Source organism: Lonchura striata, chromosome 3 (assembly GCF_050655825.1).
Source record: "Lonchura striata isolate lonStrDom1 chromosome 3, ASM5065582v1, whole genome shotgun sequence".
NCBI lineage: Eukaryota > Metazoa > Chordata > Aves > Passeriformes > Estrildidae > Lonchura > Lonchura striata.
Window position 1 is genome coordinate 103,164,866 of NC_140705.1, and position 286,501 is coordinate 103,451,366.

The 286,501-nt window shown below is 41.9% G+C and overlaps 7 protein-coding genes across 26 annotated transcripts in view; 4 read left to right on the forward strand and 3 right to left on the reverse strand.

Annotated features, from left to right (window-relative positions):
• BATF3 (basic leucine zipper ATF-like transcription factor 3) overlaps positions 1 to 6,634 on the reverse strand; it is a 9,217-nt gene extending 2,583 nt beyond the window's left edge. Inside the window, exons 1-4 of one of the 4 annotated variants that reach the window (XM_085576056.1) lie at positions 6,494 to 6,634; positions 5,677 to 5,699; positions 2,460 to 2,619; positions 1,154 to 1,258 (exon numbers count right to left, since the gene is read on the reverse strand). In XM_085576056.1, coding sequence (XP_085432182.1) covers positions 1,154 to 1,258; positions 2,460 to 2,573 — 219 coding nt within the window. In that variant the 5' untranslated portion in view covers positions 2,574 to 2,619; positions 5,677 to 5,699; positions 6,494 to 6,634. Of the gene's footprint in view, positions 1 to 1,153; positions 1,259 to 1,877; positions 1,999 to 2,459; positions 2,620 to 5,591; positions 5,815 to 6,493 lie in introns of those variants that run through there. The other 3 variants (XM_085576055.1, XM_085576054.1, XM_077782537.2) reach the window with 3 other exon arrangements.
• On the reverse strand, positions 4,664 to 15,638 carry NSL1 (NSL1 component of MIS12 kinetochore complex). The gene is made up of 6 exons (XM_085576050.1): positions 15,384 to 15,638; positions 15,139 to 15,223; positions 13,241 to 13,371; positions 10,785 to 10,839; positions 8,090 to 8,157; positions 4,664 to 7,510 (listed from the first exon to the last, which is right to left on the reverse strand). Exons 1-6 carry the CDS (start codon positions 15,621 to 15,623, stop codon positions 7,232 to 7,234), a joined length of 858 nt encoding a protein of 285 aa, XP_085432176.1. The 5' UTR covers positions 15,624 to 15,638; the 3' UTR covers positions 4,664 to 7,231.
• Positions 15,613 to 20,922, forward strand: TATDN3 (TatD DNase domain containing 3). Of its 6 annotated transcripts, none has more exons than XM_021547579.4 (10): positions 15,613 to 15,675; positions 15,792 to 15,824; positions 15,904 to 15,977; positions 16,809 to 16,893; positions 17,595 to 17,657; positions 18,681 to 18,790; positions 19,189 to 19,244; positions 19,459 to 19,571; positions 20,346 to 20,426; positions 20,704 to 20,922. In XM_021547579.4, the coding sequence occupies exons 1-10, from the start codon at positions 15,622 to 15,624 to the stop codon at positions 20,845 to 20,847; spliced, it is 813 nt and encodes a 270-aa protein (XP_021403254.4). In that variant the 5' UTR covers positions 15,613 to 15,621; the 3' UTR covers positions 20,848 to 20,922. The 6 variants fall into 6 exon arrangements, with proteins under 6 accessions (XP_021403254.4, XP_077638014.2, XP_085432178.1 ...); XM_077781888.2 differs by having other exon boundaries at positions 20,349 to 20,426; XM_085576052.1 differs by having other exon boundaries at positions 20,352 to 20,426.
• A 16,129-nt stretch (positions 20,923 to 37,051) lies between these two features.
• On the forward strand, positions 37,052 to 47,399 carry FLVCR1 (FLVCR choline and heme transporter 1). Its single transcript, XM_031504251.3, has 10 exons — positions 37,052 to 37,795; positions 41,157 to 41,301; positions 41,836 to 41,976; positions 42,282 to 42,349; positions 42,592 to 42,695; positions 43,794 to 43,904; positions 44,849 to 44,954; positions 45,168 to 45,279; positions 45,762 to 45,829; positions 47,195 to 47,399. The coding sequence occupies exons 1-10, from the start codon at positions 37,145 to 37,147 to the stop codon at positions 47,255 to 47,257; spliced, it is 1,569 nt and encodes a 522-aa protein (XP_031360111.3). The 5' UTR covers positions 37,052 to 37,144; the 3' UTR covers positions 47,258 to 47,399.
• A 13,815-nt stretch (positions 47,400 to 61,214) lies between these two features.
• VASH2 (vasohibin 2) lies at positions 61,215 to 95,573 on the forward strand. 4 transcript variants are annotated; one of them, XM_021547550.4, is made up of 7 exons: positions 61,219 to 61,632; positions 66,721 to 66,809; positions 69,103 to 69,159; positions 77,862 to 77,936; positions 86,283 to 86,664; positions 88,496 to 88,611; positions 93,156 to 95,573. In XM_021547550.4, exons 1-7 carry the CDS (start codon positions 61,324 to 61,326, stop codon positions 93,223 to 93,225), a joined length of 1,098 nt encoding a protein of 365 aa, XP_021403225.4. In that variant the 5' UTR covers positions 61,219 to 61,323; the 3' UTR covers positions 93,226 to 95,573. The 4 variants fall into 4 exon arrangements, with proteins under 4 accessions (XP_021403224.3, XP_021403225.4, XP_085432174.1 ...); XM_085576048.1 differs by having other exon boundaries at positions 61,219 to 61,506; XM_085576049.1 differs by lacking the exon at positions 61,219 to 61,632 and adding an exon at positions 63,480 to 63,767.
• Positions 95,574 to 96,680: 1,107 nt separating this feature from the next.
• ANGEL2 (angel homolog 2) lies at positions 96,681 to 116,167 on the reverse strand. 6 transcript variants are annotated; one of them, XM_085576045.1, is made up of 9 exons: positions 115,743 to 116,167; positions 109,845 to 110,281; positions 107,394 to 107,647; positions 106,127 to 106,196; positions 104,072 to 104,493; positions 102,995 to 103,121; positions 102,261 to 102,321; positions 100,270 to 100,433; positions 96,681 to 97,192 (listed from the first exon to the last, which is right to left on the reverse strand). In XM_085576045.1, the coding sequence occupies exons 2-9, from the start codon at positions 110,272 to 110,274 to the stop codon at positions 97,038 to 97,040; spliced, it is 1,683 nt and encodes a 560-aa protein (XP_085432171.1). In that variant the 5' UTR covers positions 110,275 to 110,281; positions 115,743 to 116,167; the 3' UTR covers positions 96,681 to 97,037. The 6 variants fall into 6 exon arrangements, with proteins under 6 accessions (XP_085432171.1, XP_021403231.3, XP_021403227.3 ...); XM_021547556.4 differs by lacking the exon at positions 115,743 to 116,167 and adding an exon at positions 113,241 to 113,344; XM_021547552.4 differs by lacking the exon at positions 115,743 to 116,167 and adding an exon at positions 111,803 to 111,917.
• Positions 116,168 to 116,205: 38 nt separating this feature from the next.
• Positions 116,206 to 199,933, forward strand: RPS6KC1 (ribosomal protein S6 kinase C1). Of its 4 annotated transcripts, XM_021547610.3 has the most exons (16): positions 116,206 to 116,364; positions 120,929 to 120,964; positions 125,295 to 125,415; positions 132,331 to 132,446; positions 134,386 to 134,479; positions 138,759 to 138,818; positions 139,631 to 139,993; positions 153,755 to 153,873; positions 161,301 to 161,393; positions 172,206 to 172,253; positions 173,811 to 173,943; positions 181,913 to 183,490; positions 183,762 to 183,851; positions 195,030 to 195,112; positions 195,836 to 195,931; positions 198,991 to 199,933. In XM_021547610.3, exons 1-16 carry the CDS (start codon positions 116,260 to 116,262, stop codon positions 199,099 to 199,101), a joined length of 3,246 nt encoding a protein of 1,081 aa, XP_021403285.3. In that variant the 5' UTR covers positions 116,206 to 116,259; the 3' UTR covers positions 199,102 to 199,933. The 4 variants fall into 4 exon arrangements, with proteins under 4 accessions (XP_021403285.3, XP_085432167.1, XP_085432168.1 ...); XM_085576041.1 differs by lacking the exon at positions 125,295 to 125,415; XM_085576042.1 differs by lacking the exons at positions 116,206 to 116,364; positions 120,929 to 120,964 and adding an exon at positions 122,246 to 122,264.
• Positions 199,934 to 286,501: the final 86,568 nt, after the last annotated feature.

Sequence of the window (286,501 nt, forward strand, 5' to 3'; positions counted from 1 at the left end):
ATTTTCAGGGGTGAGACTGTCACATTGCTGTTGCTAAGAATGAATGTCTATCCAACCAGATCTGCCTGGTTGAAACCTGGCAAAACCTGTGAGCCTCAAAATGAAGATCCTCAAGTTCAGGAGAAACATCAGGATGGCACAGGGCCCAAAAATTATTCCACAAAAGATGGGGTTACCCCTTTTCAGAACTACCCTGCACCTGGCTTTCTCAGGCGCTGACTCAGAGGAGATCTGGGAAAAACCAAGCCCAAAACTCCCCACATTGTCCCTCTTAGTCTCTGCTAACTGCTGGCAGATCCTTCCATAGTGAGAAAGAAAAAAGCCTGTGATAAACCTTCAGAGCTGAGCAACTGACTCAGCCACAGTGGCAGTGTGCTGCAAAACTGACACTCACCCCAAAAGCTGACTCCTGGCTAAAAGAGCACTGTGGTGTGAGGTAACATCCAAAACCAGAGAGAAAGGATCCCTGTCCTCCAGTGTTTGCACTGGGGACACAAGGAAAATATACCACATTGTGATATTAAGAGCTTCTGGAAGAATCAGTTACTTTCATTTTATCTGTCTGAGCACCCACTGTCACTTTTCAAAGCATGCAAGTGTAACAGCTAGCCAAGGTGAGCTCTCACACTTGCAGGTTCCCAAGTTCCTAAGAAGCCTTTTCAGCTGGGTATGCCTGGGAACCCCACTGCTGAGTGGCAGCGCTCACACCACAGCTCTAGAACTCATTTAAGCCAGCATTGCTACTGCATGGTCCCTGCCTCTTCCATCACCTTCTGCCTTGTAAGACAGCAAGAATTCATCCACTGTCACAGCAAGTGTGATAAGCTTAACACTAATAGAGAAGAAAATGGTTCTGGTTTAGCCCAAAGGAGCCCTGTGATCTCATTCTTTGGGTGGTCAGAGAAAGAGCAAAAGAGGGAGGATGAGGCAAGGGCTGGACCATGTCTCTCTCTTCCTAGCAGTGTCACTGAAGGCAGAGCTGCACTGTCCAAGAGCAGCAACAGTGTCTGAGAGTTCCCAACTAGGCATCCCACAGCTCTCTGAGCAGGATTATGTGAAGAGAGGCCCACTCCTGCTTAAGTATTCCCATTCATTGTAAAATCCTGTGCTTGGTACCCAAGCCATGCCTGCAAAGCACAAAGTATCCATTCACCTCGTGAAGTTTATCTGCTTTCTGAGTTTGCTTCTTCCGGCTCCTCTGTGCAGCAACTCGATTTTTTTCTCTCCTCCTTACTTTTCTGTCATCTTCTTCACGACTCTGGAATACATCAACCAGAAACACTTCGCTAGTTTGCAAGGTGCACACAGAGGATGCCCGAGGTCGGGTGTGTAACTTTCTGAGAACGAACACTTCCAATTTTACAGCGCCGATCCTCGGTCTCCCAGAGACCTCACGGTCCCTGCAAAGAGTAGGGCATCCCTCTGCCCCACTGCAGAAGCAGACCCGAAGCAGAGGGATGGAAGCCGGCAGGCTGCCCGGGGGATGCCGCAGAGCCCCGCGGGCAGGGGCACCGCTACTGATGGGGGAAGCTGGGTACCCGAGCGGGCACCGGCGCTCCCGCTCTGCCCGGCGGGCAGCACTTTACACCTGCCTCGCTCCAGCGCGGCCGACGGGGCGGAGGTGCGAGCAGCGCGGAGGAAAGCCCTGCTCCCTTCCCGGCTGCCCGCGGCTGGGGAAAAGCCGCTGCCCGCGCCGGGCCCCGGCGCTTTCCGCGCACCGCCCGCGCTCCCGCCTGGGAAGAGCCAGCACGGCGGCCGCCTCCCGGGAAAAGAAGGGCCGATGCCCAGGGGCAGCGAGCATCCCTCCGCGGCGCTGCCCGGCGTGACTCAGCCCCATGCGCCCGCCCGCCCGCAGCCCATCCCCGCCCGGTCCCTACCTGCTGGCCGCCCTCGGCCGCCGCGCCCCGGGACAGCGCGCTGGCCGCCGCCGCGGGCACGGCGCACGACATCCCGGCGCCGCCGAGCCGCCCGCAGGGCTCCCCCGGCCCGCGGGGGTGCGGCTGCAGGGCAGCGCAGGGAAGGAGTGCGGGGCAGGGCGGGCCGGGGCGGGCCGGGCAGGGACGCGCCGCCCCGGGCCGGGGGTGCCGCCGCCAGGTGCCGGAGCGGCCCGGGCGGAGCCGCCGCCCACATGGCCGTCACATGGCGCCCGCCGCACCGGGAGCCCGGGACCACCCGGCCGCCCCATCCCGCACCGCTCCCCCGCGGGGACCGCCCCCCGGCACCGCCGGCTCTCGTCAGCCGCCGGGAGCCCGGGGAAAGTCCGGGGCACGGCGCTGCCGGGCAGGAGCTGCCTGAAAATCCCCCCGGAGAGCCCCAGCCCCGGGGTCGGCTGGGTTCGACGCCCCTCCGGGAGGCCCGACTCGCTCTTTCGCCTGCAGAAATGAACTCCCCGCGGTTTCTCTCCTCTCCAGGCTGCCCCCGGGAACCGGGCTCGTCCCCGTGCGTCTCCCGCCGCTCACCTCCGGCCGCTCCTGCCCGCCGCGCTCCTCTGACATCGGCTCTCTGAAGCGGCGGCAGCTCCACACGCGGGACAGCCAGCTCAGCCCGGGATCGTGGGTGTGAGGACACGGCATCCGTGCTGGGATAAAGCGATTTTCACTTTCGCTATTCACCCTGTTCCTTTAAATAATAAGGAAATGCGACAGACTTCTTGTAAAGGCAAAGCCAGACAAAGACTGTTGGAAATACAGTTGCTGCAGACAAAAATCTTTCTCTTCCACTATTCTGTTGAGAGTATTTTAACAGAACACTGTTTCTTTTACATCTCGGAACACCTTCCTTGCATTTTAATTGCACAGTTACCTTGGCCTTATGCTCTGAAAGGGGGTGTTTGCACTGTCAGCTACTTCAACATCCTTGCACTCCTGCAAAGGGATTTGTAACTCTTGTACCCTCCTGGCTGCGCTCAACTCACAGAAGTGAACACATGACCATGTGAGGAGGGTACGTGCCTCCAAACTGCAGGGCAGTCAGTCATAAAGCCCCAGGTATCTCAATAAATCAGATACTTCCCTATTTTTCTGGTTTCCTCAGCAGTTTGAGTCATCCAGTTTAGATGAAGTTAAAGAGTTGACAAACTGAGTAAATACAGACTATCCTTCCAGGAAGATCTGGCCAACAGTTCATGCTAAAGGTGAGGGAACCATGTTCCCCAGAGTCCAAGAGTCAAAATTACGTCTGTGCCGTGGCACAGGTTTCCTGGCAGGATCTGGGACTGTGACTAAAAGACTTGAGCATGACTTCCTTGAAGTGCTTCTTCCCAGCTCTTCCACCTCAAAGCAGCTTCTGTCTCCACCCTCCAAGCTATCCATGCATTTATTTGATTTTGCACTTTTCAAATATCTTCTCCAACCCTGGAGGACTGAGTCCCTGTGAGTCTTCCCACCCTATCAACCATGGGAAGGTGGCTGGTGACCACAGCTGGAAGCACGGTCTTGCCAATATACCCTGACCTAACCTACAGCCCCAGACTGTGCTGGGTCTCCCAAGCATCTCACAGGGCATTCCCTGGTTTCTTCAAAACCAGGCTTGCTTCTTTCTCTCTTTGTCATCTAATGTGCCAAGAGCAAGATGTTCACTGAGGGCTGCTCATGGAGGCAGCAGTAAGGTGTGGGTTCAGTGCCATTCTCCAGCTGAGGGGATCCAAACCAACACCTCCTGGAAAGCAGCCCTGACCACCAGGCAGAAAGCTGTCAGAGAATGAATTGCTCTCAACTGCTCCTTTGAAACAGCCTAATCTTGCATTAACTACACCTCATGCAGTTAAAGGAAAGCAGTACATGAGGACATGAGCAGGACAGTTGCTTAAAAAGAGAGCACTGGGATCTTGCTGCCTTTGTAGCTTAAGCTCAGTTGAAATAAACAGGACTAGAATCCAGTATTTTCACAAGCTCAGGGAACAGGTATATTCTCTTGCCGTGAATCATGTGGATAAAACACCTCAACAGCCCTCTGGAGTGATCTGTGGGAAAGAAAGTCCCCTTCCACAGAGGGACTTTGAACTCCATGCTCTAGGAGCAATGCTGCTGCAAATGGCACCTGCACCAGCTACCTGACAGCTTCAAATCATGAGCAGGTCACCAAGAATTTATTAGTCCTGAATAAATATCCACTTCACTGAGTAATTCCAAGCAGCTGCAGAATAAGGTTTCCAGGATAACACAAGCATGGGACAAGCTAGGGGACAGTCCCCTTGAGCCTGAATAGTCTGTTCTTGTTCAGAACAAATGACAAAGGAAATGACAAGTCAAAATTTGCTTGTAGGAACAAGTTTCTACTTAGTATTAAAGCTATCTCTGGTACATCTGTAGAAATGCCTACACAGTAATTCCAGGTAGTGCAGCAGCGAAGGCAGAGCGTTTCTGTGCAGGAGAGAAAACCAGCCCAGAAAGCAGCCTAGTCAGCTGAGCTGAATTTTATAATGGCAGTTTATCAGTGATTTTTGTCTGCACTGAAGCAGCCTACACACATGCAGACTAGTTTCTGATCACAGCTTAGCACAGCATGGCTCTTCTGGAGAATGGTACATGTCAGAACTGGGTCTCAGAGCATCCAGGCTTCCAAACAGATGTCAGTGTCCATGTGAAGATTTCTGGAAGAGGAGCTTCCCCTTTACAGTTTGTAATCCCCTTCGTTCAGAAAGTAAACACAGCAAAACCATGCGTAGATACTGCTCCAATTTGCATGTTTTTCTTGGCTAGGGATGGCCTAGCCTCGTGAGCAAAAAGCACATTGCAGACAGGACACACTAACAGTGAGATGTTCTGTCTTGCCCCCAAAAGCCAAGAAATTCAAACTCAGTTTGCAAATGAACCCAAGCATACATCACCATTGAGCTGTCTTACAAAATTCAAAGGCTATATAAAGAAAAACTACCAGACATTTCTTGATGCAATACCAATTCACCCCAAGTTAAAAATAAGAAACTTGGCTCTTGTGCCATTTCAGTAGAAGTCTGATTAGACATGTCTTGCACAACACTTCCAATTCCTATGAAAAGTTAACTGAAGGACAAAAGGCTACTGCGGTGGGGAAAAATGAAGTGTTTTATATATTTCTGCCAATGGGAGGGACAGCTAGTTGCAGGCATCACTGGCTGTAGAATTTTTAAATAACCATTGGAAAAACTGCTGAACATTCATGTTGAGTTTAGCTCATCATAGAACTTGCATTTAAAGGGAGGTTCTCTTTCCAATGCTGCTTGGCCAAAATTAGCCATCAGATTTTTAACTTCCTAGTTTATACGCTGCACTTGGAATCCTGATTGCTTTATCTTTTTCTTTACACAGTCCACTTGGCCAGCATTTCCACATGCATTTCTCTTCTTCCACCCAGCTGCAGTTGCAACACAGGCTATGGAACAGAAGACCCACTGCTCTGAGGGCATCTATTCTCACTTACTTGAAATCCTGTGCAGACCAACTATCCCTTAGCCTCTAAACAAAAACATGCACTGTAGCGTGAACCTATGAATTTATTTATTAAGTCTTAAACCACAGTGCTTTCCCTTTTTATTTCTTAGGGCATTTGTCCTACCCCAGCTATTTCTGACAGAAATTCTTCAAAGAGATACCTCTATTTTCTGTACTTGCCTGTCATTTGCAGAGAATCTTCCTATTAGCAGAGGAAATGGCCAAATACTGTAATAGTTGCCATGCAAAATCTTGCAGCGCTCACCTTAACGTAGCAACACCCAGGATCTGTATGAAGAAAGCCGTATCAGGGATTTTCAACGCCACACACAGCACGGGCACTCAAAATAGCAAGTGGCTGTGTGAGAAGCCATCTGAGCCACAAGTTCCACAGCCCTGCAGCTCCAGTCCCTCTCACATCCTGTCCTCTCTTACACGAGAAGCTTTGTAGCCCTGAGATTAATAACACTTGTGAGTTCAAAGGCAGTAAATGGAACTACTTCAGTTACTCAAGCCAGAATTTAACACAGATGTCCTCTGAAGTACGCTCACTGCTCAGCCACCAACTATTCCAGAATTAGAACTGACAATATTATCTGGAGCTTTGATCTTCCTTAATTGATTTAATTTACTTCATATAAAAACACACATTTCTATATACAAGGTCAGGAAAAATATTTACATATGATTACATATACAAAGTCTCAGTACAGATGCTCACTTTTACAAAATAAATGATGCTAAGATCTCTTTTCTTGAGAATTCAGTCTCTTAGACATTAGGTTGGACCTGTCTTCTTAGCACCAAACATGTCATTAATAATGCTTCTAAAACCCCCCTCCACTTACTGTAACAAATATGTTACATACTAGACAGGGGTATTTACTGCAGGCACATGCAACCATAAACTAGAAAAAGTTATAAATGGTTAAGGCACAGTGCTCAATTTAGTACTAATTTGCAATCTTCTAGGTACTAATGAGTAAAAAAAAACAGAAGTAAGCTAGCTCAAGTGAATAGCATTTACTGCTAGCCTCTACTGATCTTTAAAGTTTAGTCAAACAATACAAATGCAAACTAACCCAAGTCAAGATCCTTTCTTGGGTAGAAATATTGCTCAGGAAACCCCAAGCTGTGTAATTGGATTACATGAAATGATATATCAGACCCTAAGATGTTGATGGTTGAACTCCTGTTCAGAAGAGCACACTGCAAGTAAATATATACAATTATTAAAAATCCAAGTTTCAACAAACATGACTATAAATAAGCCTAGATGACCTACATTCAGGAAAGGTAGAATAGCAAGGACTAATGTCACATGTGTGCGTGTACTTCCTTAAAATTCCAGCATTGCATCAATTTGGTGATTTCAATAAGCTGCAGTGTCAATTAATTAATTAACATACAAGCCACATATGTCAGTAATTAATGAAGGTGCATTAGGAGGACTAAACATTCTCCAATCTCTTTAGAGACATACTGAATGTAAATGAGCAGTTAGTGGTTTCCAAAAAGACTGCCCACATACATAAAGCATGCACACAAACGCTGAGAAGCACAAGGACTCAAGCTAAAAACTGCAATATAAGAGCAAAAAATGAGTTAAATGGCAAATACACTTGCTGGATATTGTATGCTGCTGGTATGTATAGGCTTTCATATATCATCAGTATGATAGTAAAAGTAGAAATATTTAAGAGGCCAAAGACTAATTAAAGAAGATCCCATGTATAGTACTGTGGGGAGATGAGTTCTAAGAAAAAAGATGGAACAAAAGTACAACTGAGATTGCAATATGAAAACACAAAATGAAAAATTCATGCACTGAGAGTGATTTTCCTCCGCCGCAGTGGGTAGCGCCTTCTCTCGGGGGAATCTGCAGCTTTTCTTCTTTTCAGCAAAACATAAGGATTTTTACTGGAAACAGTTCCTGTTGGTGTGACTTCTCCTGGTGGTACTAAATTTTGGACATTGTTTTCCTCCTTCGCCTTGCAACCAGAAAAGACTTCTTGCCGCAGCTTGCAGAGTTCCAAGGTTGGTTGCAAAGTCAATACTTGGGAAAAACCTTCTGCTTTTTCTATGAGTGCTGGAAGAGACTGCAAAAACAAACCCAAGTATCTCAGGTTACATGAGAAAAGCAATGGATATAAGGCATACAATATGCTAATGAGATTCTGACAGGCACAAAAGCTTCACTGTCTGCAGAGGTGATGCTCAGGATGGCAGGTGAGGGTTGTGAACGCAGAGCTATCACCCCAGTAGTGAAGTGTCTGCACACAGAAACCATGCAGAGTGTGCCAAGTTGAAGTGCTGCCTCATGACATCTCTAAGCTCAGGCAGTATCACAGGAACACCACAGCTGAGGCCTAAGCAGGTTCTGAGGTAACAAAATGTCAAACTCCAGATGAAGTCATACAAGTCTTCAAAAGATGTTCTGTTTTTCAGACACTGCATGTTCCAAAATCTCAGCAGAAGTATTTCCTGGGTAATCTCCATTACTAGCTCATGAGGGGGAATGCTTTACAAACACAATGCTTCACCTAGTTCCTAAGTACACACAGAGGCTTCTCTTCTACCAAAGTATAAGGAAGATGTGTTAGAACTCCTGTTTTGTGACATATTACCTGATCAAGAAGATAAAAACATATTTCTCTTGGAGCACACGGAGGTCTCACCTGCATTGCTTTGCTGATCTGTTTGGATGCCGCTTCTGTCGCCTGCTTCAGATCTGTGATGGAAGCATCTACAGACAAACACAGCCCAAATCAGCTTCTGAAACTCTTTCCCCCATTATTCACTATCAGAAAACTGACAGAAAACCAGAAAGTCCCTGTATAAAACCTAAACCTGCAGCACATCCATTTTGCTGTAACACCGAGGATGACAGCTGGCATGGTTTATCTTACTAGTATTATTCTTTATCACTCAAATTGCAGTAGAGGCTAGCAGTCTCAACTACAGAAAGCCCCAAAGTTCTTACCTAGAAAACATAAAGCCACTATTTGAAATAAGAGAACAGTTGTAAAGAAATAATTACACAGAAAGATTTGTTTTCAAAACTTTTAACCTCATATTACATCTGATAAAACCCACACAGAACACAGAGAATAGACATCACTGTAGAGAACATGAGATTTAGAAAACCCATTTTAAGGAGGGCAAATAAATCATCCTATGTCTCCAACAAGTTGGTTTTTACAATAAAGGCTATTTTTTTTTCTTCTGGCTTAACTTACCAAGCATTAACACCAAAAAGAATCAAGCATAAATAAGGTTAACTGCATTAATTCTGCTGTGCTAATAAGGAAATAAAAAAAACCCCCAGCTTTCAGGAACACTGAAGCAGGTAGCAGGTGCAGAACACCCAGGGGGAATACAGCATATATTCGACTGTAATAGTAATATGATAAGATCACCAATACTTTAATTCTGTATTCAAAAGTTAAACTCTAGCCTATTATGAAACTGTTTTGCATGTTTTCCATGCACAAAACTTAAAATGAGCAGACTAGCATGCTTCTGGGAAGTAAGGAGCCTCACCTCCACTACTATTAGTTTTCTGCAGTGCCTGCAGTAGGACACAGTGTCAGGTGGTGCACACACCCCTGAGCCCTGTCAGGGTTACACACAGCAATATGTTTTGAAGTCAATCTTATTAGTGCTGCTGAAGGTATTTTGAAGTCAGACACTGCATTGTGGCTTAGGGTTACAGTGATTCCCTGCTGAAACATGGTAACCACCAAGGGATGGTGCTTGTTGAACTGTCCATGTGTCCAATGTGCTGGTCAGAGCTGGTTTGATCTGATCCCTACATGAACATGGACACTAAAATGCACCATCATCCACTTTGGAAGAAGGAACAGTCCAGAAGCAACCTCTTTAAACTCATCTTAAAGCCCTATGGAAGGGCATTCTCTAAAAGGATATATCTACAATGAAGCATTCTTACAATAAAGCATTGGGATAAGGAGATTGGTGACCTTATGAAATGATAAGGATGATGTAAAAGAAGAAATAATAATTTGGATTATTGCACAGAAAGACTGACACACAGTTAAATGAAATTTGCCTGAAAGAGTTTGGCTTGACATAGATTGCATTATATTCCTCAGAGTTCAAGGCTTTCCAAAACATAGGGAATTGAAACAAGGAAATGAAAGGTATTGAGTAATCTAAACATTTTTGGTTTCTGGCCGCTGTTCTTGCTAAACTGGGATACATAAACTTCCCAAAGGCTACATAATACCAAAATTCTCTATAAATTCCACAGTACCTTTGCTACAACTTTACTGTTACCAAACCCAAAACCACAATATCATAGTGCAAGCTGCTACTAACTTGCAAGTAATTGCCTGACATCAGAAAACCCTGAATTTGGACACTAGAAACCAAAGGGAACTCAGATATAAAGTGACCACTGCACTGCTCCTACTGGCTGTTTTGCTGCACAAGCTGGCACTGCTGGAAGCCATGTCTCCCATCTACAAAGATCTTAGAAGTCAGATCAGCAGGGTGAGAACTGGAAGATTCAACTCAGCTCCTCAAACTCTGAGCACCACTGCTTGTTACATCATGTGCAGTAATTCATAGTGAGGGTTCTCACTTTTCAAATTAGAAATGCACAGCTGAATTCTGTCATTTTTCAATACTTAACAACAGGCAACACAAAACTTCTCATTTATTAAGGCCAGCCTCAAAGAAGGATACCAAATCATCCACTCCAAAATCCACCACCTTGCTCCAAGGAGTCTGTACAAGGCATTTTTCCAAAGCATGCAGCACACTTACAACGTTGTTTGCAGTTCTGTTCCTTCATCACCCCTCACAAGTGACACAGGCAGGATGAAATCTGTGTCCTACTTGGCAAGTTCAGAGAGTCAACACTGCCACCACTGAGTCCTACACTAGAGCTTTCAATTCCCTGAAGGAACTGACTGATTAGGAAGAGAGGTTGAAGCATTTCTAGTAGCCGTGCAAAAGGAACACAAGAATAGACTAAGTTTAATGTCAGTGATCCATCCAGTTCCCCACCTGGCCTCCACCAGTGATGAAGGAAAGAAGAAAGGAAGCCTCCTGGAGGTAGCTGTGTGACAATTTCTCCCCAACACACACACACAGAGGCCTTTGCCAGCTTTTTGCCTTCTAGTACAGCACCAAACTGCAGACAGCACTCAGAACAAGAGAAATGGACACAGTAAAACCCAGGCACCAAATACATTCACTTATGACAAACTTCTAGCTTTTTAGTTCATTTATAAACAGCCAGCTTTAAACAAGCTTAAAGACAGAAAACTTTTAAAACATTTACAGTTAGCCAGTAAGTGAGGCAAAGTTCCCTCAGTACAGCTGCTCTCCCCACAAAATCTTTACCTTGAGAAGGCTGAGGTCTTATGTCGGCTGGTTTTACCACAGGCTCGTAGAGCTTCTTCATATTCAAAAGAAAAACAAACAAAAATGTGAAATACCCCCTTGGTTTAATAGATATCTAATATATATATAGCAGTCAGAACAGTGGAGATTGTGGTGGAATTATTTAGATCCAGAATGTATAAGAGGTACAGGTTATAGATACTTAGTTACTGAAGGTAGCATTCTGGTTAACACAGTTAGACTCACTGTAAACACAACTCCAGAATCTGCTTTAGTTTGCAGAATTCTAATTATTAAAGCATGAGAACTGACATCCAGGCATTTTGGAAGAAGCATTGCCACCTGCTGCACAAGTGAAGAAAAAGAGCTGCTTTAGCTTCTCAGGAGCCATTCACAGAAGCAGCATGCTTTCACAGAGCCACAGATTCCAACAAAGGGTACATTAAGACAAAAAGCTAAGAAAAAGAAAAGTACTTAACTACACTCTAGCCCTGCAATTACTTATATAGAACTAAGAACATTCTGCTTCACAAACTGAGTCTCGTGACCTTACATCAGTTACCTGGGACATGAAGTAAATTAGTAATAACTGCATACAACCCATACTTAGTTACATTAAAGGTGGAATTAGAAGCAGCCAACAGGGATGAAGGAAATCAAACAAGGCCAAGGGAACAGAAGTTAGATCATCTGCAAGATAGTGTTCTCCACTTCAGGAGCTGTCCCTCAACCTTCTTCAAGCAAAACCAAGTAGGGGAAAGCTAATTATTCCTTGTAGTTTTGCTAGAGAAATTTTTTCACAGTTCACACAACTTCTTAGCAAGTTTGCAGCAACAGCTCCAAGCAGAACAAACATGGCTTGCATTAGCCTCAAACTCTACAGAGCATATTGACTGAAAACCCACAGGATGATCTCTTGCTTTGGCAATTACAAGGAAATCACCACAATAAATGAGTGGTTCTCTCCAGGTAAGTCACATCTTCATGGCTGCTCTTTATGCCTCAGAAAGCATCACACAATTAGCTATGGCCATGAAAGAAAACAAGAAATTCCCAACCAAAACCAGAGAAATCACTGGTATCTTTACAGAAATAGCTGAGAGATGAATAAAATGACCATTTACAGATACAAACTAAGATTTCCATATTCTTACATATATTTCTACATATTCTTACAGGGATAAACTAAACTTTTGCAGATAATTTTAATTAAAATAATCATCTAGTTGTGGTGGTGTGAACTTTGAAGAGATCAACAAGAGAAAAAAAGTAGCATGAGAGGCATTCCAAGTAACTAATCCACTGTGGCACTCAGATAGCAGAAAGATTAAAAGGTCTTGTTAAATCTTGGTGTTGTGCAATAGCATATTTCATTTAAGTTGATACTGTTTGTTTGTTTGTTTTACATACTTAATATACTGACAGAACAGAGAGATCACAAAAGACAATATATGCCAGAAAATATCTCAGGTATAAGACGAAAGTGTCCCCATGCATTTTTCCTTAGTAAATCATCTCTGCCTGGCTAACTCAGGGGATTAACACTTGTCAATTTTAGTCTTCAGAAATGCAGTGCAGGCTCCTACACAACTTTCTAAAAAAATCCCTGTCTGCTTTAGCATAGAGTAACTGAAGTTGGAAAGGACCTCTAAACACCCTCCTGAAAACTGGGCAAACTAGACCAGGTTCCTCAGAACCTTATCCAGTCAACTTTTGAGTATCTCCATTAATCTCTCCAAGGATGAAGACTGCACAATTTCACTAGACAGCTTGTGCCAGTGTTTGACTCTGCCTCATCCTCTTGTTTTTTGCCAAAGGAATCCTAATTAATCAGGAGGTAAGCGAAAGAGAGGCGTAACATAACTTCAGGGAAGAAATCTAGCAGCTGAGGACACAGGTGGGCTGTTTAATGCCAGTAATTACTTTACACTGTGTGTCAAAAATCCCACAGAATTTACTGTGCTGATCATTAATCCACACTGCCTTTTTTTTCAATGCTTTACTGAAAGTAATTACTACATACAGTTACAAGCTCCAAGAAAGTGCTTAGGAATCCACTGATTTTTCTAAATCACACAGTGCACATGATACTATCTATCTGCATGTAGTACATCATTTAGTACCTCAACCAGCCCTTGGGCAGACTTAAGGAACTCAGAAGATAAATAGGTGCCTACTGGTTTGTAAACCTTGAGTCACCACACTGAAGCAATCTGCTCCAGTTTCTTCGTGCCACAAACCCAATTCAGACACAGTCACAATACTTTGTAGCAACCTTTAGTAGTTACTTAGTAAACTTACTAAGTTTAATCCTTAGTTACTGCAAAACCAGTTACTGAAAAAAGGCAATCTCATTTTATAATAATCAAAAGCAACCATGGGAAGATGCTTAAAGGTCAACACTGGATGATTGATTTCTTAATGCAAAAGTTTTCTAGAAGTCTTAGGTTACTCACCAACATCTCTTGCTCTGCTTTCATGGCTTGAATAGCATGCACCAGGATCTTTTTAGGCCACTGTTTACGCCTAGTTGCTGTCTCTACTATTACTTCATCAAATTGATCCTCCAAGATTTTAATATTGGAATCTGAAAGTGACAAACACACAGTGTGGAATTTTCAGACCTTTTTTGAGACAAACTTATCCAGAAAAAGAAGCTTTAGATCCAAAATAAAAAAAATATCATGCACAATTATCAACATAGAGATAAACGGACGTCTTGAATCTCTTTGCTAAGAGAGTATAGAAACTGGAGCATAACTTGATGTTGGCCAGTTATTTTGAAGTAAATTATCTCAGGTTGGGAGAAGCAGAGAACCATCCAGGGGAAAAAATAACAAATACATTTCCCTATGAAGTCTTAATCTGTAAAGAAAGTCTTAGGAAGCAATGGCTATCTTTTAAGGAGAAAAATAGTTTATCTGTGTGATTTACAAGCATTAAACAAACTCCAACTGTACAAACAGTAATTAGAAGACTGTGTGATTTTCTATCACACAGTGCACAAATAAGCAGTTTAACATAAAATTCACTGTTCCCACTAATGTGTTGTGTGTAACTTGCAAGCCATGCAATATTTTCAATCTGGTGATAAAGAATGGATTTCAAGCACCATTTCTGGGTCACTCCGTGCAGAATGAAGTGATAGCAAAACTCAGAAAGGAAAAGTCAATGTTTTAGGAGTCTGTGGGTTTGTTTTGGTTGTTTGTTTTAAGATCACCATGAAACCATTTAAATACAGACAGGAAAGATGTAAGCTGCTGGTCAACATAAATATGGAAGGCACAAACTGCCAAATCTCTTGGTGACTCAAACTGGATCAGAGATAGGTACATGAGTAAACCTATATCAAATTAAAAAGCACAATACAGTCCTTATACCTGCTTTATACCACCTGTGGGCAGATGACATTGTCTCAGTTTTGCATTTTGCATCGTGAGATCAGTGCATTTTTGACCTTGTAGTCAAACTAGCTGGAGTTTTATCATTTTAGAACTACAACTGCAGACGCTTCACAGAATCAGAGAATAGTTTGGGTTGGAAGGGCCTTTAAAAGTGATCTAGTCCAAGCTCCCTGCAATTAGCAGGTACATCTTCAACTAGATCACACTGCTCAGAGCCCACATCTACTCAGAGCGTCCCAACCAAAAAACAGTTCAATGTTTTTGATTCAACAGCTCCGTAGTTAGCTCAATGTATCTGCATTTTCAGCTCTGTGTAACTGCAAAAAGCATTAAACTGCAGGCACAGAGCACCTAAAGGAAACATAAGTGAATTAACCACACTGAAATTTTCTTTGGACACCAGACTACCAAGAATCTCCACTATTAGTATACAAAAGACAGTAACTATAAATACATTGTTTATATTACATACATATTATTTAAATTAAAAAGTATTTATATAAACAATATATTTATATAAACAATTTATAAAATTAAATTTCTATAATATAACTAAATAATTATTTATAAAAATATTAAATTAAAAATTATTTATATAGCAATAATTTTCAACGCTTAGCCTATATATTAAATAGCAGCAACAAACAGTCTCCCAGTGTCCTCTGATAGATCTTGGTCGCTGCCTCCAGCACTCGGGCTGGAAGGGCTCTCCAGAACTTCCTGCTCACAGCAGCGTCAACTCCCATTTCAAAACAGGTTGCTCAGAGCACTTTTGTCCAGATGGTTTTTAGAAGCCTCCAGTGCTGGAGACAAGCTCTGGGCATCCTTAGAATGCGTTTTTACTTCCTTACATCAAGTCAGAACCTCCCCTTTCAATCGTACCCCTTTTCCCTCTGGACAAAACCAAACCAAGCCCAGCCAGCAGGACGCGAATGGAAATCGATGCTCACCGCTCGGCAGCCGGGAGTCATCCGAGGCCTCCTCCCAGGGCTGCCCGTTGATGGTGACGTTCTCCCGCACCGCCGTCTCGAAGTTCTGCAAGGCACGGAGCAGGCGGTCCATCCGTGAACCCCTCTCCGGGATGGAAGGAAGAGCCCGTCCCGCCTCACCGCCCCGCCCGGGCAAACCGCCCCTCACCCCGGGAGCCGAGCGCCGCCCGCGGGGCCCGCAGCCGGCCCAGGCCGCTCCCGCTCACCCAGAGCGCGTCCGCCTCCGCGGCGGCCCCGCCGGGCTGTCCGTGCGCCAGGGCCCGCACGAAGGGCGCGCACAGCTCCAGCAGCGCGCCCAGCCCGCGCCGCGAGCAGCAGCGCACCCGCGGGTCCCGCCGCGCCGCGCCCGGCGGCGCCGCCGCCATTTCCCGCCCGGGACGCGGGGAAAATGCCGGCCCGGAAGCGGAACCCGCGGCCGCCCGCTGCCTTCCCGCCGGGCGCGGCATGGCGGGGCCCGTGGACTGTCACTGCCACCTGGCCGCGCCCTGCTTCCAGCCGGTGAGGCGCGGCGGGCGGGCGGGGGGGTCCCGGATGCCGAGGCGATGCTGAGGCGATGCCGAGGCGGCGCTGAGGCGATGCCGAGGCGATGCCGAGGCGGTGCGTGTCTCTCGCAGGACGTGGCGGCCGTGGTGCGGGCGGCGGAGCAGGTGAGGCGGCGCGGCCGCGGGGAGCCCGCGCCCGCGGCCCCGCCGGTCTGAGCGGGCCGCGGGTCTCCGTGTGCCGCAGGCGGCCGTGGCGGCGCTGCTGGTGGTGTCGGAGCAGGCGGGAGAGTTCCGGAGCGTGCTGCAGCTGTCTGAGAGGTGCGAGGCCGCCGGGGATCCCGGCGTTATGTGTAGTAGATAGAACTCGTGTTATTTTTACTACGATATATGTGACACTGAATATTTGTTAGAGTATATATGCTTGTATTAGGAGTTTCCCTTACTTTCGCAGGCGAAACTTAGTGTACGTTGAAACTTGATTTATAAGTAAAAGGATGTGGCTTGGCTGGGAGGTGGGTTATGTTTATAGACATATGGGGACGCCCAGGCGCTGATTATTTGCGTAAATGACCCGAGATGGATATCATGGAAATTTTTGGGCAAACATATGTGAATGTAGTGTTTTCGTAAAATTTATTAAGGGATTTAACAATTCTTAGACACGGAATTGTTATTTTTCATTACCAAAAAAGAAAATTTTATTAACCTATGGACTCTGAATAGAAGAAAATACTAACTGCCGAAATCTTGGCCTCAGGCGGAATTTTCTCCATAAAAACCACTTGTGCCAGGATGGAGGTGTGTGGGCACGGAGGAAAATCTCTGTTGAGGCTGACTTCTTGTTGCACACCCAGGGCCGACCCCGGGCTCGGCACTGTTCTTTCCTTGTGGCTGGCTAGATAGGATTTGATTGTAAAATAAATATTTTATTTTTTCATTTTAATTTGGCTGGATAAATTTTCACTTGTAACACCGGCGCCCACCCCTATCCCGGATGTGGGTCTGTGCCTTGGAGATTGACAGAATGCGCTGCCCTCCTCACTCAGGCCGGCCTTTCTGGTCCCCAAACTTGCACTCTCTATATACCCTTGGTGTTAAATTTAGGCTCTCTGTGATCTTTCATACTCTTGCTGTCTATTCTATCCCTAGATTCCCAGGGTTTGTCTTGCCATGCCTGGGAGTTCACCCCATCCAAGAGATTTCTCCAGAGGAGCAGCGCAGTGTTACTTTGAAGGTAAATGCAGTCTCTACAGCACTGCTGGGACTTTTCAGGACAGACGACAGGATGCTCTGCTCTGCCTGATTTACCTTCAGGTCTGCCCAGTGGTTTTTCTGCACTCTGTAATGCAGGAGACCCGGTGGACCAAATCCCAGGCTCTCTCAGCATATCCATTTGTCCCTGTTAGTCCTTAAAGCAGAGTTGTTCTCTGGAGTCATCTGGCTGTATTACTACAGTGAAATGGTTTTAAAAATCCCAAGTGTGCTTTGCTTGCAGCAAGCAACATGTGCAGATGTTCCTTTGTTAACATGGGAACTGGAAGGCAACTGTTTGTGGCCTTATCCTAAAAATCTCAGGGAGCTGTCTGCATCTGTTTAATGTTACCAAGCTATTTATGGGCCTTGCTTTAATTACCTTTGCTGTTACTGTGTAAAATTAGCTTAGGAGTATTTGGAATAAGGTTTATATATATGAAGAGAGAGAGAGATAGAAATAAAAATAGATATAGACTGTAAGATGTAACAAAATGGTTATTAAGTAAAGAAGATAAATCCTTCAGGCTTCTAAAATCTGACTGCACTGAGCTCACCCTAATGGCAAGTTCTAAAGTAAAGAATTTCAGAACAATGAAGGAAGAACCAATTTAATCATGATGTTGGGTTCGTAACCCTTTCCTCTTGTACGGGCAGTGAGAGTTGCATCTTTTATTCTTGCAGGATCTGGATGCTGCGCTGCCTCTTATAGAACTTTACAAAGACAAATTGGTGGGGATTGGAGAAGTGAGTGGAATTCTGTAACTTCTTTACATCTCTCTGGCAGCAGCTGTCACTGGAATTACAAAAACTGAGTCAATGCTTGTTTTTCTGTATGTGATAAGAATTGCTATCAGCCTGAACAAGCACTAAGTCTGAGTGGTAATTCTCTTAATGTGCTTTCCTTTATAGATTTGCTTGATTCCTTATTTTCCTTTGTTATCACTATTAGAAAATAGATGGAATTTATGCTGCTGGAGTTGGAAGATTACATACTTGTGCTCTCTCATTTTGTACCCAAAGGCAGATCCTTCCTGCCTTCTTCTTTGACAAAGTTAGGTTAAGCTGTGATTTCAGTACACCACAGTGACTTGTACAGAGCTTTTTTTTTTTAATCCTTCATTATCTATCCATCTGTTGTCTCCTGTCTTACATTGGTTTATAAATGAATTGAGGCTTTAGGATGGAGTCTGCTTCAATTTGTGTGTTAGTACCTAAGGGACTTATATCTGGTTCTGCACTGGCTACAGAAAAAGCTGGTTTTGGCAGAGCTTTGTAGCTAAATTTGCCATGTTATACTGTACTTCTCTTCATCTAACTGTGAATGGAACTGTTTTGACAAACTTTAAATTTAAATTTGATCAAAAAAGTATAAAATTAATGGGTAATTTTTGCTAGAGATTGGACTAAAGCTATAGGTTCAGGTCAGAAATTCTACTTATCCTGGAGATCCATATTTGAGACTTAATCTGACATAATAGTCAATATAATATAAACCCCCAGAAAACCAGTTACAGACTAAAATGTTAAATACTCTTGTTAGTAGCTGTCTGCCCACAAATACTTTCATAGTTGAAAAGCTTATGGTTGAGAATGCATTCCTTTTTTTTGAGTTAAGCTGCAGCTGAGCTCATTTTAATTGCAGTCTCCTAGTATACATACTTTGAAATGCTTTGCAGTTTTGAAGCATGTTGTGTCTTTGCATGTATAATTATGGTTTTGTCAAGTGTTAGGTCTGTAAAACTTTTCTCTTCTCTTCTTGTACTGTAGGTTGGATTAGATTTCACTCCCAGATTTGCCAGCACCGATGAACAGAAGGAAGGACAAAGACAGGTTTTGATCAAGCAGATTGAGCTGGCAAGAAGGCTGGATTTGCCATTGTAGGTTTTGTTTATACCAGAAGGAGAATTTGCCAAGCCTCAGTAACATGTTGAAATACTTCCCAGGATTTATGGCTGTTAAGTGCCCACAGAACTTTTCTTAGATGGGTTAAACTGACATAAGTGTCCTGTCAGTCTCCAGTTTGATATTTAATTTTAGAATTTTCATTATGTTTGCACTTCTGTACAGACATCTTATGTGCCCTGTCCATGCTATGTTGTTCCTATATCTTCACTGTAGCAGAAAGGATTAATATGTACATCCCTGGGGTTTTTTTCTTGATAAAAGTTGTAATACAGCTTAATTATTTTAATCCCAAGATACTGTTGGTTTGTTTGTATTTGCCAAAAAAAAGGTATTTTGCTAAATTTCCTAATGCTGGGCCTTTGCTGTGCAGAAACGTTCATTCCCGCTCAGCTGGAAGACCAACCATTAATCTCTTGAAGGAACAAGGTATGCTTTTAATGCAATTCCTCTGCCATAGCTTTTGCCAACAGGATTTCTCCAGTTGTGCCATGTCCTCACATCAGTTTGTGTGTGTTTAACTCAGGAGCCGTAGTGCAGAGTTTCTGTGTTAGTTCTGTATGGGACCAAGGTCCCATTGGAAGCTGACATGGCAGCCCTGCTGTAGCCCTGCTGCTGGTGTGGTTTGCTTTGTTTCTCCAAGGTGCTACCAAGGTGTTGCTCCATGCCTTTGATGGGAAACCATCTGTAGCCATGGAAGGGGTGAGAGCTGGATACTACTTCTCCATTCCTCCTTCCATTATAAGGAGTGAACAGGTGACATTTTGTCCTGGTTCTGGCTGGGGTCTGCTCCTTCTCCATGCATTGCATATTTTTACTTTGGCTGAATTTGTGCCTGGGGCTTTTGCCTTAGCTGGACTTCAGAGGGGGAATTCTGGCTAAAACAGCTCAGCTATTCCTGAGAAACAAAGGGGTTTTTTTCTCATTTTATTGTGGTTTCCGGTGAACTCTTCTTCAGAAGGTTCTGTCACTGTACTGTTTTACAGAAGGGACATGACATGTAGAGAAGGAGTAGTTTTTTGTAATAGGACTGCTTTCTGTGATAAGCTGAGGAAATGTAAGAGAGGAAAAGGTTTGATTTAGGAGGGAGCATGTGGGGTGGATATAAATGGGGATGAGGTTAGGTACTTAGGAAGGAAAGCAAACTGGGGTTGAGAGGTAAAGCAGAGAGGAGGAAAGCACACAAATTTTATATGCACAGCAAACAGCAAGTCAGCAAGTTAGAATTGCACTGGCAAGTCTATAACTGCAATATACCTGCATGATTTAATAAGTAACAATGAATTCAGCTTTGAGATAATGGTACTTTGGATATTTAGAGAACAGGATAACTCTAATTTGAAGGGACTTCTTGAGCAGCTCCCAGTGTTCTTGCTTCCAGTCAGAAATCATTGGTAAAATGTAAACAGTGGCACCAAAGTTTTTTGATGTTGCCTTTAATTTTAGGGAATATCCTCCCTTCATGTTTTTTTTACCCCCCACAATTTTAAGTGCATAAAGCATTTAATGGCTGTCTTTATTTTCTACAAGAAGCAGAAGCTTGTGAAACAGCTGCCACTGGAAAATATGTGCTTAGAAACTGATTCTCCTGCTCTGGGGCCTGAAAAACAGGTAAATGATGAGAGGGAGGGACTTCTGTGTCTTTGTATCCAAACCCACACCTGGAGGAGGTCAGCTACTGGCACAGGACAGTGAACTAGTCTTAAGCGTGGTTACAAGAGAGGAAAGAGGTTACCACGGGACTTAATTCAAGAGGAATGGATACAGGGATACAATTTTTCTGCCACATATGCCACAATGTGACTGAAGTTCTGTCAGAAAGTACTGAATCTGAAACACTTGTGATCTCCAAGCATCTGTAATTTGGTTGGTTTTGTTTGTTTTTCAGGTGAGAAATGAACCCAAAAATATTTACATTGCTGCTGAATACATTGCCAAAATTAAAGGAATTCCAGTTGGAGAAGTTATAGAAGTGACTACACAGAATGCACTAAAAGTATTCCCTAAACTTCAGCACTTTATTCGGATATAGATTCAAAAACTGAAATATATCATGTTGCAGAAAGTATTACTTGTGGTGTAATTAATAAAACCATTGTACACCTTGTGTTTAAGTGGAGTTTTGCAGTTGGAAGTTCAAGATGCAAGGAGTCCTATATCTGGATATTTTCATCCTATAGCTGGATAGGATGAAAATAGGGAATTTCTCAAAGACCTTTGGTGAGCACCATAATAATCTCTTGAATGTGATAAAGACACATTGTTCCTTTGCATCTCTCATGTCTCTGAGCAAATAATTTGTAAAGAAGAGCACCATAAAATGGTCCGTTTGGTTTCTCAGACTGCTTGCCAGCTGCTCCTGTACAGTGCTTGATGTTCCTTTCACTTCTTGTTTATGCTGACTGAAAGTCACAAACTGTGGATCCAGTCATGATAAGAAAGCCCCTGTTACAACTGGCAGACTACACATCCCTTTCTGAGCCATTGAGAGAACCCAGCTGGATGCACATTCTCTATATTTGGTATTGACTGGACTCTGAGGGGTGCAGAAGCAACATCTTCTCAAAATACTGTAGGAAGGAAAGAATTATAGCCCTTCTACTCCTCTCCTTTTCCCATATATAAAGTAGTAGTTGCTAGGATCTCAGCTACTTTAGGATGGATTTTCTTGTATTCTTAAAATATTTTATTTTTTGAATTGCGTTCAAAGAAAAAATCCTGAGTTTGCTCTTAGTTCAAGGATTCACTCAGTATCAGGAGACACAGGATGAGAAAGGGAGACAAGCTCAGTTTTGTGATATCTTGGAGGTGATCTCTGTGGATTCAGATGTTGTCCAGTGTCCTAAAGCTGAATCTGGTGCTTCTCCACAGCACCTGTGTGGATGTGGGTCTGTGAAATACTGATCAAAACTTCATTGATTATAAACCAGCAACTGAATGAGGTGGGTTTTACATGACACTCAGCTGTCCTGAAGACCACTAAGGAAAGCCCTTAGAAAACTAAGGTTTTCTCTCATACGGGGAGTTTTACCAGGTTAATGAAGAAAATACACAAGCATTAACTTAATTCATGACCACCTGAGGGGAGAACAGGCAAAAGCTTGCACTGTAAGTGATGCCCCATCCTAAAATTTTGTTTTCCTTCACTTCGTCTTTCTTAGTTCCTTAAAACCACCTTGTCAAGAAGTTGTTTTTGGTTTTTTTTGGCTATCTTTATGAGAACAGCTGTTCTGCCTTTTGACTAGAAGTAGCTTATTGAGTTTAAACGTGTTCCTAAACAGCTTTCAGCCTGCAGCAAACAACTAAACTTGCACAATTTGTCTCTACAACTTGTATTTAGAGCAGCAAACGCCTGGATCTCTGCTGAGTGTGTGATCCAGAGGAGATAGAGCCATTCTTTTTCCTGGATTTGTAGGCACCATTTCCACTAAACAGGGCAAAAGGACAGAGTTTGCCTGCAGATGGTGCTAGGGAACAGGTGTGCAATAGTCAGAATATTAGAGTGATTCACTTAATTAATAATCATGTCATTGGAGATACTAAACATGTGATAGATACCAGGCAGCCTTACATGTGCTTCTTGCTGCCTGCACGTTGGGAAGTCTCCCAGTATTGCTTGGAAATGCAATTATGGGAGGAGATGCTCTGGCTAAGAAGTCAGGCAGCATCCAAATGTTTGCAAAGTTTTGACCTAATTATTTTTCTCTATGGAATCCTTAGCATTGGATGAAAACACTGATTTTGCCAGAAGGGGGAATATTAAGTAATGTCCTCAAAATCCCTGTCTCTGCACGGGGGTGGCATTGCTCTGGTTCAGCCTTAGCCTTGCAGTAGGATGATTCCTGAGTGTTTGAATCCCTTTTGCTGCGGCAGAAACCTTCAACACACTCCCATCCTGCAGCTCCCATGTGGGCAGGGCACTGCCGAGGGTGGGCAGCCCATATCCCTGGGCCCTGCAGCAGTAGGGATGGATGGCGTGGAGCTGCTTTTGGTGGTGCAGGAGTGTGGTTGAGGCTGGTGAAGGGGGCATGGAATTGCTTCCCCTGGGCCGGGGAGAGCTGGCATTGCCACAGCCACGGGCAGGGCCAGCCTGGCAGGAGCCCATGGCAAAACAAACCGGCTTTGTCCTCTCCTTAGACCTGCGGCGCCGGAGCTAAGTCATGGAGTAGGTGATCTGCAGTTCCTGAAAAGGAAAACTCAGTGTCACTCCCACCCTGCCTTGGCATCCCTGACACATAACAAGGGTCAGAAGCAGCACCCTTTTCCCAGTGCTGCTGGTTTGGCTGTGCAAGTTGTGCCCCAGTCCCTGCAGTCGGCGCTGGGGGTGGGCAGTGGGCACTGGAAATAAAGTTGTTACTCTGCACAGGAAAATCTTTAAGGTGCTTGCTCAGGACTGCAGTACTGCTGTGCAGTGAGGAGGAAGCATAGTTTTTGGGCTGGAAAACACTGCTGATCCTCAGCAGTCATTCTGTAACCTTACCTCAAAAGTAGGATTTAACAGAAAGCTTGAATTTCTGCCTGCATTCCCACACTAACACCTGGCCTGGAGAGGCTGGGGAAGGCAGGATGGCTTTGGGGGAGCTGCATGGCTGTGCACTGTGAAGCCTTCCATCCCCACAAAAGTTGGCCGTAGCAACATCACTGTGTGCCCTGTTCCAAGCCTCTTGGGGTGTCTGGATAAACCATACCTTCCCCTACGTAACACAGGAGACTGAAGTGGCCAAAGATGTACTCGAGGAAGGATACAGTGCAATTTAGTTTTTGGGAAAGTTCATGGCGATCCAAATTTTCAGCCATACTATCAGTTTTGGAAGTCACACACAGCCCAGGTGATCTCTGTCTCAGAAAGAGGAATGGCACAGATTATCTGCAGCAGTATGGAAAGTGATAGGTCCCAATCTCCATCATACCTTCAGCCATCGGCTTTCCTTGGGATGCTACAAACAGTGGTCTGGTTGCACTTTGTAGGATTCCCCATGTCATTTTACCTTGCAGGGTGTACATGGAGTGACAAAAAAAACCAAGAAAGGGCTCTATCTGTTCTCACTGAAACAGTCTTTGGTGGCCTGCAGGTGGATCACCCTCCCAGGGTTTTTCTTCTGAAATTTATTTTTACCCATAGATTAACAGGGCCTGAATCTCCTGAACTTGGGGCAAAGTGCTCTGAATTTTTCCAGAATTTGACATGGGAGCAAGTGAGGAGATGGTAATGAGGCCAAGTGGATGAAATGCTGCTCATTCCTGCTGTTTATCATGATAAGAGTTTAGACAAATTGACTAAAGTCTTTTACTGGAGGTGCTTCCAACAGATTCCTATACAATGCATCAATAGGGTCTTAAGAGGCAAAAGCAAATAAATAAATGGCTGGCAATGCAACTTTCATCACTTATGAAGTTCTGCTTTTGTTTGTTTTTTCATTAATGCAGGCTGGGGTTCAATCCTCTGTTCCCATTACAGAGCAGGAAAGTGAATTTGGGAGGCACTGGCTTAGCATAAATCTTTATTGTTCTCCTCTTTGGTTTCTATATGCAGTACAAAGGTACTGCTGAGATCAAAGAAAGGATATTAATTGCCATAGCACTCATTTGTCTCAACATTTTCCTCTTCAGCAGGTGGTTATCCATCTGTTCATTTTCCCTGCTGGGGTTGGCTTTTCTATCAATGTGAATCTCTTGGGGCATGTAAACCCTGAGTGCACTGAGTGGTGGCCCCACCATGCTGTGAGTGCCAAGTGCCTCCTCCAGGAGGTGGTGGATTTTTATGCCACTTTGAGCTCCTGTGAGTGACAAAACAATGAGAAACCATAGTGAGGATCATGGTCCTGGTGAACCCTGGAGCAGGATCTGATACCTATCTCCCCAAATGCTAGTGCTGTGCTCAGAGAGATGCTGCTTGGTGCAAGCACAGATCAGTGCCACTAGCCTGCTCAGGTGTGCTGATGAAAACAGGGGTGAGGTTCCCCTGAGAAAGCAGAAATGATGAGGCACTGGAATGCCTCTGAGGCATGGCAGGACAAGGAGCCTGGAGGAGAATATCTGATGTCTAACCAAACTGGCAGAATCAAAACATATGGGTTTTGTCTGCAGTGTCTGGGTGAGGTACTATGCCTTGTACCCTGCCTCCGAGGGCAGGTGAGGCGGCTGTGCGGTGTTTGTGGGCAGGGACTCAGAGGAGCCCAGCCTGCCACGGCAGAGCACCGGCTGTGTTGGGGCTGAGCAAACCTTCAGCTGCCCAAACAAGGGTGAGTACGGCTGCCTCAATGACCACGAAGCAGCAGCGACCTGTGGGGAAGCAAGGCCACATCCCCCTGCTCTGGAAATGCAGTGGGAGAGACATGGAAAAGTGACAGTATGGGCAGTGTGATTGAGGCCCCGCTGCCCCACATATCACCGGGCAGACGGGCTGGGTCTGTGCCTGGGCTGGCTGTTAAAGGCTGCCTGCAGTGCAGGGAGAGCTCTTGGTGCTCCCCACCCTGCTCAGTGCCTCTCACCGAGCCCTTGGTGCTGAGCAGCAGCAGAGCGCTCCCCATGGCCGCTGTCCTCTCCATCTGCTGCGAGGTCCCCGTGGATGCCTGCACTTGCTGCACCCGGCTGCCAGGGAATAGCTGCTGATGTGTCCCTGCCTCCTCAGCCCCCCTGAGGTATCCAGACTCCATCATGTGTGTGGTGAGCTTCGTCCCATTTGGAGCACAGCAGATGGGCAGCGCCACAGTCCAGGTGAGGTGCCCACATATATTTTGTATTTCGGCAGGGTGGGGACAGTGGGTTTAACTTGTTTAGTGTTCCCACATAGACTTTGCATCTGCTCTTTTGGCTGTGTCAGGGCTGTGTGCTTTGTCACCCAAGAGTGCAAATGGGCGCTGTGTTCCTTGTTGGTGCCCAATCACATCTTAAAGTACATAAAGCAATTGATAGAAGCTGTTTCACAAGCAGCACAACCAATAATCCTTTTCCCCCCAGGGATTTATGATCTCCTCACTACAGCAATCCCAATCTCCTAACTATGTCCTGTGATGCTCCTATTAGAGCCCAGCAATCCCAGTGCTGCATTTCCAGCTCCCAGTATGCCTCCCTGATCTCTATCATGGTGCCACCAGCTCCTCCATGTACCTTCTGAGCTCTGCCTGTCACAGTGCCTTGGCTTTCTTCTGTGTCCCTGTGACCTCCCTATAATTCCCTATCTCCTGTGGTGCCCCCCTCCCCAAGCCTGTTGGATTGTCATTTAGGCAAGATTAGTCTGGGTAGATCATGTAGATAGCTGCTGGCATCAGACTCAGCAGCTGGATGTGTGGGTCTTCTTGGTGGCCTTGAGTGGGAATGGAGACAGTGTCATCTATCTGTCCACAAACTCCCACAAACCTTCTAGGGACTTTGTACCTCCAAGAGATTTGTCTCTTTGCCAGATTTTGTTGACCATTGTCAAAATTTCTGAGCTGTGAATGTTGACTAAGGGGCAGCATGACCATGTTAAGTGAGTTCCATAGACATATGTGTACATGGGATGCTGCATCTCCTGGGTGGAATTGGACCTATTGCTTGGAGCCTCCTAGGTCTGCTCAGCCTATGAGCACTGGTGAACCTGGACCTGGGTTTATCTAGCAGGAAGGTCTGTCTTTGTGAAGTGCACTGCCTGGAGAGGGCAGCTTTGAAGTGCTGATTGGCACTGGCTTTATTGTTATAAGCATATAGAGAGAGTGTTTTTGTGCTCAGATCATTTCTGGACACACAACAAAGGGCGAGGAAGCAAACAAATTGAGCACTGTGGGAACAAGTTAAATGGATCACCATGTGGGGAGTTCCAATCTCAACATCACCTGCTAATTTCCCGTTTCTCTAGGGGTCATTATTCCTGCCTGGAAAAGTCAGGGTGGAAACTCAGCTCTCAGCTACACAGGACCTCTGTGCTGAGTGGAAGCAATGGTGAGTGCAGTGGGCTAATGTGTATAATGTGCACAAACAGATGTCAGCACCGTCCAAAAAAATCCCTCCTGTCCTCCTAGTGAGTGCAGCACATCCACTGACAACCCACATGTGTGACATTTATCCAGAGATGGCGTTTCTTGACCAGCACATGTAGGCTGCTGTTGTTGTTCCAAAATAGTTTCTTTCACTTTATTTCACAGGGTGTGCAAGAAGCCAATCCACACACAGAGTCGAGGTATTTGATTTATTTACAGTTCTGTGCAGAATGTAAATCCAAAACACAGCCCTGTACCAGGCACTTTGAGGAAAGTTACCTCGACCCCAGCCCAAACCAGCACAATAGCCCAAAGTGGTGAAGGGCTTGGCTGAAAAGGCAGTGATTTGTGGGACTGGTCTGGAGGGGTGGTTCAGCAATACCTGCTCCCTGGCATTGACAACAGCCTTTCCTCTGGAAAGGACACCACTTGGGACCAGCTGCCAGAGACCTTTTAAAAGATTTCTCAGAGGTTTCTCAGCACTTAAAAGATGAGGCTCAGTTCAGCCAAATGATGAAGAGTGGGGCCTTTCTTTGCTCACTAGTGGAGTTATCTGGACTAACATTCCTCCAACCCCCTTTGAATCTATCTTTTAATTTCATTCTTAAAGGGCTGAGTAATTAGGTTATTTAGAAGCTGTCAGCAGCACAGAAGACTGGTAGTCTCTGTCCTGGACAGTAATTTTCATGGTCTGCTTTTCAAGTTGTACAATAATGCAGTTTTGTATTGTGGCTTTGTTTGCCGTGGCTCAGCTGGTTTATTACAGGCCATGGAATCTGTCCTGCTCTTCAAGAAACACAAAGATAAAGCTGGTGGCTGTTGGTGAGGTAATGTGCTCTGATTTCTGCAGCACCAGAGGGTGCTTGATTTGGCTATGTGGAAACTGTCTGAAGCTAACTTATTGTAACCTCTGACTGCTTACACTCCTCTGCACGGATTGATATGAAATGAGTTAAGATTAAACCCCAAAATTTCATTTTCTTGGCTAAACATCCATGCAGGAGAAAAATGAAAATTGCATAATCCCACAAGGGGAGCATTTTGATAGATGTCTGAAATGCTGGCTTCCTGCAATGAAGACATTGCAGGGAAGCTACTGAAGCTACTTTATTCTGTGCCAGGAGTCTTTTTGTAGCTGTTATCACATTTTCTTGATTTTTATTATTTAGATGTCACTATATTTCAAGGTTTGTTGTCTTTTGAAGGGTGCTGTCTTCTGCTCTGTTTCTTCTCTGATAAGAGCTTCTGCCACTGTCCTGAGAAAATGAAGCTAGCAAAGGCATTAGATCCCCCCCATTTAGAAGTCCTTCACATTTCATGAAGTTTTAAATGACTTTTTGTGTGGATTGGGCTGGACTTCACTCCATGGATTGTGTCCATGCCCCAGCAATGTGAGGAGCAGCAGAGAGCCCTTGTGCAGCAGCTGGCACAGCAAAACAACTGGGCTTGCCTGTAGGAGTCAGAACCTTTCAGAGTGTCTCCTTTGTCCGTGGGTCTTTAACTAGGCTCAACATCTGTTTCCTGCATCACAGCTCCACAGGCATCCCCTAAAGAGCATTAATGATTCTTTTGAAGGTTATCTAAGTGTTCAGTGGTTTAAGATGAAAAGATAACCATGTGAGAACTTACATCTAGGAGCATGGTGTCTGCCAAAAGCAAACTGGAAAATTGCTCCTTTCCAGCTGTGCCTCTGATGAGTATGTGGCAGGCTTCCTAGCCTTTTCCTCAAGGTTCTCCCAAAGGAGACTTATTTTATGGCTCTTCATCTCAGAGGCTAAGGGGTGCTGGTTAGTACAGACCTAGTAACACAAGGAATCCCAAAATACACCTGAAAATTAGTGAAACAAAGACCAAGGAAAGCACTGTAACTTCGGGGGAGGAGTGGTGAAGGTAGTAGAGCAAAACAGACACTGTCACAGCATTATCCAGTACAGTGGATTTTTTTAAATTATGGAAGAAAGTATGATTTTGTGAGGTATTTTTTCTACCTGTGGACTATTGTAAGCAGGTATGTATATGCCAAATTTTACTCATCTAATGGGGGAAAAGTCATCCTTTCCACTCATTAAAAACCAATACCTTAAAATAAAACATGACAGAAGGAAATAGGACAGGAAAAAGTGCCATAGACCTGGAAAAGAGGCAGATGAGCAACTGCAGCAAAGACTTTTCCTGTATTTGCAAGTCCCATTTTGGAACAAGAAGGTGCTAACTGAAAAATGTGCCCACTACCAGTCCTCTGGTGACTGGTAAGTTAATTTGGTGGTCCTTGCCTACCTGCCAGTGGGCTGAGGGAACCTCAGCAGCCATTACACCATATGGAGGGCAGAGTTAACAGATCCAAGCTCTGCATTCTTCAGTGGCTGTAGTACTGCTTAAAGTCTTGGAGCATTCTCATCCTGCTGTAAGAAAATTTGAGACCCAGGGTTTGGATTGCTCAGTTCTGCAGTGTGATCCCATCTCCCTGGCTTTCATATGTACACTGTGGATGTTCAGGACATGCTGCTCCATAGCTTTGCTGGGACACAGTCTGTCATCCTAGAAAAGGTACAAGCTGATTATTATTTTATTTTTCCTCTTGCTGTTATTTTTTTTTTCCCTCTTGCCATTACAAGGCTTGATCAGGTTAGTCCTTGCAGAGTTCCTGGATGTTATTTCAGCAGGGTTATAATTGGATTGCATGAGCTTTCACCTTTGGCTCTCTCTTCCAAATATCATTTTCTAGTATCTGAATCAATGTAAAAGGAAAAGTAATACTAGCAGGGATAAGGAATTGGCTGTGGCTGCCATGAAACATATCAATGACTATGTTTCCCTTTGGAGTGATAATGAGACACTGGGAATTTTTTTATTTTGGAAAAAAAAAAAAAAACCCAAACCAAAAAACATGAGAAAGAGAAGTCACATAGAAGTTTGAAGCTAAGTCTCCTATAGGTTGTTGTTTTGAAAAAAAACTGCCCATCTTGAAACTAGAGGCACATTTATTTTTCAGTATTCCCCAGATAAAAACAAACATCTAGGTATCTTCAGCTCTTAAAAAAAATGCAACCTCTCCCAAGCCCACTCTTTGTCAGGCAGCAATGGGAGCTCTACCTTCACCACCATCCATCCATCCATCCATCCATCCATCCATCCATCCATCCATCCATCCATCCCACATCACCCAGCTCTCTTCTTGCCCCAGGCTCTGGCTGCTCTATCACCTCCCTCTGGTCTGAGGAAGGGGAGGAAGGCCTTTTGCTTCCAGGACTGACACTTTTCCTGGCAGCAGCTGAGCTGACAGGAGCATCACCAAGACTGCCAAATCTGCCTAGATAAAGGGAAGCAATCAGAGCTCTCCCTGTCCCTGCACTTAGGCTGGGAGGAGGATGCAGGGATGTCTCTGAGCACTCTGAAGCTGCCAGCCAGCTCATGGCTGTGATGGTCTCTCACCAGCATGTGAAACTGCCCTGTGTCTTTCAGCAGCTCTGTGAATCTGCCTTCTGGCATCCAACACCACCTTTGCCCAGTGCACAGCTCTTGAGGCTGTTGTACAGCCAGCAGAGAGGAGAGAGCACTCAAAGCACAGTTATTCCCAGGACCCAAGTTATTTCCACTTCATTCCCCTCCTAAGGTTTCTAAAAGCTATCAACTGTTGGTACTGAGGTCTTAAGGGACACAAATACTCTGTTCACCTTGTGTTTACAGTTCAGTGGAAATGTAGGAGTATCTCCAAAGGCTGAAAGCCATTCTGGCAGAGCTGGGACATATTTTGCATGTTGCTGTATGGATTGCTGTAGTGAGACTTCTTCTCATGGGCTGTTCTCTCATGTTTATTTCCCTGGCTGTGCTGGTGCAGATAAGAATAAATGGCCTCAAGTTGCACCAGGGGAGGTTTAGACTGGATATTAAGAAAAACTTTTTCACTGAAAGAGTTTTTGAGTGTTGGAACAGGCAGCTCAGAGAAGTGCTGGAGTCACCATCCTGGAGGCATTTAAAAGACATATAGATGTGGCACTAAGAAACATGGTTTAGTGATGAACTTGGCAGTGCTGGGTTAACAATTTGAGTTGATGATTTTAAAAGTATTTTCCAAAATAAATTCTGTCATCTGTATTTAGGAGCCACAGGGTACTCACAAGACAGAGAAATGGTTTTTAGGTGGACACTACAGCTGTTGGACTGCTTCTCCAGTGAAACACACTGATGAATGTATTTGTGACCCCCTCAGGGATGCCAGGAGCTGGGTGACTGCTGGAGGTGCCAAGTGCCCTCCATCTGCTGTGGTGCCACCAGGAGCTGGGTGTGGTGCTGAGCTGGTCCGTGTGCAGGCTGGAGGTGGGAGCAGGGAGCAGAAGGCCAGGCTCTCTAAACATCTGGATGAAGGAGATGCTGTCTCTCACATGCAAAAAGTTCTACGTGCTCTAGGGTAGTCATGGCACAAGAACTGCCCACTGTCCATTGGTAGATACGGGCACTGAATTTGTCTCCTCTGACAATAAAAGAGAGGGAATTTTCTGTGTAAGATTCTGGGTTTGCAGCTAATCTGAAATAGTTTATATCTTGCAGTTGTGATGCAAAGGACTACTGTGCAAAAAGGTCTCTGGAGAACACTTGGAATGCTTTCCCAACACAGGATCTCCAACAAGGAGAGTCCCTGGTGTCTGTCTGTCTGACTTCCTGTTAAAATGATTAAATTGCTGGAATGTCAATGCATTTTCCATAATGTACTCTCACAGCCAGGGTCTTGGGCAGGAATCTTTTATTGTTACTCAGTCTAAACAAAAAAATAAAAATCCTGCTGATTTTTAGTTAAGCTGAGGTCAGCCAGCATCTTCCCCATCAAATGTATGTAGACATTTAAAGGCTCTCTTCCTGCTGATAACCTCTTCAGAGAGAAACTGGGAACTTCAAGCTGTTACTAAATATTTGGTTTTCCTCAACAGTAAAAGTAGCAATGTTTCTCAAGCTTGTGTGAGCATCTGTCTAAAATGCATACCAGGCTCTTAGGGGCTCCAAAATCACAAGGCCCTTCCATTTAATTTTCAAAGGATCTGTATGCATGGACCGGGCAGGTAAAGTTTAATGAATCAGGTAGTGAAGGAGAGTTACACCATGTTTTTTCAAGAGCATAGTGCTCTTTTTTTGTAACTCTGAGACATCCTAGAAGTGAAGATTTTATTGTTGTTGTTCTGAAAACTGGCTTCACCAGCTGATTGCTCAGCATTCCTATGGGAGATGGGCAGGGAGCAGGAGCTCTCAGTGGACATTCTCCATCCACAGAAGGCTGACTCTGACTTAGTCACTTGTGGTCCTGTTGCAGCCAACAGAGAAAACTCCCACACTAGTGAATTCTTGTAAGCTGAGTTGCTAAGTGGAGCGTGTTAGTGGAATCCTGCCGTATCTCCCAGGTGTGCTATTTGGGATGGGATGAACACACAGAGATGCACCTGGCTGCATCTGCACAGCTTCTCCAATCCCTCCTGTTCCACAGCCCTCTGATGGTCCAGGCTGATGTCACTGGTCAGCTTTTTGGTTATCTTTTGTTAAGGAAATGAACCCAAGACATCAGGATTGCCTGACAGCACATTGCTGGTGTATCAGTGGATGGAATCTGTGATGTAACACTGAAAATTACTCCAAACCTTTCCCCAAATTTAATAACCTTCCATTGAACGAGTGCTTATCAAAAAAGAGAATGCTCATCTAAGACAACCCTTCTACAGATCATGGATTTTATTCCTATTTTTTGTGGGTGTATACACTTTTCTGCATAAAGGATTCAGACAGAAGTTACATTTTTTGTAATATATGAAGAGCTTGTTAATCTTGGAGAATAAGAACCCAATAAATTTTGCCAACTGTATTTGTTGACATGATTATTTTTTTTGTATTAAAATTTTATTTTCTGTCTGTAATTTTTCCTCTGCGTGCTTTGGTAGGAAACTCAGGGGTAAAGTTCCATTACAAATATGAAATTGATAGCTAGCTACAAAAAGAAAAGCAGATGGCAGCCAAGCAGATGCACCAGATGTACATTTCTGCATCTTTTGTATGGATTGGGACACCCAGGAACACAAATTTCTATTGTTTACAGTACAGAAGTTAATTACCCATACTTTAAAATCCAGAACTTTTCTCTGATACATAAGGGTGCACTTAAATATTCTTGTCAGTACATCAAAAATTGAACCCAAGTCATTGGCAAACACGCTTACTGTGGGCAGTCATATTCCCAAACTGGGCTGGCCAGGCAAACTCCTGGAGCTACAAATAAATTTCAGACAAGTGCCTTGAGTTGAAAATGCTTTTTCTTCAGTTGAGGGTTCTGGCTTTATTTTGTGAGGAGACTGGACAAATGTAGCTGGAATGAGGACTGCATAGGAGGAAAAGGATGTTTACATTTTCCGCTGTGTTCTCTCTGAGCTTTGCACCAAGATATTTAGGCGTGTGACTCTCCAACTACTTTATTTCAAGTCCAGCTTATTGAGATTTGTTTAATATCTAGCTAAAATAGTTAATTTCTAGCCCAGTTGGAACTTCAGATCTTTTGTTCTGAGATCCCTTTCTTGAGCTGCTGTGGTTTTCTTTTTTTAAACAACTCATCTGGGAGACAAGGACCTGGTGCACTCCTGTCATGTAGGATTTCTCTGCATGGAGAGACCAGCTTTTGCATTGAAAATCATAACCAAGAGATAAATGAATTGTAAAATAGCTTAAATTTTTTTTCCTTGCAGACTGAGATACATGGTTTGAAACATTAAAGCCAGAAGATTTGGAAGTATTAAATGTGTGTCTGATGTACATAAAATTTCTAGGGTTGTTTTAGAATTGCTACAATTTTGGCAAGAGTCCACAATTTCCATTTCAGACTTCTAACCTTGGCCTCCTGTTTTCCAAAGATGGATTGTCTTGTGGGGTTTTTACAGGGGGCTTAGATACCATTTTGAGATTTGGAAGGAGGACATACCTAGGAATTGATATGACTGAGATAACCCAGTAGGGGTGTCCAAAAGCTAAGAACACCCTGAAAGCAACACTCTACAGCTGAGTTTTCTGTATTTTGTGAAATACCCTGGATTGAAACAAAAAAAAGCTCCTTCTGAGCCATTTATTTACAAAGATGCAGTACCTGCAAGATGAATTTTTAGTTTCAAAATAATTGTGAAGACACACACTTCTTTCAATGGCACAAATGCTACAGAAGAAACAACCCTGCTGCAAGTAAGGATTTGGCATTTCTAATTGCTTTTTAACCTTTTCCAGACCAAAAATTTAAGTGTTAGGTCCTTGCCTGACTTCTGGAATTTGGATACAAGAAAATAATTTTTGTGGAGTAAATTTGTATCACTTACTTCCCAGTGACTGCCTGATACATAAGAGGTATTTTGGCCTTTTCACAGCATTCAGGAAAACAAATTTGTTAATGCTTGGGTATACATGAGAAACTTCTGGCTCTATCACCAAGAGGAGTATTCAGGAGAGCCTAAATTTTCAGCTAGAGGGTAAATTTAAAAAAGATAGCAATTTTGAGATAAACTATGCTGTAAATTTGATATCAGTGTTCTGTTTTTAGCTTTAGAAGTTATCCATTAATTGTAGAAATCCAAGGACTCACATTTTAAGTGAACTGCTACAATGAATGTTTCTCCTGGGGTAACTTTCTCTTGCTGGGCAACTTTGCCCTTGGGCCTGCTTTTTGAACAAATGGCTATAAATCAGAAGTAATGCTCATGAAGCCTGCGAAATACAGCAGGAGAGAAGTACCAAAGCTTCGCCATGCTTTTGTAAATTTGGTTTTCCTTTCTTTTTTAGGAAGGTCCTTCTGGAGAGAAATGTCCCCAGGATGCAAACACATTGGTTGTACCTCATCAAAATCAAATGGGTTTGATTTCACTGAGACCAGCGCAGTGTAGCAAAGGTGGATTTGCTCTGTGTTGATGTGCCGTAAATAAACTTGCTTCTTTTTGGAAGAAACCTCCTTCTCGGAGTTCCCTTGCATCCACACCCTCTTTTTTTTTATCTACAGTTGTCGGCACTGCTTCCGTGCAGCAGGCACATGAGTGTGCTGAGCCATTGGGCGGATGGGGAAGACAGATGATGCTCCGTGGCCACGGCAGCGGTGAAAGCCAAGGTGTGCCAGCCGTTCTTAGCACAGCATGAGTTTGAACCGTTCTCTGCCTGCTGTAAGCAGGGAAAGAAAGAATGGGAGAACAGAGCCTATTTTCATCTGGTTTTAAGGAGTAAATGCTGTCTTTGGATGGACTTTGAGATCATCCAAATTTCGAGGGGGAAAAAAATGTTAAATGAAGTCAGCTGTAGATCAGTGTTTGTACCTTCTTCAAAAGAACAAGAATAATTTAGGATGCTAATGCTACACCTATTCAGAAGCCAAAGTGTCACAGCCATTTCCCTGACCCCAAGGGCAACACACAGCCTGTGCCAGAGATCATGAAGGGCCACTGCTGCAAGCACTGGCATGGAGTCTCAGCTGTGTTTTCAGCATACAATGTGTAATATGGATATACATTCCTGAAGTGAAAGCCGGCTCTTCTGTTCCTTTGATAATGTTTGTTTCAGTTCCCGCTATACTTCTTCCTCTTGAGGCCCTGTTTTAGGAAAAAAAAAAAAAAAAAAAAAGCTCCATTGCTACAATACTTAGAACAAGTCAGGTGGAGAAACTGAGAGAAATTTACCAAGCATCTGATCTTACAGAGGAAAACTAAAAATAAATCAGGTGTTTTTTTTGGCATGAATGAGAGAGGCAAGAAGGACCTGAAGATGACATAGGTAACTTTATTTTTAAAAAGCAGAGTTCTTGCACACACCTCTTACCTGCAAATTCAGGACTACTTGCAGTAGTATCTAAAATTCCATGGTGACTGCAAGCATCCCTACTGTTGCTCAGCTAAGTGTTCAGGGAAAGCAAACATAGCCAAATTAATAGTTTGAAGCACATGTCCATATTATTATCCATATTGTAAATAAGATCAGGAACTGTGGCTTACATAGGTCAACTGGTCTTGAGTAAAATACCAACTCTTAATTAGTGAGGGTACTTAAGACTGGTGGCTGAGTGTATCCACAGCCCAGACAGATCTGATTAGGCTCTGACATACCCATGAACAATGTGCAGTGTGTTATTTCTGAACACATTCCAAATGATTTCCCACAGAATCCAGTAAAATACTATTAACATTGCTAGCAAACTTAAGTATTTATATATTTTCTTATTATGCTTTGGAGAACAATCTGTCTTTTTATTAGGGGATACTGTCTGCAGCAGCAGAATTACCAGCTGTGACAGGGGCTGTCAGACACTGCTCCTGTGCAGACATGAACCAGGCAGGGTTTGGGAGAAGATTGCTCACTGAATATCCACCCACTTCTGCACATGAGCCAGACAGTCAGTTTTCTGGGGTATGTGTCAAATCAAATTTCAGAGGTTGAGTGGAAACGAGGAATGTTTTGCCTGCGGCTCTGGAGGCAATGAAGGACTGGATGCACACGCCCTGATAATGCACTGTACTGGCCACCCTGTGCTGCAATATGGGCCTCTGTCTCTGCCTATCCGTCTCTTATGACTTCAGTACATTTCTCTGCATCACCACCACAAAGAGACAAATCTTAATAGGGCAGGGGAAGGCCCTGGATTTTCTCAGAATGTGCTGGAAGTGCTGTGGTCTATGTGTTCCTGCACAGATGGTGCAGCAGCCGAGGTGCCCTGGCTGTGCCGAGGAGGGGTGAGGGGTGAGCCACAAAGCACCAGTCTGTGCCTTGCCTTGCCTGGGTGGACACACCTGCCACCAAAAAGGTTACAGGAATGAGGCAACGCTGCTCTTTCCTTGGATATATTGTGGGGATTATTTCTATCATTACTATCGCCCTGTCGTTCTCATGCAGCCAGCAAAAGTCACACAGCAAGGGTGTGTCTTGTAAGTTCAATTTAAAAGACTTAAAGAAGTGTGAGTCTGTGTGTGTGTGCACATACATCACTCAGATGTTGGGATGTGAGGACTGAACAGGAGCAGGATAGGAGCAGGAGCGAAGGGATTGTGTGAAGATACGGAGCCACGAGGAAGATGGACAAAGAAAACGAAAGCAGAAGCGCGAACAGAACAACCACCTCTATCTCTGCGAATACCCACACGCACACGCTCCCAGCAGCCCGGCCCGCAGCCGCGCCCCCCCATCCCGCCGCGGGCTCCGGCGGGACCCGCCCGCCCCGGGGCCGCCTCCGGGGCCGCCTCCCGCTCCGCCCGCCGGGCTCGGCTGCCGGGCCCGGCCCCGGGGCGGGGCGGCGGCGAGCGGAGCCGCAGCCAGGTGACCTTGGCGGGCAGAGCCGGGCTGCGCCCGCCGGCAGCCGGGAAGCTGGGTGGGGAGACGGCCGAGATGGTGGAGGACGGCGGCGAGGAGGAGGCGGAGGGGGAGAGCGGGGAGCTGCCGGCGGCCGCGGCCCCGGCGCAGCGCTGCAATGGCTTCCTGCCCGGCAAGGAGGCGGCGGGCGGCGGCCGGGCGGCCCCGGCGGGCGGCGGGCAGCGGGCGGCCCCGGAGGCCGAGGAGATGCTGCCGGCGGGCGGCGTGCGGCCGGAGGCGCGGCCGGAGACGCGGCTGTCGCGGCGGCGGCTGGCGGTGCTGGCCGTGTTCAGCTGCTACTCGCTGGTGAACGCCTTCCAGTGGATCCAGTACAGCATCCTCAGCAACGTCTTCGCCGGCTTCTACGGCGTCTCCTTCACGCAGATCGACTGGCTGTCCATGGTGTACATGGTGGCCTACGTGCCGCTGATCCTGCCGGCCACCTGGCTGCTGGACGCCCGCGGGCTGCGGCTCACGGCGCTGCTGGGCGCGGGGCTGAACGCGGTGGGCGCCTGGCTCAAGTGCGGCAGCCTGGCCCCCCAGCGCTACCCGCTCACCCTGGCCGCCCAGGCCGTCTGCGCCGTCGCCCAGGTCTTCATCCTGGGGCTGCCCTCCCGCATCGCCTCCGTCTGGTTCGGCCCCACCGAGGTCTCCACCGCCTGCGCCGTGGCCGTGCTGGGCAACCAGGTAGGGCCGGAGGGGAGCGAGGTGGGTTTCCTTAGAGTTCGGCATCGAGTTAAAAACCAGGTGCTTGAGTGGGAAAAGGCTTTCTCCAGGGTGTGGTGCTGGGAGAGTGGCCAGGTGAGGACGCGCGGCTGCCCGGCCGGCCGGGCTGTGTGGCAGCTCACACGCTCCAGCAGCTGCCGGCCGTACATCAGTCGAGACCCTTTTCTGAAGTGGTCCTGCTTCACTTCCTCTTTCTCTTGCATTTTGGCACTTGGATTCATTTGACTGTATCACCCCCGGTTGGTGTTGTACTACGTGAACTTTTCATGAATGGCCCCAGAGACAACTTATGTTGGTTTCTGCTTTTTAAAATATGGCCTCTAATTACCAGGTGCCAGTAGTCAATACCCTGGTGACTCCCGAAGTTTTGTGTAATGCTGTGATAGTTCACATCACTGTTGGGAGCTGATAACTGAGCCATGGATTTCCTCAAGCTCCCTGGTCCTGGCCAGTTTCAGAGAGCTGGAACAGCTGCATCTGAAAGCACAGGTGCAGGTATGATGCTTTTTCCTCCTGTAGCCTAATTCTCACCTCCTGCCGCTGTCACAGCTTTTTGTATTTTTCCTCGTGTGGCAAAAAATTGCTAAGATTCAAATCAGCATCACTGATGCAGGCTGAGGTCATAGGTAGAGTTTGGTTAAGATAATGGGGGATTTATTTTTTATCATGTGAGTCTAATGATTTTATGTTTGTGCACTTTGGATTATGACAGCAGTGACATTAATGTTAAGTATTTACAGTTAGGGTATACTAAACCTAGCTGATTCCTCATTAGCTGATACCTGGCTGTTCGCAGTTGTTCCAAAATGCTTTTTTTCTTTGCATCAGCGGATTCCAGTGGACAAATCAACTGTCCCTTTTGGACTGAAGAATTCAGAAATCATTGGTTGTTTCAGCACTGAGGCAAAAATTTTGGACCTGCATCCTGGTATGAGGTTAAAGGTTTCTTTGGCAGCTAAATTTTCCCTCTTCCTGACATACACCAGGCCTCCCAGTAGCAAGGAGTTACTGGGGTTTCAGTTCTGCAGCGGTGTCAAGTATCCAGCTTGGAGCCTGAAACTGACACTTCACTTGGATGCTGAGATGTGGGGTTGAAGTGGGGCAGGACAGGAGCAGGAGAGCAGGGATTATTGTGTGGATGGGAACCATAAGAAGGATGGACAAGGGAAGCAGGATCAGGATGTGAACAAAATAAGCTGTGGATATTTCTGGAGTGAATTCCCCTCCAGAAGTTAGGACTTGTGGTGTTCACGTTCTCTGAACAGAGAGGGACATGCTTTTTCCTGGGAAGCTGGGAGATGCAGTGCAAAAGCTCAGAGAAAGAAGAAAACCATTCTTATCTGTATTCTCTGCGCCTCTTGTTTGGCACATGTGGAATATGTTGTGGAGATTGTTTACTGAAGAGTGATTTGTTAGTTGGACACCAGTGATGGCTGTTTGGAGTGATTGGCCTGTTGGATCAAAGTTGTGTCGTGACTGTCTAGAGACAGTCACAGGTTTTTCTTTAGTATCCTTTTAGTATGATATAGTTCTAGTATAGTACAGTATTAATGTAATATAATTTAGCTTAATAAAAGCAATTTATTCAGCCTTCTGCAACATGGAGTCAGAGCATGGGTCACTGATTTGATAAGGACTGATCTCGGTGTGCCTGCTGAAGTGCTTGCTGGTACTGTGTCAATAGAACAACAGAATTTCTCTATTCTCACGTTTTCCTTCCTTAAACAAAAACCCTAAAAACTCTCAAAAGCTGGATTGAAAGAGTAGCAAGAAGTTAGGCACTTGGAAGTTAGAAGTAATGTCTGTGTGTCCCATTGCAGTTCCCTTCTGCATACGCATTCCTGTTGGGTCTCACCATGCTGATAATTGCACAATGTGAACTGTGTAACACAACACGTTGCTATAACCCAGTCGCTGTACTGGCTAATTGCTCAATGTCAACTATGTAATAGAGCAGGTTGCCATAACCCACCCAGCTGTTGGTCATCCAATTGCTTATCAGATACTCTGTGAAACTTCAGAGCTACAGGGAATGCCAGGACAGCAGGCAGGGTAGGAACAGAGAGAGCAGTTATTAAAAATTACATCTGACTTCTTTGAGATGCAACTGGAACACAAATCACTGGGAATGCAGCAATGTACCTGTCAAGGGTTGTTGGGAGTGCCAGATCTCCACGAGTATTTAGCATCTTAAATGAGGCACACCAAACTGATTGGAACACTTTCTTCTTTCTGGCCTTAAGCTCTCTAGATGTAAGTGATGGAAAATGGTATCACTCGACTTTGTTGGAACATCATTGGCTCCTGTTGGGGGAGGAAAAAATACACCTAAAGACAAAAAGTAACTGTGTGCTCAGTTCATGTTTGTAAGGTTCATATGCTGAAGGTTGAGGGCAAAAGGAGACAAATTCCTCCTGTGACCACTGACTACTGTGTCAATATGATGGCCTGGGTGAAAAAAGGTAGCAAACCCTTCATCAGGGTATGCACAAAGAGTGCTTTGTAAGCAGAGTGGCACACCTCTAATGTGCATGCAGATTGTTGGGCTTGCTACTCATAACAACCTTTGGTGCTATTTTTAAATTTAATATTACTTAAAATAAATGTTCCAATGTGCTTGAAAATGCCATTAAGTTTTGGGGGAGCAGAAGAAGGAAATTGGAGAATAGTCCAGGACTTGTTCCTTCGTATTTTAAAATGCTTTATATGCATACCCAAAAATTCAGTTCCTGTTTTATGTCTCTTTAATATAAAATCAGTTGTTATGATGGAATTTACTTTGCACACAAACCCACAACAACTTCATTCTGTGATTTTTATTTATTTCCTTAGCAATAATTGTTGAGTTTGGTCTTAATAAGGATATTCCTTTTCTCTGCTCTGTCTGTTGTTCAGTAAACCTTGCAGTCGGGCTTTGCTACTGTAGTGGCAGGAGCATGACATCAAATGAAGAACATTTCTACAAGAGTAGCTGGAATCTTGTGTCATCTGTAGCCCTTCAGTTGCAGGATGACTGATACAAATTTATGTTCATGTGTGGTACTTCTAGTTCCTGTGAAAAATTCTTGTATAAGTATTATGTGTAGTGTAAATATATACACTAAGTGTGGTATTGTAGTTAAATTGAGAAGTGAAAAGATTAAACCTGAGTTATGGAAGATCTGGTTGTAAAACAGCATTGAGAGCAACTGGCTCCGGAGTGTGGTACAAAAGTTTTATTAATGCTTATTATAATAACAATTCTGAATTTACCTGGTCTCACTTCTGTTAATTTGTATGTTCAGAGGGAAATGATTTTTGTTTTTTTTTTCTTGCGTTACAGCTTGGTACTGCAATTGGCTTTTTGTTGCCACCTGTTTTGGTCCCAAATACACCGAATGATATTGATCTTATGGCACATAACATCAGCATCATGTTCTACGGAACAGCGATAGTGTCCACACTTTTGTTCTTCTTAGCAGGAGTTGGTAAGTGTTTAAATTACTAGAATTGACATGCTGGCTGCAGAGGGTGTTTGCAATGTCTCACTTAAAGCAGCTGACTGCTCAAAGTAATTGAGGTGACAATTTTTCCAGTTTGTGTTCACTTCCTGTTGTGTCAGGGTTAAGCAGCAGCCATTTCCCTCTATGCTGTGCTTCACATGGGGTGATTTCTTTCAGAATATTTAGTTCTCTTAGTTTCTTGGCTGCACAGACTTATGATATAATGTGATTTCACTCTGTTAATCTTACAATTTATATACAAAGGTCTTGACATATTGCAGATGAAGGCTGTCTTTGACCCTATTTTGGTAGCAGTCAGATGTGACCAGATAACACATCCTTTGTGGATGTGACTCAGTTCTTCCATGAGAACATCTAGAATTTTTTTAATGCAGTTGTTAAAACTACAAGTCATTCTTCTGAAATTCATCAAGCTGAAACACTTAAAAAAAAAAAAAAAAGCATATTAGTTTGGTAGAGATCAAAAATCAAAAATTGTTCCTTCTTCTTTTTCCCCAGTGTTTGAAGAAAAGCCCAAATACCCTCCCAGTCACTCTCAAGCAGTCCTGCAAAATAAACCTCCTGAGGATTACTCCTACAAGCAGTCCATTATTAACTTGTTCAGAAATATTCCATTTATACTTTTGCTAATCAGTTATGGTAAGTGGTGCTATCTGCTTGTAGTCTGGCAGAAAGGTTCAAATGTGGGCCAGAAGCATGTAGAATTTTAATTGTAGGGTTTTTTTAATGGGGGAGAGGGTGTCAAACTTTTATTTACTCAGGTGCCAGTACTGGAAAATCTGTAAGGATGCAAAATATCACTTATAGGTCCAGTGAAGATGTTTCACCTGGCACATAAAAGGTTTTGTGTTGTGAGTCTTAAATGTCGGAAGATTAATTCTTTAGGGTAACAAATCAGCATGGTTGCACCTGGAATAACTGAAGCTTTTTTCTTTGTACTGCAGGTATTATGACTGGGGCATTTTACTCTGTGTCCACATTATTAAACCAGATGATAGTAACTCATTATGAGGTAAGTTTCTTGGATCTTATCTTTCTCTTTTTCACTGTACATTTACAGAGGTAATATTTATTTTGTAAGTACTATGTGTGCTCAGACATTTGGTTTCTTTTATACCTCTGTACAGTTTCTTGTACCATGCAGCTGTGGGAATCATAGGAATGTTTGTTTGCACTTATGACTGCCAAGAGGTCTGAACTTGACTCTGAATAGAAGCAATTATTAATGAGCACCATATAAATATTTGTTGAAAGGGAGAAGAAGTGAACGCTGGGAGAATTGGCTTGACACTGGTGGTGGCAGGAATGGTGGGTTCGATTATTTGTGGTTTGTGGCTGGATTACACTAAAACATACAAGTAAGTGTGGGTAGGCATGTGTGGGGTTAAGGGTAGGAGAGTGGTGCAATTGCATTAGGAAAATACTCCAACATAAGGGCTGAAATGAACTGCTGATGAAATGCAGTTGGTTCCTGATCTTTTGGTGGCTGTGATGGAGAGAAGTTTCTGCAGTTTCTGAGACTCTTACTGGTTATTGGCCAAAAGAAGTGAGGGAGCAGAATGCAAAGGGATTTGTCATCTATTCCTATCTCTTCAGTAGTGTAAGGAAAGCACTGTAGGTCCTATATACAGTGACCAGATGGCCTAGTGGGCTTCTTCTCCTAGGAACGCATAAAGTTTCAAAGCCTACCCTGCACTGTATTGTCAAATGGATTCTTAATTTTTTTATGCTACTCCTGATCCTGTTAGTAAGTGTAATGTTTGCTTTAATTCAGGGGATGACCATGGAGCAGAGCTCTCTTTGTGGTAGGAGCTCCTGCATCCATCATCCACGGTGTGGTGCCCCCAGGAGTAAGCACTGCCCTGGAGCACTGTTTGTGATGGAGTAGTTCTCCCTTGTGACTCTTTAGTACAGTATGTGCCTCTACAAGCCTAATGGATGTTAATGTTGTAGATTGGCTTTGTTTCTGCATGTATTTTGGCCTACAAATACGTGTTTTAAGAATTTGGAAGACATCACTTCTTCCAGATTCAAAAAAAATAGAACACTGTAATGAGATTTGTTTGACTTGCCTCTTGGTAGGCTGACTTTTATTGCTAATAGTGTTGGACTCAGCTGCTCCTGTGTGGATGTATTGCGTAATGGGCAGCACTGCAGAATGGCCAAGAGGTACAGCATAGCAGAGAACTAAAATAGTCTTAAGGTATGTACTGTGATTGTCCATTCTTTGAGAGTTTGAGTAAGTGTCCTTAGCCTTGAGTGAAGAAGCCAGATAACAAATTAAGGGTTTAGGAATGAAGATGTGCTCACTGCATGCTAAGTTTGAGGCAGAATTACATGAAGCAAATTTTATAGTTTTAGAGTGGCTTATGTGATGTTTTTGTTATCCTTCCATGTTTCAGCAATGTGCTATGGCCTTCTATTAACAATGTTAATTTGTTGTTGTTGGGTTGCAGGCAAACTACTTTGATTGTTTACATTCTCTCTTTCATTGGGTTGCTGGTATTTACCTTCACCCTGGACCTCGGATACCTTATAGTAGTGTTCGTGACTGGAGGAGTGCTTGGGTGAGCAATTAAAGAGCACTACAAAACTTACTGCAGTTCTGTTCTGAAACATATTTAAATGTTTTACCTAGATAATTCTGCTGTGTATTCTGTCACCATGGTCTCAGCCTATGCCTTTAGCTCACAGTACAGATAGGGTTTCATCTTCTGTTACATCAGAATAAAGCTAAAGTAACTCACTTTTCAGTAAATTTCATTAACCGTTTTATGGAGCTAGGAGAGATCTCCATGTGGTCAATTTGTTTAGTTCCAATTCAAAAAACTGTCTGTAGTGAAGTTGAAGCTTTCTCTTGACCAGTGTATAAGAGATCAGAGTTTAACTGAGCAGATCTAGGAAGACTGGCTTCTCTGCATTTTCATTTTTCTGTACTTTGATAGCTCAGGCAACATGCTGGTTGCTTTGCTCATAGATACCCAATCTAAAAGCCTCAAGAGATGCTGAGGGAGTGTTGCTGTATTCAGACACAGAGGTCAAGATGAAACCAGAGATATCTTGATAGTTTCAGTGTAAAAGCCAGTCAACCAACCTCAGCTGCATTAAGCCTCTTCTCTTCCCATCATCCATCGGTCCCCTCAGCTTCTTCCACAGCTTCCAGCATGTGTTCAAGTGTACAGTCCTTTTTTGTCCTTCAGCATGGCTATTATATTGTTTGTGTGTGTGTTTCATATGAAACTAATTGGCTTCAAGTATGGAGTGGCCTGCAGACTCGTTTGCAAAGGTTGTTTCATATTTATGGTGGTTGTGGGAAATAGGGCAAACATGTTTTAACAGCTTTGCCCTAAAGAGAAAAATGTGTGGCTAAAATTCTTGGATCATACTGAGGGAATGTAGCAGAATGTACTGAATTCTGTTAGTCATGAACACGTGACAGTTGTGTATGCTTCTTAGCTGTAGTAACAGATGAAGGCCACACCTGTCATCCTCTTACTCTCCTCTTCAACAGGTTCTTCATGACTGGCTATCTTCCACTTGGGTTTGAATTTGCTGTGGAAATTACATATCCAGAGTCTGAAGGCACGTCCTCAGGTCTCCTTAATGCATCAGCACAGGTTACAGCATTTTATTTCTTCAAGTGAAGTAATGTTCAGGAATGCCACTATGCTCAAGTCTAGGAAGGCTCTCTTAGACTTAGCTAAATCTCTGTTTTGTTCTACAGTCCTTTTTTTAAATTTGATTTCTGTAAGATATGACCTGAAACTTTTAAAGGTAAAATGATTACTCTTTTCTGTGTGATCCTGATGGAGTTACTTGTTTATTTATAGATATTTGGAATTATCTTTACACTTGTCCAAGGAAAGCTCACAACAGACTACAGTCCTCGTGCAGGAAACATCTTTCTTTGTGCTTGGATTTTTGTGGGCATTATTTTAACAGGTAATTACAAGTGCAAGTAATGTAAAAATGTAGGTGCTTTTAGGATGATGTTGCTAATATATGGACAGCCATCTGACCCCCATTTCTTGAGACATGTCTTGAATTTAAGACAGATGTCCATCTCCAGAATGGGGGGGAAACAAATGCAGAAATGGAGGCAGTTTGCAGTTTTCCAAATGCAAGAAATTGCTGATGCACTCTGGAACTGTGCCAGTGTTTACACATGTTGACTTACAAATGTGCTGAAAGTGCTGAACTATCAAGCTTTTCTTTAAGTGATTCTGGTTTAAAAGATTTTATTATCATTTCCTGCTTTGTGAGGAGCAAGTTCAAATTTTCAGTGAGTTCAAAAGAGCGAATATAGGTATTTTGAAAATGTGCTGAAAGTAGCTTCTGTGTGCTTGCACCCTGCAAACATTTCCTTTGAAGAGCGTGTCAGTGCAAAGGTGTGAACCAGCTTTCCCTTTTCCTTCTTTTTTTAGCCTTAATAAAATCAGACTTGCGAAGACACAATGTGAATTCAGGGATTATGAACTTGGACGTTAAAGCTGTAAGTGGTGACTCTTTTACCATGATTGTATTACCTACTTGAATGCTTGACTTCTACTGGCATAACAATATCAGCTGCAAGAGATTTTGCATAAGACAAAATATTATGACTTATAACTTATATCTTATGTTGTTCAAACCATGCTGGTTTTGAACAACAGAGCCACATGGGATGCTGCTCTCACATATCTGTTTTTATCCTTAACGCCTGTGAAAAAAACTGAAAACACTTCTGCTCTCAGAATTTTTTTTAATTTTTAAATTTTTTAATATTTGACTTTTAAGTGGATAATAATATTTTTAATTGCCTGAATCTTGCTTTTTCACAGTAGTGGGGTAGCATTGTAAATTGTGAAGCCTCTGTTTGAGTTGTGAGGCACTTCTATAGACTATGTATTTTATTTTAAATACCTGCAGTCCCTTCAGATGAAGTCACTTTCTGATAAACAGAAGCCATGCTGGAGTTCCTATTCAGTGCTGCATAAAGAGCTGGGTTTGTTCTTCTGCTGACACTCTCAATTTAAAGGAAGAGTGAGCATAGCATTTTCTGATTATCACAAAGTTCCATGTTTCAGCAGCTTTTCCAAACTACTACAGTTACTAGTAGAGAGATAAAGCTTTCAGCAGAAAAATTTTTCAGTGCTGTGGGTTTTTGATTATTTGGCTTAAGATATGAGACAGCTTTTTGGAGTCAGATATTGCAAGATCCTCTGCCTTGCTTCTTTTTGTGTAGGTGTCTTGCATGCCCAGCAGCTTTTGATCATCTGTGACCAACTGCACACTGTTAGTGTCTGTGTGAGGTTCAGAAACTTCGAGCTGGTGCTGCCTGAGCTGACTTGAAGCTGAAACCTGTGCAGCTGTGTGTGCTCAGTGTGGCATCCTGTGGGTTTCCCAGCCGGGGCTATGCAGGCTTCTCTGCTTTCCATTATCACCTCGTTAACTAGCCTAGATCCTAGTAAGAAAAGCTGCAGTCCTTGCCCTGATGTTGCCATGCATGACTGAGACCTGCCTGTGTTAATAATGTTCAGTATCACTTAGATACCAAACTTTGGTCAAGATTCTACTGTGTTTAAATGTAACAGAGAAAAGAATGGGAAGTTATTCTTCATGTGACAGATATTTATATGCAGTAAATATACACTTTAGAGTTATACTAAGAAACTAAATTCTATGTTAGGGTTCTTTTTTTTATGACAAAAAGAAAGGAAAATAGGGTTTTATATAATTTGCTTAATTGGGCTAATTAACTACATATAATGTTGTAGTCTAACCTAGTAATTACCCAAGAACACTGAGTTTGAGAATGATTCTGTTGAATAACAGCTTAATTCATGTTGTGTTTTTATTTTTTTATCTCCCTCTTCAGGTACCAGTTGACAGTCCTGTAGAACCTGAAAGCACTACATTAAAGATTCAGTCAGATTTATGAAGCTGAAGGAAGGTGACTCAGAAACGCACAAGTTTGGTTAGATACAGAATGATATGAGCTAGTGTAATCACTGGATTTGTGTGAACAAGTAGTGAAATGTGTTTGTTGATATTGGTGGTAGTTGTGTACCAGAAGCTATGAAGATGCTCAGTTCATTTTGCTCAAGATGCAAACAATTCACCTTTGTATGGAATATTTCTTTTAACATTTTCAAGTCTTGCAGTTTCATTAGTAAAGAGCTGTGTGAACACTCCACGGTAGGGAGATGTGCATTCGGGTGCATACTTGAAAAAAATCAGGAATCTTGAAGTACAGTTGTCATGATCAGAAATATCTAATCTTCTTTTCTTGTTCAGTCTTGCTGGTGCATTTGAAAAGTCAAAGACTAGGGAAATGCACAGCAGGAGGATGTTCACATGTTCATTTTTTACTTTAAATGTATCTGTATTTGAATATAAGCCATTGATTCCTTCTGGAAAAGTGATAGCACAATACTGAAAACAAGAGATGATGTGTGTGTTTCATACTGGCATCTGACATTTCTTTTGCCTTGAAACTTCTTTATAGGTATCAGAAGGCAGATAAGAGAAAACACTGTTCTTGCTATAGCTTAATTGTAGCATTTCTGGGGAGATTTAAAAAGTTTCTTGCTAGATAAATTGGAGAAAAAACATTTCTTATTAAATACAGTAAAAAGGAGGACAAAGGCCTTTGATATCTCTGTTTTGAAATATTTATAAGCAATGGAACACTAACACACAAGTTTCCTCCATGGAATATTTTGAGTGCTTTCTCAGTTAAAGAGAGAGGAATACGTGTTTACAAAGAGCCAGTGCCTTTACTTTGTAAAGAAGCTCCCTGCCTCATCTTGAGTTTAATCAGTGCTGCTGAAGAAATTCCATTTTGTGTGTTAAACCTCTGAATATTTGTGGAGTATCAGATAATGTGTTTGGTCCTTTTTATGAATTGTATCACTTGTCTCATGTGAAATTCCTGTGCTTGTGTAACTTAAATCATGTCTTTTGCAGCGTGTTAAAAGCTGTAAGGATGACTGAAAAAAAAATAGTGATATTTTCACTTTTTCTGATCAAGTATGTTCTTTTATACCATCTGAGCTGCAAAATGAGCAGACATTATTAACAGTAACTTTTTGTTACTTCATTTATCTGTATTTGGAATGGGGGTTTCTCAGTGTAGTGCTTTTGAAAATTTTCTCGTTTACCTTGTGCTCTATCTACACACCCACAGAACTGATAGCACTACAATTGCTGGGAAAGTCAGACCTGGGTTAGTGGACTTTTTGGAAACATTTCCTTTTTAGCTCAGCAAACTGAGCCTGCAAGTTCAGTGCCATCAATGATGCTGTGTCTTTGAGTCCCATGGATGCAGTGCCATCCAGAAGGTGGAATCCTGCTCAAAGTTTCCCACAGATTGTTGCCATTGGGGATGGGGAATTACTTAACTCTGTGCTGGTTTCAGCTGGGCTAGTTAATTTGCTTCACAGTGGCAGGCATGGGGCTATGTTTTGGATTTGTGCTGAACACAGGGTTGATGATACAGAGATTTTTTTATAGTTGCTGAGCAGGGCTTACGCAGAGCCAAGGCCTTTTCTGCTTTTCATACATCAGAAAAGATGAGGAAGTTGGGAGTGCATGGAATGTTGGGAGGAGATACAGCCAGGACAGGTGACCCCAGCTGACCAAAGGGACATTCCAGACTATGTGTTATCATGTTCAGTGTATACAGTGGGGCAGAAGGAGGAAGGGAGAGATGTTTGGAGTGATGGTATTTTCTACCCAAGCAGCCATTGCACTTGGTGGTGATGGCTGAGCACCTGCCTGCCCAGGGGAAGCAGTGAATTAATTTCATGTTTTTCTTTGCTTGTGTGTGTGGCTTCTGCTTTCCCTATTAAGCTGCCTTTATCTCAATCATGAGTTTTTCCAGCTTTTACCCTTCTGATTCTGTCCTCAATCCCATTGGTGGGGAAGGGAGCAAGCAAGCGGCTGCCTGGGGCTTGGTGGGTGGTTGGGGTTTAACAACAACAAACTCCAAGTTTAGTCTCTAAGTACAATAAATATAATTAAGAGCTTTTCTTTTTCTTATTTTGCTGTAGACTCAGGAAAATTCTTTTTTAGAAAAAGGGCCCTGAAAGCTTCTCTTCCTAAGCTTAGCCTCTAGATGTGATGGTCTTGATTTAAACATTTTGTATGATAAATGCTTTAGATAGGGGAAGACCTATCAGAATAAACTAAGTACATTTTAACACTTGCCTTGCCAAAAAGGATTCATGTCTCTTTGCCAGGTCCAGTGCTAAGGAGAAAATGACCAGGCCTTGCTGCTTCTGGAGAGCTGAACTCTAGAAGAGTCCACTGCTGAAGCAGCTGAATATAGGAAAATTCACTCTTGACTATTCAAATAGCAGGCAGGGGTATAGGAGTGAAAGTAGAGATGCTTTCACTATGTCAGTCCTTTCCATTGAAGCTGCCTCATCAAGGGATGTACAGGTTTTTAGCCTGAGTCAGAAAAGTGAAAGTTTCTGCCTTGTGACCTATGTGGGTGGCTTTGCCCTTTGGAAAAATGATAGTAATTTGTGCCAAAAAATATATATGTTTTTCATCAAGATACAGATACAGAAAATATTTATGTTTATGGCCCATGCATGGTTGCTTTGACTTTTGGTTTTGCAAAATCTTAACAAGATAATATTTTTGTATTTTTGGGGAATTGTTTTCAAATGTCCAGTAGAAAGTTTTTGGCTGTATCCAGGATGTTCGCTGACCTGTTCAGTATACACTGTTCAGAATAAAAGATTGAGTATTTTTGTTCCATACTTAAAATTTATTTTTCAATTCCTTTCTTCACTACTAGTTTCCAGATTTTTTTAGTTATGTTCAGCTGATTACTGAAAAAATATTCTAGTTCTGGCTCCTTGTGTTTTTTATCTTCTGCTAAATTACTTGGCTACCTTCTGAAAAGGTTGAAAGAAGATTTTGGCTTGCTGGAAACCCTGATGGGTCCCTGAAAAAAAAAATATTCCTAATAATGAAGGCTTAATTACATCCTGGATTTATTATTCCCCTTCTAAAAAGAGCTTGAAAGTTGGAAACCTATGTGCTATTTTCAGGCAATTATAAAGTATTTAAATGAAAGGCTCAGCAGGAGAATAAAGAGCAAATAAAGAGTAAAACAGTATTTTTTATGCGATAGTTTTATCATCTGTCAAGAAATTGAGGTTTTAGCTCATGGCAGAAATAAATTTGGAGTAGTTGAGGCTTTGTGGTTTTTGCTTTTTAATTTTTGGGTTTTAGCAGTCATCATCCACTCAATCAAATACAGAATCATAGAATATTAAGAGATCGGAAGGGACCTTAAAGATCATCTGGTCCCAGCCCCCCTGCCCTGGGCAGGGACATCTCCCACTAGCCCAGGCTGCTCAAGGCTCTATCCAACCTGGCCTTGAACACTGCCAGGGTTGGGGTGTCCACAGCCTGCCTGGGCAGCCTGTTCCAGTGTCCTACCATCCTCACAGTAAAAAATTTATTCCTGATACTGAAATTAAATTCCCTCTCTCAGTTTGTACCCATTTCCTCTTGTCCTATCACTACAATTCCTGACAAAGAGTCCCTTTCACTTCCCTGGAGTCCCTCTTCAGATACTGGAAGGTTGCTATGAGTTCTCTCTGCAACCTTCTTAGCCTGGAAATTCCACATGCATTTGGAATTGCAAATAGGGTTTCTGACTCTTAGCCTTCAGATCCTGGCTCAGCCCTCCAGCAAGAGTAGAGTTGGGGGCTAAAAAAATATAATTGTATTGTGAATTGAATTACACATCAGCTAGGAGAGGATGGTGTAAGAAACCAAGGGAGGAGAGGCAACTCAGTCCCATGCATCAGCTTTTGTTTTTTAATTTGCTTTTTTTCTGAGTGTTTCCATCTACCTTTTGGGTTAATTGTTCAATTACAGCTTCAGGTTATGAAGTCACATACTCCCATATTGCTCTTATCAATTCACTGTTGTTTATGCTTTTTGGGTCTGAAGTTGCAATGGTGTTCTTGGTTCTCAAGCTGGAAAAAGATTGTTTTGTCAAACTAAACTGTGTAGAGAATTTGCAGCTCTTTATATGAACTTCAGAGTTACATACTAATGCAGTACAGAATCTGGAAAATATGAAAGCTAAAACTTAAGGCATCAATAGGGCTTTTCTAACTTCAGCCTCTTGGTCATCTCTTGTTCAAGGCAATCTGTTGTTTCAGAGACAATCAGTGGAGTGTGTAATTAGAGCTGCCAGCCCATGTTGCCTAATGAAAATTCTTTTGTTTTTGAGAAATATTTGTACTACCTTGTGCATCTACAACCAAGTGAAATTGGGTTAAGCTGTAAACATTTATTGTTTTCCTTTTCCCTACTGTGAGCTTACTAGTTTTTCTGTGTGAATGGGAATGTGTGACCTTTGCAGTTGTTTTCAATACATGTATGTACTTCCTTCTCATGACTGCACCCAGCCCCACCATTTGGTCTGAATTCTGTGAAGAGGGAGAAGTGATGTTAATGCAGGAACTTGAATGAATTAAGCAAAAAAACTTCCTAAGAGAAATATATTTCTGTGTACAACCCACGTTATTTACTGCTTATGTCTTTGTTCTACTCATGAACATAACAAATATGTTTTGCTGTAATATTTCAGTTTTGTTAGTGTCCAGTTTTTTTATTTCAAGAGAAAATTAAAAGTTCTTAATGAATATTCTCCAATTGCAATACTTTATGTATGTGTATATTTGGATGGCATCATTCCTTACCATTCTATGTTACTAATAAAGTGTATAATGCCTAAATTGATTTGAGCCAAGAGTAATATTTTTGACAGCTGCTAATATAAAAGTGATTTTTTTTCCTTAGAACTTGCATTTTAATGTAGGAAAATGTAAGTGTATGACTTACTGTATCATTAATAAACATACTTGTACATGCAGAGTGCCTGTATCCAGAGTATAGAAATTTATTTTACATATGAGTATTGGCATCCAGAGACATTTTTTTGGGTGTGGAATTAAAATACTACCATTGGTAGTCGAGTTGTACTGCTCTAGCACAGAGATTTCTCCTTTGCTTTGGAAAAGGTCTGTGAGGGAATGAAAGGGCAAGTTAACCCTTTAAAGCAGAGCGATCCTTAGTATAACTTCTTGAGAGTAGTGCAGATATATTATTTTAATAAAGCATTGGTTGCCTAGAGATTATCTGGGGAGAGAGGGTAGGATAACTTCTGAGACAGGATAGAAGTGAGATATTACATTCAGTTATAGCTAAAATCAGAGTTATCTTCAGTGGGAGCACAGCAGAACCTTTGTGAACACTCTGCAAGGGTTCTGTCACCTACCCTCAGGCATTTAGCCCAGGTGTGAGCCAGGCAAATTTGAGGACACTTACTTCAAAGTATGTAGAGTCGTGGTAAGAAAATGTTTCTTTTTTTTTTTTTTTTTTTTAATCTCGCTTCTCCACAAAGCTGGGATTCTCTCTCAGCTATTTTGGTATAAGAGATGCTTCACAGAAGGAGGCTGCACATGCTGCAGAGCACAAGCCTTGTGTCATAAAGCAATGCAGTTCAACACTGGGCTGAACTTTCAGGTAGGTTCTTTGTTTTACAACCAGGACCACAAGGTCATGTTCCTCTTAAGGTACCTCTATGAAATCTGCAGGCAATATCCCCAATTGCCACTGTAATTTAAACATTCCCACAACTAGGAAGGAGCAATCCCAGAAATGTATTAATTATTGTCAAAAGTTTCTTTGGCGTTGGAGTTTTGGGGTTGGTTGTTTTATTTCTTTTTTTCTGGTTAGATTCTTGGTCCTTCCAAGAAAACACTAGAAACCTCATCAGGTAAATGGGAAATGTGAAGCCATCCTAGCTATGAGTAGTCAGATAATTATTTCTATAGCTGGGAGGAGGCTCTGTGATCCAAAGCTAACAATTATTACCCTTTCCAGAAAGTGATGTGGTTTATGCATAGATAAAATAGGCAAATGCCTAACAGTCCAGCTGTTTCCTGTGCTGGAAAGGTTTCTTAGAAGTCTGCTGGATTTCCTTCTGTCTGTGCTTCACAATGAACTAACCCTCCCTGACCATGTTCTAAATCAATATTTACAGCTATATTTAACATCAACTTTTCAGAAAATGAAACAATAACGTCCTGAACTTTGTAGAAAGAACTTCAGCAGATATGTCACAAAGGCTAAGTGTTGGCAATGGTTGGGCATAATTACTGATTTTTGAGTAACAAGCTAATACTGCTTCATATCAGGGATCAAAATTCAGCCTCCAGGATGCTAATTTCCAGTGCTTCCTCAGTAAACTGCTTTCTGCTTGTAACAGTGTTTAGACCATTAAAAAGGCAGTAAATAGTATCTAAAGGGCAGTGTCAGTATTGTGGCCTTGTGTTAAGAGTTTCCAGAAACAGACACAAGATTCTACAAAACCTACAAACTCCACACAGATGGAAAAATCCCAGGGAAATATTGAACATTTCAGAAGTTTTTCTAGCCTGCATTTAGGCTGAACCAGAGAGTTCCCACTTTCTTTTTTCAGAATGGGGGAGTCCTAAGGTCTTTTAGATGTTGATCACTAGTTTGATTAAGGTAATAGGGGGACTGCAGATGACTGCAGAGTCAGTTATTCTTTTAGAAATCAAATTGTCCAGCTTGCTGCCAAGAGAAAAAAAGATAAAATATAACAGTGCAGCTTGCAAAGCTGTACATGGCGTTTTCTCCACCAAATATTGGAAGGCAACTTGATTTTCTCAGAATAATTAATCAGCTGGATCTGAATAGCACTGTCCCACAGGGTGAGAATGACTCACCCAGAGATCATTAACTGGCTCCAGGGGACTTGAATTTGTGTTATCTTCTGCTCCCAATGAACAACTGAATTTTCTTCAGGCCCTAATACTAAAAAAAAAAAAAAAAATCACTTAGAGGCTACTGCCTAAAGCCTAGAAATACCATGATTTCTCATCTTGTCACTGCCCCACTGAAGCTTCAAAAGGGTAGAGAAGGCCTCAAAGGCTTGGAAGCTTGATGAAATTGTCCAAACCAGACTGTCACCAGGGGAGATGCAGAGGTCCCCCAGCTTTTGGGGAACAGAATGCTCCATGGTCAGTGTGATTTTTCTCTGACTTACTTCATCTGCTCAGAATGTGAGAATGTCATGAAGGTTGAAATGTCTGTGTGCACCAAGAGCATTAGAGATCTTGAAGTCTACAGTTTGTGTGATTACACAGCACTCCTGGGTTTGATTCCAAAGCCAGAAGATGCCCTGTAGGCTTCAGTTTCCTCTGAAGATTGCTATCATTCATGTCATGACAAATAATGAAGGTAGCTGAAAAAGTAATTTTGTTCCAGATTACTGTATTTCCTTTAAAAGCTTTATTTTTAAAGTGACTACAGTATTTGAATTTTACTGTCACCTTCAGGCACTTTTGCAGCATTTTGATTACTCTTCAATCATTCTCTGGAAAAGGGGACTCTTAATCTGTAGAGCACTGTCTCCCAGGGGTGCTTGAAGTGATGCTTCAGATCAAAAATAGTTTGATGAAATCATCAGTGTCGTCATGACACCTTGTAGCACCATGACACTGAGAACAGTAAATTACACATTTTTCTTTGCAGGATTCACACAGCATCTCAGTTCAAAGCCTTTTGGTGTTTGGGTTTGTGACACATTCTACTGCTAGGCTTAATAACTTTTCCAGTCTACTTTTCTTTCTTCCTGGAAAGAAAATGCATTTGAAGAACTTTTATACATAAGGACACCATTTGGTCACTGTTTCCTAACCAGCATCATACTATTCCTAGAGGGCACAGGTTAGCCAATATCAGAACTAGACTGCTTAATTTATTTCTGATCAACAACAACAACTGTGCTTCTAACCTCAAGCAGGCATTTTTATTACAGTTCATTGCAGTGCATTCCTCTTGCCACGAAGGCAGGGGTGACTCAGGTGCTCACTTGGCAGTGAGGTAAGTCCTGACTCTCACTTCTGGTGCCACCACTGGCAGCTCCCTTGTGACAAGGCCAGTGGGTGCTGACGACTGCAGAAAAGAAATCTCAACTCCAGGTAGCAGATTTTTTTCAGGCACTGCACTATCTATATTTTTATTATGCAGCTCCCCTGAAAAAAAAAGTGATTGTGCTGGGTAATTTACCCTCTGACTAAACATTAAAGAAGTAATTAGTAAAAAAAAAAAATTGCCAATATTCATGGAAGGCTACATTAGTGTTTTCTTGGTTTTGTAAGCAGAGCTTGCTTCAGAGAACAAATCATGTGGTATGGTGTCAAGTAAGACCTTCACAGCAAAATGTATTGATGTAATTATTTTCCCAAGCTACTGCAATGTTTGAGAGTGAAACTTTGGAACAAGACAGGAGTAAGGTAGGCTAATTGGGATGCTGATGTTCTATCACTCTGGAACAACAGTTTCACCTGTATCTGATGCCATCAGTTGTAGACCAGAGTGAGTTGACTGTAGGAACTATGGAAAAGGTTATTTCACTGTCAGCAAAGGCTCAGTCAGGTTACTAGGTCACGCTGACCTGCAATGGAGAGTGGAAACTGAAAATTTGCAAACCAGTTTTGGGGATGGTCTGATTTATAGGCTTTTCATGACACTTTGATTTTTTTTTTTTTTAATGCTTTAAAAAATATTTTTCAATGCAAGAAAACCTTGCCTGTTGGATTAGTCTGAGAACAACTGGAGTCCATCTAGCCCTATCTAAAATAAACACTGTAATGATTTGTTGCAGTAGAATTATTGCAGGAGATCCTGGACTTGCTCAGGCAGGAATCAAAACATGCTGCTGAAGTTCTTCATTGGTGCAGCCAAAGCAACTGATGGCTATTTTTTCTGCTAGATCATTGCAAAATAAACAGTGTGTTAAGAGTTCTCAGAAAGGGGAAAGCTCCAAGAAAGCACACTCTCAGGCATTTCTTTTATAGTTTGCCTTTTTTTTTTTAATTCTGCTTTATATATTTGTTTTCCCAGTGATCACAGGGAAATTTTAAGAGTACAGAAAGTTGTTCTTATTGGTTATGCAAATTGGTCCTGCAAACTTGTACCAACAGCCATTCCCATATTGCCATGGTTGCATCCTTACCACAGTTTGACCTTTCATTTCATCACTAAAATATCCTATTCCAGCATAACATTCAATTTAGGAAAAAAGCCCCCCAAAAAACAGATTTTATATTCCTTTCAAAGGATCAAATGAGGTCACTATGGTCTTTTTCAGGAAATGGGCTGATATTTGCATTGCAATAATGCAATTTACTTATAGGAGGCAAACTTTCTTGACCTGTGTTTTCCTGCTGCCCTCTGCAGAGCTGAAGCACCCCTGTAGGATTAACCATTTTGGACTGCAGCTGCTCTGCTGGCTGCTAAATGCAGAAAAAGCCATTAAGATCACTTGGCCTGACTTTAGCAGAAGAGTGTGCCCAAGCTGGTGTCAGGAAAATCTACAAACACCAGAGATTTATGTCCAAAAAGGAGACAGAGGAGTCTTCAATTTTACTCACATAAAGGGAGAGTCCACCGTAGCACATGCCCACAAACTTTTCTCTCCTGAGGTTTTGGAGGGTGCAGCCTCCTTTTATCCTAAACTCCTAGCCATACATTGCTCCCTTCCTTTCCCCATTGGCTGGGGTACTAGGAAGGTACAGCCTTCCCTAAATGCCTACCACATATTCCCCCCTTGAACCTATTATTTTACCACAAAGTTCAGAAACTCAGGCTTGTCCAGACCAGCTGCCCAGAGTTAGCAGAGACATTAAGCCCCATTTCAAAGCCCCACACCTTCACCCATGAAATTGTTTGTAAAGACATCAGCTTTCCTTTCACTGGGAAGGTACCCAGGTTTCAGGATTGTGCACTGGGTGCTGCAGGCTGGAGGAACTGGGCACATTTCCTGCTCCAGCAGTAACTGGTACTGCTACAGCATTAGTGTCTGCTTTTACTGACCTGGGAAACAACCCAGGTCCAGATCTGTCCTGTTGCCATCTGATGGAAGGAAAGAGGCAACTCCCTTCCTGCATAAAAGAAAACTTCATCTCTTCCTAGGAGGGTTGGAATAAAATGTGTCTCCTGCCCCTGCTAGCTGGGCTGCTGGAGCAGCTCCCCTCTGCCTGCCTGCAGAGGCATCAAAGCAAGTGCACCAGGGCCAGCTTTGTGCTGTGCTGTGGCTCTGAGAAGGGTGCTGTTGTGGACTGGGACCCAGGGAATTGCCACATGGCCTTGCTTGGAGGGGTCCAAGGCTGCAGAGCCAGGCAGGGCAGGGGCAAGGGCAATCTGCTCGCCAGCCCATCTTTTGCTGCAGTGCTGCTGCTGTCTTGCTTCACTTTTGGGTTTGTTGCCCCCCTTGTGGCCCTGGTAGCACAGAGTGGCATTCCCATTCACAGTGAGAAGTATTTTCATGTAACAAGGTTTGTTGATAGCAGAGTCTGGACAAGGCCTCACAAAGGTCTTAGAAAAGGCTGGAGCTGTGCTGGCAAAAGATCTGCAGAGCAGAAAAGCACTGAATTTCCAAGCAGCAAAACAGGAGCATGAAACCTCACAGTCCATGAGACAGCAAATGACACCAGCCTGGCTGCTGCTCCCTCTTCTGAGGCCAGGTCAGGCTGGAGCAGCTGCCCAGGAAAACTTTCTCCTGCTGGCTCCTTGCAGAAGGCTGTTTGGAAACAATGGGTAATAGAGGAAGTGTTTTCCCAGACAAGTCCAAATAAATACATGAATGCACTTCCTCTGCTCGTTGTCACAGGGCAGTGAGGGTTTGCTGTGTGGCTGGGATGAATTCATTGTTGTTTTCAAGAGGATGCTCTCAGAGGAAGAGGATAGTGGGACTCCTTGTGGGGGTGTGGGGGTGGCACTTTGGAGAAGAAGTCTGCTTGGAGAGAGTGCTAGAGCTGATATCACCTTGCTGCCATGGTGCAAATTAAGAGCTATTAAATTTCCTGCACTTGGTTGTGTAATTGCACTGCAGGGCCTTTTGAATGCTGCATTTAAATGAGCCCGCAATTGGAAATAATGAAGGTTAAAACCCTCTTACATGCTGATTCTATGATCAAATTAGTTCCTTTGACCCAGAAAACAGCTGTGGTAGCAATGAACTCTGCACTAGGAGTAAGGCTGTAGATGGAGGTGTTATTCAGAGCTAGCTTTAGAAAGGTGCATCCATACAAAGTGACTGAATTTCAAAGTCAAACAGGTCTGGCACACTGGGACAGAGGCTGGGTAGGAACCTGGTGTGAGAGGAAGACCTGCAAACAGAGCAGGGAGGAAGGCAGCTCTGCCAAGAGTCACAGTATCAAAATTAGGTGGCCCCAAGAAGTGAAAGCCATTAGATACTGGGGGCATGATGCATATCTCATCCTGCTTTTACTCATCTTCAATCTTTGTTCATAACTAATACCAGGGAGAGCTTTGGCTAATCCAAAGCAGCATTATTCTATTTTTACACTTAATTTGTAGTTGGTGAGAGGGTTATTAAGACTTTCCCTTAGTTATAGGGACTTCGGGACTCTACTTTTATTGCCTTAAGCTGTTGCTTCAAAGTTGCCTTTAGCTCCAGGACCTCAGCTAACTTCTGCCCTGTCTGTCCAGCCCACAGCTGGCCTTGGACACACTGACTGACCTCTGGGAGTTCAACTTCTCACTCTTCTGCCTGAGCATCAGGTAGGAGCTGGTAAGAATTTTCTTTCTTGCAGTCCTGATGGGAAGTAGTCTGAATGCTGCAGACTGCTATGAGCAGAGCTGTGCTGTCCAAATCTTGCCACGCCCCTTACCTGTCTGGCCAGAGAGTCCTTCCCTCTGGCATGGAGCACATCCCGACATGGTGGATGCAGGAGGCTTTGAACTGCAAAGCACATAGCATCTTCACCCTTCCAATCTTCACCCTTCCAGGCTAAGAAGTGGGTGGGTGTAGGAAAACACAATCTAAAGGTTCCTGGCTGCTCTGGGCAGTGAAGCAGCACTGAGCAAGGCTCTGACAGCCTCAACATGGTTGCCTGTTCCAACAGGGAACAAGGCTCTGGGATATATGTGACTGCCAGCTTGTGTATCAGCATCCTTGAGGATGACATTCTGCTGTGTAATCCCAGCACTCCAGGCTCTGTCACATGCAGCGTGCCCCTCTGCTGCTCATGCATGGATGCCACCACCTGCACTGTCCCATTAGTTCTAAGATCCAGCTCTGAATGAGTTCTGGGCTTTCCCCTGTCTCTGCTCCAGTGAATTCACAGACTTTCTTGGCCTTCCTTTCCTTGCATTGTCTTGCCTAAGCCTCCCTTTGCTCCTTGAGAGCCCTCTCCTCTGTGTCTGCAGCTATCTGCAGCCTCTCTGGGTCTCTGTGTTTCATCATCTCCCATTGGGAATTCATCTTGGTGCTCTCACATCTTGCTGATGTTCAGCATCATCTGTGCTCCAGTAGGAGAGACTGTGCTTCCCCTGGGATCCTGCTTCCAAACCCGGCAGGGTGTGTGTGTGTTTGTCGTCTCTGCCCAGCATGGATGCATATTTTTCCTCCAACTGCAGCATTTGCTTGATGATTAGGGAAATGCAGAACACAGTGGAGAGGGTGAAGGCTTCACAGAAGCTCTAAATCCACTTTGATCTTCACCCCTTTCCCCCACGTTGTGTTGCCATTTACACACAGAGCCCCCGCATTCAGCTTGGGGTGTTTCCTACACCAAAGTCTCTTGGGTTGAAAGCTGACACTGGGCAAGCTATGTAAGCTGAAGTCCTTGATTTGCTTTAGCTGATGGAACAGATTTTCTCTGTCGTCCCTTCTGTTAAACCCCCTGATGAGATTCTGGCATACCATGTGGCCAGGGGACAGCAGGGAGGATTACTGGTAGGACTCACAGAGACATCGGCTCCTGTGGAGAGTGATTAGCAACTCAACATACACTCCTGGCTCCTGAGAGCCTTCGGGAAGCTGATTAGGGCACCGCAGAAATTTATTCCTGTCTGGGAGCAGGGGAGATGAGAGCGGCAGCAGTATCCGAGCGCATGGCCAGGGGACGGGAGCAACGTTTATCAGGCTGTTTGTATCTGCTGGGCTGTCAGTCACAGCTCTAGGAGATGCATTACTGACACCGCTGTGCTTGATGTGAAGAGCTGAAAATCCCCGTCCGAGCATGGCCATAGCCATCAGGCACAGCGTCTCTGCCCACCCCTCACAAGCGCCCGGTGCCTCTCTCGGCAGCGCTTTGCCTTCAGCCCGGGATCTCACAGCCAGCGCCGTACCGCTGAGGGCGCAACAGGGGCGCTCCCAGCTCTGGGAAGAACGGAGCAGCCCGCCGCTCTCCGAGGAGGACTGCCGGCCTCCGGCGTCCCTCACGCACTGGGGACCGGGACGCACGGCTGGGCTGGGCTCGGCTTGAGGGGATCGCTTCAGCTCGGAGGGGCCGAGCTGGGTTCATCTGTGCGGGGCTGGGCTGGACCCGGCTCGGCTCGGTTCATCTGTGCTGGGCTGGACCCGGCTCGGCTCGGTTCATCTGTGCGGGGCTGGGCTGGACCCGGCTCGGCTCGGTTCATCTGTGCTGGGCTGGACCCGGCTCGGCTCGGTTCATCTGTGCGGGGCTGGGCTGGACCCGGCTCGGCTCGGTTCGCCGGCGGGCGAAAGCGCCCGGACAGCGCCGCCCGGTTGCGGTGTCCCGAGCTGTCCGGCAGGGGGCTCCTCCCGGCGGGCTCCGCCGGCGGCGGCCAGCCCCGCCCCGCCGGCCCCGCCCCTCTTTGTTGCGGCGGCCAATGGGGGCGCGCCGCGGGCGGCCGGTCGCGCGGCAGCGCGCGGCATGGCGCGCGGCGCGGGGCGCGCCCCCTGCGCGGCCGCGGCCGGTACCGGGGCCGGGACGGGGCGCCCGGAGCGAGCGGGCCGGCGTCGCTAGCGAGGGACCGCCCCCGCCCAGCCTCCTCCGCACGCCCGTCACAGCCACACTCGCATACACATAGAGAGCGGCCGGGCGGCGGCGAGGCCGCGGGGCACATCCCGCCAGCGGTCCCGGGCTCGGGCATGGCCGCGGGGCCATGACGGGCGCGGCGGGCGGCGGCGGCGGCGGCCGCGGGAGCAGCCGGCGTGCGGCGGCCGGCAAGGAGGGCGGGCGGTCGCGGAGCGCCCAGCCGCGGGCGGCGGGCGGCGGCGGCGGGAGCGGCGGGGGCTCGGAGGAGGAGGAGCAGGAGCAGCAGCGGGACGGCGGCTCGCCCTTCCTGGTGAACAAGAGCGGCTTCCCCATGGACGGGCAGACCTGGGAGCGGATGTGGGGCCACGTGGAGCGGGTGCACCCCGACGGCGGGGCCGTGGCGGCGGCCATCCGGAGCGCCGCCCGCCTGGCCCGGGTAAGGCGAAGCCGCCGCGCGTCCCCTGGTGCGGGGCAGCGGGTGGCACCGAGCCCGAGCGCGGCGGGCCGGCGGCTGCCGCGTTCTGTGCGCGCCGAGCGGCCGGGCCGGCTCCGCCGCCCGGCGGGACCGTGTGGCAGCGCAGCCCGAGGATGCTCTCGGGGCACCGGCGAGAAGGATGGGGCATCGGCCGTCCGAAAGCGCCCAGAACGGAGTACCGGGGTTGCGGGGTGCTTGGGGGCTGCAGTGCGTGTCCTGGGGAACAAGCAGGAAGAAAATTACTCCTTTTAGCTTGGGGAGAAAAAAGCAGAAAACAAGAGTTAAAAGGAATCTTCAGGGATTGAGTGAAGCACTTTGTGCAATTTAAAGCAGGTTTTTTCTGTTCCTTTTGGAAACAGGCGTTTCCTTAAACACAGCGTTGCTCCTCAAATGTAACAAGGGATTTAAAACTCAGACATTTCTTTTCCAGTATGTGGAAAGATTCCAAATGCTTTTGTCTGGTACGTTCCTCAGTACAAGCCCCAAATAACTCTGCCTCACCCAAGTCTTTTTCCACCAGACAGCAAATAAAATGTTGATGTCTGCTGTTGTTCCAAGGCTTCTCGACACTGCTGCATTACTGATCACAATGTCTTTAACACTCTCTGCTTTGGCAGACTTTGAGCTTGATTCACTCCTCCCATCAAGCAGCATTAATGTGAGCTGACCGCTGAAGTCTGGGTTGGTTCATACCCCTCTGCGTGCTGGGGTGAGATGGCTGGGCTGCTGTTGGCATGGCCCAAGCTGTCGGGGATACTGACACGAACCATATGCCTGTTCTTTTCATGGAGTAGAAAGGAGATTCTGTGCACAGGGAAGTCGAAATCTTATTGTGTAGGGCTGTATTGAGAAGGTGCTTGTCAAATAAGCTGCAGACTGAAAAGGCCTTTCATCTCTCCTCTGCAATGTTCAGTCTAGTGCAGGTGCAAAAGGGATGATCTCTCTCCACTCTGCTCTCCTTGTGCTGGAACCAGCCTTTGTTTGGATGGGGGAGCATGTCCAACTGAAAAATAATCAGGTTATGCTGAGTTTGTGGTTCCTTGGCGTGGTTCATCTTGTACTTACACAAGCACTTGAGGTGGAAATAAAGGGGCAGGGTCTGGGCAGAACTTCTTGTTTCAGCAGCCTGACCAGCTTATGCCAGTCTAGATGGCCTGCAAGCCCATTTGGTGTTAAGAGATGGCAAAGCATGCGCTAGACTTGACTTTCATCCTTTACTTGCCAGCTCCAGAGCATGTAACTTTTATTAGTGACACCCGTGGTGACTGACAAAGCATCTGGTGAGAGACATGCCAGTGGCTCCAGTGTGCTGGCCTGCACACTGTATTCCTGTGGGAATGTCCCAGAGAGCGTTGCCCATGGCTTCTTCCTCAGTGCCACAGCTCTGGGCTGTCTCTATGTAGCATGTGCATAAGCTGGGCAGAATAAAAATGTTTTGAAATCTGCCTGGCCAAATCATTTGATGATGTTGATCAGTGCCCAGTGCTGTAGGAGTTGTACTCCTCCAGCACTACCCAGAAGCAAAATCCCTGTTAGAGTGATTAGTTTCTTCAGGGGCTGGAGGACCTGGTGTCCTCTGTGACTAAGTAGCTCTTGCTGGCTAAGTGTGGGACTTCTGTGGGTCAGAGAGTAATTTGAGGACTACCTAGTTCTTATTAGGGCCAACACAGCTCAGGTGAGCAAATGAAGGTTAAGACCTGGGGTTTTTTGCCACAAAGTGGTAGCAGATTACCAAATCTGTGATAGTGATTTGTGGGTCAGAGTAGGAATGTGAGTGGAGACTTGTTCTTTAAATGGTGGTACAAATTATCTTAATTGGCTTGTGCTGCTGGGTATGTGTCACCCTGCAAAAGACCAGGTGGTATTGTTTGGGAGTGATGAGGGAAACTTGTGCCTGAGAGAAGATGATTTGTAATCTGTTTGCATTGATAGTTGGTTCAGGCTGAGTGAGTGGCATGTGCAACTGCTCCATTTCTGCATCTGATCTGTTATTAATCCCTAGTGATGGGAGAGAGTTTTCATCCCCTCTTCAAGAAGCTCCACTTGATTGCTCTAATCATCTTGGCATTAGTCTTAGCAATCACACGCACAGGGTGGTAAGTAGCTTCTGACTGTGTTTGTGAGGTTGCCCTTGCTGGAACAAATGCAAACTGCAGAAGTGCAGGGCTGCATCTCTCTTGGGAGGCAGAGTCCTTAGAAAAAGCTGGCTTGTCTGCAGGGGTAGTTTTGGAATCTGTGGGATCCTCCCCCTCTGTTTGCTTGAGGTCAGGGAATAGTGCAGACTCACAGTTTGGAAGGGCTGTGCAATCCTTTACCTGTTCTGTGATCTTGGAAGTACTTGGAGCTCGTAATAAATTAAACCTCTCAGCAGCTTTGAGGACTCATGCCTGTCAGGTTCGTCCATGCTGAGTAACAGTGTGTTTGCAGGCGAAGCTGGTAGAAAATGACTTTCTGGTCATTAAGTGAGAAAGTGGAATCGGCCAAAATGAGTTTCACACAGGATGTCAGTGGTGAAGTGAGACTACAGCATTTCCAGCCATGGGATGAGTCTCCAGCTCTGCCACGTGGTCTTGCACTGCAGCGGCTCCACTGTCTGGAGCTGCTGTTCCTTGGAAAGACTGGTACAGGGTCAAGGCTTTTTATCTGACTCGTCCCTGAATTTCACTTGCTTTACAAATTCACGGTCTGTAGTGCTGTGTCTGCATTTCCTCTTGCCATCCATGACCTCTTGCCTGCTCCTTGCTGCTGGATGTATACCAGGAGCTGGAGGGCTGCATCCTCAATCACAAGAAAGCTGTGCTTTCCTTCACTTGTTGTATTGTGCAGCTGTATTTATCAGTCCTGCAGCTGGGTCAGGAATTGGGGAGGGAAGGGAGTGGGAGAGGTGTGTGGCTCCCCGCTGCCTGGCCTGGCTGGCAGCATGGTGTGTGTGCTGCCTGCACTGGAGAGAGGAGAGCAGTGCTGCTCTGTGTGGGCTCAGGCTTATGGACACTCCTCCCTTCTTGCCTGAGACCTGGAGGGGTTTGGGCCTCCTGGCTCAGCAGGCCTGCCGAGGTAACTGGATATGTTCTAGCCAGTAGGAAAACCCTGGTTCTCTTTTCTGGGATATGGCTCTGGTATCTGACACACTCATCCTCCTTGCATAATGTGATCAATTCCCTTGGAATTGGGGAGCACCTCACTTGGAGTCTGAACCTGTCCCCTCTGGTGAGGGGGCCCATTGTGGGTTTCAGGAAGGGCTGTGTCCGTTCACACTGGGGCTGTCCCTATGGGATGCTGTCCTGGGTCCCCCAGCAGGGCGAGGGCTGGGAAAAGGATGGAATCCCCACCTCTGCAGCAGCCAGGCCCCTCGCAGCCTGGGGCTCCCATTGCCTCTGCGTGTTGTGTAAGTGCAATGCATGCACCTAGAGCTTCTGTATCTTTGAAGCAAAGGACTGAGTGTATTGGAGCAGAAATGGCCGCCCCAGGAAGGTGTGACAGCCCTGCCATAATTCCCTTTATTAGCTCCTTGCTGCTTCTGAAACTTGAACCTTATCAGGTGTGTTGAGTCCAGGTCTGCCTTTGTACTGGAAGGGACAGGTGAATAATTCATCCAGCTCAAAGGGGCTGGGTGAGAAAGCAACCTGTGGAACCAAAAAAAGCCTCTAATGAGGAGTTTAGGCATGAAAACTGTGATTAAGAAGCACTAATGAGTGTTGCTCATAACTCCCACTGGTGAGAGGAGAAAGCCCATGTGTGTGCCGGCGTGTAGCACTGGGATGGCAGGGGCGAGCTGGAAGCCTTGCCATCTGCTTGCCACTTACAGTATGCTTCTGTGTGCCAGTAATGTAGGAGTCTCTGGTTTGGTGGATTTTTCCCCCTTCTCCAAGGTGTATTTACTTTTTCACTGTAGTAACTTGCTGCGTGTAGTAAATTCCATGTTTTGTTGCTTTGGGATTACCAGTGCTCACTCTCTGAAAGCAAGCGCAATCTTAACAGAGGTGGGAACTGGAGAGGAAAGTTTTTGTGCCAGAGATGGCCCCATACCACCTGAACTGGCTGTTCTTATCAGTAATTGCTGACTTCAAACGTATTAAAGACAGTGATATGTCACATTATGAGCTTTAAACTACGGTTATGACAATATGGTCCCACAGATGCTTTTCTTTGCACCTTGTCACAGCTGCCCAAATTGCTGGTTCCTGAATTTGAATCTGTATTAATATTCAAATAAACCGCTTCTTCCACTGTGTGAGAATTGTGCTAACTTCTTTTTAGCCATGTTGCCCACTTTAATATCTGCTAACCTCATATTTTGCAGTCTCACCCCTGAAATAAGTGGACTTTGGGACAAGGCTCTGCTTCTTTCCTGTGTAGCTGCAGGCTCAGGAGCCAAATAACTGTGGAGATTAAATGTGGATTGAGGGCCTGCCTTCTTAAAATGCTTAGGCACAAGCAGATGTCTTATGAGATTTTGGGAAAATCCCATTATGTTGCCAGTCTATATCTTTAAGTGTCTTAATGTCATTCAATATTTGGGTCCCAGGTGGTCTTCTAGGTGCTGTGCTCTCCCTCCCCAGCAAGTATGCTGCAGACATATGGCAGATGGGAAATTATGCAGCCTAGGATATCCTTGTCTCCTTTTATCTTGTGGTAAAGGAGGGCAGAAATTAGACTTGAAATGGCTTCCTTGGGAGGGAGAACACCAAAGTCAGTACTGGGGCTCTGCTCATCCAAACTGCCCTGTGCTGGGGAGGGAATGGGAAGCATAGGCTTTCTGTGCTGGACTGCCTGCCTGCATAGGGTGGTATCTGGGGGATGCTGGTGGCTCTGATTGATGATCAGCCTGCCACAGCCTCTCTATGCAGGGAAGGGCTGGCTCTGCTGCTGGGGCAGCCCCTGTGGTCAGCAGGGTGACTTTGCCTGATGCTTGAGTTCACGTGGGGCTTAAGCCATCTGTGCTGCCGCATTGTGTTGCACTGAGCACATGCCACTGCTCAGTAAATCACTTATCTGCTCTGCGGGGAGCCCTGGCTGTCTAACCTCTTTATCTTTTTTTCTTGTGTCCAGCCCTCAGTGCCGCCAGTGCCAAACTACAAGCTCTCCATGTCAATCCCAGAATGGCTCCAGGCAATACAGACCTACATGAAGATGCTGCAGTATCCTTCTTGTGCGTGGTCTCCAGAAAGAAGGCTGACTTGTGCCTGATGTGAATTAACAGAGCTTTACTGAAGCTTTAGCTGGTTGTGAGGGCTTGGGATCATTTGGGGGTAAAGAGACGCCTCCAGGGATTTGTGATAGCAGCAGCAGCTTGTCATAGCAGTCCTCTGGGAGATGTAATTATCTTTAAATTATACTGAAAAATTTAACTGAAGTGACATTGGTGGGAATAGAAGTACTTATTTTGAAGTTGATGTATGAGGATATTATGATCAGCTCATGATGCCTGGAGAAATAATATGGCATCTCGTCATAAAGTGACTGAGAGAGAGCCAGTGTTGTGGCAAGCCCTTTCTCCCTCTGCCTTGACAGCCCCTGTGGGTTCTCTGAGGATTGCTCAGTGCTTGTCACTGGGGTGAGCAGGCACGAGCAGCTGTCCTGACCCCAAGGTGGGCAGCCTTGCCTGTGACACAAGAGCTGACCGATGGCATCTCCCTTCCAGATGTTCCCCCTTGCTTGGGGGATTCATCAGGGACATCTGTCTAGCCTGCGTGTCACTGCCCCACGCCCAATTCCTGCCTTTCCATTGCTGACAGATAATTTCAGAGAAGGTTACTGGCCTGGATGCTGCTCTTGTGTTTCCCTTTTTTCCTAAACTCTGCCTTTTTGTGTTCGTGTGTGTGGGGAAACTGGGGGGGATGAGTGTAAAGCACTGCTAAGGATTAAGAAAGGACATGGGAGGCAGCTGGAAGAACATGCAGGAATAGCAGGCATGGTTGGCTCGGTGGGGAGCTGTGGCTGGGATCAAGGAGGCAGCTGGGCCCAGAGCTGCAGCAGCTGCTGTGGGGAGGGAGGCAGGGGCCTGCCTGCTCTGCATTTCTCTTCTTTATGGCAGCCACTTGGCCAGGACAAGAGGCTTCATGCTTGCTGAGATTGTGCCAGAGAGGATACCATGTCAGACAGAGCTCCAAAAATTACATTATCCCCCACCTCACCCTGTAGTGGTTTTGAAATCCTGCATTCTGCTGCAGAGCAGACCTTAGGTTTGGATGTGTATTCGAAAAAGCTTCAAAGTGGGCTGGGGAGCAGTGTCTGGGCTTCCTTTGAGGGCTGAAAGAGGATGTATGCTTTGTGCAGAGCACCCTGAAAGGGCCTCATGAGTTAGTTTTGAAGGCAGGAGGGAAGTAAAGCCTTGTTTGTGGAGAACTCTGAACTCTAATTGAAGTCAGTTCAGAGCATCCTGGTGAGAACTGGAGTTTTTATTTAGGCTATGGTTATACATCCAGCAGCTGTTTTATTTATGCCTTGCAAGCAACTCTTAGCTTCCATGGGGTCACCTGCTTGTGCCTGGGTATCTGCCTTGGTATCACCAGTTTTACTGACATGAATATTCTGATGGGAATAGAATTTGGATACTAGGTTAGGAAAGAGATTCAACTGGAAAAGTAAACTATCAAAACTAAAGGCAGTGTGATTTTTATTTTTATTTTTTTTTTTTACAAAATTTAATTGGGTTTTTTGTTTTATTTTTGTTTTCATTGAACAGATTGTTTTCCTGGTCTGATTTACTGTGTTGCTGCTTGAACAGAAATGCTCAAGGAACAAGGAATAGGCTGCTTCTGGTGATGCTGCTGTTTGGCAGCCTGTTCTAGGCAAGTGATGCTGAGATTTGGTTGACTGTCTGCTGGTTTTATTTGTGATGAACTTTTCTACTGTTAGTGTTTGCTAATGACCTTGACTTGCACATAGCTGGTTGTTTTCATTTTGAGAACATATTTTTTAGAGAATGGCTTGTATTTTCTGAGTGTGAATGGATGCACCTGCAGTTGTTTTGGTTGACAGGTCACAGGTGAGTCATGATGCTGATGGAGTTAAAAAACTTTGAAAGGAAATAAAGTTTTTTCAGACCATGGATTATTGATTGGTTTGGGTAGGCTATGCAAGTTTTCTCTTACTCATGTGTGAGACTTTTGTTCAAACTTGCAATCTATAGTGAGCCACACCTAGTGGAAAAGAGAATTTATAGCCTTCAAATGCTGAACTTGAGTGTCATTTTAGATGGTCAACCTTAATACATTACTCTGCACTTAGTGCTGATAATAGGTCATATAAAAAGACAAGTGAAAAGTTTTGCTTTATTTCACATGCCACGTGTTTAATATCTGAGAGTCAATGGCTTTTACTGCCTGTTTTGTATTTCCACAGGAACTCAGAACTGGAATTCACCTTTTCAGCAGTGTTATTTTATTGCTTGACTGTTCAAGTTACTTTCCTTTAACAGACAAAATACAGATACAATCACACGGGAACACAGTTCTTCGAGATCAGAAAAACCAGACCTCTGAGTGGGTAAGTGTCCCTGGAATTGTTCTTGTGCCCCTGTCCCTGATCACCTGGCATTCAAGCCCTGCAGCACCATGGCATGGGAGGGCTGTGTCCTCTGTGCCACAGCTGCCTCTGTTGCTGCCTTTGTGAAGAGTGTCCCAGCTTGCTGTGGGGTTGCAAAAGGACCATCAGGACCAACGAGTGGAAGGGCAGTTCTTGCTCAGCAGCTGTGTGGGAGCTGCTTGGCTGCAGGCCAGAGCTGCATGCACAGGGGTGGGAAAACTCTCTGCTTATTGGTGTTACTCTGGGAGGACTGGGCTGCTTTTCTGAAAACTGAGTAAGTCCTGGTATTCTGGTTGTGCTGAAATGCTCTTTGCAGGTGGTAGGAAGGGATTAGCTGTGTGAAATGAAGCAGGAGTTCTGACATCCTGGGCACAGTAGTTTTCCCTGGAGGCTCACAATGGACTGTTTGAAGTCATGTCCGTGCTTCTGCCTTGCTGCTCATCTTGCTGTTCCATCCATGTGGTGGGCTTGTGCTGGTTGGTGATGAGTTGTGCAGTGCAAGTGTGAACATGTGCCCAGGGAACCTGGCAGCAGAGAGCTGGGGTCTCTTGCATGTTAGAACTGCATCATACTAAGGACAGCTCTTTAACAGAACCTAATAAATTAGCAGGAAGGGTGTTAACATTATACTTCTATTTTAGGGTGAAATTTAGATAAGCAGAACGTAATTACTCCCATAGACTGGTCTGTCTCTAGCTCATCCCAGCTCTCTGTCATTAAACCAATGGTCCCTCACCCTAAAATTCCAGTTCCCATCTCAGCTTTGTGCTTCAGGTTTTCATCTTGCTGACAGCAATCTTTCTCACCTCCTTTATCTAATGTTCACTGCTCTGGTGGAACTAGTTTAAAACAATTCTTGTGCCTTGAATGATAGATGGGTTTACAGAAGCTTAAACCAATTTTCAAGCTGCTCACTCATTTTTAAATTTGTGCCATTACTTTTTTCAAAGGAAGTGAAGGATGAAAATGAATTATGCTCAGCACTTACCACTTAAAAGGTCGTTGTTTTCCTGGGCTGGATAAAAGCCTGGCTTACGAGCATGGTGCTCTTTCCTAGAAGGGAGCAGATGCAGTGCTTGCAGCTGGAGATGTGCCTGTGGCTTTGAATCATCCCAGGTGGAGCCATTTCCTCTGTTTATGTGCCTTAGTGTTTGCTTGGGGGCAAGTATCTGACTCCTCTCCTTGTTGCTGCTTGGAACTTCTTGGAGTGGGGTGTCAGGAGTTCTATGGAGTTAAGGATGGTGCCCCTGGAAATGGTCCAACCCCTCAGGGACTGCCAGCTTTCCAGGCTCAGTTGCCTGAACATGGTGTGTGCTGGACTCAAACAGTGTAAATCCTAAGGGCTGTGCTGCTTTGCTCCTGGATTGGGTAGATGGGAGTACTGGGAGGGGTGGAGCTGTCAGGAGCACGTGTTTCTGCCTGGATCCTGCTGTTCTGCTGTAGGGCTCAACATTTTTCTGATCTTGGTTTCTCCAGTTTTGAGAAGGAGAATGGATGCAAAGCTGTCTAAAGTTCCTGTCATTTTTATGAAACCAAAATTCAAGTTTTTATGACAGTTTCTGGTTTAGATTTCAGATATTTTAAAATTTACTTGGCCGAGTCAGGAGGATGGGACCCCAGACTATTTTCAGTGGTCCCTAGTGACTAGACAAGGAGCAATGGGCAGAAGCTGGAAGTCCCATCTAAGTATGAGGAAAAAAAGGTTTCCTTTGAGGCTGACAGAGCACTTAAACAGGCTGCCCATAGAGGTTATGGGGTCTTGTCCTGTGGAGATACTCAAAACCTACCTGTGCAACCTGCTCTAAATGAAACTGCTTTAGCAGGAGGGTTGGGCAGATGGTCTTTGGAGGTCCCTTCCAACCCCAGCTTTGGTGATTGTGTGTGAATAATGCATTGAGGTGTGCATGAAAGCTTCCCTTTTCTTCATCTGTCCAGTTTTCATCAAAGCTGAAAAATCACCTACACTTCCAAGTTTTTTTTTCCTGGGAGATGTGTTCTACTTCACAAAAAATCTGCTCCCAGCGTGGCAATGACAGGTGTCTTGTTCTGTGCTGTGAAAGGCCTCACTTGCTGCAGCGCAGCGTTTGCAGGTTGATCGGGCAAGATGCTGAAGGCCTCCAGTTGCCACTGGCTCTTGAAAAATGAGGCTGTTCCCAGAGCTTTATTGACACTAAACATATTGCTGATTTCATAATGTGAGGGCTCAAAGCTAGTTCATCTTTGGCAGCCTCTCTTCAAGACAGCAGTGGCTGGACACAAAGAAGCCGAGTACTAGATGGAAATTGAATATTCATAAATTCATGTCAAAGTGTCCTAAAGCAGCTGGGGCATATTAATGAGTTTTCCTATTATGGAAGGAGGACTAGATATTGTAGGGATTGACTGCCAGCATCAGTGTGATGTATGAGAAAATAAAAATGTGTGGCTGAGCGTAGGAAGAAGAGCATAAATTATCTATAGGAGCTCATTAAGGGATATAGTCATGCTATAACTCAGTATTTACAATCTCTTTAAGAAAAAGTCACTCTTATTATCAGCTTAACTTTTAGAGTGCTAGACACCACGTGGATTTGCCTAGACTACAGATAGCACTTTTAGAAAGGCTAGATTTCTGGTGGCGTAGCTGTGCAAATCGGGGTGGCAGAGCTGTGAACCTGTAAACTTGGGTGTGCTGTTTTTGTTGTACTGGCAAACTGTGTCTGAAAATGTGCCTGGTTCTCACCTCTTCTGAGTTGGCTGTATTTGCATAAAATCCAAATTTATGGGTGTAGCTACATCCACTGTAGGAGTGCTTTGCTAATACAGGTGTCCTGGGACAGTGCCCTTCACAGGCTTTGTGATGTACCTGTTTGTACTAAATAGGTAAAGGGCACCCTGTGAAAGTTCAGCTCTGCTGATCCATGTGTGTTTGCATGTGATATGAATGTTTCAGACACCAGGAGAACTGGTTTTCTTTTTCCCGTGCACGATTATGCTGGCTAAACCTATATTAGACTTTTGTTGGTACAACCAGTCTGATCAAAAATGGTACTTTTGACTGACATAGTTATTCTTTTTAAAACTTCAGATTTCGATCATGTAAGAGCTTTAGGAAAAAAGTGTATGTCTGAATATCTAGTAAAATCTGTAACTGTGAATTCAATGTCAACAAGCTGTTACTACTGGGTTTACAGGGAGAGATAAGCCCTCTGGAAGGTTCTGTGCTGGGATGCAGGCATGAAGCACAATGAGAAACAAATCTTTGTCCTCCCCAGAGGATTGGGGAGGTGCAGTATTGCACTGTTCCCTCAGTTAAGTGCCAGCTGAACAGGGGCACCTACAACTGAAGCAGAAACTGATGTTTGGGTGTGTTCTGTGGTCTTTGAGGAATTGGAGCCCAGAAGCTGGTCTGTGATGGGGGAGACATTCAGTGGCAGCAGATAAAATGTGTAATCGATTGCAGGAAAGGAGCACGATAGGAGCTGTCACGTGGCAGCAGTGTCACCAAATAACAGGGAGGGGGAGATGGGAAATAATACTGTTTTCACACACCATGTTATTAAGGAGCACTGATGGGGCTGTAGAGAAAAATGGGCTCATAGCATTTCCAGACAATAGACTGCAGAAGGCATTTGAACATCTGCTTCTCTCACACAAAGGGGGAATGTTACAGAGACGGTGTGGTGTTCAGCATGTGGGGGAAATGCTTTTGCTGTTGAAACACAAGATCTGTATCTGCTCTGATGTTTTATCTCCTTTTGCTCCTGCTGGTGCCTTTTGCTTCTCTTTTTGGCTTCATTATCATGAATGAAACTGCCAGGAGCCTTAGAAAAACTTGGGAGAGGGGATTTTATAGACCTCATGCAAATACATGGGTCTGTGCAAGGCAAATTTTGTGGAAAAATGTGCTGGAGGATCTCACTAATAAAAAATTTATTCCGTCTTGTAGGAGTCTTTCTGATGAATGTAATGGGGAGCATCTCCTAAGCATGGTCATCCCTGAAGGGACTCCAGTGTGATTGGTGCCAGCTGGTGAGATCCCCCAGTCTTGGCCATGCTGAATGGTTTTAAGAGTTTTCTAACCTGTATATAAAATTGAGTACCCCAAGTAAAAAATCTGGAAGCAGAAGGAATTAATGTATCCTATGAGCTGCCTTTAGACACTGACATTTTAAACAGAAAGTGTCCCAAAGAGGCAAAGTCAACTCGTTTCAGGGCCTCTGTTACTGCAGGAAGCAAGAGAGATAGTCCTGGTTGGCTCCTGAAAACACTGAAAGAAGTTTGAATCAATTAGCAAGGAAGTATCACTATCTGCCAAGGACTAGGTCTTGAGGGAGGAACAAGCAGCCTGTTCCTGTTGGCAGAAGTGTTCACTGTGGTCTGGAATAGAGATCTGCCTGGCAGACATCAGAGAAGGGTGTAAATGCCACAAAGGGGAGCAGCAGGGTGCTTGTCTTTGACTGCAGCAGTCTCTCCTGGAGGGGATGGGCTGACCCCAATGCTCACTGGGGTGTGGGGAGAGGGTGACTGGGCTAATTCCCAGCTGTCTGATGTAAGCCTGTAAAGAATGGCTGTATATGTCAACTCTTTTCAGGTAACTGTCAAGATTTAAAGAAAATCCCAGAGCCAAACCCTGCTAAGCCAGGGAACTGAAATGCATGATGCTGTTTTTTAATTCTTTTCTGCCTTCCTTAAATCTCCTTTCACAAGTTTACCTGCAGACTTTCTGGTCACTATCAACATCTTAGTGTGATAAAAATTTGGAAGTGAGGGAAAAGAGGGAAAGAGCACCTGTAATGAGCTGTTCTGAAATTAGTTGAATGCTTGATTATTTGTCATAGATCCCTTAGAGAACTGACAAGCAGCCTTCAACCATTAGTATTTGTGTTAGAGAAAAAGGGGAGAGTGGGTGCTGGGGAAGGCAAAGATAGCAGCCTTTAAAAAGAATAAGAGAAAAGATATGTCTAGGAACTTTGAGTTTATCTGCAGTTCAAGGGAAGGGAAAGGCAACATTAATATTGTTGGGCACTGTTCATTTCTGAGAATTTTCTTCTATCTGCATGTAAGAGCTTTTGTCAACAAGGGAGAAGATGTGGATATGGTAACTCTTCGTTTTAGTGTGGCTTTTGATAAGACCATATCTTATCTCTGCAGATAAAGCAGGGACCTTGAGTCTAAATAAAACTATTTAATGTAAGGACCCAACTTGGTGAAAAGCAGCATGTAGAAAGTGGCACTTTACCAGTCTTGCCTGGCAGATTGTCAGCTGAGGTGTGCAGTGCCTGTCCCAGCTTAGTTTTTCCTTAATGGTATGGGTAAGACTAATTGTTTGCTGATGGGTGATTTACAGTCCAGGCTGGACAAGGCTTTAAAAAGTGAGACTGGGATATTCAGAGTGATCTCTTGGGCTGGAACAAATGGGAGATAATTTAGTGAGGGCAGATGTATAGGAGAGTTTGGGAGTAGCCAGCTGTGGAGAGCAAAAGGCTAGTTTTCAAAGAAGCAGCTGAGCTTAAAAAGAATAAAAGAAACCAAATAAAATTCATTTTAAAAGCCCAGCCAAAAAATCCCCACCCCTAACAAAAGAACCTCCCAACCAATCCACAAAAAAACCCCACCAAAAACACCAACAAAAATAAAAAACCACAAAAAGCCACCAGAACCCCATTCACTGTGGGCCAGCAGGGAAAAGCCAGCAGCATGCTGGCTTGGTTGGAAATATGCACTGAAAGATGGATTCAGAAGGAAATTGGTCTGTTTGTACTGTTGTGGGCTTAGCCAAAGGACTGTGAGAAGTGAGTTGGTTGAAGGGATTCTAAAATTGAAAGAAACATTGTCCTGAAATCATAACCTCGGGGGTGAGGGAGGAATTAAATAAAGATTGGTGTCTGCTTTCTCATTTTTACAGAGGAGAGGGTAGATTAGTATTTTGCATATCCAAATGTTTGTAGCAAGAGGAGAGATGATGAATGGTCTCCATGCCCACTTTGGAGAACAGAAATAGCTCCTGATTTGATTTGCAAAAAGGGAAGGATTTAGTTTAAACATTAAGAGACTTTTGTAGATGCAAGGTTAAGTACAGGATAGATTAGCTGGTGGGTTCCCAGGCTTTTGGGGAGCCAGTTGAAAGCAGACTGAAAAATCATCTGTGGGGAGTGATTTAGATTTGGCTTGTGCTACCTTGGGTGGAGCAGTGGCTTGGGGATTCTCCAGGGGCTCTGCTTCCAATACAAACACAGTGTTTAAGGCCATGCTTTGACTCAAGCTTGTTAAAAGTGGCAGAAAAACTCAGTGGCTCTTGAACTGAGTCACCCACATAAACCCTGGGGTCCATGCTGTAAATGCAGAGAAAGCAAACTGTAGAGTACTCCCAGGACTCCAGGATGTGTTGCAAGCACATTTCTCTCCCTCTCAGGATTTTTCACAGAGGTGCACAGAGAGAAATGAAAGAGAAAACTATTTCTATTTCTGCTTCTTGATTTTTCTATGTGGAATGTGTTTGGAGAATTGTTTACCGGGGGTGATTGCTTGATTGGGTTCTGGTGAGGATTGTTTCAGGCCAATGCGACCCACCTGGGGCTGTGCTCTCAAGAGAGAGTCACGAGTTGTGTTAGAGTCAGAGAGAGTAGTATGTAGTTTTAGTATCTTCCTTTTTATGTAGTATATTAATGTGTATTAGCCATAGTTATAATAAAGACATCATTCAGCCTTCTGAATTGAGTCAGACATTGTAATTTCTTCCCATTGGGTTTGCCTGCATTTACAATAAGGATGGGTGTGTGAGGGCACAGCCTGCCCCAGAAGTGCAGGTGGGTGCTGCTTTGCTGACATCCTGGGCAGTGCTCCCCTCGCACTGACCCTTGTCACTGTCCTCTCCATCGGTGTCCCTGAGCTGCCAGGTCCCAGTGCAGCTCCTGGATCCAGGGGCAGGTTTCTGTGTGTGCCTGAGGAGGAGATGCTGGCCCTGCCCCTCACACCGTGTTAACCAGGCATGCTTGGTTTGTGGCACACCAAATGGCTTGCAGGTAAAAGGCTTTACAACTCAACATTTTTCAGTTTTCCTCGTGATGCACATTCATTATCAGCTTTTTTTTTTTTTTTTTTTTTTTGGAACTCCCATGTAGTTAGAAGATAGGAAATACAGTGGATTATCTTGTTTATGGATACCTCCCATGCCTCATCTGCACATAACAAATCTGAGACAGAGACTGGGCTTTGCGGTGGCCACTGCAGTGACCAGTGGAGCCTCTGTGGGTGATGAAGGAGCCCCTTTGTGTGCCCTCCCCAGGGCTGCTCTGGGCTTCCAGCACTTCTCTGTGCCTGATTGTGAATGTGGAGGAGACAGGCAAACTCTCATTAGTCTTCTGTACTGCAGGCAGGGTGTAGGGGCTGGTTGTTTACAAATGAAAAGATAATTTCTAACTTGGATAAATGGGACATGAAATGGCTGTGACAGGCTGTAATAGCAGTGGAAGTTCTGTTGTCACTTGGATTCAACACCAGGTTTAAAATGCATGAGGTGGATGAGTCAGAAGGTGGGGAAAACAGACTGATGGTTTCAGATGCATATTTTCATAATCTTCTCCAATAGAAATATTTGTGTCATTTAATCTTGTATTTCCTTAGAGTAGGGATCTGTTTACAAAACCCTTCTCAGAGAAAGGATATGGATAGAGAAGACTGAAAAATAAAAGTTATCCTTTGGCTGAGTTTTCAGCTGTGCTTTTTTGGGGGGTGGGGGTGGATTTTTGGTGTGGCACTGGATGTGATTCTTCTGGCCTTTTTTAGGCTGCTTCCATTTTTTTTTTTTTTTTGACCAAGCTGTCCAGGATTTCAGGATCTGTTTGTGGAAGGGGATAGGTTAACTCTTAGGTCAATAGTGCAGTGTTAGTCTGGCACAACAGCTTTCTCAGCTGACCTGAGGTTACCTGTTGCTTGTCACAGTGTTGTCCCTGTCAAATAGTTGTACTCCAGAGATAGTGTCTAGATTGTAAATAAACTTTGGGAACTTGCAAAATCCTGGGCATGTGTAGTTTCCTGCACTCCTGCAGGAAATTGTGTGGATTTTGCCACTTTCCCTGTCCACAGGAGATGTGGAGCAGCAGCAAGACAATAACTCAGTTTGCAGGGCTGTGAAGTGTCTGTATTGGTAGAGCTTTCTGTGGAGCAGGCTTTGATAAGAAGGCAGTAAATTCTCATCTGCAGCTGTAGCTATAAGGTTATGGAGGCATTTGTAGCTTTTAGGGGGCCATGTAACCATCCTCTCTCTCCTGGTTGCTTTGTTTGTTTATCCTCCAGAGGAGAGCCAGGGTTATTTTGAAAATGAGCTAAACTCAGTCTTGCTCTGGGATTTCTGTGGTTGCCAGTTCTCACAGTTCAGCAGGGCTTTCTGTTACAGTCTGAGGTGATGCTCAGGGAGTTGCTGGAAGATGCAGAGAGGACTGCATTCCTCCCATTCACCTTCAATATCTCTTTTTTTTTTCCTCTTTTCATTTTTTTTCCCCACAGTCATCCTCCAGAAGTTAACAGGACTCCAACAAATCACTGAAGGGGAGAATCAAGTTCCCCAGATCTTGCTGAGATAAGAACTGGAAGTGCCTGGCTCTTGTTGTATGAGAGGACCTTTTGATTCCTATCAATTGCTCTAGCTGGAAGGACTGAAAACTGTTTTGTTTCTGTTCTAGGTTAATGGAGACAGCAAAAGAAATGACCAGGGAGTCCTTACCTATCAAATGCCTTGAAGCAGTTATCCTGGGGATGTATCCTTTCACATGGCTGTGACTTGTTCCACTGCAGCTCTGTTGAATACATTGCCCCTCACAGGTGGTGTTTGAGAGGGTCACAGCCAAAGGTGAGTGCCAGCAGCCTGGGGAGCTGCCCTGTATTCATCACCAAGGTGCTGAGGTGCCTGGGCTTGTAGGTGGGAGCTGGGATGCTGTGTGCCAGGTCACAAGTGTTGTGATTCAGCCATGCAGACTTTGCCTCCTGCCCTGGTCATCTGCATAATGTCAGGATCTGACCCAAAGTGCCCACGTAAGTACCTTTCTACACAATCCTTGTTTTCTTTGTTAGCATTTCTCTGTTGGCTGCTGTTGGAGCTTGGTGACACCCAAGGAGGTGGGTTCTGTTCTGTGTTTTTTTGATGTTTACGTGGCCCAGTCGGGTTAGCTTTTGTCTCTGAGCCCACAGCTGTGCTTTGTGCAGAAACATGTGTTACAGTTAAACATTTCAGCTTCCCCTTAACATAATGCTTGCTTCCTACTCAATCTTCAGTCACTTAGACACTGACTTGCTTCTCTTCCCGCTGGTGCTGTCACTGATAAATCAACCTGCACCAACCTGAAACACTGGAGGAGGGCAAGGCAGGGCTGCAGGAAGAGGTTGTCAGACACATCTTGTCAGAAATGATCAAGTTTCACTTAAAACAAATCCCAACTAAAAATAAGCCCCGGAGCAAACCCTCTCCTGGGATGTCTCTGCAGCGTTTTGCTGGCGGCTGCTGCCCCCTCCCGTGGGAGAGGGAGCTGGCAGAGCCTGGCAGGTAGTGCCTGTGACAATCCATGGCTGCTGGGGGGTGGGAAGGGGATGGGCTGAGCAGTGTGTGCCAGGGATAGGCCTCGGACTGGAGTCTGAGAGGTGGCTCTGGCTGACAGGGTTTCCCCTGGGAATGCTGACAGGCTCTGCATGAGCTGCAGGGATTGGGGTTCTAAGGGCTTGATGTCAACAGGATACTCAAACCCCCCTCCAGAAGGAAAAATCATAGAATCGTAGAATATCCTGAGTTGGAAGGGATCCACAAGAACCATCAAAGTTCATGCCCTGTGTTGTCCAAATGCTTGTTGAACTCTGTCAGGCTCCCTGGTGCTGTGACCACTGCCCTGGGGAGCCTGTTCCAGTGCCCAGCTATCCTCTGGGTGAAGAACCCTTTCCTAATATCCAACCTAAACCTTCCTGACACAGCTCCAGGCCATTCCCTCAAGTCCTGTCACCAGGCACCACAGGGCAGAGATCAGTGCCTGCCCCTCCTCTTCCCTTCAGGAGGAAGTTTTGACTGTAATGAGGTCTCCCCTCAGTCTCCTCCAAGCTGAACAAGCCAGGTGACCTCAGCTACACTTTGTATGGCTCCCCCTCAAGGACCATCTTCATTGCTCCCTTTGGGATGCTCTCTAATAGATTTTTATCCTTTTTATATTGTGGACACAGAACTGCCCCCAGCACTTGAGGTGAGGCTGTCCCGGTGCATAGCAGAGCAGGGCAATCCCCTCCCTTGCCTGGCTGACAATGCTGCCTGTACCTGATGTCCCCCAGGATGTGGTTGGTCCTGCTGGCTGCCAGGACTCTGCTAACTCGTGTTCCCTGTCTGTGGTGCTGCCCTCCAGCCTCTCATTCCCAGTCTATTCACACAACTGGGTGTGCCCTGTCCCAGATGCAGAATCTGGCTCTTCCTTTGTTAAACTTCCTAAATTGGTGATCACCCAGTTTCCCAATTTGTTAGGGTCTGTCTGCAGGGCCTCTCTGCACTTGAGGGAGTCAGCAGTTCCTCTTAATTTTGTGTCATCAGCAAACTTACTAAGCATATCTTTGAGTCTTGCATCCAAGTAATTTGTGAAGATGTTGAACCAACCTTAAAATGGAGCGCTGTGGAAGCCCAGCCTGGTGTAACCCCATTTGCTGTAATCCTTCATGTCTGAGCCATGAGCTTGTTGCTCACCCCTTATGTTCTGTATTTCTCTAGCTGTATGCTGGATGTTTTGTCCGGGAGAATACTGGGAATAACAGTATTGAAAGCTGTCCTGAAGCCCAAAAAGTTTACATTAACTGATTTCCTTTGATGTGATGGCAGTGGATCTGTTATACTTACTCTTGTGTCATGGCTGTGTCCCAAACCATTTGAGGATGAAAGGAATGGAGGGAAATAATCCCCAGGTGGAGTTGATGCCCCTCTGCAGTGTCAGTGTGGCTTGCAGTGCTGTATTTCTAGCAGTGAACTGATTATTCTACATATCACGGGAGCAAAGGGTGATTAGTGGCCTATGGATAACCGTAATAACCTGAAAGTGTCAAAGTGTCCTTCCTGGTTTTTTTTTACTTGCCTCAAACCTGACTTGTGGGTTCAGTTTGGTGGTTTTGTTTTTTTTTTTTTGAGAAGTGAAGGAAGCAATATAGTGAAAGCTATATTTTATACTATTTGTTGTCATTTGAAGTTTCTTGAGAGTTAAGATGTGTATGAAATTTTCTGTCTCTAATTAAGAAAACCTAAACTTAGGGCAAACTTTTTTTTTTTTTTTAAATTGAGAAGGTTTAGCCAGGGGACTGTATGGGACAGGCTTCTGCATCCAATCTTGGAAGTCTCTGTCTGAGAACAGGGACTGTCTGCTGGCTTGTGGTCCAGTAACAGATATATTTAGGTTTAGAAAATTCATGCACTATAAATTCCAGGTATTTTGCTTGAGGTGTGGGTACACAAGGAGTGTAGCAATGATGAATGGATGGGCACCTGAATCTGCGTGTCTGGGAAGTGGCTGGTACTGAGCCTGGGCCACTGTGGAACCTCGTAGTGCTGTGATGCATGTGCAGCATGAGGGGTTTTGGGAGGCATCTTTGGCATGACATGTGGGGAAGTTTGCTGTTTTTTGGCTGCCATGAGATTTTGAGCTTCAGAATTGCCCTCTGCAGTGTCTGGATGCAGGTGTGGTGAGGCCAGCAGCGTTCCAAGGTCAGGTGAAGATGTGCTTACCCCCTCCTGAGTTTCCAGCCAGTGTCTTCACACAGGCCTGAGCTGAGCCCTGTGTGTGTGTGTGTTAACCTCTGTTTCCATTCCATCTATCTGGAAATAAGGTGCTGCTGTAATTTGTGTGCTGGTAGAGTGTTGCTTGGATACTGGAAAAGCACAGCCTGCTGCAGCAGACCCTCAGTGTGAGCCTTCCTTCAAAGGCAGCTCGCGCAGAGCAGCTTAGCGAGATGCCATTTTAATTGAACTGCTTGCTGGCTTGTACAATTACCTTTTACTCTGTGACTTCTTATAAAATGCTTCTATAATCCCTCTTGGTGCAGAATTAAGTTTTGCATAATTCCCATGCACTTGATCTTGGAGCCTTTTTATAGGGCAGTGAGGAAAGTACTGAGCTATCCTGCCTGCACACACCAAGGAAGCAGCTGCTCTGAGATGACCGAAAGCTCAAGCAGATCTTCCAGTATTATTTTGTAGCAGTCTGCACAGCTCGTTTTCTCTGTGTAGCTGTCTGAACTGGCTTCATATCTCTCTGCTTACATGATCTGCTTGTCAGTGCCTAACCAGAAGCATTCCTCCTGCTGTCTTCCCCAGGGCATTTCTCAGTTCAGTTGTAAATCAGCTGAGTAATGGTGCGTTCAGCCCACTCTTTCTGAGCAAAGATCCAATTGATTTGAGCTCATGAAAGGGAATAGTAAACGAGAAAGTGCCAAGGGAATTTATCTGTGCTGCATTCAATTTATTAAAACGTGGAGAGCAAATATCAAAGGGGGAGAGGGAAGCTGCGCACTGCATCCCTCCTCGAGGAGTCTTGCAGAGCGCGTCCGCGTTGGCTGAGCATAAATCACATAAATTGCTCCCATTGCCTTCAGCATCCTTCTCCCAGTTCATGTGAGGTAACGCTTGGACCCACACAGGGTATTAGAGCCCCTGGCCAATAATATCATTAAAAAAGAAGAGAAGAGCAAAAGTGTCTCAGGAGGGATAAATTATTCAGCAGCTGCTGCACTGTTCCTACTGTGTATGCAATCTGTGGATGATGTTTATCACCAGTGGAGACCTGGGTCCATCCATCTCCTCCAGGCCAGCAGGTACATCCCTGAGCTGGAAGTGAGTGTTTTCAGTAAGGGGGGAGAGTTTCTTGCAGTCATTGCAGGATACTGATGTCTGTGTAGTGCTCCTCTTTACCCTCCTACCTGCTTGTCTACAACTTGACCCACCTGCTAACTGAAATATGGGAAAGGAAGATGGTGCTGGACGTCCACAGCCCCTGTGGTGGCTGTGAAGAGCTGAGAGAGAGCTTTTAATTACTTACATTGTCATGGTCTAATCTTTAGATAGTCCCACCTCTCACTGTAGCTGGGCGCTGGAGAGTAGGTTTCTCAATCTAAGGGATGCTACCCTGGCAGTCCTGCTTTGGGAAGCTGAACCAGCTGCGTGAGCCTTTCCTATATGGACCCTGGAGCTGCCAGGAGGAACTCTGAGCCCTCTGTGTAGACAACATCCAGATGTGGGCTCGGTAACACTCTGCCTCACAGTAAGCAATCCCAAGCCCATGGGAAATGCTATCTGACTCCAGCTGGAAACCTCTCCAAGTGTTTATTGCTCGTGGTTGGGGCCCTCTGAGCAGTTGCTTGGAAAACCAACTCTTCTGGTTTTACTGAAGCCTTATTGATGGTTTTATTTTCCTCCTGCTCCACATGCTGCTCTGTGCATTGCTGATGTAACTAGAGCTGCTTTCCTGCTCCCCAGCCTGATGTCATCCCACCAGCTCACTGCTGCTCAGTGGCACTTGTTCATGGCCCCAGCCCGTGGGAGTGGTAGGAGAGGAGAGAACCAGACAATCTGTAGTTTCCTGTGCTCATCTTGACCAGACTTCTGTAAAACACCCTTGCTGGGCTCTTAGGACATGAAGCACTGCCCCTTTTTGGGTGTGGATTCCAGCACTTGCTCTTGTTAAATTTCATGTGGTTGGTGTTGCCTGTCCAATTTGTTGAGGTCTCTCTGCAGTGACTCTCTGCCCTTGAAGGAGTCAACAGCTCTTAGTTTGGTGCTGTCCCCAGATTTTCTCTGAGTTCTGTGTCCATGTTATAATGAAGATGTTGAAGAGACCTGGGCTGAGGATGGAGCCCTGCAGAGTCCCTCTAGTGACTGGCTAGATCTGGGCTGCTGTTACCAATTCGCAAGGACTCTCTTATGTCTGACCTGTGAGCTTCTTGTGCTTCAGTTTCTGCCTGGTGCCTCTTGTCCCTGTTGGTTGGCACTACTGGGAAGAGCCCAGCTCCATCATTGTGACTGCCATAAAGACCCAGGATTAGGAGGCCACTGAGCTTTGCTGCAGCTGCTTTTGCCCTCTCCTGCTCTGCGCTGCTTCTCTTTTGTGACATGTAATTCACTCCCTGACTCTCCATCCTGCAGTTACAGTCCCAGCTCACAGAAGTGTGATTACAGCTGCAGCATTGCTGTGTGCTTGCCTTTTGTTTGCCACAATACAGCTCTCCTTGGGCAGAGCAGAAAGGAAAGCTGTAATAATGATGCATGGACAGAGGGGAAGATCTGATGTGCCTTTCCAGCCCATTTGCTGTGTATTTCATCTCGGGTGGGGACTCTCATTAACCAGTCCCTCAGCAGAAGCAACCTGTACCTAAAGGTTAATTTCCACAGCAGTTGTTGCTGGGTTATTTGATGGTGGGTAATTTCTGTTGTCAAAAGATTCTTTTACTCCTACTAAGTATTTAATGAGATTAAATTGCAACTTCTCTGAGCCCTTGTGGCAGAAGTGTGTATGTGAGGCGGGTGGCCACCAAAGCTTTGTATGGACTTAACAGAAAGGCACTTGGGGAGCAGAGTGAAAACCCTTTCATAATGAGGGGGAAAAATAGTGGTGATGTTTGAAAGCTTCATAGGTGTTAATAAAAGGTAGTGCTTTTTCAGTTGCACAGAATGATAAATACAATGGGCTTTTGCAGGAATCGGTCTGTAGGACAAAAATTATTGTAACATGACTTTGATGTACACAGGATGCACCTTTTAAAGTCCAAAGCAAGGTGACCTTTTAAATGAGGTGAGTGTGTGCTGAGTTTTCCAGTTGACATAATGGCGCTGGGCCCCATTCTGCCCTTGCAGTGTATTTATAATCTTTAATTATAAATCATCTACTGATGATGGGGTGGAGCTATTTTTCTTGGAGAAGCTAGTCCTAAGGCAGCAGCGATCCAGTGAGACCATTTAAAGCAAACAGAGCTGTTCCTGTTCTGGTAGGTGATGTCGGGGTGGGCTTTGATGCTGCAGGGTGTCTGTGTTTGATGGCAGTGGGGCAGGAGTGGGTGCACATGGCCTTGGCTGGGTGACAGATGTGTGTGGCAGGGAGGTCTGTGCTCTGTTGTGCTCTGTGCACAGTCTTCCAGACCCATGGTCATATAGCCAGTGAAGTGCACAGTGAGCTGAGCCCACAGTTTTGTCTGTTCTTTTACCCTCTAATACATTTTCTCCAGGCTGCTAAAGCTGATGACATCTAGCACTGAATACAGCTAAACATGTTTGACATGGAACTGAAAAGCTTCCCTGTGGCTGTTCTGAAAGTTCTGTGTCAATGTGTTTTTCTTGCCTGTTTTTTTTTCCCTTTGTTTGTGAAACTCCTTGCTCTTGACTTGATATTCTGGGCAGTTCATGGACCTCTTATTAGTTGGTTCCTGCATTTACCCAGAAGCCAAAAGTTTGAATTTGTGAAATTCAACAAACATTGGGTGAAATATCCCCCTGAAAAAAATGGTTTAGAGAGACGTAAGAGCCACTGGATGCTTTTCATGCAACCCTATAGAATGAAGAGGTGAAATGTGGGGTGCAGGCAGGGGTCAGCATCCCAGGGAATCACACTGGTGGTGAGGTGGTGGCTTGTCAAGCTGGGCAGAACCAGAATGGAGCCCAAATTGTGTTTTACAGTCTTGATACAAAGGCTTTTTTGTGCTCTCAGTTTCTCAGCAGCTGTCAGGCAGCCGTGTTATGCAGGCAGGAGAGGAAGGCTGGTCACAATAACATCCCAGGATATCTCAGCTGTGTGGTGGCTCTTGTTTCACTGCTGTTAAATAGCTCCTTTCTGGCCAAGAGATAGGGAGAAGAGGGAATGTGGGTGATGGCCAGAGCAGAATCCTGGACAAAGCAGGTTCCTGCAGTTTCAGTGGGAACAGAGCCCACTCCTCCATCTGTCAGGATGCCCCAGCACTATCCTGGCAGTGCTGCCTTTGGTGTATTTTGTAGTGGCAGCACCATGACCAGCTGACTCAAGGGATGGCTCCAGGGTTACAGCAGGTGCCTCTGGCTGGAGTATCCCCAGGCTGGAGCACTTTGCTGCAGCCTTTTCTGGTCATCCCTCCTCCATCCCCCAGGCGTGGGTGGGGGCCTCAGCTGCAAAGGGAAAGGGCACCTGCTGTCCCAGGGGCTGGGTGCCAGCACGTGAAGCCAGGGTGAGTTTCAGCTGTCCCAGGATTAGCAGCAGGGAGCTGTGTGCAGCGTAGGTGCTGACGCAAAGCTGCTTGTGTGAGGGATTCTCAGCCTGTCCTTTCCCTGGCATGGGCCAGCAGCCTCCCAAGGAGGTGACCTGCACGTAGCTCCACTCTGAGATCACACACTACACTGGCACGGAGCTTGGTCCTGGCCTCTGCACGTGGTGCCTTTGAAATCTCCAGTCAGTAATTCCAGGGTTTACTTTTTAAGAATATTGTTTCTGACCATGCCTCTGTGCTTACCTAATTAATTATTCATCTTGGACCTTTCCTTTGGTTCCTCTCAGCAACATGTTACAAGGGTAACATGCTAAAACACTCTGTATGAGGAGTGGCAATGTCAAAGGCCAGTTTACAGAAGGAAAGGCAGACTGTCACCTTGGCGAGGAATAAATCCAAATTCCTTGGTACTATTTGAAGACATGAGAAAATGAGGCTCATTAAACTTAAATCAAACCCTAAAGAAAAGGAGGTAAACACTATTTTCTTTGGAAGTGTGGGAGTTTGATGTAGATATCAAATGGGGAACTTCCACAGATCTGAGGAGGGTGGTCTCTCTTTGCATGTGCTGACCTGAACAGTGTTGTGGTTTTTATCTTTTCCCTAAGTGTCATTAAGAGTAATGCCCTTCCCCATTGGAACCATTGCATCTTATTTTCTAAGCAGCGAAACGGGCTTTGGCAGCACTGGCTGTATCTGGGCACAGAGGTGAATGTGAGATGAATGAATTCTCACAGTGAGAATAAGTTTGTGTTTACAGTAAAGCCCTTTGGGGGAATTAGAAACCCCAAACTTGCTGCAGATGTCTCCCAGGTGTAATTGTACCTGCTGCTTTCCCAGCACCGTTGTTGCCTTGATGCAGTACACCCCAGCTACTTAACAAATGGGCAGCCCTCCGTGGAACGATTCCCCATCAGCTTTAAAACCCATTTCTCAGGGAACTATTTTCATCACGTGGTGCTTGGGATTTACTGCAACGGCCGCTACGGCTCGCTGGGCATGAGCAGGCGATCGGATCTGATGGACAAACCTCTCACTTACCGAACTCTGAGCGACCTCGTCTTCGAATTTGAAGACTCCTATAAAAAGTACTTGCATTCAGTCAAAAAAGTCAAAATTGGATTGTACGTCCCGCACGAGCCGCACAGCTTCCAGCCCATCGAGTGGAAACAGCTGGTCCTCAATGTGTCCAAAATGATGCGCACAGAAGTCAGAAAGGAGCTGGAGAAGTTTGCCAGGGATATGAGGATGAAGGTAGGTCTGTGCACCTGGGTGTTGGGCTCAGGAAGGAGGCAGTTGTGCCTTGTCCCATCCTGCAGAGATGTGTCTTGCTGTGTGTCAGCCTGAGATCTTGCAGGTCTCAGGTGTGCTGGGTGGGTGCTTGCATTTCTGTCAGTGCTGTTTCTGCAGGATTTGGTGTGCTTTCAAGCTTTTACAGTTATTTAGTTGAAGGATCTCCCCTTTAGCCTGGGAAACACTTGAGCCCAAACTTTTCCATGGCTATCAGGGAGGTATTGCCCAGTTTGCTTTCCTTAATGAAGAAGGTGATTGGGAAGAATCAGCATGGCTGGGACTGGAACTGTTGGGAAGAGTGGCCTGGTTGCAGGAGGGGTCTGTGTTTTTCACCTGAGGTGCAGGAGGTGCCATGGGACATCAGTGTCAGTGGTTTTATCTCCTTGCAGGACATGCCAGGGGGCTCATGTCTACTGCCCTCAGCTAAATCACAGAGTAGGTTATGTAGGAAAGGTGAGTAAAGCGACTCCCTGACCGACTTCCTGCTGGCTGGTTGGACTGAAGATCTCATTGGGAAACAGTGGGGAGACAGGGCAGGCTGCCAGGGACCTGAAGGGTTTGGCTGCCCTTGGGGATGAGGGGTGTCCCTGACCGTGCCTCTGAGCCTGGCATGGGTGAGGAGCTGTTTGTGGTCATGGTGAAAGCAGATGTGGTGCCTGTCCAGCTGGCTGTCAGCAGCAAAAGCAGAGCAGGTGTGTTGCTAAGTATGGGTCTGGCTCTTGTGGAGAGGTATGTGGTATCGTGTCCAAGTTATTCTGGGTTCTCGTCCCCTTCCCTGCTAAAGGACGGCTCCTACGTAGCAGCCATGTGCCTTTTTGGCTGAGGCACCTGCCCCCTTGCCCTGACCTTGGGGTGAGCCTTGCCAGTGGCATCATAGCCCCTGTGTTCTGCTGCCATCTCTCCTGCCCTGCCAAGGTGTTTTGAGGGCCACCTTGTACCATGCTATCACCTTAAGCATATGGGCTTGATGTAATTAAGTTTGGGTTTTTTTCCTTCTTCTTTATTCATGCACTTTTAATACTGTCCAGAGAGCAAACAGCTGAAGCAGGCTCGAGTTGAAGAAGTTTATATGGGTGGATGACTTACTGAATTTTGTACTTGTTTTTGATAGAGGGACCAGCTCTCTGTGTGCACTGAGCTGTGACACTGGGTCTTACCCTGCTGAGTGCCTCAGGGCCAGGACCACAGCCCTGAACCCTTGAAGGCTGAAGGCCCAGCATCTGATCTTTCCCTTGAGTTACTACAGAAGTCAGAGGGCTTGCATTGAGTGTTGAGTTTAGAGGATCAGGTCTTTAAAGCAGTTGGGAGTGTGAGTGTAATGCTGATGGCTCTCTGATGCTGGAGGCCTGGAGGATGGGGGCAGGTTGCAGACCTGCTGAAAAACCTCACTGTCAGAGTTCAGCTGCCAGCCTGAGAGATGGTCACTCCTGTTTGTTGAGATAAAAGCTGGAGAGGGTGATTTGGCTGCCTGAGTTTTTCAGCTGAGGCTCAAAGCCATTTTTCTTATCTCTTGCTGTTGCCAGCTCTGAAGAAAGCCGTAGATGAGACAGCATTCAGCTGGGAACTGAACTGGTGACATCAACTAATTCTTACAGGGAGCCCCTGAACAGCTATCACATGATAACAGCTTTGAGCTTCTCTTAACCTGGGCAGGGTTTGAATAAGCCCCAAGGGACTGAAGGCTCTTTGTGTGCCATCCCTGCTACTGTATGAGGCCCTTTATTTTAAATTTTTATTTGCAGTTGAATCATTGCCTTTATTGCCACTTCCTTCCCTCCCCCATCTCTCACAGATTCTGAAACCCTCAAGTGCCCATTCTCCGATGAAGGAGAGACCCCGGGGTAAGTCGCTGTCCCCTCGCCGGAGGCAAGGCAGCCCTCAGAGACGGGCCTGCAGGAGGGATAAATCGTGAGTATTCCTGCCACCATCCCTGCTGGGGCAGAAGGGGAGGCTGGTGGTGTTTCTTTGCTGTACAAAACTTCCGTGCTCACTGGCACGTACAGGAAAACTGCACCAGGTGCCTTTGTTACCACAGAGGCTCCAGAAGCTGCTGGCACTGCTGCTGGTGTCCTGGCATTGCTGTGCTTCCTGCTGCCTAATGGCCCCTCTGTGCAGGGTTCTTGCACTGAACAGCTTACAGAGACAGGGGAAAAGTCAACTTGTCTTTCCAAAGTGACAACATCACTTGAATTGTATTCTTTGATTTTAATCAGCTTATAAAAAATCCAGGCTGCTTTCCATGTGTGTCATAGCTAAGAGTTGTTCTTCAGCTGTGTGGGGAAGGATGGATGCAATACCTCTAAATGGATAAAACTGTGCTTCCAGATCCACAGGCCTTTTACAGCCACTGACAATTCAGACTCCCCTACCTTAGATGTGGAAGAGTTGAGTTCTAGCTGTAGTGCTCCATGCCAGGAAGCTGACAACTGTGAAAGCCTATACGTAACCCAGATTAGTCAGATATTTATGATCATTGCTTTTTAAATAGGCTCCCAGACTACTGTCTCAGCACTTATTTTTTTATTTTAAACCAGCTAACAAAGACATTAGACTAACATTCTAAAGATAACTTTGGGATACATTAGCATCAGATGATTTCACAGCAAGCTTTTATTTTTACATATTCATTTACACTCAGTCCATGATGCTGTTCTTTGGGCTTTGTCACTGAGAGCTCCTTGTTTAGTGCATAGATAATTATAGTTGTAATGGGTTCAGCTGCTTCAGGCTTCTTCACCTCCTAGATTCTCTTTGAGGAGCAGTTTCATTTTTGAGTTTCTGATAGTGCTTCTGCAGTTGCTGGAGAGCATCAAGTATTTCTGGAGAGGATTGAGTGTCACTGGACTTGGAGACTCTCCAGTTGAGGTGACTTCCTGAAAAAGCTACTGGGCATGTGGCTGCTCTGCAGTGACTGATCTCTCCTTGGCAGCTTTGAAGACAGGGAATGTACAGGTGGCCTTACAGTGGCTTCAGCACCTGTAACCTGCTCAGTAGTTCTGCTCTGTTGCTCTGTATCAAGAGCAAATTCTATGTAACTCTAAAATAAACCCTGGGTCACCCTGATAGAAGATGCAGGACCCAGACACAGTGTGATGGGCTGTGAGCCTTGAAGGGGGAATGGCATCCCCAGGTCAGGGATGAGCTGAATGACACATCCCGGCACATGCAGCGGTTGACATAAGGCAAGAAATAAAAGAGGAGAGATGGGGTATTCTCTTCTCCATATTGGTGGACCTCCGAGAACCTGGAGTGAGAGGCCTTTGTGTTACACACAGAACAGGAAAGAGTCAGGTTTGCTAGGCTTTAGGCTGGAATCCAAGCAAAAGAATGGCTGTGCTTATCAACATTGTTATGTTTCTTTGTGCATCTCTTACGTGCTGTAATTACAGCTTTCTTGAGCTTTCTGGGGAGGGGGAGAGAAGTATTCTGCTCTAGTGTGAGCTGGCGGGGCAGAATAATACATTCATTTGAAAGGCTTCACCTGCTGTTGACAAGCTGTTATTACAGCCTGGGTTTTGTCAACAGTAAAATTATATGGGTCTGCTGGGAGAAATCTCCCACTGAAGGATATATGGAGGGGTGAACTAGAGTGTCTTGGTTGGATTGTTTCTGAAGGACAAAGGCTGAAACTGTGCTTAAGGATGGAAGAGGATTTCACAGCCACAAACATTTAACTTCTCATCCTTGGCCCTTCAACTTTATTAGGTAGATGTTAGTGGTAGCTGCCAGCAGGCCCACGATAGCCATTCAGCCTGGAAATGCAGCTGCAAGGCAGGTGGGGCACATTGCAGGACAGGAGGCAGTGCAATACCCAGTGCATGCCTGCCTAGGAGGCTGGTGTGTAGTCAAATTGCAGCCTGTTAACTGAGCTGTGCAGCAGTCCTTGTGCCCTTAGCCCACAGTTGGTGTGATCTGGCATGAGTACAGAGGCTATAGATAGGGTGGTGTCAGTCTTAAGTCTGAAGCTTTACTGTGTCCACTTGCCCATCCTCTGAAGTCCCAAAGCAGAAGGGTGCAGTAAATTGCAGATCTGGGCTGGAACACACAATGCAGTGTTTCATCCTCACTAGGAGTTCTTGGAGCTGGAGGGCTTTGGGAGAGTTGCTATGAGTTTGGAAGGGAGGGACATGCAGTAGCCTGGAGAATCTCTGCTCCTAAATGTCAGCTCAGCAGATGTATTTCCTTTCAGTTTCATGTTGAGCCTTAACAGGCATGCTCTGTGAATGGCATGGCAACATTGGCATTGTGTGCTTGTAGCCCAGTGTAGCTGTTGAAAGGGAAATTCTGCTAGTCTGTTTTATCAGGGTGTGCAAGGGGGAAGAATTACATTAGCATGTGTAACATCAGGCAGCTCATGAATCCTGTGTGTCCAGCAGCTGGGTACAGTTTCCTCAACTGCTCAGGGTGCTTTGGACAGGAGGTGTGATCTGATGGGCCAGTAAAGCCCATCAGGCCCCTCGCCTGAGAGGACACGTTTGGCATAAAGTTATTTGCCAGCTGAGGAGAATGGGATCTGTGGTGCCTCTGGTCCGAGTCTTCTCTTTTCCTGAAACTTACAGAGGACAGCCTGTTTGTGGCTAAAAGCTGCAGACAATTGTGGATGGTGGAAATGGGAATGTCATCATGGCTGTACAGTGACTCCCCATCTCTTCTGGGTAATCAGAGAAGGTGCTACCATCCAGGCATGCTTTAATTAAAACCATATTGTGATCTTAATTAAAGGGGAAAGAGAAAAATGTGTGAATAAGATCCCTAAATTGGAGAGAAGGGGGAAGGAAGGACACTGGAAATTTCATACAGTGCATCTCTTGCTGGTCTCTGACTCCTACACAAGATCTGAGGGATGCAGCTTGTAGCTTGTTTACTGGTTAGTCAAATCCCATCTGCTCTGAAGGAATAATGTGGAAAAATGCAAACTATCTTACAGTGATTTCTTTAAGCGTGATCCTTTCCTGCAAGTGAGAGACCAGAAGACTCCTTCACTTCTGTCAACTACTTAAACTGGGACAAACAAGAGGCATGGTGCAGGGCAGTACTGCAGTAAGGATGGTGAGGTTATTGTGAGAGGTGATTAGATAAATGGCAAAGCAACAGGTTTCATTCAATGTGCTGCTAGGCAGAAGAGCATTAGCTGTTCATAGCAATGTCCCCAACTCTCAAATGCTGTGCAGATTCTCAGCAGAGATCTGGTGTTAGCAGTTCTGCTCTTAAAAACAAAGAAATCCTTATTGAATTGAGGAATTAAAAAATACTTCAGAGGCTCTGTTGTACACATGCATGTGTGAGCTATACATATACCCCCAGTTCTTGGGGCTGCAGCAGTACAGCTCTTCCCTGGTGTGTGCCCCAGCAGTGTGCCACAGGCAGGGCTGGGCTTTCCCTGGTTTCCAGCCTGCCTGTGACACTGCTGCCTCTCCTGGGACCTGCTGCCTGCCCTGAGCTGCTCCAGCGGGAATGGGCTGGCAGCCTGCAGCAGGGAGATAAGTACCAGCCTGGCTGTGCAAACTCAGGGGTCACATCTGCTGTGTAGTGAGCAAAGAGCAAATACACAGAGCTGGAAACTAGGCCTGAGGAGCTGAAAGCACTGGAGCCATGGTCAGCCTCCCATTGTACTGCTGGGGCTTTGGCTGTGTTTCTGCAGGGCAAGCAGACGTGCTACAGAGTACTAGAGAAATGTGTGCTTTCAACAATGTCTGTCTTCAGAAAAGCAAACAGATGGCTTAGTGTGAAAGCAGCCAAGAGCCTGCAATAAATGCTCAGATTAGACACTTCCAGACTATAAATGAGCTGGATAGTTTTGTTTTGACAACTTTGTTGGAGAAGCTTTTCCATTGTTTGCTATAAAGAGAGAGACTGATAACTCAAGGTTTCCTTTGGTTCAGGCTGTTGGAATACCTAAATGGCCTAACAGAATCCATGTATGTGTGATTGCTCAGGTGAATGGTATCAGAAAGTTGGATGCCAAGAGGCTGAAGGGAGTCCACCCTATGTTTTCTGTTTGGGCTCCAGCCCTTCACACAAGCCCAGCCCAGAGGAGGGGGCAGGCTGGGGGAGAGCCAACATGCAGTGGCCATTTGAGAGCCCTGCTTGTTTGCTCTTTCAGCTTTGTTCTAAAAGCTGGAGTCCTGCTCCTGGGTTGATGACAGGTGGGGTGTGCTTAGTCTTAGCTACTCATTTAGGCCTTCTCTCAAGTCAGGAGGAGGGGGTGCTTCAGGCTCACATCCTGGCTCCCAGCATGGAACAGCTTGTCCTTCTCTGGTGCGTGGCCTCGGAGGCAATGCACAGATAACTCTATCACAGTAGTTACCGCAGCAGATTCACCAGGACTGCGTTTAAGATGACGACCGTAGCTCTATCCAGCCCTCCTCTGAGGCAAGCTTTTCCCTGTGTGGCTGCTGTGCTCTCCACACCTGCACGGTCAGCAGATGCCCTCTTCCCTCCCCTGTGCGCAGGCCGGCCGTGCTGGACAAGAAAGGAGACCTGGCTACACTCAACGAGGTGGGCTACCAGCTCCGCATCTGACACAGCCACCCCCGGACTCCAGAGGGCTTCCCGCTGCTGCCGCTGCACTTTACCTGCACTCCCTCGGAAGGAAAAAGGAATGGGACTGTTTTTTAACTTATGTACTCTCACAATAAAAGTCTGACTTAGAAAATAGGGGGTAATTTTATTTTGGTGGCAGTATTTATTTCAATTTATAGAAAAGGCATCAGTGAGGAGAATCTAAAATTAGATTTGCCAGGATATGTGATTTTTTTTATTCTCTCCCATCATGTAGCAGGTGACTCAGTGGTGTGAGTTTCTTCAAATTTCCCTGTACCAGCGTTAACTGAACTTGGCCTTGTGCTGGGTGGTTGCATTGGAATAACTAACAAATCATATTCTTAATATTAAGATGTGCTGGGATGCAGTGCAATTAAAAAAAAATAATTTTCACTATAAATCTTTAATTCAGCAATAAAAGCAAGCAGTGAAGAAGTGGCATAAGTTTTTAAAGTATCAATATTACCTCACTAGACTTAATAGATATGCAAAACTGTCAGTATTATTGTTTTCTAACCAATTTGTACTGTTTCCCAGCATTACTGGGAGTATTAAAACAGCACTGGATGTTTTACTGCCACCTGTATTATTATTTTCTGCATGTTGCTGAAAGATGTTAAGCAATAGTAATATGCAACTCTATTCTTAACACTGACATCTTGTTAGGCAAGTTATGAGGTTTGAGGTTTTTTTAAATGAGAATTGATGAATAATGAATTTTTAAACTTTCATAATTTTTTATACTTTTGTCACAAGCTTTTAGTCTTTCTGAACTACACTGCTGAAGCACAAAACGTAGAGATTGCTGTTTTGTAGAGACAAGTCGGCTTTTTTCTCATATATGTAGTACCTGGAATAATGGAAGAACTGTGGGAATTGCTAACCTGAGACTATGTGGTTTTCTCTCCACATTTATGTGCAAATTTGAACTTTGTCTTTGAAAGTCTGAGCAGCCTCTGATGGTGATGCCTTGACACCTTGTATTAAATTAGGCATAGCAGGCTGAAGTTAAACCTTCTGCTGTGCCATGCAGGGAGTTTTCCTGCCTGTGTTGTAGTAACAACTGCTTAGTTGGACTTGAATAAGGAAGTATGACTGAAAGAGATGAAAATCAAGCTTGTCTGCTTCCTCCCTGCTCAGTTGTTTTGTTGTAAGCCTTGGCTAAGGACCTGTGATGGCCAGCAGTGTTCTCAAGTGCCGTGGTTAAGACTCGCTGGGGTCCACCATTTGACTTAGTGAAGTTCTCTGGAAGCATTTGAGTGCTGCATTCCTGGAAATGTTTCATTAGGTGCCTAAATATAAACTGGATTATTGTACATGTCCAGCTTCTACCCTTTGTGCTGTGCTCATAGATGATGCTGCCATGGGCCTGGTGTACCTCCCCTCCTGGGCACTTAATTTTTTGGGATCTTGATGAAGATGGATGCTGTTACAGACTGACAGTAATGCTTATTCAAATGGAATGATGTAAGCTCCTAGAACACTTCCATCAGCCAGAAAATTAATGAATACAGAAGGAAAGAATTGCTTGTTCACAGACCTTATTGCTCAAAAAAATGAATTTCACCTGCCTAGGACAGGAAGAAAAATCCAAGACCCAGCAACCTTCTACAGCCAATTAAAGGCTTCCCACTAATTAAGACTTCAGAAGCTCTAGAAAGAATACCTTTCAAAAGTGTGACACCTCTTTATCCAAGTTTACCATATCAATAACAGGAAGGCCTTTCCCATCCCTCTTTCTCTAAACTTTCCCACTCCTGTGTTCACAGTAAGGATTTTTTTTGGTCAAGGAGTGAAGCTGAAGAGAGGAAAATACTCTTTTGGTAGAAATTCTTGTGTAATTTGACATCAGCTGCAGAGTTTTGGTTTCAAACTTAATGCTGTCCAGTGTCTTATGACCGAAATAATTTTTTAAATGACTTTTCATGGATAAAATGATGTGGAAATACTTTTGATCAGCTGTATCCTATAGCACAATGATATCTAGTATGTTGCAACTTTTTTCTATGAAACCATGGTTTACTACAGCTCAAATAATGGTTGTATATAGTTTCTACCCTTGTCCAGCACACTTTATTTTCTCTTAACTGATACTGAAGCTTTTTAATGCTGTAGAGGTGTGCTGACAAATTGCTTTTGGTCCTTGTGTAAAGTTCTGCTGAAATATTCTCTTGAAACTTGCTTATGATGGCATTTGTCTTAAGTGTGGTTCCAGTGACAGCAAAGTGGTCAAATAGTATAGAAAAATGTGCATGACATTTTGGGCTTTTTTTCATCACTTGTATATGCACAGCATGAAACTTCAATAAAAGTATCATGGTAGTCTTTTTTTATGACTTACATGTTTTGTGGTTTTTGGTTTTTTTTGTTTTGTTTTGTTTTTGCTCTTAACAAGGGTTGCTACAACTGAACAATGTTTTTAGCTGTAGTGTGGGTGTACCCAGAAATTTGTTGCCTCTATCCAAGTATGCTGGCATCTCAGAGATTACTCATGCTTGAAACCAGACAGAATCCAGGATCAAACAGGTTCTCATCCTTGGCATCAACCTCACTGTTAATAACTGAAGAAAGATCTTCAGTTACAACTACCTATGACAAATGTAGCCCCCTGCAAATTTTCAGCAATGTAAGCTGAATGTTTTGGCAGGTGCTCATATTTTGTAATGGAGGAGGAGCTTCTTTAATTGCAGTTGTCTGCAGTTAGGGAAAGGCAACACAGATGAAAATTCCACAAGTGCCTACTGGGAGACAACTGTCTGAATGGTGCAGGTTTTCCAGCACTACACTGAAAGACAATTCTGTTACTTCAGAGTTGGTTCTACATACACATCCATGTGTAGTTTGACCAAGTTACAAGATTTGTTTTCAGCCCCTCTACATTTCCTATTCAGGTAGTCTGGTGTTTTTTTTAAGTACTTTATAAATTGTATTTTATATTGAATGTTTATGAATGCATAGCAAGAGTAAATATAAAACCATGATAATTTAATAACCTCAGGATCTGTCATTTCAAGATGGAACCTGGTCTTTTTAGTAACTAAATGGAAAAAAAACCCACCCTGTGATCAGTTGTTCAATATGTATGAAACCTCAAGATGTCAAGGGCTAATTTTTTGTTCCTGTATAGATCAGTTAAATTTCCTGTGATGTGGTGTGCTCATTAAGCTTAGCTTTATTTCAGATATTTTAAAAATACTTCAGTGAATGCTACCTATATTTAAGCCCTTTGAATTTTAAGCAGCAGATTCTTAAAGCGTAAGTATTTGCTTATATGCCTTTCTTCCTTTGGAAGTTCAATATGAGTAAATTGCTTTGCAGAAGTGTTAAGATGGAAGTGTCCACAAAGCACCTTTGTAGTAAAACATTATTTTCAACTTACTATAAAATGCTGCAGGCACACAAACACATTCCCCTTTGCTTAAAGAAACACACAGTTCTCAGAATAGTCCTTTTTACTGTGATTTACAATAAAAATAATTTACAACATATTCATGAAAAATAATGCCATTTGGAGTCTGGCACAGATGTTTTCCTTTATCAGAGAGGAAGCTAATGTAAAATCCTTTTTCTCCCTAAAAGACTTCATAAAGTAAATGAAACTTTTTTTTTTTTAAAAAAAGGAAGTCCCTTTAGAAAGTCTACTTTACACAGCACTAATAAGTCAGCATGCAGGAAAGCTTATTTAAACTGGACCAGCAGTGCTTGAATTAACCTTTTAAAAAAATAATAATAATCATCCCATGAGAGGAAAGGTAAAGGGAACTTTACCTACACCACAAGTCCTTTGGATATCACCGCTCAATAAGCCTGAACTCTGCTAGCAGTGGCAGGTGGTCAGAAGAGTTATTTTCATTGGGAAGACCATTAACAGTCCAAAGATCTTTCTCTGTTAGAAGTGCTAGCCTGCCAAGAAGTTTCAGACCTCCACAAAAAGAATCCTCTGCTCCTGTTAGAAAAAAACAAACCAAAAGGAAATGTTCATCAGTGTGGGCTAAATACTTCACATTCCTACAGATGCAGAAGGAGGAAAACAGTATGGCATCAATAATCCAAAATTGTTACTGTTCCATCCATGCAAAATCACCTATAAGACAGTTCAGAAATTCTTTATGACTCTCAAAATAGAGTTTCATGAGTAGAGCTCAAAGTATTCAGAAGGATACTATTTTGTGGAGGAGTAAATAGAAATAAAAAGGAAAATGCATTTATTTGTTCACTGCAACTCTCCTGAAAAAGCCTCATAGAATCCAGTCCATTACTTTAGAAAACAGCATTGCTAAACAGAACAGACACTTGCAAAGTTAAGTAACTTTTTAGAGTTACTGGTTCACATAACATTTTATTTCTGTATCCCCAAGCACACAGTTCCCCAGCAGGCAGGTCATACAGACACTTTGCTTGTAAGGATGAAGGTATTCTAGCTTTCTATGCCCTTTCCAACTGTTCATCATAAGAAGGGGATCTCCATTATCTCCTGCTACCTATTCCTATAACCACCTAAGAAACTCACTCCCAGCTCCTTCCCCAGATGAAACACCACACTACTCATGCAAGGGTGAAGACAACTCAAGTCTTGCAATTACTACACAATTACACAGAATAGTTTGGGTTGGAAGGGATCCTAGGCACCATCAAGTTCCAACCCTCTTGCCATGGGCAAGGAATACCTTCCACTAGACCAGGTTGCTCAGAGCTCCATCCAGCCTGACCTTGGACACTTTGCAGGGACAGGGCAGCGTTGGTCCCAATACTGATCCCTGAGGAATGCCACTTGTCTCCACCTGGACATTGAGACATTGATGGCAACTGTTTGTTTCCAGCCAGTTCATGGAGTGGTGCAGCCACCAAATCCATCTCTCCAGCTGTTGGGCAGGACCATGTCAAATGCCTTGCACAAGGCCAGGTAGATACTCAGTTTTGTTCCCTTTTCCACAATTACTGTAACCCTGCTACTAAAGGCTGCTAGATTTTTCAGTCATGATTTGCCCATCATCAAAGAACAATCAGCTTTTTCAGCTCAGGTGGAGAAATTCCACTGAAATCCTTCCATGATGTGTACAATTTAGATTTCCTGAGCTATGTATTCAAGTTAGACAACTACTCAGCAACCCTACCTATTGCTTTCAGAGTGCAGAGATGATACTGGGCAAGTTGAGTGCTTTCAGGAGCAGCACAAACTGCAGCTGTAACTGCTGACAGAAATCCTTTCTGTGTGAAAGTTCTCATCAGATTCAGAATTTCCTGGCTGACCCTGGTAGTGGCTTCCCAAGAAATACTTTAAAGGACTCCTCAGAGAGTTCAACAGCTTCATCTGCCAGCTTTCCAGCCCTTCAACAATGCAGAAGCTGTTTGTTGGTCTAAAGAAAAGCTTTTTTAATGCAAAGATCTCCTGGCAGCTCTAGAGCACGTATCCAACAGGTCTTGAACCAAATTTATCATTTGGGACAGCACCTGCACATCTACAAAGGAGCAGTTTGTTGCCACAGAGAGCTTGGTCTACATGCAGTGGTTAATGCCACTCAGAACACTCAGCAAAACTCTGCTCTGCAGGACTCAGGTAGATACTGAGTCCTGGTTACAGGAAATCCTGAATACCAAACCAAATATTTGGATAAACATGACAAAATAAAGCATTAATATTTTAAAATAAAACACTTTAAATGGAAAAAATCTATCACTGACCACATTTAAAATTCACTTGTACAGACTTTGGCAACTTTAAATACAGAAGCTCAGGTCATTAGAAAACTGAAAACCCAAGCCACAGCTTAATTTCTAAGAGCTCATGAATAAAAACTATACTGGTTTAAAGTAGTTGGAAAATTCAAGTTTGGTTCCACTCTGCTCTGATGTGGGAAAAATCTATTTGAAAAACAAGTGCAAAAAGAAAAAAGTGCTGTATCTGCTGGAGGAATGATGGTGCTGATGATACAAAAAATATATAATGATGGTGCAAAAAATATATAAACAGGTGAATTACGATTAAATTTTGTGCAGGGATGCACTCTGCAATCACACGGCACTCTATTAAATCACATGGCATTCAGAAGTAATTTAAATACTCCCCATATTGCGTTTTTCAGTCAAAGCTTTTGTATTTTCCATTTTACATTAAGGTAGCATTTACAGTTCATGTTATGACAAATGAGACTTCTGTGAATTGACTCAATGAATTTTGACACTCTAGTCTCAAGTGACAAGAAATGAAGGTGGTGTTTTCATTCCACATACTGAAAACAATATTAATTTATAAAAATCAGTTGCATTGTACAGTGGGAGCAGGAATGGAATCCTGGTTTCTTTGCTTAAGTTCTGCAGAGCCATTAATGTGCTAGCACTGCACTGATGTTTGTTGATGGCATGGAAAGCAAACTGCTCAGAAGCACCCACACAGCAGTAAAGCATGGGGAAACGCTGATAGCCGTCACGAAATTCCTGCAGAGGTACCGCGACTTTGTTGCACCATCTGGTGACTTTTAGCTGCAACTGCAAACCGGAGAGTGACAGAGTGACAGCTGAGCGAGCCTGTGCCATCACCTTGCTCAGAGCGAAGGCCAGGAGTCTGTTACTTGGCAGAAATCACCGCAAGACAAACTGAGAAGTAAATTGCCAGGAAACGGTTCGTTTATCAGTTTTATTGCCCATCACAAATCGCTGTTCATTGTATTATCAGATGATTGGGAATACTGCCTTGCTGTAGGTCTGGCCTGCATTACTGACAGCAGAACTTCTCAAGTGCTACTTCCACTGCTGCTTTCCTGTACCTCCAGCTTGCATCCATGCTGAGACAGGAACCACAGAATTCAGTCAGATGAAAAGGGTGGCCCTGTGTGGCACTACAAGTACAGCTGTGGTGAGCTGACAAGGGCAGCCATGTTTCTCAGGTAACAGCTGACATTCAAAGCACTACCATGAACCTCTAAGGAACTTCACATGGATGGAATCATCACTACACTTCTCTTACTTACAACAGCAAACAAATATTGTTTAGCATTTATGAGAATTAAAAGGTGGTTTCTTTACCTGGCTGGTCAGCAGTAGCATCATTTGCTGCAGAATAGAAAATATAATCCACGGTGACAGCACTTCGGGAATGACAAGTTGTCACTTCTGGGATCCCAGTTTCAGGGAAGTAATGAGAATAGACTGAAGACAATTTAAAATGGTGCCGCAATTTCGAAGATAATCTAGAGACATCAAAGAAAAGAATTTTATTTTCTTCCCATTACCAAGAAGGGATAAGCAATCAAGAAATACCAAATACGTCCTGGTTACAAACCAAATTAATTATCTGGATATGCAAACTAGTGTTTCTCTCCTGCAAACCATCCCATAGTCTTTTGTGCGAGAGGTCTAAAACTTTAAAGGCAAAATGCAGGCAGCATTTTCAAGTAAAAGTGCTGATCAGAACTGGCTTAGTTGACACTCTACTTAATAGATTGTTTACAGAATGTATATGGAGTTGAAAGCTTTCACTTGTCCTCACTCAGCAATCTCTCCCTGACATGCAGGCAGGAATGTCCATGAAAACAGCTCATATGAAAGCAGCAAAACACAAAGTTATATAACCAGACCCTTCAGCATAAAGAGAAATTCAGATTTTCCAAAGTTTTTCTTCCCCAGGCTTCCACGTTAGGCTATGCTAATGTCTTCCACTCAGGCTCCCATTTTCTGTCTCCCCATCATTTGTCTGTTCCTTTTCAGTTCAGCCCATCTTGTCTCACCCATCTTTTCAATCTTGAAAGCAAACTGCAAAACTGCACCTTTCAACAAAAGAACTCCTATTTTAGACATTTGCTTCCATCATCTCTACAAATCATCCAACCCTCAGCTGTACCTGCTGTACCTGCCTCATCCTGCATTTTAAACCTAGGCTGCAATGTGTTCTGGTTGAGACCCAAGCAATTAAAAAAAAAAATCAGCATGTTACTTTGCCTGATTCAGAGCAGAGACAAACATGCCAGTTGGTATAACACAGACAAGCAGTGATTTCTGCTTTTGTTACATGACATCCCTTTTAAGAAAGAAGCATTCAGCATGCTATGGATTTAAGCTGTTGCACAGGGCCTCTTGTTTGTTATCTACTTCTTCTGTCAGAAATGCCATGACATCTTTTTCATCACCAAAAATCACCAAGAGTTCTAATATGATTATCTGCAGTGATACCAAGATCTCATTTCTGGTAAGAAATAGCTGACTTGGAGCCTACCATGCCATACATACATTTAGGGCAATTTCCTTCTTCTATGCCTTACTTTATATGCCTCTACCAGTTTGGTAAATGCAAATATATTCTTGCTTTCAAAAAGCAGTTACATTTTCCTCCTCAGCATTCTAGCCATGGCTTCCTCCTTCTGAGTGGAAGTTGTATTACCAAAGCCATAATACCCCACATTTTTCAGACTCAAAGAACTTAAATACTCCCACACAACTCATGAAAAGGAAGATTTTGTGACCTTTCCAGTTCCTTTCCCTCCTTCCTCTCGGTTTCACACTGTATTAAAAGATTTTATACATCCATAAACCAGTGTATCAAAAACAATAAAAAGAAAGAAGTGCCAATACTTCAGCAGCTGGACAACACTGGCATATTTTTTTCTTTTCCCACTTTTAAAAACATGGCTTCTGCAACTGGCCTGAAGCTCATGTGTTTCTTGCAATGTCCCTACAGAGGATGATGTTTTGTTTATGTCAAGAAGTGACAAAAAAATGCCAGAAGCGTTGTTTTAATGAGCAGACAGAAAGTACCCTCTAAACAGCACTGACACCTCAGCCCTGCATTCTGAAAAAATATCTGCAAATTCCTGAAGAACACACATTCCATCATTGCCAGTTGTAGTCTTTTTCTGTCTCATCAGCCTTTTCATGTTTAAATGAACAATGATGTTTTTGCCAAAAAGGCAGACGAGGTTGGGTAATCATCAGGTATCCACAGCTGGAATCAGGTATAAATAAAGCAAAACCAACCCCCAAGTACCCAGCCAAAGGCTTCCATATTTTTCCCCAATACATACTTTTCAGATGCTATTACAATCTCCTGAGCATTGTCTGACTTTGCCGCTTTCAATTTTTCTTCTGCAAAATAAGAAGAAATTCAATATATATTTAAAAGAGGATATAAGTAAGACCAATGCTGAAGAGCTACAGAAAAGCTACAGTAAAAAAAAAAAAAAAGTATCTTTACACTTATTTTTTTTGCAGCAGGCAAGATACAATTCACCAAGCTGGATTAAATTATTCTGTTCCATTAGTAACATCCCCTCTAAAGACTCTTTTATATTATATCCCATTCATTTAAAATTGTTTTTTCTGTCAAAGGAAAAAATAGTGGATGAAAGGTGTGGCCATACTCAGCAAGGAATCACTTGCTTTTCCCAACTGTCCCAGGAAATGCCAGCACTGTAATTCATAAACACTGAGACAGAATGCAGGTCCACACTATGTCCATGTGCTGCACTCCTTCATCTCCCTCTCCCAGTCACAGCACAGCTGGCTTTCAGGATGCAGACACAGGAGTTTAAACATTACACACCAATTCCTGAAGGGAAATTTCTAACTATTATCTTATACAGATTCAAATTTGCAAAGTGTATGTGAATAAACTTTAAACTCTAATGAGTCCAACAAGGAAGTTTTGTAAGCTCAAGACTCACTGTTTTTCCCCCACTGAAACAGAATGTATGGTTTTCAGTACTAGCTGAATGCTACTTTCAAAGGTTCACAAAAATTCATTCATTCAAAAACTGACCTGCATTTTCTTCCTTTTGTTGCTGTTTTATTTCATATACACAGTTTTGTGAAATACCTAATTTTTTTGGCCAAATTGGAATAGATAATATTCTTTGTCCCCGTGGAAACTGTTCTTGTCCAGAGACCTGAGAAAGACATCAGACAGAAATCTGATTAAAAAAAAACCCAAAAAAACCCACCAAACAGACCTGAAATAAGTGAATGTTTTTGTGAAGTTTAAAGAAGAAGGCCCATCCCCTTTGGAATAACTCTTTTATAATGAGTCAAATCCCTGTAAAAATAACACCCTTTCATACATCCACTCTGTTTATCCATAGCAAGTTCTTTGCTGGTGCCCAGTTTTTCCAGATGGTTCCTGTGACACTGAGACACTTCCAAGGACATGTTTAGCAATGTGACAGCACTGGCTCAGCATCCAAAGCTACCCAGCACACACTTCAGCTGCAGGATGCTGATCCTTCTGGGAGCAAGTCAAGTCAAATGGGGCTTGAATCAAGTCCCCACTAGCAAAGAACACCCAGCAAGACTATTTTTTTGGTCATGTTTCCTCATTTTATGTAGTTCAGTCACCCTTATTACCTAGCATGTGACACATCCAATAGCTGCATACAACAGCTCACAACAAGACATCTTTTAACATTAAAGAGTTATTTAATTGCAGCTTTGCTTTTGCAATTACTGTAGCCACCAAGTTTATCTACAGTAAGTCATCTTCCCACAGAGTACACAGTAGGTTTTTGATTAAGTAGTTATTTTATCCTACTTAAAGACTGGGCACTTAAACACAGTGATAAAATTATCCAAACACAGTGATACAATGTTCTGTGTATTCACTAAATTTCAGGAATGATTGTTGGTGAGTCTTTCCTTTCAGAATGCTGGGAGAAGACACAATATCCCCTAATGCACAGATAATATAGCCAAGCTTATTTAAATTCAGTAACTTTTGCTTTGCAGGCTGCTGACAGGGCACCAAGAGAGGCACTTCAACGAGAACAATCACACCACAGCTCAAATACTTCTCTTTAATCAGCGTTAACCATTTTTTTGGTGAGAAGTGAGAAGCACAGCCTACCTTCCCTATGGCAAGTCCTTCATAATTTAACTTTCCTTCCTTTATAAATCTGTACAATGGCGAGCCAGGAACAGAATTGAAGTCCCCACAGATGATAACTGGGCAGAAAGAGCCATCCTTCTGAGGGGCCACACTGGCAATCTCTGCCAGGAGGATTGCAAGCTGGGTCAGTTTGATGTCCCCTCTCCTTGGGTTGTACAGCAGGTGTGTATTGGCAATACAGATGGCAGCATTGGCTTTACAGTGAAATCTGGGCTGCAGCAGCAACACCAGTCCAATGTTGTCCCTGTCCAAGAGTGGGATATCACGGCGAAAAAATTCCACTGGGTTTGAGGAAATCAGGCTAAATTTGGAAGTTTTGAAGCAAATGGCACAGCCATCAGGTTTTCTGCCTGTCCTCATTTTATACTCACAGTGATACCCTGCAAGAAAGGCAATTAAGAACATAAAATACTCTAGTATAAATAGAGATTTTAAAACAAACAAACAAAAAAATCAGAAAGATCTCATGCTGATTTACTCACATCACAGTCAACCCCCAGTCTCAAGTACCAAAGTCTGTGTGATGTTCACATAAACTTGTGTTCACTTTTCTTTCTGCCCTAATCTGAGCTGAGGCAAGGCAGGACAGGAAACGTGGTCCAATATCTTATGCAATGTGTAAACATCACATACTCTAAGATACCAGTCATGTTCTTATCTCCTCATCTGGAAAAATACCCAAACCAAAACAACAAAGAAACCCCCACAAGGCAGATAAAAGTAGCCTTGTGCATTAAAGTTTTTTCTGGATGCTACAAGAATACCAGTGAAGCATTACCAATCAAAAGCCTTAATCGTGCTAAGTCATTAGTCAATGTCTAAAATTATTCATGGAACAAAGGTCTCAAATGTATTTACATAATTATGCAATTATCCTGTGAGCAGCAAGTGGCAAGCTTTCACCAAGGAAACAGAGACACTTATCAAATGACAACACTGGAGCTCAAACAAGTCCATCTAGAAATAGTGATTTGCCAATTTCTTCATTTTATGTAGAGGTGATTTAAACAAGACCTTATTTATGTAAGGAAAAAAAAAAGATCTTAAAACAGTATCATGAAGTACAGCCTTAGTGAAGTAGGGTGAGTTGATCTCAGCTCACACCAGTGCTGGAACAGGGGATTCCCATTCCCATTTCCCACTCCACTTGTTGTGGCACATACTGCTAACTAATCCAACAGAAAATTAATCCAAAAAATAAAATTAGTCTGGATAGTATTCTGCTGGACTGGTGGCTTTCACTAGTGAGTGCCAGAACTAGCCCAGGACAAGGGGCAGTACACACACCTGGGAGCCAGGGATGGGGAAAGGAAGAGCTAAAGCAAGCTCCAGATCCTCCTGTACAGTAGCTACAAGCTCACTTGCCCCCACAAGCCTGGCCTCACAGTGCTGTTTCACGGTTCAAGTGGATTTCAATCAGTACTGCCATTACTCTTTTCTTTGCAAACACTAAATTCTTGGAGCTAGACTACTTCAATTAATCAAAAAAGAAAAAAAATATCAGTCCAGTGCTGCTCCTTTACCATGTCCTCCTGGCATTAGACAAGAAGCAGTGCCAGGATGGAAGTGGGGCCCTGGAACTGGAAGGTGGTGCAGGGCACAAAAGGTTTAGATCAGTTTAAACCACCATGGAATCAACCCTTAGCAACACATTCCTTCCATAAAATCACAGGAGGGATAGTGACAAGACAGTCTATTCAGACTGACTGATAGTACTTGTATAAAAACCTAATGAATATATACTGACCATGGATAACACTTAGCGCTGATATTTGGAAGGCTTCAAGACAGAAAAAACATGCCCTTGAAGAGCTACCCAACAGGAATACTGGTAAAAAAGATGAAGGTAATTTCAAGAGAACACTTGATGAATTTATGAAAGAGGATACACAACATTGTTGCATGTGACAGCAAAAGAGTTGATTCTATAATGAGAGGTTTTTCTTGAGGAAACTACTGCTGAGTTCCCAAAGGAGAGAAGACAATGTATTGGTCCTAAGAGTTTCATCATACCCAGGGATTCCAAACTTGATTTGATCTCTGTTCTATAGTGGTCTTCTTGGACTTCCTGTAAGCAGAGCACCTAAGGCAAAGGTTTACAATTAAAATATATTAGTAAGCACATCAAAATATTACTACAGCATATCTCTGTTGACCAGTCTGTACAGGTATTAAAAAAAGCAAACTCAGAAACTTTTTGGCAAAAGAAGTCACTCTTCTATAGAAAATGCTCCCTAAGATTATGAAGAAGGCCCCAATTCCTCCTTTTTCAGACAGACAATTTCAGATGTGAGATTCAATTTAATCAAAATAGTAACTTGCTCCTACATTCTTAGCAGCTCAGGGAAAGGCCGAGGGAGAAGGGATGAAAAGGCAAATGGTATACTATAGGGTGGAAAACAGGCTTCCATACTATAAGAACCTGAACCAAAGATAAGAGAGTTCACAGACTCACAGAGTAACTTGAGTTGGAATGGACCCACAAGGATCACCAAGTCCAACTCTAGCTGTGAGCATCTCTAAGCCATCCCCCAGCAGGCTGCAGTAACACAGGTCTACAGCCACCACTGGGATAAAAGACTGAGCTCCCAAAGGGGAACAAGTTACCCCTGCTTGCTGAACTGCAGCAACACATTCCACTTGCCCAGCTGAAATTAGCTCATTCAAAGTGTCAAGGGAGACCTGAATCTCAAGCAACATTCTGTAATCTCTGGTTCACTACAGGTTACAGTTCCAACCAATTAAATAGTTAAAAAATCTATGTCCTTTAGCAAGAATTTTCTCTGTGGAAAGGACACCTACATCTACCAGGGTCTGAGAGCAGCTGCTCCTCTCAAAAAGCTATCCAAGGTATCTCATTGTTAAAGATATATGTATACAGGATGTATAGGTTTATTAGGAAGAAAGGAGGAGCTTGAAGAGGACTTCAATTTCCAGATTCCTGGCTACATACTAATATAACTGCATTTTTCAAATGGTACAAGGCTGTTTGTCTGTGGCTTCCCTATTACAACTACTTTTTCAGTACTGCTTTCTGACACAAACAGGATGGATTCTATCACTGAACTTTTGTTGGTCTGAACGACTGAAGCAAAATTTTACTGACTTGACTTCCTGGTTAAGACTCACAATAATTTATGTGTCCTCAAAAGCAAACAATAAGCTCTACAACCAACCAAAACCACAGAGGTATTTTTTCAGACCCCAGTATAGACTAGCAGAAATTGCTACTTCAGTTTATCAGTTCCCAGAAATATCCACATGCTCATTTTCTACTCACATCTGCATCCAGCTCTTTGATTTCTTGTAGGATGTTGGGAAATCTGTATGTCCAGAATAGCAATCGCTGCCTGCAGTGTTTGTACAGGTGAGAGTTGTCTTCTAACAAATTCTGTGAGAGAATATTGTAGGACATGACTGTAAAATCAAATGTTGCCTCACTTCCTGTGTTGCTTTGGTCAGATCCTTTATTTTTAGCAATTTTCATTGTTCTACTCTGCTGACAGAAATATTCCCAGTGTCTTTTGATGGTTCCTGTTAAAAGCACATGAAGCAGAAAAAAGTTATGTTATAGACCATATGACTTCTTACTGCTTTTGGAAATCATTCTACTGAGAACTATTTGTCTTTCAAATCTCTTAAACAATTCTAAGAGTTTATTCAATTAGCAGTGATTCAGATCCTCTGTTTAAGAACAATTTTATATAAGCATCAGTAAAAAAAGAAAAATAATCAAACAAACAAAAAACCCCAACCTCAAGACAAACAGCACAAAACCATTATATGCCCTGGATTTCAATGCCTTTGAAACTGGGAAGCTGACATGTTTTAAGGAGAATGTTGCAATCAGACTACACCCTCTGCTCTTGCAGAAGGGCTGCCAAACTGGTGAGCCAAATCCAGTCTGTTGGGAGTTTTACACTGCCTTGTGCCACTGCTTCCTCAGCAGAGATGGTGTATGCCAGTCTGGGATGCACTCCTTAGGGCAGCAGATGGGCACCTTGTAGATCTCTCTATCCATGACTAACAAAGGGTTAGGAATATATCAATCACCTCTACTGCATGTACAGTCTGTAAAACTCAGCCAGAAGCTGCAACGAGGTCTGCTACAGGAGTCTCAAAACAAATAATAAACCAAATTTTTCTCACTGAGAAATCGAGACATTATTAAGTCTCAGAAATACCAAGAACTTCTGAAAATGTTTCCTTCACCTTTCTGCCATTTTTCATTTCATACTTATTATTAGTAAATAGTACTACTATTAGTACTTACTATTAGTAAATAGGCAAATTTATGATAACATATTACCCATCATTAAGCATTCAATTACTTTTTTAGAAATTTATTTATCCACTTAAAAACTCACAGAGATGCTTTTCACCCTTTATATCTGACCTCATCTGAGAGCAAGCTGAGGTCCACTTATCTGTGCTAACAACCAGTGGCAGACTGCAACTATAGCTGTCACCATCTGTCCTATTTGAGTAGTAATTTTCATTGCTGTGCTTAGATTATTCAGGACTTTACAGTGTTGGCAATGAATACAGCAAGGCTTTAAGTTCTATTTCTGTGGTGGGAGAAAAGCTACATTGCTCCTCAGCAGATATCTTTAATTAGCATCACCTCACAAAGGGTGACTGGAAAGGACCACAGTGCCAACCACACTCTCAGATAAAGCTATCTGATAAAAGTCAACTAGGGTTAAGAGAGGACTCACTAATTAAGGCATGAAGCAAAGTCCCCTCCTTTGGCTCCTGAAGATGAATATGATGTTTCTAAGCCTTATGGGTATTTGTGTCCAAACATCCCTTTGGGATGCTGATAGCATCTATTGCCCCTTTTAGTCATAATAAAATTTCCAGTTTATTTTGCTAAGGAAGGGATTTATGCAAGAGGGCAACAATTTTCACTGTGTTCCTCTACTTGTCTCACACTAGACAAAACTGTAAATATACACAATATTCAGTAAAATATTTGGATGCTATGTACAAGATTATATCTGTAACAAGCTAACACAGACACTTTGAAGTTTCACAGAAGTTTGTTACTAAGCCCAGCAGACAGCTGCACTTCTTCCTGTACTTATCTGGAAAAGCACACGTGCTGCTTGCTCTGTCAGACAAGATCTGACACAAAACTTGCTAACATGCCAGTGGCAGAATACAGCTGTAAGAACAAAATCACACAATCACACTGGAAGTATGCACCATTAAAACTCAGTGCACTCATTCTCAGTTTTCTAGGTCACAGGTAACTCAACTGGTCTGGAAATAAACCGGTTCAGGTCCAGTAGAGTTTATGAGCTCAGGTAGAGCACAAGGAATGAAGCTATACAACTGCCAGTCCAGCTCAGCCCTAAAGCAAGTCAGCCAAACCTTTTTGCTTTTCTGAGCTTCCAAGTCAACAGACATGACTTGGTGACAGAGACATGAGAGTGTTGTCTGAACCAAGCTCAGGACTCCCCAGGTTGGGCAGTCCCTCACACAACTGACTGTGTTCTACTGCCAAGTGCAATGAACCTAGTTCTGCTAGACTGTTTGACAGCACAAAATACAAGTTTACAGACTAAACAGCATTACAAAACTCCATAATTTTAAAGACATGTTTTCTTGAGAGGGGTGCCAAGAAAAACAGCAACTCAAAAGGAGCAGGCATTACTGCTCATATCTCTCATTTGGTGTATTTAGCATTACAAAAAAACACAGCAAATGAGTAAAGAGCATCTTTTACCTTTCCTGCTGCCATGTTTTTCTTCATTCTGTGCTACAGAAAGACAAGATACTTCTTTCTGATTAGACAAGTCTGTTTGTTGTTCAGGAGTTGAAGTATCATCTTGGCCACTGAGTCTTCTCTTCTTTGTCAATGGTTCTTCTCTCTCGGATTTCATACTGGGGTTGGGTAGATGAAAGCAACAACTTTGTGTGTAGTTATCAAGATGCCAATTAGAGTTCTGAAATTGTCTCCAAGGTCCAAAAAATGGAGGGGCTCTCCAGTTTGCTGAAAAATCAGCTGAAATGGGGAGTGGAAATGAGGCCCAGGGAGGATAATGTCCGGCCCATCTCATACAGCTGGAAACTGGGCTGTTCAAGGCAAGTATCTGGGAGCCATTCCAGTGGGTGATCCAGTCTCTGCCCAACCTCTGCACATGGCGGGGCAGCATGGAGTGTCTACCAAAAAAGCACAAGTTTCATTACTAGCACACAACTACATCTGCCTGTAGGAAGCTGTGGAAGCAAAGTCATCCTGGTCAAGACTTACAGAAGATACTCTCTCTCTCTACAAGTTAATGCATACAAGATATTCAAACACTTATACACAAGGTATTTAAACATTTATCTAGATGATATTCAAAACGAGACTTTACAAAGTGATCTTGCATCCTTTTCCCCCCCTCAGATTTACAAGTGCCATTTAGTGTCCAAACCCTATCTGCCTCAGTAATAATTTAAAATTTATTTTCTGCCTTGTTGAATTCAAGTATTAGATCTTTCAAATGCTCAGACAATTGAACTTTACAAAAGGTCATTTTTGCATGCTGCATTATCATAAGGCTATTTGTAAGGAATGAGAACCACTTTCCTGCAAGCCGTCAGAACTTTGTTTGGAAAGCCATTGATTTGGCTCAGATCCCAGTGCCAACACAACAGGGAAATAAAGGTACTAAGTCTCAAGGCATCACTAGCACCAACTTAAGACTAAATCTGTATTCTTACTTCTTTTCCAGGAGAGCAAACCACAGCTCAGCAACTAAAGCCGTGAAAAAAGGTGGGTTTTTTTCTTCTTTAGAAGAAAGAAATCTGTCTCTCAACAAAATCACAGGATGGAAGGCTGAGTGACAATAATATCTCAGCTTCCTCATTGTTTAATTAAGGTATATTTCGAACTTATAAGTAAAAGATATCAAAGCTTGGTATGCCTGAAGTTGCGCTGAAGTGAGAACCTCCCAGGTGCCATTCAGCTGAGCAAATAAGCCGAAATACAGAATCACTGAATCACAGAGCATGCTGAGTCGGGAGGGACCCACAAGGATCGCCGAGTCTAACTCCTGGCCCTGCACAGGACACCCTGAGAGCATTGTCCAAAGGCTCCCTGAACTGTCAGGCTGCTTGGTGCTGCTCCCTGGGGAGCCTGTTCCAGCCGTGAGGAACGCTTTTCCAATATCCAGCCTAAATTTGCCCTGACACAGCTTCAGGGCATCCCTCGGCTCCTGTCGCTGGGCACCACGGAGCAGAGATCAGTGTCTGCCCCTTTCTTCCCTTCACAAGGAAGTTCCTGACTGCCATGAGGTCTCCCTCAGTCTCCTCCAGGCTGGAAATGACCTCGGCCGCTGCTCACACTTATTCCATTCACCATCTTCACTGCCCTCCTTTGGACACCCTCTAATCGCTTATACAACTTTCAGCAAACCCCGCTTGTCCTGAAATAACCCCTTTCCGCCACAGCGCACCAGATGTAGTCAGGCAGGCACAAAAACAAAACACCCCCAGCGTTACAGCGAACAAAAAGAGGCATCACTCCTTTACAAAAAAAACCCTGAGCCACATGCTTTACAGAAAAGCACTGAGAAACCGCTCCCGCCTCGACCCCGGCCCCGCCAAGCCCCATCCCCGCCGCGCTGCGCTCTGTCCGCCGCGGCCCTGCCCGGCCTAATGGCGGCATTCACCCGCAGCGCCCCCGGCCGCGGTTACCTCCCGGCGGGCCCGGGCGCCGCTCCCGGCCCCGCGCAGGGGTCAGCCCGGGGCAGCGCCAGCTCCGGCCGCCGCGCTCCGGCCGCCCCGCCGCCGCCCCGCCGTGCGCACGGGCTGCGGCCGCGCCGCGCCCTCCCGCTCGCTCCTGGGACTTGTAGTCCCGGCCCGCCATGTTTAGTGCGGGCCGGCGGCGCCGCGGCCCGGCCGCCATCGCGGCCTCAGCCCGCGCTCCCCGCTGCGCAGCGCGGCAAGACCCGCGTGTGGGCAGCCCGATGGGGATGCTGAAGCGTTCACGTGGGGTGTTATGTGTAGTAGATAGAATTCGCGCTATTTCTAGCATGATATGTGTGATATTGAATATTTGTTGGAGTATACACGTTTGTATTAGGAGGCCTCCCGACCCTTGCAGGCGAGACCTGGTGTGTATTAGAACCCGATTTACAAGTAAAAGGACGTGGCTCGGCCAGGAGATGGGCCATGGCTGGAGAGATACGGGGACCCCAGGCGCTGATCATCGCGTGAATGACCCGAGATGGATGTCATGGAAATCCTCGGGCAGATACCTGTGAATGCAGTGTTCCTGTAAACTTCATAGGGATTCAACAACTCCGGACACTGAATTGTTCTTCATCACCAAAAAAGAAAATCTTATTAACCTATGGACTCTGAATGGAAGAAAAGACTAACTGCCAAAATCTTGTCTTCAGGCGGAATTTTCCCTATAAAAACCGCTTGTGCCAGGATGGAGGTGTGGGCATGGAGGAAAATATCTGCTGAGGCTGACTTCTTGTTGCACACCCAGGGCCAACCCCGGGTTCGGCACTGTTCTTTCCTTGTGGCTGGCTAGATAGAATTTGATTGCAAAATAAATATTTTATTTTTTCATTTTAATTTGGCTGGACAAATTTTCGTTTATAACAGAGGTAATGCTGAGTTTGTGCAGAGCTCATTCACCTAGAGGGTGGTCGACAATGGAAAAGGCTCCCCAGGAAAGCAGTCCCAGCACCAAGCCTGGCAGAGTTCAAGAGGCATTTGGACAATGCTCTCAGGCACATGGTGTGACCCTCGAGGATGTCCTGTGCAGGGCCAGGGGTTGGACTTTGATGATCCTTGTGGATCCCTTCGAACTCAGCGTATTCTGTGATAGTTTCCATAAGTGGTTTTCTCCCTGGGATCACCGTGTGTTCCTGCAGGGTCAAAGGGGCCGAGAAAGAGCTGCCATATTTCAAGGTGCCATAGTATATTACAAGGGCAGTAGCAACATGCTTAGTATTTGCAGAAAAAAACCCAAAAAACTCTGCTCACCCAAGCAAGTATTTCAACATTACAAGGTTTTAAAATGCAGCTGAAAGTGCTCTACTGAGGAGAGCTGGCCCGAGAGATGGGTAGCAGACCTGCCTGCCCTGCAGCCTTTGCTGACAGACACACTGCTGCTTACCAGCTGCAGCAACAATCCTTTGCCTCTGCCAATGTTGCTTGAATAAGCACTTAGAATCCTTTCTTGAGGTCTTCTGAGGACAGAGGAAATGCTGGCCCTGTTTACTGTAAGGAAACGTAGCACAATGCATATGAAAAATTAGAGTGCTGAATAGTGCAGATGCTGTGCAGGAACTGTAATCAAGTAAAATACTGTTTCTCTGCATTCCTTTTCTATCTGTCATAAAGTGACTTTAAAGAACATTTGAAGTTTTCCCAGGAATGGTAGGGAAGACTGGAATTGAAATAATGCGGTGATGAGCACACTAGTTAGGCAACATATCAGATCCACTTTGGGTTTTCCATTTCTTGCACACAACTTCACACAACTGGTGAAAGGTAAAAATACCCATCCATTTTCTGTTAGTTTCTTCACCATATGGGAATGCAACTACTAACCCCATAACACATGTGTAGTACAGGATCTCCCAACTGCACTTTCAAGACCATCTTGTTTTGGTGGTTTGTTCTTTTCTGAATTTTTGTATTCTTATCTTTTAGATGTATTTCTAGGACTAAAGACAGTAAGCCATAGCTATAGCAACGACTGCTGTTATTTTTAGAAGCAGAATCTACACATAACATGCAGTTATTTTCTGTATTTTGACCTGCACAGGGACACCCAAATTGATCTGCCACTTCAATAGTTTTTACATAGTAGTAATCTCAGTAGTGATGCTGGAAAAAAATAAATCATGGAAGCTTTGGGTTTTAATGAGAATGAAGATGTGCTGAAAAGCATGGAAATTGTGTAATAGACAGAACAGAAGAAAAATATTAACCTATTAAAATGATGCAAATTGTTCCGTATCTCAGTATTGCTAGATTTTCTTGCCTTGACCTAGAAAAGTCTTAGTAAGCTATACCATGTAAAAAAGATATTCTGCAGATTTAGGTATTTCCAAGTTCTGATTTGTAAGTAGAAGCCAAATTATTTTATGAGTCATTTGTGCTTTTTGAAACTCCCTAGTGAATGGAGGCTACTGACTCACTGAGCATGCTTTGATTGATTATACTGCACATAAGAACAGCCACGGTGGCTCAGATCAATGGTCCACTGAGCTCAGTAGCCTGCTTTCTAAACGTTGTTAGCAGCAGATGCCTAGAAATATGCAGGGGCTGGGCAAACTTCAAATGAACACTCTCCCTGCCTCTTACTGTTTTCAGCTCCATGCATTTCCTAAGCCTGATGTGTTTGCCCCTTTAGTTACTCACTGACTCTCTCCCCCAGATACTTGAATTTGCAAACTTTTGATAACTTATAGAATTTCCATGAAGTTCTACATATCAGCACAAGATGTAAAAGACATGTTCTTCTCCTCTCAGAGGACAAGGGAGAGTGACAAGTGAGCTGCTAACAACCAATGTCCTCTTTCTTCACTCTTCCTTAAGAAAATGTTCCTCAAAGGAGAGGCATGTGCTTACTATGAACTTCAGTACAAGAGACTCTTATCTTTCACAAAGACACATGGTTAAGTATTGTTAAATACTTTATGTCAAGAACCTGCATGAGAGCAGACATATTAATAACCTGGTAAGGAAAAGCCGTTTTTTAACATCTGCAATTAAATGAATGAAAGCACAGTGATTACAAAAAAAAAGAAACAGTTTATATAATATGAGGTGTGAGATCTGCATTGGTACAGACTGCACTGATTTATTTAAAAAAAATGGATACTGATCTAGTACCGATATCCAACTGTGATGGACAGAAACTCTCTAACAGTTTAAAGTTAGAAAGTGTATGTTTATTCGACGCCGGGCAGCGTGCGGGATAGCTCCCAAATACGCACCATGGCTTCCAAGTGATTACAGAGTCCTTTTATCCATACAAGCATTGAATACCCAAAATACAAATACATATTCATAATTTTGGTACATCCCATTCCTTGCTTAATATGCTAATAATTTCAAAAGCTATTAAGCATGCATAGTTTGTTCCTTGAAATGGGTCAGTGGTCCCTTTCATGGGGAGGGGTCCCAAAATGAGGAAGTAAATGAAATCTTCCTCGTTCTGACTTTTCTACTTTTTCAATGCAAATATGACAAATGAACTCTTGGTAGAACTCCTATTCCTTGTCTTCAATTGGTTTCAGAACAGAAGGAGGCCTACAAATTGTCTTATGTTCCTAAAAGCTATTTGTCGGTTTCTATATTCTTCATTATAAACCCAGCTAACTAAACATTGTGCTGACAAGCACAATGTTATTAGTTATTAGTTAACTACTAACTCTTAACTTCATCAAGGCCCACTCATTTATTTTAAATAACTCTAGTAAGGCTTATCTCTAACTAAAATCTTAGCTCCTCTAAAATCTCTAAATTCCTTAAAATTTACGTTTCAGCACTACAGAAATGAAATTGAAGGTAATCTTACAAAAGGACAAGGTCCTGCGGCACAAAGTTATGCTCCTGAGGACTGAAGCAATGCCCCTCAAGCCCTGGAAGGTTTCCTAACACCGACCTGTGCACCCACGAGAGCCCATCCGCAGGGAGAAGTCCGGGTGCAGCTTGGAGAACCTGGAGGAGCCACAACACACGAGACCTGGTGACTCGATAACCATCAAACTTGCCTTTCTGGTAGCGTTCCTCTTTAAAATCCGTGAGTCATTTCTGCGTTACAGGCCTATGGATTTAGGGCAGCATAGCCTAAAATAGCCCACGGCAGACGCTGGGAGCGGCGTACCAGGGGCTCATTGCGGATTTGTAGAGGCCCGTGTGAGCGAGGGGCTCGGCCGTCGGTGCCGCCAAGTGGAAATCCCCACGGCGCTGCCCTTGCGGGGCACCTGGAACGGGGCAGGCCGTGACACCGCGGGCTCAGCCCCGGGGAAAGGCGGCGCGCCGGGGACCCGAGCATCCCGCGGCGGCCGGCGGGGCTCCCCGGGCCGGGCCCCCGGCACCGCCCGGGCGGGGCGGGGCGTTCCCGGCGCCGCTTCCGCCTGTGCCGGCCGGGCGGGCGGCGCGGCGGGGGCAGCGGCAGGATGCTGAGCCCGCGGGAGCGCGGCGCCGACCTGGCCCGCTTCTACACCGTGACGGAGCCGCGCCGCCACCCCCGCGGCCACACCGTCTACAAGGTCACGGCGCGGGTGAGTCGGCGGCCGCCGCCCAGCCCCTCGCCCCCGCGGCTCCCCGCGCCCGGCCTGCCCCGCGTCCGGGCTGTGAAGCCGCCGCTGGGTGCGGGACAGCGCCCGCCGGGCCCGGCCGCGCCGTGGAAGCAGCCGCTGTGCGGGACACGGGTGGGAGACAGGGAGGGTGCGTGGGTGGAACACGGCGGCCCCTCCCGAGCCGAGCCCCGGCCGCCGCCCGCAAACTTGTAGCCTCGCAACGTTGTAATGGCCTCAGACGCGCTTTGCAATTAACTCCCGATTTCCTTGCTGTGCGTTGCAGGGCATGCGGGAGTAGCTTAAAAACGATCAGCTCCTTCTCTGTCCCCTTGCTTTGCTCCCCAGAAGGTGCCGTGGGTGGGTTGCGGAGGGGTCGGCCGGCGTTCTGGCAGCCCCGCAGCGCAGCGGCGCGCTGGGGAGGAGCGGCGGGGCGCGGGGCTCCGCGCGGCCCCCGGCTGCCGGAGCCGCCGAGCCGCGCACCGAGCCCGGGAGCGCCCGGGAGCGCCCAGCCCGGGCGGGCGGAGCGCTCGGGTCGCTCGGGCCTAGCGCGGCAGGCAGGAGAGCTGCTGCGGTGCTGGCTTGGATGAAAGCTCCGGCTCTTCTCTTAGGGAAATTCCTTGCTTTCTTTTCTCTTCCACTCTCCTATTAAACCAAAAAAGAAAGTTAAATCAATACGTGGAGATAGGTTCAAAAGGAGTGGCAGTTTAGCTCGCAGGTGTGGTGGATATATTGAGAGCATCAGAAGGTGTCACAGAGAGAGAGTTTCTTTAAATGACCCGTGATCTCGTAGTTACTGCAGCTGTAGACATCGTGCCCGTGAGAGCAAGGTATGCTTATAAGCACCCTCCTCTTAATTCAAAGAATACAACATTTTGTATATGTATACAGATTGTAATGTCAGGGGTTGTTAGCCTATGATCAGTTTGTATGACTTGTAAAATTAAAAAAATTGGTTTTGGTCATCTATCTCTCCAAGTTTGCCAAACACAAATATGTTTAAACTGTTCTTTTTAGTCTAATACAACTTAGTATTTGTGAAGAGGAAAAAGAGTTGCTTTTTTCTATGGTGTTGCAATTTAAAAAGCCTTTCTTGAAATAAATGCAGAGAGGAAAACAGTACCATCACATTTTTCTGCAGTTGCTCTTGATGGTCCAAGTGTGTGTACATGTGTACTAAAAAGTTGTGTCAGTGAAATAAGGACTAATAGAAATGAGCCAAGACTACTGCTGCTTATTTTGCTCTGGTGCTTTGTACTTATTGGCTAAAGCCAGATAAATTTCTCTGTGGCATTTTGATTTCTGTAGAATTGTTCAAAATCAAGTTGTGATTGACTAGTTAGGTATGTCATTCTCTCTCCTTGTCTCACAAACTGTGGGTGCTCTGGTGCCTTTCCAAGCGAGGCAGTGCAGAATCAGGTGGTGTGCTTGATTTAGCACAGAGCAAGGAGCTGATCAGTCTGTGAGCTGTCCAAATTCAACTGACCTAACCAGAGATTATTAATTCTTTACAGTGTTTTGATAGCTAAAATCCTCAAAGTGAAAAATTATTTCATCTTTTTGCAGTAAAGGATTTTTTGGACTCCCAAGTGCCAAAATATAAATAACTTTTGTTTCAGCAGGGCTCTGTCTGGTAATCTGTTGTGCAGTACTTGAAATGAGGATTTGGGAAATTGAATGAAATTATTTAAAAAGGATTTAGTGTACATATCAAGTACCCTTTCTGTTTCTTTCCTCCTATTCCTCTCTCCCGTTCCTGCAGTGATCTGGCTCCATGGTTGATATCACAGCACTCCAGCTGTATTTGTTGAGCGTCAGCTCAGCAATTTTGGGGAGCCGCCAGGAAAAAAGTGAGGTGGACCTTCCCGTTGTGTTGAATATCATCCTGGCTGGGATCTAGAGTAGTCAGTATGTTTTAGTGGAGATTTGGGGCTTCTTAGTGCAGTATGTGAATGAATCCTTTGTGAAATTAAATTAAAGGAACTTTTCTGTTGCAATGTAATGTAGATGAATAGTCATGGATAAGAAAGCACTTGTTTAGTGTGTCCTAAACATCTGTCCCAAGGCATAACTACCCATGCAGTCTCTTCTGAGTGCTAAGGGGGTCTATCATTATTGCAGCTCTTTTCTTACAAGTTTTGTTTGTATAGCAGAGAATATATATTTTATTTACTCATAAACTGTAACATAATTGTAAACGCAGACAAGGTTAAATGAATATCGGCTTTTTAATACCCATTTCCAAATGCAAAGAAACAGATAGATACTAGCAGGTTATGATATGAAGACTGTTCTGTGACAATACCAGAAAATATAGGGCACTAGTAAAAGTTTAGAGAATTTGGAAGATTACAATTATTAATGATAATTAAACTCTAATGAGTTATGTTGGATATCTGCATGTCAGATGAAGAATGGGATAATCTGAAGTACTTTTCTTGACGTTGAGGATCCTTGTAGGATCTCTGTTTTCAGAGTCTAGTGCAGTAATTACGCATTGCTTAGCTCATTGGTGGGTATCCTAATGATATTTTTGAAAATAGGTTATAGTTGCTTGTGTTACAGATTGGCAGAAGGAACTGACTGCATTGATCCTTGGGGAAGGATTAAAAAAAGTAAATGGAAAATTTAGGGGTTTGGGTCATCTTTGCCAAGTCTCTAGGTTGACTATAGATTGGGAGGAAGGGGCAGACCTCTTGTGAGGTTGACCTTCAGAAAAGGATATAAAGAACAAAATAGGACAACACATAAATTATTACATACTGACTTAAAGTTGGCATGGCTGGGAGATATAGAAGGTGGTGTAACATAAGAACAAGTGTGAAACAGGGCCTCTGGGTTTTATTCCAGATTCTTACTAACTGGCTGGGTAATTACTCATCTCTCTGGGTCTCCTTCTGCCCATCTGGTAACTTACCTAGCTGCCAAAACTGTTACAAGGCTTTAACTAAAGGTGAACTGCAAAGCAAAGCAGTTGGTGTCTGCCCTTTGGTGTTCTCTGTGATGTGTAGCCATGCAGTGATATTTTCTTCCCCCAGCTCTACAGACTCCTTGCATCAAGTAAGCCAGCTATTAGAAAAGGACGTTAGGATTATTTCACCAATTTTATTTATAAACTGCCTGGTAGTGAATGAAAGAGCAACAGCCACCAAGGTTAACATGTGGTAAAGTTGCCAAATGTTAGATTACTCAAAAGTGAGGAGAAGTCAAGAAGGGTTTTATCAATATAGACTACGCTGGAAGAAGAGGACTTTGGTGTGCAAGGTGAGAAAGAGAACATGGAGCTATGAAGGAAAATGTTTCAAGCCTTTTGGGTGATTGCTGGAGAAGGAAACACTTCTCTTTTCCATCTTCTCTCCTCCAAAATGTGTGAGAGATGAGTGGCTGGGCTGTAGTAAACGGATGGTACAAGATCTGGGAGGCTTTGGCAAGGATTCTTGCGAAATGGAAGTGAGGAAGAGGGCTAAGCTTGTGGGAGATGTAAGAGGTATGCTGTTGTCACTGAGCAAGAGGAAAGTGTGGATTTGGTGTTTTCCATCTCGGAGCAGCAGCTGCGTGGTGCTTGTGGAGCGGCGGGGTGGTGTGTGAGTCTCTGGGGTGCAAGTGCTGTGGGCTCCCTGTGCTTCCTTGCACGCATCACCTCTTCAGGGCATCAATTATTCTGGGGTGTGTCGCCGAGGACAGTCCCAGTTGCATTAAGAATGCCCTATTTTGCTTTAGCTAACAATAGACTAATTATTTTGTTAAACAGCTTTGGCTCTTACGATGAAGGGCATACTGACTTGCAGTAGATAATTGCAGTTATGAATTAAAGATGTGTCTGTTTGGTTTGTATGTCTGTGGGGATATGCTCCTACTGCTCTTTATAAGACCTGTACAAAACTTGGATTACAAAGGCTTGTGTGATCGATATTTATTTAAAGGAAAAAAAAAATCTTGACGAAATACAGGCTTCTTTATGGTGTGCAGCCAAGCCTGATTTTCACTGCAATTTTCCCCTGGACAAAGTCATTTATAATTAATTAGACCAAGAGTTTTTAAGGAGAAACAAATACACAAGGATAGTCAGACGTGTCTACGCTCTGGTGATTGTAAGTAAAGTGGAAATACTGTCTTACTAAATGCAAATCTTCACATTTTCAGTGAGGTTGTTTGCAGCTTATATTAAGCCAAGTAGCCTTAGTGAGGTCTTCTTATTGGGAGTAACGTAGCCCTAATATGAATTAATAGGAAGAGGCTGGAAAGATGATACGAGGCGTGCTCTATGTAGCTTTATTTTGAGAGATGCCTTTTGTGCCGTTCTGCCTAGAATGTATGACTGTCTATGTGTGACCACGACTGACTGCTGCTGAAATCCCTCACTGAGTTGTCTTCGGGTATTTGAGTTCTCTAAAACTAAATCAAAACTTCCTGAGTGCACAGGACCATGCAGCTGTTTGCCTTTTCCCAGACTTTTCTCTTCAGCAACAAATCATTGTATGTTACTCTTTAAGTTCCAAATTGAAAATCCAAGGACTTAACGTGGTTTTGTTTTTGTTTTGCCTTTCAGATTGTTTCAAGAAAAAATCCAGAGGATGTCCAGGAGGTAACAGTTTAAACTTGTGCAAATGTCTTTATGAATCACACTATGCCTTTTAAAGCATCTTTGATGTAATTTAGCAGTTTCTGTGTGTTTTGTCCTTGTAATTGAGCCAACAATTTTCGTATGTTTCCATTTGTCTTTAGCTTTCATAGTTAAAAACAGTAGCTAGTGTAACATAATGCATTTCATCCCTCAGTGATGAATGGTGACTTGAAACAAAGTCTTAGGGAGTAAAGTGCCTTTTGATGACAAAACTGCTTTGATAACTTTACAAGCTCTTTTCTCAGGGCTGGAATTGGCAAATTGATGGTTACTTAACTCCTACTGGTAAAATTAGAGATCAGTCCACAATTCAAGTCTTAGGTCTCAGCTGTAGGTACTCTTTTCCTCTTTAACCAATGTTTCATTGAAAAGCCTGCACCATTACTGTCTGTTAGTGAAGAGGGAGAATGGAGGTGTCTAGGAGTTATATATGATTGCAGGTCATATATAGTATGCCTATCTCTCTGAGGCTCCTTTAGTATTTTCCAGTGATATATTTCAGCAAAACTGTAAAATTGCTTATTCTTTGCCTCTTCTGATGAGTCTATGAATAAGGGTCTGCTCTATTCTTGTGCCTCTTAAATACCTTAAAAGTCTGTCACAGGAATCATTTATTGAGAGAGAAAAACACTGTGTGCGCGCATTGTGGGTTTTTTTTTTCTTTTTAATTAAGAAATTCCCCCCCTCCTTGATTTTTTTTCTGGACTAATGACTTGACATGGTTACTATTATACTATATACCTGCAAAATCTTCCCTCAAAAGCACAACCTTATGGCTTTTCAGACATTGTGTAACACATACATATGTTCAGTTTGTGGCTCAGTCTCTTACTACAGCTGAGGAGAACCTGCATAGTTGATGAAAGAAGAGCTCATAACTGAATTCATTGCATCTCTGTGGTCAAACAAAGAGTTACTGATTAGTGGCTTGGCAGAGGTGAGAATTGGCTAATATATCTAACACCCCTTTACTGCATCCTTCTTTGAAATCTTGAGAATCAGGCGAGCATGAACATTTGTACTTTCTGCATTTTTTAAAACATCTCTAGGAGATTAAAATAACCTGTCAGAATGAGAGATGATCATGGGTCTAGTTTAGAAGTGTATTACTGTAGTTTGTAGCTTGATGTTCACCTTTTCCAGGGAGACTTCTGAATTGAACCTATCCATGAGCACATTCTGCCATTACCTTAATCTTCATTTGTGAGGAAAAGCACTTTATAAGAGCTGTTGATGAATCCATTCATCAGAAAAATATATTGTAAGTGTCTTTCAGCTAGAGTATTGCATGAATATGTGTTAAGTAGTTTTGACACAATAGCAAAAACATATCTTTTAGGTGTTGCTTTGATTTGTGGCTAATAGGTTAACCATGCAGAGTTTTCACATGTTTTGGACAATAAGAGGACATAAATATGAGATGAGCTTCTTAATAGTTGCCCTCTTCCACCCTGAATTGTATCATATTAATTATTCTGCATGTGATAGCATGTTAAGTGCAGGATGAATCTGTTATAAGCATTATCTGAAAACAGTTGGTTATTACAAGGGACATCCTAAATGGTAGTTGATGTAAGCGGGAATTGTAGTCAGAAACCCTCATATCTTGAGAACTTTTCTGTTAATGAAAAGTAACAGTCTTACAGTAAAAAAAAAACCAAACCAACTGTGGGCAGCCTTTGGAAGAAAAAGAATATGCCCATAACCTGCTCCCAATGAAAATAAATTTACCTCAGTTTTCCAGAATGTTCAATGAGTAATTGAATGGGAGATTTTGTGCACAAAACCACCTCATGGCTTTAGGATGTGTCTTGTGCATCCTGCTTCCCGTATCCATGTAGGACCACTTGGCTGTGCCTGCCTCCTCCTCCAGGTGATTCTTCATGCCACTGCTGTGATGTTAATACATTCTTTATATATGTACAGCTGCTGGTAAGGCTGTGTGTGTGACCTCACCTCCACTTGCCAGTTTTCTGTCACATCTTTTGGCTGCCCTTTGGGATACAAATCCTGACTATAGCACAAGTCCCACTACAGCCAGTTAGAGCTCAGTGTAATCCCAGCTTGTTGTTGTTGGGGCAGGAAGGAAGAGAACCTTGTAAGGGCTTCCCTCTTGAAAGAATAAAATAGATCAATGTGAAGTTTTGTGTGGGGATAGTAGATACAGAAAGGCCAGACCTAACTTTAATGTCCTTGCTCCTGGAGACTGATGGTGGCAATGTGGTGTGTAAGGCAAGTGCATCCAGGTAGTACTGTGGTTTTTTTTCCTTTTCATTTGTGAGAAAGGCTTATTCATTGTGGAACAGATGAGGTGCATGAGTTAATAGAGATCTACTGGCTCTCGCCATGACAAGCACCTTATTGCATTACAAGTGTAACATATGTTTTATGATATACTTGCTGTGCTTCGTTGGGCTTTAAAGTACAATGTGTCCTTCCTCTAAATGTAATTTCTAATGAGGATGTTAGAGTGGGAACTTCACTAACTTTTCTGGGCCACTTGCTTGCAAAGGCATGTTTTCCATGAGCTTCTGAAAGGTTTTAGGATAACCTTGACTGCTTTTGCTATGAAAGTTATTTAAGGGTATTTATTTTTTTCCTCTTGACTATTGAGTGATCACTTGTAGCAGTGAAAAATGATGCTTTCTTAGTGGAATGAAATCTCATGCTCTTATTTTCTGGCAGCTTTTCATGTTGTCTCCAAGTACTGACAGTAACTAAATGTTTAAAGAATTCACCATCTTAAGCAATTTTGTGTTCTATATGCACACTGTTCAAGAAGTGCTAATCATGCACTCTCTGGCTATTGGATTAGATGAAAGTATAGCATTGAAAAATTATTATTTCTGACAGCAAAATGACTAGTTTGCCTTCTTGAGATTCCTTGCTTGTGTGTTACACTTCACTGAGTACCAGCTGTAATTAAGTCATGAAAATGTGTGCCAAAAAGGGGGTCTGAAACAGGACTGATGGTTCCAGTATAGCTGAATTTATAAGGTGGGTAGAGTGTTGCCACACTAAAGCTTTGCATATCCACTGTTGACAATCCTCTTACCTTGTATCTACATTGTTCTTAGGTAAGACTTGCATCTCCTGAAACTTAGAAGGCCTCTGACTGCAGTATTTAAAAAAAATAAAAATTCTCTAAGTCTAAACCTTTTGCTTAGCTCTAAATCTGGCTGGCTTGAAAAAAAAATCAGCTTTTTCAATTATGATTGCTCATGAGAAGGCAACCTGGTAAATCATTTGGAAATATGTGGAATATTTAAAGTTCTGGTTAGTTGTATTAAGTTAATTGAGGCATTTGACTGGTGCAACTGTGGAATTGACTGCTGAATGCATGCACTCTCCTTGTGTTTTTCCCTCTGTTCTACTTTAATCACTTTACATTAGTGTTGAGGTTTATTGTGATGGCTTAGTGTGTCTGGCCAAAAATGAGGTCAGGATATTAAAAAATATTTGTTAATATCTTTTCATCCTGATAACAAATTCAGTAGCAGTCACATGTAAATTTCATTGTTATCTTCTTTCATTGGTTTGATTTTCCTACTGAGTTCCAGTCCTTTCTTGAATGGAAAGAATGGGATGGAAGAAAGATAAGGTAGATACCTGACTGGGAGATGACTACGTTCTGGAAAGGATGGATCAGGAACAGCTGGTATAATGAAGCAGTAACATCTTTATATTCCTAAAATGGAGTTTTTTGTCTAGATTACAAAAGGAACATTTTTTTGGAGTGTTTTTACAAAAAGACATTTAAGATGAGGGCTTGCATTTACATATGATCAACACATTACATACACAACTTTGAACTGTTTTCTAGTCCTGGGTGCTTAACGTATTGCCCTTAAAAATCCCTTGCTTGTGTTGGGATTTCTCTTCCCTGGTTTTCTCTTTTGCTGTTGTGTCTCTTCCCCATGTCTGCAGCTGCACCAGGCACAGTGTGCTGTTGGGTAGTGCAACACTCCTGTTCAGTGTTTTTTCCTCTCTTACTGGCTCTCTGTGTAGGTCTGGATCTCAGAATGACTGAAGCAGCACTGTCTTTGCCCTCCTTTCAGCTTTTACTCAGTTTTTCTCTATGCTCTATAGTGTTGTTAGCCAAAATGCGGGTTGGGGACAGGTAATGACCTTTTTTTTATGCTTGTTACAGTTGGCAGTTCAGACTGTATATTTTTGTTAAACAAATTTGCTGGAGTTAGTGGTCTGATGTGATGAACCCACTAGATTTGTGGTGTGATGCAATATGAACAATGAACCTCACTAATACTCCTCTCTGGTTTCTCTGCTTCAGATAGTCGTTTGGAAGAGATACAGTGACTTTAAGAAACTGCACAAAGAACTTTGGCAAATTCATAAAAACCTATGCAGACACACAGAGCTCTTCCCACCTTTTGCCAAAGCAATAGTGTTTGGTAAGCATAATTTCTTCCTGACCTGCTGAAATTCTTTGTAACTCAGTATCTACAACTACATCTTGTTTTGTAGCTGGATGAAAAATTTTCATTGTGCTTTTTTTGCTCAACTTGTAGGTGTGATGGTATCATAACTTGATGCTTTTATTTATTTTTCTAATGTATAAGAGTTTGTCGTCACCTCCATGTTAGACATAGTAGCTGATGAATATGTTCTGTATCTTTACAACGTACATTCCCTGTTTTCAGGAGCATAAAGTCTGTATTAGCTTTGTGAACAGCAAATAAAGTATTTTATAGATGACCTGTCTGCTTTTATTGATGAGCTGTATTCTAGTTGTTACAGAAAAAAAAATATTATGGCCATTTGATTGCAATTGTCAGTTTTATCTAGCTAGGCTTTTGAGATCAGTTTTACATATTTCAATCTGCAAGAGGATTGTGACTCTGCAGGAGAAACAGGTGACAAAAAGGAATTAGCTTTTATAGGTCTTAACTTCATCCTGATGTATATGTCCTCATGAATGAGCTGTAGGTGGACTTCCAGTGGAGCGATGTGACTGTAGAATTCCACCAACCACACTTTTTTAGCAGTGTTGTGTTTATAAAACCACCTTTTTTTAGTGTATGTTCTTAATTTTCAGCACAAACTGGTGCTATGTTCTTGGTGTGCATATATATATCACACAATATTTAAGCATTTTCCAACAAATTTTTAGTGTGTTCAGTATGTTTGGCATATTTTTTTCATGCATCTACTGCATGCTGTGTGAGTGTTTCTGAGGCATTTCTAAGGTGTTGCTGACTGTTGATTTTGGTGTACATTTACCACCTGTTATTGAAACCTTTTCCCCAAAAATTTTAAAGTTGTATTTTTCAAGTTTCTAACAAGTGTTTGACATTTGTTTGCTTGCATCTGTCATGTGCATTTGGTTTGGTTTTGGATGAGCTTTTTGGTTTCTAATATGCTTTTGGGGTTAAAGGATTCCAGTGTGGATTTGGACTGTTTTTTAGGTGTGGTTTTGGTCCCTAGGGCATGACTAAGATGTTATTTTTGTTGAGGATTTCTTTAGTGTTTTTTTTTTTTTTTTTTTTTTTTTTTAATACATACACTGTATGATTTTTTCAGTGAGTTATCCAGTGGAATTTTTTCTATTTATCCAGTATATTTTCTGGGCCTTTTTAGCATGAATTTACCATGTGCAATTTACCATTGGGCATGTCAAAGGTTTTTGATATTTAAACATGTTTGGTGGTTTTTTTTTTTTGGAGCATGTGTCTGCCAGATCCTTTTTTTCTGTCCTTTTTGGAGAGGTTTTCAGTTTCTGAGGTGTTTTTTAGGCAGGCTTTTCACAGAGCCTAAGGTGTTTTGGGCTTATTAAATCCTTTTTTTGGTGTTGCAAGTTGGTTTAGCTTGGTGGTTTTTTTTATTTGTTTTGTTTCATTAATTAACATTCATTTGTGTTCATGCTTTCTCTGTGCAGTTTGTATGGGGTTTAGTGTTTAGGATGTTTGGCATTTTTTTTTAATGCATCTGCCATATGCTTTTGTTTCTGGTCTGGGATTTCTGTATGTTTTTTGGTGTGGATTTTGGTTCTTACAGTGTTGTCCCAGTATGTTTGGCATTACTGCAGTGGTATTTTGGGTGTCCAATATGTTTGGCATCTTTTGCCATGAATTTCCAATGCTAATCTTCTTGCACTTTTAAAAAATGTCTCTTGTTTCTTAGGCATTGCTGCAGTGTTGCTTTCTGTTATGTGTTTTGAATATGTTTTGGTTTTTTTTTAAACATACAGCACACTTCAGCATGGATTTGCCTTTTTTTTTTTTTCCTTTTGCATCCTGCTACCACATCCTTCCCCCCGCCTCCACCATATTTTTAGCATCTTTAGTTTTGAGCTTGTTTGGCATTTTTTTTTGCCACACTTCTAGTGCATGCTTCATGTGCATTTGTAGTTTGCAAGAATTGTGTCTGGGTTTTGTGTTTATTGCCATACATGCAATGTTTGGTTTGGCTGTGTTGTGCATGTTTTAGCACCCAGACAGTATTGGTGTTTTTTGGTGCATATCTAATGCTGTTTTTTTGCAGGTTTTCTTTGTGTGGCATTTATTAGCAGTGTTGGGCAGTCATCTAGAGGCTATTTTCCCAAAATTTCTGTGTGTCTCAGATTGGTATGTTTTAGCATTCAATATGTTTCACTTTTGTTCACCTGCAAATGTTCATGTATGAAGCTGAATTCTGATGCAGATTTTGTGGCTCTCTGCATAGAGCTGGGTGAAATTCCTGATTTAAATTGTATTTCGCATCAGCCAAATTGTATCCAAGTTTAATGTAATTTTATTTTTGCTTATTTAAGAAGTTGGAAGTGGGGAAAGTTTTGGTGCTATGTCAGAGCATGGGCAATAATTGTTGAATAAAGCATATAGTATTAGTTTCACTCTGAGATTATTTTAAGTCTGATTTACAGAGTAGAGTTCTCATGGACAAATGATTTACAAAGCTAGTATTTGCAGGGCATAATTTAATTTCAGGTTGAAGATGTGATAGCTATTCGTTGGGGAGAAAAGAGAGGGGTAGAAGAAAATCAGGGTGGAAGAGAGTATAGGTGCCTAATATCTTAAAAAAATTAAAATTGCTACAAATGCAAATTAACCGTATTTACAGTTTTCCTCTGTAAGGAGGGGAAGAATTGAGTGAATTGCCTTGTGAAAAACATCCTTCTTCTATTGTATTTTGTGAACAAAAGTGATTGAAATGTACATTGTGAGAGAAGGAAATACATAGAAACATTCAAAGCAGTTATTTACTAAAAAGCTCTTTGAAATTGAAACTAAATGAAACAAACCCCCCCTACATTTAAATGAAACTGAGACACAAAAGAATACAGAAAAGTGGAGTAATGTAAAACAAATTTTAAATGATTGGTACATAGCTGAAAGGAACAGCCCTATCTGACTCTCCAATTAAGAATTGTTTTTGTATTTCCAACATAAAATTTTGCTGTCTATCCTTCCATTGCAATTCTGCACATAGTTACTGCCATATGCTTTATTTGAACTTAAAATAAAAATCCTAAGGTTTTTTTTTTTTTTTTTTTTTGTAGTGGGATTAAAATACAATCTTTGTAGGTAACAAGGTTATGACAAACTTGTTTCAGTCTTATTATGTTAGTGATGACTTGCAAGGTCCATCTCTCTCAAAATCTTTTTTTTCCATGCTGCTTTAATGGACCATTTCTGCAGCGTTGCTTCCCTGTGGCAATGTTACAATTGTTGCAGCTTTTAGACTAGTTTCTAATTAAACCTTTGAGTAGAATTGCTGGCAACTGGTGAGTGGTTTTTTTTTTTTTGGATACCCATGCTTTAAATAATGTATGTACCTATTGTTTGCAGAGGGTGCAGTTTGCAGAATGGACATTGGTGGTTCTGACAGTTGCACTTAGTTGTAGTAGAAGTGTTAAAGCTGAGGAGCATCTCCAGTTCAGCAATCAGAGTTTCAGGAGATGGTGAGAAGAACTGAGATGTATTTAAAAACAAATGTGTCATGCTGTGCTTCCATATTTCATGCTAAAGACTTGCCACAAAGTGTATGTATTTTTATGTTGTTGCAGTAGAGCTGCTTTATCAAAGCAGAAAAATTGCTATGGATGGGGAAAAAGAAATCATCTGACTTTCTCTGACTTTACTTGAACATTTCCTACTTGTTTTATAGGAAAAACCTCAGTGAATTTGATCATGGAAATCTAAAATATATTAACATATTCAGCTGCTAAAATTATGATACCTATATCTGGGACATGATTACTGTCCTATCCTAATATGCATTTTTTTCAGTATTTTCAAGTTACTTATTTTTTGTTGTTTTTGTTGGACACTTGTAAGTATTTCCATATGTTGACCATATGTGGCATTTTATGAAAATATGGGTAAATCTGCATGTATTGTATCTAGCAACCGCAGAAATGTACTCTAGTATAAAAAAATACTACACCCCCACACACACACCAAAAAGAAACAAAAACCCCTCAGATATTGATAACTTGCTAGCAGTGAGTCAGAAAGATGATTTTCATTATAAAGCTCACATAAGAGTGCTCTTTGTATTTGAAGACACTGAATGAAGTAACATATTTGTGAATTTGGTGTCGTGTACAGTAGGAAGTCTTGTGAGAGGCTAACTGAAGTATGAACACACACTTTGCTGGGTGTTCAGTTGGTCAGGTCTGCTCCACAAAATTAATTGTGGATTCTTTTGACAGGAACTTACATTTGTTTTTTATGTAAACAGGAAATTTTGAATGGATCATCACTGGAGGAGTAAGAAATGTGTTATACACTAAAGTTGTAGTTGACACTTCTTAAAAGTATCAGAAAGATGTGATCCCTATAATGAAGTATGTCTGAGAATTGTAAAGACTAGCAGAAATAATGTTGATTTAGATGCAGAATGACATCCTGATAGAAATGTTGGAAGAGTCAGCTGGCTGTGCAAGCACCTTTGAACATTTCCTTGAGAAGAGTGACAGTGAAAGTGTTGAGCAATACAACATTGCTTGAAAGTACAAAAAAAGGAGAAGGAGGAAGGAGTTAGGCAGGGTTGCCTGGGAATTAAACTGCCAGCAAGATGCCAGGAGGTCTGTGAACTGAACCAGTGCTGACTAATGTTCTTCCTTCCCCTAAAGCCCTCTACTTCTAGAAGCAGTTTTCCTGATAGTGTATCATGATGCTAATGGGCTGGAAAATGCGACAGTGACTAATGTTTCACCAGCTCTGTTCAAACATGTATTTCTATTTTTTTAGCTCAGTGTCCTGAGAAGCTGAGGCTTGTGTATTTATGCCATTAGAAAGTCGAACCCCTTGCTGGTGTGGCTAATATCAGCTAAATTTGAGAGTGAGGGTGGTTGCAAATGTAATTACACTTCTGCAAAGTCTGAAATTACAGCTGAGTAAGAGGAGAGCATTTGTTTTGGTGGCTGCTGAGGGCCAGGCAGGCTCAGCTCATACTTGTGAGGTTTGCAGCTGCTTGGCAATCAGTGAATGCATGCTGGTCAGCCTGGCACCTGGTGTGTCACTGGTCACACTGGTCCTGATGTGTCTTACCTGGTGCCCAGTGGAGACACTGAGATGTAGATAAGCAAAATTGGCTTTTATCGAGTTTGAGGAAATGAAACAGAGGGATTCTTGAGAAAAGAGGAAAAATATCTCACACAATTTCTTTCTTGCAAAAGTTTTCTGTTTCTGGTATTGTTAGGTGTTTACTTCTTCACCATTGATTTTCTACTGCATTGTAACAGCATTCATGTGAATTTGTAGATTCATTTAGCTGGCCCATGCTGCTGTGCTTTGCTGAGGGAAATTGTTTTCTTTCCATGATGTCCAATATTGCATGGAATGAACCAAGAGCCCTAATGCACCCCCAGTGTTGCTCTGAAGATTTAGGAAGTTTGGTGAGCAGTTTAATAGGGGCTGATTTCAATGCTACCACTCACCGTGGTAGCATTGCTTTTGCCTCCTTTCTGCTTGCTTGTTGCTCACTCTTTTGTACAGCTGCTCCTGTTTGTACAGCTGAAACGGCAGGGTGAGCAAGGCACGGAACCAGTCCAGCTGAAAATTAGCCCAATGATGTCTTTTCTTTTCTTTCATGGGAAAAATAAGCCCCAAAAGCTTTGTTTGTGATCTTATGAGTATGTGTGTGTCTTTTTAGTTTTATTTTCTTTTTTCTGATACCGCATGGGCAGGAGCTATTTACTTGAAGAATTTCTGGAAAGAATCCTGCTTTGATACTTTCTTCTGGGATTATTTTTTTGCTTGCTCTAAGTATAAATGAATTTTGCTTTTGTATTCAATGTTTCTTTTGTCCTCTTCAAAGGTTATTGCCACAGAGCTGTCACAGGTGGTTCTTATTTTTCTGGTCATGCTGTTACAGCAGTACTGTTTCTTGAACTTGTCTTCCCAGTCCTTTTTTCCCCTCTGTATAGCTGTTGCAATATCTGTTCTATTCTCCTCCAATTATTACAGTTAACCTCTGCCCTTTTTCTTTTGTAAACTTGTAAGTATTTCAACAACAAAGTGATGTTGATATAAAAAGCTAAAATAAGTTGCGTGCAATTGTGAAGGATGTGAATTTAAGGTAGCAATCCAAGGGTTTTCTCCTGAGAAGCAAATCTCTTCAGGTGAACCATAGGATTGTTTTTTTAAGTATGTTTTTTCTAATTGGAATGTTTTGGGTGCTGGGTAGAGAAAAAGGAAGGTTCATACATTTTAGTAAATGAGCTGCTTTCAGCTCTGTTTACCTCTTGAATCCAGAAGGAGATGAGACCCTGTCTGCATGGAGTTACTTCAGAGGAAAGCTTCAGTGCCTGGTAGCAGGGCTTCACCATCTCCTCTACACTTTGTCTCCTCCATAAATGGCACCTTGGAATTGAAGATCTGTTTGGGGGCTTTTAGCAATACTTTGTTTACTACCCGCTCATATTGTGCGTTGTTCTTGAGAATACGTGAAGATTGCTCAGCTCCTTACAGGATTTGGGCCATAATCAAGGCTGACACTGACTGGCATATTGTCAAATTGTGCATGTATCATTTATTGTCAGATAACACTGGACATCCGTTAGTGTCTCTTGGCTAATCAAGAGTGTTGCCTCACATATTCTTACGATGAGAGGGCGAAGGATTCTTGTCGTAGCTGCCAGCTTTCATCATCCGAGCGGATTGCAGAAGACGGGACTCTAGGGACAATTGAGAATAGGAAGTTTGAAGATTTGCTATGTTCTCCTGAAGCGTTGGAGTGACTTTCTCATAGACTCAGGGCATTGAAGGTTGCTTTTGTCTCGTTTGTTTTCTTTCGTCGTAGTTATTATTGCAAAATAAATGTGTAGTTATTTCTAAAACTGTCAATCTGCGTCTCTGTTCCAGGGCGATTTGATGAAACTGTGATTGAAGAAAGAAGGCAATGTGCTGAAGATCTCTTGCAGTTTTCTGCCAATATCCCTGCTCTGTATAACAGCAAACAGCTGGAAGAGTTTTTTAAGGTTGGTTAGTATTTGCAGAGGTATTTGGTTCTTACCAACATGACTGAAGTATAGTGCTGATTCTGCTTTAATTTATAAACCACGGAAGGACATTAGTCTGACATGCTTTGTGAAGGGACTGGGAGTTTTCCGTTCGCTCTGCAAGTGTGGCTTTAAAAAAACCCCATGCCACACCTCTACAAGGTGGAAAGTTTCACAGGAACTTCAGGTGAAGGGATTTGAATTTTTTTTAAATTGAGTGATGAGCAAAACTTGTGATGATAAATTCCAGTGGGAAATAATGTCACTGTTGGTATATTTTCAGTTGGTGTTAATAGTTTCAAACCAAAGAAGTGAAGACTGTTTACACTGTTTCCTTCTGGTCTTTTTGTGGACTCAGGTCCACAGCAACAAATTTGGCTTGTAACTAGTTGAACGTGCTTCTTGTACAGTGTTTGAGAACCATAACAAATTTTAGGACAGTACATTGATGTGGACTTCCTCTTTATTACAGGTGAAGAAGTTTTTGTTCAATGGTTCCTTCAAAAGTCTTTATTTTCAGTAAGCTTAGTCTAATGTTCTGCAAACTCGTAAGCATAAATTTACATGTACCCATGATAGTAACTCTCTGGAATTAAGGAAGTGTTCATCTGGCTGAAATGGGACTTAAGCATATTAATGTGTTTAGTATATTTAAAAGATATATATGCAAGAGCAAAATTTTATCAAAACTTAAGATTCTTCACCTGTTTTCATGATAAAGTCATTGCAGTGTTCTTTAAAACACTTAAAATAATGTTCTTTAAGCTTTGGTGACAATTTAATGAATGTGAGACCAAGTTAGACAATTTTGCTTTTTGGTTTATTTGCATTTGCATTTTTTCAGTTCTTTGGAAATACTTCTGTGGTTTTGGGTAGTTTTCCAGACTTCTCTTTCCTTCCTTTACTTAATAAAAGTGTTAATTTTAGCCTCCCAATGGACCTTTTCTGGCTTTGCAGGGAAATGAATAAAACTAGAAAACGAATGGTTTTTTTAGGACAAACTATGTCTTCAAGGGGTGTTTTGCAAATGTAATAATTTAGGCTCATTTGTTAGCTGATGTGGTGTCATGCTTTCCTTAAAAGAATCTTAGGTTTGGTCTGTCATCAGCTCAGCCTGTGTGCTTTTAGCTCTACCCATGCGTGGTTTTGTTCCTTTTCAGATTTTTGTGGCTGTGGAGAGAGACGTGGACAATGAATTCTTAGAAATATCTGAAGGGAGTGTTCTGTGCATCTATGTGTTATAAACTCCAGAAGAATGAGCTGGCTTTTCTGAAAATGTGCTGGGCTGGTTCAAGACAGATTAGCAATGCTTGTTTGTAATATGATTTTGAAAATGGTGTACTTTTTGTTAAAGTGGCATGGAAAGTGTGCACCTGAGATGTGAAGCAGAAATTAAAATAAGCACCAAAACATTTAGGTTGTTTCTAGTGCTATTGATACTTCTCTTAGCTTTGATTCCTTTTAGGCTTGGAGAGGAATGTTCTCCCTGTATCTTCATAAAGTCTCAACTACGACTGAACTCAAGATAGTGGGTCATGAGTGGGACTAATCTGATGGACAGTCCTGTGCTTGGGAGCAGCACTGAAGGGCACAGACTATATGTGACATGAGATCAGGAGCATTATTATTCTCTCCCTGTTAGACTTGGGTGTGCAGGTCTGTGTGGTTCAAAATTCTGAACCTGCAGTAGGCTAGATATTTAGATGTCTGGTCAGTCTGTGGCAACCAAACATGGCTTAACTGAAAGTCCTTGTTTAATATTGCAGGCTTATATGGTTATATTCAATTAATTAACTCTAAAGAACGGAGCACTCACTGATTAGGAAGTATAATTTTGGCTATCACTTCTATTCAATGAGAATTTCCATAGAACAAAGCAGTTGAGTAATTCCTTTGCCTTTTTTTTTCTTTTTTTCAGGGTGGAGAGGTGCATGATGGCTCTGAGTTAATTGGTCCTGTTGAGCCTCTGTCTGACTCTCTGACTGACAACCTGTCTGATTGCAGCTCTGAAGGTTTGCTTTCTCTTCCCACATAACCTCATAGCATGATCTGTTTTAAAGCAGCTCGTAAATGGCAAGTGACAGATTTCTTCATGGAGCATTGGCTTCCAGTTTCTGTTTGCTTGTAGTGGCAAAAATGCTGAGCTGGGATTGGCAAGAGAGAAATTTGGCTCAGCAGAGCTGTCTGCACTTCTGGAAGTTTTATTCTAAAGGTGTACATGCTTGGATACCATATGTAGAGTAATTTTAGTGGCACTTGACTTGCACTAATAGTAGTGTAGCTGTAAGGAAGGGTCAGTCAGCCCAAATAAATACTGTACTAGAGCTTCTTGCCTGCCTCTAGGCTGAGTCAGTTTAAGCATTTCTGTGTACCATGCAATCCTTTAGATATTTATGTGTTTCTGAGTTATGCTTGGTCCTTGTGATTTCTAGGAAATTCTTCTTTAACTCTGAAGTTTTCCTTTGGAATTGCTTAGCACTCATGTATAAATCCACATTATTATACAAACATGTCTTAAGTTTATCTAGGAAGGGCTCTGATCTTTCTGGCGTAGAATTTACTTTGATAAAACAATCCTTGCATAACAGAAAATGGATTTTTGTTGGGGAAGAGGAAACAGGAAAGCCTTATAAATATGATTGCTTGGCAAAAGATTTTGAGAATATAGAAACTATAAGGGAAATTGAAATGAAAGCAAGCTTTGAGATACCAAACCTTAGTTACTAAACAACTGAAAAACAATAGTATGGCCAGCTGAAGGTAATCCCCTTTTAATTAAACAATACCCTCTGCTTACAGACAAGTCCAAGGGTCAGAACAGACCCTACTAGCTTAGCAAAAAGGGTCCAAAGAGTAGTTTTTAAGGTTGAAAATGAAACAGAGTATAGTAATGTAATAATTCTTATAAGCTCTATGTAAATGCTGTAAGATTTGTATCTTGTACTAAACTAGTTAGTAAAAATTAAAATATTCAGCACAAAAGAAAATTTATTATATTGTAACAAAAACTTCTCTTTCTTACTCTCTTACCTTCTCTTACTCTCTTACTCTTTCAACTCTCTTTCAAACCTAGTTAGAGATGGAGCTGGCAGCTCCAAACAGAACCCCTACACCCACACCCTTACAATAAACCTCAAATTCCAAAACCTAACTTCAAAAATCTCTTGTCCATCCCAGCCCTCCTACCCACCCACACTCGTACAGATTTTGTCTCCTAACAGTGAGTGGGAGACAAATATTTTTTTTCTTGAGGTTGTATGGCTTGTCACTGCGATCTCTCTGTGTCAGTAACTTTGTGCTTAGTTGTACAATGTATTCTACGTAGGAAATGAGCTTTGCACTTTATTTTGTAGTTGCAACCTTCTATAATGTTAATGAACTAATGTCCCCACATTATTTTGCTCTGTGAAGGGAAAGGTATAGAAGTTGTTGTTATTTGTATATGTATATACACACACACATATAACATATATGTTTATATATAGTTGTTTAGTTGAAGAGGGCAGTTATGAAGCACTTATGAAGTGCTAGTTATGAAGAGGGCTACTTATATAACACTAATTAGTTTTAAGGGGTTTTAATGTTTTCTGTGAAATTTAACATTTCAGATTCTGACAATGCACTCACTTTACACTGTGCCCTATAAAGAGTGCTTCTAAAAGTGCTTAATGTGAACGTTTCTATTCATTATTCATAAGGGCCTCATTCTTAGCAGATTTAGCAGTTCCTTTATGTCAGATAAAATACTGAAAATAAAAAAATCTTGTAAAGTAGAAGAATTCTTTGATACCCTTCTGAATCGGTTGGAGGGCTTTTACAGGATCCTTGGAACAACTATGAGCACAGGAGTTGGAGATGCTGAATGTGAATTTTGTGGAGTTATATTTTCTAAAAACCTATGTGTCTTCCAGCTTATATCTTCTTATGTTTGAAAGCAGATTATGGTGGGGGGGAGGCTGTGGACAGAAGGAAACATCTGTCTTTAAAACCTCTAGATGGCAGTGGCAATACTCAGCCTTGAGTCCCTGACTCCCTTCACAGCCTCCTGCCTGCATCTGATTTTTCTGGTTATGGCAGTTAACCGTGGCTGGTTCACTCTGTCACTTTCTGTGGGTATGCAAAGACCTCCACGTGGGCTCTGCTCCTTCAAGCTGTTGTACTGAGAAGTAAATCCATCCCTTAACAGGTGCTGCTGTTTGCTTTTAAGGGTGGGTTGTGTTTTCTCACTTTTATCTGTTCTTTCCAGACAAAGTTCATTTTGCAGAAGGTTTGCACATTAATGGTGGAAGATGCAAATTGACAGTAGTAGAAATGTTTTTGTACCAAAATAAGCAACAATTATCTTGCTTGTAAAAGGAGCTTGGCAGTTCATGCTTTCATAGGAATCTGCATTTCAAGGTTACCCAGGCTTTCCACCAGTTTTTGGAAACTGTTTACTTTTCAGATACCTGGTAAAATTGCAGAAGGCAGAGACAAGTACAGAGATTTGTGTTCTATTTCAACATCATTATTCTCATCTTATATTCCTGACACTTTGTCTTCTTCTCTGAGTACATTGGATGATGTTCAGATGTCCCACTTTCCCTTCATAAATCTTCCTGTATCAATTAACTTACCAGATTATTTAGAGAACTTCATCAGGAAGTAATTTTTTTTTCATTCTCTTTTTCCCCCCTCCTTCTGTTTTACCATGTATACATCTTCCCAGAAATAATCCTGTACACTTGAGATGCTTCCTACCCCATAAGCTGACTGGAAATACCGTGACTATTGTTGTGTGGTGCCAGCTCTGGGCTCTAAACCTGACATAAAGAAAAGTTTATTAGCTCAGGCTCTGTGCCATGCTAGCTGTGTTCATACAGCCTATGGTCCAGTTGGCTACAAGACAAGAGCAAACGTGGTTTTGTTTGGGCTGCAGGGAGGAGAACTTGAGTCTGTGTGAAATCTGCTGTGTGGATGGGCTCTAATTCATCTCACCTGGGTGGCCTGAACACCCTTCCAAAACCCCCAGCTTTTCCATTCATGCTTTCTCTCTGCACTCTTTGTCCATCAATCAGATCTGCTTCCACCACCTGGTACCTCTAAGTGGTGGTTAATAAATGCTCTGTTCTCCAGCCCCAAATTTGATATTGCTGCCCCTAAATTGAGCAGGTGAATGGCCCATTATTATTATGCTACTTAACGAATCCTCTGTCTTCCTACAACTTTTCTGTTGTGAGTTTTCTTTATTTCTTGGAGGATTGGGAGCTACACAGGCAGTTTTCTTCTCTGCCTGAACACTTACATTTATGTCCCTTTCATGAGAAGATAGGAGCATTGTCTTCTATGCATCCTGTCCCTTCCTCTCAAGTAGTATAGTGTCATAAGTATCAATCCCTTTCTTTTCAGACAAAGGGTGGCTGGTAATTTGTTTCCCTTCACATCTTTTTCCTCTCACTCATGTTAAGGAACTGCTGGCTTTTAGAAAAACAGTATTTCTACAGTGCCTTCTTACTCCTCTTCCACAAATTGTAAACTTCTATAACTCTACAGCTGCAAAATATAAAAGGAAGTTTGAGGGAGTTGCCTTTGAGTCAGCTTCTAGCTGCTGCCACGTACTTTTGGAAAATAATTCAGAATCTATTACCTGGAAATGTGGTTAAACTTGTCACTCTGACAATTATATAGGAGAAAGCAGACACCAAGTTTTAGCTCAAATTTACTTTCTCTGTGCATGCAAACAGCTAAATGTCTTGACCTTGTTGCCTGTTTTATTGTCTCAGTGGGTACATGTGCCAAGGTGATAAAACAAACTGCTACTTGATATCCAGGTGGCACTGCCAAATTTGTGGCTTGCTCCATATGTCTCATGCAGAGTACTATTCTGGAGTGATGTTTTTGACGCTGAAAGCTGGCTTTTTTTTTTTTTTTTTCCTCTTGGTGTGTAGGTCCCAGCTTTGAAAACTTTCCTGGTTTAAGTCTCCTTAGCCATAAATCATCAGAGCAGAGAGAGTTAGGGACTATAGTCTTGCTGCTGTTGAAATGAGGTGGAGTGTGGGGTTTGAATAATCCCCCATCCAAGAAAGGACGTGTGTTTTGTTTTTAAATCTTGGAAGCAGTGAGAAATGGCAAATCTAATACCTAATTTTAATGTGTGTTAACAAATGGGTATCTCTGATAGCCAGTCAAAGAGCAGTTTCGTAATATGTATTTTTACTTATAGGAGGGTCATGTATTTTCATTCTGATGGCGAAGGAACTTGCAATCTTTTGTACACATGGGCATCAGAAACATTTTTGTCCTTCTTTTCAGTTCGAAAGGATTTAAGTGGGCTTGATGATGTGACACTTACAAGCCAGTCGGAATGTGGAGGTGAGATCTAGAAGTTGTCTCCGTTACATTTGTGGAAATCAAATCATTAGAAAGTCATAATTGAATGAATGCCTTTTGTGGATGATAGTCCTTACAGAATGAATGGTATATATGTAAAATACCTTTGTTGTCATTTATTCCCCAATAACCATGAAAAGTACCTGTGGTGTAGTTACTGAAGGTCGGCTTGCAGTAAGGGTGTAGTGACTTACAGCAAATGTAAAATAAAATGTGTTAGCTAAGATTTACATGATGAAAGAGGTGCTAAGTAATTTATTTATTTTACCATGTGTTAGCAATAAAGGAAGATTATATGTATTACATGTGAGCTGAGTGCTGCATTATGCGTAAGCTGACAGTAACTCTGTGTTAATTCAAACTCCTAATTTACTATTTTGAGGATGCTTCATCTTACTGATTTTAAACAGTGTGTTGGGATTTCTTGTAACATAATTTAGCTCCTGCTGATTGACTTTTCTAATAGCAGTCACACAGGTTTACTTTTGTAATTTACCAGAGCCCAGTGGTGAGCTGCTTTGGAACTTTAAACTGGGTGTTAGATGTTGGTCTCTTCTTTCCCAGTACTGAAATGAAGACCAGTTGTTCTACAAAGTTTGTACTTAATTAAAAAAAAAATGTTTCTATAGGTAGTAAAATTTTTAGAGACAGCATTGTAATCAGGGAGTTTCTGTGGGCATTCTGAGGAAACTGCATAAGTGAAAAGAGCTAAATCTTTGAATGGGTTAAAGAATTTTGGAGGCTCCTAAGGTATATGAACAGTCTAGAGTAATGGATGTCTTTCTGACTTTCAGGCTTCTCCAGTGACAGCGACCTGATCTCTCTGACAGTCGATGTAGATTCTCTTGCTGAGGTAGATGATGGAATGGCATCCAACCAAAGTTCTCCCAGCAGAGCTGCTGGCCTTTCTGTTACTTCTGAACCCCCAGTCCAAAGCACTCTGGCATCTGAGCAGGAGTGGAGCAAAGCTGAAGGAGAAAAGGAAAGCCATGGTTTGTTTACTGGAAGCTTAAAATCCAAGCCAGGCAAACAAGATTACTTGGAGAAAGCAGGCGAGTTAATAAAACTGGCCTTGAAGAAGGAGGAGGAGGAAGATTATGAAACTGCCTTAAGCTTTTATAGAAAGGGGGTTGATCTGCTTCTGGAAGGTGTTCAAGGTATGGATCTTCTCATGATGTTTGTTTTCTCCTTGGTTATGTTTGTTTATGGCATTTCCATGGTTAACATCAGCCTTATGCCTTGCAAAGAAGTGATTTGAAATGCAGAGTTACATGTGCTTGACTTTCATGTACTTGATAGCTGTCTGCATGTGAGAGAGAGAGAAACTTTTCTCTCTAAGACTGAATCATAATTTAGGCTCTCATCTTCCAAGTGCCCAATATCTCCTCTGTTAGAATTGCAGCACAGCCTTCAACTTGCAGGTAAGTAGCAAAGTGCTCCACTTTTGTCTCTTTCCTTTTTATTGCCTAGCCATTAATTAATATGTGGCACTTGCAGCACTGTTGAAACATTATTTAATTTACATGGTTAAGTGAGGATTAATTATCCCCATTTTACGCTTGGGAAGAGGCAGACTCAGGTTAACTTCCCAATCACAAAAGGATTGTCTCACAGCCTCTTGCTTCTTCCATTAAACTGTTCTCCTTTTCTAGCTAAAGGATGCATAGAAACATACATGCTTGCACTGTTAGGAGAGAACAGGGTTTTTTTCCTTTTAAGAAGACTTTGGTCTGTCAGTATATTTCTGCAGAAGCTGTTGTTAATAGACTGGATGCAACTATGTGCATATTTCTACCTCTTTGCACCTTGTCAGTAAGAGAGAAAATTTTTTCCCTTCTCTAGCACTTGAGAATCTTGAGTGATAACCTCATATAATCTGCATTTTGTCCAACAGTGGCTTAAAGCTATAAAGTACAGGGAAAGATTTGTTCTTTCCTGGAGTGAATTCAGAGTCTGTGTATTGTTCTTCTGTCCCACACAGATCAAATGAGTGAGATTAGAATTGTACCTTTGTTTGACAGTGTACAGCACAGGTGCATTCTGCTGGTCCAGATCTGGACTTAGACATGAATGTACCAAACACACAAGCAAGAAGCCTTTGCTGCATCCCAGTGGGATGCACAGCAGTGGTCCAGACCTTCTAAACAGATCTAGCAATGGAAGTTTCCTGCTGAGCTGATTTAATGGGGCCTGGGAAAAATAATGGGTAGGTTACTGATGAGAACTAGAGGTGTGAGCCAAGATATGTGCATAGCCTTTGCTTAAAGTGTCTTATACTTTTCGGCAAAAGTAAACCCACCTCTTTTCAAGTCTTAGTGATGTCAGTAGGGTTGCTGCTTTGCTGCTTGTTGTGGCTTTTCAATAGCGTCCTACCTTTCCTTGCCTGTGTTGTCAAAATGTTTTTCATTCTTAGTGTTGAATATGCTGGCAGTCTTCTTTTGGAGAGCCCAACTATTCTTTCTTTTCAAGTACACTTTTTCATAGTCCTGTGGGACATTCAATTGTGATCTTCTGAAGGCTAGCCTATTTTGTCATAAACACTTCTGTCTGCCAGCCATGATGCAAGGCTGCCATGATGCTGTTTTGAACTGACAGTTCAAACTTCAACTTCAAATGCTTTCTTTATTAAACAGTTTCAAACTGTTAGGGCATGAAAACAAGTCAGTCTATTGCATATCAGTTTTGCTGTGGTAATTATCATGTATACTTGAGTTGTGGCAGTGGTTAAACATGTTGGCTTTGAATTCATGGTAATCCTTAGGGTAATATGTTAGCTTTAAAGTTGTGGAAGACTTTTTGCATGTGGGTGACTTGCTCAACTCATGCATATGAACTTGCTAAACTCGAGTAGGTTGAACTTCTTACTTATACTTGCCAAAATTTCCTCCAAGGATTTTTTTTCTTTTCTGCTGTTCACTAACTACTCATCCAGCTGCCTCAGATAACTGTTAATCCTTTTCTATCACCCACTTATCCCTACTTTTCAGGCTAGGGAGAAATTCAAGGAATCCTAGAAAATTGTGATGTTCTGCCTGATTTTCTCGATGCCACTCAGTGCAGTGGGAGTTACTAATAAATTTGTAGTGACGATTACTTGTGTGGCGTGTGTCAATGTTCCTGATGGATGAAGAAAGATGTAATCAGCACCTTTTTCTTTGCAGTCCCTGACATTGCATCTGTATGGCACATAAGAGGGAGTAATGGGAATGAGTTGCATTTTAGGTGACATCCCTTGGGATAGTTCTACACAGGGTGTTTCCTAGCAGTCAGCTATTTTTTAATTTTTCTCTGTTACTCTGCATGGCTGTGAAGGAATATTCATTCTCTTTGGGCATTCACACTAGATTTGAGTAGATCCAGCTCATTTTGTCCCATTCTCCTTGAAGCTTCTGAAAGCTGCAGAGGGACACTGTTGCCCTCTTCATGATGACAGGGCTGGTCCAAATGTCTTCCTAAAAATGTACCATCTCACGATCTATGAAGACAGTGAAAAAAGCAAAAAAAACCCTAAAAAACCCAAACAAAGCTTTTTAATGTAGCTGCTTTGTGAAGGCAGTGTGTTTAGCATGAATATGTGAGCATTTAATGTATACTGCAGTGAAAACCTGCAAAACTTCTACCTAATCACTTCAGTTATTTAAACACCCCTAGTTATGTATTTCACACAGATAATAACATACTCCTTTCAAAGATAAGGATGGTCCAGTTATTACAAAATGCTTCTGGTCGTCTGCCACTGATTATTTTGCACCTCTTCAGTGTAAATAAAACTTTGTAACAGCTGAGAGTGAAACACAGTGTTTGTTCATCGATCCTTGCACACCTGTGCAGTGGCTCTGCAGAACGCGTGACCTCTGGAACTGGGAAAAACTGCAGGTGGCTTTTTCCCTGCAAAATGCAGTGACCCGGGAATGCAGGCTTTAGCCACGAGGTGGCGGCAAGGAAATACAAATTGCCACCCGAGACTTGGAATCGGGAATTGCAGCAGCGCACGGAGGTGGGGGAAGGAATGCCCCCCGTGCTCTGTGCTTCCAGCTGGGGATCGGCTCAGGACCAGCTCGCTCTCGCCTCTGTGAGCTGCTTCGGTGGCTCGGGAGGTCAGGCTGTGTCTGGCACCGGTCGCTCCTTCGGGCTCGGCGCAGGATCTGCCGCTCGAGGCTGCCTCGTCGAAACCATGCAGGAGAAAGTTCAGTGCTGCAGGTTTATAGACCTGTGGGTTAGTTTGAGGTAGGTGGCTTTCCTAAAGGCAGCTGAGCACACTTGAGCCTGTTATATTCATGAAGATTTTCCAGCTCTCTGTGCTGCTGGCACGAGTGTTGGGCGAGGCAGGTGTTGTGTATTTGAGAAATGGCCATCTTGACTTTGTTTTCAGCTCTGTGCACATGCTCTCAGATGTACAGTGGTGTTAACTATTCTGGGCAAGGTGCATATGTATTTTCTTTTGCTAGTCTCTTGCAGAGTCTAGTACTAAATCCTTTTATGTCTTATTTGTAGTCCTGCCAAGAGACCCAATTTGTGTCCCTTGGAGAAAGACTGCTGCCTGTGTGCTCAGAGAGTGGTGTATACCTTGGACTCTGGGCATCTGCTCTTATATATGTTTGGCCTATTTCTGCTCCATACTCATCTTTAATATTAACCAGTTGTCAGTGGGAAGAAGAATGAAATCTTGGATTGACAGTGTAGCCCTTGAACTGCACCTTTTGCGCCTTCCTGTTTCATTTATAGCAGAGCTGCCTTGCATGCAGTGACAGGGATTAGCTGCCATAATTTCCTTTTGCTTCTGAATATATACCAATTCTGCTGCTCCTCTTGTCTTTTCTGGGCATTGCTGCATGCAGGGTTTGGAAGCTTTTGGAAGACAAGTCTGTAAGAGTTGTGTAGGATGGTTCAACAATTCTCTAGGAGCTGAAACCTTCTAGAATTCAAGGTTTTCTGCCTTTTTAAGCATATCAAGTATGCTAACTGATAGAAACTTTGGCTCACAATTATAGCTGTTCCTTTGTTTTGTTAGCATGTCAGAGCACTTTGAGGTCAATGCATTGCTTCAGGCCTAGTGATGGAAAAAAATGCACTAATCAATAGCAAGCCACCAACTTCTAGCTGGAAGTTAACTCTGTTTTATGCAAAGTAGTGCATTCCCTGACTTTGGTGTAGGGCACATTTTATCTTAGGAAGAAGCAGATCATGAGGCTGAAATGATGGAGAGCCTTTTGTAATAAAGAAGGGAGTCCTGTTTGTATAAGCTGCTCCTCTTTTTACAGCTGTAGCCTTTATTTAGTTATATCCCTTATGGATCTGGGCAGTCTGAGGTGTGTGATAAACAAGAGTTATCACTGCTGCTTTTTGCTGTGTTTCAAAACTTCAGGCATGTGAAGAAGAAAGAATGTTACATAACATGGCCAGCCTAATTTGTGTAGAAAAGTACAGGTGGGATCTCTTCCAAGTGCTTTAGAAACCAAATGTGTTTATTGCTGGTCTGTCCATGTTTCACGTTAACATCTTGAAGGGAGATGATCCATTTACTGTGTCGGAGTTTTGGGATGTTCATTTTCACATGTGTAGCAGCTGTGGCTGGGCAGAATGAATATTGATTTAGTTTAGGCAGCATCAACCTTGTTGCATGGAGTATGTGATGCCTCTGGAGGGTCAGCAGCCACAAGCTGTTTTCCAGGTATCTCTATTTTGTGTTAGGGATCTGCAAGTTCTGAATAAGCTGCTGGTGTCTTTGAAAGCAGGCTGTGAATGTCAGTTTTGGACTGTTCTCTGCTATTTTAATGTTTATCCAGTAAACAGAGCTGGAACAAAAAATTACACAAATTACTGGAACCTTGCTAAAATGACTTTGACTTTTAACCCAGAAATGCATATACAATGAAATGTTGGGAATACTTTGGACAACTAGATGATATTTTTGGATATACTGAAAACAAACCAACTTGTGTCTAATTACTGGGATTACGATGGGCTATGATTTGAACTTGTGATGGAGCCAGAGATGCAAACAGGAGCATGCTTGACAGAATGCCAAGAAGACAGTACTTTATGAAAAGGGAAGCAGCCGTGGCATTCCACCAGCGCATTTCTGGCTTCCTTGTTTGTTGAATGACACTTGTGAAGACAACTTCTGTTACCACACAGTAGCTATTTTAAATTCCTTTCACTTCTGAAGACCTTTGAGTAGCATTCCTCGTTGATGTTAACAGTTTCTGAGCTATCCAGGAGATGTGTCTGGTTGTGGCAGTGTCTTTAAGGAAACAACAGACCTGTTTTCTGGGAAGGTGAATTGAGGTGTGAGATGATGTCTGCAAGGAAACCCTCAGACTTGTGCTGAACTCCACAGGGAAGGTTGGTGATGGGGTGATTGATGGAACTGTAATTCTCCCTGCCCTGATCTTAGGCTTCTGTGTTCCTATGGCGTGTTATCCCTCCACCTGTTTGCTGTAGAACTGTTTGGGCTGAGCTTTCTGAACAATGACACAAAGTGCTTCCTTTCTCCTAGTGCTTCATACAGCCTTGAAATCACAGCTGCTGCTTCAGAAGGAAAGTGTGTGGCAGGACTTGCCTGTTGATAAGCAGCTGAATTAAGAATGGATGTTGGAAATACTGTGGTTTAAAAAAAAAAAGTCACATCTCAGCATGCTGCCAGTGATGCTGAAACACATACTAGTATGGGCTAGGAGCTGTTCATAATTGAAATGTGTTGTCTTCCAAGCCCATTGCAGGCCATTCAGAGCTGAAGGAGCCTTCACTGTGCAGTAGATGCTGGATGGACTACCCTGAGTGATGCCATTTTCTATGTGAAAGTGCTGGGTTTAGACACCTTGTTGTGGCAAAGCAGTAAAATACAGCATGTGCCAGTAAAGTATGCTTAATGTATATAGTTAATGCCAGAAACTATATAACTACAGCCAGATTCAGCTATGTAAAGAAACACTCAAGGCAAAGTTCCCTTTAAACTGCAAGACTTCTCTGCATCAGAAGGCTGATAAAAGTCTGAGTTTTAATACATGCTGCAGAGCTTAGAGCTTTGCAATACATGTGAAAGTGAATTGTAGCAATACCTGCAAGCCAGTGTGTAGGGTGTGATGCAGAGGTTACTTAGCATGTAGTTGTTAAAGAATTAATAAATATGTTACCAGGTGAGCCTTAGAAATCTCATTGTTTTTCCCTCTTGGGACACAGCTAGCTCCATTGACTTGGTGGTTTTCTGAACTTTCCAAGATTTGAGTCTTTCCTCATAGCAGTTCCTTGCCAGATTGCTGCCTGTGCTTGGCCTCTTTGACAGACATCTCTTCCAGCCTGCACTGCCTTTTATCTCAGCTGTTGTTAGCCACAACACTTAGCTGCAAAGTGCAGGAATCTTTTTTGACTATGGCTGTGTGGGGTTTCTGCCTCCCATCAGAAGACCCAGTAGGGCTGCCACAGTTCTTGCAGCATGCAGGGTAGACAGGGCAGACTGATTAGGTTACAGTGCCGCTGCTGTCTGCAGGTGAGAAATTTGAAGTCTGTGGCTGCAGAATTCAATGCCTTAGGCACTGTAGGTGAATTGAGGCAAATTGCTAGCTGGAATAGAAAAATTGCATAGATAGGTTTAAGGGCATGATGGTGCATTATAATCAGTGCTCTGATTCTCTCCTAGACAGTTCTTGCATATACAGTGTTGTCTCTTTTTACATCTTCCTTTTTTCTTTTCCTGTCCTCTTTCCTTCTTAACTCTTCCAGTATCTTAAAATAGCCTCCTTAGCTTCAGAGCCATGTAGGACTAGTATAGGTTTGATCTCTAGAAGGCCTGCTGCTGACTCTTCTGTTTTAAAGATTTTTGTGATTGCTCAAGGAAAAAGACCACTTCCCACAGTATATAAAAGTACATATGAATTGCGTTTAATACATAAATATGAGTAGTATTAGACTGTCAGGATTTATGAATCTCATATTTTTTTTTTAATCTGTCTTTTTCTTTTTTTCCCCTGTTCTTACTTGAAGGGGTAGGTGTCTGTGTATGTGGGTTTCCTGAGCTCTGAAACAAGGAATGTTTGTGGATGCTAATTCTAATTTGAACTTGTCCTTTTAGTCAAGAAGGAGGAGCATAGAGAACTTGGAAATTTTCTCTCTCTCGTGGTGGTAGCCTGTATAACTTCTTTCCTTGTTCTGATTGTCAGTGCTCTTCCCCTGTTCCCATGATGCTTGTGTTGGAGGACTTGCTGCTGCTGTCAGCATTTTATTCCCTCCTCTGTGCTAGAATGTCACTGCTTGTCCTTCTGTCTTGAAACACTTACACGATTTATTGCTTTCTGAAGTAGTTCAGCAGAAGAATGTTCAAGAATATTTGTCATATTAAGTCTTATTTTGGTGGAATACCTTACAATTAAGACCACAAGTATTAGCAAATAGATGGGAAGTTAAGACTTTCCTCCCTGAAATGCTGGGTTCTGTGACCATTCATTTTTTTTTTTTTGAGGTAGCTGTACATGCGCATGAAAAGCTGCCACCACCTTGTGGATTTAACAAGGGAGTTTCTCTAGAAGCAGATGTTTGTTGATTAACATTTCTGGCAAGTTATATTTCTTCTCTTCAACATTACTGACTCCTTTCCTGGCCACTCAAACACATTTCACCCACACCATTCTTCTGTGTAACCTTAATTTTGGCAAATGTGCCAACTTTTTTTTTTCCCCTAGAGCATGTTTACCTAGACATTTACATGACAGGTGTGTAGCCATAAGTTTTCTACAGGATGCAGAATTGGCAACTTCTTAGGAAATACAGATCTCTAAGGGTCTCAGGCAACCTGCAGTGAAGATGATGTATGTAACATATGGACATAATAGTTACCAGCACACTGGAAAGTTGGAAGAAGAATTTGTAGGCATTCACTCACTGTCACAAATTTGTGCTTTATTGTGAAAGGTTTAACTTTTAAGTGGCTTTTCTTCTTGGTTGATAGAGTGCAGTACTGTCCTGAATCTTCAGAAAAGCAAGAAAGAATGGTTCTGATAAATGTGTTGCATCTTAATAAATTTTGACTCTCTCAAAATGTTAAGAAAAAGAAAGGAAAAAAGATAATTTCAAGCTGTTTTATAATAATGGGCTTAACCTTTGTCTTATTTAATATTTACAAGTTTTTTTTCAGCTGCAGAATTTGATCAGCACCTCAAAGGAACTTGCTGTTAATATAATGTAAAGCATACTAGAGCTGATGAGGTAGTGGTCTTATTTCACAATTCCAAGCCCCCACCTGCTGCTCAAATCTATAGCTCTTTCCTTGATGCTGTAGTATCCATCTACCCCAGCACCTGCCACATTTCACTTAAGTAACTGTTTGAAAATTAAAGGTTACCCACCCTCCTGTGAAAGTTGGTGGAGACTCGTTCCAAAATCAGCAGCTTTTCCCCTTCCTGAAATAAATTTTGGGGTTATAAAACAGTGTCCAAAGTCATCACAAACCTGTGCTGGATTATGAGTTGCATTGTCACTTACGGTGTGCCTGAGCTTTTGTTTGGCTAATATGGACAAAGGAGTCTGCTTCACATGATGTAAGAAGTGTTTGCCCTAAGAAGAACAGAGGTCCTCTTGAACCAATTAGGCAAAAATAACAGCTGGGCTACCCACTAATAAGGAAGGTGCTGCTAAACCTCTTTTCATTGTGAGAAGAAATAAATCTTTTAAGGCTTACTCCCTTGCATTTTTATAGAGAGCAATTCTTTGAAAAATTCAGCAATCCAGCTGGGTGATATGTGCAGGAAGACTGTGAAGAAGATAAAGAAACTTTTAAAAATAAAAAACGGTATTATAGCTGTTAGATTTGGCAATTATAAATGTTTCATTGAAGATTTCAGTATTTAGAGAAAGTTTTACTGTTTAAATTGTTAAGAACGTAGAGTTTGGGGCTGGCACAACAGGCAGTCTCACACAAGTTCCTTGTAGCTTGTTCTGCAAGAGGATATTCCTTCCTGGAGCAAATCTCTTCTGATATCTTCTTTAAAGGAAGGCAGCCCACATGTATTTTTAGTAAGTCTGAGAGAAAAGCAGGAAGAGGAGGTCACAGAGGATTGGGACGGGTAATACTAACTTTATGGCCTTACTTTATCTGTGAAAATATCCCTGTCCTGGCCAACCACCTACTCAGGCAGGGAGTGCACCTGTGCTGTCCTGACAGATTAACTCTTGCTGAGGAAAACCTCTTAACACCTTAAGGAGGATGATTTGGACCTGGTCAGGCACAAAGAAAGGAAAGGATATCTAGAATTCCTGGGTGGGTGCTACATATCATGATTTACTGATGATTTTTGGGAGTTTTTTTGGCTATGTTAGTAGCAAGTGGCAACTAGAGCTATCTTTGTCATCTAGAGAGAAACAGATCTTCACCATGACTTCATCCTGGATCTTTGGAGGAAAATAGCTACACACCAGGGCAAGTTTGACAGCACTTATATGCATCTGAGATGTGTTCTCTTTGTACTATCCCAGATTATTTAAGCAAAAAGGACAGATTTTTGTCCATGGTCTTTACTGACCCAATTTTTAAAATTTGTCTAAGTTTATTGAATATGGCTCCCTTTCTATAGCTTTTTGCTGTTACTACCTAAGCAGAGGTAGTTTTACCATATGATAGAATGACAGAAGATTTGGTGTGTGAATAAACAGTTAACTGAGCTGAACACTTCAGCTTTGAGTTAGCTGATCTGTTGAAGGCATGTCCTCTTCTGAGGTACTGTGAAGTATGAGTGAACACTCTGAGCAGAAGACAAACAAAAATATTGCTAGTTCTCCAGTTGCCACTGCTGTACGTTGTGGAAGTGCTGCCTCTTTGTGGCTTTCATTCAAGTCAGTGCACTATGGGCAAACAATCAGACAAGTCACAGAAGAACTCAGTGGTGCAATTATTCTGATATTTGTGGTTTTCCTCTATCAAGCCCTCAAAATCATTTGAATGCTGTTAGGAGTATCTATGTAAATATATTGTAGCTGAGCTGTCTTTAGAAATATAAATTAAAGAACAAATTTTAAATCATTGGCTGCTGTCCTAATGTCCTGGATTACTGTTACTTTGGTCAGTGGGTGGCCTGGTCAGCCTTTACAAAGCCAATTTTCATTTTAGGTTATTTTTACTTCTTTGAAATAGGCAAAGCCTTTGGAAAATGAGGGAGCAGCCTGCTTGTGCTTGTGCATGTGGATGAAGGCTTGTATGTGCAACAAAGTAGCTGTAGAGTTTTTATATTCTGTTTGCAGTAATAGTAAACAGAGCATCTAAAATAACCACTTGCACATTGCAACAAACACATCATCATTTGCTTAAAAAGAGTTATAATTACAGTTGACGAAGCATGGACACCATAAAAAATGCATTAGTTTGGCTTGACACATTAATTACCTGTTTTTGCAGATGTTTTTATATATTGTTGTGTGAACAGTTTACAAAATAATTACGGGAAAGTCATATGGAAAATAAACTAAGTGGGTGGTTTCTTGCCTTAATATTTTCATTCATGTGAATCTGTGTGAGGCACAGCTGCTCTGTAGCAAAAGCAGAGAGAGAGAGAGATGGGGAATCTTGAGGGGTTTTTATTCTAAGGTCCCTATGATCAGCCTTGCTTCACTTTTATATCTTGCTTTAGCAGTGTAATTTTTAAAAGTGTAAAATGACATTGCTGATTTAATCCCAGTGATCAGGAGGGGGGAGAAGCTTTGATCCTGATCAGATGAAACGTAAATCTTCTAGTATCTAGGAAAATAAATGAAAAATCAATATTATTTTAAGCAGGATGAGCTTTTATGAGCAGTTGTAAAGATTCATCAAAGGCTTTGACACAGTTTAAACATTTCCTGTTTGCTGGCATTTAAAGAAAAATGCCTTTAAAGTTTAAATTGTAATTAGAGAGATACCTCTTTAGATTATTGTGGGCTAACCACAGAATGGAAATAGGAGCTCAATATGCTCACACAATATTTAAATCAAAAGTTCTTAACTAGGAATAAATTACTATTCCTAATTTATTATAAAATAAAATCGATGCTTTTGAAAGTACATTTTGCATAACTAAAACCAATATTTCATGGCAAAATGTAACATTGCATTTAAAAAAATGGAGTCTGAATCACAGCTTTGACATCTGTCAGATATAAGGATTTGTTCTAGTACTGTGTTTTAGTGATTTATTTAGTTTTAAGTGTACAGTTCTATGACCTCAAATTTGGCATAAATGCTAAAGATTATTTTTAGCTTAATGGGGTCTTTATTGTTACTCTTTGTGTTTGAGGCTTTTTAAGTAGCATTTATTTGTTTATTAAATTTATATCCTGTATTTATTTAAAGATTTTTGTGAGATATTGCCTGTTTAAATGGGAATTTGTATTGTAATGCAGTTTTTTACATTTTCTTGGCTAAACTAATGCAAAAAAAAAAAAAAAAGCTAAAATCCTATTTCCATAAACCTAATTCTCAATCATCCACCTGTTAAAGTATTTAGACACTGAACTGTTAATGATCTTATTCACAAATACGATGCTGAACTTGTTGAATAAATGTTATTTTTTGAATTCACACCCTTTTTTATGGCTGAAGATTTTAATGAGGGGAACAGCTTGAAAAGGTTATTTAACAAATTACTCAGGAAGGAAAAGTAGAAGGAAAACTGAAATTAATGTCTTGTGAAAGTAGGGAGAACAAAGACAGCTCTAAGGGGGCATCCTAGCCGGTTTGCATTAATTACTGTAAAATTACTGAAGCATTGAAAAAAAGCAAGAAACATCCCAACTAAATGCATATAGCTAACAATTAAGTCTTAAGCTTGACTTTTATGATAGCCTTAGACACTAACCTAGCAGTTTTCTAGCAGCCTGCTGGAAGGAAATGCTGGCTGAAGAGCTGACTGTTGCTGTGCAGATGTCTCGTTTTCCCTGCGCGGCTGCCACGTGGCGTGTCTGAGAGAATGTGGGTGCTCACCAGTGCCTCAGCACCAGGAGTTTCATGGTGCTTTCACTCTACCTGCAGAGATGAAGGCAAGAGTTAGTCCTGTTTTAGGAAATTGCAACACAGGATTATTGAAAATTTACTGTGTGTCTACTCTCTTTTGATAATGACAGCGTTGAAGAGCTGAGTGATTGGGTTTTTTTTTAATCCTAGATGGGAGGAAGACTGGCAGTCTTATGAAGGGAACTTTTTGCCAAGATTTCCTTAAGTCTTTAGAATGAGAGAAATTACTGAGATATTGATAGCTATCCATAATATTGTGTCCTGAAAATGGACTGAATTTCTGTCTGTCTCAAAAGATGTGTAGACAAAGATTTTTGCAGAACAGTCTTGTGTCTATATCCAAGGAGGGGACAATCGCTTTTTCCTCCTGCAGTGAGGTAGATAGGAAAATTTACAAGTGATCACTTATCTCAGAACCTGGAGTAGATCCAAAGTCTCTTCTCCTTGCTTTTGATGGAGTCTGGGTGTGATGGTTCTGTGTGTTTGGGTAGTTTCTAGTCATGATATGAAAGGAATGGGAGTCTATTTTAAAACAATCCACCTTGACCCCTACCTTTAATTCTGTCCTTGAAAAGCTCACAGTGTTTTACACATTGCCACGATTGCCCCTTGAAAACCTCCCGCAGTAATTTCTGAATGCAAGCATTCACACAGTAAGTTCTCTATCAGAAATTCCATAAGCTTGCCCTTTTTTATGGGACTCATTCTTGATAACCCACAATAATCCTGTTTCTTTCTTATCAGTTACAAAGTTTCTGGTTGAACTCCTTCAAGGTTACACTCGGGTTCCTTTCATGGCCCAGTGATCAGTGTCTTATGAGCTCCAGTCTTCATTAATGTCTGTTATCTGCTGTTGGTTGGGGTTTGTGTATTTGTCTGTTTAATTTATTGCCTCTCCTGTTCCTTGCCTTGTCTTTCATGTGGAGTAGCTGTTGGGTGGATATCCTTGCAGTTCCTTGCTCTGTTTGAGCATCGGTTTGAGAGGTGCTGGCTTGCACCTGGCAGTTCAGAGCCTGGCACAGTGAAGGCTTTGTTTCTGCAAGTCTTGGGTGGCTTCAGGGCTGGGAGAGACTGTCAGGGCCATATCAACTCTCTGTTGTCCTTCAGTCTTCTTCTGGGATAGTTGTCTCTGTATTCTTTTCAGCACAATAATCTCATTTCTTTGCTATAACAATTGTGTCTTGAAGTCTCTTACCTTTGCTGGCTGGTTGACTGGTTGGGTGTTGCCATCACAGGTTGAGTCTCTTACAGCAATATTGCTCAGGTTGTGAATGCCTAAACCAAACTGAAAGCTTCAGAGTGAATTTAGTGTTTGTGTGGTATTATGTGGTTCTCACCAAGAGTTTGGCTAGATCAGAAATGGTTGTTTCGCCATCAGGAAGGTTAAATAGTTGGTGCAAGTGATTATTGCTTTCTTCCCATGTTACCCCAAGACAAGAGGCAAGGAATGTCTAGCATTGAAGAGCTATGGAGTTCTTAGGAGTTCTTAGTGTCTCTCCTCTGTTGCCTTCTTGCTTTTAATAGCATTTCTAGACTTCATGTATAATAAGGAGAGTCCATACTGGAATCCTGAGGAAAAAATAAGCTTTTTGTTTTGTTGTAAACATCTTATTCTGTCTATTCTCACTGATTTTGCTTTTTGGAATGCAGGGTTTGGATAAGTGTTTTGTTTCAGTTCTTATCTGTGTTACCATAGGAACATATACCAAAGCACAGAAATAATAGGAAAGGCTTTTTATTTACCTTAGTCTATAGCAAGGCTTAATTTGTTATTTTTGTAGAACTCTGAGATCATAGTACTGGGTTTTTAGGAGATGCATATCTTTAGGTTTGATTATGAATAACCCAAAAGAAATCAAGGAGGTAGAATCAAAGTAGTCATGTGCTTTGAGTACTTAGTGCCTCTCTCTTTATAGAAAGCATAACTTTTTTTTTCTCCATTGAGGTGAATCAAGTCCAACTCGTCGAGAAGCAGTGAAAAGGAAGACAGCAGAATACCTTATGCGTGCTGAAAAAATTTCCAGTCTCTACCATAAAACCTCTGAAGATGCATCTATTTCTATGGTGGGCTTTAATTATTTTTTTTATTCTGAATTAATTTTTTTCAGGATTTAGTATAATTAAGTAGGAAAGCATATTCAAGCTTAAAGTTCAAAAGCTGTCTAAAATTTCTCTTTTGGGGGGCCTGAGGAGTATTTTGTGGTTGTGTTTCTGTTAAGTTGCCATTCTTTCTGATTCCTCATAATGTTACGAGGAGTGCTTGGTTTAATACAGAACTGCTTTTCACACGCTTTCCTACTGCTCATGGTTGATGATGTAGACATTTTTCATCATGCTACAGAATCTAAAGGTAAAGGACAAAACCATGCTAGAATGTAACATTTCATTTGGCTTTTCCATGAGAATGTTGGTCAGTCCTGTAGGGAGTAAGAAACCTGTTGGTTTCTTTAGCCTAGCACAGAGTGATGTATCACAAGTGAGTCAAGCACAGGTTAGAGGGGATCAGATTAATTTTCCACAGAACAAGTCCTTAATAGAGCAAAGGTTCTTCCTGATCCTTTCAAATGTCTCTCTTGGATATGCTTATGGAATCAGTTCCTTTTTAATTTTTGAGAAGTTTCTGTGCTAATTTCCACTTTCTTTAGCAGAATACCTTTATCTCTGCTTGTACAGAAGACAAACAAAGCTTGTTCTAAGATACCCTCAATAAATATCTAACTTGCCCTTCCTTAAACAGTTCCTTTAGGATTTATCTGTTTCTGCTTTAGACTTTTACTGCTGTCATGTTAAACTCTGTTATTGTCAATGATTGCCCTATTGCAGTAAGTATAAAAGCTACAAACTTCCTGACTCTCTAATATCAAGGGATAACAAAAGGGATAGAAGATTATTGCTTCTTACTTTGCACAGATCTAAAAATGCTTTAAGGAGACAACTGCTGCAAAAATTGGAAGCCTTCTAAAAGCTGTCTATCCGATAAGTAAATTTAAAAAGCAAAGACACTGATTTTTTTAAGGGTAGATTTTGTCATGTTGAGAGCCCACAAGTACAATTTTGAGGATGTTCCAAATGGGATATATTTTGTGAGGCTTGGAGTCTTGCTGTTGCTATGAACTGTACTTTGAACAATTTAATATTTTGGACAGATACGAACTCCTACTAGGTATTCTTTCTTTGGGTCAAACACCCCTGAAAATGGGGAAGAAGCTATATTGAATGGAATCCTCAGTGTGTTTGGAAACTGAAGAACAAGAGAAAAAAATCCATGAACAACCTATTTTTGCCTTTTTATAAGTTTAAAAACTAACTGCAGTTGGGAAGGAGGAAGAAATAGGTTGCATTTTTCTGTGTGAGCTTGAGAGGTAAAGTATTTCCTCTTTTATGCTGTACTGAATAAGACACATGCCTTCTTTGCAGGTCCAAAGAAAAGCAGATTTAATTGGGATATGACAAGAAAAAAAAAAGCAGATAGAATAAAAAAACATTATCCTCCTCTGTTGAAACTCAAAATTGACAAATTATGGCAAATCTTGTTTTGTACAAAGTGTTGCACCTGGCTGATTCTCCTGTTTACAAAAAAGGCCACGCAGCCATGATTTAGCCTTTTTCCTAAGTTTGTACATGTATGTTAATGTCCTTTATTTGCTGTTCTTCATAATGCATACATTTTACTTCTATCTTAGAACTTTGGAATGTGCTGATTTGAGGACAGATGGTGCTTATGGGTCATGAGGGTTGTGATGAGGAACAGCTTGTCTCTTGTTCATAGCTGAAAGTTACCTGGGAGAAGGACTTAACTCCCAGAATTATTGTGAGAGTAGTGGTAGGGACCACAGAGAGTTAGTATGCTCTGTGCTTTTGCATGATGTCTTAAGTAAAATGAGCAATGTGACTGTTCCTGCATGTTGGTTGTTGAGCAGGCCTGAATTCTTGCACTTTAGTTACTGCTTATTATTCTTACTTCCCAAGATAGTTTATATTGGAGTTTGCATTAATTATTCCACCCCATATGGACAGTGATAAGTGCGCTGGAAGAACTTCCATCTATAGACAGTGTGATTATTGGAAGATACCTGTGGCAACTTGCAGATACTTTGTGTCCTTCTAAAGATGTTAAGTCCATGATGGGCACAGTTAGTGCAGTCCCTGGGCCCCTGTTAGAAATGTCAGAGTGCAGTTTTGTTATGGAAGGTGTGGCTCATTTCAGGGAATATCATGGGCAGTGGGGGTGCTGAGACCATTTGCACCTTGGAGGAAGAGCTGGCTAGTAAGTGGGCATGGGCATTTCAGGCAAAGTGCTCTAGTTCATGACCTGGTGTCACAGGGCAGATCAGCTTTGTCACCCCTGTCTGCTGTAGGTGGCTTTGTGTTTCCTGTTGTGCCCTTAAAAGGAGCAGTCATGGGTATCAGGACTAGGCTGACCTGTCCTCCTTACACATGGAATTTTGCTTCCTTCTCCGCCACCAGGCCAGAGAAATGTGCCTCAAGAAAAGGGGTAAGCTCAGAAGTGCAGGTTCAGTTATTGTCCTGCACTTCTCAGCCTGTTGGATCTCCCGAAGGCTTGGCATGCCAGCCATGTGCTGAGCCACCTGCAGCAGTCTCAAAAGACTGTGCTTGCTAAATGTGTCCCAAGCTACCCCTTTGCCATCTGAGCACCACTTGAAGGTAAAGCACAAAGCGCTGGCTTTTCTCTAGGGCCCAGGCAAGGAGGAAGTGAGCCATTCTTTCATGGCTGGAGATGCCAGGCCCTTGCCTGTTCCAAGACCAGATTTCCCTAAAGAGGCAAAAGTCTGGTATTTGAGAGCTGAGAAGCAAAATTGTCTTTGATGTCATGGTAACCAAATGAAGAACAACTACTTTGTTACTTTTCAGCAGTGTAGCTCTCAAGGATAGCATCCTTGGCAAGCACCCTGCTGCTTGCGGGTTCAAGTGGTGAAGAGAGAAACACAAAAAGTGGTATTTGGAGAATCCTTGGCATTGTTAAAGAAAGGTTTTGGGTAGTGAGCTTAAAAGAAACGCAGGGAACTGACACAGCTGTGACCTTGAGCTGGGAGCTCATCTGAGGGTCTTGTAAACATCGAGAAAAGCCTTGCTGTGACCCAAAAGAGTAGGAGATGTGGAGACAAGCTTCTGGATCTTTTAAACAGGCATGTGAAAAACAAGCTGCAGCAAATGCTGTCCTTCTGCCTTTGGTGCAGCACAGCAGCCTCAAGGGCCGTCTCTTGGGCAGAGCGCTGTGTAAGAGCAGCACTGGCTCATTTTGCAGATTCTCAAGCTGCATTTTCTCCTCTGCCCCTTTATAAGCAGCATCTCTGGGGAGCCACTTCCAAGCCTGAGTGGGAGCTGCAGCAACAGCCTCTCAATCACACTGGAGTGACCATCAGAAAGCTGGAGTCTTGCATAGCTGTCAGCTGCAAAGCCCAGCACAGCTGCTGGTACAGGCTGTGGGGCTGTTTTAACTTTGGTAGTTTTTATTAAGCATATTTTTATTCTCTCTTTGAAATTAGTTCTGATTCTACTTATGCCTAACTTAGTATATTCAGAGTTGCTTCTTTTTGCATCATTATGAAAGCTGTTGTCTTTAAAATGTCAATTATTTTTGATTTTCAAAGCAATTTAGTAACAAGAGGTACATGCAAGCCTGATGCCCGAACAGAAGAAGCAGTCTTTGTGGTTTCCATAAGATATCTTCCTAAAATTCTCATTAAATGTGCATGAAAATTACATGAAGTACAAAGAAAATGCACTGCTGTAGTTCTGTGAGATATAAATTTAACATAAAGTAAGAGATTCAGTCTCAACTTCTAGGATCACATCCAAGGTGTGTCCCAGCTTTAGGAAAGGTGCATTCTCCAACTGGTGCTCACTGAGGGCCTTCTGAAGCACTCTCTAGTTCTGTCTGGTTCAGATGCAGGCAGAAATCCAACCTGGTTTTCTCCTGGTGCAGAGAGAGGAAGAAGCCAGGATGTTTGCCATACCAGGAGAGCTGGAAGCACTGCCACACCCATGAGGCAGATACCAATGTATCTGCATGAAAAGAAGGCATCTCCTCGCTGCAACTGAAGCTCTGGCTATGCTACAGGTAGAAAGTTACTGAAATCATCAGACTGAATGGCAAGGGGAGATTGAATTTTGATGTGCAGATCTGCACTGGCATTCATGAAAGTTCTCAGTTCTTATCCTGAGGATCTGTGGTGACTGATGTCAAAGGTGGCAGCATTAGCAGTTAAATTAGCAGAGCTTTCTGGGTGAGAGAATGAAGAGGGGAAAATAAAGATCAAATATTTAATTAGAGGAAATCCAGGGAAAATAACATCGTGCTGGGAAAGCTTTGAGAGACCAGTATGAGTGGCATCACTGCTTGAGCATGTGGATTGCTTTGAGCAACCAAGGAAGGACCAGGGCTCCACCATTCCTTGTGTTTCACTGCATCCCAGGAAGAAAAGGGTGCAAGGAACCCCCCTCACAGATGCTGGGGTGCCCCCAGCCTGAAATGTACACATGGTGTGGTTTTGGGGTTTCCCTGTGTGAGGCCAGGAGCTGGATCCTTGTGGGTCCCTTCCAACTCAGGATATTCTATGATTTCCCATCAAATGGTGGTTGTGTTGCTGGGTAGGGATAGCACTCTTGCCTTAAATGAGGTTAACATTAAATGCCCCTTCTCTTACTTGATTGGTGGAGTTCTCCTCTGTCTCCCTCTGCTCTTCTAGCTGCTGGCAGTGATGGCAAAGCAGAGGCAAGGGCTATTGCCATATTCCTTGTGTAGCTTGCAATACCAGAGCTTTCCAAAGGCAAGCAGTGGCCACAGGCTGCTGAGTCCTTGCAGGAGCATCACAGTCAGCATCAGCCTTTTCTGCTTGAAATCTACACATGGTAAAAGGTGATGGTGGGATTGGAACTGGTGATGCCTATCCTAACTCTGGATAAATCCAGCTGTGCAGCTCACGGTGTAGTCTGGAAATAGGGAGGGCCTGACCACACCAGAGAAGCTTCTGGGACACCTGAGCAGCATGCTGAGCATTTGGACAGGCTGCTGAAGGCCTTCTGCAGGCAGAGGTAGCCTGACACTTTGTTCAGGGTATTTGTCTCATTTCTAAAGGCAAATGAAGCTTTTTTTTTGTTGTTGTTATCCTCCTTCCTGTACTTTTTGTTCCTCTGTTTTTTGATGAGAATGAGGGTTTTTAGTTATTTTTCTTCTTGCTGCCTAGATGCTGAGCTTGGATTTTTACTCTATTCAGAAGAGCAGGCTGTTTCATAGAGTGCTTAATTGCTGTAGTTTTGGGAATTGTTCTGGGAATTCAGAGTTTGCTTCCAGCCTGCTTCACAACAGAATGTAATGCCTTCCCATCATTGGGCTCTTCTATTAGACTTTTGAAATAGTGAAACCAAAGTACTGTAAAGAACGAAACTGATGAAAATGGAGAGCATGCTGGGAGCTGTGGAAGTGTTTGTAAATCCCTTTAAGGTAAGAAGTGACTGTAGAGCACACATATAAAAATCAGTGTGTATACACACTATTACCAACTGTGCCACCACAGGTCACATTTTAGAGAAAGATCTAAAATACATATACTGGGTTTTTTTGGCTCTTTGGACAGGATGGGTGCAGAAATGTGATTGTATAGCATTATTGGACAACTATTAACTTCTGTAGAGATGTATGAACTTAATTCATGGTTGAAATGTTATTCATAAGAGAAAATTTTAAAAGCGCGATTATTGAGGAGTGGTTATACAATGTAATAGCAAGCAGATAGAAGTGAAAATCTTTTATAGTAGTCTAGAGGATTAGGAAATGTTCTCTTCCTTTAAATGTCTTCCTTAGAATGCTTTTGAAATCTTGTCATGAATAAACTGTGTTAGCACAACTCTTTGTTTCAAAGGAAGTATTTCATTATTGCAGAAAAATTGCACACTCTCAAAATACTTTCAACAGCTCACTGGAATGTGGAACCAAAATTAGGTTTGGAGAAAATAGTTCATGTAAAATTGTCTTTTTTTATTCTTCTTCCTGTTAAAGCCTTTAGTTTTAAATTGTGGAATCTGGGCTGTTTTCTCTTAATTGTTTTGGTATTCCTGATTGGCAGGGTTTACGTGACAAAACAATTATCAGATCCATAAAAAAAAAAATGAAGATAACTTAAAAATTCCCAAACACTGAGCCCAGAAAAGCACACTTTTCTCCAGGCTTTTTCAACATATATTTATGGCATTTTCTTTTGGATTTTGTGGGCAGTCAGTACTTAAATAAGTACTGACTTTTAGGAAGGAGTTTGGAAGGAGAGAATGTTGCTGAGTGAATGGAGAAGGCTTTGAGGAGTTGCTTTGACCTTTGAGGATAGCACAGTAAGGATGCCTTAAGGGGAAAAAATAGGGGGGCAGGAAATTGCTCTGCCTAGTTCAGGATCTTGGAGTTTCTCATCACAGGGGAAAAAATTTTGATTTTTCCTGATACATAAGCATTTAATCCACAGCATATTTGCCTACCACCCATTTTCCTTTGTGACACAGCTGTTAAATATTGCCTCAGAATGCTGACCTTCTTCTTCCTTTGCACCTTTTTGTGATGGAAATCTACTTGGGGAGGCCAGGTTATGCTTAAAAGGAGGTTGGGATTCAGCATCTCTGCAGATGAAGTTACCTTATTTATGAGGTACAGGTCTGTGGGTCTACGAGAAGATACATGTTGAATTTTTGGAGGAAGATCTAATAAATTCAGTTGGCAACTAGAAACTGCTGAAAATATTTGTTCACATGCCAGAGGTATATGGGATGTTTAAAATGTTGGTCTTTGTCCCAAAAGACTTCCGGTTGAAACGTTGTTCCCCCCTCTGACATGCAAGCTTTGAATTTGCTCTGAGAAACTACAAAACATACTATGGACAAACATCTATGTATATTTCCATATTAACTACTTGAATAGTTAGCACCTGCCAATTTTCTTGCTGTGGTGTTAATTTCTAGATTAATGATACAGAGATAGTTATTTTTTCTGAGGCAGCTTTCGGAATCGTTTCTGTTGTGCACCTTATTATTAAAAGGATTTCATAAAGCCCACCAGAGAGCAAGAGAACCCTATTTATAATTCTATATTTTATGTTCTTCAGGCTTAAAAAGCCTCTAATTTGCTTTCTCTTCCTCAGTGATCTCTGAATTATTTTGTACCCAGAATACCTGTAAGGCTTTGATTGATTATTATTATGTGGTAAGAACTAAGTAATCAATTGCTGAGTTCCATTAAGCATAGAAAATACAAAAATTCATTGCTTTTTTCTTCTTTAAATTTCTGTTTTCAGTGTTATCTTGACTTTTATTTACTTGCAAGTTGTTTTTTTTTTCCCCACTAAGGACAAACAGAAAACTTCTCCTTTCATCTTCAGTCTCTGATTTATGATAAATTTAGTTTCCTTCGGCCTGGCATTTGCTTCAGCAGGCAGTCTTCCTTCAAGTACCACCCTGATTGATGTATAATCTTTGATATCTTCCATTAGCCTCCAGGATCACTAAGTTCAAGGCCCTCTTGGAACCTAAGGAGCCCTGCCGAGGAACTGAAGACCTTCAGAGTCCTTGGGGTGATTGACAAGGTAATTCTTCAGTGTCTCTTCAAGAATTCAGTCATAAATCGACTGCATGCTGACATTTTGTCTTTGAAGCTGTGGATCTTAAGGATATGAAACAAAAGGGGAAAATGACTCAAATGCATCTGCACTTTAAAATAACAAAAGTAGAAGAAAAAAAGGCTTTTATCTAAGCAATTCATGTAAGGTCATGCAAAATGTATTTGAGCTAAAGGAAAAGGTACATGTTTGGTAGCATTCAATAGGATGAGGCCTGTTTTTCAAAAATGAAATCATGGTTGCTGTTCTGGGGTAAGGACAAGTTGATGTGTTTTCAGTCGAACAGTCTGGTGGATACTGAAAATATAGAAGGGTAGAAATTCTTACTTCTGAACTCTTACTTGAAATTGGAGCTGGGGACACACACGACTGTTCTCCTTCCCTGAGAATTCAGAATTGAAATCCCTTGCCAAGACAGAGATTCAGCAATGAAGCCAAGCTTATTTTTGAGTCATGCAAATAATGTCTTCCAGAATCCCAGGATAATACCCGTCTGTAAACAGTAAAGGGCCATACGGATTTTTTTGCAAGCCTAATTAAGAGACCAGAAGAATTGTTGGGTTGTTTTGATAATGCTGATTAGTTACCACCTTACCAAATACTTTTAAGATGATGCATTATTCAGCAGTGTGACAGTGGCTAATGCAGACTGTAACGGCTCGTTTCCTTTTTGCTGTGCCAAATCCCTTGTGCCTTTTGATAGTTCCTTATGTAGTCCCTAGTTTGTGCATGAGCTACTGATGCGTGGTCAATTTATGCATTTGTAACATGCATCAAAAACCTGTGGCTCATCCCTTGAGGTCTGTATTTCTTGGTTTCTTTTTTTTTGTTTGGACTGAACTTAGCTATTGGGACTGGTTTTTGTTTTTCTTTGCTTGTTTCATTGTAATTGTGTGCATAAGTTGATAACTTCTCCTTAGGGGGCTGTATACATTAGGTATTATGGTTGTTTTTATAGCACACAAGGTTTTTGTAAGCTCTGACTTCATATTCACTGTATCTTCTTTCCTCATTTGTAAGTACAGAATTTAACCTGTATTCCACTCTGTATACATAGAGACATGTTGGAAAGACTACCTATCTGTAGCACCTGTTAGTAGGTGCTAACTAAGTTAGTAGGCACTAAATGGATGTGGTGTGCATGGATTTTCTGAATTATTCTGACAGAGTGAGCCTGCAGAAATGTTGGAAATGGATCAAAAAAGATTTTCTCAATATCTCCATTCTTGTGTAGTGCTAATGAACAGCTACTGGAAAAGATGCTTAATCAGATTGAAGCTTTTGCAGTCCTTGGTGTTACCAGATCTCCTCAGCTCTCCCTGAGAAGTTTCAGTAAGCATTCCAGGTGTGAACTGAACATGTCCAGATCTTTCAAGCAGAGTTGGGGAGAATCAGGGTTCTAATGATGACAAAACCACAAGATTCTCAGAGTTGGAGATGTATGCAAGGAGTAACAAGCCTGTGCATATAACTGGAATGCTCCTGTGTGAATAGTATCATAGGGCTCAGAGTTTATGTTTGATTATTGTGTAGAAAATTCTTTTAGGTGTCTTTGTACTCAGAGTTCCTTCTTCCAGATTCTCACATCACAATTTTAGCCTTATTCTGAGTATGCTGCTTTTTAGCATATATTTATAGGAGTCTGTAAAATTGAGAGGCAAATGAGAACCTGCTCTAAGCCCAGAGAATATTTTATTTAGTTTTATAATGCATACACAAAATGCACGTGAATATGAAACAAAAGTGTGCAGATGTATCTGTGGGCTGGAGATGTTGCCCCTGACTTTGGTTTAAAGCAGCATCTCCCTTCCTTCCTCACCACCACTGTCATTTCCCTCCTTCTCTGCTTCCATGTGCCCTAAAGCTCTCATCACGGAGAAATCCAATCAATGTGTAAGTATCCTTGCTGCAGCCAAGTAGATGACATAGCGTGCTTGTTCCTGAAAATGGATTTTGATTTTCAGGGCTGGCATTGAGGATGCTATGCTTTTGGGCACAAGGCTGTAACTGACTCAGCAGCACGCAGAGTTTTGCCTGAAAATAATGTTCCATTCAAACCCTAAAGGTAGCTGCTTTGGTTTCAGCAGAAAATACGTGTGTGGGTAGTAATGAGTCACTGGTGGTGTAACTGCTGGCTTGACTAACCCTGTGCAAGACTGGTTTAAGCACACTGACTTGAAAATGGTGTTGGTTGGTTTGCAGACTTGTTCTCCCACTGCTGAAGCCCAGAGTGGTGTGTGCCTGCTACAGTGCTGCCTCGAGAAAACCAGCTGTTAACCTTCCCTCATTCAAATGCTGAAAGGTTCAGTGCTTTCCCTTGGAGTAATGTCACTCTTTGTTCTTCGTTTGAAGCCTCTTCAAGTGTTTTGAATTGGCTTCATTTTCAGGGACAAAATGCTTGTTGCTACCTGAAACTCTGGGTTTTTCAAACTATTTTAGACCAGGCAGAATGATTAGATATTTAATTTTAGCCTAGTTTATTCCCAGTGTGCAATCTTTCTTTCCCTGTCTGCCCTTTCAACTTCCTTGTCACCTCAGTAATTTTTGTTGCGTTGACCTTTTTCTGCTATATCTGAGACAGAGGTCTCAGCATTATTAAGCTCCTTAAATTATTGTGAAAATTCAGGGAATTATGCCCATATGTGCCTTGCCTCCCATCCTTCTGCTTTTGCTCTCATGCAAAGGCTGTAGTATAAATCTGACTGTTTTAGTAGACTAAAATGGACTTATATTTTGCTTGAGGAAGCCATTCTTTTTCTTTCTTTTTGAGTTCTGCTGCTGCTGTGTTTGCTCACTTCATGGTGTCAAAAGTTAAGGAGGTGGTGTTTGCAGGTTTCTTATATGTTTAATATGTAAAGAGCCTGCCTGTGAGTAGGTTTCTGAAAATGGAGGTGTAATCTAATTGTAAAGGTGGCTTTTGTCCTGCAAGTGTTGTGGAATGTGAGGTGCTGCTGTTTGGGCAGCAAGGCTCTTATTAATGTTACCAGAGGTACTGCATTGGAAACAAATACCTAAATATTGTAGCTGTTGTTATCATCAACTACAAATGATCAATTATTTTACCATCTCATGTACCTTAAAGTAGGAAATCTCTTTTTTTGGAATAGGGAAGAGTTTTGCTTTCAAACTTTGCCTAATTAAAAATCAAGGTTGCAGGTTCTGTGCTGAGTTTCTGCCCTAGGCAAATCTTTCCTTTGAAGCTACAACCGGCCCCTAAAGAAACGACTTTGTTATGGTGCTGCTGGATACCTTCACAATGCTGTTTCAAACCCAATTTCTTATTCTTTAGAACCCTCTGTTATTTAGATTCATTCAATTTAAAGATTCACCTTGAAAGCAGAGAGCATTAAGTAATAACTATGCCTCTGTAACCAATGGCTGTCTTTCATGTCTCTTCTATCCCCTCCCCAGTCCCCCATCAAGGCACACTGTCGGTGCTGGTACTGCCTGTGTTCAGTTCTTCCACAGCTGTCCATGCATTTCAGCTTGTTGTTCAATACACTGCTAAGCTTTATTATGAAACCTAATAAAATCACATACTCTCATCAGGGCCTTGTGGTAAAACTATTTTTGGAGTTTCTGAGACAGATAACATTTTTTAGAAAATGGAAGCAATTCTGTTAATTATGAATATAAGGTTTTTTTTTTTTTTTTTTGTGTCTCCCATACTGTCCTGAGAAATCCTAATTCTGGTGGCTGTACATTTTGATGAAGTGACTTTAAAAATACACAGGATAACCAAATTAATATTATTAATTATTTATAAAGTGTGATCACTACTTGTCTCCTTAATGAGTGAAAGTGCCAAAAGGCAGAAATAGGTAGAATATATGTCAACTTCACATGCATCATCTGCAGACACAGAGTTGAATTCAAACAGGTTATGGCTAGTTCTAATGAAATTTGATCAGAGGGCTAGGAGGAACAGTTCCTTCTTATGGCAGCATGTGTGGTGTTGTGCCTAAGTAACAGACAGCTCACTATGTCCAGTTAGTGTTTGTTAGGAATTTTAATATTCAGCCTTTTATTGTCAGGTGAGATTAAAGACTGTTGCAGCTGTGAAACTGAGTTGACTGTGGCAGATGTTTTCTCTCCCCTGGCTCTCAGGTGCACTCTGTTGAGCACCTTTAGATCATCTTACAGATTTGAATGAGTGGCTGTGTGTGTGCCTAAGAGGTGTGGGGGAAAGGGAACTGCAATGAACATACAAATGGGGCATAATGGAAAATAGCAGTGGCAAAAACGTTGGAAATCTGAAACTGAGTAATAATAGTAACTATCATATAAATAAACTTTTAAGAGCTGGTTTTATGTTTTGATAACCTTTTAGTTTCTTAAGTGGCTTGCCAAGTCATACAAAATCAAACCAACTACAAAGTTTTTGTCAAAACTGATTTCTTGGCTCACCACCTTCCTTTCCCTACTGCTGTGGGATTATTCCTAAGCCACTGTCAGGTTTCAAGCTCCAAGTAACAAAGCTTGCTCAACTTTAAAATGTAGTCTCTCTTCCAGCTAGAAAGAGTCCTGTCCCTTCTTCCCTGCCCTCAAACACCTGCCACTTGTTTTCCTGAAATCTTTCCATTTACACAAATCTGAATATTTCTCTGTGTTTATTGTTGTAACCCTTACTTTCTGTCTAACTTTTCTTGTTTGTCACACTAAGATTTCTTTTGACTTGAGTGAGATTTGGTGGAGTAATGGAAATTTTGCCCTTGTCTTTAGAAAAAAGAAATTACATTGTTGAATGTTCTTCTGCAGGCTGTACTATGCCTTCTAGCCTTCAGAAAGAAATAAATTATTGAGATATTTTCTTCTAAAGGAAGATTATATAAGTTTGTCTTCCTAATTGTTACTAAGTTGCTTAATACATAATTTTTTCCAGGCAACTACTCTGGGATGCCAGTGGCATTTCATATTGCAAAATGCTTTTGCTAGTAAAAACTGCCAGATATATTTTCTAGGTTAATATTTCACCATTTGTAATTTATTGGCCAGTTTTTAGTTTACTTTAAGAAAATGGACTTTCCTCTCTGTTACCAACTGACTCAAAGTATTTAAAAATTCTAATTTGAATATATGCTGCTTTCTTAGCATTTTCATTATTTAAAGCTGCACCATTTGTCCTATAAGTACACTATTATTCCAAGTCATAGAATATACAGTCTGTAAATTCCTTAGAATAATGGTTTGAAAGGAGGAATAATTGCAAACTGAAGATAATTCATATTGCACAGGTACAAGGATAAGGAATAATCACATTTTTCATACATATTAGCCAAATGTAATCTCTTTCTGTAACGACAGAGGGAGATGAGTGAGAGTCCTGGTGGTGTAATCTGAAAAGTGACAAGAATAAATCTGTGTTAAGTAGATCTTTTAATCCTGGTAGCCCTGTGACAGCCGGCACAGCTGAGGAGAGCAGGAGGAATTGCACCCCTGCTCCTGCCCATCAACACAGCCATGTCCTGAGTGCAGCACCCAGCTCAGCTCCAGCCCTGGCTGAGGCTTTCTTGCAGTCCCAAATACTCGTGCCAGGGATCAGGTGGATGATGAGTCTCATTCCATGTCATCTGTCACTACAGCATTTTCCAGCTGGTGGGGTAAACACAAAAAGAAAACCTAGATGATCATCTGATACCTATTCAAGTTTGTAGGACTTTTGCTAGAGTATCTATCCTATGGTAAGTGTACATTTGTTTAGCAGATAAGGACCAGAGTTAAGAGGTGGCCCACTGGTGACAATATTTATGTGATGTGTTTTCAGTGTAAAGCAGCAATTTAATAACAAAATGGAGCTGGTTTTAAAGTAATCCCATGGCTGTGGTTTGTCTTGGAAACCTTTCTGCTGTCTGGTACTGCTGTAAGAGATCTACTCAATTTTCTTTGATCAGGCACAAGCTATTTTTCACTTGTGTTAGTGAAGTTAAAGTCACATTTTTGTAAGCAAATGTGTTGACGTGTTTGTTTTGATTAGCGTTAAAAGCTGCAATATTAAGATGTAAATAAAAAGAATAGGTATGTTCTGTGCTATGTCCTGAAAGAACAGAAACTAAGAAAAAAATCAGTATTGAGGTGCTGGGCAGGGGAGAACGGAGGAGGTAAAAAAATCCCCAGAAAAGGGAGGGGAGCTGGGGAAGCAAATGTGTGCAGTGTGATAGATTGGTGTTAGTGCTAAAGCCACCCGTGGGAGAGCAGCCCTGCCTTGTCCCAGCGCTGTCCCCGTGACCTTGGCTGGGTGCTCGCTGGGTGGCTGCAGCTTCACCGTGCTCTTTTTTCCTGGTGACTTGCCTGTTGCCTGCCCCTGGCTCTGTGCTCCCCCTTATGCTGACTTCTGCAGTATTCCTTCAGTCTCTCATCTCAGGGCTTTGATGCATATGTTCTGAAGGTGGCCACCGTGACTTTGGGTGGCAGCAGATGGTAAACCTTCAGGCTGCCACCGGCTATACTGGTGTTAAGTTGGAAACTTAACGTTTGATGAAGAATCAGTAGTGCATATGAAAGAGCTTTTACTGCAGAAATATCTTTTAATTAAAAAAATTAGCATACCGAAACATTTGCTAATTTCTGTGCATTTAAAGGATCTTAAAATTAACTGTTTTCTTAAAGCTAGACTATGGTTATTTACCAAGCAGGTTTTATTTTATTTTTCTTCAATTAATTGGACCTACTATATTGAATTGAATTGAATTTATTTTCCTCTAAGCTGTTGGGTACATTGTAAATCAAATCTAAGAAGCTAATTTTTTTAAGTAGCTGCTGTCAGCATCAGAATTAACTCTTGACTTAGGAAAGGAAAAAAAATTCACAAGTAGGGAATCCTATTTGGCATCATGGAGGGGTATTGCTGTCTGCACTTTACTGAGATGCTGTCATGCAGTGCTGCTGTGTTCACTTGTTTTTTGGGATGTTCCTGGGAGCTCCGGTGCTTGTACAAAATTAGGATGTCTGTGCTGCTGAAGACACTTATGTACATTAGATATTTATTTGTAGTGATTGCTATTTGTGTGTCAGTGTTTTTGGCCGTGTTGAAGTTGTCATCAGTGGAAAAAAAAAAAAAAATGGGAAAGAATGAGTAAGCAACAGAGCTGCAAGAGCCAGCATGTGGACCTTGACTCTGTTCATCCATTAGTATTACAAATAGGATTTTGCCTTGTCTCCTTTTGTGTCACAGTCTAGTTGCTCAGTGCCCAGGAGTGCCCTGCTGTGCCTTCTTCTCCCTCCTCTCTGAGACAGGATGCTGAATGTTACAGCTGACAGTTCATTGTCAGAAGTAAAACATTACAACTTACATGGTGAAAGAGGTTCTGTCAGCTCTGTGAGCTAGAAGCTGCCTGGGCAAATGCAAGCATCTCTGTGTGATCTGCTCTGGAGAACAGCAGAGTTCTGTCCCAGGGAATGCTCTGTGGAATCCTGTTTTGTCTCATTGTGCCTTTAGGATGAGGACTCCTCACTTTGCATTTGAAAAAGGAATCTTAGAATTACAAAAACACTTTTTCCAAGGGTGAGAAGTGTGAAGGAATGCAAACAGGAGACTTGGTGCACTGCTGTCTATAAACTGGCTGTAAAGCATGAGGTGAGGAGAATAAGTTGGCACCTGGGTCAGTTGTACCCTCCTTCAGCAGCGTTGTAATGCATCCAAGAACTGCTGACCTTTCTCTGCTCTGGATGAGTGATAAAAAGTCAAACAAATATACTTGTGACTCTCTCTTTCCTGGACTTACCCCTTCCTGAAATAGCTTTCTGTGACTTACTCATTCATGTTGTCCTTTAATTGTTTGGGAGGATCTGGTTAAACCACATCTTTGTAATAATGCATGCAGGCTGCTTTCCTTTGAAACAAGTTTTTGATTTGGTGGGCCCATGTAAAGTCTGCAGTCTGCCAGGGCCAAATGGACCATCACTACATGAATTTCTGAAGTTACTTCCAAGGCTCTTCCTGGGCTTCTTGGAGTCCCTTTTGAAGTAAACAGTCTTGCCAAAGGTTGGTACTGAATCGACAAAGAAATAATTGAAAAATGAAGTGGAGCTGTAAATGAGGTGTTAGTCACTTGGGGAAGGTGGGATGCTTCATGGGAAGCAAAAAGAAAGGAGCTGGTTAGTTGGACTGGGTAGTCCATGTAGGTAGTTAACCTCAAAGGCACAGGCATCTTAGCTGTTGTTATTGTAGGTATAAAACTGTAGCTGCTGCTTTCGTGTTGATGCTGCAATATAGCAGCAGATGAAATTACCCTACAGGGACTTGCTGCTGCTTTATTGGCCTTGGTGGTGGTGGTTCTGTACTTCAACTTATGGGGAGAGGGCTCAGTAATCTCTTCTGTTGCACCATATGCTAATACAATGCTGATAAGCAAGTGTGAAAAATGAAAGGGAGGAATACATTAATTGTATTTGTGCAATAAGGTATGCTATCAAAGGTAATTATTTCATGACAGTTTTAGTTATAGCAGTTGTTTTATCATGGAATAAAAGATGGCTTTAGGAGCCTTTTATTGGAAAGACAATTGTATCAAATTAGTACCAAATTAGATTTTTGTCTTTATAAAGGTGAGCAAACCCATGAGCAGTTTTTAAATTGGTGTCTTCTACTCTACAAATGAACAAATCCTGTTTGAGGGTTAAAGAAGCTATTATTCTGTCCTTTATGCTGACAGCTTCATTACTGATTGGCCTACTGTTGGTATTAAAAAAATGTTTGGCTCCTTATGATCTTTGTGCATGCAACTATAATATTAATACAGACCACGGAACTGTTCATTAAGAAATGACTTTAAATGAGGTTGACGCTTGTAAATCTGGAGAGATACAGATGTTAAATGCTGCCATTCCTTTTCATACACGGCCGTATGGCTAATAATTTCCAAGTGGCTAAAGCTCTTGTTAGCAAGAGTGCTGGTGTGTTAAGAATGGCCCTATAAATAACTTTAAGAACTGAAGTTGAAGGTGCTTCTTTTAAAGACTATTGTTAACTAAACATTATTGCCAAACAGATGGAAAGCATTCACCAGCCTGATGTTTTTAGGTCTAATTATATTATCGCCAGTCCTGTATGGCTCAGTTGAAGAGGTGTATCCAGAGGCCAATTTATAATCATTTAGCCAACACCTGTTTGGGAGATATTGACAGTCAAAGGGCACATTTAAAAAAAAAAAATCACATATGTTCTCATATTTATTGCCTCAATGTGAACAGTGTCTAGTTGCAAACAAACTTGGGAGAAGAGGAAGGAGAATGATTGTAAACACATAGATGTTTCCAAACAATTTTTATTTTCTTTTGGCACCTTTTGTAAAGTGGCTTTTATTTTTCTCTTGTTCTGTTGATTTTCTTTCATTGGTTGGTGTGGTTTTGTGTTTTTCTTTAATTTTAATTTTACACCTTTTAGTTAAGCAAGGATAAGAAAACCAGTTTTATAGTTGTTATTTATTAAGTTGGTTTCCACTGTTTCTGGAAGCCCTGTATAAGAGGCCTAAAAAGTTGTGTGGCAACCTCAAAAAGACTGGGAATATTTGCCTTTCCTTAACACGTCCTTGAAATGGAAACTGTGTGTCATTCCTTTGTCAAAAAAAACTCAGTAGCACCAACTTTGGTTGATAGTTCTTTCCCCTCCAAAGATACAGAAAAGCTTTTAAAATTGCCTGCAACCCTAGTAAAAGATGAGGTTTATGAAATGTGGAAGTGTCTGTGACTTATTTTGAAATATTGTGAGAGAGAAGTGATTGGAAAATACTTCAGTTCTCCTTATGTTTGAGATGCAGTGGGGAGAGAAGTAAGTTTTGAATGCTGCCATCCAGAGACAGCAGAGCATGGCTGCATTGCTGCCCCTCGCAGCAGGGAGCTGGGGAAGGCTGGGTGGGGTTCTCCTGCTGCCACCCCATGAAGTCGTGTTGCTCCTGATACCTCATTCCTCTGCAAGAAGCCTTTGTGGGTGCAAGCTGATGTGATCTTCACTGCTCCTTGTCTGTTCACTTGGAGTTGCTGCATCTTGTCTGTTCAGCCCAGTGTTAGGTAACCCCAGTGCCAGCAAGGGAGAGAAGGCCTTTAGGAGTTTGATTTTGCAGCCTAAATATTTTGCTATAACTATATGTGAATATTTATACTGGAAGCTTACAGTGTCTGCTGTAAACAAACAATGAGGGCACATTCTTGTTCCTAGAGGAGGATTGAGCTTGTGCTGCTTGTGTGGCTGCTTGTGTGGCTGCTTGTGTGTCTTGTGTGGCATTTCAAGCACATCTGTGTTCTTAGGGATTGAAAACACTTAATTCCTGAGCAGGGTGACTTGAAGGTGGAGGGTTCCAGCTTTTTAAAGATGCAGTTTCCTAAATTTGTGTACACACACACACACACACACACACATCTTTTTGTTTGTTTTGTTTTCAACACATAACCAATAGAGCTTGCTAAGAGGGTAGGTGCTATTTAGTGCTTCTCTCATTGCTGTGTTTAAAGTGCTTTCAGTAGAGGTGATGCCTTGCTAGCAGAGATGCTCTTTGCCAGCTGTAGGTGTTCTTCTCTCTGCAGCAAACCCATCCACACTCTTCTCTCTAAATAAATCCTCTTCTTTTGTTGTTGTTGTTACCCTAATTTTAGAGATCTATATCCTCAGTCCGTTTTTTGCTAAAAAAATAAAGATTAGTTATCAAGTCTGTATGCTGCAGGGGTTTAATTTTTAAATTGATTATATCACTTTCTTTGTAAGAGTATTCAACATTAGATTTAAGAACTATGTTTTGTTTGCTTACTCATGTGAATCCTAAATAAATTCTGATTACTTTTTCTTAGGTTTTGCTTGTAATGGACACTAGAACACAGCAGACTTTTATATTGAAGGTGAGTAAAATCTTTTATTATATGGCCTCCAAAATTATGCCACTACACAAAGATCAATTTCATTGTAATTTATAGAGGTATTCCTGCAACATACTGTTATTATGGTAATACATATTAAGTGCCCTGGAATTCTTTTTGTCAGTGCATAGTTGCATTCCTTTCCTTTCTCTCTAACATCCCTAGTGCTCAGATGGGCTGGTTTAGTCACCTGAGATGCTTCTGGTTATGAAGACCAAAACCTTTGCAGACTTTGGTAAAGAATCACACATTTAATGTGCTGCTTAAAACATCTATAAAGCCCTGGTGGCTCAGGACTTCTGGCAAAGGTGAAAATTCTCCTTAATCCAAGCATATCCACTGCACTTTGTGTTTGGTCTTCTTTAGCTGAGGAATATCCTGCTGGCCTAAATGGTTCTGGATGAAATGTACAATTGGCCTTCCTCAAATTTGTTTCCTTATGTTTTACATCAATAGTCTGAGATAACTGAGTTTAATGTTACTAACTCATCGACATGTCTGTACACTTATTTGGTCAGAATAAAATTTTTTGCATTACTCTTTTATGTTTCAGAAGGTGTTCAGATCAAGACCCCAGTGTGCTCAGAACATCTGTGATGCTGAGAATTGGTTTAGTTATGAGCATTGTTTTTGTGGCCATTTACTTCAGGCTCCCCTTGACATGAATTCCACTGCTAATGGCAGGAAGGATGAAAAAAAAAGCTGTGTCCCGAACATGAAGCTTTAATTACTTGTTAACATTTTGTGACTTTGCTTCAGATCTGGTTTACAACCCTCCTTAACTTTGTGCATTGGCCTTTGAAATTGTATGTGCGGGATACAGCAAACCTGTTTGTTTCTCATAAAGCTTCATTTGCGAATATTGTATATTAGAACCTCACATTATCTACTGGCAGATAGGGTAACATTGAATTTCCCATGTAAATGCCTATGTTTATCAATATTGTAATAGGTCACACTATTGACATAATTTTTTTTCTCTTTCTCTCTCCCCTCCCTTCCACCCTCCCACATCAATTTTTTCACTTCTGGCAACTTCATCCCTGTGCTACCTCCCAAAAATCATTTCCTCTCAAGGAGACTAATCTTTTCCTTTTTATTGAGGTGGTTGCTGTATTTAGTAAAGTAAAATGGAAATGTGAGGATTACCTGTGAGGCTAAGGCATTCTTTTGTCTTTAAGACTTGAATTGAATTTTTTTAATAGTGTCTTTTGGTCACGCGCAAAAACAAAATTTTAAAAAAAGGTCACAGGGAAATAACTGAGTGTCATCCTGATGACTTAGTTTGAGAGAGATTCTAATAAAAACATTGACCCATGTAATTGATTTTAATGGCAGCTTTGTGCCATCTTCTGTTCTCTGGAAACGCGCCAGATGCCATCAGCACAGCCTCAGGGGACCGAGGGGCATAGAGCAGCAGATGAGTGGTTTCTCTGAAGCCCAGAGTAACTCGGATAGATTAGTTTGGTTGATAAACACAGAGCACAGCAGGCTCCAAAGGCAACTGAGGGTACAACTGACCTTTTTGTTCTCTGTCAGGGTCTAAGGAAAAGTAGTGAGTGCAGCAGGAGCAGAACGACCATCATCCCCCGCTGCGTGCCCAACATGGTGTGTCTGCACAAGTACATCATCTCCGAGGAGTCTGTCTTCCTCGTGCTGCAGCACGCAGAAGGTTTGTCTCTCCTTTAAGCATATTGTTGAAAAGAGTCAAAGGTTTTTGGTTTTAATCAATGGTGCACTTCACTGTCAAAGTAATCTCTCATACATCCAGTTAAAATATTTTAGTGTGCCAGAGATGTCATGTAAGACACCCCACTCAGTTCCTCTGTCCCTCCCCCTTTTCCCCCCCTCATTCTGTGGTGGATCTGATTCCTGCTTCAAATGGCCTCAAATCCTGATGGGTTACTTGAATTGTAGCAGTATTGAAAGCTTCCTACTGTTTATTTTCTACAGGAGAGGGAGTGCTTTGACTGCAACAACTATGCATTATTTACAGTTATCTCTCAGAGTAAAGTCTTTTGCTACTTTCATAAACTTTGAGTAGTAAATCTTTTTAGCATCTTCTAGTTAAAATTGCAAGTACTTGCACAAGAATTTAATAGCTCTGCTAAAAACCATGAACATTTTCCTGATGGTTAATATTGCTCTGATCTGGATTTTTAAGAAAATAGCTAGTGGCATCACACAGGAGTTCAAAGCAGAACCACAGAGTTGTGCCTTCAAACTATTTATAAAATTCCTGTTAAATGTACAGGGAACAGGTGGCACAAAATAATTACATTTTGATTTTTTTGTCTAACACCTGGATTTAAATATTCCCTAAATGTAATTACCCATATTTGTTTAGAATGAGTGCAGAATATAAATTTTGGGGTTGCTAATACTTATTTTTTTTTAGGAAATGTTAGTAACTCAGAATGGATGATGTGAGGAACTAAGCTGACTGATAGAGAAGATAATTTTATTACATTGAATATTATTTCTTTTTTCCCCTAATAACTTAGATTTTGGCTTTTTCACGAACAGTTTGTCATATGAGGCCAGTTAAAGTTAGCTTTGCAACAAGAATGAATGTTTCTGCAATGTGTGACTTGGTTTTACCATGAGCACTGATGCAGGAAGAAAAGGCTCACACTGCAGTAGTGCCTGATGGTGATCTTGGGAATTTACAGTGCTGCTCTGTACAGTGCAGCACTTTTTTTGAGGGGTGTATATAATAATACACAAGATAATTGGGAAATTCTCACGTAAGCTGCAATCTCCACATAAGCTGTTATATTTTGTTCAGAGAAAAAGTATTTTTAAAAACCCACAACCAAAGGAGCTGCAAACCAAACAAAAAAACCCACTGACAACCCTTGTCAGATACCAGCTGCCCTTAAAACTAGCATAATTACATAATTTTAAAAAGTCTTCCTAATATTTATGCAGTTTCTGAAGTCCTACAGTTTTGTTCTTCTCTTTAGGAAGAATGTTCTTCCTTGAGACAGATGGAAAAGTGAGTAGAGTAGTAGTAGAATTTCATGGGAGAAGTGGTCAGATGTAAGAACAAAAATTTTAAGAAAGCCCAGTGTGAGCAGCTGACAAAGACAGTCTTCTGGAAGTGTTAATTTTATTGTGACAACTGTAAGAAAAGCAGAGACGTTGCATGAACAGAGCACTTTCATTTTCATGATGCTACTGTTCAGAATACTCAAAGGGGGAGGAAGAGCGATATAATATTTCTGTTGTAAAGAGGGGTAGCTGGGGTACACAGTGATGAGTAAATTGCTTGAGAATGTATTCAATAAGTGTATTGCAGATGTAGGGCCTGATTCCAAATCCCAAACTGGGGCAATGGCCACTGCTCCTCACCCTGCTATGACATTGATGCTGGAAAGTGATTCAGGAGAAAGGCTTCTAACTCTGTGTGAATAAAGGATGGATAAAAATAGGGCTAAAGTTATGCTGCACTATATGCAGAGTAGTCTTGCTCACTCCACTGATGATGGTCTTGATCAGATCAGTCTTACATTAGTAGTACTCATTCTTTAAATAACAAGGATAATAATACCAGGAACCCCTATAGACAAACCTATCTTAAAATTTTGTCCATCTCAGACCAGATATGAATAGAGAATGTGCTTGTAGTTGATGTTGGGAAAGGATAAAAATTTCTAAGATGATACTTTTTAAGTAATAGTCTCTTGAAATTTTATTTCATGACTTATGAATTCTCTAAATATTCATATTCCAATAAGAAAGAAGATTGTGCTAGTCAAATTTATAAGTGGTAATGATTTATGATGTTAGGTATATTAACTACTCCATTGTGAGTTTGAAGGGTAAAATACTAATTTAAATGGGCAGTGGCTCATATTGTAGCAAATTCAGAGGTTTTAATGGACAATATATGAATGAGCAATATATGTTTGCTGAGCTGCTCGCTGTTTCCTGTTCATAGCAGATTTAAATTGTATTATTAAGAGCAGCACTATTGGGTTTTGTATGAAATTCTGCAAGCTTGACCACAGGATCAAGAGGAAGACTTGGATGGTTGGTTGTTTTGGTAAATCATGATGGTGTTGCATGCCTAGAATCGGTGAATGAGGTCTTGGGTTCTCTTAGGGATTTTTCTCCTGGCCACAGTGAGGGGCTTCAAGGATGCATCAGAATCACAAAAGTCCATAAAGTTATCTTGTAGCTTTTTTGGAAAGCACTTGCCAAATTCTAGTGTGGGAGAGAGCCAATCTGATGTTAATAAGGCCTCACTTCTTCCTGGCACTACTAACAACAGAAATTTTAGAAACAGATGCTTCAAAAACAGGCTGGGGGGCTTCCATGGGACATCAAAGTTTAAGTGGCTGTTAGAAGCTGTCAAATCTCTTTAAGCATAAACAAGCTGGAGTTCCTATCAATCTGGAGAGCACTCAAGAAACTTCCTGCTGAAGAGGCTTGCTGCACACAGCAAATGATAGACAACACTACGGTAGCTCTGGCTTGCAAAGCTGGGGATTTGTTGTTAGGAGAGGAGATAATGCTAGCTGTAAATATTTGACAGCAATCAAAAAATGTAGGGAAGGTGATATGCTCCTTGGCAAGTAACTTTTTCAGGAGGCTGCTTTGGAATAGTTGCTTTTGCTCCAAGTGCATTGGAGCTTTGCCTAAACTAGCAAGCCTTGCAGCAGAGATTCAGCAGCAGCACTGGAAATACAAGAGTGCAGATACAGGACTCTGGTGCTTGTAACTACTGTCATGTTAGAGATTAGGCAGGAGGTCAGCTTCCTGTTCCTGGGGAGCTGCAGCTCCATTGTGCCTCTGTTGGGATGGTGTGGAAGGTTGTTGTTGTCTCATGGCGGTCCCTGTGTGTCTGCTTTGCTTTTGGCCTAGGAACTGTACAAGCTTCACTTTTGTAGCTTTTGTTGTGTTAGCATGGTGAAGTTTACCAGCAGGCATGTCTCTGTTCAAAAGGAGGACAGTGATTCTTTGAAAACCATGAAATTATTCCTTTTCCAGCAAGGAAGCCTATTAATTATAATGAGGTGCATGGTTTAGGATTGGAAGTCCTGGCTGTACAGAAATCCTTATGCAGTGATGTGGAGATTTGGGCCCAGTTTTGGAGAATAATTCAAGCATATGTCTTTCAGTACTCTGTTTTTCTTCTCTATCACAGTACAGTTATTTGGAAGCCTGGGTTGTTCACTTTGACTTTGGGATTTCCTAAGTACAGTGACTGCTGCATTCTTAGCTGCATTCCACTTCTGTGACAATTGCAGTACTTCATCCTTGGGAATAATCTCATGGACCAAGCTAGCAAAAGCTATTGATTTATTTTGATTTATATATTGATTTTATTTATTAGTCAGCCAGTCTTTCAGGATGTGAAACTGAAATGGGAAGTGTCTGAGCACTGGGTGAAGAAGAATCCAGCTGGTCATGAATTTTCCTTGTAAGCTGGAAGAAAAACATGTTTAGGAAACAAATTTGCTGATCTGTTATATTTCATTTTATTCTGTCATATAGACTGTATAGTCTCTGTATGTTCTTTTTGGTGGTCCTACATCAAGTGCTATTAATAAAAAAGCTGTAGAAATGTTTGAAAGAATACAAAAGATTCCTAGTCAGCTTCATCACTTGGTCACTTTATGCTGAATTTCCTGTTGATTATTTTGGACACTAACTTTTTAGATTCTGCCTTTAGAAGCAGAGGTATAAGCTCCAGAATGCTGGAAATGTGGTTAAGTATGGCACTGCTAATAAGAAATTTTTCATTGAATAACTGCAGAAGAATGTGGAATTTTATGATTTTCATGTGGTTATAAAACCAGAAATACTGAAGTAGGCTGGCTGTAGGATCAGTTCATGGTAGAAGAAAAGAAACTTAATAATTAGTTAAGTTAATAATATAGTTCTGAAATTGCATTAAACACTAATAAACTTTAGCTTAACACTGTAGCTTTTATAGTTATTTAGTCTGTTGAACTATTTGACAGTGACTGAAGCTTACTTGTTTGGATTGATTTCTGTAATTTTAGTTTTTATAGATTCCTGATACTATATTAGCATGGTTTGCTAATGGGTTTTCTTGATCTTACACAACACATGGGGAGGGGGGGAAGATTATTAGTATGTCATTCATAAAGGCATAATTACATACGCAGATACAAATATCACTTTTGTTTGACCCTGGATTGAATGTTTTCAAAAAGGAATGAAATTGTTGTTTTTCACTATAGAACACAATTATTGCATGGCATTTATTTACGTATTTCCACTTGACCAGGAGGCCAGTCTTGAAATATTTGTATGTTAACATATTTGGACATAATTTTTGTTTTGTTTACTTGTGTTTAACTCTTAAGTTGGAGTTGCAGTAAGTAGTCATTTCCAGTGTGATTTTTAAATACAAGTCATTAATAATGAAAAACTTCTTTTTGAAAACCTAAGATAATAGATTTGCAAAAACAAATGAATTGTTGCAGTTCTCCCTGTTTTCACAAGTGGACAGTGGTGAATTCCTGAACACAGTAAAAATAGAGAGATTTCTTTTTTGTCTTTTGCAAATTTTTTGTTTACTGAACCTTTCAAATCTGCCAGTGATTCTTCTGTGGATTTTTGAAGTATTGATCCCAACATGTCTCTTTTTCCTTCCTCAATCTTTCTTGGGTCTCCCTTAAGCTGCAGTAAACCAAGTAGAAGCCCAAATCTAGTGGAGGCTGCATGAAATCTTGCATGAAGTCAGCTGGAGAGAGCAGAAGACAGGAGTTGTCCTGAGAGCAGCTTGACTTGTCAATAGGTGAAAAACTCAGGTTGTGCAAGGATAATTATTGCATTCTTCATATTGCTGGGCAGCCCAACCCCTTCTCATCTTAGTGCAGGAGCACAAAATATTTGGGTCAGTGAGAGCTGTTCAGGTGTCACATGTAAAAGCACACCTGGTGTACAGTAATGACACAGGAAAAAGATGTGACAAAAGAGCACAGAAAGAAGATTTTGAGCTTTCTGCCTCCCTGGGTCAAAGCTCAAAGCAGGCCTCTGTTAGAAAGAACTTTTCTTACAACTTCCTTCAGAAGGAGTGCTTCAGAGGAAGCACTGGTGCTCATACTTGCAATAAAGTCATACCTGGAGGCTGAGGTGGTGTTATGCCAGACACTTCCCAAAGTCCAAAAATCTTACGTGAGTCTTCATGGGTCGTCATCTGTGAACACACTTTGACACTTGAGAATTGTGTTTTCAGAATAAATTTGTGACTAAACACTAGTAATATGTAGATGAAAATATTTAGCTTGTAGTAATTAATTTTAATGCTGGTGGGATGGGGGAGACTATATAATTTTTTTATTAAATAGTGTGCTTTATTAAATGTAGTAGGTGGTTCTCAAATTAGATTTTATTGTTTGGTATAAAATGGACTTGAATAATTCCATGCCTAGTTAATAAATTGGGCAAAGTTATTTTTTTATGGCACTTGAAGTAATTTATTTGAAATTTTAAAGGAAATTAATTGTTAAGGATAAAAGTGTGAAAAAGAGGATAAACTCTCATATATGTAAAAATTATGAACCTTCTCACTCTCTTTCTCATTCACTTTCCTGTTTTTTTATCTCTCTGCCATTTTATAGCAAAAAATACAAATAAATGCAGAAGTATAACATTAGAAAATAACTGCTGGTGATTATGGGATGGACAACTCTTATTTTCACTAACTCAGCTGCAGACCAGTAACCCTGAAGTGCTGTGCAAGCTGCAGGGCTCTGAGGGCAGGCTGCCTTTGCCCTGCTGTGTGACCTGTTGTGTTTAAAGCAAGTGGCCTCACCTGAGGAGCCTGCAGGGGCTCCCTGCTTCTCACAGGACTGAAATCCTGCTTGTGGGGCAGCCCTGGCAGGGCCTGGGCCCTCGGTGTCCCCAGCACAGGGCCTGGGGTCACTTGTGCCAGGCTGGCTCAGAGTCAGTCCGCGCCTGCCGCGCTGGGCTGGGGGCTGCTGCTCTGCTGGGGGGACCCAGGGGCTGTGGCAGGGCACACTTTGGGCTGCACGTTTTGAATGCACCTCTGGTTAAGCATCTAAAGTGCTTCTGTTTACTGTGGTCAGTATAGCAGTTCTTGTTCCTTTCTCTGTGAGCATTGCATCCCTTTGCTCCCTGGCATCCTTTCTCAGGGCATTCTAGAAGATGGCAAGGGTCATCCTGATCTGGTGCTAACTCTGTTTATACTTAGGGCAGAAACCATTAATTAACCTAAATTAATGGATTAACCTAAATTTTCATTTTTACCATTGGACTCAAGCTGTTAGCATTCCCTCTTTGTGTTTTTAATATACTTACTTTCACCACAACCAGTGAGATACATTTTCCCCTTGAAAAACAAGTCTTGTCTTAGCCAGGGGGATGAAGGGCAGGAAAACTTCACATTATATTATTCAAATTAATTTTTTAAAGTGTCAAGGTTTTTCTGTCTTTGCTAAGTTTTATTTGAAATACCTGGGAGTATAGAAAATCTGTTCCTAGGCAATGATAAATAGTTTCTTCTTTTATTGTACTTTTTAAAGGAATTTTGCCTGATAAAGAGAGTGTTAAAAAAACTCCAAAGTGTTAAAGAATGTATTTTGGAAAAATATAAAACTCTATTTTATCCAAATAAGTAACAAAAATCCAACAAAAAACCCACCAACTTTGCAGATGCCCAGTGGGATGGATACTTATTTTTTCTTTTATAAAGATTCTGTTCAAATTCCTGCATTTTCCAGCATTTTTGTACAGTCTTTTAAGTTGAAATGTCTTGACATTGCATTTCTTCCTAAGTTATCAAAGGAGACTTGCTAGCTTTAAGCCAAATTCTTTGTCACATATAAGAGGTACAGAAACTTCCTGATTTATTTTGCTAAAATTATGTTTTGAAGTCTGTGATCTTTTTTTAATATGTGTAGCATTTGGCAACATGAAGAGTCCTGGTTTGTATTTTTCAAATGTAACTTATTTCTGGACATATAACTTAGATGCTGTGAAGGAGCTGTTTGCCTCTGTAACTTAAAGTATTGATAAATCTTAGTGTGGTGCAGCAAAGCATAAAAAGCTTTTTTTGAATTCTAAAGTTAATGGAAGAAATATATCAATATTTAACTAAAAACACCAGTTTCCTCAAAGACAGACACAGACCCTTAAAATACCCTGCTAATACGGTAATTTACCTTACTGAACTTGCAGTTTAGTTTTCAGTCCATTTTTGCTAATATTGCTGATGAGTTTAAAGCTGTTATACAGAATTATTCAGTGTAGGCAGAGATGGTGATGGGCACCAAACAAGTTGATCTTCCCTAGTTTTTGCTTTTGAGGCAGCAGGTGGAGAGTAGTGACCACTTTGCAGCTTGAGGCACACTCTGAAATGAGACTTTACTGAAGTTTAAAAACAAAAAAGCAGCAGCTGAATCTTGGATGCAGCTCTTTAAATATTTATGTAATAATACAAATCTGTGTGATAAGCAAATTGTGGTTGCTGTAATTATTTCCTGCTGGGGTAGCAGATCCAAATAACTGTGGACATAAGGGTATAGTGACAGTGATGATATTTTCGTGTTTCATAATAAAAAAAAAAGTGTTTTTTGAGTGAAATTAAGAGATCTCCCTTTTTTCTTTTTTTTTTTTTTGCCTTTTTTTTTTTTTTTCAGGAGGGAAACTGTGGTCTTACGTCAGTAAGTTCCTAAACAGAAGTCCTGAAGAGAGCTTTGAAATTCCTGAATCCAGAACATCCAGTTCAACTAAAATTTACCTGGAGCAACCAACACCTACTCCTAAAGAAACTGGTAGCAGCACTGATTCCAGAGAAAGCTATGGGGAGAGCATGCTGAAGGTGGTCCCACTGAGGAGCAGCCTGACACCAAGCTCTCAGGATGACAGCAGCAACCAGGAAGATGGTCAGGAAAGTTCCAAGTGGATGGACTCGGTATCCAGCTCAGAAGAAGAGTGCACCACTAGTTATTTAACGTTGTGCAATGAATATGGGCAGGAAAAAATTGACTCTGGCTCCCTAAATGAGGAACCAGTGGCTAAAGCAGAGAGTGAAGGGCTGCATACCAAAGAGAGGAGTTCCTTGCAGAAGTGCAGCGTTGTTGGCAGTGACAGCTTCACCTCCCAGATTGCACCTCAGGAACGAAAGCTGTTCATCGACGATGCCGAGTCAGAAATAGCCAGCCCTACAAGGATACTGGACTCGTTAACTAGATCCAAGAACAGCCCCATGGAGCTCTTCAGGATAGACAGCAAAGATAGCACTAGTGAGCTCCTGGGGCTTGAGTTTGGAGAAAAATTATATAACCTGAAATCAGAGCCTTTAAAGCCATTGTTTTCTGTCCCAGATCATGACAGAAGCTTGGATGCCCTGGAGAGCAAAATGGGTGTTAAAGCTCATGACACTGTGAGCAGGGGTTCAAATGACTCTGTGCCAGTTATCTCCTTTAAGGATGCTGCTTTTGATGATGTGAATAGCATTGATGAAGGAAGGCCTGATCTCCTAATAAACTTACCAGGCATGTCTGATGAAACAGAGGAGCCAGCTGTGACAAGGCCAGCAAAGTTTACAAAATCTGATAGGGACATGTCAGAAGTAAAGTTGTTAGAAACACCTGATGTCTTGCAATTAAATAATTCTGCAGAGCCATGCAAAGCATTTGATCAAGAGCCAAATTCTGTGGCACCAGAAGTGGGCGATCCTGCCCACAGGGAAGCATGTGAGCAAAGTGGTGTCACTCAGGGAGCTCTTGGGACCCTCTTTACTTCTGACCAAGAGGTAGGTGCTTCAGAAGATGGGGCTCTGTTCCAAGAGCTTGGGGCCTGCTCCTTAAACATGACAAGCAAAGAAGAAAGTTCATGTGTTTCCAACCCGCTCTCAGGTGCTCCAGAGGTTAGCTTGGACAGAGACGTGCTAAGGAATGAAGGAGTGTCACTGTTTTCCAGTCAAACTGAAGACAGCAGGAAAGAGGAGACGGACTCAGCTATGTCACCAGCAGCTGAAAGTAAAAAGACTGCACCAGAGAAGGAAGACAAAGTAGCAGGAGCAGGGCAGAAGGAAATACATCAAATTTTTCAGGACCTCGATGAAAGATTAGCGCTAACCTCCAGGTTTAATATCCCGGAGGATTGCATTCAAAGATGGGCAGCTGAAATGGTGGTAGCCCTTGATGCTTTACATAGAGAAGGAATTGTGTGCCGCGATTTGAACCCAAACAACATCTTATTGAATGATAGAGGTCAGGAACTTTTGCAAATGCATTTCTTTTTATTCGCTGTTGCTTCCAATTAACTGAGTAGGCGTTTTATCTTGTAATTAGTATCTTCATTTCCTGTCTAGAGCTTCATTATCAGTGCAGCAAATTCACCCCCAGTAATAGCTTCTAGTACTTAATGATGCCATTATTCTTAATGATACTGTTTTTAGCTACAAAAGGAGTAATTACAGTTCACTTCTGCAGAAAATGGAAGGGAAAAATGTTTTGATTTCTCCTGTCATTTTGTTTTTAGGACACATTCAGCTAACGTATTTTAGCAGGTGGAGGGAGGTTGAAGATTCCTGTGACAACGATGCCATAGAGAGAATGTACTGTGCCCCAGGTTAGAGCAATCACCTACAACGTTTCACTTGGAAAGTAGATTTGCAGCTTTCATTTTCTCATGTAGTCTCTGTAGCATACGGCTTGAGATCATGCAATATCTGAGTTTTCTTTGCTTCTTTTTCTTAATGTCTTAAAAAGCTACAGGAATCATAACTGCTTTATTGTTGAACTGTGGCCGTGTTTGTTATGTCATTTCCATAACGTGTAATTGTATTGAATGTCTTGTTTGAGCAAGTTAGGAATGTTCTGTTTTCTTCCAGTTTTTTCCTGTGTGTGAGTACATCTTGGTAAATGAAAAGGTGGCACTAAGACCCTTAAAAATACAAAAATTTATTCATGCAAAGGACATGGGTGGTGGGGGGAGAACCACAGAAGTTTGAAAAATACAACCCTAATAGGCTCAGAGATGCCTCTGACAGTTTTGATTTGCTACAGAGGGCTTTGAAATAGTTTAGAGAGCTCTTTCCTTAGAACCACTTTCATCAGTCCTGAGGGTGATAAAATCAATATCTCTTGGGATCTTATAGCAAGGATGGCACTTGAAACTGAGCCCTCCCTCTTTTCCTGTTTCCAATTTATTTTCTGCTAATATAGTGGTCTGTGATTTTTGGCAGTGACTGCCAAAAATCAGGTGTTCCACATACAGCTTCATATTTTAAAAATTTCATAGTTAACTTATAAAAACTATGTTTAGAGTTGAAATTACTATATTTTCATTCCAACTTTGAAATGCCAACATAACTTTCTGCTGAGTGCGTGGTCTGGCCAGGCATTGCAGCTTGGCATGCAGGTAGTCCTCAAGCTCAGAGTCTGCAAATGTGTTTAGAAAAAATTAGAATAATAGTTGCCAGCCATGGAAGTTCTGAATTTAGTTTGGCATCAGGTGTTTCTTCTGTGCTTTTGTTCTGCAAGTGAAATGCAGCAAGGAAATGCCTCTGTGAATAAAGGTTGGTAGGGTCTCAACAAACTTTGAATGTCAACTTCTTGATATAAATGAAAAATAACATCTTTTCTATGCAAGTCAAAAGGGCAAATATTACAGAAAATAATTCTTTTCACCTATCGAAGTAAATCCAACACCTTTGTTCTACCCTCATGCCACTTTTATTCAAGAACAAAATAATTGGGGAATCCCAGCAATTTCTATGTTTGTTAAATAGATGGCTGTCCTGGTTGCCAACATGTATGACAACCTGTTAGAGAAGGTGTTTCCCATGAACAAAGCGCTCCCCAGTTGAGTTCTAGCGAAGATGGAAGTGCAGCATTTTCCCACCCTGTCATCATTAATGAGCTGTGAAAGTCAAAGCTTAATTTTTCTGTACTTTAATGAGGATCCAAAGAGAGGTGCTTTTTGCCCCCTAAGCCCCAACCAGCCAGCTCTTGCAGTAATTAAGTGTTTAGGGAGCAGTTGAAATAATATTTAGAAGTCCCTGAATGCAAGAATAAAGTTTTCCACACCATCATTATTTCCACCTCACAGCACAGGTGTGGTACCCATCCGGGCTTTTTTTACTCAAGTTGTCCTCCCCTCTCTGCCCTACCCCAGGCTGCATTTTCTTTGTGTGTGTGTGCAAGGTGAACATTTGCAAATGCAAGTATTAGATATATTCAAGGTGGATGAATTGGTACCGCTCCATGATTCTTGCATTTCATACTTGATCTTAGTGCTATCTCTGTGAAGCATGCTTGTACTTTATTGTAGCTGTAACATTTTAATTTTTAGTAGGAGATAATACTTTGTATAATTTAGCAGCACAAAATATATTTTGGAGCCAAGTGTCATTCTGTTATGAGGAATGGTTCAGTAATGGTGTATAGCTGTGTCCACAGCAGTTTTCTTAGGGCTACTGCTGCTGGTAAATGTGGCTTTAGAACTTTAGACCAGTGTTAAAAGAAATAATCACATTAATAAGCTTTCTCTAGGTTCCAATATTACAGGGGGAAAGAAGGCTTCATTTGGATGATAATTTTTTTTTCATTTTGAGGAGTGTACTGTGTCCCTGCAACCCCTTTATCATGAAAGCATTGCTTCTCAAGATGCTTCTTGGAATAAGGATTTTGAAATTGTTTGTGCTTCTGTTCAGTACACTGGGAACAAGTTTTGAGGTTTTATTATTATTTTTAAAGTTTCTTTTTAATATAAGTGTTTCTCACAACTTGGTATTGCCTTTTTTTTTTTTTTTTCTGAGGGAAATGCTATAGTTTTGTAGAGGTAGACAATTATCTTCACAAAATTTTATCAGGTCTTAAGATTTCTCACCGTAATAAAAAACAGTGTCTAAGTGACTCAAAGTGAGTCTTTATCTTGTTCTGAATTTTCCTGGTTTTCAGGGTTATGTGCTGTGTTGCCCTGCCTCTGGGTAGTCAGCCTTCCTTCTCGTTTTCTTTCCTGCTGAAGGATGCAGTGAAACTTGGCTTGTAAAAATTTTGTGATTAGGTTGCTGTGTGCTTTTAGTAGAGTTTGAGATGGAATAAATTTGGATATGATAACTTGTATTCTACCTGATTTCAATAATTTAGTGCACTCTTTCAATGTATGCAAGAAAGGGAAGGTGTCTGTCAATAAACATTGCTTTTTAGGGTCTGCTGTTGGAGACTGAGAACAGATGATGAGTTTAGGGCTGCAGTTCTTTTTCTGCATTGATTTTTGAGGAGCAAATTTTAGAGGCAGAAAAAGGGGAGGGTGAACATGAAATTTAAAGAGATTGCAGGATATCTTTAGTTTAAAATAGATGGAAAATTGTATTGCAGATTTATATGAAAATTTTAAACATGTATTTGAAACAGTTGTGTCTTTTCAGTTGTTGAGGTATCAGATGTTGCTTTTCCACAGTGTAAGTTGTAAAGTGATTTGCAGGGAAGTGCATGAAGATGTATTTAAATCTTAAGCTGTTATATGTGTTGAAGAAAAACATGAAGTCTAAATTCTACAATTTATATATTGAAAACGAGTTGCTGGATGGGATAGGGATAGTAATGTATTAGTGTGGAAGCTTTGGAGGGCCAAGGGAGAATAGAGGTTCACCTGTGTGGAACTTGCTTGCAGGATGTAGGATTTTGTGTTTAAGGTTTTCTGTGCATCAGAGTGTAAGTGTGCATTAAGATCAAGCTAGGCAGTGTGGGTACAGCAACAGTGATCAGATCCCTGCCCTGGGGAAGTGCAGGGACTTGTTCAGCTCCTGTTGTCTTAGAAAAACCAGAGAGGCAATTTGAATGCATATGTCAAAAAGATATTACGCAGCGCATATATAAAACAACAGAGCAACTGCAACGATTATAAATGCAGAAGCGTCAAGAAGACGAGGAAAGGGAATAGTTGAAAAAGCTGCGAGCAGTATAATTAGTTGTGTAGGAAATAGCAATGGTCATTTCGCATCGTGCCTAAGTGAGGAGCAGGGCAGCATCTGCTGCAGGAGCGGCGCTTCCCGGCTGCCGACGGGAGGTGGCATTGCACCATTGATGGATGCTGCTGTCGCACTGGCTGCCCCCAGTTTGCTTAACTTCTCTAAGAGCTGGAGACGAAGATGCGGCTCATTTGTAATGATTTGCGCATCAAGAGTTGTGCTCGTAAGCTCGCGGTGTGTTACGGTGCTGCCGAATCTGTTGGTGTGGCTGGGTAACTTTACTGCTGTACAGTTCTGCTCAATTTAAAAAAACCCTAAAAGTTCCTGAACCAGCTCTGGTTCAGCAGATGCTTAAAAGTACTGTCTGTGCTATACTTTGATTAATACCCAAACTACATCTTTGCTGTTTGCCTATGATAACTCTGTTGTTTCTCTAATTCACAAGGTAAACGTTAGGTTATAAATCATACATATAAACTCAACACCACTTCAAGTAAAACTGTGGGGGTTTGGCTAAGAATGACCTATTTGCTTTTAAGTAAGAAATTAAGCACTTGTAACTGAGAATTTCTGCTGTATTAATACGGCTGAGGTGATTATAGTGAGGTTAATGTGTTTTGTTTCCTTTAACTTTCCTCCTCTTTATAGTAATTTTGTTTTCTGAACATTTAAAAGTGTGCTGAGCAGCTGATGTCTGAATACAAAGTTATTAGCAGATCAGATGAGAATGATTCACTTCTGTTTAAACAGCTCTTTGCTCTCCATGCCCCCTGAGAACTCTTATCACATATTTGTCCAAAAAATCCCCACGAAAACTAACAAAAAATCCCTTGATTTATCCACCTGCCTGGTGGCTGATTGTATCAGCAATGTATCTCTTTATCTCTTGGTTAATGTGCCTTGGTATTCTGAAGGGGGGAAAATTCCAGTAACAGATTCAATTTACATGGACAGAAACTTGAGCAAATGCCAGCCTAGCAGGGGGGCCATTATTCTGCTCTATAAATAAGTTTAAAAAAGAAACACACACACACACACACAAACCTGTGAATCAACATGTTTTGGTCTAATTGAGAGAAAAGCAAGATAGATGAATTTTGAAATGCAAATTATCACCTTCTGTTATTTTAAGTATTGGTTTTGCCAACATTGTGATCTTAAATATAAAGAGTTGTTAACTTTTTAATACAGTAATAATTGTGTTCCATTCTTGACTGTTACAATTTAAAAAATAAAATTGGTAACTTTTTTTATAAAAAGCTATCTCACTATGGTTAATATCTGTGAGAAAGACAGAATTGTCTACAGCTGTTGCCTAGTCAAGGCTGTCTTCGCGTAAAGCAGATTTAAGTTGAGGATTTTCTCATGAGGAGAAATCTTTAAGGTACTTTTTCAGTCTAACCTGTGAAGTGTCATGTTGTAGAAGCAGCTTGCTGGTCTGACATCTTGTGTAAATATGATGTGTGAATGAGATGTTTTATTTACACTCCCCGAGTTCTTGTTCCAGCAGCAGGGATGCTTTCTGTTGCATCCCTGTAGTGTTTTTGGAGGACGAGGTTTCAGAACTGGGCTGCCTTTAGAGTCTTTTTTCTTTTTTGTTTAAACAAGTTTTCACCAGACTGTGTTTACTAAAAACTGGAGATTTGCTGCTTGAGATCCTAAAGCCAAAGGGAGCTTAGCTTCCTAGAAAATGTAAGTAGGAAACTGGCCATCAGTAATGCATCATATTATTCTGATGCTTTCATAAGCTGTGTGCTATAATCAAGTCTTATTTACACAAACTAGCATTCACAGAAGCCTACACACAAATATATGGTAAATTTGGTTTTATGTAACCTGCTGTTACTTGTGCACAGTGCAAAACCTAAGCAAAAAGAAGACATCTGTGTAAAGGATTTTGTTCCAAAAAAAAGAGAAAAATGTTTCAATGTGCAACCTGATATTTGTACTCCCAAATAAAGATGTCACTTTTGCTCTTAAACAATTGAAAATACAGATGCAAAGTGCAGCTGGTCACCTAAAATAGATGGCATGAAAATAAAAATTGCTAGTTGATATTGTTAGCCTGCATGCTATAATTTTTATTTACTGAATAAGGAAAAAGATTATTTGCCTCTGTTTACCAAATAGACATTTGATGCAGAAAAACCTGCATATTATTTGTGCATGTTTTTTTCAGTAGGAGTTTGCAGGCACTCATTAAATCTGCTATTCTGTATTATAGTAATTTAATTTGAGTAGATTGTTTAAGAAGCAAAATAACTGTGGTAGATTAAAGTGCCATTGACCCTGAGAGGTGTCGAGGGGTGGGCTGGTCTCTTGGTTATAGTGTGGACTTCCTGCTTTTTATCTCTGACTCTGTCCTAGATTTTTGTGTGACATTAATGTCTCAGGATTATCCTAAAAAGAAAAGAAAAAATCTGGGTAGGTGAAGGAGCTTTGGGCATAAAAATCTGAAGGATGGGCTAGCTTGATTTGAAAATCCCTGGTAATAGGAAACAGGATCAAACACAAACATTAAAAATACATGGCTGGTGTGAATAAGGTCTGGATGTGCAGAAAAAGTTCCTGTGAGGCTTAGGGTAGCAGTTTTACAGCAACCATTTGGAGTGGGACAGCTCTCTAAAGACCCCAGAGTGTCCCACAGAAAACAGTGACAACTGACTGCTCCCAGAATAGCAGAATGTCATGAACTTAGGGTTGGTAATTGAAAGCACAGGTTTTGAGAGAGCATCAGGTACTTTCTGAAAAAAATATGATCTCAGGCTTGTAAGTACACGATGTGTTTCAGGTGAAGTACATGATCTTGTGGTTTTTCTTAGACTCTAAATAGAACAAGCAGTAAGATGTACCCAAGCTGTTGATTTGTAAAAATCTGATGTTTTAGTCTGGCTTTCATAAAAGCCAGTTGCTAACTCCAGAAGAAAACTGTACTTTACCTGTGTTTATTTATGTCTGTAGTTATTACAAGTATTAATATTACAGATGGGACTAAACCTTGAAGTCAGTATACAAGATGCCTTGTGAAAATAAATGGAGCTAGCTATGTGGTTAATTGGTGTTTGCTTTGTTTTGATAACAGAACAGTAATAAAACTTTGTCTCTTTCATCACATGATTATTTTAGAGCAAGTTTTGATTCCATCTTGGGCTGCTTAAAAGAACAAACACTGTTCTCTCTATTTTTTTTTTTTTTTTTTCCAGAGAGGAACATAGATGCCCATGTGTTTTTTAATAACTTTTAAATGAAACCTCCTATTTTCATGCTCCATTTGATCTTAGCAAATGTTCATTGGACTTGCCTCACTACTTTATTGTTTAAAGACCATGATAAACTTCTTATACTTAAATATAGATGGTTCAATACTGTGCTTTATAAATTGCTGAAGCATTTTAGGCAAAGCATTATGGCCAGATTGCTTGTGGGATGTTTTATTTAGTGGCTGTATCTTATGTTATCTTGGCTGACTGAGTCTGATGAGAGTGAATTAGGTTGGAATCATGATTCTCTGCAAATGTTTCTTTACATATATAGATATCAAAATATGATAAAACAGTAATGTTTTAAAATTAAGGGAGTGTAATGTAAATAGAATTTCCAGGGTCTCTAATGGTTTTTCATGCAATGTTTATTTTAATGGTCACAGAAGGGGAAAACATTGTGTTTCTTTTCAGGATGTTGAAAAAGTCCAATTCCTCATGAACAGTTTCAGACACCTGATGGTAGTTCAGATGGGTCTCCTTTTTTCTTATCAGTGCAGAAATGATACTTGAGAGTATGCTGTTTCTGCTTGCAGTGTGGGGTAAGGGAAAAGCCTTTCGTGACTCTGTGAGCTAACTGGAGATGCATTTTTTTTTTTTTTAATATATATTACTGTTTATCCTACAAAATGTTTGATTAAGTTTTTGTTCTTGGTGATTCACGAGCCATCTGGCCTGAGTTGCACAGTGAATGTCTAAGGCCTCCTGTAAGCCTGGCTTCTTCCATGGTAACTACTGTTTGTGTGTGCTGGTCATGAGGCATTGTCAGCCCTGGAGGAAGCTGTGTTTGGAAAAAAATGTGGCAGGTGTGGTAGTAAAAGCCTTTAAAATCCTTCAGCAAGAAGGGTTTATATTTCAAGTTGATTTGTAAAGAGTGAGAAAATGAGTTGTTTTGCCATTGATAGCTTTATTGCGAATATGTGTTCAGGAGAGGGGAAGTTCTGCTTTTTCTTTGGAACTGGCACTTCTGTTTAAAATACAGAATGTTGTCAGCTATGTCTCTCTTATCAGGAAGTAAGGTATTGCTGTGTATAATGCAAATATTGAGATAAGTATGGAAACCATAAAGAAATGGCCTTACAGTTGAGACCAGCTGCTCTGGAAGGAGGACAGTGCCGGGTAGTGAAGCTGTTTACCTGTACCATCTGTCTCAGTCTAAACCTGATAGCATTTTACAAATCTCCTTCCCTTCAGTTATCCCAGTGGCTGCTGTTGGAATTGCCTTGTGCAGGAATTTAGCATTCATGTTGACTTGTGCGTCATGGTGCTGGATGTCATGGCCATGCTTTGGGAAGGGAGAAAGAGGAAAGCTCTCTCTTTAATGAAATTGCAGTAAAGTTGGAAGAGCTATTGACTTTTTTTCACCCTACTTTATTATTTCTCTGATTTTCTATCAGAAGATGATAGGAATGTGTTTTTCTGCCAGTCCTAGAAACCCCAACACAGTGTACATGTGTACACGTGTTTATTTTTGTACAAATCCGGGTAAGGTCCTTCATTTCAAGGTTCATGGAGGAAAGATTTGGCACAAATATCCCCATGTTATTCACTTAAGCTTATGTGTCACTACCATTTATTGTCTAAATTACTTTGCTGATGGATTGAGATGAAAATGTTTTCTTAGTGAAGGCAGATATTGTAGTTCAGATTTATTGCAGTATTGAAGCTTGAAAAAAAGCATATGCCCTGTGTGGTATATTACATTAGCCAGCTACTCTGTGTCCCTCAAAAGCACTTCATAATCTACAGTTTCTAAATTTTCCCATGATGTTTAGTCAAGATAAAATGCAGTAATATTGATGTGGTGTCCTGGCCTTATTATGATCAGTATTTCATCAGAAGTCACGAGACCTGTTCGAAGGAAGGAAATATAAACAACATGTTTATTTGTAGTGTACACAGTGATTTTTAATTTATTATTTTTTTAAGGAAAACATTTATTTTAACCTGAAATAAGGAAACTTTGGAACCTAGTGAAAGCAGCTGGAAGGTAGATATTGCATAATAGGAAAGACGTTGAGCTAAAATTTAGTTTTTGTAAAGAAGGGGACTCAGGTGTTGCCCTCAGCTGAGTTTTCCATTTTGTGTTCTGTGTGGGTTCAGATGACTTGTTATGCAGCTTCTGCTTGTGCATGAGAACCCAGGCAAAGTCCTTTAGCCCTGGAAGAAATCTGTGTTACTTGCCTGTTCTTAATTTATTCCACTTGTGTCATTTTGGTCATGGCCAAAAGTGGATGGAACAGTTCAGTGCTGCTCTTGTCAGAGAACTGCAGTGGCATTTGTTTTGGCATGTATTGAAAGTGTTTGTCCAGTTGAAAATATGAGCTTGGATTTTGAGGAAGTGGACTCTGGTTTGCTTTTTGACTCTTATTCTATACATGTCCATTTTCTTCATCAGTGCTACTTCCTGTAATGAACAGTTGTGTGAAAGAAGACAGTGTAACTTTGGTTCTTTAGGGAATTGGATCAGCATCTCTGATTGCCAGCATAAAGGAAAATATCACCAAAACTGAGTAAATTTTTTTCTTGGTATAATTTCTTTTCCCTGTGCTCTGAATGATGTATTTTTTTCACATTTAGGTAATTTATTTTTTTTTTTTAAGTTGGGCTCTAACTCATAAGGCCCATTTCCACTGAACGCCTTTGGGAAAAATGGATTATTTCCTTCTGTGGCATTATTCTAAAATTTACGGTGTGTCAATATGGGATAGTTAATGGAACTGAGAATGTAGTAGTCAGTCTTATTAATTCTTGGCTTTGCTGTCCTTATTCTGTAATAAGTGTGTAATTTAATTTAGAAATAAAGATCTTGTTGGAAAGAAAGCTCCCTTGAACTGAAAAGGCATTTCCATTTAGTAGGTTTCAGTGGTGAAAACCTTTCACCAGCTGATTTATGTGGAAAGGCCCAACTTTGGTTTTGGTGGGTTTTTTATTTTTGTTTGTTTGGGGTTTTATTTGTTTGAGGTTTTTTTTTCTTTTTTGTTTTTTTTTTCTTTTTTTAGAAGATAGCTACCTAGAAGCTCTGCCTTTCTGAAGGACTTTAATTGCAAGAACACATTTTGGTTTTTACACAAATTATCTCAATTTACAGTAATTTCAACATCATTGGGGTGCTTGGATGGGATCTTACAACATTTTAAAAATTCATGTAACTGTCCTGATATGGTTCCTCATATAGTTGCTGTTACATCTTTGTAAAAGTTTCTTGATGCTGATAGGAGCATTAATCTGTAAGGAGTGGAATAAATTCTGATGTGTGGTACCCTTATAGTGCCATATCAGTTATTCCAAGGCTGTTAAATGTAGCCAGCTTTTCAGTGTGAGGGATGTGCTACCTCAAGAAACAAAGTCTGAGCCATCCTTCCTTCTTGCTCTTGCAACAGCAGCCTGAGCTTAGTTCTGTGAGGTGCTGAGCCTCTTCCAGTTTGTGTGGCAGCTGCACATCCCTGAGCTCAGCATGGCTGTGCTTCCCTGCCTCTGGGGAGCTCTGAGGTGATGCCTCCCTCTCCCTGACCCTGGGCTGGGACTCATCTGGAGCTCTCCTTGGCCATGCTCATGCTAAGCTCTATAAAATGATGAGCAGGATTTTTCTGCCCATGCTGTACTGCTTTTCACAGCAACAGCTATGTGACTGTATGCTAATTGTTGTCCTCTGCTGGGGAGCTGGTGTGGCTTTTGCCACCAAAGCTATTTTAGTACGGCTTCTGCAGTTTTTTGACAGTCAAAATGAAGATTTCATCTTCATTGCAATCTGGTTTTCTGCCTGTTTTAGAGCAGACAGTGTGGTGTGTTTGTATTTAATAATTTTTGTAGCTTAAAGCCTGAGTCAGTGAAGGCCAAGTTTTTTGCATGCATCATGCTACTGAATAGGTATGTGTGTATGGCTAGGGACTGTCACCCCTGTCTCCCCTCCCTGCTGTCCCTTGTGCCTGTGCAGCAATAGCAGTGTTGGGTTGGATGCAGGGGGAAACGACTTTTTATAGCAATGTACAGTTTGGGCTGGGCTGTAGCCATACACAGTTACTGGCTGTGGTTATGCTGTGGGAAGCAGATTTGCTGTCTCTCCGTGAGACCATTGTGAAAAGCCTCCCATAGGGATCCCAGTAAAGGGTGTGCGTTAGCCTTGAGACAAATCCTACCCTCAAAGGCAAAACTAAGGCATGCAGTAGACTACTGCACCCTCCCTTGTGCTGCTTTTCTGGATGTTTTAGGCCACTCTGACCTGTCCAGCTCTTCTGGCCATGGTAAATTCTCTAAATGTGCTTTGCTTTACTGTCTGTCATTGTTCAGTTCTGTCCAGAATAGAAAAATCATAACTGTAATGCCTAGAAGCCTCGAAAGTGCCTATGTATGCATGGAAAAGACAAATTATGCATGAAATGTATGGTGTTGCTGTGCTTGAACAATGCAATCTGTAGGTGGCTAAAGGGCTAACTAAATTGCAGGCATAATGAAAGCTCTGTGGTATTTAGTATATGTTCTGTCAGCATTAAACAGTCACCTTGTAAATATATGTTAATTTTGAAGGTGTAACTGACCTTTTTAATATTAATTGAAATGTCTCATGTTTAGAGGTTGGTGCTATCTTAGAAGAGACAGAAGCCTGTGACTGGTGGAGCCTGGGTGCCATTCTTTTTGAACTCCTCACTGGGAAGGTAGGTCTGGGGGCAAGTGACTCAATAAAAGTGACTTCTTGGCCAGTAGTTTCTTACCAGCGATGTGTCCAGGTGTGATTCCCTATATTTTCTTTCTCTGATGAGCTTTGCCAACTTGAGCGCTCTCAATTTGCTTAGTCTGCATGGGACCAGAGAAACAAAGCATGTTCAGCCTTTAGCAGAACAACTTAATAAAGCTGTACCAAACTAAGGACTAAAAAAAAAAAAATAACCAAAACTATGCTGCCCTCTTAGCTACAGTGAAATCCAATTTTTCTAACATTTCATCTGTACATGTACAAAACTTTTGCCCTAGTGCTTCCAGTACTATTTCCTGAAACTGTGTAGAAGCCATATATTACACATTAATTTAGTATTTTGAGACAAAGAATGCTCGGACAAATCAAACTGGTGTTTGGTTGACAGCTCTGCACAAAGAATACAAAGTCCAGCAAATTCCCAGCCTCTTCAAATGTGAGCAATAAAACAGAGGCCTTAAGATGTAAATGTTCTAAAGCTCTATCTCAGGGATAGATAGATATCATCAGCACCTGTAGACATTCTTCCCAGAACCAGTACTTCATACTAGGAAACACTGAATTTTGGCTTTGTGTGTTAAATTTGCATGACTAGTAGGAGATAATCCAATACTGCAATTTTGAAATTAATAAATATGCCTTCCTACTTTGATTTATTTTTTCCCTTTTTCCTTTTCTTCTCCAGTCTCTGGTTGAGTGCCATCCATCAGGAATAAACACTCATACTTCTTTGAATATACCAGACCATGTATCAAAGGAGGCCAAATCACTGATTCAGCAGGTGGGTGAGGGGAGAATTTGTTTTCTCTGTGTGTGGATGGGTCAAATACTTACCTACTTAAGTTTTTCTGGTGAAGTTAAGTGTAAAAACAGAAAGCTGCTGGTAGGAGTGTGGATGGCCGTTTTGTCAGCACTGATGAGTTTTGCGCAGTTGTCTTGTTGCATTTGCAAACTTTGACTTGTGCTGCCAGCTGGGTCTGTAGAAAACAGGAGTGCTTTGCCATTTCTTCAAAGAATAAGTTTGGCAAATGCTTTGGAAACACCTGCTGGTGATGCATGAACATTTGAGGAATTCTGCTCTAAATGTTCATGGAAACATTTTTCATGAACTAAAGTGAAAAATACTGATGCCAATTCAGCAAAATAGCTCAAAGTGCTATGAAACCTGTAGCAGTGATTTGAAGTTACAACCTCACTGTGGTTGACAATGTGTAGCTCAATTCCAGGAAACTTCTGAATGCCATTTCTGAAGAAAAGTACTTTAAATGGTGAATCCAGTGACTTTTGTAGTCAGAAGATAAGTGGGTAGGTTGGACAAAAGGCAAAATTGTAAAATATAGACAAGCTTCCAGACTGATACACCATTTTAAAATTAATGGGAATAGTACTGTTTGATGGTTTTAGTTTACTCTTAGCTTTAGGTAGTCATAACTGAATATGTAGTACAGGGTCTTGAAATTCAGTTAATGCAATCTTCCTGCTAGTTAATTTTGGCATAACTGTGGAAGTGGTGCCTAGATCTGACCTGTTCCACTTGAAAAGAAGAAGCAATATATGTGAATTATGCTGTTCAGCTTTGAAGAGGATCTTGCTAGTGGGTACATAAATAGTGGCGTGACTTAGACACAGTTTTGAATAAAGCAGAGTGGACAAAGTATTTCTTGAAGAAAACAAAGGAAACAGATTTTGAAAATTCAGTGAGTGAGAAGACCCAGTGACAGATGATTGATTTCTGTGCTGTTACTGTGAAATGATTAGTGGAAATGGAACTGTATGCTTGGACACCACCTATTTTGAATAAGTGACATGAAGTCACTGAAGGTGGAAGTACGTGTCTGGAAAAGGTGGAAAAGGAAATGAGTAAAGAAAAATCCCATTTCTATATAATCTGCATTTATATAGTTGGATGGTAGCAAATTTTTACCTTAATCCACAGATGCTATAAGAGAGAAATAGCTGAAGGAAAGCAAAATCACATTTAATGAAGGGAATTCCTCCCTTTAAGACTAGAAGACAAACGTGTCTTCTAGTGTGACTGCCAGTGCAGGATTTTTTTTTGCTGTAGACTAATATATTGCCTATTTTCACATATGCCAAAGAATGTCTCTTTTGCCACTGGTGGGTTTAAGTGGCAGATGTATTTCTGCCACTCACAGCTGTGTTACAAGACCATATGTATTGAGAGAACAGTCTCCCCAGATCAAGCTGTGTAGTGTAGGGTGGTGACTTATCTGGTGGAGGTTTGGCTATATGAAGCAGTAAATCACATTTTTGTTGTGTGACTATCCAAGGAAGCTGACATTCATTGTTGAGGAAGCCTTGTCAGGAAAAGGAAGAGAGCTCTCTTGGCATGGATAGCAATTTGTCATTGTGACTTTCCTTCCCCCCACTGCCAAGGGTAAACAGGTCAAAACATCACAGAGTAACTCTCGGGGATCAGTGTTCAGCTATACAGAAAATTGTGTCAGGCGTTGTCTCCTGCTGTGGCTTCCAGTCCAGGTGACTTCATTGTAAACATCATCTTCATTTAGCCAGCATCTGAAAAACAGAGATCTGTTTATATCTGCTGAAAGATAAAGTTGTTTTTTGATGTTGGTTAGGTATTTTGCACTCAGGTTTTTGTTTTCAGGAACCTTCAAATTCTAGTACCAACAAAATATGCAATGTGACTTTTCAATAGGTGTCTGTTTCAGTTTACATTTGTTTTCTGAGATTAAAGTTATTCTAGAAAGACAAACTCCAGAAAATAAATGACCACATGTGATTTCCCTGTGCTGGTGCTGCCTGTATTTCCAGGGAAGGCAGATACACCCTGGCTGCATCTGTGGCTTGTGGGAGATACCAGAGCAGCACTGTTCACTGTCAGCAAGCTACTTTTACTGTGTGACACTGACTGCAAATAGCAGAGCCATTCCTATGTTTATGGATGTAGGCTCACTTAGATGTTGACTGCATCAAGATATGAATACACATTTTTCCAAGTGACAACTGGGAGAAGTTATCCTATTAGCTGTTGCAGAAAAAGCAAGCAAGAGATCATGCCTTTGTACTGGCTGTAATTGAATAGCGTATAAACACTTCTTGAAAACTGCAAAATATGTTTGTGTGTCTTTATTAGTCTCTTTGGAGTTTACCTTTGCATTCCCTTTTATATGGATTGGTATCTTTAAACAGATGTAAATATTGTGATTTCCTTTTCACATGAATTCAGCATGTGATGTACAACTAAAAAGCAAATGAGGTGCTGAATTTCAGGAAATTTCCATGAAGCCATTAGGCTGTTTTGTTTCTTTCACTGCAGTTTTGACTTTTCAGTTTTAGGCCATTTCTAGGACTCTTTAAAACTTTTTTTTTTTTTTTTTTTTTTTAGGAAATGGAGAGCTGGCTATGTTATCCTGATATTTTAGGACCAATTAAAAATTTATGAAACGGAAAGTTACAGACCACTGTCCCTGATGTAGCCATAACACAGTGGTGTGAGCAAAGGTTAACATGAAGCAAGCGCAGCGTCCAGAGTTCTACTGATACAGGCTCTGGCTGCTGCTGTCTCTTTTTAAAATGAGGTTACACTTAAAATGAAGTCCCAGTGTGCAGTGCTTCAGGGAATTGCATGCTGTGATCAGTAGTCTCTGAAGACTGTAAGACTGATACTCAAGGAAAGGAGAGTCTTCTTCCATTTACTGGATTTTAGGAATTTCAAGTATGCTTTTGCACTCTTGAAAGTAATTCATAGAGCAGGAAAACAGTAGGATGTCCCTTACCTTAGACCTTTCTGGAACTTTTAAGCAGTTGTTTTTGTTCTTACTCACTGAATCATGTGTTTTTTTCTTTTATGTCAAGCTTTTGCAGTTTAATCCTGCGGAGCGTCTTGGTGCTGGTGTTGCTGGTGTTGAAGACATCAAATCTCATCCATTTTTCGCCCTTATAGAATGGGCAGATCTGCAGAGATGAGAGACACGTGCCCTCTGAACAAACTCAGGTCAACTGGACAAGTTTCTCTGGCACAGGAGCACCCTGACTCGCTTCCTTTGGATGTCTCAAACCACTTGGATGTAATAGCTAAAGGATGCTGGAGCAATGGAGCCAAAAGTGAACACTTTTAACAAGAATCGCTGGTTGTACAGGGTGCTGGCTTATTTCTACCATAGCTGGTTGCTTCATGTGTGTGAGTCCTTTCATCAAAGGAAAGTTTGTGAGGCAACTCCTGGGCAGCATGTTTGGCACTGCCAGATAAGCAGGGGCAGGAATGTCCTCCTGGTGCTTTGTCTGGTGATGGAAGTGTCTACAGACTGTGCCAGTTGAAAGTATTTTTTTATTGTGTCAATAGACCATTTCCCAATGCTAAGTGCAGCTCTTGTGGGGGTAGGGAAAGAAAAAGCAAATAATTTATTAATGGTATAGGCTAAAGAAAATACTAAATAAAATCCTGAAATGCTTTATGCAAAAGTTGACACATTAAAAGTAATATATCCATTAAAAATTAAGAAAGCTGTTGCATAATACTGTGGAATGTGTCTTGAAAATAGCATATCATTTCCCATTCTGGAAAGAGCATATAAAAGGCAAATAATGCTGTCAAATGTTGTACTTTGTTGGCTGGCAATGTCTGTTTAAAACTCTTGACTATTGTATTTGATGAGCTACATGTTAAAGTCACTACAGAAAGGGAAATCTTCTTTTCCTCAGCTGGATAAACACTGCTTTAGCACTCTAATAAGGAGCAAGAACACATAACACTAAATAAATATATAAATAAAAAAGGAAAAATTGTTTCATCACTGCAGCCACTGCTTTATCACTTAATGAACTTTACTTCCTCTAAGTGTCCTATTTTTAGCTGCTACTTCAGGAAAAAAACCTTTCTGCTCGTGTTCTTGTGCTTGAGGAAGCTTCTGAACTCCCCTGTTTGTTTGTTAATAGTCTTAATAAATCAAAGAAAGCCTTCACCCACTCTGCTGCTTGAACAGGAAAAAGCTTGGGATTTGCTCATGCCAAATGACTAAGTGACATCTCTGAGCAAACCCTAGTGGGTAAGACTTGGGCAGGAGCCAATTAGCTGACCTGTTTGTTTGCTAGAAACGTCTGGAGAATGGGAGAACATAAGACGTGCAGAATATTTTGCTGACTGCTGCTAAGCAAATGTGTGGATTCCTGATGTACAAATGCTGTACACTGCAATGTACAGAGTATGTATCAATGGGTTTTTTCCTAAATATTTCCTTTGCTTGCACTCTTTTTTTTCCCCCTCTCTTTTCTTCTGCCCAGCTTTATCCGGAGAACAAAGGGCAAATTCCTTTGGGAAAGTGAGGTGACAGCAACGATTATTGAATTTACAACTCAAAAAAAAAAAAAAAGGTATCCTTCCATTTGTATTTTAGCAGTGTATTTTATGGGCACTCCCAAAAGTGCATCTGTACAGTCTCCATCTGTTAGACACCAGGTCGATGTATTCAAATAAAGTGGAAAAGGAAAATGCTTCACTTAAACAAAGGAAATCTGGAAACTTTTTTTTTCCTTTTAAAATTATTCCACTCCCCTCTTTTATTTTTTCTTCCCTTTCTTGTGATCGCCAGGCCAGCAGAGGGGCTGTCACAACACTGCAGGCTGTAAGCAGGTCACTGGTATCACTGCCTACCCAGTGCCGTCCAAGATTACATCACTCGCAGAAGCTGCGTTGCAACCCGCCACCCTCTGGCTTCATAACAGGAACTCCCTCAGGTGAGCCACAGGAACAACTTCCTGTGCCGAGCGGGTCGGAAATCTCTAATGCAGAGACCAAGCTGATCCCGAGCTTCCTTCCAGCACTGCCCTGGCTGTGACTTTGGAGAGGGCTCATTGCTCAAGGAAAGCCTCCCTCCCCTCGGCCACCTGACTCCCTCCCTGGGGCTCTCTAGCCCAGCCACCACATAATGCCACTGCCTGTGTTGATCTGTCCCATCACATTTGCCTGGTGATAACTGTACAAAAAAGTATTTTCCATGTTACTTTGAAATGCTGTTGTTTTCAAGTTGTGCTCGTAAGCAAAGGCAGGATAAGATAGCACGGGAGCACAAGCTGGTTTCTGAGAGCAGCAGCAGGAGAACCCTGTTCTGGCAGAAACCAGATTATCAGTCATTCTCACTGCAAAGCATTCGGTTTAATTAATGGCACCAACATATTTTTTTGTCAAGTATGTTAGTAGTGAGGAAATCTAGATCATGAAGAGTAGAAGGAATGGCAATATGACTTGCCAGAAATGAGCTTTTGAGATGCTACAAGTATTTGTAACATTACCACTGACTCAGATAATTGTTTGTCAAGAGAAGCATGGTCTGGAGTTTATTGCACAAAACCAGTCTTGCTTCTATTTTTATTTTTTTTTCCTTGAACGTGTATTATGTTGTATTGGTGTTTACATGTATTCCTTTAATAAACAAAACCTTTCAAACCTAATACAGACCTTGGCTTTCTGAACTTCACATTTAGTTCTTGAAGACTGACCTTACCCAATCAGTGCTTTTTGTTCTTTGCTTTAATGAGTTGAGATGCTCTAGATACCCACTTTTTGGTGCCTGTTACAAAGCCCTGCGATGCACATCTCCATTTGGATGACTGTTCATTCCTACTTCTTTCTGTTACACCAATAGCTAGCATTAAAACAATTTAGAGCCTTTTTTCCCCACAAGAATTAGCTACAGTCTATGTAAAACATGGTAAAATAAAAGTATAGGTTTTCCTACTCTCCTGTGGATGTTCAGGTACAGCAGATTACATACTTGGGGCATCTCAAAGTGGTAATTCTTTGCACCCTGTTGAACAACCCTGTAATATTCTTTGTGTCCTACTAAGAAAAACTGGGATACAGAAGGTTTGCAGTCTTGCCCTGGGTAGAACTGCCGTGAGGTAAGGCTTGGGTCCTCGCCCAGACCTATTGGAGAAACTGCATCTCATGAAATACAAGGGACGTAACTTTGAATGGCTGTATTCACAGCTTCTGTTCTTGTAGCACAGCTCCTGTGTCTCCTGTGAAAATCACCTCGCAGACAGCAGTCACTGTCACGCTGACTCTGGGCGCACCTTTGGGATGCTGAGTTGGCAGGGTTACCTGCGCCGGAACATCCACCCGGCTCCTCTCTCCAGTGCTAACCTGTTCCTTGGTGTGTCCCCGCAGCGAAGGGCACTGGGATGAAGAAGGCTGGGGAGGTCAGCCCTCTCTAAATAAAGCACTCAGCATAACAAGGTACAGGGAAGTGTGAAGTAAACCACTATGGGATTTTCTTTTTTTTTTTTTTTTTGAGTGTGGTATCATTTGTTTTCTCAAGGACACTGAGTAGGAAGCTGGAGAAACAGAAACTTCCTCTGTGGTGAGATTTATGGTAGGGATTTCAGCAATAAAATGAAAAAGCCCAATTGTTAGTTTCGTTGGGTTTGTGCTTTCTGTGAGGGCTGTGCTGCCAGCTGAGTGCTGTAGCTCCTGGCTGCTGCCGGGTCCTGTGCTCCATGTGAGGGGCCATCTCCTGGGCCCCGGCACCCCGTCCTGTGGCCGGGCACCCAATGTCCTCCCCCAGTCAGCAGCACCTCTGGCAGCCAGCCCTCAGCTCTGTGTGCGTGCTGAGACACCCGTGCTTTCCAATCAGAGCCCCACAGCTTTTTGCAGGCCCCGAGAAGTTTGGTGTGCGGGATGGGTTTGGTGCAGCAGCGCCCTGTTGGATGTTGCCCATTCCCTCCCCTCCGTGACTTGTTCCTGCTGCGCGGTGTCCTGAGGGGACTGTGGGAGATGCTGCCCCTCATGTGGCCGGGCCTGCTGCTCCCCTCAGCCATGCTCCTGCCCAGCAGCCTCCCACGGGCTCTGCTTGGCAGTGGTTTGTGGCACCACGTAGGTTAATGGTGGTTGTTTGGCACGTGCCCACCGGCAAAGGTGGTTGGGGTGTGGTGAGAAGCAGATCTGGGGCTTTGGCCATCCTGGTGCCTGAGGACCTTCCATGTGGTTGTGCCTCCAGGGCTGGCCCCTGTGGGTGTCACACCGTGGGGCTGCATGGGGACAGGGCTGTGGCAAGGTCAGCAGGCTGAGGGGTAGCTCCTGCTTCGGGGAGTGGGTCTGGGGGCGAGGGGGGAGTGAGGGACTGGGCCAAGCAGCGCAGGGATGCTGGCAGCCCCCAGGACAGGGTGCCTCGCGTGGCTCCAGCTGCCATTTGGGAAGGGGTGGCAGAGCCAACTCCCAGAGGGGGAATGGGACTTGCTTAAAAGGTGCCGAGCAGCTGCTGCTGGCAGCAGGGCTTGAGACTGGCAGCACAGGGCTGGCTGCTGCGCCGCGGGGCCGGTGGAGGGCTGGTTCCTGCCTGAGCCATCTGCGTGAGCAGAGCTGCGCAGCCCTGGCCCAAAGGTTGCGTTGTCCTCAAGAAAATCCCAACTTGTGAGTGGCAAAGTGGTGGAAGTGATCCCACCGCTTGCTGGTGCTGTGCAGTGAAATCTCCTGCACCCCTGCTGCGGGGCAGAGGAGGCTAATCAGGGTACAGCAGAGAGGATGCTCCAGACTACTGGCAGCGGGTGACAGCTTGATGTGCTGCCCCAACAGGACCTCACTGTCTCTTGGCAGATCAGAGGCTCTCCTTCTCCAAAGGCTGCTGTGTCTCCATCTTCTTGGCCCAGGGACCATCGGGAGGGATTAGTGCTGCTGCCAGAGGACTGCAGTGGCTCTGTGATATGTGGGAGGGCTGGGGACACGTGCAGCTCTGGGAACTGGGGAAATGGTGTTGTCTTGGGTAGGCTGTGGGTGGTCACCTTGATGCTTTGCTGCTGAGATCCTAAGGGTGGCAAGTTTAAGAAAAGTTTTTTGGGGATAATAAGCTAGACTAGGCTGTTGCCAAGTGGTGGAGCTGGATAAAAATGGACCAGACAAGGAAAAAGAAGTTTTTGGGGTCAGTGGTCTTCCTTAGCAGAGCCTTGCTAACCTCCTTTTGCTTTGCCTTGGAGAAGAGAGATTTTGCCTTGATACAACCTCACTTGTGCTAGTTTCTCCCATCCCCTTCCATGACCTGAGCCATTTATTTCCAGGGTATTTTTTAGGTTTGCTCAGCTCTCTCCACCCGTGTTGTGTGTTGCATCCTTCAGCCTTGGTCATAGATTTTCTTGCCCTTTCTGTGCCCTTGGTTCTGAAATGCTGCCCCAAAATGCTGGGACACAGGAGCAGATTATTAAATGCAGCTGTTATCCCCATGTACTGGTGAAGCAAAGAGAGAGGATTACTCCCACAATATGAAAGTACAGGGATTGTAAAAGCATTAGGAAATTGGTTCCCCCAGCAGTGTGTGAGTAACGAGTTTTATGGCACCTTGCACGGTGGTGGGATAACGAGGAAGGAGCCTCCATGAGAGAGATTGGTGGTGTGCCATGATTCAGAGCACGGCGCTGGCCAGCTATATGCTCTACTTGGGGTCATGCTTGTGCTCTGTGGTCTGACATTTACCAGCTCATAATCTTCCTTTACAAACCAGGCATGGAGAAGAGCTATTCCAACAGCATGGATCATGAGCCAAGTGGCATGTACCCTTTCTCCAGATTTTAAAATTTGCTACTTTGCTGCCTTGATCTCCATCCTTTCCAGCATCATGTCTTCTTTGGCCTGAGAGAACTCCCCTGCCACCAGACCCTGCCAGGCCCAGCAAACACAATAGGGTGAGGTGAGAGGGGAGTTTCCCTGAGAAGGACCCTGGCTGTTCTGGCTCCTTGCAGGCCCCTCGACAGGTGCTCTGGGATACTGCAGAGTCGTGAGTTAATCACCTTCCTAGGATAAAGCAAGTGTGAGTTCCCAGCCCCATTAACATCACTGGGAGTTTTCCCATTGACTTTTCTGGGGTCAGGAGCTTACCCTTCAATTACAGAGAGAAGCCAATTTCATTGGAAACAGGTATAGAATGCTTGTTTGCTTTCCTACTTTAAGCACACCCATGTAGTTTCAGTCCTGATGTTAGTGAAATAAGAGTGGGGGTTTTTTGTTTGGTTGGTTTTTTGTGGTTTGGGGTTTTTTTATGTTTTTGTTTCTTTGCTATTCTGGTGGGTGCAGTTAATGTAGCTGTTCAGTAACTCTCCCTGGCTGCGGTGAGTCTGCTAGTCTTCCCTCAGCCTTCGCTGTGCCTCTGATTTACTGTGGGGCCCTCCCTGTAAAATACGGAGGGCATTTTTCCTGGTGGCAGAGATGGGAAGAGTTACTGAGAGCCTGCCCTGCGTTTTAAGGCTGAGAAGTCTTTGATGAGCAGGGTTGCACAAGCCCCGTTAGGGTGACTGGAGCGCAGAGGGCTGAGAAAGGCAGGCATCTGGTTTCCTCATTATTTCTTTTCATAAATAATCCCTTGTCCTTGCACCCTGGACTCTGACAGCGTTTAGAATATGCCGGGCCGATTTTCTTTCTTCTCCTCTTCGAAACTTATTCATTTGGAGAGCGATGAAACAATAGGTTTTTGTCTAAATCTTTACCAGTGAAATTGTCAGGAGAGATTTCCGCCCCCCACTCCCGTCTATCTTCCTTTTGTCTCCTTCAGTTGCCGGGGTCAGGATTCGCCGCCAAACGGAGCCCGCAGTTGCTTTTCCAGGCCCCAGATGCCAATATGTGGCAGCATCTGGCTGCTTGGCAGGCGCCGGGCAGTGGTGCTGGCTGCGCTGTCAGGCGGCGGTGGCGGCGCTTGGTGGGCGCCCTGCTTCTTTGAGGATGTGGTCCCGACCAAGAACAGGGATCATAATTAAATCTGCTAAAGGAGGTGAATTATCGGCCAGGGCGGCTACTGTTGGAAGCTGTGCCGGCTCTTGGCCCTGGGTTTTTTTGTCCTCGTCGGCAGCATCCCATATAACCTCACCTTCTTGTGCTGTGAGCGTTTCAGGTGCCTTAAGGCATGGAGCTCCTTGAAAGAGAAATACAAATCACTAAAAATGTAGAGATAAAACCCTCTCCTTAGAGGCCATGTGTTTGGCATGGGAAACACACGATAACAGCTTGCTTTAGAAAGGTGACATTTCCACTGAAGGCTGAATAATAAAAAATGCATTAGACTTTTGTAATGAAGACAGCTTCTGGGACCGGGGAATCTACTGCTTCCTTGAAATATATGCGTGGGAGCTCTCCCTGGCCCTAATGGGTGTCACATGTGGCTCTGGCTACATTAATGTTGCAAGCTCTATTAAAAGGGATTGTCAGTAGCCCTTCACGTGCGGTGAATCAAAGCTGTCTTTCCCTAACTTTGCTTTAGCTCAGGCTTGTGTGTGTAGACTGACTTGCTCAGGGTTAAGTCACTTTTAATATTAAGACTGATAGAAAAGACTCTAATACTTTTTTCTTTCTTTCTTTTTTTTCCCTCTCCCTTTTAATTCAGAGCTTGCTGGTGAAGGACTCTGGAGGGATGGGGAAGGAGGAGACAGCCAGGCAGCTTAAAGAGGCCTCTGAGGGTCATGTTGAGTCTGTGCTATTATGTTCCAGCGAGGAGAATAGCTTTATTGACAGACAGCTGTTTGACTCCTGCAGCCACACAGTATTTGCTGCAGAGCTGCATAAATACCGAGCCCATGTTGACAAATTCCTCATCAGTGCAAGATAGTTAAACCTGCTTGTTTAATCATTTGTGTGCTCTTACCTCTGCTGCTCTGTAAAGAATGAACTGCTGTTTTACAATACAATGCATGAGAAACCTCTAAATGCTCAGAGCTGTTTCACGTGAGGTTTTCAGGGTGTCTTTTTATTTAGATCCTCCTGGAAACACAGTACTCAATTTTTTTGTTATGTCAATTAGATTTTACTCTCTTCTTTTGCTCTCTCTCTCTTTTTTTTTTTTTTTTTTCCTCTAGAAAGTGTATAATTTTTGGTTTTCAAATAAAAAATCTGGCAAGCTGTCTTTACAATGGAGGTAGCAGATCTCTTGGCAGACCTTAGGTCCTGTGTGCGATGTGACACCAGCAGTGGCATGGCCCCTTTAGGAGTCCCACACCTTGGTTTGCAGCACGTGCACAAAAGCACGTGAGGATTTATGTTTTGGTTTGGCTTTTCTGGCACAGGGATATGGAACCTGTGCTACTGGTCACCTCCTGTCTGTAGCCCAGGGATTGCTTTTTGACCTCCCACCCATTTCACAATAATATCCACCTTCATACCAGCATACTATCTTGTCACATTGTTGGCCTCCTCTCTGGAAATGTAGTATCTAAAATTAAAGCTTTGTTTTCGTTTTGGAAATTTTCTGTTGACCTTTGTCACTTGAACAGGTAGAGAGGTGTAAATCAGGGCTCCTGCCACACAGTCAATGGGAAAAAAGAGATAGGTCTTTTGAGATTTTCTTTGGACCCTCCTTACAGTGTGGCATCTCTTTAGTCCTTTCAAAATGTCCCTGGTGTGCGAGTGATTTTCTAATCAAAAGGTTTATTATTGAGGGGTGACCAAAAGAGAAGGCCTTGCTGAAATGGGAACCTATTGTTCAGTTGTACAAAAATGTAGAACTGTCAAGTTGGTTTTTAGAAAGATGGGTCACTATATGTTTATGTGGCAGTGAAGGAGATGTGCATTTCTTCCAGGATCACAAATAAAGATGTGCATGCTTAAAGTGGTTGGTACAAGAAAGCTGTCTGTCCTATGGCTGCAACTACTTATGGAGCTGAACCTGGTGATGTTGCTGGGTTTTGAGACTTTTTTATCAGTTTCCTGACAAGTGCAGGACAAGCCAACATTGTCTGATGCTTTAATTTTTTTAAGTCCTGGTGTTGGTGCAAGACACTGGTAGTATTGAGATTGACACTTGTGTCATGATGCTTATTGCCCTATAGAAGGACACTTCACCTGGCCAGCTGTGTCTGATGAGGCAATAGAGATCAGCATGCAAAGAAATCGGGTTTTTTCCACAGATTTCAGAGGGTACAGGTAAGTTTTTTTTCATTGATTTAACTAAAAAAAAAAAAAACAAACAAAAAAAAACCCAAAAAAACAAACCCAAAAAAGAAAAAAAAAACCCAGCATAAAATACAGTCTTAGGAGTATGGCACAGCTTTGCTTATTAGCTAGACCAGGCACACTCATTTGAAGCCTTAGGAGCCTGGACAGCTCCTACATTACTTCCAAGGGAATACCTCCTCCTCCTCCTCTCTCCACATATATGCTTCCTGAGGGGGTTCCATTTACAACCAAGTTATTAATGGAATGTTGGTTTAATAATTCACATGACAGCAGTTTTTACTTTCATTTATTTTTTAGTCTTTTTCTAGATGGACTTGGTTCTGACTTGTCTCCTAGCCACCAAAAAGGCAGTTTGCTGCAGAAATGTTTGCTTTCTTTCCATTCTAACATTTTAAAAGCATGCTCCCTTCTTTTTAATACATCCTTATAGCTTGTATGTTGAGGCCCAAGAGCTGTACAAATTTATGTGGCTATTAAAATACTTCTATATGAATGAGAAATATTAAAAAATCCCAACACTGTGAATGAAATTAGAAACTTTGGAAGAATTAGAAGCACTTTTGGCTTAAAGCATAAGTCAACCTTCAGCTAGGCCTTTTTAAACAAAAGCTTTCTTTCTGTCCTTCATCTTTCATCATTTTAAGAGAATAACTACAGATCTCTGACAGTCATTTGAATTCAGAGTCCACCTTCAGAGCCGTGTCAGTACAGCTTCCAGAAGGTGGCTGAAAGTAGATTGGGTTTCTTCAGGTTCCATCTTTTAACCCTGCAGTGATAGTATGACTATTGTTCCCACTGGTCTTTTTGAACAGGATTTTTGGTTGGAGGCTAGTTTTTTTTTTTTTTTATTATGCAAAACCCAAAGCACCAAGAATTCCTGGCAGTAGTGAGGCTGGTATAGTTCCCGTTCCAACTAAGTGTGAATTGGACCAGCTGGAGAAGGACACCAACCCAAAAGTCTGATGGATAGGAGAAAAAATGCTGTTCTGTCTTCAGGGAGGTAGCAAGCACTATTTTGTCTTTATGCTGCAATCTCATACAACCCATGTGGAAGCCTGAAGGAGGGAACATTCTCAGCCCCAGAGAACTGACAGTTCAAATGACCTCACATCAGAGGGCCTGAAAAAATGGGGCTGAAGCCACAGTGTTTGCTGCTACTGATCCTGGTGTGACTGAGCTCTTCAGTCTCTCTTCAGGTGCCTGATTATTTCCCAGCCCAGTGCCATGCTCAGCCTAATAATAATGGTGTAGATTATTTATATCCAGCACAATTTTCTCACTTGTTTTCCTTGCTCCTGAATGATGTGAACCCCCTGTGCTGGTGTTCAGGTGTTGCTGCCATGGGAGTCCCAGAGGATGATGTACAGAACATCCACCCTGAGCACTGGGCAGCTCTACTGCAGGAAGTCAGAGATTTTCTAGCATGGAATACAACAGGGCTTTTCTGCAGTCATCATGGACATAGTGTTTTCCTTGGATGTGTGCAGCTCATCTGTTACAAAGCAAGCCGTGCTCCTGGTGTGCCACTCTATGGACAATGCTTATTTATTCCAGCCCTTAATCAGAGGTGGGTCAAATCCCTCTAAGAAAAACATAAACGTCTTACAATGTTTTTTAGGAATTGAAGTTGTAACTCCTCCTCTGAAGCCTTGATTCACCAGCATTGATGTCACAATACTGTAAGAAATAGTCATTATTGACTGAACTCCAACCAGGTAAAACCACTGAAGGAAATTTGTCTGGAGTGGTCAAATTTCAGTGCAAACACAGAGGTTCAACTTGTGACACTTGGATCCTGTAATCTGTTCATAAGCATCCCAGTGTATTTGCTTTGCTCTCCCTGTCTTTTTCCTCCTCTGTTCCCCTGCCCATATATCACTGTCAGGGAGTTCAGACATCACAAGGGCCGGTGGCTTTTTTTATTATTTTTGTAACACCTAATGTGGAATTTTGCATGAGCAACACTCCTTCCTGTCGGCACTTGGAAACTCTTTTGTGTTACGTCCGTCCTTTCTCTGAAGTAATCGCTCAACTATTTCTAGCAATAAAATATTCCTCTGTAGTGCCATCAGGTATGTTAGAAAGATTAGTACAAGATCTGAAGGCCCTGTCCAGCTAAATTCAACAAAACTTCCATGGCATTTAATGCTCTCCTTTTTTTATTTTACTCCAGATATTGCCTGTGGACATGGAGTAGGAAAAAGGCTCCCAGATACTCTCTGATAGACACAAGCTACAGAGAGGCTGCACACTGAGTGAAATGCCAAGAGTCAGGAACAGAAGTCTGTGCATATCTACAGCCTTCTTTTCTGTGTTTTGTTGTTTATTTTTTTTTTATTTTTTTAAAATTAACTTTAAAAACACTACACCAAAGATTTATGTAAAATTTGTAAGGCTACTGGGAATGGGACCTGTCTCTTCTGTTGGCTGAAAAGGCAGTGGGGTTTTTGTCTTTCCACAGCTGGAGAAGTGAGAAGAGAAGCCATTCTCAGTAAGGCAGTTTGAAAATCTTGGTGCCTAAGATGCGTTTGGGGGAGGAAAGGTTTTCCTAAGATATTTAAACATTCACCTGACTAACAATGGGAGAAATCACTTTCTTTGCTGTCCCATCAGGATTTGACACTAGCTCAAGTAGAGCTGAAACTCCTGACAATTACTAAGAAATCCTGCAAGAATGGAGAAGTGACAGAATTGAGGGTTGTACTGTTTTTCCTGTCACCAGTTGCTCCAGCTGGAAGTGCACATGCAAGCTGAACTTATTTGCAGTGGTTGCTTTGATCTGACTTTGGGAAGCATGGAGCTGGTCTGTCAGCACTTGTTTGTGGAAAAAACCAGCTCCTCTGGCTTGAAGAGGGGAATCAGCTCCTCCACGAGTTCCAGCGCTAGGGATGAAACTAGGAATGAACTGCTTCTTTTTTGGCTTTTCTTCAGTCTTTCTTCAGCTGGACTGTCTGGAGAGGCTTCCTCCTGAGTTCCAAAGTCTCTGCTCCCTAGGAAGGAGCCATGTGTGTGCAGCTGCCCCTGGCATGGCTGCCTGACTGCCCCACTCACTGCCTTGCCCCATGCTGCTGTCTCCTGTGGCTTTTTATTACACATTTAAAAACAAAAGTTTACTTCAGATTGAGGGTATTTTTGTGCAGCACCTTTTTTTCTTTTCTTTTTTTTTTTTTTCTTTTTTTTTTGTTTTGTTTTTGTTTGACAGCCATGACAGCCTCTCCTCATTATTATGGAAAATATAGGGTTGGTGGTAATTACTATCTGAGTATGAATGGGAGCAGAAGTGGGCATAGACTGCACTGGCCTTTCTTTGACAAGGTATAACTTTCTTCTGAATTTCTGTGTTAATTAATGCTTATTTAAAAACCACTTTAATTGGCAGTAAACATCTCAACTTTTTGTACTCATTAAAATGCACCCATTGATGTGTGATGGATTTTTTAAAGCTTAATTAACTTTCTTCCTGTATATATAACCTATAATAATGACAAATACTGGAAACTGCCTCCCTTTCCCCCTCCCATATATTTTGCCCTCCCCTTGATATTTCTATCACTTGAAGAAAGGCTATAAAAATGTATCCTGACTTGGCCAGGATGGGGGGAGCTCCCTGGGCACAATAATTCACCTCTCTAAGGGACCCCACAGAGGCTGAGACTTGCCAGGAGCTGCAGGCAGCTGCTCTGTGTGCCCATGCCCTATCCTGTGCCTGCTCTTGCAGCCTGAGGTGCCCACCACGAACCCACTCTTCTCCCTTGTGGGCAGGAATTGGATCCTTCTCCCATGTTCACTGTGGGTCGTTCATCACCATTTTTTAAAAATAAAATTGCTGTGGAAACTTTTTCTCAGGTAAGCTTACAGAACTTCTCTTCCCTGAAAGAAACGGGAATCTTACAGTGAAAATTGATTTTTCTAGGTTTTGTTTTTTTTTTTTAATTTTTTAAAATAGATTTGGACAGGGTTATCTGCATGCACATGTGTGAATGCCAAGTCAAAAGAGCCAAGGAGCCTCTAATAGTGTGTCCTGGTTTAGGGCCGTCCTCTTCTTCTAATTTTCAGCTCATATCTAAGCCACTGAACAGGATTTAGTGCAAAACTTTATAGTGCAATGAAGAGAACAATGATTTCAGCTTCTAATTTTTAAGTGTCTCAGCATTTTGGACTATGAAATTTGACTCCTGAATCACTTTTGAACATGAAATGTTGGTACTTTTTGCAACTGTGATCCTTTGTATACAAGTGAAATTACAAGTGGAACACATTAAAGTAATTCATGAAAATATGCAAATTGCTTGGTTCAGCTATTACACACAGATCATTTCCCAGTCTTTCTTTGCAATTTATAGAATATTCTTGTTTAAGGTGGGTAGATCAGAAGTTTTAAAGTGGGCAGTCTGGTTTGTGAAAGCACTTCTAGCAAGTAAATTTTAAATGCATGAAGCAATGATTTAATTTCCTTAAGTGCTTAATATCCAAAAACTCCTAATATCTTCATCCCAATGTAAACCTGTTTAAAATACCTTGTGAAATGCTCTTCATTCTCCTTTGCTCTGTGTGCTTTCTCTAACCCAGCTGATAACTGTGCTGCTGCCCAGTTCCTTTCTCTTTACGTGTCTCAAAGAGTGATTAAGGTGACTGTCAAAATTCCCCACTGTAATAATCAATATACCAAGATATTCCCTCCTGCTCTGTGAATGTTCTGTGGCCAAGTTAGCACTGATATTTACTGGCAATTACATCTTGTCTGCTTCACAGGAATCTTCCATTCCGTGGTGACCAACACAAATCTTTATAGACACAGCTTATCATTCACCTAAATTAAGTGCACACTTTAAACCATGGAGCTTGCTGAGTTTCTCCTGCTGGGTAGTTTTTCTGTACAGCTTGAGAATAGGAAAAACAAGATTTGCATTGACTAAGAACTGTGTTTCTCTCACCTGCTCAAGGTAACTTAATTAGGGTGACAATATTTAATTATTAGTTTAAAATATACCTTCATCTGGAAAAATGTGGATGGCATGCAGTATTCTGAACATCAATGTTAACTTTCTTCCTGGGCTGATTTCAAGGCTATCATTAAAAATAAATGCTGCTGCCTGTTAATTTGACCACGTCAATAAATAAAAATGTCCATAACATGTGTATGAGGCTAATTAGGATTTTATAGCTGTGTTGTTCTGGTTGATAGCTGTGCTGTTGGCTTGCTGGGTCTTTATGTTTCGGTGATGTACACCTCATTGATGCATAACATGTAACACCTGTTGATGCAGTAAATGTTTATTCCTGGCAATTGGCCCTCACATCATTTCTGGTACGAGAGCTCTGTGTAGCAGACTCAGGTCTCATAATTAGGCTACCTCAGCTTAGAAGAGCTTTTCCTAAAGGAAACCTGAAAGCTGCTGTAATCCTGCTGCAGCTCCCTAAAGTTTGTGAGAAAGGACAGCGTGATTCTGTGTCACAGAGGGACAAGTTTGTAACTTGTCACAGAGGGACAAGTTTATAACTGTGGGCTGGTTTGGTCCTTGCCTGTGAGGCAGGGCCACTCCTGTGACAGGATACTGAAGGCTCCAGGCACAGCTGCTCTTTCTCCCCCTACTTTCTCCACCAGCGATGCTGCAGCATCCTCAGCTTTAGCTGCCATATAGAAATATAGGCATTCTGAAATAAAATCAGTGCTCACTGCCCTGAGTGCCTGCTCTTCACTCTTTTTCACCATCTCCATAATAAAGAACCATGACATAATTTTCTTGTAGGTGGAGTTCCTTGCAAAGTCCAATTAGTTTCAGACTTTGCTTTGAAATGTGAAAAATTATACCTGTCTTACCTTTGTTTACTTGAACAGCTTTAACTAGATCTGCTTGAACTGTTGTTAAAATTTATTTGGTTTAAAATATTTATTTATTGTTTTTAAAATCCCATTAATGTCTTGATTTTAAGGGGATTTTGTGACAGTGGATTGCCCAAGCCCATTTGATGCTGTGCTTAACTAGAAATGCTGTCTTTTGCCTGGAGTGCTGGCTCCCAGGCTCAGCTCCACAGCAATTCCTGTGTGGTAGGAGAGTCACCCTGTGCTAATGATGGGGGCAGAGGCACCTCCCTGCACAGCTGAGGACAGCAGGGTTTCAGAGCAGTTGCAGCCACGCACCTTGGAGTTTTGGCTTTGTGGAAGTTCTGCATGAGCGAACAGGTTCCTTTGCTTTCTATAAAAGAACATTAGAAATATATCCTATTAATTCTGTTATTATATATTTAAAAACTATTAATCATAGCTTTAAAATAACTGGTAATTTACAGGATAACAGTGTTACTCATCAGAAAGAAAAAAGCAGGTGAGCAACCCAGCTTGATATAAAATTCAATAAACGAGCACAATAAATAATTCCAGTAGTTTATTATCCCTGCCTCAATCTTGTCACCCTGCAACATTTTGAAACTTTGTTTTTCAGAAAATAGTATTGTTGCTAAATGAAAATAAAGCTGCTGTAGAAGGCTCTACCACTATATTCAGCACAGGACAAACATGGAACTGTTGGAGAAGGTCCAGAGGAGGGTAATGAAAATTTTTATGGAGCTGAAGCACTTCTGCTATGCAGTCAACCTGAGAGAGCTGGGGTTCAGCCTGGAGAAGAGAAGGCTCTGGGGAGACCTTATAGCACCTTCCTGTGCCTAAAGGGGCTACAAGAGAAATGGGGACAAATTTTCTAAAAAGACAGGTAGTGGTAGGTCAAGGGGTAGAGGTTTTAAACTAAAAGAGCTTTGGATTAGATAGGAGGAAGAATTTTTTACAAGAAATACTGGAACAGGCTGCCTGGAGAGGTGGCGGGTGTCCCATCCCTGGAAACATTCAAGATCCCATTGGGTGGGGTCTGAATAACCTGCTCTGGCTGAAGATGTCCCTGCTTATTGCAGGGCTGTTGGATTAGATGACCTTCAAAGGCCCTTTCTGACCCAAAGCACTCTAGGATTCTGTGATATTTCTGTTGGACACAATGGAGAGATGTGTGAGAAAGCAATGACTAAAGCAGAAAAGTGGGAGAAAGACTTAAATAATTGATTTCAATGAAAAGTAGGTGTATTCAGACTTTTCTTTGCTTTTTGGCAAAAGTTCTCTCATAAAGGAAAGGCAATGCCTTTGACTGCAAAACAGCTTGAAGGGAAAAAATGGCGATCTAATTTCAAAAGCAGCTTATGAAATGGTGGAAAATGGACTCCTGGGCAAATTTATCCCTGATCTGTGCTTGCTGTGGGTCACTCAGCACCTGCCACAGGAACTTGCCATTGGCCATGAGGGCAGTTTTTTGGTGAGACTCTTTTCCTGCCAGAACCATCTTTCTTCTTAAAATGGGATGTCCTCTCACCTACACATTTATCTGCACAGGTTATGCAGAGTCAGTTTGTACTTGCCTGTGATTTACTGATGGCCAAGAGGTTAATGGCTCAAATTCAGAGATAGTTGTGTTGATTGCCCAATCAGCAATCCAAACCAAGTATCTGGGTTTATGGTTCAAAATAAAAACCCTATAGTCTGCACTTTGCAAACTGACTTGATGAGAAAACCTATGGGATTGGATGGGTCAGGATTGTTCAGGAACCCATCTTGGCAATCTTGAGGCCACCGATGTCACTACTTTTTCAGGTATTTTGCCAAAGCAAATCAGTAAAAGTTTTGATTTTTGAAAAGTGGAAGATAACAGCTTCCAGGTTATTTAAATAATCTCCTTAGAAAAAACTCTCTCTTCTGGGCTAGGAAGACAAAAGCAGAAAACTAGAGTAGTGAAAGTTAAAAGCAAAAGAGCTTGGATTTTTTACCAAGAAATTGGTAAAAATTTGTAAAATAAAATTTCACTTTATAGAAATACAAGATTCCTTCAAAAAATATTTTGTTTAACAGGCCATTTTGATTTGATTATTGTTTTTATCTTTCAATGGCAAGTTATTTACTGTTTACTTTTCTCCCCATTGTGTGGCCTCAGGCCTTACTAAATGTGTTCTATTCAAACCCTGCTCTGAAGACAGAAATATTAATTTCCACATGGGCTTTTCTATAGAACTCATCACTATGGTAACTGAATGTTTCATAAACATTAATGAACTTATTTTCACTGCACTGCAGTGAGGCATTGGGTGGTAGTATTATCCGCATTTCATGATGAAGAACTGAGGCAGAAAGAGATTAAGTACAAAAGTATTCACTAATTTTAAGTTCCCCATCTGAGATGCATGGTCTGATTTTTCAGAGGACTTAGTTTGTTATCTGTTCAAAGCACAGATCCTATTCCCTTCGGTTGCAGCTGTGAGTTAAAATTTCTTTGTGCTTTCTGTACTCAGATAGAGACTGCTTTAATCTTGAACATACATGGCCTTTTTAATTTCTTTTCCTCAGCCTAATCAGAAGGCATTGAAACTTACGAGCTCCTGGCCACATATTTTTTTCTACATATTAACTGAAATTATGTTTTACATAATTTTATCCAAACACCAATTCATAGCTTTAGTGTTATTACTAAAATAATTTATAAGATAGTATCTTAACTTCTCAAAGATTAGAAAATCATCTGCTCTGGTAGAGTTCAATTTTTGTTTTCATGAAAGAGACAAAACTCCTGGGAGGCCCTTTTTTGAGGATAACCTGGGGACTACTGATGTAGCTACAAACAGTTAAACTGGAATCATGGATTTTTATGCAGAGTCACTAATTTAAAAAATGAATCCTACCCTCCCTGAAAATCAAGATATCAAGCAAACTAAATGTATTAGTTAAATTATTATATGGGATTTTTCCAGCAGGTGAATCAAGTATCTTTTTTCAAACACACCTGGAATTTGCTGAAGTTTAGATTTGCTGTGATTGACCCACAGACATATCCTAACATAAGAGGGAGTCTATTAAAATTGTTTTCTGTCTTTAGGCAGGAGGGCTTTAGAGTAACTTGGAATAACAGAGCCAGCCCTTAATTTGCATCAGAGTATGACAGAGGATTTATGGATCCCCTCATAATTTTGCAGGCTCCTCTTCCATTCTTTTCTTTTGACCTACAAGTTGCAAAAGTTTATAAATGCAAAGTCTGCTTTCAGGTCTTTCCTGAGATATTGAATCCTGGAGCAAATTTTTGTAGATATTTTTCTGAAGCATTGATTCAGAAAGCAAGCACTGACCCCCTCTTAACCACAGAGGTGCAAACAGGCTGCTGCAATATCATGTTGTTGAATTTTCCTTCCAGTGCTGAATGAAAGAGAGCTTGCCCTTTTCCTCAAATCTCTCCCTGATCGAGAGATGAGTGAGCTGGTAGCTACAATATCCAACGGCTTCACCAAGTTGAGAATGTGATGTCTGTGTAATAATGCTCAATTTTGCACACTTCAAATCCATTAGTAGCAATTACCTTACCTGAGGTGTTTTGAGTTAGTTTTAGTACAGCATTCTTGCAGTTGGTAGATAATGAACATAATAATGTATACAGCATTTTCAAGTCTCTGTTTTTAGCTACAATAATGCCATTAGGATTCTATTTAGCAAATGTGTGCTTCACACTAAAAGTTAAGACTTTTTTTGTTCATGTTTTCCCTGCCATGATTTTGATTGCATCTCATGTCCTATTCTGTGCAGTGCTGGCTTGCCTGAAAGAGCAGGAAAGTGTTTTACCTACTGCACCTGTGCAAAGGCAGTGAGGTTTGGCATGTTGAGAACACAACAAGGACAAAGCAGGGCAGGGCATTGCCTGAGCAGTGGTGCAGCCTTCTGAGCACCCTTGGACAAGCTGTGTGCCTGCACTCTGCTGTGTCCTGTTTGCCCAAGGGGTGAGGATGCTGACACCCTCACAGCACAGCACAGCAGCCATCCTGCTCGCCCCAGGAGGGGCTGTGACACTGCTGAAGCTGCTGGTGGACTCCATGGTGGTAAAGATGCAGGTGGGCTGCATGGTGCTGAGAGAGGCAGGTGTTGCAGCACATTTCACTACGGGATGCCAGCTCAGACAACTGTGTTGGGGGTCCTTAGGCACTGCAGATATGTTGTGGCTCTCCTTCCCCTCTGAGCTTGTTTCTCCTCTCCAGAAAAAGAATGTGGAGTCCATATGAGAAGTTACAGCTGAGAAGAACTCAGTTTGGACCTGGGTGATAATAAGGAGTGGATGGTAAAGCAAGGTTGGCTGCAGTGAATGTTTTCCCATGCCTGCTTGTTTCCACAAGTCACGATGTCAGACAGCTCTGATGTCAGTAGGGTAACCCTGCCCTTGCTCTGGATTCAGGTACTCCACCCTTACAAGATCCCTCTTCATCCCTTGTCCTTGTAGTGACATAATTATTTGTATTGGGAGAACCAGTACTCCACCAGATTTTCCTTTTCTCTGCCCACTGAAGGGAAAAATAAGAAATCTGGTTTTGGGCTATCATTTGAACCAAGTGATACTGCTAAGCTAACACAGAGTTTTCTAAGAAATAAGGTTTGTATCTTTACAAAGAATTCCTTACTAAAGAATAAGAAAGGGGTGAGGAGATAAAATTGATGCCTCCTTTGTAGACGTCACTGCTAAGGTATCTGGCACAGATAATATCAGCACCTTAAAAATAGTTTCAAAATGTTAAAGTGCTACTTTCATATTAAATTGACCAAACTCAAGAAGCAAGGAGTATTTGGGCAGGCACACAACTTGTATTTGTTGTTGATGTGTTTAGAAATGGACAGAGTAAGAGCTGAGAGAGCTTTCTCTGTCTTAAACTGGAACATGTGAACCCATCTTTGTCGGACACACACCTTCTCTCCAGTTCTTTTGCTCTTACTTAGATGATTTTTGAAAAAGCAAACTGATTCTTCTGGCACTGAATTGATCTTTCTCACCTTTTAGTTCCTCTGGCACACTGACCACGTGCTCATTCCATGCCGCCTCCTGCCCTGTGCGCACACCTTCACTACACGGGAATCAGTACTTGATGGAGAGTGGTGGAGAGCTGTCCTAGTAATGTTCAGCAGGGAAAACTAAGCTGAATTTTAGCACCCCAGGGACAAGGACAAAATGATGGAAAAGCACTCGTCTGCATGAAGATAAAGTGCTGCTGGCCATGGGGTAGGCGGGTTGAAGGGGAGCAGGGCCTGTGCCCCCTCCTCTGTTGCTGCCCCCTCCTCTGCTGCTGCCCCTTCTCCTTGCCTGCACCACCTCCTGCCCCCTTCAGCTGTGAGAGTGACTGTCACCTCCATCCGTCTGCTGCCCCGGGTGTCTGCTTGCCTGACAGCAGAGCCCAAAAGCTGACCCCGTCTGCAGGCTGCGCACTGAAGGGGAGCTGGGGGTGGCAGATATCACCTCTCAGTCACAACATGCCCAGGCTGCTCCAGGGGCAGCACAGCAAAGCACTGGCCCTGATCTTCTTGCATTGCCATCACCTACCCTGAAATTAGTAACAGCACGTCCAAGGTTAGTGGCAAATTCAGATACCCAAGCTACACGGGGAGGGTGAATAAAGGACAGTGGTTGTGTACAGTATAAGCAGTTGCCTTAGACAATGCGTGACCTCTGAATTAAAAGACCAGGATTAGCAAAGAGCTTTTTTGCATTATTGAGCCCATTTACAAAAAGCTTTAGCCCTAATTGTATGGTACCACAGAGCTTTAACTTGAGCACATATTGGTTTTGTAACCTGATCCCCACATAAATCATAGTTGGTGAGAGCGGAACAATTAGTGCCTTAATCTACTGGGACTACACAGTATCTTTAAATCTGAATTTTCCTGATCATTATGGGTATTACAAGAGTCAATTAATTTATATTTCACACAAAATGTAATTAAATCCCATGATAACCTGACTGTGAAATGAAGAGGGGGGGAGTAAGGAGAAGAGTGGGAAAATCCTTTCCTTACGGAGCTGCCATCAGACACCACGGCGTGTTATCAACAGAGGCAAACTGCCTGCTCTTCAGTGCAGAAGTTTTGGGGTGAGGGGTGTTGTTTGCCAATTTTGTACTGAGTGGCCGTGTGGCCACAAGAAGCGTTTACTGCCACATACTTCCAACCCAGCCTGCAAGGAAAGTGATCCATGGTTGCTAACCTATATCAGTGCTCAGGAAAGGGGAAGGCCTTGATGTTCCAAAGAGCCTGATGCCTGTAGCTGGTCACCTAAGGGAATCCACTTATGACTCTATTACCCAGTAAATTAGCAGAGTGGTTCAGTCAGGTATATTTATCATGAAGAGAACTGAAGATAATTAATACACTGCATTGAATGCAAATTGCACCCACAGCACTTATCTCATTTTCAATTAGCACAAATGTTACAGCACTGCAGGCTTGTTATGGTTTTACCATGGGCTGGGTAATTAATTTCTGTGAGCTACATATCAGACACCTGATAATGCCGTTTATTAATAAATGTCACCCCAGGTATCTGTTAGGAGAGGTAAATAAATTAAATGTTCAGTTGTCTGCCCTGTGCAAATCTATTCTTACACCTCATTGCATCTTTTCACTTGTTTGTTTATCAAGGAGAATGTCTGCCGAGATTACAATGGCAAACAAAGGAATATGAGGAACAATAATCCGCACCCTAAAGTGGTGTTCCTCTCACCACTGCTGATGGCAGGAGCCATGTCACTGTCTCTTTCCTGCCTGGGGACATGGCTGTGGGTCACTGAGGTAACCTCCCTTCAGGGCTGCCCAGGACCCATGAGAGCAGAAAAGCTGAAGTGCCCTGCAAATCCTCACTTTCAAGGAATTTGCCAACCCCTTCTTGGCATATATGTTTGTCTGTAACTCTGTCCCTCAGGATGTTTAATTGCCCCACACTGGAGCCAGCACCCACACAGCTGCCTGTGGTGATTGTGCTCATCAGCTCCTGAGCAGATTCAGCTTTGTGTTTTTCCCTTTCCTTCCAAAACTTCAGAAAAGGAGGGTGGCCTTGGGTGAAGGTGTTGAGTTGTCCCCACCCCAGCAGGACCAAGGCCCATGGTGGAGATGAGGGCTGCCTCAGGGTGTGGGTGGCAGGGCATAGACTATGGCATGGGTTTTTGGAGATCTTTCCTCAGGGCAAAAAAAAAGTAAGATTATAAGGAGAATAAAACAGCTGCGTGCTCTTTGATCTGTACCTGGTTTTGGGAGAAGAGTGGAGCAGGAGGTGGTGGGATTTTGACAGCACAATGGTGGATAAAACCAGGTAAGGCATTTATGTGGGGACATGGGACAGTCAGGAATCACCATCTCCCCCAGACCCTGAGCCGTCTTCTACTGAGTGGGTAGATCATATCTGGCAAACTTTCTGGCCAACTTCTGTTTTCTAAAGTTTCAACACAGGTCTCATCATCTTTGAGAGGAAAGGTCCTTGGGTCTTTTTTGGTTTTCCCCCCTCTCATTTGATTTTGAGATTTGGGTAAGCCACACTAACAAAAAAAGAGTTGAAAACGCTCGAGACAATGTGAACTTTGGTGATCTTTCTACCCAGGGAAGACCACAAGCAGGTAACTGCAGTGAATTTAGCAAGCTTTGCATAATCTGTCTCAGATCATGTTAGCCTGGTTAAATTAACACAACCTCCATTGTGTGAGTACAATTTAGTTGATAGAAAGATGCTTTATGGTAGTGATATCTTACCTACAACACAAATAGGTTTGTACTGTATAAATATTCTGTTCTGGTGTACCTTAGGAATTGTACCAGTCTGAGTACACTGGCAAAATAAATATGTCTAACTGACCATTACATTGATAGAAATCTAAGTATGGAACAAGTGTTAATCTTTCTTAAATGTAAAGAGTATTTGCAGCAAAAAAAAGTAGGTGCAATATAACACTTAGTTTCCCAGATATAAACATATTAGGAAGAACCATATTATAAGCGACTTGTAAGTTAGCTGTGGGAAAGAATAAGAGACTGTTGCCACAAATAATTTAATCGGTGTGAATTTCAGTGAAAAGTGCTTTTAAGCAAAGCGATTTCATCCCTTATGCAGGTCTTCATTATATTTACAAGTTCTTGTACTGTAAATAATTTCCATGTGCTTCCTGGTAGCGTGACTGCTATCTCACCATCATCTGCTGTGATTTTTTCAGATTTTAGGACTGAGAGATAGCTCAGTATTTGAAGATGGGATTTACAATAATGCTTTAAAAATAGAGCAGCACTTGAAAAATCAATTTTAAAAAGCCTTATTTGGATTGAAGTTTATACTTCAGAGAAGAACACATGATTTTAAAGGCCAGATGACCTGCTAACATCCTTTAAAACCATGTTTAATATGCTGAGAAGAATATATAAACTTTCAGTTTAAACAATTATCATATCCATCCTAAGAAGCTGGCAAGGGGTAGAAATAATGCAAACTCCTTATTTGAACTGGAACAATATTTCTGATAAAAATAGAAATGGTGGATGCAGTGTAAGTGAGACACATCTGGTTCTTTTCCAGTCAGATCTAGGCTAACTCCCAGGCATGAGAGGTCTGACATGGACTCCTGACCCAAATGTGTGCCCTGCACACTGGTTCTCCCCGAGTAGCCACTTTTCCCTGCAAGGGATAGCACAGCTGGTGCCAGGGTCATGTCAAAACAGCTGTATCATGCTCACCAAACTTTGGTTTGGCTGGTGGAACTGGTGCTACCTGCAGGAGAGGGTCTCATGGGGAACAGGCATTGTGGAAAAGGTTTTCCTGGTGGAACCACGCAACACAACAAGGAGACTTTTATGGGGAGAGAGGCCTATGAAAGCGTTTTTGGTGGCTGAGGTCAGTAGTTCTGGTGGGGAATGAGCTCATGTGGGTCATGCTCATAACAGCAGCTCCCTGCACCATACAAGTGAGCCTTGTATCCATTCATCAGTCACTCAGATTCCCTCTGCCGCCTTCCTGCCAAGGGAGAAGTGGATGTAATGGAGCATCTTGTTTCTGTGTTTCTGATGTTATTATTTATGCAAGTCAAATATGCCATATGATGGAGAGGAAGTTTGGTGAAGGTTTGCATTTCCTGAAGGTGTTCAATCTACAAGCTCAGGGCTCTGGACAGATGCATGTGATTCTTTCTGCAGAGAGCTCATAGGGTTGGTGGAGTGAATCTGTCAAATGTTCTTTCACTTCAGCTTCATGCAGTGTTAGATGTGATGAGGATTATAAGAATGAAGATCATGAACTCAATTAGGAATTCCACAGGAAGCTGGTGCCAGGCCCATTGCCAGGTTTGATATGCCTTTGTCACTGAAGAGATGCATTGCAGCAGTAAATGAAGTTTTCTAAGCATGAATGCTGTGTGTTTGTGTATTTCAAATGACTATAGTCCAGCTGAGAAGTGACACAGCCATGAATAACAGAGACAAGGTCATCACCTGCCAGGGTGGCACAGAGCCTCCTAACCAATGGAAAAGAAGTGTTTCTTGCAGAGGTCACTATGGGGAAACCTGGCATCAGTAGCAAATCCAAGAGCACACCTAAATTACGAAACCAACGCACCACTTGGGGAAATACACCATCCAACCAGGCATAGTGCACGCAAGTGACAAGCTCTTAGAGAAGCTTTCCTGTCTCCCATCTGTCTTGTCTCTGTTTTGCTTGAATTTAGCCAGCTGTTTTTCTTTCACTGCCATGTTGTGGTAGCAGTGTGTGTTTACACAGAGAAATACAGGTTTAGCTGTATTTCACCTGACAATTCAGTCCATGCCGTATCACTCAGCAGCTTTGTGTAGAAACAGGGAGGCACCACAAAGAATAGAGATCAGGAGTCCACAGGAGGGAGGAGTGCAGTGCTGGAGACAACACTTCTTGACAAGTCAGGAGATGTGTACCAGCAGGAATGATTCAAAATAATTTTAGTACATTACTCTGGACTTCTGCCACCCATCAGGCAAGACAGCAATATCTCATGGTTAATGCTGAAGTCAAGGAGGATGAGGATGGATGCCTGCCCTGTCTCCACTGACAGGAGGGTGTCATCCATCAATGCCACTTGAACAGCTCCAGTTCCATGTCCTGGCTTCATTCCAGACTGTGCCAGATTTAAAAGATTCACCTTTAGCAGGTATAGTTCAAGCTACCCTTTGGCTAGAAACTGTAGGAAATTTCCTGGTAGTTTGGAACACTCTTGGATATTGGCTACGAAGAACTCATGTCCACAGGGTAGATTTTCTCAAATCTATGTGACAGTCAATTCTCAACACATTGGTAATTCCCCAGTGGTGTTCTCCATCTTCCCTCTTTCAAGACTTGGACCTTCTGGGCTGGGCTCCAGAACAATCTTGGGCAAATGGCAGCATGAGAAAGCCAGACAACATTGCTGGGTTAAATCCAGGGTGAGAATGAGTTCTGAGGTGCAGTCACTGCAGCCAGAAGCCCTGTCCTGTCAACACACTGGTAAACTTTTTCCTCTGATCAAATGGGTGAGAGCACTTCCCAGGATTTTAAAATGAAGGTAGCTTTGGCCATATGCAAAAGAATGCCCACTTGTCCACTGCACTTTGGCCCAGCTTGCAGCACACTGAGCTGTTCTGGCTCTGCTTGGTTGCTGTGGAAGCTGGGTGACCCCGGAGCTCTTGTACCTCTGTGCAAATCGGTGTGTGCTGAAGTACCTCGAGAATTACAGAAAGGAAAAAGTCTATTAGCTGTCTAATTTGAGCTCCCTGTGATTATTTGTGTCTATGTGTAAGATCTCTTTTGGCTCCTTGGTTCTTTCTGGCTGTTGGTATTTAATGAAAATCCATGGGGGTGGTTACTGTGTACCATCAGGTTGGGACCAAATGCACTTGGCACTGAACAAAAATAAACACAAAGAGCCTAAATATGCAGCAACTTTTTCCTTCCTTCCTTATGGATCAATGTCAAAACCTTTAAGTCTTTATGTCTGAGTGTGTTTTTTTTCCTGCAGCTACGTTTTAATTACCTGCTTATATTCTTACAAATGCGGATTTACATTTACCTGTGTTTCAAGATGATTAGTGGGTACCAAGCAACTGATTACACTTGCAGCCAATCCTGTGCCATTAACAGTGAAAAATGGCAGGCACTGTTGTTGCAAATCTCATTTGGTTTGGCAAGGGTATGATGGTAAAAAATAACAGCTAAATCAATTGCTTGAATATACAGGTTTTTTCACCTTCAGGCATCTTTATCAGCACAGCTTTGATTAATATCTGTACACTGACTGGCATTTTCCTATTGCCTTTAGAGAAAATTTAATAGGTTGTTCACTATTTTTCTCCAGGAGGTACATTTTGGAAATATTTTTTTTTTAGATTACCTAATATTTATGTTTAGAGGAAGTCAATCAATGTTAATTATCTTCATATTTGACCCAGAATCTGAAGAATTATTTGAAAAGATCTGTGAGCTATTTAGTTTTCTAAATTACAATACTATGTTTATTTTTATTTAACAAACAAAAATTCCAGCAAAGTATTGTTTGCCCTATTACAAACAGGTCAGAGCTCACAATAAGCATACATATAATGAAGGTAAACTAATATTAGCCAGCAGAGAAGAGGGTCAAATGTTTAATCTGAAACTGATTTCTTGCAGTTTTCTGTCAAACTAAGAGAGTAATAAATTTTTGCTGCTTGTAGGGAATTGTTTCATTTTGGGGAAAAATGTAAAAAAAAATGGCCAAAAACCTGTTTCATTTCAGCATTTCTAAATAGTCCAATATGTTCTACAGTGAAATACTTTGATTTCACAACTACAAATGTTATTTTATTTTCAAAACTACTTCTAGTTTATTTAAAACAGTAAAATGAAAGATATTAAATATAATTGGTATAATTTGCCTTTTTTTTTTAAACAAGGAAAACTTCTGGAAACTTATTTTGAATCAAAGCAACTAATGTTTGCATATTAACTTTTGATTTGGCTTTGATTAGATTTGGCTGCTTAGAACCCCTTGAACAAAGCTTGAAGGAAGAAACATCAATTTCAAGTTTCCCTCTTCCCAGAAACAGATAAAATATTTCAATGATTGGAACCAGTTAGGAGAGTCAATGGAATGGTAGGGACTTCTCTTCCTCTGGGCTCAGGAGCTTTGGAGTTTGAGCTGGCTATCATGAAAGTCAGTGGAAAAATGTGTATGCAGGATCTGTCCTGTTGTAGCTAATCCTGGGAATCAGAAAGTCTGCAGACCGAGGTACTTCCCTGGGCTTGTTGCTGATGAATCTGTGGTATAAGAAAATTACCTTGACCCTGTACTGTGTGTGCTTCTTTCCTATTGTCAATGTTTTTAAGGTCCTTGCAATCCTGCTCAGTGCTGTAGATATCACACTTCACCACCTAAGGATTTTTTTTGGTAATCTTTGCTCTAATAAGGAAGCAAAGGTTATTGTGAGTGAAGACAAGGGTGGGGGTGGGGAGGTTTTCAATCAGCAAGTGATGTGAGAATAAAGAAAGGTTACCTGTTTGTTTGTCAACAGGATGAAGTAAATAAGAGTTAAAAAAATCGGAGACACCAGTCAAAGGCAATCAAATATGTATTTAATTAAAGCAAACATAAAAATTAAAGTTACATGTTGAATCAATAAACAGCACTTTTTTCTACATGCATTTTGAACAAGACAGATCAGAATCTTGCATGATGAAGACATAATGTGTCATAATAATTAGGAACACAGACAAAAGAACAGCTAATCAACATGCAAATTTATGCAGTTCTGGCGATTCAGATGAGGCAGATTTCTACCTCTTTTTTTGCTTGATTCATCTTCATTGCTAATCATCTGAAGGCTGCCAAATGTTCACTGACACTAATGTATTATAGGTCAAGAGAGGCAGGTCTTCACCTATTACCCCCACAAACAATATGCTTTCCTTCCCTGTTTCCTCTTCAGGATTTTCAGCAATTACTGCCAGATGCAATCAGACTCCTTGAATAGGAGCAACTGGGGCTTGTTTGTGGCTTGGATTCATTAGAATCAGGAGGATGAAGAAAGGAATAAATTACTTAATTGCACAAAAAAGTTGCAGCCAAAGTGATGGTGAGAGAAGCTGATTGTGTAGTTGCGTATTAGGCCACTCTTGGAATGGAGGATCTTAGAATAGCTGGTAGTTTGGCCTTCCTGATTCAGACAGATTTGGGTGTCCTCCAAAACAGATGGCTCCACACACCATCTATTCTTCTCTTTGTCAGGTTTTACCATTTATTTGATCTTGTTCATCTATGATGCTAGTTGTATTAGATGTAACACAAATATGCATTCAGATCATATCCATTTAGTCCTGCATCCCAACTTTTATTCTTTTAGCCTTGTTTGATGAGATGATCAAGTTGAACAAAGCCCTTGTTGTCCTGTTCCTGCACAACATCCATACATAAAACACCAAAACCCATGACTAAAGCCTTGCACAGACAAATAATCCTCCTGTGTCACAGGTTTTAAAGGTTTATTTCTCCCTGTTTTACCAAGCAGCTCCCAGCTCTGACAAATGATAACCAGACACAACAAATAGTTAATTTTTATTTGATCCCATAGAAGCAAACATTTGCATATGCCCAAGCAAAACTGCCCCCCTCCCATCCTTATGCTGAGACCCCTGTTCAGATATTCTCTTCAGGTTCCAGGCCATGTGTTATGCTTGTGGGTGGTCTTAAGATCTTAAAGAAAAGCTTTGCTCTGTGAAGTCATGCAGCACTGTATGTAATTAAGAGGCTTTTTTTTCCTTTTTTTTTTTTTTTTCCCCTAACCCCCTGAATGTTTCCTGATTTCATTGTTGTTGCAAATGATTAACACTTTGTGGAAGAGTTTGCCTTTCAGGTAATGGTTAAAATTAACTTTGTAAAAATGAGATGTGTGGTTAGGGATTCACTTCCCAGTGTCCTGCTGAGCACAGTGCTGCTCTGCAGCACTGCTCACTCGCAGGGGCTGGAGTGGGGTCACACGTCCTCCTGATGGCTGGGGCTGAAGTGTGTGCTGCTCTCTGTGCATTTATAGGGCAGCCTTGGCAGCTGCTATTGGTCTTTCATCTGGGGCACTTGGGGTATCCCTTGTTTGCCTGATAACTGTGGGGATCTGTGGTCAGAGAGGGGCAGGTCTTTATGTAATGTGACATGGTCCTGGATTACAATGAACTTCCAGGGTCTGTAGTCATTTATCTTTTGGCCCAACATCTGCTGCAACCTGACAGATGCCCAGGAACAATACTTTACTCTGCAATCAAGTTTGCATCTTGAGTGCACAGCACAGGCTTTTTGGGTACCTCTGAAGCCAAAATTGGAGATTGTGAAACTCTTTATCATTTCTTGAAGTAAAATGAAACACCCATGGCAATGGCACTCTATTTGCAATGCTGGAGGGAGAGCTCAAGCTCGCAATTTCCAAGCAGATAAACTGAAGACACACCTCTTGCCAAGGCTGGCATCTAACAAGGGTTTGCATTGCTCCTTTGGGGGCAGCTATTCCAAAGAACCTATCTCCTGTAGTTGATGCAGGTCTGGGGAGATGGTGTGCCCTTCAGATGGCAACTTTTGGGACTGAAGCTGATGGAATGTTTAGGCCAGAACTTCTGTTGTACAGCTGCCAGTGTCCATATTTTCTTCCTTGTCCTCCTCTCAGCCTTTCCACAGTGCCCATGGCCCACGATTGCTTTGGTTCCCAGGGTTTCCCCACTCTTCCCCCTGTGTCAGAATCATGCCTCAAGGGGAAATGGACCCAAACTGATGGCTCCCCTTGCCTTGGGCAGGGCAAATCCTGTGCTGGGATAATTTCCCCTTCCTGTCAGTGAAGAGAGAGGGCTAGTTATGCTGAAAAAGCAAAAGTAATGCTCTGTTCCATGCACTGCTTTCAGTCCCATGAGCAAATGTGATTTTTTATTTGGGGTGTTTCATAGGGCACTGGTGAACACATTTTATTGCAAGTCTTGGAGGCTTAATTTTACTGCTGTGTCACTAGGGGGAGATTTTTGAAGGTACAAATGCATTTAAGGGCTTACTTTCTTTTGAAAGTCAACAGGAGCTACACATCTAAATGGCCTTTGTGAGTGAGGGAAATACTGTGAAATGGGTAGAGCCCACATATCTGTTGCAAGTGATAAAGAAAGCCAATGGGTGAGGCTACACTGAACTGTTTTTTTGTGGGTTTTTTTGGTCTTTTTTTTTTGTTTGTTTTTTAAATTGCCTTCACATCCTTCATTTCTCACAGGCTGGGAATTGGTTTGTTACAAAGCATTGAGATACCTCATCTCCTCAGTCAAAATCCTCCTAGATAGTTTTGCGATAAGAAGACTGAGAAAATCCACACAAGGAACTTGTCTTTGTACAGATGATACCTGGCTGCTTTTTTGTCTAAAGTTATAGAGATTCAAGAGCTGATGATGTCTTACAAAGGCTCCCTCTATCCGAGGGTCCCCTCAGAAAGGCGGGGGGAGATCTGCTTTGACAGGCTTTAAAGTCTGTGTAATCTCTTGCAGAATGGCCTCTGCTTTCACAGCTCCTCATGTTGCACCACGTCCTGATTTCTACACTTGTATTTGTCAATGAAACATTGCCTGAGCTTGAGTGAACAGTTCTCAGTCTGAGTGAGGGCTGCTCACCTTGAGTATTTACCACTTTTTCTTCTGCTGTGAAGCTATCCCAGAATATTATCAATACCATTTGAGCAAGTGACTAAACTGTTCTGAATGCAAACATGAAGGATGCAAATAAATAGCCTGGAAGACAAGAAGCACTAGCAAAACTTAGGGTAAATAAAAGGCTATTTGTGCCAGCACTGGTGAAAAGGGTATCGACACAGTTGGAAGCAAAAGGCCTCTGCAATGTGCATGTTGTAAATGCTTTAACTGGGTCTAAACACCTATGCTGGGCACCTGTGGCCATCTGCATTTGCTGTTAGCAGTGCTCTTTAAATGCTACTGTTTCCTCTCAGAGGCACAGGCTTAGAAAATGGACCTTTCTGTGTGGAATGAGCATGTCTATGGGCAGATCACCATGCTTTGTATGTGTTCAGAATGGAGGTTAAAAAGGTTGCTGTCCTGTTGTGTCAGGAGTGGCAGACGTCACCTGGCTGGTCTCTGAAGGCTCTTGAGGAACTTCTGCCGATTGGTGAACTCATTCGTTCTGACACTCTATTACCTCCTTTGTTTTGACATATTTTCACTCTCCTCTTAATGTTTCCTGTTTTCATGAATCTTGCCCTTCTGCTGCATTTTCCTGTGTGTGTGTTTTTTTTTTCCTCCCAGATGTTGTATGGTTGGCTATTTCAGTAACTCTTTGCGTACTACAGAACTGCAAAAAAAAAAAAAAAAAAAAAAAGGCAAGTGGAAAAACCCCATGTTGGAATGATAGTGTATTTTCCATGCATGTGTCACACACTGGCTGAAACGTGTTCAACTGATACGTTAAACATCTATCGAAAATACTGCTATACAAAGGGCTTAATTATTGTATCCATTCAGGGTATGAGTTGGCATCTGCTATTTCGAAAAGCAAGAGGCTCTTTTAAAATAGCAATGATTTGCTGGCAATGATGGATTTAATATTTGTTTAGTGCTTGAACCCGTTTAGCCACAGGTTTGTTTGATGTAGGTAGTTTAGGACTTATTAAATGGCCAAAATACACAGGCATAAGGCAGGATATTTGAAGATGCACATAGCAGCTCTTATTCTAACTTCTAAAAGTCAGGTTATCCATTAAGATGACTAACTGTGTATTTCTGCACTTGAAAATATCAGCTTGCCTTGTAAAGCTCAGTCATGCCAACTTTTTGCTTATTAAAGTAATTATATCTGTATTCAAGCAGACTTATCAGGGTCAGGTTCTCTTCCTGTATAGTGTAGTTTATATGCGGTATAGTGCTAGTATGTAGTGACTGCACCTGAGCTGAAATGGGATGAACTGCTTAGTTTTACATACCTGTAATGCTTGTATTTGACAGCTTGTTACTGAAAACTTTGCAAAGGTGAGTACATATAAGCCTGGGTCCTAAGCTCCAGAGGTATTGCCAATTTACCTCTGAGATTTAGTTGCCATGAATATGTGTCAAGTTAAATTTCACTTTGGAAAGGGATAACTAATGTAAAAACCAGGTTGTTTGTAACTGACAGCAACTATCTTTGTCACAGTTCTGTCAGCCTTCTCCTCAGTTCTGCAAGTGAACATCTTCCGAGTAAATGTCCTTGAAGCATGTTTCTTCCCCCACTTCACTCACTTGACAGGTGGATGTCACTTGCTGAAGCACTTGTAGTGTGTACAAGTACACTTGGGAAGATTTTCTCCAAATCCCAACTAGAGAAGTTGGAGTAACTCTTTAACCAGTACATACATGCTTGGAAATTGTCTGTGGTGAATACCCTGTTGTTCTTCGAAAGACCCAGGGTGAGAAAAATGTGTTGCCTTTGAACAAGCTGAACATGGTTGAGTCCATCGCTACTGGAGGATGTTGAAATGCTTGTCATGTTCTTATTGCCAACTAGATTCTCTGCATGCAATGTATCCAAAGTTTGACCCATGGCTCTGCTACTTCCCTATGCATCTACTCCTGGTTAGAGAAACTGTGTCTGGCCTAATCTCTCTGCTGCATCAGTAGCTTGGTAATATCCTCAACTCAATATGGGCATAAATGAACCCTGAGGAAAACCATGCCACAAGAAAAGATCCCAGAATTTCATCTTAATCTTCTTCTCTGGTCACTACCTGGGCTTCCCAGGATGCTGAGAGTCAGAGGAATTCAATCTATAAATACAATTAAATTCTTCACAGCAGAGACTTTTTCTTCACATGCGTTGTTGGTTGATGGTGGCATTCAGTCCTTTGCCCATGGAGCTGGGAGCTGAGAGCTGAATTCAAGAGAAGAGCCCCCAAAATATAATCCACTGGTAACTTGTGACATGCAGGGCACTTCAGAGTGGCTTCAGAGAGGTGGAACACTTGGGAAAAAGCATTTCAAAGTTCTTGATTTAAGCCATGTCACACGTGGTTTTGGAGAATAATGACAGTCTCCCAAAATCTCTTGTTACTTTTTTGTATTTTGAAAATGCCACCTAACATTGTCAAGTGATTGGGTGCTATCAAGCAATCACCTAATCCCTCTGCTAGATGGGCTTGTTGGATGAGTTAGCAAGTCCAGGAGTTTGGACCCTTGATGGCAGCAAAGTCTTCTTCTCTTTAAATGTATGTATAACATGTTTTCTATGCCCTCTTAAAAGACAATGGTACCTGGAATTTCTTTCAGATCCAGATGGAAAGCTTTTGTTGAAAGGAGTGGTAATGAGGCTTAGTAAGATTTGTTTTTTGTTAAGAAAAGATCATCTGGCGCTTGCTTTTGGAGCTGGTTGCTCATGAAGGTTTCTAATTCAGGGTCTTAATTTTTGTAAAGAGTGAATTACAAGAAGTCAGAAGAATGATGCGAAGAGCATTTAATAATGCACATTCACAAAGAAGTGGTGTAACTACATTAATTAGGCAAGTCTTGCGTAAAGATGCAATGTAATTATATATTTGAGACAGTTAATTAGGGAGCTACTTGGAAATTTCAGTGAATATTAAGGTAATTATACATAAATACTATAACCATTAAGACTGCACCCATAATGAAAGCAATAACTAATTACATAAATAACAGCATACTTATGTTTTTACATTACCAATACCTAACAATACTTCCTCTCTTTCCCTGCTCTCTTTGCCATGCAAATGACAAAACTTCATTTTTTGATTCAAATATTCTTGCAAATTGTTGAGGAAACATTGAACTTTCCTCTTGTCCTCTTTCTCTAGAGAAGGCTGGACAACAGGAATTATGCACACCTAGCAGGAAGACAGTCAAGCATACTGACAGGTCTGCAGGTTACATGCTGAGTTTTTGGTGACTTCTCTTGGATTTCATACAAGCCTAGGTCTGAGAAGTTTAATAAAGAAATTGTATAGCTGTAAGGATAATGTTTTAGATTGTTCAGGCAGCTTTGAGTGAATCAGTAGCGAGGGTTAGGTAAATGGCTGTTGTAGAAATGGTGACCTGCATTTCATAGCTTTAGGCCTGTAGGCAAATGCCAGATCTTTGCTAAAACATTTCCTACCATTTAGTTCTGTCAGGGTTTGAGGTATCTGCCTGCTGTCACCTTCATGTTCACCTAAATCTACTGGCTTCCAGTGACAAGTATGTCAACACTCACTATGTTGTGCACATTGATGTTGTTTTTCCAAGCTACCTCAACAAGGCTGTAACTCAGGCTCCTTAAACCCTTAAGAACTGCTATGCTGAGAGCTTTATGAGGCAGCCTTATTGACTCAGCTGAAAATCACAATTTTTGCTTCTTAACATACTTACGGAATCAATAATACTTTCTAGCAACTCACACCTAAGGATCTAAAAGTCTCAGAATGAGTCTGTGATTATGTGTACTATCATGATGGAGACTTTTCAGGTGGGGAAACTGAGGCACAAAGAGCTCAAATGTCTTACCCAATGTAATGAAGGACATCCATAGCCCCACTGGAAGTCTCTCTGCTCTGTTTGAGTCAAAGTCATCCTCCCTTCTGGCAGAAGGATGTGGTTGGTACATGGTTTGGGGTCTAGTGATGGGACTTTTTCCTCTCTTTGTTAATCTTGTCTGAATAATTAAATTGACCTGGTGAGACAGTGGAGTTCACAAAGGAATGTAATTTTCAGCCACTTGTCCATATTATTATGCTTCCATTAACATCATGAGTAGCAGTCTGAAAAGGCCCATAGCAGCATGGGCTCAGCGCATATTTGTAATTTTGAAGTTACTGTCCTGCAGAACACAAGGTCATAGCTAGAGAGGGGCTGGCACCTGGGATTTGCTGAGGCAAAGTTAGGGATGATTTAGGACAACACACTAAATTTTGCTATACTCTCATTGCACACTCCAGGATAAGTAGCTGTATGCAGCTAAATGGTGTTTTCTTAGCTTAACAATAGTGGTCAGTGATACTTTCTGTCATAATCTTCACAACATATCAAAGGCTGATGGGACATTTCAACTTATTTTGATTCCAAATAAATAGTGTAACAATTTTGAGATTATTTCTTTATCTTTGAAATAATTTCTTTCAATTTCTATAAATTATCTTATTGTTATGGGTTTATAGAATGACTCACGTTCCAAGGCAGGTCAGTTCTTTTATCTTTTTTTGCACAAAGTAATGCAACAAAGTTTTTAAGCTCTTTGTTTCTAGTAGAGTGAGATTAGGAGCAGCTGACCTTTTTTGGCATTATAATACATGGACACTGAACTTTCTATAGATCTGTTGGAAGAAAGATTAATTAACAAATTATAGCAACAGATACCTACCAAATAAAAATTGTTCTACATTGCTATGATAGATTTCCCTGAGTTTGTGACAAAGAGAAATATAATAGTTCTAGTTCATCAAGATTTCTATAAAATGTTTAATACAGTGGTATATGGAAGAAAACAATTTGGGCTGGAGAAGATATGGCACAATAAATGTAAAGAAATAGCTAAGGAAAGATTGCTGAAAACTAAGATAAAAGAAGTATCAATGGACAAGAACAGTGACTAGCAAAGTTTATTAATGATCAGTCTTTTGACCTATCTGAACATTTCTATTTGTAGTCACAGCAGAAAATCTGTGCAAATACAAAGTCTATAAAGAGACAGCTGAGAGGCCTTGACAGTTCAGAGAAGGACTGACCCTGACAACAGGAGAAATGGAAAACGGATAAAATGAAGTACTAATAAACCACAAGGTCATGCAGATGTTTTTTTGGTCTGAGCAGGAGGATCATCAGCTGGAAGTAAGAGAGAAGTGTTTTGCTGAATCTAGCAATGATTGACAAATGTTGGGGCTCTACAACAGCAGGGAAGGGAAGTATTCCCTGAGATGTTCTCCTGGATGTTGCATCAAGGGAAGCATATCCAGGAAACATGTGGAATTCCTGACTACTTTTGTACAAGGCACTGGGGACATCCAAAAAAAGACAGACTCCAGAAGAAGGGAAATTAAATTGAGATAGGAAATGGGGGATAAAGGACTGTGTCTTTAGTTTAGCAAAACTAAAACTGAGTAGAGATATATTTCTCCCTATAAATATATTATCAGGGTAAGTGGTGAGAGAGAACTGGTTAAATTAAGAGTGTAATGAATGCCATAGGAACAATTGATAGGAGCCAACTGAATAAATGTTCTGCGGAAAAGGGATGAAGGTTTTAATAACGTGAAGTTTGGGAGCAGTTTTCCAATAAGAGTCACAGGGGCAAGAAAACTACCTGGTTTCAAGAAAAAAACTTGAGAAATTTATCAATGAGATTGTGATGTTGTGATATCAATGAGCTATGATGTATCAGACATAGCAGGGGATGACCTGGGAGGACTCTTCCAGTCCTATTTCCTATGTAAAACTATTCAACAGAGCCCCTGGTCTCCAGAGTATTTTTTTTCTGTAAAAAGACTTCAATAGCAAGCTAGGGAAAATGGCCTTTCCTTTGGATTCTTTGTTTGCCCTTATCTATACAGGAGACAAAGATCTGATCAAAGTGCCAATGAATCTTGTGGTAGATTAGATGCAGATCTCTATTATCTGTGTGACAATACCTTTTAGAGGTCTTGCTCATTACTGGGGCCCAGCTACTTTCCATGACCTGACTTTTATGATCCCCGTTCATCTCTTAGCTAAATTCATCTGAAGCTGTTTCCTTGATAGCTCTTTAAATATTTTACAGGTTTCTTACAGTTCTTGTATTCTTGTAACCTGAGGTCCTTCAAAGCAAGCCAAACAATCTTCTACCTTTCACAGTGCCATCAGCTAGCCAAGCCCATGAGTAGATCCCTAATTCTCTGAGATAAGATCAATAGCCCATCATCCTCTGCTATCCTAAAAAGATCTGGCAACTGAAGTCTAGGTGTAGCAGCTGAAAGAACTGTTAATAATGGATGATGATTGACAAAATTCTTAGGTGTGAAAGGAGATTTACCAAGAGCATGGTGTTCATGCATAGTGCTCATTGATTGACAGCCCCAACAGGTTAGAGGTTAGCCATGGAATACAGTCTTGATGGCCTAGGATGAAATGTTCCCCCTGACCCTTCTGTAAGCTGGTGATACAAAGCACTGGCTAACATATCATTAACTTGCGACACCATGATGATGGGATTAAGACCCAGAGGGCTTTATCTCTACCTTATTAATGGCAATTAAAAGCTGCGTGACAGTTTTAAAACTTGTTGATGTAAAGAAAGTTAGTGCCTGTTTTATAGTGGCACAGTAAATAATTGTCTGGTTGCTTGGCTTCTCGTAATCTGCCCATGCAGCTGTATATTGTCATTATTTTGCTGCAAATACAGCTTTTCGATTTATCAACAAAAGAGCAGGTAAGGCTCTAGGTAAATAATGATGAAGGACACTTCCAGGTTGGATTTTTTCCCATTTAGACTGCTGAGCATGAAAGAAACAGAGGATTTTCAAAACTAGTGGCAGTATCTTTTAGACCTGTTTTTCAAAGTTTAATTACCCCCCAAAAATGTTAAACCCAATTTTAGTTACTGCAAACTTCACCTGGCTAATTTATAGGACAGGTATTAAAATCTCTCTCTGCCCTTCTTTATATGGAAAGGGATTTTTAGTTCTTCTTGGGTGTTTACCATTGTTGGAGCTGTACTGATTTATGGCAAGAAGTTTCATATCTTTTGGCCTTCTGAATTCAAGGAAATGTGACTACCCCCAGAGCAATATTGTGAGTGTTGTGAACTAGAAATAGCTCTCTTATGTGCTGCTTCTGTTAAAAATCTCAATTTAAATTGGAAAGAAGGGATCAAACCCAAATATGTGCTCTAACTGGAAAGTCATGTTTCCCTCAAATATTTAGTGACTGTTCTTGTGTTCCTACATATCCTGATAACTTCTCTGGCTGTGGCATCTCACTTTTCAGACTGTGTTCCTGAACCACTTTCTGACTTCTATTTTTTATGCAGATGTGCATTAGGTGCTTTCTCATGAGACTGGCCATTGGAATTTTAAGAGGACCTTACATGCTGTGAATCTTTCTTAATTTTTTAGGAAGCATGGTGAAGAGTTCAAGAGTTAATCTCAACTCTGGAGTGACAGCGTGGCAAAAAAGTCATCAGTGCAGCTCCCAAAGAGACTTCTTCCCACTTGCTTCCCAGTAAGCAAGAGGCAAAGACACCAGGTCTGCCTTTCTCTGTATTTTTACTGATTTTTTTCCAGGGTTATAAGGGCTGGAGAGCTTTTATGCATTTGGTGTTGATTGCTTTTGGACTAGAGAGAAGGACTCACAGCTTTTGCCACTGCTGTGATTTCAGAGGTGTTGGTGGCTGTGGCAGCCTGCAGTGGCCTGTGTCTGGCTGAGCCACTCCAGCTGTGCCAAAGCAGGTTCAGGATTCCTGCCGGGTCCTGCCTTCTTCCAGCTCCCCAGAAGCTGTGGGACTGGGAGACGTCGCCTGTCATTTTAGCCTCTTGCCATTCCAAGGCAGAGATTGCCTTACACTTGTAGCTTATACAGCCTCAAGCACAATGTCAGCATTACACATTAATTAATAATAGTGGCTTATATTGCTAATCACTTAATTATAAATTATGTCTGCTGGTTATGCCTGCCATCACATATTACTTTGTAGTTACATAGATATACACATAGTGTATCTGGGCTTTTGTAAATCAGCTTGTAGTTGTTCAATGATACAAAGGCTATGCCAGCACATAAATCCGATGTAAACTGCTAATCATTTTTAAATGAAGACAAAGCAATCTGAGTTTTAAATCCATAATGCATCAGAATTACAGTGCATGTGCCTGAAATTTAGGAAGAGAACTTGCTTTGCAGACGTTTCAATTGTAACCAAAATTCTGACGTTATGCGCATTACATGGTATTTTACTGAAATCACACTCAGTGGCAGATTTGCATAAATGAATGTATTGTATTTTTTATAACTGTGAAAGCTTTAATTACCTAAACTCTAATTAGGCTTGCATTTTTTAGAAAACACAAGATATTAGCTTATTCTGTATTTGGCTCAACTTTTATGTTTTCCCACATTTGTAACTCATACGTAATAAAATTCTGTAAAAACACAGGGAAAACAGAGAGATTAAGGCATCCCTGAAATTTCTGGAGCTTATTGGTTGTTTCTCCTCTTGGTGCATTTAAGCATCAATGCACTGAAATTTTCTTGAATGCTGCCCTAGGACCAAAACCACACCTGATATAATTTTGTTGCAGACAGATTTGGTGATGTTGCCTGAAGGATGAATCTAAACAAGTATATTTTGATAATTTCTAGATATAAAGGTGTTGTGTGAATGGGGAGTTATTGATGATATTATTTTATAGTGGAATTTGTTTGGTGTTCTTGGAACTCTTGCAGAGTTCTACAATTTTTTTTTGTAGAGCAAAATGACAATATTGTCTGGGTAGTTGTCCTTCTGGGATTGGGATTTCAACAAAGATTTAGGCACACAACATAGATTTTAAAAGGTTTATCCCAAAAGGACTTTCACGTGGTGCCTTTCATAAAGTGGGAAAAATTAACCACATAATTACAACTACCATTAATTGTTATTGCCCCTTTTGCCTAACCTATGAAAGAAGTGCTATTCCATATTGTGTTAATTCTGCTGAATTTTCTCCTTTGCTTCCATATGAACACACCTCTTGTCTCTCTGTTAGGATGTCCAGATTTTGCCCTTTCCTGTGTCATAAAGTTGTGGCAGTCTCTTGTGCGTTTGTCACCGTGTGGGTAGGCTGCTGTAACGTGCTTAAACAAAGCTACTTTTGCAGGCAATTGAGAAGCCTGTGCTGGATCAGAGCATCCAGCCCAGCTTTCTCCGAGGATGTGCTGCTGAGAGCGTGCAGCACCTCTGTTCTCTCCTGCTGCTAAGGCAGGTCTACATGCTGTTGACATGCTCATTGTGGTGTGTAGCCTTCCCAGATGCTCAGGAGTGCTGCTTTTCTAAGTCAGAGAGAGGTGAAGATGCCTCACCTCTTGAAGGACTGTGTTGAGAAAAATTGTATAAATCCTCCAGTTTTATTCTAGGTGCTGCTTGCAGCACTGCAGCCCTACCATTGCCAGAACAGAAAAAAAAAAGACTACTAATATCTCAACCATTATTATTCCTGAGGGTTTCAGCTGTATTTTGTCAGGAGGAATGAAAAGCAGGAAAAGAGCATCATATTTATTTCTGTAATTTCTCCTTCCTTTCTTTTTTTAATCCTTTAACATCTTGCAGCAGAAAGAACTGAGGAGGTCTACAAATGAACTGTTTAGATGAAAAGTAAGAGATGTAAACATTTAGCATCTACAGGTTACATTTCTTGTTCTCTTCTCAAACCCCAAGACACCCTCTTTAGCATCCTGACTGTGCTTTTCATTTAAGTAACTATAGTGCTCTGGGAGACATTCTTCTCTGCAGCACTGGTGGGAATATACCACACTTTGTGGAATGTTACTGCATTTGTGCTAACTAACATCAACTGGAGTGATGGAGGACACATTATTAAAAGTGCTTTTCTACTTTCCTTACACATCATAATACTGTCCTAAACATTTTATTTTGAAGGCATGCAGATACCTGTGATTGCAAGGTATCACTCAGGCTTCTGTGCCAGGGCAGACCTGTGAGTGGATTCAGTGATGACAGCCCTGCTTAGAGCAAACATGTAAAGGCTGATCTTTAGTGCAATACAGCACAAACAGTCTTCAGAAGCACTCAAAATCCATTCTCTGTGTCCCATTCCCAGCCACCTGCTTTGTATCTCTGGATATTCTGCAGATATTCTGTGTGTGTTTTTGTGTCCGGCTACCAGCTGGCTGAAGCTCCTGACATGCTCCCATGTAGAACCACGTGTCCCTGCTTGAGCTCTGATAATTCTGGCCTTCCGATGGTGCAGATAAAGCTATTGGGAAAGATGATCCTGAGGAGCATGTAGTGCACAAGTGTATCCATATCCTGTTATTTCATGTGGCTGTGGTCTTCTAAACTTGTCCTAAGGGTGAAGCTTACTGTGAATGGAGTCTCAGACCCACAAGAGGAGTCTCAGACCCAAAAGAGGAGTTGTACCCGATTGCTATGAATCTGGACAGAATTAGTTCTTCTCTCCTACAAGAGGCAAATCATCAGCAAACTCAAATAAAGGGTAGTATGTAGCTGTCTACCTTTTAGGTACTTAGTCCTTCTCAGCAAATGAGTATTTTTTGTGTTATATCCTCCTGGATTAACTAAGCAACATAGATTAAGGTGGGGAAATAAAATCAGGCCTTATGGTATGTTATTTGACATTGATACTGCATTTGTTACTGTTTCCGGACATTTTCAGACAGATAGAAGGAAAGGGGTAGAACTTTTACTTCAGAATACATGAAACGTGTGTTTTGAAGAAGTAATATTGGCATTTTTTGTTTAAGTGGAATCTTTTTTTTAAAGCCAGAAATGAATGTCAAATGGCACATTCAGCTTGAAATCTGTATAAACAAGTGAATTAAAGCAGGTTCAGTTCCTAGACCTGCTTCTTAGGCCTCCCAGTAACTTTTGGGTATTATGGTTTCCAACTCTTCTTGTCCCTAAGTAGTTTTATTTTCTTTGTTCTGTGAAAAGTACCAAGGAAAACTTAGTTATATAATGAGAAAGCACTGAGTGGACCAGGAACTAGTCCATCAAAAGCTGAGATGTTAAAGAAGATTGTATTAGAGAAGATTGCCCCACCCTTATTAGCAGAATTAGCAGAATGTCCCACCCTTATTAGCAGACTTTTATTTGCAACTGTGCATACAAGAAAAATTAATAAGCTCCAGGAACAAAAGCTTCATCCAGTATTGAAGTCTCAGCTATGTCACTGGGACATTTGGGTTGATATATTTTATCCCTCCAGAATATTTTAATTTTCTGTACTAGTTCTGGCAAGATTTTTGGCCCCACTGCACAGAAACAACATTGAGTGCCACGGCAGGAAGTGTCACAACACCTTTTTTGGTGGCACAGTGCCCACAGAGAGACTGGCAGCCTAAAGATAGGTGTGCAAGTTTGGTGTAAAATCTAGATGGAGTTCAGGAGCTGGCCAGGGAGAGACCATTGCAAGGTGCTGCCCTCCAGGCACAGACTCTTTAACTGGCACTGTCACCCTGTACCTCAGCTTAGCTCAGTATCTGACCTTTCTCTCAAGAACCAACAAGGTAACAACAGTAATTTGATACTTTACTGGTTTGTAAATTCATCCAAAACATTGGAGTTCACTTTCCTTTTCTCCTGCCTTAATTCCTTCATCTCTTTTTTGGTAGGATTAGATCCTACACATCAAGCTAATCTTAGGCAGGGTGAGAGGAGAAGACACTCTTCATGACTCTTCTTAAAACAATTATTGTTGCAAAATTCAGGATTAATGGGGATAGAAAAAGGATGTGAGGAGAGCCTAACTCTGTAGCACATTAGTTAGCACACCTACTTTGGAAAGAAGGTTGTGTATCAAAGACTCTGAAGCATGTAACAGAAATCCAATGCTGCCACTGCACTAGAGGTGTGTCTTCCTCCTGTAGCCCTGGTGTATAGGGAATGGAGAGTTCTATAGAGATGGTTTTGCATGGAAGGCCCTTCCAGCAGACATTCCAAAGGTACCTATAAGACCAGGCTGACCTCCTGAGGTAGATGGAAGGGTGTGGATGCATGCTGGGCCAAAAGTACTTGATCCCCATTGAGTGACTGGGCCTGTTCAAGACAGCATTTTCTAGCCATGCATAGAAACAAAATTGTGGAAACTGGGCAAAATGTAATGCAGTTGATTGATGTGCCAAAAGACTTCTGGGTGTTGTGAGGCTTATATCTTTGCCATGCAGGCGGGTTACAGCTTTCCAAACACTGTTGTGAGTCTGGTCCAGAGAGTTTTCTACCAGTAAACTGCAGAAAGCCTCCTTATCTCCCCAAGGAGTTCAGTTATTGTACGTCATTATCAGATAAATAGTTAAAATAAAAAGGACAAAGAAAAGTTTAACAGTATTCCTTTCAGACTGCAAGCTGCTAGGAAAATATAATTTCAACTTGATGTGGGATGTTTTGACAGGCAGAGAGGAAAAAGGCAACATTTCAAAATTGTAGGTAATTTGTGAAGAGATGAATTTGTGATTTTTTCCAATCTTGGTTCTGAATGGTCCTGAGAAGCCAATGGGAACTACTGGTTCCCAGGCTTTCTGAGACCAGACCCTAGGAGCTGCACCTGAGTCCCCTAAAAATTGAAGATTCTGAGATCAGTGTGAGAAAAAATTTTGGCGGAGTACCCTATGTCACACAGTGGGCTTGTGCCGAAGCCAGGGCCCAGCATCCTTTCTCCAAGTTCTCGTAACAATAAGAACAACCTCCTCAGCAATTGCCTTACAAAAGGTTTGAACATCAGGTTACCCAGAGACATGAGCAGATAGTAGAGCAGTGATGTACAAATGAAAGTCCTACACTTTGACCTCCAACCACATGAAGCCCCATTACAATAAATATCCAACAACACATCCCTTTCCACACCACATGGATGCTGCCTTAGGTACAAAGGTACTAAAATGACTGTTCCATGTAATAAAACATGGTGGGAGAAATTATGAAGTATAAAGTGAGGTTATTGCCTTCACTGCTAATTAAAGTTTACTGTATCTTCTTGCAGCTTTGTTTAATGGGCTCCTACATATCATGGGGTGTTTCTTTAAAGAAATAAAAGAAAGCTCTTTTTAAGGTCACTCACTTGACCTCAATTCATTGTGTTGTGAACGCGGTATTGTAGTAGCACATATTGTGTGGGGTACAACACCATGTGCTGCTCCAAGACTCCTGTGGTAGCTAAGCACAAAGGGCTGCGTTAACGATGATGTGTCAGCCTTAGCTTTGAATTTCCTTGCTTGAGTGCTAGTTTTCATTACCGACACATAATACATGGTGTTAACCATTTCAGCACTGAACTGTGCACAGGGACACACCACCGTTTGTGCTTGGAAAGGGCCATTTCTGAAGTGCCAATGATCTGAGGTACAATTATTATTTTATTACTTAATGGCACCAATTAGGGCAAGCATTGTCAACTAGCACACAATGATCTCAGCACCACAGTGTGATATTACTATTACAATGAGTATCATAGCCTGATACTTATGTCATATAAGGAATAAAAAGCTTCAGCCTTTTTTTTTCCTCTGATTTGGCAAAAAAAATCTAAATCTGTATTCTGAGGTTTTCACTTTGTGCCTTCATTTCCTCATCAGATAAATTCTGTAAAGCTCTTTAAATATTGTTTGCACTTTATGTAACGTTTCCTACCGCAAAAAAAATTTTAGTAGTAACTCATACAGCTCTGTTCTTTGATGGCTAAATCCTTGCTTATTTTCTGTTTTCTCTTCAGTCCATTTCCCAGTCTGCTAGCTGAGTCTAGATCCGTGTTTACATCATGCATCTCAAGCTGCAGCTGCTGTGGACTCTCTTGTTTGGTGGAACTCTGTTACTTTGGTATCTTGGCTCTTTATCTGGCTCGGGTTGCTTCCTCCTCAATACATGTTCCACTCATGAGGCGGGTGATCCAAAGCCCATTGAAGTAAATGGAAAAATTGCTGTTGATTAAATTATTTCACATCTGCACTCCCTGGCTCTACCAGCTTCTTCTATTGTCCACACATCCTGATTCACAAATGTTTTAAATGACAGCTTTAGGAACATGAAAGCCTTTGGGGCAATGTCCTAAAGAGACAGCAGAGGGTAAAATTTGTGAGCATTATAATGCTAGAGCTGTAGTGCTTCCATTAGTCAGTGCTGAGCACCAACTGAAAAGCCTGCTTCAGTCAGGCAAGGAAGGCTTGCATTTCACACACACAGGCAGCCCCCATCTCAGAGTGTAGTTCATCAGGAGGATTATTTCTTTCCAAGTGCAAACTGAGCACCAGCTATGCTTGTCCTCCAGCCCTGGAAATCACAGGGAGAAGCTGGGAGCATGTGGAGGGAGGAAACCAGTTCCTGTATACCTGATCTGCTGTCAGGCTCACAGATTCAAAACAACAGAATGCCTACACCCTTCATTTAGGTGCTGCCCCAAGTTACTTCTTTAAAGTGACTTCTTGTGGGGATCCTTTATAAGACTGTTATAATTTATACTGGAATATCAATGGACTTCTCAAATGGTTAAAATGGTAGTGAGAGGTATCAGTAGACCTCATTTTCAGATGACAGTGGTGAAAATTCAAGTACATTTTCAAGATGAAGGGGCTGTTTACTAACATTTGAAAGCAGACAGGAATGCCATGTACAGTTATGGCAACATTTGGTAAAGGTCACATGCACTTAACTGCTCAACAATTCAAATATAATTCCCAAGGTTTTCTCATTTGTTTTTTTTTTTCCCTCTTTCTCTCCTGTGCCCGCTGTCTCTTGAACTGGAGTGTTAATTCAGGCACAAAGATTATGAGGTAATTACATACAGCCAGGCCCAGATGTGGGGGATAGAAATTCAGCACTAGAGCTCACCTGTCCTGAGGAGAAAGTTTGTAAGCATTTGGGAGCTGTTTAAAAGCATTTACAAATCTTTTGATGTGTGTTGTGTTAAGGCATGGATTCAGCTTTACCAATGGAACAGATGCTGGTTTGTATGCCTGAATTATATAACTTTGTACCAAACCTTTCCGTTCATTGCTAAAAGAATAGCAACATCATTAGAGTTATAAATATAGTTACCAAGGAAACCAGTCTATCATAATTGGTTATCTTTCATTCTTTATCCCAGTCTCTTTCTGTTCTCTATCCCATGGCACATGACTGTGTTTTACCCCCAGTTAAAAGATATGATAACCTGCTATCAGACTGGCTTACTTGTTGATCTGCATCTTAACAGAGATGGATAAACCTTGCCTGCAAAATTTAAATCAGGTTTTCTTTCATTTTCCACTTTAGTTTTTGGGGTTCTCAGGGGCATCTGTCAGTTTATTGTGCCCAAGCTATTGAGGAGTGTACTTGGATTTCTAGTATTTCCAAATTCATGTGCTGCCACTAAAAACACAATCAAGGAAAAGAGGAAGCAATTCTTGGCTAACAGTTGGAATTATCTCCCTTGAAATGTTTAAAATAATCAAGGAAAAGAAGATGTAATATCCTGTGGTAGAGGAAGGAAAGGACTTGGATTTCTTTGCCAGGACCTTGAGGCATTTATTTTCTACAGCAATTGTCTGGGGTGATTTTTTGGGTGTCTTTGGTCCTGATTTCCTACCCATGTCACAGGTGTAAGCCATGCCATTGATGAGATCAATGACATTATTTGCACAAATGGAGTGAAACACTTTGTTCTGTGAAGGCTGATGGGAAGGCTTCCTTTCCTTGAATTCCCCTGCATTGTCATTTTATTAAGATAGGTGAAAGCTTAAGCTTTAACTGAATGTCACATCAATTTTATTATGTCTGTAGGCGTCTTTGTTTTTAAAATTCATGACAAGTTCCTTGCAATACATTTTTACTACATTACAGCCACCTGTTCTACCTTGGTGGGTGGCTGTAAATCTGGGACTGTCCTTTCGTGTGTGTGCACATGAATGATTGTTTCTTTACACAGCATATTAGGAGCTTCCAAAATATATTCATAGCCTGGACCATTCTGGGGGGACATGTGCATGTTTTATGGATGGGCTTTCCTTTTCTGCTACCACAAAAGGAACACCTGGGGTCCCAAAGAAAAACTTCCTGTCCTTCCCATGGGGCCACCATATGCATTTTATCCATTCCTAGCCACAGTCAGTTCTCTTGTCCTGTATGTTGCCATTAAAACAGTTTGCTCCTAGATCAGCTTCAAATAAATAATTCAGATTGGTGTGATTCTTGACATGCCTTTACATTTTATTGTCAATATCTGGCTTACCCAAAGAATGTTATCTATAGATACTATGTGTTAGGAAAACATGCAAACACTTCCTTAATGTCTGATATTTCTGGGGTTGGATTAGTTGATGTGTTAGGGCATGGGTTGGACTCAATCATCTTTAAGGTCTCTTCAACCAGTCATTCTGTGAATTCTGTGAAGAGCCCTCATGGAGCTTCCATGGAGCTGCAGACAGACCGGGGCAGGACTCCACTTCTTCCTGAAGGGAAGCCCACTTAGCACTGTTGTTCAGTGGTGCAATTGGCTTGTAGGGGTGAGGTGTGTTGAATGTGAACTCAGGATGACCAACCTTCTGTCCCTCTTGTCTGGGTCAGGCTTGGACCAACCATCTCACATCTGTGTGCCGTAGCTTCCTAATTTTCAAATGGAGATATTGATATTTGATATTTGCTCTCTGCATTTTTTCTCCTGTCAGTTTAATTGCTACTCTTCATTGGTGTGTGACACCTGAAAATTCTTGTAAAGCTGTTTGTTTCAATAGTGTAGCTTTTTGACACCATTTAAGTGCCAGAGGCCTAAAAGATAAGTGTGTTTATTTAGTGGGAAGAACTACAAATAAACTAACTCAATACATTATTAGAACACTGGGCTGATTTCAGGTGGAGGCTTATGGGCTTGTTTTGTTCATGGCCAATGGAAGCTCCTGGAGGCAGAATCTTCTCCCTCTGTATATTTGTTTTTAAGAGCTGCAAAATAATATCATTATGCAGAGGCTGTCCAGTCCCTTGTACAATATTGTAACCCAAATTCGTGGGCCACATAGAAGGCTTGTGATGATAGAAAGCAGTCTCAAGAGTCAATGCTGCAGGCTAGTCTTTTATTAATCTCCTGCAAAATGAGGTCCCACAGCAGCAAATCACCCAGTGCTGACACATTTAGTGCTTGTCTTCCCTAGTTCACATAAGGGGAAGAGCTCTGCATCCCCATTTCTGAGAGAACGAGGTGCAGCATGCGCTGTGTCTAAGGAAGAGGTTGGGTTTGCCAAGAGCACCAGATGAGACATTGATGAAATCCTGGGAGCGCCTGTGTACTTCTGGTGGTGTGGATTGTAAATCACAGTAAGGGATGTCGATGCTTTAATTATGTGTATGTGATGGTCTATGTGTTTGTGCTTGTGGGTTTTTTATAAGTACGGTAAATGGAGAAGAGAATCTGGCCTGGCTCTGAGGCTGCTGCTGCTACTGGCGAGGCAGGAGAACATTTTGGCAAAGCAGTATATTTATTTTTTTTAAACCTCCCTCCACAGCCCCTCCTGCTGTACTATATTTTTCTTTTTTTTCAGGGTTTTTTGTGTTCCTTATCTGAGGTGCTGCTGGGACTGGCCGTGTGCTGCAGCTTAGTGAGCTTTTTCCCATTTATCTGGTGTGGTTCCCAACCTATGATTTAACCGTGGTGTGTGCACCAGAAAGAGAAAAACAATGTTTGATCTGCTAAAACGTACCTTAAGAGCAAACACACACACATTGATGAAGGTATCAGCTGGGTTCTGCCCACAGTTATGTCAAACAAAGTATGCTAGGAAGTGCCAACTTTCCTTTTGTGCTGTGACACCAAGCGCTGCCAAAAGATATTAAAAAGCTTGCGTGAACTAGGTGATGGCAGCTGTAACTATCTAAGTTATTGCCTGGCAGCTGTAATGCTTCTTCAGTGCTGCTGGCTGCTTTTTATATTTGGTTCCCCATTTGTTTGCCCTTATTCTAGCAACCGATACCACCAAAGCAGGCAATCAGTGTGTTACAGCACATGGCCACTTGCTACTGCAAAATAGGCAGCTTAGTAGTGGCAATTGAGAGACTCTCATGCAGCAGCTGATATAAGTCATATTTCTTTTGGAAGAGAACCAACCTAGCTTTTTTTTTTTGTTTTGTTATGTGTCAGTGTGAATCCAAGAAACCTTAGATGAGCTGATGGCAAAAGGCAAACACACACACATGCACGTACACACAGACATTCACATGCATACACACAAAAAAATGCAGCTTTCCGTGTTCTTTCCGTGTTGGCTCTAAATGTGCTAGAACAATATAGCCAGCTCCCAGCCCCTGCCAATCCTACATCTGCTCTCTAAAACCTCCAGCAAATAAGAATTACTGTGGGGTTGTTTAACCAACGCTTACAATATACACACTTTTCATTTTTCCGTCACTTCTATCTGTACACTGGTGGCAAAGGTTTGAGAGATAATGGAGAATGATACCCACTGGGCACTTGCTTTTCCAGTGCTGTGAGGTGGGCAGTAGCCACCTAGATCTCTCTGCTGGCATGATTTGGGGCAATATAAAATGTTTTTCATTGCTGTGAGCTTTTGAGAAATTGTCTGTACAGTGGGGAGTGGGTTTCTGCTGCTTTTAGTTTTTTTTTTTTTTTCCTGAGGGGAGGGCTTTATATCTTTATATTGTGTTCTTCTTTTGTGTTTCCTCTTTTCAGTCATCTCTTAAATAATTCCTACCATCCATGGATGCAATATTTCTGGGAGACATGTTATTTCTTTTATCTTTTCTCAGACCATTTTTGAAAATCCTACAACATGATAATATTTTCACAGTGTGATCAACCTCAGAGCAATTTCTTCAGCATGGAAAATGTACTGAAGTAGTAGTTGCATCTTGCAGAGGATAGGGCAGAAGATCTCAGTGGAGCTTTTAGATTTTTCTTCCTTTTCTGCTTAGGCTCAGCTGTTACAGAGACCTGAGACAATTGCATGTTGTCTCACAGTAATAAGACACCATAATAATTCTTTCCACCAAAGAGTCCCAAAGCATTCATGAGTGTTTAATTACCTATTCCATTTCACAGATGAGGATGCTGAAATGCAGAGCAGTTAAGTGATGTGACAAAAGACACCTAGGTATTTGATAATGTAACTTGAAAAAGAAACATCATGTTATCAATCCATTTTGAATCACGGAGACTGGACTGTGCTTACCATGATTGTTTCTAAAGAAATACACATGGCTTCAGAGCCTTGACTCCAAATTAATTACTTAACTGTTGGTTTTTACGCTCCTAATATGCTGTGAGTTTAAAAATCCCCTGTTAACTAAATCTATTTTGTCTCTGAATTTTGCAAGACAAATTATCACTATTACTTCAAAATGCTGGAGAGATTTGCAGAAAGTGCTGTAAATGGTAGGGTGTTGTTATGACTAGGGAGAGACTCACATCTGGCATTACAGATTATACCAATCCTATAGTGTGTACTCTGGTGCTAGGAAAGATCTGTGTTGACCCTCTAAATTTTCTGTTAATTTCTCTCTATAAGGTGAGATTTCTGGGAAAACATAATTCCTGCCTTCTATTGCAGGAGTCATACCTGCCTGCAGCAGTGAAGTGTGCCAAAGAAGAGGGCGTTTATTTTGAGAATTCAGATGAGTTCTGCTAGTTCAAAGTTCTCTTGGACTAGGTGGAAACCTGCACATGCACAATAATCTCATGTGGAAAGTCTGGCAAAGCTTGAGGAGTGAAATCACCTGGGGGGTCTGTGAAACAGCCCTAAGGGGCTTAACCTCATGCCTATCTTCTTCCAGAAGGTTTCTTTGCTGAAATAAGCTAACACTTGTTTTCTAATTGTCCCAGCACTTGCTTTTTTTCTGTTCCTTTTGTGGTTAGAAAGCAATGCTCATGAGTCAGATGTGTGTGTGGGCAACAGCTCCCACAAAGCACCAGTGGGATGAGTCTGTGTCTTGCAGACTGCAGAAAGTGTTACCCTTTATATCCCACACATATCAGAGAGGCTGGGAACACCCACCCGTAGGTTCTCAAACCACTCCTGGCAGCAGGAGATCTTCATTACCCCTTGGTGTTCTTGACTGCCTGCAGAAAACATGTCCTTCTTCTTCTGGCCCCTTGCTCCACTCTGGTGAGACCCCACCTGGAGTACTGAGTCCAGCCCTGGGCTTCTCAGCACAAGAAAGACATGGATCTCTTGGAGCAAGTCCAGAGGAGGCCACCAAGCTGAATAGAGTGATGGAGAAACTCTCCTACAAGCAAAGGCTTAGAGAATTTGGTTTGTTCAGCCTGGAAAAGAGGAGGCTTTGGGGTGAGCTAACTGTGGCCTTCCAGTACCTGGACAGAGCCTACATGAAAGTTGGAGAAGGACTTTTAACAAGAGCCTGTAGTGACAGGTTAAGGGGGAATGGATTCAAACTGAAAGGCAATAGGTTTAGATTAGATAGTAGAGGAAATTTTTTGCTGTGAGGGTGGTGAGGAGCTGGAACAGGTTGCCCATGGCAATTGTGGATGCCTCATTCCTGTAAGAGTTCAAGGCCAGACTGGATGGAGCTCTTGAGTAACTGGTCTAGTGGAAGGTGTCCCTGCCCATGGCAGTAGGGTTGGAAGGTCCCTTCTAACCCAAACCAGTCTTTGACTCTGTGATTACCACTCTCAACTTAGAAATCTGAGGCTCCTGATATGTATTTAGAGTTGATCACCCACAATTGCTGATCTGTTCATCAAATCTTGTCTGAGATGTTTTTAAAGTAGTATCCTATCATCTAAATTAATTTCCTGAAAGAAGGTGCTTGGTAGGGAACAATTACCTTGTTTAGACTTTGTTCCTTTGTCTTCTTTTTGGCATTGTTGCTTTCTCTGTGATCATAGAACAATCTAAATCAACTTTCACCATTATTTGCCATTGCTAATGCAAAATAGGTTACTTGGAGCCTTTTGCATCTCCATTTCTTTTTTCTCAAATAATTCCACAAAATCAAACATGCAAATGTTTTTTTTCTGACACACTCATACCATTGTCAACCCCAAAATACATTCAGTATTTTTTTTTTTCCTAGAGGCTGATTTGAGCCATTCCTTTCCTCAAGAAATGCATGTGTGTGTGTATGTGTGTAATGGAAATGCTGACAGACCCTTAACTATAACAGCACGAAAGGCGCCACTAAAATAACAGAGGAACAGATGCTGTCACCACTGCCCCTGGTGGGGAAAGAAGATGAAACAGAAGGGCATTAGAGTTGGTGGATGGCAAATTAATCCTATTGTACTAGCAGCTGCAACCACCAAGATGCTCGCATTCATGCTTAGACACTTCCAGTACACCAAGCTCTGGTAGGGGTGGTTGGAAAGGATAAGGCAATCAAAGGTCACTGGAACTGTTTATGTCTGAACAAGAACAACAATAATAATCATAAAAAATGTTGGTGAATGTTCTCTACTGTGACTAGGCTCTTTTCACTGTGGCAACCCAATCTATCAATCTGGTATTTTGAGACTCTCAGTATTTCTCGAATGCTGAAGTATAATGCCAATGTAATTTTTGTTTTCTTTTTTCCCCTGCACCCAAGCTTCCATATGCTCAAACTCTGATTTTAGATCTTTTTTTAATGCTTATATTAGCAGGAAAAAATATCACTGTTATTTTTAGACAGTGAGTAAGAAAGTTATAATTTTCATTCTTAAGAAAAAATGGTTGATTTTGTGGGGGTGTTGTGGAAATTGAAACTCAGAAAGACCTGTGACCTTAAATTGTTGGATTAAAAAAGGAATCTTATTTCCAATGAAGTGGATAGTGTAAATCAGAATTTTAGGGGCTCAATTTATCTCCCCAGGATTTTTTTTTGGTGAAAACTTGTTGAAGGGAGCTGTGCAAACAATAGCTTGTGTAAGCCAAAGCTGGCATCTAGCAATTCTTAATGTCTGAATGAAAGTGCTTTTTTTTTTTTCCCCTTCACAGTACATGTTGCCAAGAAAACAAGGAGTAGTTGCTTTAAGCATTTACAAATGGTAATGCACCAACAGCTGGTCTCAATCCAACTGAGCTATTGTAGGGGTATTAAAAAGACAGGCCAGAGTTTGAGATCTCCTGCCAACCTCCCTTGTGGAGTTAGGGAACATTTTACTTGGGAAAAAAGGTCTTCTCTTCCTGCAGAGATCCACGGCTGTATTCTCCTGCAGAGCCTGAGCCCTGCCTGGCAGAGTAGGCAAAAAATACATCGGTAGGCCAAATGCTTCATTGACATGAAAGTGTAGAATCTAATAGGTCTCCAGCTAGATTATTTATCTCAGTCTAATATTATTGTCTTCATCTGTGTTTTACACATTCTGTTTGTTAGATGAATAATTTTTTCATGTGGCTGTATTTTTATAAATTTTCTTGCTGTCCTAGAAAAATCTTTCAACTTAGTGAATATAATACAAGAATTAAGGAAATAAAGTTAATTCTTCTGTATTGAAGGATTGTTCTAAAGGGGATTTAATCTGACAGACTTTTCTGCTTTCTGCAAAAAGTACTCACAATATTTTCTCCAGCTAGCAGGAATTGTAAAATATTATTTGACTTCTAAGTTTGTAGGTAACTATAATACTTTTTTTGGAATATAATTGCAGATGAAATATGTTTACAGCAAATGTCCTAGAGAGAGCAATAAAAATTATTATTTTTCATGCTAAAGGCCTCTGCTATTAGCAATACATTTTATATATGCTACCTTTTCTGAATAGAAATGCAATGTTTGGCTTTTCCCTGAAAGATAAATGAACCCATTTGTTGATGTGGCACACTTGAGCTGGACATTTATGTGAAATAAAAGGGGCCAAATTAATTGTAAAACAAAACACCCCCATCCGACGAAAACAGGAAAACAGACCATCACATGAGCAAATGTGAAAAATATACATTTTTCTTTCTTTCTAGAGATATTTGCATTTCAAGGGTGTTCACAGAGAGTGGCACAATGCCCACTTGTTTAGGTTTGTGTGTGTGTGTGTGTATTTATTTAATTTTTTACAATCATATGGCTTGGTTCTGTTTTCCAGATCTCGTCCGAGAGCTGCTATTCGAAATAAAAATGTTTGTATCCATTTCCTCATTAATCATTGTAATACAACCTGCTGCAGCTAAATTACAAAACAGATGCAACGATGAAAATTAAAAGTGATGGATACTTATCTTTGGCTATAAAAGCTGCTAACAATTTAGAGAACTAGAGTGCCTTTTGGAGCTAGAATGTGGCAAATGAGAGAACAATAATACGGTTAAAGAGTTTACTGTTTGTAAACCAGATAACTGTGGGGAGGCTGCATTGCTGTCTAGCACCTGTTTTATGTGGTTTGTCTTTTCTATTGAGTGAGATCAAGTGAGGTATTATTTTAAAGTCTGATATGTATAGCATTGTTGGAGCTGGATGTAACCTAACCCCAACAAAACTGCTGGAAACATAACCTTGCTTTTGTATGGTGTTTTGAACTTGAAAATAGGCCTCTTTATTTTTCTCTACCACACACACTGGCTTGGCTTGTAAGCTTTTCCCTGAAAAATGGGGTCCTTTTCCCTAATGAGAGCAGACCTGTCATGATATGAAATCTACTTTTGAAATGTCATACTCTAAATCTGAATTCCTTGTGGGTTTTTTTTTGTGAAAATGCTATTTTTTTCAGTGCATTTTGTGGGGATACTCACCCTGAAGGGTGTAAAAATACAACAGTCAGAGTCTTCTAGTGAAAATATTTATGGCAGCTCCCTTGGGAGCTCCATTCTTGTATGCAGTAAGAAGTATTCTCTCATTCATCTCTAGATGCTCTCCTGCTGCAGCTGGGACTCTTAGAGATTGCTCTATGCTGTGCTATGCCTGTGATTTGGCTGTATGCTTCCAAAATTCTCATATACAGCTCTGAAATTGCAATCAAAACCTTCAGGTGCATGCAGTGATTGTCCTGCATGAATATTTTTAAATGCGCAAGGAAGACGTACAGATCCTTCACATTCACTCATATTTGAGAGAATTGGAAAGAGGGTCTCTGGAATCACAGAATAACAGGATATTCTGGGTTGGAAGGGATCCACTTGGATCATCAAATTCCAGCTCCTGATCCTGCACAAGACACTGCAAATAGTCACACCATGTGCCTGAGAGCATTGTCCAAGCACCTCTTGAGCTCTGCCAGGCTGGTGTGGTGACACTGCCCTGGGGAGCCTGTGCCAGTGCCCAAACACCCTCTGGGTGAAGAGCCTTGTCCTGAAATCCATCCTAAACCTCTCCTGACACAGCTCCAGGCCAATCCCTCGAGTCCTGTCACTGGGCACCACAGGGCAGAGATCAGTGCCTGCCCCTCCTCTTCCCCTCATGCAGAGCTGTAACTGCAGTGAGGTCTCGCCTCAGTTTCCTCCAGGCTGAACACACTAAGTGTGGCTTCCCCTCTAGATCCTCCACCATGTTCACTGCCCTTTGGACAATCAAATAGCTTCACATCCTTCTTACCTTGTGGCACTCAAAACTGCACCCAGGACTCGAGGTGAGGCTGCACGTATTTTCTCTTATGAGACACTCTGCTCCAGGATGAAGAGCAGTGTAACAATACAAGTTCTGTTCATTTCTCATGCTCTGCCTCAGATGCAACTTCTCTCAAAATATTACTTTTACCCATGTGGTCTCAAATTTAAATAGAATAAAGATTGTGATTTCTCTATTTTCTACTATCATGATTTATTTGTTTAATTATTTCCTTCTTTGGAAATAGAAGTGTTGTCTTGCAATACAGAGAAACTAAAATGAGGAAGGGCAAAGCCTCTTAGGGCATTTTTAACAGGCCTGGAAACTATTTTCTCCAGATAGTTAGTTGGAATCCACCCTGGGGAATCTAGAGGTGGTGAGTACCTACTTGTCAGTAAGGAAGAAGTGATATCAGCTACTAAGCAGGAAAGAAGAGAATGATGTGCAAGGGAAATTATTAATAGGAAGTGGCAAAAGATAAGAGAAGCAGAAAACTTCTTTTACTTCCTCATCTGTCACTAGGTATCTTACACTGTTTTGATTCTTTTCAGATCTGTTCTGAAGTTGCTTATTTCTCCATGCATCACCTGTAGTCTGTTTGAAACATGTTGGTCTTACTCCTGGCTGCAAAACCAGAAAATCCTTCCTGGAAGCAGGGAAGAGAGCATCCCTCTGGATGTGCAGCAGCTGTACCTTTGAATGAAGAGTGAAACTGGCCCTCATGTTTGACTTTAACTCCAGTGGATATCCTATCTGCCATGACAAGCTGCAGTAAGGGAAGTCACAATAACAGACTTCTTCCCATTCCCTTTATGTCAAATCATGCCTGCAGCCCTGTGTCAGTGAGACCTGTGGTGCTATAGCCTGGGGTACACTTGGCTCCAATATCTCTCTGGGAAAAGAGTGCCTGCTCTTATCCTTAGCAGCACAGCCTTCACTTGGGTGTAGTCAGAGAGCAAATCCCGATGCTCGGTGAAGCCTGTCCAGTGTTAGCTGATGGTGGTAGAAGTGTCCCTGCTGGAAGCTGCTGCACTCAGATCCTGCTCCATGAATTGAGAGCGAATGCCTTTGCATGGTTTTCTGTGCATAACTGAAGGAGTGTCTAAGTCATGCCATGGTGTCCTTAAATCTTGGTGTATTGATCACAGCTGAGTCCACTTTGTGCACTAAACCATGGCTCACTCGCCATCAAGCAGTCCTGATCTGAGCTGGTTTCTTCATTCACACTGTTGAACTACAAACCTGCTAATTCTGCCAGATATTATGGTGTGAAGTATTCCTATGGGTTGGTTATTTATCTTATTTCTTAAAGTCCAAACGAAATGTATGTTATTGGTACTTTCAGGAACCATCCCGTTTACAACATCTTGCTATCCTTTATCTCATCCCATAATTTCCCATTACCTAGTACAAGAAACTTGTAAACATTTTTGCTTGAAAAAAAAAATCCAGAGTTGTGTTTCTTCAGATTCAGCAGCAAATTGAAGCTGAGTGTTCTGACTTTTAGAGCTGTTCTCCCCACAAAGGATATATTTTTGAGGACAGAGAACATCTCTGTTATGTGAGTACATGCCTAGTATAAGAGACACCCTAGATTTACTGGCCAACTTTGAAGGAGAGCCATAACATAAAGCAATAACAGCATCACCTTCTGAAAATTTAGTCATCCCAAAGATTTACTCTCCAAAATATCAGCAATCAAGACTTCAGAAACTTTCTAAACTTCTGACTATATTGTATTTTATAGTCCTCATAGATTTATTTATGCATTAAATTTTCTGGAACCCATTTATACTTCTGGCTTTCACAACACCCTGTGACAGCAAATACCAGAATTTGCGTTGCATGAAGAATAATTCTTTAAAAAAAGTTTTTCTATCCAATAATTTCATTGAGTGCCCCAACTCTTTGTACTAACATAATCATTCCCTGTTCACCTTCTTACTACCATTCATGCTTTTGTAAACTTTATCACATCCCTCTTTTGCTGTATTTTTTTCCAGTCTGATGAGCTGTAGTCTCATTTCTCACTGCAAAAAAAGGTCCCCTGTGCCTATGGTCAGCTATTCCACCCCTCTTCATAACATTTCTATGCATTCTGTGCTCTGAGATAGAGACTAGAAGTATTCAAGATGCAGATGCACTGTGGATTTATGCAGCAAGATTTTTTTTTTTTCCAATTCTGTTTTTCTCTCATTTTCTTTCCTGGCAATTCCTGAAAGTCCCTCTGGGCATTTCTGACAGCAGTTGGCACTGAGGTGACCTTTTATAATTATTCAAAGTGACTCCAAGATCTCTCTCCCAGGCAGTGCTGATCACTGTGTACCTGTAACTACCCACATGTGTTAGTTGCCATTTGCCACCACTGAGTTTCATCTTAGTTCATGACATCCTTCAGCAGCTCTTCACAATTAGCTTCAGCTCTGGCTCTTCTGAGCAATGCTGTATTGTCAGCAAACTTTGTCACCTCACTTGTACTGCTTCCCCAGGTTGTTTATGAGAATAGTGAAGAACATGCTTGAAACTTTTTCTGTTGGGAAAACGAATTGTGCAGTTTGATTTCTGCTATTAATTTCTTATTCTGAGAATGCTTAGCTTTACTGCAAGTAGAGATGTTCTCACTGTTTTGACCTGGTACTGTCTTAGCTCATTGAATACTTCAAAAAATTTGTGAGGCATGACTCCTTTTTGTAGAAACTGTTGATCTTTCCCCAGAACATCATATTTATATGTGTTTACTAATTTTATTCATCATATTGGTTTCTAGCAATTTGTCTGCTGCAGAGGTCAGGTTTCCTGATCTCTCATTCTCTAAGTGTTCTATGGAACCCTTAGGAAACACACCAATATTTTCACACTTTTGCCTATTCTTTCTTCAGATACTGGGGCAGAATTGAGGTCTTGGTTACAGGCCTCCATTCGGTAACTTAGTAACATCTTTGTTTTGGAGCTCTTAAATATGTATTTTCTAATCCAAGTAACCACTTAATATTCATTTATTGATTTATTCTAAGGACTCTTCAACTCACCTTTTATTTCCAGCTGAATCTTTTTTCACTTTCTTTAATACTTTTACATGAGTTTTGCTGAGGTGGCAGCCACTGGAGGCCATCTGAAAGCCTGGAAAACAGGAGGTGTTGTCCCCAGTAAATTGGAAATGTCCTGGACTATTTCTGGATATCTGTGCTTTTAAAGGTAGTGATTACTGCAAACATTTCATTACTCTCAGCAAGGTCTCCTTTCAGCCTTTCTGTATTTCTAGGGGGATTTTGCAACCTCACATTCTGCTTCTGCTTTTCAGGAGAAATTACGTGTACCAATAAGTTCTGTTTTGTCTGTTTTCTATACACTTCAGCTAGGGCTTGAATATAATATCTTACTTTTTGCTTATTTTTTCCATCATGGATATTGCTTTTAATTTGAATGCCTGTGTCTTTTTCTAGCACTGCTGGAGAAACCAGTGTATTTTTTTCATCAAACACTTCTCCAATAAATGATGAGTATATCCTGTTTTGGGGTTTAATTCTGCTCCTTCTCTAGGCTAGTCTTTAGAGAATTATTAACTATCTCTCTGTGGTTTGGAATAGAGCTCATTTAAATAAACAAGAGGTCTGCACTGTTACATGTTTTATATTTGTTTACATTGCATTGGTGTGAGATGGATCCCTCTCCAGATGTGTGAGGGGATTTTTACACCCCGCTGGTATTCCACTCTTGGACTGTATGTTTGCAATTGTAACATTACATGATGAAAAGTAAATTTTTGAAACAAACTCCCCATTAGTTTCAACTTGGCTTCTACAGTTATTTTCACTCCTAAGCAAATGCTACTAGGACTCAAATCAGCTGTACACAATTTCCAGCATCATCATCTTGATCTTCCCGCTTCATTTAGGGATCTTAATGAAAACGCAGTTGGCTGCTCCTCATGTATATAGACAGGATCTAATCATCCTGAAGACACATCTTTTGGCAGAGCAACTGATCTAAGTAAATCAGGATGTCTCTGATATTTGTGGACTGATGATCCATGTTTTTACATTGATCAAATATCTCCTTATAGCTGTACTTTAAATCAAGCAAAGTCACTTTGTAACATACCCTTAAAAATCTTGCCAAATAACTTTGTTATTAAGAATTTCTAAAAATTCCCCCTGCATTTGACTTATTTTGATTTCCAGTTCAGACATTCTGTATTGAGTATATCAGGTACATTATCACATTTCTTGGGTCAGTCTCTCACTAGATAAAAATGGATGGTGAAAAGCTTGCATATTTTTAAAAGTTATTATTATTTTAATTCTGCAAGTATTTGATCTTAAATTAAGCTTGCACAATATCATAGCCCATGCATTGACTCCTCTTTTACCCATGGGGTAAAAGACTAAGAGAATATTGCCTGATATCGACCCTCATTTAGTTTTTCTGTTCTGCATTAATGCCTATGTAAATAAGGCCTTTCACATGTAAATGTGAAACACTTCTGTTTCTTAGGATGTCTTTACTAAATGTTTCTTACATTTCTCAGTGCTGAAAGGAATGTTTTGACTGTCAAATTTTTCATGCAGCATTTTTGCACTCCCAAATGACAGAAAGAAAATGCTTCTAACTGTGGTCCAGTCCTACATAAAGGACGCAAATCTCAGGTTGGTAAGAAAAGAACTTGTCTGCCTACCAGATCAATCTTGAACTTGTTTGGGCTTCCCCAGAGCTTCTTCAGAGCCTGTAAACAGGTCCTCTTTTGCTTTAAAATTGCTCTTCCTAAATCTTGGTAATTTACACATTAAACGCCTGACAAGTGCTCAAGAATCAAACCTGACTTTGGCCTAAGGGATTCTCTGCCAGTAACTTCGAGATTTATTTAAAAGTAGGCAAGTCTGTCTGTCTTCAGACAGCATAGCAATGAGGAGGCATTGAAATTAAGTGATTTACAAGGGAAAATTCTAGTGATAATATTGATATTCACAGTTTCCTGGCTTTTAGTCCTGTAATTGGATCCATAAGTAATTCTTCCTCTATCCTGTAGTTGTGCTATCCTGGCTAAAAAAAGAGGCCAAACCATGAGCCTGAAGCTCAGCATCCCCCGAAGTCAGGAAGTAGCCTGTGGATTCTCTCTTAAATAGAAGTAAAATATGTGTGAAGTAAACTATGTGCAGATCTCTGAAGACTAGTTTGAGCTTTTATTTTCTCTACTAGTTTTTATTTATACTGTTTTTTCTGAACTGTTTGATGTTTGCGAGTCTGGAGAGGGGCTAGAAGTGAATAGTAGGTTGGTCACCAACCGTGTCTGAGAGTTGTGATGAGAAAAATTCTGATGATAATTCTTCAGCTGGGCAGCCTTGGAGGAAAAAGAGATGAAATCACTTTGGCTAAAATAGATGTCTGTAGCTTCATTAAATCACTCACAAAGAAACAAACTCTTGCCTGATAGTTTTTACAAAGGCAGGAACAGCCAGAATGCCAAGAGAAAGCTCAGTCCAGACCAACATTTCAATGGCATTTCAGTGCAAAATTGCTGATTTCCTCCCTGTGCTGCAAGAACCAAGAGCAATACAAAGTCTCAGGCTTAGAATATTTTTTTAATATATTTTTTCCCCTGTTACAGTCAGCTTAAACTCAAACACGAGGCGGATGGTGGATTTGAAAGTGCAGCTTTCAGAAGCAGTGAATCTGGCATCCACACAGTGCATTGTGCTGCCAGTCCTCTTTGATGTAGCAACTCGAGTGCTCCCTCCTGCCTTACGAGCTGGGGCTCTCTGTGCCTGTTGTGACAATGACATCGCCAGTTGCCTGCACCATCACATCCTTTTTGATTTGGAGTTACAAGAAACAGCAGATTGGAAAAAACAAGTAAATGTCAACTCTCTGGACTTAAAACTCATCCTTTCTCTTGAGGATCTCATTGCACTTTTTATAGCTAGGTCAATATTCCTGGGAATTATAGAATTAGACGTTCTCACCTCACAGGTATAAAGAGCCACAAGTTGAGCAGCTTGCCTGGGAGAATACCTAAAGAGTTTTCAATGCAAGAACATATTCACCCATACTTTGTGCTAGCCAAATAGCTGTTCTTGTCCAGAAGTCCTCTGAGCTGGGGCCTGATGAGTCCAAGTTATGAATCTAGTAAAATAACTTTTATTGTTGCAGGACACCTCTTAAGGGGAAAGCAGCTGCCTTTGATCAATATGAGATTTATGATTAGAAGCTTAGGACTTTTGAAAATCAGGACATCTGCTAGTATATAGCATCCTGTGCTCAAATACAGATTACACTGGCTTGGGATCTCCAACTCAGCTGTGGAATGATTCACGTCTATTCTAACAATGATAAATGCTCTCTAACAAGGAAATAGAAAAATACATCTACTACATATCCTTTGCTGTTGTCTTTCTGAACCTGGATAGCTCATTTGTCTCTCTGGTTCCTCATGGATTCAGCCATGTTCAAAGCCATGAACAAACCATGTTTGTTCTTCCCTAAGCTGCTGGTTACCCACAGTTACACATGATCTACCTATTCAGCTTTGGGTTTCTGTTTTCCTCCTTCTCTGAGAATTCCTCTCCCTCCCTCTTTCTCCCTGCATAGTTTCCTTGTCTGGTCCTTCCTTTGCTTTCATGTCTTTTTTTTTTTTTTTTTTTTTTTTTTTTTTTTCCTGTGCTGTGCACCTCTTCAGTCCTCCCTGCCTTCATCCTGGGTATATCCTGTGCCTTCAGCGGGTCTCCTGAGGAGGGCTGAGCCATGGTGATGGCACATTCCTTACAGAACCTCACAGTTACTCACATGTCAAAGACTCCTCAAGTGTGCTGAGAAAGCTGAGGAAGTTACTGGAGTAGGGGGAGATCTCTGAGCAGATAGTTGGAGGCAAACTAACTCATGTCTGTAGTCATGTGGTAACAGAGATCTGCAAGCTCAGTGTCTTGTGAGAACATCCACTGAACCCAGCTAAAACATTTTGGATTCTCATACTTCCAATGCGCAGCAGCCCAGAAAGTGGGTTAGGCAGAGTATTTTGCACAATGCTTTGAATAAATTAACTTGTATAATTAGCAAATAAACTTTTCCACCAGCTTGTCAACAACCCACTTCATTTTCTTGCAGTGGTTTCCAAGGTCAGCTGCAAAAATAGTCATTTCACTTCAACCTGCTTCTGATAAGCTTTTTCCTCTGATTAATATTACAGTCTTTTCTCTGGTCCCTGCTCATTGTCCTCTCTCAGTACAGCCTCTTGGCTTGGATGGCATTTGCAGGGCTGCATGAAAACACCTGAGCTAACCATTTAGTTTAGGTAGTGAAAATAGTTTTTACAGATCACTATGTTACCTTTCCAGGGCTAATGAATTCTTTCTCTCTCTCTCTCTCTTTTGTTCTTTTACAGGGGTATTAACCTGGGAAACTCTTTCTTGTACCTGTGCTTGACCACTGAGAGTTATCTTGAGTATTTCTCCTTACAGAACTACTGTGCTCTATCCTTGTCTCCCTACATGTCTGAAGCTTCTTCCAGGCTATTCTAATGGCTGGCTTCATATTTCTATTCCTTCAAAACTCTTCTGAGAATTCACTTCAAAGACTCTTAGAAATGACAGCTTCAATGACAGGTAAAGTAATTAACCTACTGATAAAAGTAATTAATAAAAAACCCTAAACCATGTTTTATATTTTGAAAACTGGCCATAGTCAGACTAACCATTTACTGATTCTTCCTGTATTTCTATGTTGTCCCTTCTTGTCTCATCTAATCTACATCATGGCTGAATCCATGCTTACTTCTGTGTATTTTTGTGTATTATTAATGCACATGGGAGGCCTGATAATACAGCATGTACGTGTGATTTGGAAAATATATGCATGTGAATATTGCCTTCCAACTGAACTAGATCCAGAGAGAGAGACATGGGAGGCAGATCTTCTGCTCCCGCAGCTAGTGTGTGTATGCAAAGCACCAGACTGAAGGAGCATCTATATTACTGCTTGCTCAAAGCAGCAGAGACTCTGTCATACATAATACAGAGACATCATTACTAATATAAAACACTGCTGGGGAGAAGGGACACATGGGCGGGCCAAGATGGCAGATGGCTTTTAGTGGCATGCTGCTTTCAGTTCTTCTACCTTTGTAATTTGTGCAGTTTAAAGCTTTTGGTTACTGTTTTTAGTCTGCTGTCCATTGGCCCTTGTGGGAGTTTTTGTTGTTGTGTGAGAATGCAGTGTATTTTTAGTGAGGGCCACAGCCAATCCTAAGTGCTGTGTTCTCCTGGTGACTGGTGTTACAAAGGCAGCCTAGTCAAGAATAGTTTTTATGATCAGCTGGTTTGCTGAAGAATTGATGAAAAGAACAGTTGTCCCGGCCATAGAAGCTCTGCTCTGTTGTTCTGCAGGGTTTTGTGGTTGCTCTGTAAGGCACTAGTGCTGAGGTGGAAAGCTCTTTGGCAGCTAAAGAGGGACGGTGGACATAAAATATACCTCTATGAGAGGCAGTTTGTAAGTGGGGAAAGGGATGTATGGGAGCATCTTCCCTCATTTGCATAGTGATGGAAAAATCCTTTGAGAGGGTAGGAACATGAATAAGCCAAGGGGCCCTTCCTGTGCTTTAGGAAATCTGGGGCTCCTTCTGGCACTGTTGTGTGGCTTGACTCAATAGTGGAAACACAAAACTGCTTTTAAGGAACCCACTGCAGAAAGGAGAACCAGGAAATGGTGGAAATTTTGTGAGGTACTCTCTCTTCTGCTCTAAATTCTAGACTGAAGAAATTAAAAAAAGCTTGGAGAAGGTTTCATGGATGCTTCTGATCAAGAAAGAAGCCCAAGATGCAAAGCCTGCTATTTGGATCTTTCTCACTTTCTTCTTTTTTTGGTGCAATCTTTCTGAATTTTCTGATACTCTACTTCCATCTCTGATTTTTATCTTTTATTTATGTGAGGCCTTCTCTAATTACAGCAGGTAAAATCAGCTCAGCTAAGCATAAGCTTTATTGTACTGCAGTGTGGTTTTAACCTTTACACAGTGTGCATTTTCAAGGCAGTTTTAATAGCAAACCCTATTTGCACAGGTAAAAATTCATATGCATGTTACCAAGTATGGGACTTCTTATACTGAAAGGCCAATGCTCAAGCAAGCAGTCTTGCCATGGACTTTGGTTGCATTTCTGTTGTTCAATGGGCTCAAACCATGAGAAATAACAAGAACTTTAGTTCAGACTCACAACTCAGAGGAATTTTGAAATATCCTTTCATATGTATGTTAGTTCTTTTGAGCTCAGATGGTTTTTTCCACCTGGAGCCTAGGTGAATCCTTGAAATTAGTTTAGGAATTTTCTAGGCATGTTTTTGGATTAATTTTTAGAATCCAGTGCATTATATTTTTATCCATTTCTTATACTCTCAACGTACATTATAAGTGGATTTTTTTTCAATCAGAATTTGAGTGAACATGAAGCAGGAATCTAACAGCCTCTTTTCAACTGTATTTTCAGGAGTTGCTATAATTCACAATGCATACAGTAGCTATAAAAAGACACATTATATTTTCAAGGTCTGTCACATTGTTTACAATGTGAGAACATAAAACCTCCCTGATGTTTCCTGATAAACAGTCAGACCCAGTAGCACTGCTGAACAACGGGTTAGGTACCTCAGGTGCACAACCAGCTTCAGGTGGAGTAAGAAGCCAAGGGTATAGAAACAGACTCTTTTTAGAGGACAAGAGGGTACTTCAATATCTGCAGTTTCAAATGCTGGAGTATATGGGTTAACAAAAACATTTCTGGTATTATGTGGTCTACCACTGCTACCTTCCAGGCAGTCAGTCATCTAAGCAAAATTTCCACATGAGTGGCTGCTGAAAAACACAATGCCCCTTACCCTAGGGTGAATCCTAATTTTGTTAAAGTCAATGACAAAACTGCCTTTGACTTCAATGGGGTCAGAACTGGCGATGTCTGATTTCCATCTGAGTTTAGGATTGGAGGTATCTTTCAGGAAAACAACTCGGTCTTCCACTTAAGGATTTGCAGGTTTTTCACCTTCATGGCCAAAGAGAGTTTATCCTCCTCTGAATCTAGATGCACCCACAGAAGATATAACTGCCCTCCTCTTCAGAGGTCACTGTTTCCTCACTCTTTAAATTGTTTTAAGGTTAGTTACACAACTGGAAATTGTGGTTTCAGCTGGGATATTGACTTGGAGTGAACTGGGGAGTGCTCACACCTATTGCATAGACCATGGATAAAACAAAAACCAGGGGGTGCAGATTTGGTTGTGAGTGTTAAACGCTGTGTCAGGGAAAGGACATGTGCCTATAGTTTGGGTCCTTAGAAGAGTGCCACCAGCTTGTGACTCCTTAATGTGCTGAAGGCCACCACTCAGCAGAGCTGTGAGCACAGCTAATTCCTGTCAGGAAGAAGTTTATATGGATAGAAGGCTACGTGGGGTTTGACAGCCTGCCAGAACCAAATCTTTTTCTTAAGGCTGAGTGAGAATTTTGTCATTGGGGTTCTACATTCATGTTGGAAAAGATTTTCTTGTGCTCCTTCTCTTCTGGTCCTGGTATTCTCATTGAGCTGCTGCCACAGGCTGGGGCTGCTGGTGGGATGAGTTGTCATTAACATGTTCTTGTGCTGCATGCTTTGTGCACCTTCAGAGGGTGGGAGGTAGCTCACCACAGCTGTGTTGCAACAACCACATATGACATTTTCTACCTTAATGTAGCTTTTGTTAGTGCTTCAAAATGACATTTCAAACAGCAAACTTCCCAACTTTTGATACAGCGTTTCTGTACTTATGTTTAAGAGCCACCTATACACTCCTAGAAAAACGTGTGTGGTTGCACACAATAGAAACTGAATCAGCACTTACAATGAGGTGTTTTCCACAGGTTAGTGCAAGGTCCTGGTGGGCACAGCTGTCCTCAGGTGCTGGTGAATGCTCTGCTGTATGGAACCAGACTGGTGTCTGATATCTGCCATTTTAATGCCCCTGCAGGGTTTTGTTTATTTCTAAAATGGAAGCTGCTGGGCTCAATCACTGGAGAATGGTATAAATCAGAGTAAACCAGAAAAATGGAAAACAACAAAATTTCTGGGAAAATACAAAAGGACTCCTTCAGAAGGGCTCAGACCGTTAATTTATTAAAAGGAAACTGACTGATTCATTCAGGCAGTGGCCGCTCTGATCCCTTACATGTGCAAATAGCTGACAAACGCAGGCTTCTAGATTTGCAAGTGACAGAAATAGTTTTGTTATGCAGTATGTGTTGCAGAACTGCAGGCTCAGATATGTTTTATAAAAATACCAGGTTTCCCCTAATTTTTATTACATAGCTCTTCCACACTAGAATGTCCTCTTTTTGTTATCTGCTGCATACCTGTGTACCAAGTAAACAGGTATAGATGGCTGACCATAAACAGTTTTGGTATCTCTAATCTATATCTCCCCCTCTGTGGAAGAAATCTAGTCTTATTTAAATGAACATTTATGTAGCATACAATTTACTTTCAAAATGATTCCGTAACTCCATAATTCACAAGACTGCGCCACTTTGGTGCCAGCATTTCTTTTGCATCTTGTTTGTTTGAAAGAAGATTCTTCTGGCACTTTTTGAATTATAAGTTGGCAAACAAGAATTTTTTTCCTCTTGACTTCAAAGCAAACACAACAATAAAGACTTTACAGGTAGATCCTTGTGGGAAGCCTGCTGACACTTTATTTAGTGTCTGATTTTAAATTATGAGAAGAAGAGTGAACTTGTTCAATGTACTTTATGCCATTCAAATTCTGACTGCGAGGTGCTGTATCCTATTAGAGCAATGAAAGTGTGGCCCTTGTGAATGCAAGGCAGCTGGGATCTTGAGGATGGGCTTGTGGTAAGTGTGCCACAGCTGTACAGTGTGCAGCTGCTGACCCCTGTTCACCCAGGAAGGTCCTAGGGCTTAGATGGAGCCGTGTGCTCAGACCAGAAGCTGGCAGGGAGTGCAGAAACAACACCACACTTCATTTTGTGGTAGCTTTTGGGCTGAGTGGGTTGATCTGCACATTTATTTCCAGGACAAACAATTGACACAGCAAACTCACAAGGGATGTTTTGGACTCTTCTGTCAAAGTTTTAAAGTCCAAATTCAGCAGTTATCCATCAGACAAGGTGTAGATAGTTGATCTTGCCTGGCTACAAGGAGCTGGACCAGCAGATCTCTTGAGATTCCTTTTGGCTGTATACTTATCTAAATTTATTATTATAAAATGATGAAATTTGGGGTAAGAACAACTGAAAAGGAGACAAATTCTACTAGGTGACCAATAACAGAAAATGGAAATGCTTCTCATTTTTCCTTTCTTTGGAGGTGATTGCTTTTAAAATGAGCAGTTACTGTAATACTGTCATCCTTTCCATTATAATTTCCTTTGTGATTTATCCGTGTTGGGTCAAAAGGTGACCCAAAAGATTGGTGAAAATTGGTGATTTACAGCTGGCTCCAGCAGAAACTCAACTTCTCAGCCTCAGAAAATTCAAGAGTGTTTTGTATGACTGGTTATATTTGCAGCTGTGATCGAAGAGCATCAGAGGGTTTGGCAGCACATCCTTGAAGTGATCAGCTTTTGGGCTCTTCTGTGCTATTGTACTAGGTTGTTGCATATTTTTGGTAGAGAAAGTTTTATTGCCCAATTCTGGGCAATTTTGATTGTCAGGTGCAGGTGAAGGCAGTTGAATTGTGTTGAAGGTTGTGGCTGGAGATGCCACAGCTGAAGTGTCAGGATCCTGCCTGTTTCTTGGTGCAGAGGGTCAGAACCTGATTTGAAGGTTGCTGATTTGGTGCCCTGAAACTTTCAAGGTGCAGCAGGCACAAGGCTCACCAGCATCCAACCTGTCTGGCATGACTGCTTCACATGAAAGGGAAAAAAACAGCTACTAGAAGGAGGTGCTTCCACCCTCATATGGACACAAGGTCAGCCTGACCTATTATCTATTTCTGTCTGAGGTAAACAAAACCACTTATTACCAAATGGCAGCATCCACACAGGTGATCAATATGGGGAGGTCTGCAGCTTGCTCCTTTTGTGAATGTAATAGTCTCCTCTGTTTTCTTTCCTTTGATATTTTCATCAGAATAATGCAGTCTGACAATGTTTCTAAGTTACTGAGAACAACCAAGGGATAAACAGTTCAGTCACCTTGGCCTCTTTCTTCTCCCACTATTAAAAAAGAGGCTAGCAGTTACTATGATATAGTATTTTACTCATTGACTTTCTTTTGAAGGTTCATAATGTGGAAGCTATTTAAAAAATCAATTTGCATAAATGCTTTTTAACAACAAAAAAAAGTTTACTCTTCCTTGACTTATTAGTTTTTTTACATAGCAATTAGATACAAAATCTTGTGTTCTTGTGCAGATATATGCATATATATTCACATACACATGCACAAATGTATGCACAAAACTTGTCTCCTGTAGCTGGAAACAGTTCAACTGAGAAAAATTATGTGCACACCAAAACAATTGTGATTTTTCAACAAGATCCCAGTGTTTTCTTTGTAAAAAACTAGGATTGGAAAAACATGAGGTTTTCCTGCCAGATTCCATTCATTTTCAGCAGGAACAATCTGCTCCTCTCAGCTGAACGTTTTACAGCAAGAATGGCTGGAACTGAGGAACCAGCTCCTGTTTGGAAATAGTAATTGTTTTTAATGAAAATGCCTGCCTACCATTTGGAGCTAATACCAGAACCACGATTCCACTAGGACAAAGCATCAGCTGGACAGAAATATACAGTGCAAGAGGGCAAGATGTCACATTACCAGGAAAGCAAAGGAGAAGGTCTTTCTTTTTTTCCTGCTTTTTCTTTTTCTCTCCTTGTCTGTTGGTTTCATCTGTAGTTCCCTAAGTGATACCAGATAATAAAAAGGGCAAGGGCCAAAAATCACCTGGTGGTGACTGGAGTCATGCCAAACCATTGTATGTTTGAAAACAAAACTGGTGGTAAAGGAACAGTGTGTTAGACCTCCCTGATAGTTAGGGTTTGCTTGGGAAAAAATAGAGCCAGCTTGGCAGAAATAATATGATATACAAGAAGATGGATGGGATTGAAGAAGCCTGGGAGTTCAGCTTTGTACAATCCTGTCCACTTATTGCAGAAGACAATATCTAAAGATACAGTAAAGTGTTTCAAGCAGAGCTAGAGATTCAATGATTTCTTTGGTATCTCTATTTGGAGCCAGGTTTTACTGCAGTTCTTATGACTGGATACAGATTGGGAAATCACAGAAGCAGAATATGTTTGGCTACATTTAAAGCCAGATGAATATTTATAAGAACAATGACTCCCCAGATCAAAAAATCTATGGTTGGACAAGCCTATTAATGGAAATAATGGCTTTCGCATAGCATGCTTTCCTTGTCCAGCTCAGCTTTCTACCCTTGAAAATGATGGGCTCTGACAAGGTTTTTAATGCATTGCATCTCTTCCTGTTTTCAGTGGTGTGAATCACCAGCACTACTATTAAAGACATCTCCCAATTAACAATAGAAAGTTAAAGCTGGCCCTTTCACCCACCCTTGCTGCTTACAAGGTTTTCAGCATTTACTGGTTTTGCTGGCTCAAGCTTGGCTGTGAAGACCAGGTTTCTCTTTTCTACTCTGACATAATTTTTCTGCAATTCAGTTTATACCAAGTAGCTAACAAGCTCAGAATATGGTCTATTAGCACAAGGGCAGTTTACTTTATGCAATTTATTTACGTTTTATTTTAAATTGAAGGAGTATATTAGCTAAAAAGGCATGAAGTATAGAATTATATCCATGATAATCTGAGAATATTAGAGAGGACTGAAAGATCTGAAGGGACAGGTGTTACCTTTTTCAGGTGAGATGATACAATACAAAATAGATTATAATAGAAATTATAATACATAGTATTATATATAAAAATAATATATATTTTTAGAAAAAATTACATTAAAGTAATTTTATAATAGGTTATAACAGATATATGATATAATAAAAATATTACATTTTCAGGCAGAAGTTGCTGTTTTATCAAATCAGTGAAATGGACTATCTAGAACTTAGGCTATGATTCCATCTATTAGGGAAAATATCTATTTGGATACATCTCAACGATGCTTAATACAATGATGGCACTATCTATTTTCACAGCACATGCAGGATGGCTTTTGATATCAGTGACCATAGGGAACAAAGGCAAACAGAAGTGTGAACCCACTCTCACCCCAATAATTCCACTGTGATAACACAGGTTAATGCTGAAAATAATTCAGGTCACTGTGTGAATCTACTAGACCACATCAGGTTCTTTACAGGCTTTTCAGTTTATCATGCTGTATTTTAAGAAGTCAAAAAAAAGCCCCTTAATTTGTGGCTGTCACAGAAAGCTGTCCCATTGAGAAATTGGAGTTTCACCTACAAATCTTTGAGTTGTCTTCCTATATGTTCAATGTGTCTTGGAATAGAAAAGAAGGAAATAAAGGTTGTAGCCAGCTTTGAAAATGCCCAAATTTGGTAGTGCAAAGTGTCAGTTTGGTCTTGTGGTAGAACTGTGTGTACTCTTGGGATGTTGCAGGGTAGCCAGCTTGGAAGGCTCTCACCCAGGCTTCCGCCTCCTTCTTGGAGGTCTGAATGGCTGCATGTGCTGGAGTATTAGAAATATATTCTAAATTGTTACATGTACTGGAGTATTAGCAATATATTCTAAGTTGCTTAATTTGCTTGGCAGTTGGCTGTCTTTTAGCCATCACAATGAAAAGTTCTTGGCAAAGTAACAGTTAATATTGATTTTTTTAAAGTTTGCTGCTGGTTTATAAAGTGTTAGCCATACTCAGAGAAAAAAATTGAAATTAGGAAGACAAACTAATGCCTTGGCAGTGTAGAAATAGGACAGAAATCCTTTCAAGAGTCATCTCCTCTTTTTCTGAGTTTACTGACAACACAGAAGAGAACTGTGGGGGTGCGAGTAGATACCCTTAATTTGTGACTGCTTTTTAAGAAGGACTTACAGAGCAAAGGGCATTAAAATGTGGTGCTTATATTTGCTTACAAATATGATCTGTTGATTTAAGATCCAGATTTTGCAATTTAACCCCAAAGCCACAGAAAGCTGCTCCCAGAATTCTCTAGTTGAACATACTGATGGGCCAGATGTAGTGACTTGGCAGGGAGGGCTCAGATGAACAGAACAGTGTCTTGGATTGAGCTGCTGCCTTGGATTCAGCAGGAAGACTTTTCAGCCTGGATTGCATTGCAGCCCTGTACATTTGGCAGCTGATGAATTTTTGCTGTAAAACCTAGGTCCTGTGTTCTGACAGGATGTAGCATTATGGAATATACATTTTGGTTCAGATGCTTGGAGTCTGAGTATCTGAGTACCATAAGACTGCAATCTTGAAGTTTATCTTGTGGGCAAGCAGTAAATAATAATTTTATTTTTGTTTTGGTGAATGCTGTTCATCTGGAAAGAAGTTGTTTTGCTGCTCATACCTGAATCAGCCATCCAAGAAGGATGAGTAAATAAGGGTTTTCAAACATTAGCCTGCATGTTTTGTTAATAAATCCCAGTTTATTAGTTATTTCCTGTTTTTCCCTAGAAAAAGCCAAAAGAATATATTAAGAGCCTATCCATTGATTTCTAAGTGGGAATTAGAAAAGATAATAAACTGTGCAACTGCTTCTTTGAATTGAAGGAATTAGACTGATGCTATTTTCTTGTTTGTTGGGTTTGCTGTAAATGGGTATTTCTGTGCTGAGTACTTAGAAATCTGACATTACTGAGCATGTCCAGATCCATTAATAGTAATAACTTTGTGTATGGAAGAGGCTTATTGTGTTAGATGCAGTAAACTTATGCTTTGAAAGCTTGTAGTAGATTTTGAGGAAGACAATGGTGCAAAATTGGATGCTTTTATACATAATTTCCATGGGTGTTCTTTGAGTTTTATTTGCTTCTGACACTCACACCAGTTTCACACCAATATTTATCATAATAAAATACCTTTAGGTAATTAGTAGTCAGTATTAATAGTTGTTTTCCTATGACTTTATTGGAATTGAAATTTAAATTTCAATTTAAAAGGTACATTTTTCATAATTTGCTATTTTCTTTATTTCTCCTCATTTCTTTTTGATTTAAAAAAATTTAAAATACAATTTTAAAATGGAAAATACAAAATAGAATAAAAACTTTAAGAAAGTTAGAGATAATTGTGGAACACTGGAGTTCACTCCTTTGGATGGCCTTCAGAAAGAGCCTGTCGCCTCTCTATTGATTATATAGGGTCTTAGTGTGGGTATCTGAAGTTAGACTTTTAAGTTAGACAGTGTAAATTCCTCACATACTCTGTCACATTTATGCTGAATTCATTTGTGGATCAAAGCATATGGCCATGGCCCTTAGTTAGGCAACTTTAAAAAAGTTTTTGTAGAATAGCAGGCAAAAGAGAAGATATTGTACTTTTAGAAATATGGTTGTGAAGTCTCAGACATCATGGGAAAGCTAAAATAGAAAATCCTGAACACAGTCTATTATGCTGCCATTAAATTATGAGAACATTTTCTCAGGTTCGAGTTCATATGGTTAGTTCTACCTTTATACATTAGGTATTATGCCTTCTCTAGGCTGCTTTCACTACTGAATTTGCTGTCTGTGGAGTAAATCTGGGTTCATGCTGAGGGTTAGGATGATGAAGTCCTTTGTTTTCCAAATGGCTCTTTGTAGGCAGTACAACTGTTTTGCAGTGTTTCCCTTTGCATTGTAATTGAGTCTTTGCACTGACACAGTCTCTATACTTAGCCCCTATGGGTCAAGATATGCTTCTGAAGTTTGCTTAATAAAAAAATTGCACAGCCAAAAAACAATGAAGTCAATGTAGGCAAGTATTCCCATACCTTTAGTACTATGATAAAGCACTATGCTTGAACATAACTGAAAAATATTTGGGAGAACATGGAATATAGCCTGTTATCCAGCTGTTGGCTGACTGGGAGTATTATCCTTCAAATCAGCTGAAAGTCCTGAAATGCTCAGTGCTATCACATAAATGTCCTATGAAAGGGCACATGTACCATGGGTGTTTTCTGGGCATTGCAAGTCCTGCAGCTTTCTTACCCCCAGTAAGAAAATCAGTCAACCCTCCTTTAATGTCTTTGGCCCTGGGCAAGTGCAGAGTTGCATGGTAGGTGAGGGCTTAATGACATGCATGCAGCTGCTAATACTTAACTTCTGAGGCAATATGGTCTTCAGGGGTAGTTTCCAGGCTGGCTCTGACATGTCACATTTACCATCAAACACAGCTAGGGCCATTGCACATTTTCTTAGGGCTATCAGGTGCTCCTGTTGGTCTTCTTCCTTTTTGGCCTGCTGTACAGATTTTCATTAACCAGTTGGACTCTTTATTTCTACATCTACTTCTTCTGAGTGTCTGTGTACGTATGGTAACTCCAAGTTTCCCTGACTGACTAGACATGGTTGCTGTTACTCAGTGACTTATCAAAGAGTATTGAGTCCTATTTCCCCAAGATGAGATGGGTCAGGAGAAGTAACTGTGAGAGAAGGTGTCAGTGACAAAATATGAAAGGCCAGATAGCACTAATGGTAAGGAGAGCTCAGGAGATATTTGAAAGTTTAAATATATAAAAAAGTAGAAAATTTTTGAAGTTAATTAGAAGAACAAAGAGATACTGACTGAAGTGGCTCTGTGAATCAGTGGAAGACAGCCCCAAATGCATCCCAAGGCTGTGCTGTAGATTGAGGTGGGCAGATGCACTTGCCTTGCTACTCTAGCCTGGGGTGTAGCTGGTTTGGGTGGAACTCCCAGGAAGGTAGGGGCCTCATTTGCAGGTGCCAGAACTCTGGCATTCTTCTTTGGCCTGTGTTGACACCTGGACACTTCATACAAGTCCAGATCTTTCATGAAGAGGAAGGCAGGAAGGTCCTGCAGTCACACCCCTGGCTGCAATGCAGATCTATCTTCCCTTGTGCCACTATCTGCTCTATCAGCTCTGCTCTCTCTTACTGTGAGGATAAACCCAAAAGGTCTCTGACATTCAGTTTGTCACACAGACCAAGAATTAAAAAAAATAAAATGAGTTAGAATAAAGGGAAGCAAGGTAATTACACTCATCTTCACAATATTCAATTCAGCTCCATCCAGATCTCTAATTTAAGGTCAGCCCAATAATTCAGTGAACAAAATAGAAGTGGATGCCATTAAAAACTGAATATTTACCAGGCTTCAGAGCTCACTGAATATAGCTTTTCTTTACCTTGGTAATTTACTTTCTTATTTGCCAGGCTAAAAACTGAAAAATTCTCCAAATACTACACAAAATATAACTACAATTTGGATTTGAATGGCACCAGTGCTAGTTTTTATTGATTTTCACACACAAGGTAATAATTTCAGCTTAATTCTAAAGGGAAATAGTCACACCTATGCAAAGAATTTTCTCAGTACCTGGATAGTCAGGGATGGATTATGGAACCGTACCTTCTTGTGAGCCTGAATTTTGTTACACTCTGTGAAGGTTAGTCATTGAGGCAGGTGAATGAATGCATGGTCTCTGTTTACTTTTTAATCTGCACATTACTTTAGCTGCTGTCTTTGATGGTATTCTCACCAGAGAAGCCAGGGGCTGGTAATGCAGCAGAGCAGAATTTTTCTACATTAAAATTTCCTACTGTTACCAAATAGGTCCAAGTGCAGCTCCCAGAAGTAAAAGTGATGAATAAGCAAAGCAATATCATCCAACCTGGAAAACAAGAAGACTAAAAGACATAATCATAAAAATGTTGGAAGTGATGAGTGTCTTGTCTACATTAGAGTTCCCATCAGCAGTAACAGCAGTGGGAAATTTTTAGGAAAATCTCAGTGATGTGGAGCCATTAAAGTTGGTTCCTGTAGCTCAGGACCAAGGAATGTTTCTGTAGGGCAGTTTCAGACAGGACTGATTTGTTTCTGGATTATCTATCCTCTAGATAAATCAGACATTGATTTTCTTTGGTTTGAGACCTTTTAAGCATTCATCTACATTAACACATCTATAAATTCATCAAAACATTAATCTATCAAGAATTTAAAGATGTTTATTAACTGAGGCATGCCCCCTCTTCCTACTGGTGTGTCAATGAGTTTCCAGTGCTACCTGGCTGTGATGTTTAAGGTGGCTCTTTGCCAACACGTGGTTCTGTGGGACAGGCTCTCACTGAGAGATCTAAATGGAAGGGGAGGCTGCAGGGAAGCAAGAACATACTCAGGTATTAGCAGCATCAGTAATTAGCAAACAGTAAAGAGAAAGAAATATAGAACAATAGGTTGTATGTGTGGCCTTTTATTTCAGAACTCTCTCTGTTTCAGGACTTGTTGCAATGTGAAAGTCGAGCCTTTGAAAGCCCTGCCCAAGGAGTCTTCCTGGTGAGAGTTATGTGTCAGATGAACAAGACATAGGAGGCTGGCTATAGTCTCAGGTGCTGCTGAGCAGATGATGCCAGCAGGTTTGGGGACTTCTGGCTGTAGCAGGGAACCTCCTTGTCCCTGCAGCTACAAGTGCTGATCAGACGTTCCCTGTGCTCAGAGCTGGTGTCCAAGTGCTGTGCCACTAAGTTCTGGGAGGAGAAAGTGTGAGTCAGCCCATTTAAATGGAATCACCTGTTGTAAATACAGACATTTGGATTTTAGAGGGCTGCAGGAACTGGTTTTCTGGCTCAGCTGACAATAAACAATCCCCTGAATCCCGGGAAAAAAGGGAGGCAAAAGTTTTTTCCCACTGTGGTAAATTCATGGCATTCTGAATCTGAGTGAATGGTGCCTATGTATTTCCTCTGAAAACCAATACCTGTTCCTTGAAAACTACTCCTGTTCCTTGAATATCAGGGCCAAATGCAGGATGTGGGATGGGAGGCTGAGGGCAATTCTCTTCCCTATGGGGTATGTATGTGTATAAATTTAACCAAAACAGGGCTGATATTTCTGCTAGCTCCTGAACAGTATGAGTCTGTAGAAAGACCTTAGGACACCTCCTAACTGTCCCTAGATCTGCAACAACAGATAAGGGAATAGTTTAAATTGTTCAAAACTATAATTTTGGTTACAAAACCACTGAAGTATGTAAGTTATTCCAAACTTTCTGGGATTAGTACTTTTTTTCTTTGTTATTAGCATCAGACAAAGATAAAGCAACAGTGTAAATAGACAACTGAGTGTTCCTTGGGCTATGTTTGCTGATGAGACACTTGCATTTCTCTCTGTATCTCTCTTTCAAGATGCTGAGGCTTTACTCGGTAGTTGCTCTCAATGTGGGTGAAGTTGGCCATATGGCAAGCAGAAAACAGTGCTGGAAGAACTTTCACACATAGCTATTGCAGTTCTTTCCTTGCTAAATGAGGATTTTCTTCCTTGAGTTCAGATTTCACAGTCAGATCTCTGGGGTGATGCATTAAACCAAACAAGGCTGAAATGTTTGCATCAGCCTGTTGTATTGCCCAGGAGAAATCCACCTTCTCTTTCTCTTTTGTGCTATGGGGGTGTTTTGTTAAAACCTCTCTGGTCCAATTGATATGGAAGCTGGGGGAAGGAAGAACTCCATTAGATTTGCTGTTAAATATACACCAGGATCATCAACAACTTTGTTGCCAGTATGTTCTCTTAGCATTGTCCCTGCGGGATTTCTCTGAATCCTCCCTCAGTTTTGCTTGCAAAAGTTCATTATGCTACTGTAAGTTTTAGATTAATTTTCCCATTTCTCAGATCTACAATGTGTTTCTCTAAGGCACCTGTTTCAGCCAGAGCATCTGTTTGAGTGTGATTGTGTGTGCATGTTTGTCTTTGTATGACTTAGCTTGTCATATTTCTTTCATTCTCTCTGTGGTATCTATCCATCCATGTGTCAAGCTGCAAACCAGTATTGATTTCAGAGACCATATGTTATCCTGATGTCTACAAGCATTTCTCCTGGTAGTATCAATGGGAGTTCTTCCTGTGGAGTTGGGGCTTTCCAAGCTTGGACTCTGCTCTTGGTACTTCTTGTGTTGGCTTATGAACTTTTCTTCACAACAGACAGAAATTTAGGTGCAACTGAAAGTAAAACATGCTTGGTCAAATAGCTACTATTTTATTGTGAATCACAGTTCACCTTTTAGCAGCATTTAACTGCAAACTTTATGAACAAAACGTTGTACTATGAATATGCCATAGCAGTTAGCATAAGTAACATCAATAGACATCTTTTGGCCTGTCTGTGTATGATGCCTGGTTTCAACCTGCTGAAGTCAACAGAAAGATAATAGTGTTTTTTAAGAAATCAGGTTTATAGTTACCTATACCCTCTAGTTAGAGGAGCAGGGTATTTGGAAGCAGTGCTTCTTCACCACACCCTGGCACAAATTTAGGAAGTCTGTGCTACCTTAATTTAAGTCTGGCTCTCCCTCCATGGCCCCACAAGATATAGGTCTGTCTCAGGCTTTTGGGCAGCCGTCTGACCCTGCTAGCAGGGATGGAGCATGTGAGATGGTCTATGGACAGCACATTCTCCTCCCTGGAGTTCAGGGACTATTCAGTGGGACTGACTCTCCAGCAGTTTTTGGGTTGTTTTTCTATGAGGCTCAGCCATGTGGGCTTCCTTCCTTATTCAGCCATGAATATGAACTATATTGAAGGTCACAAATTAATTAGACTCTCTTATGTAGCCCCCTCCTCAATTAAAGAATATATTAGAGTGCCATCTTCCACTGTGAGTGCTTTTGTGCTGAAAGATGAGTGGCACCCTTCTAGTCCTGTCAAAAAGGTCCTCCAGCTACCCTATATTTCCTGGGGTGTTTTTTGTTTTGTTTTGGTTTTTTGGGCTTTGTTTGTTTATTTTGTTTTGTTCTTGGTTTTGTTTTTAAAATATTTTTTCACATGAAATGCTATGGTCTTCAGCGTTGCACTTCTGTAGCACTTGCCTAATTTCAATGTGTTTTTACCCAATAAATGTCGAAGAATTTAAAAAAAATAGGTATTTCTCCTGACACAGACCTTTAATTCGCTGTCTTTTAGAGACAGTTCTTTCTCAAAAGAGATTATGGAATGCAGGCAAAAATCTACCACCTCCAAGTGCTGGCTGAAGGATGGCAGGTCATATCACAGAATATCTCAATAATATCTATTAATAATATATTTAATAACCAAATACATATCTGAGCATAGACACAAGACCCCAGTGTTCAGCTTCAGAAAGAATTATGCTTCCCTTAGCCCAGAAGAGGAAAATGTTGGGGAAATATATCCGTTTTAGCCTATCTCTTCAAAAAGGCAAAAGGCAGAAAATCTAGTGCTGAATGGTTGTATCTACCCAGCTTATGGTCATACCTAGCCCGTGGTCATAGCTACTACTGCAGGTGTAAAAAATACAGGGGCTGGAATCACTGGGATGAATACACCTTTAGTCATGAAAGTCTGTTCAGTCTTGATTTGTTGGACTGTTGGGGAAAATTCCTCCCAGACTCTTGCAGAAAATTAAACTGATACTTCTTCATAGCACACAAAATGGGCATCTAGAGGTGTTAGTCATTAACTTCAGGCGTGCACAGGCCTGTATGCAAAAGACTGTAAAATAAAACTTTCAAAGAGAAGAAATCCTAAAGTGCTTATTTCTGGATTTCTTCACCTGGTCAGCATTAAGCTGTTAACCTGTAGTCTGTTGTTTATTGCATTTATGTATTCACATTTCTGTGGTGGGCAAATACTCTATACAATAATATGTTATATGAGAGCTAATGAGAAACACATGCAGCCTGCTTAGTTTCTTTTAAAACATCTCTCAGGTTTACCCACTGTATCTGTGGTGATGAAAATAAGCTAGGATGAAACAAAATCTCTGTAAAAGGTAACACAAATCCTGAGTACCTCTGAGTGAAACGTTATGAAAATACTGTCCTGCTTTTGCTTATCTTTGCTACCATTTTCATTTCTTTATCTGGTTAAAGAAAGAGAGTGATGGTGGAGGAGGAGGAGGAAGATGGGGTGGGTTTGGGAGATGGGGGGCAGGGAGCAGACCTCCTGAATAACATGCTCAAGAGCTCTCCTGCACAATGAGATTAGCACGATGTGATCATTTTGGTGCCAAGGTGCTAACACAATAATACAAGCGAGTTTGCCAACTTTTCAAATTGAATGTATTTGATTATTTGCTTTTAATTAGTGTGAGTTTTGGAGTATGTACAGGATTGTTAGAGATACATGAAAAGCCTCCTATGGCAGGAGAGTGTATTCTCAGTAAAGGCGGTACAGCATTGTTCTTTTTTAGCTGTGGAGAATGAGATTTAACAGCTATGTTAAATGTTTTAGCCCGTTTCTATTGTGCCTCCGTTTCAACCTATTGGCAAGCCCAAGTGATGCGAGAAAATAAACCTCTCATTTGATCTGAATGTTGAGCACTTTGCTATAAGAATTTCCAGCCTACCTTCAGGATACAGAAAATATCACTGTTTTATTTACAGGAGGCTCCTACATTTTCCCCCTTAACAAGATCTTGAGTAGATTAATGCTGTCATTTTTTTTCCATGCAGTGCTCTCCTTTATGTTCATTTATCTTGAATGTTGTTGTCAAGATTGTAAGTATTTAAAAATCCTTTTAAATGGCAGAAAGAGATTGCAGCTCTGTAGGAACTATAACAAGACAAAATATTTCTTTTGACCTCTTTCTCTTTTGAAGAAGGAAGGCAGAGCAAAGGTGTCTCAGGGATTGTTTGGCTGATTTAGCACTGGCTCGCTACATGACCTGCTAGTCACTGGGAGTAACTCACCTCCCTGGATCAGGAGATGTGTCAGCAAAAGGCAGAGTAACTCCTTGTTCAGCACAGATTGTAGGTCAATGTCCATTTCTCAGTTTTAGCATTACCTGCCTTAACCAAGTTCAGACTCTTGGGCTTCCAACATCCAAAGAACAGGAATAAGAAAGACTGAACACATTCTACATTGTGTGTAGCAGCAGAACCTTCTACCTATAGTGTTTGTCAGACAATTATACACAGTTATATATGCACACACATATATATATTTTAAATACTCTCCCCTTAAACAATAGAGAAAAACAAATGGTTGACAATAACAATGGCAGCAGCTCTCCAACAAAAGCATGCAATTATTACAATTACACTATCCTTGATTAGGCTCCCATGCATTGCATTTCAATGTAATTGATGTTGTAGGTTGACACATTGGACACCAAATATTCTCGCCTGTCCCTTCACTCTTTTGTTTCAGAGCCTGATTTGCATTTTCTATGCTTTTAGTAATGAAGACTTAGCACTTTTCCTCCATTAGAAAAAAAAAGAGAGACACAATAATCTGCAACTCGGCACTTGTTTAAGGATTCTGACCCTCAAAAATACCACTTTGCTTCACACATTAGCTGCTTACAAAGAAGGAAGCTAATGTATCATCTAATTGGGCAAACCACTGCATCTGATTTCTCTCAATCAGACTATTAGCTTCGTAATTACCCATCTGCCTCATGTGGAAAAACGGCAAGGCGAACACCCAGCTAATAACATTCTCAAGAGCTCTCTACCACAATGAGATGAGCATGATGTTGTGGGATATAGTCCCTAACCATTTAAATGCCAAGGTGGTCTCACAATACAGTGGGAGTCTGCCAACCTTCACAGTCTGAATGTGCTTAATTATTTGTCTTTAATTAGTCTGAGTTTTGGGGTCTGTTCAGGATTGGTGATGAAAAATGGACGTCAGGAAATAAAGCCTCTCGAGCTCCCTGGCAGTCTGTTTTGAATCCTCTTGTCTGCTAAAACAGCAGTATGGATAGTAGGATTTATCTCCTGACCCACTAAAGTTTCCTCTCACTTTACTTTTTATGGATTAGAAAAAGTTTTCTGGGTACATAAGCTAGTTAATTTTTTCAGAATTCAGATGGAGGATTCTCAAACAAAATTCAGCCTTGAATATCTTATTTCCTGCAGTTTTACACTCTTGACCCTTATGAAATTATTGTCAAATGACACTAATTTAAGTGAGGAGATGCTCAGATCTCTCTTCAGCAGAGAGAGATGCCATTCTCTACTTCCAGTCCTGGTTCTGCCCCTCCTGGATAGTTCACAGTATCTCTGAGCATGTCTCCTGCTCGGTCAGCTCGCAGATTGCAAAAGGCTGGAATGCCCTTGCTACCTGACTCCAAGGTTGAAACCATATGGTCAAGTCACAGGTGATTTTCTGAGAAGGGCCCTTGGCTCTGTTTTCACTCCCACATGTGGTTTAGTAAAGCCCACATCTGGTTGCAGGTAGAGTGCAGAGCAAGACACATCTGCCTAATCAGTGTTCTTTTCATTGATTTGGAAGCTTAGTGGAGATTCGTTAAAGAGAAAACAATATTGATCCATATCGACTAATTACAAATAATTGAGTTTCCTTCATGTGTCCTACCAAAAAACATACAGCATTCCTCATTTTATTGTAATTTGTTCTTTTATCCTTGTACCTAGGATGCTGGTTATGGGCTTGATCATACAAATACTGATGATCCCAGCAAGGAAATTAAAAACTCTTACAAATAATCTTACTGGAAAGGGAAAAACACTCTCCCATTAAATAATGCTTAAAGTTTCTTGTAAGAAAGCTGTCACATGTACCAAATTATTTTGCAAATTGATATATTTCCATTGAAAAACATTCATGCTTTGGCCTTTCCAGAAACCAGTATCCAAAATGCTGCCACAACTAGTGATATAATAATATATAATGGTATAGGAGGTATAAATGCAACTATTCATTAGTAACTCGATATTCCAACAACCCTCTCTGCCTTTCTAGCGGCAGGACTAGCAAGATGTGTACACAGCAAATGGAAACAACCAGATGGTCTTGCAGTTATGACCCTCACTCTCTTCTCTCCCATTGTTTACTGTTATCATTCATTGTACTACGTCCAAACTCCTTTACGGGTGTGCCAGCATGGATTGCTGGATGGAGGCCCTAAACTGCAAACTCTTCACATGCCTGTTTCTGATACTGCATAAACTCAGCTTGGGCCATCACAGATGATCTGAAAACTTGATCCTATAATGCTTAGTTCAGGTATTAGTTTTTGTCACAGAAAAACCCACTGCCGTGGTTGGGTCATGCGAATAGCTTTGTTGACATAGGAAATTATTACATGAAATTTTGATTCAAGGCTTCTCAGCAATGTAGACACCACTGAATATGAATGCCCATAGTGTGACAGCTAGGAGAAGCCACCTCTGCTCCCAGAGGGAAAGAGGCATGAGAAACGGCCATGCAGGGTTGATTCCAGTGATTCATGACAGGTTTGGGAGAAGTGGTGACTCTTCCTGAGGGGAGAAGCCTCTTCCTCTCCTCAGCAGTGGAAAATGCCCTGGGCACTGAAATACTTCTCTTGGAGACAGAAAAAGCTGGTCTGGCTTTCTGGACAATTGTAGTGAAGTCCTTGATTGCCTGTTTTGCTGACCCTGGCAGTTTGTTGCCACAGACAATTGCTTGCATTGCCTCTGCACAGAAACAGCTCTGGGAATTTCATGAGTTCCTGTGTTTTTTTGCTGCTTGGTAACTGTGTCATATTAAATAATACTTTTCAGTTGAAAGGCACACAGAATTTTAGCCTCCCAAAACCTTTACCAGATATCATTACGGGATTCCCAGCTGCATCTCTGTGAAATGGTGTCCCTGTTTTATTGACTGCAAAACAGACACGAGGCCTTGGGCAATGCTGTGTAGTCATCTGAGCATGCTGTGAACAGCCTGAGTGTTTGCCTGTTTATCAGAATGAGTGCAGGGCATTAGATAACTTCAGCTCTCTTACTTATGCATGTTATCCTCACCCAGGTGGCATTCTGATCTTCAGGGTATGGCTTGTCTGAGTAAGGATGTGAGCCTGTCACTTCAGCTGCCTGTCTTCTCAGTGTTTTGCCTTCACCTTCTCCCTAGTGACCTCTTTGGGGGAAAGATGTGCAATCTTTGGTGAGACATGCCACTTTAGTTGAGGTGTTGACTCACTTATGGCTTCAAATTAAACTGGCATGTCTTAAGTGTTGGTGCCCAACCAGTTGCCCTCCTCTGTGCTTCCTTCTGCTACAATTGCTGGCTCCAGAGGGGATGTCCCAGCAGCTCTTGAATTCATACTATTTGTCATCCAGAATACTGCAGCAAATTCACATTGGCTCCAGTTTTCTTTCATATATAGGCCTGTAAAATGCAGCAGTTCAAGAGCTTTTCTGCTCTGAGGTTATTATTGTCAGCCACAGACTGGATAATCCCAGGAAAAAGGTTCCAAGCCTGTGTCCTAGGGAAGGATCCACTACACCATCCCTGCTGAAGGTGTCAGCAAGGCCAGTTCTTGCTGACTTGCTCTGTTTGTTGTGGCATGGATGTGTTGAGCACGTACCAGTGACAGTGGTTATTTATGCGTGGAAGTGTTGCTTGGAAAGATTCAAGACTGAGTTAAGAATGACATTAAACTTGATAAAACCATCCTGTTGGACCAACAAGAAGTTTCTTCTGAGTCACTCTCCAGAAGCTGCTGCTGAATATGACTCCTGTTTTCAGACATGCATGCATATTAACTGGGAGTAATTCAGAGGGAAAGCTGATGATGGGAGCTGTCTTGAGTGTCTTGAACTGCATGAGTGGCCTGTGTTGTGGCTGTTGTGAGGGGAGAATCATTGACGAGGTAGAAAAGAAAATATTTTACAGGCTTAAACTTAAAGGATGACTGAGAGACCCTAGGAACACATCTTAAACATAAAAATGTTTAGTTTTTTCAGAAAAGTTCTCTAAGTTAAAGATTTCAGTTTAAATATTTTTCTTGGACATATTTTTGCTATCAGGAGGATTTTCTTGCTAGAGTAGGATTGATTCCTTCCAATCTAGATATTCATTGTACTCATAAGCAATTGTTTACTTTTCACTAAAAAATAAGTGACTTTTTTCTCCTGCTTTTTGTCTCCAGGAAATGAGTTTTGCTTTCCTTTTAATGAATGAATGAGGGATGGGTTAGCATTTGTAATTGTTTCTTAGCAAGGCAAGGCAGTAGTTCATCTTCTTTTCTGGCTCTGAACTGCCCTATTACTTTTGCTCTCCACTGGCCATCAGTATTTCAGCTCAGTATGACCTATTCCTTAAATCTCTGTGAAGTTACACCACTGGTAGTTTGCTTCAGTTCCCTGCTTGACCACGGTGTTTCAGGGTTTTCTTGATGTTCCCGCTGAACTCTTGGTGCATAATAGTGCTTGTACTTTCTTGGATATTACATGTTTCATGCAGTTGTGAGATTTTCAGATGCTGAGGAAAAAAGGACATTTTACATGCCTGGGACGGGTAAAAATGTACCCTTCAGAGGTAATAAATGTACAGGTCATAATCTGAAGGGGATTCTCTTATGGTGTGTGTGTGTTCATGGAATCCCTTGTCTCAGCTGCTTTCTGTGAGTTTCTGATGGATTTGAGCATATTTTGTAACTCTGGACCATTGCTCTAGCCCACCTTAGAAGACCAAATACCCTTATTGGCCCCAAATTTTCAGGGAACAACACATCAGCAGATCCAGTGATGTTCTTGATTAAACTCCCACAGCACAAGTGCAGTAAGGAACTCAGTCAAATTAAAGCCTTTTTCATCATTCCTTTTTCCTCTTAGAACAAAGCTGCCAGGGCAACTGCCCAGCACATATGAATCAATGTATTCATACTTCTGGGAAGTAATGTCTTTCTTTCATTATTTTAATCATTAGAAGCTGTTGGTTAACTAGGCTGAAATACAGAGTAGACAAAGGAGCCAGAAGGGTGTGTTTTGACTTCAGGCAGAGCAATCCAGGTGCTCTTCCCAGGGAGAGATTAGTAGCTCTCTTGCTGAGAGATTCTGGTGCACAGCCAGCTCTGAACAGCCACTATTGCATGCAGCCACCTCTGGAGTAGAGAGAAAGTGAATTTAGGAGAATTCTAATAAGGGTATTAGAAATATCAGACTAAAACATCAGAAGAAGCCTTCTGTGAATCATTTGAAGGAACTTCTTCCTTCCATGATTTAGTTTTTCTAAAAACTGCTAATACCCAACCAGTTTTGTCTAAATACTCAGGCTCCAGTTATTCCACTGAGGTTGTGTTTGGTGCCAGGCTACAAGGTCACTTCACAAAAAGAGGGCACTGTCTCCATCATAACCTAGACCTATTTGCAATTCACCTTGGCAGCAAAGCTGTTTGTTCTTGTCAGGACATAAGCTGAATATTTATAATAATAAGCCTTGATTGAACGGTGGTGTCCAAACTTACTTGCAGCAACACTTGGGGAAATGAAGAGTTCGGTATTATCAGTCACAGACTTGGTTTTGATTGCAGGGTACTGACTTCTGCTATGTGGAGAGACTAATGTAGCTGGACTGAAAAGGACTTTATAAACAGCAGTTTTGCTTAGGGCATCAGCTGTCAATCATTTTCTGTGAGAGCTTCCAAATGAGGTTAGTGTGCTGGATAGGCATGTTGTTTGTTGTTTAATCAAGTCCTTGATGCAATCTTCATGGTCCTTCTAGATTCCTGGAGGAGACTCTGGACAGGGATCTAAAAGAATTGTCAAGAAGTACACCTGGACTGACAAAGAATGATCGAAAACTCCAGTCAGATGACATCCTCAGAGAGGTTAGTGAGCTTGACTTGGTGACAGATGAACTGGAGGGTGATGTCTGATTTCAAAGAGAATGACTTTTACATTTTTGTCTGACAAAGTGAAGCTGAATGGACTGGAATTTATGAAAGATAATATCGATAAAGTTATTTTAATCTGTAATGAAGTTTCCTATTCCATTAAGAAGTAATTCAAGTTTACACTGCAAATGGGCTGCTATTCAAACTGCACTGCTGGGTCATTAATTACAGTGTGAATGACTTTTATGGTAGCTAAATTAAAGAGACCTATGTCTACCCATATTCCAGTGGCAGCTACTCCCTTCTTGGCCATGAAGATCAGTTGATGGTTGTATGATGCAATCCCATGTTTTGTACCAGCTTGTCCATCTCCTGGTGAGGAGAGAGTCTTCCTGTAACACTCTCTTATTAATGGATCAGGTAGCTGCTGCTGCACTGAAGACCAATGAAAGCACACAAGAAATTTGCCAGTTAGGTCTTGTGAGGAGATAAGGAGCCCGGCAGGAAAATTGCATTTTCCCTCTGCTTAATAAAACAGGCTGAAGCCATATTTCTTCATCTTCTTCTGCCCTGGTGCAAGTTTTTGATAGGATTTTATTTGGTTGCACAGCAGAAGTGGCCTTTTGATCTTCATGCAGGCTCCAGGACCTTGAATAGTAAGAATCAGTTTTTAAAATTAAATCTTTAACAAGAAGCTACTATTTTAAATCAGAAAGGACTACTTGTTGGGAAAGGAATATACCTTTGGTTTCACCTGGCCAACAAAGTGGAGTTGCTGCCTGCCTGGTGCAAGGGGAGCAGCCAGGAGCAGTAACCCTTGCAGTGGCTGCACAGTGGCTGGCTCCTGGGAATTGCAGGGTCTCTGCCCAGTTCCAGTGGACAGGTGTCATTTCCACACAGTCAAAAAAGCCATCCTCTGAAGCAGGCACTAATTGGCCCCCTTGTTGGCAATCTCAGCAGAGATGCCAGAGAGAATGGGCATGAAATCTCACTCAAACCCTTCGTGGTTTTCTCCTCAGGTCAAGGTTGAGGTGCTTTGGCAGACAAGTGTGAGGAAAGCTGACACTGCTGCTGTCAGTCTCCAGGTCTGTCAAGCTGCCACCTTTTCTAAGCACTGGAACACAGGGGTTTGGGCTTTTAAGATGTGTTTTTATTACTGTGTTCAACTTTGTGCTTTCAGAAGTGCTGTCCTTTGGGGGGGCTGTCAATGCCAATGAACAAGGGAAATTTCTAACCTGTTTCTAAGGAAATATATACAGCAATTTATTGCTTACCTAGAGCCTGCCTTCCCTAACAATCCAAACACACTCCCTCACAGCCTGCCACCATCTTTTATACAGAATAAGGGAGACCCCACTCCTTTATAAGCAGTCTGTGTGACCCAGAATATTTCAGGACAGTAAGTTACACTTGTTCAATAGATACTTCATAAGTCTTGGGAATTTATCTTCTAAACAGAACTTTCATCAAATACACTACTTTAACATCAAATATATCGAGTATAGAAGCCTTTTAAGGCAGTATAATGATTCTTAGGGAATGTGATTCAAGATACTTGGTAGTATAGAGCATACAAGGACACATGTAAAAACTCACTGATTCCTTAATACACACAAATGGTTTGTAAGGCATGTAGACATTTAAAACTCCTCTAAAAGATTGTGCACAGTACAAAGGCTTTAGCTTGGTTCTGCATTTACACACAAGCTAGTCAGGGAGTCTGTGGGGACAACATGCAGAGCAGTCAGTCAGCAAGACCTCTGACACCAACTTTTGCAGAGCTTGGATTCATCCCTGCAAGTTATTTCTTAGAAAAGACAAACAATCCATTAAA

Excerpts from the sequence above, each read along its gene's own strand:
- NSL1 (XM_085576050.1), bottom strand. The coding sequence starts at position 15,623 with ATGCCGCGCCCGGCGGGAAGGCAGCGGGCGGCCGCGGGTTCCGCTTCC. Across the intron at positions 13,372-15,138 it reads TGACTCCCGGCTGCCGAGCG|ATTCCAATATTAAAATCTTG; the intron begins GTGAGCATCGAT and ends TGTCACTTTCAG. Across the intron at positions 7,511-8,089 it reads AGATCAGCAAAGCAATGCAG|TCTCTTCCAGCACTCATAGA; the intron begins GTGAGACCTCCG and ends TTGTTTTTGCAG.
- TATDN3 (XM_085576051.1), top strand. The coding sequence starts at position 15,720 with ATGCTGAGGCGATGCCGAGGCGGCGCTGAGGCGATGCCGAGGCGATGC. Across the intron at positions 16,894-17,594 it reads AGCGCAGTGTTACTTTGAAG|GATCTGGATGCTGCGCTGCC; the intron begins GTAAATGCAGTC and ends TTATTCTTGCAG. Across the intron at positions 17,658-18,680 it reads AATTGGTGGGGATTGGAGAA|GTTGGATTAGATTTCACTCC; the intron begins GTGAGTGGAATT and ends CTTGTACTGTAG.
- FLVCR1 (XM_031504251.3), top strand. The coding sequence starts at position 37,145 with ATGGTGGAGGACGGCGGCGAGGAGGAGGCGGAGGGGGAGAGCGGGGAG. Across the intron at positions 41,977-42,281 it reads ACTTTTGCTAATCAGTTATG|GTATTATGACTGGGGCATTT; the intron begins GTAAGTGGTGCT and ends TTTGTACTGCAG. Across the intron at positions 43,905-44,848 it reads GTGACTGGAGGAGTGCTTGG|GTTCTTCATGACTGGCTATC; the intron begins GTGAGCAATTAA and ends CCTCTTCAACAG.
- VASH2 (XM_021547549.4), top strand. The coding sequence starts at position 61,324 with ATGACGGGCGCGGCGGGCGGCGGCGGCGGCGGCCGCGGGAGCAGCCGG. Across the intron at positions 61,633-66,720 it reads GCGCCGCCCGCCTGGCCCGG|CCCTCAGTGCCGCCAGTGCC; the intron begins GTAAGGCGAAGC and ends TCTTGTGTCCAG. Across the intron at positions 69,160-77,861 it reads AAAACCAGACCTCTGAGTGG|GTTAATGGAGACAGCAAAAG; the intron begins GTAAGTGTCCCT and ends TTTCTGTTCTAG.
- ANGEL2 (XM_085576044.1), bottom strand. The coding sequence starts at position 110,274 with ATGCTGCCCCGCCATGTGCAGAGGTTGGGCAGAGACTGGATCACCCAC. Across the intron at positions 103,122-104,071 it reads AAGGACTTGCCATAGGGAAG|GTCTCTGGACAAGAACAGTT; the intron begins GTAGGCTGTGCT and ends TGTCTTTCTCAG. Across the intron at positions 102,322-102,994 it reads ACAAAAGGAAGAAAATGCAG|AAGAAAAATTGAAAGCGGCA; the intron begins GTCAGTTTTTGA and ends CTTATTTTGCAG.
- RPS6KC1 (XM_021547610.3), top strand. The coding sequence starts at position 116,260 with ATGCTGAGCCCGCGGGAGCGCGGCGCCGACCTGGCCCGCTTCTACACC. Across the intron at positions 134,480-138,758 it reads GTCTGATTGCAGCTCTGAAG|TTCGAAAGGATTTAAGTGGG; the intron begins GTTTGCTTTCTC and ends CCTTCTTTTCAG. Across the intron at positions 138,819-139,630 it reads AAGCCAGTCGGAATGTGGAG|GCTTCTCCAGTGACAGCGAC; the intron begins GTGAGATCTAGA and ends TCTGACTTTCAG.